Source organism: Agelaius phoeniceus, chromosome 25, assembly GCF_051311805.1.
Source record: "Agelaius phoeniceus isolate bAgePho1 chromosome 25, bAgePho1.hap1, whole genome shotgun sequence".
Lineage (NCBI taxonomy): Eukaryota > Metazoa > Chordata > Aves > Passeriformes > Icteridae > Agelaius > Agelaius phoeniceus.
The window spans coordinates 3,660,201-3,897,647 of NC_135289.1; the positions used below are offsets into that span (position 1 = coordinate 3,660,201).

The 237,447-nt window shown below is 47.2% G+C and overlaps 7 protein-coding genes across 12 annotated transcripts; 3 read left to right on the forward strand and 4 right to left on the reverse strand.

Annotated features, from left to right (window-relative positions):
- Nucleotides 1-19,853: 19,853 nt before the first annotated feature.
- On the reverse strand, nt 19,854-23,912 carry RAB7B (RAB7B, member RAS oncogene family). Its single transcript, XM_054648865.2, has 6 exons — nt 23,838-23,912; nt 22,858-22,919; nt 22,638-22,764; nt 21,806-22,021; nt 20,858-20,983; nt 19,854-20,479 (listed from the first exon to the last, which is right to left on the reverse strand). The coding sequence occupies exons 2-6, from the start codon at nt 22,908-22,910 to the stop codon at nt 20,399-20,401; spliced, it is 603 nt and encodes a 200-aa protein (XP_054504840.1). The 5' UTR covers nt 22,911-22,919; nt 23,838-23,912; the 3' UTR covers nt 19,854-20,398.
- A 3,130-nt stretch (nt 23,913-27,042) lies between these two features.
- Nucleotides 27,043-29,986, reverse strand: CTSE (cathepsin E). Its single transcript, XM_054648763.2, has 7 exons — nt 29,869-29,986; nt 28,906-29,024; nt 28,614-28,813; nt 28,021-28,143; nt 27,794-27,935; nt 27,605-27,703; nt 27,043-27,409 (listed from the first exon to the last, which is right to left on the reverse strand). Exons 1-7 carry the CDS (start codon nt 29,984-29,986, stop codon nt 27,245-27,247), a joined length of 966 nt encoding a protein of 321 aa, XP_054504738.1. The 3' UTR covers nt 27,043-27,244.
- A 5,191-nt stretch (nt 29,987-35,177) lies between these two features.
- On the forward strand, nt 35,178-40,005 carry RHEX (regulator of hemoglobinization and erythroid cell expansion). 2 transcript variants are annotated; one of them, XM_054648539.2, is made up of 6 exons: nt 35,178-35,383; nt 37,043-37,112; nt 37,548-37,636; nt 38,182-38,343; nt 38,660-38,724; nt 39,196-40,005. In XM_054648539.2, exons 2-6 carry the CDS (start codon nt 37,096-37,098, stop codon nt 39,400-39,402), a joined length of 540 nt encoding a protein of 179 aa, XP_054504514.2. In that variant the 5' UTR covers nt 35,178-35,383; nt 37,043-37,095; the 3' UTR covers nt 39,403-40,005. The 2 variants fall into 2 exon arrangements, with proteins under 2 accessions (XP_054504514.2, XP_077046810.1); XM_077190695.1 differs by lacking the exon at nt 35,178-35,383 and having other exon boundaries at nt 36,995-37,112.
- Nucleotides 40,006-42,216: 2,211 nt separating this feature from the next.
- On the reverse strand, nt 42,217-46,398 carry AVPR1B (arginine vasopressin receptor 1B). Its single transcript, XM_054648877.2, has 3 exons — nt 45,589-46,398; nt 44,859-45,003; nt 42,217-42,506 (listed from the first exon to the last, which is right to left on the reverse strand). The coding sequence occupies exons 1-3, from the start codon at nt 46,396-46,398 to the stop codon at nt 42,217-42,219; spliced, it is 1,245 nt and encodes a 414-aa protein (XP_054504852.2).
- A 26,027-nt stretch (nt 46,399-72,425) lies between these two features.
- FAM72A (family with sequence similarity 72 member A) lies at nt 72,426-79,910 on the reverse strand. The gene is made up of 4 exons (XM_054648892.2): nt 79,586-79,910; nt 77,734-77,811; nt 75,840-75,964; nt 72,426-73,899 (listed from the first exon to the last, which is right to left on the reverse strand). The coding sequence occupies exons 1-4, from the start codon at nt 79,738-79,740 to the stop codon at nt 73,805-73,807; spliced, it is 453 nt and encodes a 150-aa protein (XP_054504867.2). The 5' UTR covers nt 79,741-79,910; the 3' UTR covers nt 72,426-73,804.
- A 324-nt stretch (nt 79,911-80,234) lies between these two features.
- SRGAP2 (SLIT-ROBO Rho GTPase activating protein 2) lies at nt 80,235-204,989 on the forward strand. Of its 4 annotated transcripts, none has more exons than XM_054648875.2 (23): nt 80,235-80,318; nt 81,893-82,473; nt 118,844-119,036; nt 128,194-128,356; nt 139,616-139,678; nt 144,259-144,474; nt 147,138-147,266; nt 154,565-154,789; nt 156,449-156,550; nt 157,379-157,576; nt 164,931-165,015; nt 168,172-168,199; nt 171,244-171,274; nt 172,179-172,239; nt 174,576-174,653; nt 178,844-178,978; nt 181,131-181,236; nt 182,494-182,718; nt 187,682-187,761; nt 190,646-190,826; nt 192,437-192,583; nt 194,717-195,044; nt 199,041-204,989. In XM_054648875.2, the coding sequence occupies exons 2-23, from the start codon at nt 82,407-82,409 to the stop codon at nt 199,422-199,424; spliced, it is 3,225 nt and encodes a 1,074-aa protein (XP_054504850.1). In that variant the 5' UTR covers nt 80,235-80,318; nt 81,893-82,406; the 3' UTR covers nt 199,425-204,989. The 4 variants fall into 4 exon arrangements, with proteins under 4 accessions (XP_054504850.1, XP_054504851.1, XP_077046769.1 ...); XM_054648876.2 differs by having other exon boundaries at nt 154,568-154,789; XM_077190654.1 differs by lacking the exons at nt 194,717-195,044; nt 199,041-204,989 and adding an exon at nt 193,800-194,364.
- Nucleotides 204,990-209,213: 4,224 nt separating this feature from the next.
- Nucleotides 209,214-233,561, forward strand: IKBKE (inhibitor of nuclear factor kappa B kinase subunit epsilon). 2 transcript variants are annotated; one of them, XM_077190659.1, is made up of 20 exons: nt 209,214-209,552; nt 210,450-210,590; nt 210,673-210,802; nt 212,137-212,318; nt 213,690-213,850; nt 214,933-215,043; nt 215,707-215,886; nt 216,219-216,421; nt 217,059-217,123; nt 217,203-217,294; nt 217,932-218,033; nt 221,261-221,330; nt 221,455-221,519; nt 222,944-223,020; nt 223,588-223,627; nt 224,496-224,597; nt 227,922-228,018; nt 228,526-228,623; nt 230,406-230,477; nt 233,300-233,561. In XM_077190659.1, exons 1-20 carry the CDS (start codon nt 209,466-209,468, stop codon nt 233,331-233,333), a joined length of 2,109 nt encoding a protein of 702 aa, XP_077046774.1. In that variant the 5' UTR covers nt 209,214-209,465; the 3' UTR covers nt 233,334-233,561. The 2 variants fall into 2 exon arrangements, with proteins under 2 accessions (XP_077046774.1, XP_077046773.1); XM_077190658.1 differs by having other exon boundaries at nt 221,407-221,519; nt 233,300-233,560.
- Nucleotides 233,562-237,447: the final 3,886 nt, after the last annotated feature.

Consider the following 237,447-nt stretch of genomic DNA (forward strand, 5'->3'; position numbering starts at 1 on the left):
ACTGACGTAGGCACAGAACAGCAGCTCCAGTCCAAGGAATGAGTCAAAATTTGGTGGGAGAGCCATCTGATCCCTGCCTTAGGTGTGACACAAGGGCCCAAACTGATCCCAGTGCTGGACATGGACAAATGTCCCACTCAGCCAGCTGCTCCTTAACTTTAGGGATTAAAAATCAGTGCTCTGAAACAACACTTCCTCCTTTGCCTGCCCCCTCTTCATCCCCCTTCTCCTTGCATGAGGCACACCCAGCCCTTGGTGCTGTTTGTTTCAGGACTGGGTTCAGAGGTCCAACCTCTTCCCACCCCCGTGTGAATCTCCATCCAAAACACCCCTTCCCGGCCCCATTGCCCAAGAAAGGGCCATAAAAGCAGCTCCCCCCTGTCCCCCAGACCAGGAGAGCCCAGGCACAGGTGCAAGGGTTTGGTTGCAACACCAGCACAAGGTCTTGACTCCCGTGGCCCTGGACTGGAGCCTTCAGGTGCCACAGGAGCCCTGGGGCAACAGGGTGAAAGGGCCCCCAGGCCCTGCAGGGTCAGCAGGGGAAGCCTCAGCTCCTCCCTGAGACCTGCCTGGCACAGGGGCTGTGCTTTTGGTGCCAGGTGTGCCGGTTCCAGCTGTGGCGGTGCCAGATGTGCCGGTTCCAGCTGTGGCGGTGCCAGCCCTGCAGCTCCAGGTGCTCCCCCTGACTGAAGTCTCCCCCACCCTCCTGCCCCACGCTTGCTGCCCTGAGGAGCAGGAGGTTCCTGCTGTGGCTCTCTCAGCTCAGGTGTTTCAGGAGGTGTTGTACAATTCACCTCTGCCATGGGCACTGGCAGATCCGCCCCCACGCTCCCCAGTCACTCCCTGCAACCTCCTGGCACTGGGAACCTGCCAGGACCCAGTCCAGCTGATGGAACTCACCAGGAACTGATGGCCCAGGGACCCCAGAGTCTGCAGCTGGGCCATTTGGGCACAAATTCTTTTTCACATTTTGAATTTGGTTGATTTAGTTCTGTTTTACCTTTGGCTCGGGATGGCACAGGCCTCACCTACAGAACTGAACTGATACAGGAAGAAAATCTGGCAGTGATAAGGACACATCTACAGTCCCACATTTGTGGCATGAGTATTTTGGGGAAAACAATCATTTGCAGTAATTGGGGAGGGAAGGAAGCAGGGGTTGTATTCAGGACCGAGTCCAGCTGATGGACCTCACCAGGGACCCCAGAGTCTCCAGCTGGGCACAAATTCTTTTTTACACTTAGAATTTGGTTGATTTATTTCTGTTTTACCTTTGGCTCTGGATGACCACAGGCTTCACCTACAACAGAACTGATTCAGAAAGAAAATCTGGCAGTGATAAAGGCACATCTACAGTCCCACATTTCTGGCATGAGTATTTTGGGGAAAAAATCACTCCCAGTAATCTGGGGAAGGGAAAGAAGCAGGGGTTGTATTCAGGGGGTTGATGCCATGCACTGGGCACACACTGGGGTTTAACCTTTTCTTAACCTTTACCCATTGGAAATAGAAGAGTAAGACACCAGAATATAAATCAGTTATGAAAAATATCCATGCCTCAGGAAAGGCAGAATGCCAGAACCCATAAAGTTCAGTCAAAACTTTGCTGTGCCAGTCCATTTTCCAGGAGGAGCTGCAGTGATGGCTGTGGGTGGAATAAGGGCCAGAGGGGGAAGGGGGTGCAGGGAGGTGCTCAGGGGCTCTGATGGATCTGAGGCAGGCAGGGAATGGCTCCTGTGCCACAGAGCAGGGCCGGGAGGAGACGTCTCTGCTTCCCTCCAGCTCCCACCTCCCATCCCAGTGCCCCCCAGCATCCCCCAGCCCATTCCCCACTGCTGCAGCTTCACCACGGAACAGCAGGCATTCCACCAGCGCTCAGATGCAATATTTGGAGTGTTCCAAGGTGATTTCCACGAGGCAGATGGGCCTTTTCTGGCTGGGAGTGCCCCAGCCCAGCTCAGGCAGCGGGCAGAGCTCTTGTGCTGCCGCTGCTGGGCCGGTGCCAATGTTTGATGTCCCACTTCACACGAGTTTCTAACCAAACTAGCTCTGTGCCTGGTAACCAGAATAATAAAATCTGCAGGCATCTGCCAGCTCCTCGGGGTGAAGCCAAAGTGTTTGGCTCACAGGGTGTTTATTAAGTGAAATGTTTATACTCAGCAGCTCGGCTCCTGTGCTTTGCTGTCAGGGAGCAAACTGGGGGCACGGGGGATCTGCCCTGCACTGACAGCAGGGCAGCAAAGCCCAGGGTGGACCCACTTTCCCTGGGATTTGTTTGATTTACCCACTTGTTCCAACCCCACCCCAGCTCTTGGTTGCTGTCAGAACCACATCAGCTCCATAGCTCTGCGAGGAAGGGCTGGGCTGGGGTGAGGCATCGGGCACATGGCCTGGGCTGCTGCTGTGGGATGTCCATCCCAAAGTCTGCCTGTCTGTATGGACACCCCAAAAGCTTCCCTGCCCTGCTGTCCCCTCGAGCTGTCACCTTGGTGAGGGTGGCAGAGCAGTGCCTGACCCCAGCAGCCTCTCAGCCCAGTCCCTGGCAGTGCTGTGTCCATCCCCTTCCCGTGGAAAAGGCAGCTGGGATGGGCAGGAGTGAACTGGAAAGGGCATTTAAAGGAAGGAGAAGTGAGACTTTGTTGTCCATCAGTGCCACAGTCTCTGTTCTTCACCTGTCTCTGACACAGACCCTTGAAGAGCAGGCAGGCAACGCAAATCCCAAGGAATTACAAAGTTTGCAGCGTTCCTGCAGCTCCTGCCAGCACTGATCTGGGGTGCCTGCTGAGAGCTCACCCCTCCACATGCTCCCTCCCCTGTGGATCCGCTCTGGGAGAAGGAAAAACAGCCCTGGGCTCAGCCCGTCCATCCTGTCCTGGGATGGAGGACGGGACAGAATTTCTGTGCTGGGAATCTCTGAGCTGGGGCAGAAACACGGCGTGACCAGGACAAATGTCACTGCAGGGACTTATCTCTGAGGGAAAGGAGGACAGTCCCCAGCTCCAGCTTTCAGCCTGCTTACAAATAAGGTGTGGACAAATTTAATCAGGGCAGAGCAGAAAGCATCCCAGCTGTGGGAGCTGCAGTTTTCCACCATGGGGCAAGGCTGAGGGGATATTTCCTCTTGCTTATATACAAAGGATCCTGCCCAAACTTGAGCTAAACATCCCTTGAAAGGGCACTGGGAGGAGCTGGGGACCCTGCAGGGGTCACACCTGTCAGTGTGGCAGGTCTCAGTCTGGGAGCACTCCTCATCCCAGCTATAATTCCCTCCTACCCTGACTGTGAGCACAGGATTTGGCCCTGTACAGCCAAATCCCCTTTCCTGGGCTGGATTCCAGTGCTTCCCACCCCCTGCCTGCAGGCTCTGGGCTCCTCATCCCTCCCCTCTATCCCGGGATGTGCAACACCCGATTTGGGCTGCAGCATCCTCACTTTCCACAGCCCCATGCACAGAAAGTTCTGGTCACAACAAAGGTCCAGAAACTGAGTGCTTCTCATCAGTGTTGCCTATCAGGCAAATCCCTCCACACATCTCAGCAGGATAAGACGGCAGGATTTATTCTAGCAAGAATTAATTCACATATTTGGCTCTTCCAGCCTCTCTCTTCATAATAAATCAAGCTGCTGGATGCTTGGTGTTGCTAATTCCTGAGTAAATCTGCTGCTGTAAATCCCCTTGGTGAAGAGAAGGGAGGAAAAGAGAAGGGAGGGAAAGAGAAGGGAGGGAAAGAGAAGGGGGGGAAAGAAAAGGGGGGAAAAAAAGGGAGGAAAAAAAAATAGAAAGAGAAAGAATAGAAGTAGCAGTTCTCCAAATAGTGCTCCTCACACCCAGTGGCTGTGCAAGCGGAGTGTAAATCCCCCACGCCCACCCGGACAAAGAGGCCGATTGTTGGCGTTACCTGCGCCTCGGGAGGGCGGCCGATGGTGCAGATGTGGCAGGAGAGGTGCTGCAGGAGCCGAGGTCTGCGCTCCAAGCAGCCCGTGAGTCATTTATAAATCACCTCAGTCAAGGGGACCGAGGGCTGTGCTCGGCGCCTGATTGGCTTGAGGAGGTAATTGCGAGCAGGTACAGCCAGGCTAAGCTCAGGAGATAGCCGGGGGAGATAAGGGGAGATCTGAGGAGGGAGAAGAGCTTTTTTGGATGTCCCCCCTCACCCCACCCGTTCCCTCTCCGGCCTGGCTTGTTTGATCCCCTGCGCGGGTCCCTCGGTGCTCTGGGTGACAATAACCCATATTCAGCTCCCCGGGCTGCCACGGGCCGGGGGCAGCGGGAGATGCTTTGGTGGGGGCTGTGGGCAGCGTCTGCCCGGCCTTTGAGCCGCCGGGATGGACAATGGGGCGCTTTGTGCCAGCGCCCGAGCCCGGCGGGGAGCGCTGGGCAGCGGGGAGCGGAGCCTCCGTTCATTGCCGGGTTCAAAGGGATGGGAACAGAGGGGAAACCCGGCATTGTGGGAGCTCTCGGGATGTGCAGGAGATATCTGCCATCAGCCTGGAGGGCACCTGGCCGCGCTCGGGGTGTGACAGGTTCGTGTGACGCCCCTGGTGGGGACAGCGATGGGCAGGGAGGAGCCGCCCCTGAGGTGCTGCTCGCTCTCCTGGAGTGGGAGCTGCCAGGGTTCGGGGACAGGCAGCGTTTGAAACGGGAAAAGCTCCTGGGACGGGGCAGGGAGCAGGCAGCTCAGAGCAGGGGTGACACTCGTCCCGTGCTGCCATCGCGTCCAAGCTGTGGCAGCATCACTGTGCTGAGCTGGGGCCGGCACCCTGATGCTCTTCTCCAGGATCCTGACCTCTCCTCTCCAGGATCCTGATCTCCTCTCCTCTCCAGGATCTTGATCTCCTCTTCTGTCTATGATACTGGACTCCTCTCGTGTCCAGGATCCTGCAGTCCTCTCCTCTCCAGGATCCTGGAATCCTCTCGTGTCCAGGATCCTGATCTCCTCTCTTCTCCAGGATCCTGATCTCCTCTCCTCTCCAGGATCCTGATCTCCTCTCTTCTCCAGGATCTTGATCTCCTCTTTTCTCTACGATACTGGACTTCTCTCGTGTCCAGGATCCTGATCTCTCTTCTCCAGGTTCCTGATCTCCTCTCCTCTCCAGGATCCTGGAGTCCTCTCTTCTCCAGGATCCTGATCTTCTTTCCAGGATCCTGATCTCTCTTCTCCAGGGTCCTGGAATCCTCTCTTCTCCAGGCTCCCAGATTCCTCTCATGTCCAGGATCCTGATCTCTCTTCTCCAGGATCCTGATCTCTTCTCCAGGTTCCTGGACTCCTCTCATGTCCAGGATCCTGATCTCTCTTCTGCAGGATCCTGATCTCTCTTCTCCAGGCTCCCAGATTCCTCTCATGTCCAGGATCCTGATCTCTCTTCTCCAGGATCCTGATCTCTTCTCCAGGTTCTTGGACTCCTCTCATGTCCAGGATCCTGATCTCTCTTCTGCAGGATCCTGATCTCTCTTCTGCAGGCTCCTGATCTCTCTTCTGCAGGCTCCTGATCTCTCTTTCTTCTCCAGGCTCCCGGACTCCTCTCCTCCCAGGTTTTGAGGGTGCAGGAGCCAGGTACCAGCCAGGCAGCTGCAGGTGATGAGATGGGCAGGGACAGCAGCACGGGAGGGACAGGGACGCGTCCCCAAGGGAATTTGGCCACCAGAAGGGAGCTGCAGGGACAATTTGCTGTGGAGGAATTGATCCCTCGTGTTCCCCTTGTCCCCAAGGGCAGCTTGGCACGGGGTGTGCACGGGGCTGATGTCACTGCTAGATCAGACATGACACACACACGTGAGCAGGGTCTGAGAAGGAAAAAGATTTTTTATTCCGTGTGTTCTCCAGCTTATAAGCTCTAAACAAAGCGTGATCTTAAGTCATTAACTGCACCCCAATAACTTATTATATTCATTGGTGCAAAGCAATTAACATCAATAAAATTGGCAAAAGTTTTACAGAAATTTAATGAGGTATTGTATGCACATCGACTTATGCACGTAGTTTAGCGTACAAAAATTTTCATTTTTAATCTCATTATATATATATATATAATTATATATATATTTATATATATATATATATATATATTTCTATATTTCTATATAAATAATCTTTTTAAATCAGTTTCCATGCTGACAGCCTTGTCTTTTTCTTTGCTATGGATACACCCGAAAATCATCAATTAACTCTCAATCAGCTCACGATTAATTCAGCTTCGCTCGCCAGCTGTCAAGCCCCTCCATGGGGTGGCTCTGGTGTCACCGGGATGTGCTGCCACCTCCGAGCGCTGCAGAGCGACGGGAGAAGGGAGCGGACAGAGGGACAGACGGACGGGGAACGCAGGGCTGGGGCAAGGGGAGGGGGAAGGCAGCGCTGCGGGCTGTGCTCGCTCCCAGGGTAAAAAATTCTCCTTTAAATTCCTGAATTCTCCTTTAAATTCTCCGGAAAATTCTCCTTTCGTTTGATACGAAACAAAATTCAAAATAAAGTTTGATGTTCAGGCTTTTCAGAAAACAGGGAGCGCAAATAGCTCTCGTCGCTGTAATTTTTTTTTTTTTTTTAAATAGAACCAAAAAAGGTTAAATTACTTTTAACTTTTCTAAGTTTTCTAAGGACCTGTGGAAATCAATTGGTAGAGGTGGTGAGACTGAAGTATAATTAAGAGACTGAAGTATAATTAATAAGTATATTATATATTAATAAGTTTTATATAAAAATAAAAATAAAAATAAAAAATATATAAATAAGTACAATTAATCTGAAAAGAGAATATCATTTAGGTCCCTCAGTTGTGCACAAGTTTTCTACCAGGAACTCTAGATTTTTAAACAGACTTAGGGCACAACAATTATCTCTGGCAATATATATATTATATATATATAATATATATTATATATATATATATATAAAATATATAAGTATAATTAATCTGAAAAGAGAGTATCATTGAGTATCATTTAGGTCCCTCAGTTGTGTACAAGTTTTCTACCAGGAACTTTAGATTTTTAAACAGACTTAGGGCACAACAATTATCTCTGGCAATATTTTAGTATGTGTACCTCTATCTGTTTTATAGTTATAATTTTATAGTTATACTATATATATATATATATTATATATATATATATATATAAGTATAATTAATCTGAAAAGAGAATATCATTTAGGTCCCTCAGTTGTGCACAAGTTTTCTACCAGGAACTTTAGATTTTTAAACAGACTTAGGGCACAGCAATTATCTCTGGCTATATTTTAGTATGTGTACCTCTATCTGTTTTATAGTTATAGTATATATATATATATATATATATATATATATATATATATATATATATATAAAAGTATAATTAATCTGAAAAGAGAATATCATTTAGGCCCCTCAGTTGTGCACAAGTTTTTTACCAGGAACTCTAGATTTTTAAACAGACTTAGGGCACAACAATTATCTCTGGCAATATTTTAGTATGTGTACCTCTATCTGTTTTATAGTTATAGTTTTATAGTTATAATATATATATATATATATATATATATATATATATATATGTATAATTAATCTGAAAAGAGAATATCATTTAGGTCCCTCAGTTGTGCACAAGTTTTTTACCAGGAACTCTAGATTTTTAAACAGACTTAGGGCACAGCAATTATCTCTGGCAATATTTTAGTATGTGCACCTCTATCTGTTTTATAGTTATAGTTTTATAGTTATAGTATATATATATATATATATAAGTATAATTAATCTGAAAAGAGAATATCATTTAGGTCCCTCAGTTGTGCACAAGTTTTCTACCAGGAACTTTAGATTTTTAAACAGACTTAGGGCACAACAATTATCTCTGGCAATATTTTAGTATGTGTACCTCTATCTGTTTTATAGTTACGGCTTCCATTTTAAATTTCATTCGAAAAGAAACATTTGTGCACGCTGGAGGCATCGGCAGCTGCTGCCAGGAAAGCTCACGGCATGGGAATCAATCACCAGCAGTGCAGAGGAACACCCTGCCCAGGGTGCCCGGGGAAGGGGGCTGATTCATTGCCATCTGACCCACGGAGGTAATCATTGCCGAGCAGTTATCCTGTAAATATCATTAGTAACTCAGAGCCTGTGGGGTTTTTTTTTACAGGACAGGCTGATATGAGCAGAGCGCTGGGACAGGAACGGTGGCGCGGCAGCAGGAGCAGCCCTCGGGTGTTCCAGAGGCTCCTGTCACAGTGTGGAAAACGACAGTCGCCTGTTTTTAACGTTTAAAAAGTTTAATAGCAGTAAAATGGTTATAAAAATAGTAATACAATTAGAGTAATAATAATTTGGACAATTTGGATTAGGACAATGCGAGACAATAAATACAAAGAGTTATGGATGTCTGGGTACCTTTTTCTGGGCAAAATAAGCCCGAGAAAGGCCCCACAATAAACAGAGGATTAACCCTTAAAAACAACAGCCTGTTGCATATTCATACAGCTCATACATGATGCATAAATTCCATTCAAAGACAGGATTCTGTCTGGGCAGGGTCAGCTTCTTCCTCTTAATCCTGATGCATCATCCTGCACGAGTGAGGTGGGAAGAAGTTCATTTCTCCTGATAATGGAGCAATAAATTCTCTTTCTCTGAAAGATTCGGGTGTCCCGTGGCTGCTGTCTCAGTGTGAGTCATTTCTTTAGAAAAAGCAATCCTACACAGCACACTTTCTATTTTAACATTTTGTTATAGCCTAAAACTATATTTAACACACTGCTTAAGAGAATTAATACAGCATCACTTTCTAACACAACACATATAATATTCCTTTGAATATTTGTGAAAAGCCAATCATAAAATACATGCATTTTTCACAGCAGCAAATCCCAGGAACACAGAGCTCCAGCATCCACAGGGATCCTGCACCACAGAAAGACGAGGAACAACATCCTAGATGGTGCTAATTAACTTCCAGGGCTAATGTGCAGGGTTAATTAGCTGAAGCGTTCATGCCAAAATGGAATTTTGCCAGCAGTAAAGGGCAGTTTTTCCTAGAGAGGCTCCACTGGAGAAAGACAAAAGGTAAAATTCCAAAGCTGGCTCCCAGCTGGTGCTGCTCATCCTCAGAGCTGCACAGGGAGGGCCCAGCGGGGTCCATGCCAGCTCCATGGAATGCCAGCAACCCCTGGCACAGGCAGGAAAGGCTCTCTGGGCACACTGGGACACAGAACCACCCCAGAGGGGCTCAGTGATCAGATCTCTTTGATCTGTTTATGTCCTTTATCTCAGCCTCTTGTCATATTTACATTTATAAAGCTCTCCTTCTTTACAGCTGCATGGGTTACAAAAATCCAGCTTTATTTTTTTTGATTGCTGCACTTGCTGGGGCTTGGACTGGGATGCTGGCAGTGGATTTTTGTCCCTCCAGCACTCCCAAAACCCAGTGAAGTTCTCGCCCATGTGTGAGGTTATTTTTCCCCAGGCAATGATTTACACCAGACCTTCAGGCTCTCCCTGTCCCTTCCCAGCCCCGGTGTCCCTCCTGCACAGATGGATCCCCTTTTGTTTCCTGCTGCTATTCCAAAGTCCTGCTGGGTGTGATCAGGATAAAATGAGGTCTTGCCCTGCAGAGAACCCAGCCCTGTGCAGCCACCAATGGTCCTGGGGCATTTCTGGTCTGGGAGGCGCAGTCCTGGTCAAATTCCATTTTCAGAAATTATAAATACAGCTCATTCTGCATTTCTGCTCTCCCCACGTGTGGCCTGAGGATGTGACCACCAAGAGAGCACCCAGGCTGGTGTGCAAGGCATGGATGGGTGTCTGGGGAGCACAGGGAAGCTGGGGAGCCCTGGGACATGGAACCCAGGGACTCCCCAGGTGAGCCTGGGCTGCACAGAGTGCTGAGCTGGTTATCTCCTGGCCTGATAACAGCATTCCACCTGCTGGAATGTGTGGATTTGTTTGCAGATGATTAATTTTAGCAGATATGTTGCACTTAACGGGGCAATAATTCAGTGGTAATAATTCAGTGGTGATAATTCAGTGGTAATAAATTCAGTGGTAATAATTCAGTGGGAGGCCGAGGCTGGGGGCAGCAGGGACAGGCAGCCATGCCCTGGGCAGAGGGGCTGGTGCTCAGGTTATGATGGGACCTGAAGGGAGCCTTCCTCCCTACATCCTTCCATCCCATCCCCATCCCATCCCATCCCATCCCCATCCCATCCCCATCCCATCCCCATCCCATCCCATCCCATCCCATCCCTTCCCCATCCCATCCCATCCCATCCCATCCCATCCCATCCCATGCATCCCATCCCATCCCATCCCATCCCATCCCATCCCATCCCATCCCATCCCATCCCCATCCCCATCCCATCCCATCCCATCCCATCCCATCCCATCCCATCCCATCCCCATCCCATCCCATCCCATCCCATCCCATCCCTTCCCCATCCCATCCCATCCCATCCCATCCCATCCCATCCCATCCCATCCCATCCCATCCCATCCCTTCCCCATCCCATCCCATCCCATCCCATCCCATCCCATCCCATGCATCCCATCCCATCCCATCCCATCCCATCCCATCCCATCCCATCCCATCCCATCCCCATCCCCATCCCATCCCATCCCATCCCCATCCCATCCCATCCCATCCCCATCCCATCCCCATCCCATCCCCATCCCATCCCATCCCATCCCATCCCTTCCCCATCCCATCCCATCCCATCCCATCCCATCCCATCCCATGCATCCCATCCCATCCCATCCCATCCCATCCCATCCCATCCCATCCCATCCCATCCCCATCCCCATCCCATCCCCATCCCCATCCCCATCCCCATCCCATCCCATCCCATCCCATCCATCCCATCCATCCCATCCCATCCCATCCCATCCCATCCCATCCCATCCCATCCCATCCCATCCCATCCCATCCCCATCCCATCCCATCCCATCCCATCCCACCACGGGCACCACACAGAGCTCTGATGTGAAAAACGCCAATCGCTTGTTTTTAACATTTTAAAAGTTTAATAGTAATAAAATGGCTATAAAAATAGTAATACAATTAGAGTAATAATAATTTGGACAAATTGGATTAGGACAATATGAGACAAATACAAAGAGTTATGGATGTCTGGGTACCTTTTCTGGGCAGCATGAGCCCAAAAAAGGCCCCACATTAACAGAGGATTAACCCTTAAAAGCAACAGCCTGTTGCATATTCATCCACCTCATCCATGATGCATAAATTCCATTCAAACACAGGATTCTGTCTGGGCAGGGTCAGCTTCTTCCTCTGAATCCCGACAGCGCCTTTGAGGCAGGAAGAACTTTGTTTCTTCTGATAATGGAGTAATAAATTCTCTTTCTCTGAAAGATTCGGGTGTCCCGTGGCTGCTGTCTCATTGCGAGTCCTTTCTTTAAAAAAAATATCTTACACAGCATTGTTTCTATTTTAACATTTTGTTATAGCCTAAAACTATATTTACCACACTGCTTAAGAGAATTAACATAGCATCACTTTCTAACACAACACATATAATATTCATTTGAGTATTTGCAAAAGGCCAATCATAAAATACAAATGTTTCACATCTAAAACTATATTTACCACACTGCTTAAGAGAATTAATACAGCATCACTTTCCAACACAACACATATAATATTCATTTGAGTATTTGCAAAAAGCCAATCATAAAATACAAATGTTTCACATCTAAAACTATATTTACCACACTACTTAAGAGAATTAATACAGCATCACTTTCTAACACAACACATATAATATTCATTTGAATATTTGCAAAAGGCCAATCACAAAACACGTGCATTTTTCACATCTGACATTCCCAGGGCTGGTTCTCACCATTTCCTGCTCTCCCAGGAATGCAGAGCCCGGGCTGGGTGCCACCATCCCTCTGGCAGGGCTGGCCTGGTGTCCCTGTGGTGCCAGGGCTGGAGCCAGAGCTGCCACCTGAAAGGCGCCGCTGGCACTGCCACCCTGCCCGGTGCCACCCGCTGGCACGGGGCCTGATCGGGGCAGGAATGAGGAACACCCCGTCCCAGGGGAGGCAGCAGGGTTATTTACAGCCCCAAAATGAAGGCTGGAATGCAGGAAGGCTCCGGAAGGTTCCAGCTGCCCCCCCGCCGCTGCAGCTCTCGGGGCTGGGAGAGGCTCTGGGGTTTTGGGGTTGGTTTTGGGGTTTATCTCTGGGGGAATTGCTGGGGCACAGCTGCTCAGGGCCTTGCCAGCCTGCTCCAGCCCTGTGGGGACATGTCCAGAGTCACCCTCTTTCATGTCACCTGCATGTGGCTGTGGGCTCAGCCCTGTCACAGCCCCTCTCCTTCACTGGGAGCTCGGGCACATCCCCACACTGAAGGATTTGTGGGGTGAGACACCCTGGCTTGGGGAGCAGAGCGTGTTCTGATGGTCAGAGCCAAGCCCACCAACCCAAATTCCTGCCTGGAGCTCCACAACGACCTGCAGAGGAATTGGCACCCCCCAAAAATCCCACCCAGCCTGCAGAGAGCACCTGGCAGGGGCTGTGTGCCCTCACCTGGGACTGGCCCGTGCTCTCTGGGCAGCCCTCAGGTCACCTTGAGCAAGGGCTCTTATCTTATTTGTAAAATAGGTGTAAGATATCTGCCTCCAAATGTGCTCAGCAAGGTCTGCCCAGGGCCTGGGGACACCAGCAGCTCCTGGGGCTGGGTGGGAGCACCCAAAATTCCTGCCCTTGGAGCAGCCCTGAAGGTCTGGGAGAGCCCCCAGGCCAAGGGGGGCCGTGTGGAGCATCCCATCCCATCCCATCCCATCCCATCCCATCCCATCCCATCCCAACCCATCCCATTCTCCTGGAATTCAGGCTGGGGGCTGCTCCAGGCACTGCCTCCCCCACCCCTCAGGGCTTTCTGCCCACCCTGACCCAGCAGAGTCAAACCCCAAGGTGGCTTTTTCACTTAAAACCATTGAATTCCTGTGAAGGGAGGTTCCTCAATCTGAAAAAAAAAAAAAAAAAAAGAAAAAAGAAAGAGGAACTTTCCCTAAAAAAAAAAATAATAATAAAAGTGGGAAGGTGTGTGGAGGAGAACGAGTGGCTTTCCTCAGGGGGAAAGTGATTGTGGTCCCATCACTGCTGCTCTGTGCCCTTGGGCAACTCATTAAGGCCCAAAGGCTTCGATGGCAGGGAGATAAGCCCTGAAATAAAGCTGAGATTGTTCAGGGCTCTGAGGTCAATGCCTGCAGAGGAGCTCGGGTGTTGGACGTGAGGACCTGGAGCAGGAGGAGGCCCTGTCGCCCCTGGTCAGGGAGATCAGCGGGCAGATTCCAGATGAAAGCTCTGCCTACTTTGCCTTTTTGGGGAGTTTTAGGAGTGTTGGTGCTGCAGCCGTGCCGTGAGGCCAGGGGCAGCTGAGCTGCTCTGAAAGAGTGCGTGGTTAAAGGCATTAAAGTTAAATAAAGCATTTAGTGTCCAGGTGGAACCTGGTGGGAGAAGGATTCACTGCCCTGAGCCTCACCCAGGGCCTGAAGGAGGCTCTGCTGCTGCCCTGGTGATACCAAAATGGGCCAGAATAATCTTTTTAGCACAGTTTGAAGTATTTAATCTTTGAACTCCATTCAGCAGCTTCAGAAAAACTGAATTTTTCTATTCTCTGTTATCCCTGATGGCCTCATGCAGGCCTGAGGGAGCTCAGGCAGGGCAGTGAGAGGAGACAAATTCACATTTTCCCTGCGGTCAGCACGAGTGGAGCTGCAGATCACCATTGTCTGTGTCTGTCCACACTCTGAGGAGCTGATCCAGGACAGAGCCCAGCCTAAACCAAACCTAAATCTGGGCAATTTGGGCAGCAGGGACCCACCAGCAGGAGGCTGAGGCTGCTGCTGCTCCCCAGCTCCAGCTCACCTGGAGCTCCCGTGGGAAGGTGGTGCCACCCCCGTGCCAAGGGCCACCCCCCTGCCCTGGGAGCCCTGCCGTGGCTCGGTCCTGCCCCAGAGCTGCTGCCCAGCCCTTGGCACGGGCACCATCCCACCCTGACCAAACCAGTCCCGCAGGGGCTCCTGTGGCTGCTCCTGCCTCTGCTGCCCCTGCCCCGGGCTCTGTCCCATGGGGGATCCTCAGCACCTCTGGGGGACTCTGCCAGGGAGGGCTGGGACAGGGGGGCAGCCCCGTGCCAGGCTGGCAGGGCCACCCTGCCCACACCACATCCCAGTCCTGACCCTGACCCTGATCATGATCCTGATCCCAATCCTGACCCTGACCCTGATCCCAAACCCGATCCCAATCCTGACCCTGACCCTGATCCCAATCCTGACCCTGATCCTGATCCCAATCCTGACCCTGACCCTGACCCTGATCCCGATCCCAATCCTGACCCTGACCCTGATCCCAATCCTGACCCTGATCCCGATCCTGATCCCAATCCCGATCCCAGTCCTGATCCTGACACCAATCCCAATCCTGACCCCAATCCTGACCCCAATCCCGATCCTGATCCCAATCCTGGTCCTGATCCTAACCCTTACCCTGATCCTGATCCTGGTCCTGGTCCTGACCCTGATCCTGGTCCTGATCTTGGTCCTGACCCTGACCCTGAGCCTGATCCTGGTCCTGATCCTGATTCCAATCCCGATCCTGATTCTGATCCTGCTCCCGATCCCATCATGATCCTGACCCTGATCCTAATCCTGACCCTGATCCTAATCCTGACCCTGATCCCAATCCCAATCCTGACCCTGATCCTGACCCTGCTGCTGTGGGGAGGCCGCCCGAGGCTGGGGCTGGGTGCTGACCTCAGCATGTCCCAGCTCTGGCTCCAGCCTGGCCACAGCCCCCAGTCCTCCCTGAGCCCTGCCATGTCCCCAAACCCCCCTGTCCCCAACCCCAGCGCCAGGCACAGCCCTGGGGCCAGGCACAGCCTGCCATGTCCCCAAACCCTCCTGTCCCCAACCCCAGCGCCAGGCACAGCCCTGCCATGTCCCCAAACCCCCTGTCCCCTTCCCTGGGGCCAGGCACAGCCCTGCCATGTCCCCAGACCCCCCTGTCCCCAGCCCCTGGCCAGGCACAGCCCTGCCATGTCCCCAAACCCCCTGTCCCCAGCCCCTGGCCAGGCACAGCCCTGTGGCCCCACAAACCCCACACACGGTGTCCTCTGGGGTGGGACACGGGGACAGCCCCACCCGTGGGCTGGGCTGGAGGAGAAGCAGCAACTCCTGCTGTGGTGGTGGGCAGGGAGGCACAGGGTGAGGGGATGGCTGTGCCTCACACCTGGGCTGCCTGTGTGTCCCTTTTGGGGACAGCTGTGACAGTGTGCACAGGGGGTTTTGGACTGGGGAAGAGACGAGGATCTGACTCCATGTTTCAGAAGGCTGATTTATTATTTTATGATATATATTATATTCAAACTATACTCAAAGAATAGAAGAAAAGGTTTCATCAGAAGGCTGGCTGAGAATAGAATAGCAAAGAATGATAACAAAGGTTTGTGGCTTGGACAGAGAGTCCGAGCCAGCTGGGCTGTGATTGGCCATTAATTAGAAACAACCCCATGAGCCCAATCCCAGATGCCCCTGTTGCATCCCACAGCAGCAGATAACCATTGGTTGCATTTCGTTCCTGAGGCCTCTCAGCTTCTCAGGAGGAAAAATCCTAAAGCAAAGCTTTTTCCTAAAAGGTGCCTGTGACAGACAGCCACCCCTGGGGGGACAGTCACACCTCGGGGGGACACTCACATCAACCCCACCAGTGTCACCCCCTCACTGCGGGGATATTGAGGAAAGGGACAACAACCATTCAGCTATTCCCAGCCCCGGGAGCGTTCTTGGGAAGGAATCCCGGTGTGGCACCGGCCAGGCCACCACCCCAGCCGGTCCCAGCCGGGTGAGAGCCACCAGGAGCGGCCCCGGGGCTGTGTGACACCTCCGGAGGTGTTTACTGCCCTGCGGCCGCTGGCACCACGGGGCACAGATAAAGCTTTGCGTGATGCCCTGGCTCTGTTTGTCACGTCTGACGCCTTTGAAAGGTCACCTGGAACTTTGAACCCCTGGCGTTTATCAGGGCAGCTTTGAAGTGGCTGAAGCCACCGAGTTACCTCAGTCCCAGCTCCAGGTTAATGAGATTTCTGCTTCCAAACAGGAAAACTTGGCGGGTTTTGATTCTTTTTGCAGCTTTTTAAGGCATTTTCCAGTGTATTTAAATTTTCACACTTCAATAAAAGAATTTAGTCCCACCTGGCTGCAGGTGCCACAGGCTGGGGTAGGTGGACATTCAGGACATCATTTCATGGTGGGCTTGGTGATCTCAGAGGGATTTTCCAACCTTAATTATAAATTCTGTGATTTTGGGCACTGCTGCCTGTGCCTGGGATGTGTCTGGGGAAGTGGCTGAAGCCACTGCATTACCCTCAGTCCCAGCTTCAGGTTAATGAGATTTCTGCTTCCAAACAGGAAAACGTGGTGGGTTTTGATTCTTTTTGCAGCTTTTTAAGGTATTTTCCAGTGTCTTTATTTAAATTCTTACATTTCAGTAAGAGAATTTAATCCCACCTGGCTGCAGGTGCCATAGGGTAGGTGGACATTCAGGACATCATTTCATGGTGGGCTTGATGATCTCAGAGGGATTTTCCAATGTAAATTATAAATTCTGTGATTTTGGGCACTGCTGCCTGTGCCTGGGATGTGTCTGGGGAAGGAGCAGTGGAGGAGCTGCTCTCTGCCAGCCTCACAGGGAGATTTGTGATGCAAATCCACCCTCTCCAACCCTGCTGCCACCTCTGGAAGCAGTCAGGGCTCTCAGGGGTAATTGAACCTCAGAACAACGAAGCAAACTGGGAGTTGGGGATTCAGGGTGAGTGGGGGGTGCCAATTCCTCAAATACTGAGGGCAGATCTTCTGCAAGAGGGTTGGGATGGTCCCTCTTTGGTGACGAGCATCGAGGGGGAGATTTTACTGATTTTTGTCGTTTCAATGGGTGAATGAAAACCTCTGGGGACAGCAGAGCAGCTGGGAAATCTCTGCTTGTTAAACTGAGCAGGAGGACTCAGTTTGGCTCCTCAGCAGTGGCCACAGGCCGGGGTGAGCTTAGGAACTCAGGTGGCTGCTCAGGAACTCACTGAGTCACACAAGGCAAATATTTTCCCCTTTGATTTTCACCCTGAGAAAAATCTTGAGCTGACCTTGTTAATCCCACGTGTTGCAAACCTCCCCTGTCCTTTATCGGGTTTCGGGATAGTGTTACCAGCTTAGCACCTCTGGCTGCTCCTGCCAGCATCCTGCCTGGCACCGTGCCACCCTGCCAGCTCTCCTGGCTGTGCCAGGGCAGCCTGGCCAGCAGGACACCCTGCCCAGAGGCATGGAGGGAGTAGAAAAAGCTGGAGCTGGCTCCAGCACGGTGCTGCACATCTGTGATGTGTGCTGGGCAGGATTTCTGCACGCTGGTGATGCCACTGGAGATCCTGCCAGCTCCTGAGGCTGCAGCATCCTCACAGCCCTGATTCCTCTGGCTGGAATGATGCACAAAGTGCTGGGGCCATGCTGAGCTGGAGCCCAGCAGCTCAGAGCCTGCCCAGGGCTCTGCAGAGGGCAAGGTCTGACCCCAGCCCTGCCCGCCCTGCCCAGGGCACCCAGCTGGACCCTGAGCCAAGCCTGCAGCTCCCACCTGGCTCCAGCTCCTGCCACTCACAGCTTCCAGCACCCACAGCAGCCCTGGGCGTGCCAGAGGTGCCCAGCCCCAGCTCAGGGAGCTTCCCCTGCCCTGAGGGCGTTTGTGTCTGCTCAGCCCGGGGTGTCCAAACTGCTAAAACCGATCAGGTTTTTGTTTGCCAGTGCTGGGAGCTGCTGGGAGAAGGGTGTGATGAGAAACAACATTGCTGCTGGCACGGGCAGCGCCCAACAGCCCCGTCCCAACAGCCCCGGAGGGGCCAGGGTGGGCTGGGGGATGCTGGGTGTGAGGGGGGCTCCAGGCAGGCGCAGGGTGGGGAAAGGGCATCCAGAACGTGGGGAGGAAATGGTTAATGCCCCTCTCCTCCCAGTAGGAAGGGACAAATCCTCTCCCCGGCCCGGCGCCCAAATCAACAGGCGGAGCGTTGCGTAAGGACGAGGGTGGGAACTGTCCGGGGGTGGAAACTGCACTGTCCGGGTGGGAACTGAACTGTCCGGGGTGGGAACTGAACTGTCCGGGGTGGGAACTGAACTGTCCGGGGTGGGAACTGAACTGTCCGGGGGTGGGGAACTGTCCGGGGTGGGAACTGCACTGTCCGGGGGTGGGAACTGAACTGTCCGGGGTGGGAACTGAACTGTCCGGGGGTGGGAACTGCCCTGTCCGGGGGTGGGAACTGCACTGTCCGGGGTGGGAACTGCACTGTCCGGGGGTGGAAACTGCCCTGTCCGGGGTGGGAATTGAACTGTCCGGGGGTGGGAACTGAACTGTCCGGGGTGGGAACTGCACTGTCCGGGGTGGGAATTGAACTGTCCGGGGTGGGAACTGAACTGTCCGGGGGTGGGAACTGAACTGTCCGTTCTCTCCGGACGGGCGCCCCAGACACAGCCACAGCCCCGCTTCCAGCTCGAGTTCCAGCCCCAGCTCCATCTCCACCCTCAGCTCCATCCCCAGCCCCATCTCCAGTCCCATCCCCAGCCCCATCTCCATCCCCAGCCCCAGCTCCATCCCCATCTCCATCTCCAGCCCCATCTCCATCTCCATCTCTAGCTCCATCCCCATCTCTAGCCCCATCTCCATCTCCAGCTCCATCCCCATCTCCAGCCCCATTTCCATCTCCAGTCCCATCTCCATCCCCAGCCCCATTTCCATCTCCAGCCCCATCTCCAGTCCCATTTCCATCTCCAGCCCCATTTCCAGCCCCATCTCCATCTCCAGCCCTATTTCCATCTCCAGCTCCATTTCCATCTCCAACCCCATCTCCAGTCCCATCTCCATCCCCATCTCCATCTCCATCTCCATCTCCAGTCCCATCTCCAGCCCCATTTCCATCTCCAGCCCCATTCCATTTCCAGCCCCCTCTCCGCAGCCCCCACGCCCCCCGCGCCCATCCCTCGCTCAGGTTTTGCCCTTCCTGAGCGCAGCTGCCCTGCCCTGCCCTGTCCCCCATGGCTGCTGTCCCCATGGGCAGCCTCCGGGACACTCTGTGGCACCACTGCAGTCACTGGGGGGGTCTGAGGGGGCTGGCGGAGGGCAGGGGGTCCCTGGTGACCTCCCTGGGGATCTGAGGCCATCCAGCCCGGCCAGGGGGATGCTGCAGCCCCAGTGATCGGTGCCCGCGATGGATGCAGGAGGGAAGAGGGAGCCCGGCTCTGCTCCCAGCGGGCTCCCTCTGCCGACAGCTGCCCTGGCCAGCCCACCTCTGCACACCCACTTCGCACCTCCTCCTCCTCCCCTGACCCAAAATTTACACTGGAAAATTAAAGTAAAATTAAAAAAAAAAAACCCAAAAAAACCCAAAACCCAAACCAAATTAAAATATAAAATATAAAATATAATTAAAATAAAATAAAAACTAAAATAAAATACAATAAAACAAAATAAAATAAAAAATAAAAAATAAAATAAAATAAAACAAAATATATAGAATAGAATAGAATAAAATAAAACAAAATATATAAAATAGAATAGAATAGAATAGAATAGAATAGAATAAAACAAAATAAAACAAAATAAAACAAAATAAAATAAAATAAAATAAAACAAAGTAAAATAAAACAAAACAAAATAAAATAAAACAAAATAAAATAAAATAAAATAAAATAAAATAAAATAAAATAATAAAATCCCAGACCCAAAATGCACCCCCCAGCCTTGAGCAGCTGAACAGACTCAGGGAGGGAAGTCTGGAGCCCCCACCCCACCCTCCTGCTGCGGGACTTGGGGAGCGTTTCACAACACATAAATATAAATAAAAATGAAATATTTAATTTCCTTTTTAAAAAAACAAAAAAGAATACCCCTGACAAAGTGCTTTTTTGAGAATCCTCCCCAGTGAGGCAGAAGGGGGAAGGTGTTTGATGGGGGATATGCATGAGAGGAGGGGAAACTGAGGCATGGAATAGTTGCCTCCACAGTGGCAGGTCCCTGTGCCGAGGCCAGCAGCCCCAGCTGTCCCCTCAGGGCAGCCTGTAGCACCCTGGGAGCCGCGGGGCCACCAGGCTGTGCCCTGGCAAGGGCCACCCGTGGTGCCCAGGTGTCTGGAGAGCCCTGCCTGCATCCCTGGCACCGTCACCACAGGGACATCGAGGGCATGGGGACAGGGCCACCACCGTGACACTGAGGTGATGGAGAGCAGCTCCAGAGCCGTGGCAAGCAGCAAATCCCGGGAGGAGCAGGCAGCTCGAGGTGTGCCCAGCCCTGGCACTGCCAGTCCCCGTGGGCAGCTGGGGTGGGCAGCGGGCACCGAGCCCTGGGCAGGGCTGCACCGTGGGGTCCAGCAGCCCCGGGGTCAGCAGCAGCTCTGCTTGGGCTTGTCGTTGGGAGTGAGCTTGATGGAGTCGGTCAAATAACTCTCAAAAATCCCTTTATACTGGAAAAGAGGCGGAGAAGGGAAAGGATGAGCGAGCGCGGCTCCGAGCCGGCCTGAGCGGCCCCGCGGTTCAGCCCTGAACTTGTGGCTACCGGCAAAATGCGGGCAAAAGCCACCTAGCGCAGGGCTTGGGGACACCAATGTCGCCGTGGCACGGCCGCTAGAGGACGGTGCTGGAGCGCTGTGGGCTCCATCACTGCGGGAAAAGCACACGGCAATTCCTGCTCCTATTGATTTAGGGTCAAGCACGGCTGCGTTTCTCATTCCCGGGGCTCTCCCTCGCAGCAGGAGCTGTTCCACACGGGAGGATCTGTCAGGTTAATCCCGGTTTTACCCCAAATTCCTCCCCGGCACAGCTCGGAGCTGGAGGGTGCTCACCGTGCTCAGCGCCTGCTTCGCCAGGGTCTCGAAAGCCTCGGCCACGTTGATGTTGTTCTTGGCACTGACCTCGAAATAGGGGATGTCCTTCTCCTTGCACCAGGCTGAGGCCATCTCCTTGGACACCTGAGGGATGGGAGGATGGAGCCACAGCCCAGAGAGGGGACCCTCCTCACCCATCCAGGCACTTCTGGGTGAGCCACAGTTCAGGGATGGGACAGGGGATGGGACCCTCCTCACCCATCCAGGCACTGCTGGGTGAGCCACAGCTCAGGGATGGGACAGGGGATCCTCCTCACCCATCCAGGCACTGCTGGGATGGGAGGATGGAGCCACAGCTCAGGGATGGGACAGGGGACCCTCCTCACCCATCCAGGCACTGCTGGGTGAGCCACAGCTCAGGGATAGGACAGAAGATGGGACCCTCCTCACCCATGCAGGCACTGTGGGTGAGCCACAGCTCAGGGATAGGACAGGGGACCCTCCTCACCCATCCAGGCACTGCTGGATGAGCCACAGCTCAGGGATGGCACCCTCCTCACCCATCCAGGCACTGCTGGGCGAGGGGGTGCTGGCAGTGCCCGAGGTTGTCATCCCTGCTGCCTCTGGTGGGGACAGTCTGTGCCCCAAAGAGCAGCAGGAGGATGTTGCTCATCCCCTCCCAGAGTGCTGGGGGAGGTGGCAGCTCCTTGCCTGGAGCTCTGGTTTGTGTGAGGACAGGGAAAAGGCTGGTCCTGAGGTGAAGGATCCGCCCTCAAAACCATTAGGACCCTACAGCATCCCAATCATGGAATTGTTTAGGTTGGAAAAGACCCTTAAGATCATCAAGTCCAGCCATTAACCCAGCACTGAACCATGTCCCCAAGGGTACAGCTGTACAAGTTTTAAATCCCTGCAGGGGTGGTGACCCCAGCACTGCTGATCCTGCTCTCCCTGCTCCACCCTTACCTGCCGGTCACTGAGGTCTATCTTGTTCCCCAGCACCACCATGGGGAAATCCTGCTCCCTGGGAATGACCTTCTCCAGGAAATCATCTCTCCAGTTGTCCAGGGCCTCAAAGGACTCCCTGTCTGTCACGTCAAAGGCCAGCATGCAGCCGTCTGAGCCTTTGTAGAAGGTCGACACCATGGACCGGAACCGCTCCTGTCCCCCTGTGTCCCAGATCTAGGGCAGAGGAGGGGATGTGACAGGGGCAGGGTGGGTGCTACAGCCCACAGGAGCAGCTTCAGGGGGTGCTGAGCCCCCAGAATTCCTGTGGGATTCCAGTGCAGTTCATGGATGCTGAAAATCAGGCTCTAAAAATCAGGCTCTAAAAATCAAGCACTGAAATCTGGGCTCTGAAAATCAGCTTGAAAATTGGGCTCTGAAAATCAGCTTGAAAATCAGGCTCTGAAAATTGGGCTCTGAAAATCAGCTCTGAATATCAGGCTCTGAAAACTGGGCTCTGAAAATCGCTTCTGAAAATAAGGCCTTGAAAATCAGGCTCTAAAAATCAGCTCTGGAAATCAGCTCTGAAAATCACTTCTGAAAATTGGGCCCTAAAAATCAGGCTCCAAAAATCAGGCTTTAAAAATCAGGCTTTGAAAATCGGCTCTGAAAATCAGTCTCTGAAAATCAGGCTCTGAAATTTGGGTTCTGAAGCTCAGCTCTAAAACTCAGCCCTGAAAATCGGGCTCTGCACCTCATGACCGCGGTGGCACTTGGGCCCAGCAGGCCAGGCTGGGACGCAGAGCTGGGATCAGGGTGGGCACTGTGGGCAGTGCCAGCTCACCCTGCTCACCTGCAGCTTCAGGGGGGTGCTGTCCACGGGCAGGACCTTGGTGAGGATGCTGGCGCCCAGCGTGGTGCGATAATCCTCGTAGAACTTCTTGTGCACGTACTGGTGCAGCAGGGAGGTCTTGCCCACACTGGGGACGAGGAAAGGGGCACTGGTGAGGCTTGGCCCAGCTCAGGGGACACCCAGCACACGCAGGGGCTTCCCTCCCTGGCCAGCTCCTTACCCCAGAGCTCCGATGATGATGATCTTCAGATCCACCTTCTTGCTGGCATCCATGGACAGGCCCTGGGGGCGAGAGGGGCGAGCGGGGCTGTGGGGATGGCACCTGGGTGAGCCCTGGGGTCCTGTCCCTGCTGCCACCCCGGGATGTGGCTGTGCCCTCACCGTGCCAGCATCACGCCCGTGCCATGCCAGCACTTGAGTCCCAGGCATGGTGGGGACAGAAAAACCCCCCCATGCCAAGCCCGGCCCACGTCCCCGCCCGCTGCCGAGGAGCCGCAGCACGCCCGGACTCGCCGGTTCATCACCATTCAAAGCTGCCGGGAGCCACTTCCCTGCTTCTCCCACCCCGTCTCCAGCGCAGTCCCTCCCCCTAGGCCTGGCACGCACGCCTGGGGTCCTGCTGAAAATTAAATTTATTAAAGAAGACCCCAGCCAGAAGGGATTCCTTGATGCCTCAAGCACAGCCCAGGGAGCATCCCCGCCCAGGAGCACCCTGAAATGTCCCCCCAGGATGTGTCCCCATCATGTCCCAGTGTCCTCAAATGCTCTGAGCCTGGCCAGGACCCCTGAAACCCCCTCCTCAGGTGGCACTAGCATCCCCCAGCAGCCGCAGCAGCCCCATCCCCACGGCAGCGGCCAAGGCACGGATGGAAACGCTGGCAGCCTCATCCCTGCATTTTTCCCTGATGCGCTGGCCAGCCCTGCGCCATTCCCCCTTGGAACACCAGCGGGGAGCTCCCAGCTGTAAAGCTCAGCCCTGAAAATCAGCTCTGAAATCAGGCTCCAGGCCCCCCTGCCCCCTCTGCCCCCCGTGCCCAGCCGCGGGCATCATCCTGGGCACGGGCACAGCCTCATCTCTCAGCACACACAAACTTCCTGGTGCTTCCGCCAGCTTTTTGGGACGCCAGATGTTTCTAAACTCAAAATGGAGTTTCCTCCCCTCGCTGCTGCTCCGCGGCTCTGGGCTGCCCCAGGACTCACCTGCGGAGCACTCACCTGCCGGGCAGCCGCGGCTCCCGGCTCCGCTGCAGCCGGCCCGGGCAGGGGACGGGAGAGGCGAGAGAGGAGGATCCGGGAAGGGGCGGCCGATCCCTGCCCTCCCGGGGAAGGCGGCTACGGGGCCCCGCTCCGTGACATCAGCAGAAAGGGGCCGAGATGCCGGCGGGGCTGGAGGAGCCGCGGGCAGGCGCTGGGGTGTCCTTGGATTTGCCTTCGACTCCCGGCTCTGCCCAGTGTCCCCGGCTCGGGCTCCGATGGGGAAGGAGGTTCTGGAATTTGGGATGGACTTTTGGGCCGCTCCTCTGGCTCAGAATGCCCTCGGTTCCTTTAAAAGGGTTTTCTGACCCTTTATCTGCGTCCCTGCTGGGCAATTGTTGAGCGATGAGGACAAAAGCCGGGCGGGGCTGTGGCAGCATCCCTGGAGCCATGCTGGACTTTGCTCTGATATCGTGGGATGGGATAAACGGATTTGGGAGCTGAGCACGGATCAGGAGCGGCTGGGATCCCTCTGAGGAGCTCTGTGTGGCTTTGTCTCCTTTTCCAGGCAGGAAAGGGGCAGGGTGGGGATCACGAGCGTTTCCAGCCCCTCATGGCACATCCCCGCAGCTCCGAGCCCACAGGGGTCCCACCAGGCACCCACAGGCAGCACAGGCACCCCAGAAATACCCCAAAAAGAGGGAACATCTGCAGGAGGATGTGTTCAATCAGTAAATGGGATTTTGGGGATCTCAGCTGCCCCTGTGGAGCAATCCCAGCACCAGGAGTGCGCCCAGGGCTCTCTGGAGTGGGAGAACCTGCTTGGCCACGGCCACAAAGGCAGAGCTCTGCTTCCCAACGTGCCAGGGCAGGTCCTGTGCCTTTGCCAAGCATTCTGCAGGATTTGGGCTTTGCAGTGGGAGTGGGGTGTCCCCCATCTGAGAACCCTCCCTCATCCTGAACCAGCAGCCCCCAGTTGATGGTGGTTCCGTGCCCAGGGTTTGGGATCCCTCCAAGACCACTGGCTTTTGCTTTTCCACTTCCAGCATTTTTGTAGATTTTTTTTGCCCCTTGCAGACCCTGATGGGATCTCAGGGAGGATCACTGCACCCAGCAGTGCAGGACAAACCTTCCTCCCCCTCTTCTCCAGGTGTAATTTTGGGACCTGTCTGGCCAGAAAAATCTGTTTTTCCCCCCAGAGGGCAGGCGCTGGGAGGAGCTGGGCTGAGGCAGGAGAACCTGAGCCAGTTCTCACCAGTGGTGGGTAAAAGGCTGACATTTCCCTGGAGCAGCTCTCTCCTAATCCCCATTTTCAGTCCCTTTTCACCATCCTGCTTCACCTTTGCTCCTGCACAGACAATTTCTTGTTCAACCTCCCCCTACAACAACTTCTGCCCTCGTTCCTCTCGCGTGTCCCTGGTGGGATGGGGGATTGCTCACCCTATCAGATGATCAAAGCCTCTCCATGCTGCTGGGGCTGGGGTTTGTGGTCAATCCCAAACTGCAGCTGATGCCCACGGCCACTTCTGCTTTTAGCCAGGGTGGCTGTACCCACCAGGGTGCATCAGCCTTATCTCTGGCTTTTGTTTGATTTCACAGGAAAAGGGATTTTCCCAAAGCTCCTGCTCTCCTAATCCCCCCTGTGCTGAGATTCTGCCTGGATGGAGGCAGTGGGAGCAGTGGTGGGGAGGAGGTGATGGCCAAGGCGTCACTCAGCAGCTCCAGTGACCACAGCTTCAGTCCTGCCCTGGTTCCTCCCCCATGTCAGCAGTTCTGAGGAAAAGGCGTGGGTTTTGTGGCCTGTGACTGTGATGAAACCCACAGCTGGGCAAAAGGCTGATGGGGACAAGGAGAGGATGGCCTGTGCCCTGCAGGGCCATGGGAGTGACGGAAAGGGAAGGAAGCAAAGGGCATCCAAGTGTTCCCTGCACTGCTCAGCCTCCCTGGGGGACAGCAGGGTCACTCTTTATTGGGATGAGCAACTTCAAACATTTGTTTGAGCAACTTCACCCCCAAACCTGTCAAGAAGGCACAGAGTGCCCTGAGATCCCAAAAACAAAGCACCAGAGCAGTCCTGGGTGACTCCAGGCCAGGCCAGCTCTCACTGCCAGCTGCTCTTTGGGGACACTGGGTGGCCCCTGTCATGCTGGGGGAGCTGCATGCTCCCCCCCAGCCCCTGGGCTCGTGCTCAGCAGCACCTTGGCGTGCTAAGGGTTAAGGTGGAAGAGGGACAGGAGACCTTTGTCCGTCAGCCCCAGCACCTTATCTGGGACTCAGCAGGGGTAAAGTCAACACAGGAAACTCAGAGAGCCCACGCTGGTCAGTGGCACAATCAGTGCCTCTGGGTAAGGCAGATATCTCCCTTTATTGCAAACCACAAGGCTCAGCCACAAAGTTTACAAGCAGATCTGAATAGTCCAGAGCTCCCAGCCCCAGCCCTGAAGGCTGCTCTGCTCTGGGAGGGATGGAGCAGCCACCAAGCTGGGCTGGCACATGGACACTCCAGCAGCCCAGCCTTAGCACTGCTGGCTTCAGAGTCACTGGGGAAAACAGAGCAAAGGCCTGGATAAAAATAACCTTTTTGTGCTTCCCTTTCTTGCTGCCTCAGGGTGCATCACTCATGAGCCACTGCCACTCGTGCACTGTCACACTCTGTCAGCAAGTCACGTGTGCCACGGTGACTCCTGGGGACCCCCATGGCCCCCACAGCCCCCCACACTTTGAGCCAGCCCAGCCCAGGGCTCAGCAGCTGCTTTGCCCTTTTTGCTTCAAGGACCCACCAAGCACAGTTTGTTGTGAGTTCCCCAAAGGAATCAAAGCAAAGTTCACTGGAAATCACCGGTGGCTCTTGCAGTTGTGTGGCACAGAAAGAGCCCCAGGGTCTTTCCAGTCTCCTTGTTACCTTTTTGTTTACCAGCCCCAGCTGAGGAAAGGTGCATTCCCAGTGCTCCCTCAGCCCCTGCCCTGCTCCTGGGATGGCCACAGCCACCTCCAGGGATTTCTGCTCTACCTGGGCAAAGCATCCCCTTCTTTCTGCCCCTGTGGAAATCCCAGTGCCATGGATCACCCAGGGAGGAGAGCAGGACATGGGCAAGGAGGATTTAACCCCCAGGAAAAACCTTTGAGATGTGCAGGATTTCTGCTGGGCTGCTGCTGACAGAAGCATGAGAAGTTTGGGTTTATTGACATTTTTATTGGCTCAGGATTTAAAAAGAGAAAATGTGCAGAGCAGATCACAGAGCTGCCCGAGACATTTTTATATCACAGTGTCCTGGTGTGGACTGAACCTCTGCTGGCCTCTTCACTGCATCCCTGGGGATGTCTTCAACCCCCTGGGGACACTGAGGAGGACAGGGTGACATCCCCTGCCCTGCCAAGGTCCGTTCCTCTCCTGCCCCACGGATGTCACAGCCCTAAGGGACAGCAGGGGCCAACCCCACCATGTCATTCCCACGGTCGAAGACGGAGTAGAACTGACGGATGAAAACATCTCCCAAAATCCAGAGGGGTCCTGTGGGAGGGGGGATGTCGCTGCCCTGGAAGCCACTGGTGCAGAAGGCCATGCCATCAGCATCCTCCTGGGGAGGAGAAGCAGAAAGCTGGGGATGAAGCCGAGAGCCTCGTGCACATGGAAACACCCAGGAAGGGCGGCGAAGCAGAACCCAGCAGGGTTTGTCACCCTTGGGGACACACTGCCAGCTCCTGGCGTGGGGCTGGGCCACCTTTGCCACTGGAGCAGCTGGGATTTGGGGTTGAGGGAGCCACAACCATACCACGAGGGTGTAAGCCTGGGCGCTGAGCGTGTAGGGCAGCCCGTTGATGGTGAAGGTCAGGTCAGGCATCACGCTGAGGTTGCTGCACTCCACGGCATACTGGAACAGAGCCGGGGGCTCAGGGGGTCCCTTCCAGCAGGGAAAGGTCCCCAAGGCTTTGTCCCCTCCTGTCTCCACCCTGGCTCTCACCTCTCCATCCACAGACACAGCCCCAATGAGGTTTTGCAGTTTTTTGATCTCCTTGGTGGGACCCACGATGAGCGACGTCCCGGTGTCCACGATGGCCTGGCAGCCATTGGCACAGAATGTGGCTGTCCCACCCAGCTGGATGCTGGAAGAGAAGCAGCAGGAGGGATTTGTGGTGCTCTGCCAGCCCAGCCCTGCCCTGCCCTCCCTCCCTGCCCAGCAGCACTCACTTGTCCAGCTGGATCTGCCAGTAGCCCTGCTGGGTGACTGGCACCCAGTTGAGGGTGCCCGTGAAGCGGGAGGTGTCATAGCCCCCAAAAAGCACCTCTCCTCCCTGGGGGGAGTCAGGGTTCCTGCAGGGAGGAGGAGGAGGAGGACACATGAGGGAATTTGGTCCATTTAGCATGAATTTACCCCAGCTTTCTCCCCCCAAATGCTGCAAGGCCAGAGATCTGCGATGCTCAATCTGGTACCAAACCCCCCCTTCATGATCTGTGTTTTAGCAGCCTCTCCTGCTCCCTAAAGCAATGCCAGACTCCAAGCAGCACCCCAGAGCAAAGCCATGTCCACACGAGCTCATGTAGACAGAGAAAACGGGCAGCTCCCCCAGATTCTGGCAGGAGGAGGACACATGAAGGATTTTTGTCCATTTAGCATGACTTTACCCCAACTTTCTCCCCACACATGCTGCAAGGCCAGAGATCTGCGATGCTCAATCTGGTACCAAACCCCCCCTTCATGATCTGTATTTTAGCAGCCCCTCCTGCTCCCTAAAGCAATGCCAGACTCCAAGCAGCATCCCAGAGCAAAGCCACGTCCATACGAGCTCATGTAGACGGAGAAAAGGGGCAGCTCCACCAAATTTTGGGCCATCATGTTGTCGAAGACAGGGGTGACCCCATCCACGGCCAGGGAGGGATAAGCCAGCCCCAGGATCCCATCGAACTCAGCATCCAGGAAGGCTTTTCCAGGCTCACTGATGCTCTCTGCAAACTGCTGGTTGCTCACAGCCAGACCCTCGACCTGCAGGGAGGAAGGGGTTCCGTGGGGGGCCCGGGCCCGTGGGCAAGTCCCAGGCCCATTGTCCAGAGCAGGGCAACCCAAAGGGCACTCACGGCTACTTGGTCAGATCCGATGATCCCCGTCAGGCTCCCGGTGCCGTACTGGATGGAGAACGGGGTCCCTATCACCTGGTAGGTGCTGGACTGGGTTGGCTGGAACCTGGTGTGCTCAGCTGAGGAAGGAGATGGGATCTATCACCAGAAATGTTGGGTTTTTTGCATGGCCACAGCTGCCAGGAGCCCCGAGTGAGGCGAAATGATGGCAGAATGGTGTCACCAAAACTCCTGGTTATGGGGGGCTCTGCTGAGGGATGTGCTGGAGTTTTGAGGGGGGAGAAAACCTCTCCCATTTCAGTCTGATGAAGGGTGCAAGGGCTCTTAGGGAGAGCAGGATCAGCAGCATTTAATGAGTCCTGAGATGAGCACTGCTGTCCCTGGTTACAGCCAGCAGGAGCCTCACAGCACTGTGGGATCCAGTCCCATTCCCCAGTTCCCTGCAGGATCCACTCCCATTCCCCAATTCCCTGCAGGATCCACTCCCATTCCCCAATTCCCTGTAAGTTTCCGTCCCATTCCTCAGTTCCCTGCAGGATCCACTCCCATTCCCCAATTCCCTGCAGGATCTACTCCCATTCCCCAACTCCCTGTGGGATCCAGTCCCGTTCCCCAATTCCCTGCGGGATCCAGTCCCATTCCCCAACTCCCTGTGAGTTCCACTCCCATTCCCCAATTCCCTGTGAGTTCCAGTCCCATTCCCCAATTCCCTGCAGGATCCACTCCCATTCCCCAAATCCCACTGAGCTCTGGGGCAGCCCTGGGGCTGCTCAGGGATGCTCTGGTCCCTCTGGGCTCTCTAGAGCTGGCTGATCTCTGACAGCTCCAAGAGGCCACGTTTGTCCCCTGCTGAGCTGTCACCCCATGCTTTCACCCCTGGATTTCTGTCACTTTTAGGAGGGTCCCCATGGCCTTGGGGCTGGTGGCCTGTGGCCTCTCTGGGGTCAGGGGCTCCCCACTCACTGCAGGCTTTGCTGACACAGTAGACAGAAGGCACCCAGAGGTTGGAGGAGCCCGTGTCGAACACCACAGTGAAATTCTGGGGGGGTGTTCCGATGGAGATCTGCCCAAAATACTCCATCTGCCAAAGAGGGGGGACAGAGAGCACTGTGAGCCACCAGCACAGCCAGAAATGCCAGCAAAACAGAGCCTGGGGTGTCTGCAGAGCACGGATGGGGCTCAGTGTTTGATCTGTGCTGTGCCAGGTGGAATAAAGGAGACAAATATTTAAGGAACAGCAGTGGGGACTGAGGATAAAAGGCAGCACGTTGGGTACAGGCCTCTGCCTCTTCCTGGCAAGGCTGGGCCCCGAGGGGACCCTTGTCACCAGGCAGGGCTTTGGGGACGGGGAAACTGGGGAATGGGATTGTCCTGGGGAGCTCCCTCCACCTCTGTGGGGGGCTCTGCCCTGAATAATTTGAATTTTGGAGTAAATCTGAGCCCAGGGGGGCGAACAGAGCGCGGCAGGGAGGGAAGGGGCTGGCGGTGCCTGCCATGAATGCCCTCCCTTGTCCTTCTCCTGACAACCCCGGGGACAAAGGGCCGGGCAGGCAGCGAGCCCTGGCACGCCGGGCACTGCCTGGAGCCGCGGGGTTTGTGGGCACTGCTCGGGCAAACTGGGGGTGCTCCCAGCCCGCGGTGCCGCCCTGCTCACGTCCAGGTAGTTGATGAGGGGCTCGTTGGTCTCCGAGAAGGCGGCGCAGTCCTCGCTGCTCGCGGCCGGCGCGTCCCGGGCCCTCCAGAGGTGCGAGAGCTGCCCCCGCTCCCGCAGCAGCTTCCGCAGCGAGCGGCGCCGGCTCAGGGGCACCCTGCGGGAAGGGCCCGCTCAGTGCCGGGGTGCTGTGCCCACCCTGAGGGTGCTGTGCCCACCCTGAGAGCCCGGTCACTGCCCTGAGGGTGCTGTGCCCACCCTGAGGGTGCTGTGCCCACCCTGAGAGCCCGGTCACTGCCCTGAGGGTGCTGTGCCCACCCTGAGGGTGCTGGGCACTGCCATGAGGGTGCTGTGTCCATCCTAAGGGTGCTGGCATTGCCATGAGGGTGCTGGGCACTGCCCCGAGGGTGCTGTGCCCACCCTGAGGGTGCTGTGCCCACCCTGAGAGCCCGGTCACTGCCCTGAGGGTGCTGTACCCATCCTGAGGGTGCTGGGCACTGCCATGAGGGTGCTGTGCCCATCCTGAGGGTGCTGTGCCCACCCTGAAGGTGCTGTGCCCACCCTGAGGGTGCTGTGCCCGCCCTGAGGGTGTTGTGCCCACCCTGAGGATGCTGTGCCCTCCCTAAGGATGCTGTGCCCTCCCTGAGGGTGCTGTGCCCACCCTGAGGGTGCTGGGCACTGCCATGAGGGTGCTGTGCCCATCCTGAGGGTGGTGTGCCTGCCCTGTGGGTGCTGTGCCCACCCTGAAGGTGCTGTGCCTGCCCTGAGGATGCTGTGCCCTCCCTGAGGGTGCTGTGCCCACTCTGAGGATGCTGTGCCCACCCTGAGGGCCCTGGTCACTGCTGTGGGTGCTGTGCCCACCCTGAGGGTCCTGGGCACTCATGGAGCTGCTGCCCATGTCCTGTGCCCACCCTGAAAGTCCTGGTCACTCCTGTGTGTGCTGCCCATGTCCTCTGCCCACCCGGAGGGTCCTGGCCCTGCCAGGATGGGGGTTCAGAGCCCACATCCCCTCTCTGCAACAATTTCCAGCCGAGGCACAGCAGAAGAGGGGCACTGGATGTGTTTCTGGGCACAGCAGATCAGGAGCTGGCAGGAGAGCCTCCAGTTCCTGGCAGTGCCACTGAGGGGAAGGCCCTTGGGGCTGGGCAGGGCGAGCAGGGCCAAGGGCAATCCAGGCTGCTTTTTTCTGCCCTCCCTGCTTGCACAAAGCCCTTCACAGCCCCTCCTGCTGCTGCCAGGCTCTGCCCGGAGGGACGGAGCACCCGCAAATCCCAGCACGGTGCCACCGCTCTGGCACAGGCTGAGCTCTGCCACCCATCACAGCCCTGGCAGTGTCCCCCCCAGACCCTGGGGACCCTGGGCACCTTGGGGACCCTGGGGACTCTGGGGACCCCCTTACCTCTTCAGGGCGCTGGCCAGGGCCAGGCAGAGCGCGGTGAGGAGCAGCAGGCGCCTCATGGTGGGGATGGTGGCTGTGCCCGCCGCGGTGCCGCTCTTATACCCACGGTGCCAAGCTCGATAACAGCCCTGCCAGAGTCAACACCGGGCTCGGGCACCCACAATGAATCACTGGCCACGGCCCAGGCGAGGCTGAGCGGGCACTCCGGGGTCACGTTTGCTTTTCTGGGTGAGGACGGCGCTGGGGGGCCTGTGGGAGCTGAGCAGGGGAGGGTTTGGCTGATTTTGGGGCAGTGGAGATCCCACAGAGGGAGCAGAGTGGGGTCCCCATCCCAGCACCAGTTCCCATCCCACCATCATTTTGGTGGAAACCCCCCAAAATGCTTTGGAGGAACATTTCCCTTCTCCTTCACCCCACAGCCCCACCCCAAGGAGCTGCCCATGGCTGTGGGGTGCCCCAAAGCCCAGCAGCTGCAGGGACGTGCAGGAAAGGGATGTGTTTGTACCATCGACCTAATTTTAAAAGGCAAAGCCTAATTAGCAGTGATGAACAGCTCGGGAATCCTCAACTTTCCTTTCCAAAGGCCGGGAAGGAGCAGCTTTCCAAGGGACACAGCTCCTGGTGCTCTGCAGGCGTTAATGGGCTCGTCCTCTGTGGGTTTTGTTTTACCCAGGACGGGCTCTCATTAAAGCCTCAGCGAGTGCAAACAGAAAATTCTGATGAACAAATAAAGCCTTCAGACATGGAGGGAGTGAGTGGGGGCAGGCAAGGTTTTTCCTGCTGCCACCATCTCCCAGGCCCTTTTTTTTTTTTGCATGCTGTCCTTATTTTCCATGGTTTTGGGTGCTAAAGGGGGTGTTCTGCTCAGCGAGCCCCATTCACGTGATTAACAGGCTTTAGCACCGTGCTAATCAATTTTTTGTTTGTCCCAGCGAGCCTGTTTTATCTAATTAAATTTTTATCTAATTAAAGCCCTCGCCCAGGAAATTAAAAAGTCCTCATCTGTGAGGCACAGGTACCGAGGGTGGCTGGGGACAGCTAAGTCACGTCCTGCTGTCACCGGGATCTTGTGTCCCCATCCCTGGAGGTGCTGCCAGGCCTCTCCTCTCCCCAGCTTTGAGGGCAGATTAAGTTTTAAAAAATCCATCAAATATTTCTCAATATGAGCAGGAAAACGTTGGGCACAGCACAGTTGATGCCGATGGCAAATGCAGCTGTTTTTTCAAAACAAATGAAAATTCCCTTCATTCCCCCACGCTGCAATATTTTTTTTTTAACAAGTGGCTTTTATACAAATTTATTCTCTATTTCCCCTTTTGAGATGCAGTTTAATGTACCAGCCTCCCTCCTTGTCCTAATCACATATTCATGGATTAGAAAGAAACTTCCTAAAACAAAAGCAGCTGCAGCAAGTGCCAGATAAGCTGAAAACAGCAAGTGGATTGTTCCAGACATGGTTTATAACCCGAAAATCCTATCAGAAAACCCAGCCTGAAGGGTCACTGGGCTTTGGAGATAAACGTGAGGGTGAGCAGCAGCACAGACACGCCAAACACTTTAAGTGAAATAGTTTATTTGGTGGAAAAGATCCCCCAATTGGATCATCATAATCTGCAAACTCCTGGCAGCAGATTCAGCATTAAAATAGGAAGATGAAAGTCATAACGAGGCCAGAGCTTTCATTTAGAAATTTTTGCAGCTAAGCAAATTTATTTAGACTTTTGAGTTATTTTAGAAGCCATTTTAAAAGCTCAACTCTTAGGAGCACTTGAAAATTGTTATTTCAAGTAGAACAAAGTGGTGGGTTTTTTGGTTTTTTTTTTTTTCTCTATGTTTTGGGAGCAACTGGGCTGGATTTGCACAGAAAATTGGGTCAAAAAAGCTTTGTTTCATACATATTCCAGCTGTAGCTCAATGTGTGGAATGCAGAGGGAGGAGATGCCCAATTTCCCAGCCTTGGTGTCCCTCAGCTTGGCAGGGCCAGCCTGTGCTGCTCTGGAGAAGTTGAGGAAAGGTGACCCCAGCTCCTGCAACATCCCAGCCTGGTAAGAAAGGAATGGGCTCTGCCAGTCAGGGCCCGTCCCCAGCTGTGTCCCACCCCTCCAGGGCCACACAGTTGGATCAGAAATAGGTTTTGCCCCTTGGGTAGAAAAAATACCTCTCACCAGCTCTGTGTGAAGCATTTTCTTTGTTTAAAAAACCTGTTCTCAGGCTAAAAACGTGTTATCTGTGTTCCTTCTTACACATTTCCTTTAGTGGAGCCACTGCCCTGGTTGATTCACACTGTGCCTCAGCAGTGTTTTGTAAAAAACCCTTTTTTCCTGCCTTTATCAGACACTTCTCCCACCTGTTAATCTGTTTATCCGCCACCGAGCACTTGAAAGTGTTGCAGCAGCAAAGTTTCACCTGAAAAAAAATCAACAAACAAGCAAGTTTCAGTTAAATAAACCCCAAAATATTTACCTGGGGTGCAGCAGCTGTGAGGGGAGCAGGACCAACATCTGACGATGCAGCTGGTGGATGGTGGGAGCAGTCCCAGGGATGAAGAGGAATTTGGGAAGTGACCCCAACTTGTGATGCAGCTCCAGGGGTAGGTGATGCTTTTTGAAATCTTCTTTTTGCTTTTGGATTATCCAGGAGGATTCTTTGGGATGTTGTATCCCTGGGGCAGGATTGCTGTGGGCTGGTGGAGATGTTGGAAGGCGAACAGGCATCGTCCCCATGAGTCAGGCACCTTGAAAAAAAAGGGAATTTCTTGTTCCTTTCTGCCAGGGCACTTCCAGAGCTACAAACCCCACAGTTCCTATGAACCAGCAGCCATCAATCCCCAAAACTCCTGGGGACTCTCAGGATGGGATCTGCCAGGCTGCTGCTTGCACCCCAAAGCTTGCAGAACATTTTCCACAGTGTGGGCAGGTGGAGGCCCAGCCACCCCCAGCAGCCATGGAGCCAGGTGGTGGAAAATGCTTCATCCCTGTGCAAAATGTTTGCTTGGAAGCATCCAGAGCTCGTTTTGGGTGGCAGCTGAGTTGAGCTGGGCACAGCTCCCCCAGCACCGCTTGGCTCCAGGGAAGCTCAGTTGAATTTCGGGACAAAGCTGCTGGAAGACAGAGAATTGATGGAGGGGTGCAGCAGCAAAACAGCTGCAGAACAGCAGAGGAACACCCCAAACTATTTAAATGAGGCTGCTGGGCAGAGGGGAGGTGTCATGGAACTCGTGTGGGCTCTGCTTCTGGGGGTAGAGCGTGACCGCATCCGGCACCGCCACGCTGCCAGACCCCGCTCTGCACCCAAATCCTGCTGAAACGGCCCCAAATCCTGCTGAAACGGCCCCAAATCCTGCTGAAACAGCCCCAAATCCTGCTGCCTGCAGGGCCCCAGCTGCCCCAGGCTGTGGGGAAGGGAAGGTTGGAAAGCTCTGAGCCCAGGTAAGGCCGCGTTGGGCGCCGCGCTCCGGGTGCGATGGCGCGAGAAGCAGAGGGTGCAACAGCGGGAGCAGAGCTGGGCTGGGAATCCCCCTGGGCACATTTTGGTGCCATCCTGAGCTCCAGTGAACCAGCTGGGCCTGGCTCAAGTGGGATTAAAATGATTTGGGGCATTCTAGAGCTTTGACTCACGTTTAGCCGAGTGCAGGTGCCTCAGGTGGGCCCTCGCTGCCCGGCCGAGGAGCAGCTCCCTGCAAGCCTTGATTTCAGCATTTTCTTGAGAAAGGGTTGAAGTCCTGGAGGCTGCAGGCTCACAGAAGTCCCCTGAGGCCCCCCAAAAAAGCACATTTGGTGCCAGGCTCTCACTGGTTGCTGTCTCAAATCAGATTTTTTGATACCCACCTGATATCGGTGCCTCCATCTTGCTGTACCCACCTCGGCACAGAAGCTGCTGATAGTTGGATTTGGGGCTTATTTTGCAATTTCCTTTTGAACAGCTCATTTTTCAGATCCTTATCTGCTGCTGCAGCAGCGTCTCCTGCCCCACAGTAGGAAATGAGCCTTTCAACAGTGGCAGCCCTTTGAGAAGGATATTTGGGGACAGATTTATTCAGTAAGGGAGGGGGAAAATATCTGCAAAAAAATGAACTTTCAGCTTGGCAGTCATCAAACTGTTTGCATGAGTGGAATTTTGCAGCAGATTGGTGGTTATCAGGAAAGCTTTTGATGAATTAGGCTCAGAAATGTGTCATAGAGGAAATGATAGAATCTGCTCCACAGGATGGATAATGCCTTTGCTCTATCAATTTATCCATCAGCCTATCAATCAAATTATCATGGCTGCTTTAATCACTGTATCAAAGCCTCAGCTGAAGATCTCTCCCTATCAGCCATTTATAAATAGCAAGTGTATAACACTGAGAGAGGATTTAAAGTGCTTTTTTGCAAGTGAAAGCTCACAAGAGGAGCAGCCCACTGCTATTTTTACAAAATGAACACCTCTATCTTTTATTATAAATCCCTTGAGTGTTATGGCCAGAAGTCCCAAGCCAAGGGGCCCAGCCCAGGCATTGGTGTTTTCTGATTTTCTGCCTTAAACCCTCTTAACCTCAGCAGGATTGAAGCTCTCACAGTAGTAAATCTGAGGTGTTTCAGACACTGAGGTGTTGGAGGGCCTCTGATATTTCTGTCTGGACCTTGACTGATGCAAGAGTCTCACACCAACCCACGACCTTCCTTTGGTTACTTTTTCCATGGATTTTTTTTTTCCTTCATCTTGTAGTTTTCTTCTTTGGTTTTTTTTTTTTTTTTTTTTTTGGTGGATTAAAAAGAGAAAAATTTTAAAAAATGAACCATGAGAGAGGATTAAAGCAAGAAGAAGGAGAACAAATTTCAATTCTATTGCGGTGGAGCCCAGAAAGTCCAGACAAGTCTCAGATATGAGCGTGTATAAAGCCATTAATTCAGTGATAAGGGACAACCTGTGGCTCTGTGAGGGTGTGAACCACAGGGATTCTCACAGGGGGAGGGCTGGGATAAAATAAAAACCCCTTTATTTCACATCTGCAACATCCAACCGCTGCTTCCAAGTGCTGAGCCTGATCTCCAGCTCGTGTGGAGCAGTGTGAGGCTCAGTGGGACCATTTCTTTGGTTGCCACCAGGTCCTGCTGCCTGTCTGTGTCCCCCCAGGCCCTGGAGACGCCCCAGCAGGAGGATGAGCCTTTGTGCATGGTGAGTGCAGCACCCTGGGGCACAGAGCCCTTCACAGCCCCCCTGGGACCACTCCAGGGGCTCTGAGCAACCTGGTCTGGCTGAAACTGTCCCTGCTCATGGCAGGGGGTGCCCTTCAAAGGTCCCAACCCATTCCATCATTCCACAATTCTGTAATTCCATCATATCTGTTCATGTCTCTCTCCCCTCCAGCACCACATTCCCCCCATGGGGGTTTTTGAAAACCCTTCTGGGGACAGGCCCCAAAAACGAGGGGCAAGAAACTCAAATCATTCTTGAAAACCAAGGCCCTCGTTTTGGGCCACATCACCCCAAAACCAAAAAGCAAAACCAAAAGCTACCAACAAACCTGAGTCTAAAATGTGCCTTGAAGCCATGGCAGGGTTGAAAAAAATTGGTGATTTCAGTGAGACTGAATGGTTTTCTCTTGTTCAGCTGGATTCCTGCTGCCGCCTCACTTCTCACCTCAATACTCTACCCTCTCCTCTTGCTGGCCTTCTACACCATGCTCAGCAGGAAAATTGGTAAATAAAAAATGGCTTTCCCTGGTGATTTCCTGGTTTGGGTGGGTGTGGGATGGGAAAGGGGCAGGGCAGGGCTGGGCTGGCATGGCTGTGAGCTGTGGTGACATGGGTGACATGGCTGTACACATCAGTGAGGGTTGTACAACCTTGTGTTGCTTCAAAACCATTTTCTTTTCTTGCTTTTTTAGTAAAGTGCTGGGGAAATACCAAGAATCAGCTCACAGAGTATTAGTTCAGATGAAGCTGTAATTTCTAGCAGGGAATTCTTTCACACCAACTGCTGCTCACATTTGCACAGAGCCCAGCTCTGCTTTGGGTCAAAATCATTCCCAACTTGCAAGAAGAGGCCCTGACACTGTGATTTGTCACTGGAGCCTCTCCTGGTGGGAGAGCAGGGCCCTGGATCATCTCAGGAATTGAACTGATGGATAGGAGCCTGCTCCAGGGCACAGCAATCATTATTTTGGGGTGGGCTGGTTTGAGCTGGGGGTGCTGGAGCAGGGTGGGGTGTGCTGGACCAGGGCTCACTCTCCTCTTGCTCACAGCCCAGCATTCCTGCAGGATGCAGGTGAGCAGCAGCCCTGGGGAGCACCCCAGCCCTCAGCCCAGCCCAGCTGCAGCCTCAGCACCTGGAGGGGACACAGCACAGAAACAGCCTGGGCCACAAAAACAGCCTGGGCCACAAAAACCAGCCCCAGCCTATGCAGGTAAGGGGCTCTGCAGCAATGGGGCATTGTCCTGGCACAGGGATGGGAATTTGTGGGTGGCTTTTGTGTGATGTCTCTTCCTTATGAGCTGTGGACACGCTGGGGTGGGAGAAGGGCCAAGCAGGAGCTGCCTCCTCTTCCCAGCTGGGCTCTCCCTGCCCTTTTCTCCCAGGGAAGTGAGGCTGGGAGGGATCGAACTGAGGCTTTGTGGATCAGAATTTTCACTTCTGAGCATGTTTGCTTTTTCTCCCTTGATCCTTTTTTCCCTTTAACCCTGTGGGGAGTGCTGGGGTGGTAAATGTTTTGTGTTTTTAAGGGAGCAGTGACACATCTTCAGACACCTCAGAGGACTCAGACAACGACAACCCTTCCTGCCCTCAGGTACCAGGGGAAAATCATCCCCAGCCCACCTGGTGCTGTGTCCAGCTCTGGAGCAGCATCAGGAGGGGCAAATCCATCAAACCACATTGAAATTCCATAGATAAGGGCTGGGGTGGTTGTTGTCCCCTGTCACATGCAGCGTTCCAGTGTCCTCCATTCAGAGGGAAGCATCCCTGGGCACTTCAGGAAAATTAGGAAGCAAAATCTTCTCTCTGAGGGTGGGCAGGCCCTGGCACAGAGCAGCTGTGGCTGCCCCTGCATCCCTGGCAGTGCCCAAGGCCAGGCTGGACGGGGCTTGGAGCACCTGGGACAATAGAGAGTGTCCCTGCCATGGCAGGGGGAATGGGATGGGCATAAAATCCCTTCCAACCCAACCCATTCCATGATTCCCTGAACTGATGCACGGGCTTGAGATCAAAGGCTCCTGGGTGGCTGCTGGGGCCTGACCTGGGCTTCCTTTTGCTCCTGCAGGGCCGTGGCTCAGAGGCAAACATCAATTACACATCCCTGGTGTTCCCAGGGAAAGGCCCCGAGCCAGGCTCTGCCCAGGACTACGAGAACGTCAAGTCTGGCATGGATTATGTCAACGTGGACCCAAAGAAGAGGAAAACACATTTCTGGCCCTTCTCTAGCCCCAGGGCATCCAAGGCTGTGGAGTACACCGAGGTGAAGCTGTGACACTGCTGTGGAGCTGTGACACTGATGTGAGGCTGTCACACCAGGGTGAAGCTGTCACACCAGGGTGAAGCTGTCACACCAGGGTGGAGCTGTCACACCAGGGTGCCCAGAGCCCCCAGCAGCTGCACAGTGGCACTGTCCCCTTCCCCTGGCACTGTCCCCTTCCCCTGGGGCGCTGCCTGGCACGGGCTGCAGCGCTCGTACCACCCCCGCCCGCAGCCACAGCTTCCTTGGCTTTTCCTTAAAGGCTCCACTGTTCCCGAGGGCTGCAGGGTGGGGCAGGGGCAGGCTCCTCCCAGCCAGGCTGGAATCAGCTCTCCACTCCTGTGTCACGGCCCTTTTTCCCCTCATTGCATGAAAGCAAAAAGAAACATCCCCCCCCCTTACCTCTCAAAATGGGAGGGAGATGCATTGATCCTCAAACCTGCACTGAGCTGGCTGGCAGCTCCTCTCAGTGTTGTTGTTTTGCTCATCAGCCTCATAAAATCCTTTCAAATACAATTTTCCCGCTGGATTTTCCCTCTCCCTGTCTCCCAGCTTTTGCTTTCCCTGCTTTGTCCCTGCTCCAGGTGCTGGGGTTGGTCTCTCCCCACCTGGGCCTCCTGCTCCTCACTCTGCATTTTGTTACTACTGAATTTTCCAGAAATAAACTTCCAAAGTGCTGGGAATGGGAATGGTGCCCCAGTGGGAGCTGTGTGAGGGGGATGGAGCTGCTGCCTCCCCTTCCTCAGGGCTGGAGCTGCCCCAAGTGTGTTTTAAATGGGCTCAGTAATGCTGTGATTTAATGAAGGGTTGTGAGACAATTGATTTGGGATTGATCAGTGGCAGGGGGAGCCAGGCACTCCTGCTTTCATGACCTTGTGGTGCAGATCTGGCCCAGCTTGAAGGGCACATGAAGGAAAATGTTCCAAAAACCCCAACAATTCCTGGGTAACGTTGGAAAACCCAGGAGAGGTGTGATTATGGGATTGAAGGTGAGGCCAAAACCAGTGAGAGGAAGCTTCTGAGAAATCTGATTCAAAAGCCTGGCAATTAAAAAGTGAAAATATTGAAGATTTCAAAATCTTTTCCTCTTAATGTTTTATTTTTACAGCTTTAGCCTGTGATAGTGGAAGGAATAATGCCTGTGGCTCGCAGGGAATTGGGAACCTTCACTGGGACACCTGTACATCACCCACAGCAGCTTTTGAGCTAATGGAAGCTCTTTCCTGCCTCATCCATGATTTATTCCTGCACAAAACAGCTCCTGGGAGCAGGGCAGGGGCCAGGCTGGGACTGCAGGGGAACTGAGCTCCTGCTCCCCGAGCCCAGGGTGGGTTTGGGCCCCTGATCCTGCAAAATCAGCCAAAAGCAGCAGCAGCAGCAGCAGCAGCAGCAGGGTGAGAGCAGCTCCCTGGGATGCAGCAGATGTTGAGCACAGGATGGGGCTGGGAGCAGAGCTGATGGGAGAGGGCACGGGGGGAGTCAGGATGTGCCCGGCTGAGCTGGAGCAGGGCCAGGGCCGCTCCCAGCAGCTCCTCGGGGGTGCCAGTGCCGCATTTGGGGCACAGCGTGGGGCAGGACAGCTGTGCCCAGCACCAGGGCCCCCGCAGCCCCGTCCCTGGCCCGGGGGAGGCGGCAGGGGGGCACTTCCAGGCCAGAGGAGCTCGGCAGCCCCGCGGGGGGACAGCTCTGTCCCCGCTGTCTGCTCGGATGCCGGAGGAGGAAGCGGCGGCGGCGGCTCTGGAGCAGATGGAGCCGCGTTGCCGCCTGCCGTGCCCCGGCTGCTCTGCTGGGAACGCAAAACTCCCGCCCCACCAGGAGGATTCTGTGGATGCAGCATCCCCTGGTCCTGAAAGGTGCAGGATCCCCTGATCCCAAAAGGTGCAGGATCCCCTGATCCCGAAGGGTGCAGGATCCCCTGATCCCAAAAGGTGCAGGATCCCCTGGTCCTGAAAGGTGCAGGATCCCCTAATCCCGAAGGGTGCAGGATCCCCTGATCCCAAAAGGTGCAGGATCCCCTGATCCTGAAAGGTGCAGGATCCCTTGATCCCGAAAGGTGCAGGATCCCCTGTTTCTGAAGAATGCAGCATCCCCTGATCCCAAAGGATGCAGGATCCCTTGATCCCCCTTGATGCTGCATCCTTTCCCGGAGGTTGCAGGATCCCCTGATCTCAAAGGGTGCAGGATCCTTTCCCAGAGGTTCCAGGATCCCTTCCCAGAGGTTCCAGGGTCCCTCCCCGGAGGTTCCAGGGTCCCTCCCCGCAGGAGATCATCCAGAAGTTTCCCTAAACGCGGCTGGGGGTGGATGCTGCGGTCAGGCAGCAGCCGGAGGGGCTCTGTCCATCCTCCAGCGCACACAGCAGCGAGGACAAGGCGGACGCGACGCTTTTCTGGGTGAAACATTGCGATTTCTGCAAAACGCGGTGCCACCAGGTGGGGAAAGCCGCGCTCTGCAGCGAGAGCGAGCGGTGACAGTGTCGCACACCTGGCGCTGTCACACACCTGGTGCTGTCACACCTGGCAGTGTCACACACCTGGCAGTGTCACACTTGGCGGTGTCCTACACCTGGCAGTGTCACACTTGGCGATGTCACACCTGGCGCTGTCACACACCTGGTGCTGTCACACACGGCAGTGTCACACTTGGCGGTGTCACACCTGGCGGTGTCACACCTGGCGCTGTCACACACGGCGCTGTCACACACCTGGCGCTGTCACACACCTGGCAGTCTCACACCTGGCAGTGTCACACTTGGCACTGCCACACACCTGGCACTGTCACACACCTGGCACTGTCACACCTGACGGTGTCGCAGCTGCCACCGCCGCAGCCTAGAGCGTGCCCGACTCTGTCACAGCCTCGTCGCAGGGCGGGTCCAGCTCCCTGGCGCTGTCCCCGTGCAGGGGGACCCCGGCCTGGTGGCTGTGGCTCAGGATCGTGGTTTTCCTGCTGCACAGGCTCCCGGTGGAGTTGGGTCTGCGCAGCCCGGCCCGGGGGCGGCCCCAGCAGCCCCGGCAGTCCTGCAGGAGGTGCCCGCTGAAGAACAGGTAGATCCAGGGGTTGCAGCAGCTGCTGAGGCTGGCCAGCAGCATGGTGATGCTGAAAGCCACGTTGGTGGACTCTGGCGAGGCAAGAGAGAGAGATGAAACTTCCCCAGGGGCTGGGCAAGGTCGGGGAGGGCAGTGGGCAGGAGCTGGGGGCTCACATTCCTGTCCCACTGGCATTGCTGGGGGATGGAAAACTGGCAGAGCCAGAGCCCTCCAGGTTCTGCAGAGCCAAAATCCTCCAGGTTCTGCAGAGCCAGAATCCTCCAGGTTCTGCAGAGCCAAAATCCTCCAGGTTCTGCAGAGCGAGAACCCTCCAGGTTCTGCAGAGCCAGAACCCTCCAGGTTCTGCAGAGCCAGAATCATCCCAGTTCTGCAGAGCCAGAACTCTCCAGGTTCTGCAGAGCCAAAATCCTCCAGGTTCTGCAGAGCCAGAACCCTCCAGGTTCTGCAGAGCCAGAACTCTCCAGGTTCTGCAGAGCCAGAATCATCCCAGTTCTGCAGAGCCAGAACCCTCCAGGTTCTGCAGAGCCAGAGCCCTCCAGGTTCTGCAGAGCCAGAGCCCTCCAGGTTCTGCAGAGCCAGAGCCCTCCAGGCTCTGCAGAGCCAGAGCCCTCCAGGTTCTACAGAACCAGAATCCTCCAGGTTCTGCAGAGCCAGAATCCTCCAGGTTCTGCAGTGCCAGAACTCTCCAGGCTCTGCAGAGCCAGAACTCTCCAGGTTCTGTAGTGCCAGAACTCTCCAGGTTCTGCAGTGCCAGAACTCTCCAGGTTCTGCAGAGCCAGAACTCTCCAGGTTCTGCAGAGCCAATGTGCTGGAGCACATCCTCGGAGAGCTGAGGCCCAGCAGCTTCTGGGCTTTCCTTCAGCCTCTCTGCTGCCCAAAGCATCCCCCAGAAGATTTTCAATCTTGGGTGAAGTCTCTTTTTCTGGTAGTAGTGCTGCTTCAGTATTTAGGAAAACTACTGAAGATTTACAGGGGAAAAAATTCAACATATGAACTCAGAAATCCACTTCTGAAACCTCTGAAAATTCCAAGAGGAGAGGAAAGACACACATGGCAAAGATGTCTTTGCACATCCCTGTGGATGATGGCCAGAAATCATCACTTCTCAGGGGTTTTTTCTGGTGAAAGTAGTTATTTGACTCTGAAAATTGTATTTTATACATTTACAGGGCAGGAAATCTGTGTTGTATTTGATACATTTATAAGGAATTTTAGGAAGGAGGAAATTTTATGCATTGCAGAGAAGGAAACCTGTAGCCTTCCCCATGATTTTTATAATTTTTATATATATATATTTTTTTAATCTGTAAAATCCCCATGATTTTTATCATGTAGAAATTGGTAGCCTTCCCCATAATTTTTATCATGTAAAAACCTCTAGCCTTCCCCATGATTTTTATAATTTTTATATTTTTATATTTTATTTTTATATTTTTGTATTTTTTTAAAAAAAATCTGTAAAATCCCCATGCTCTTTATCATGTAAAAATCTGTAAAATCCCCATGATTTTTATCATGTAAAAACCTGTAGCCTTCCCCATGATTTTTATATTTTTATATTTTATTTTTATATTTTTGCATTTTTAAAAAAAATCTGTAAATTCCCCATGATTTTTATCAGGTAAAAATCTGTAGCCTTCCCCATGATTTTTATAATTTTTATATTTTTATATTTTATTTTTATATTTTTGTATTTTTAAAAAAATCTGTAAAATCCCCATGAATTTTATCATGTAAAAATCTGTAGCCTTCCACATGATTTTTATAATTTTTATATTTTTATATTTTTTTAAAATCTGTAAAATCCCCATGATTTTTATAATGTAAAAACCTCTAGCCTTCCCCATGATTTTTATAATGTAAAGACCTGTAGCCTTCCCCATGACTTTTATAATTTTTATATTTTTATATTTTATTTTATATTTTTGTATTTTTTAAAAATCTGTAAAATTCCCATAATTTTTATCATGTAAAAACCTGTAGCCTTCCCCATAATTTTTATATTTTTATATTTTATTTTTATATTTTTGTATTTTTAAAAAAATCTGTAAAATCCCCATGATTTTTATCATGTAAAAATCTGTAGCCTTCCCCACGATTTTTATAATTTTTATATTCTTATATTTTTGTATTTTTAAAAAAATCTGTAAAATCTCCATGATTTTTATCATGTAAAAATCTGTAGCCTTCCCCATGATTTTTATAATTTTTTATAATTTTTATATATTTTTTTAATCTGTAAAATCCCCACGCTTTTTATCATGCAAAAATCCCTAAAATCCCCACGATTTGTACCATGTAAAAACCCATAGCCTCCCCATTTATTTTTAAATGCCAACACGCCATCCGTCTCTTCTTGTTCCAAACCCAGCTGCATTCCCGGCACTCCCAGGGCTCCGTGCCCCACTCCCCTCGGCACTCACCATCATCAGGAGCATCCTGGTCCCACACTGACCACATCTGCACGCTGAAGAAGGGCGCCCAGCAGGTGACGTAGGCGGCCACGATGACGAAGGTCATCTTCACCGTGCGGATCTTGGCGCGGGAGATGGTGCGCACGCTGCTCACCTGTTGCAGTGCGATTTCTTGTTTCACCCATCCCAGCCTCTCAGGTGTGCCAACCTTCCCCCTTTGCCTTCCTGCTAAGAGCTGCCCATCAATCTTGACATTCCAGCAAGGGCGTGGTGTGGTTGGCAGAAGCTCAAAAGATGCCCTCAGGTCTGGGCTCATTGGCCTGTCCAGGTGTCTGTATCCCTTGAGCCTTCCCCTCCTCCCACCTGGTTGGCCCTCACCTGTCCCTTCCCCTCCCCTGTCCCCAGGGCTTTAAAGGACACGAGACCATGCGGCCCGGGGTTCTATTGTGAGCTGTTCCCACATTCAGAGGTCTACCATGCTGAAATAAAACTCTGGATTAAGACTCTACGATAGAACCCGCTCTTTTCTCTTCACCATCCCCTGAACCTTTTCCACCAGAGGTAAACTGAGTTCCTACTTTGCCTGGATTTGTTCCGGGTGCCCAGCTGCAGCACCCAGCTGGCCAAAGGCATCTCTGAGGTAAAACCCCACAGCTGCTGCCTTTGGCCCAGCAGCGAGGGCCAGACAAAGCCAGGCACCCCACACCTGGAAACATCAGGATTAATATTCTATACTCACCCTCGAGGGCTGCCCAACCTTCCCTGCAGGGCTGGCACCACCAGGGGCACCCACCGCGGCTCCCGCCGTGCCAAGGGCCCCGCTCTGGGTCTTGCCCTTGAGGTTCTTGCAGATCTCGTGGCAGATGAGGCTGTAGCAGACGCTGAGGACGCCCACGGGCAGCACGAAGATGCACAGCGTGGTCCAGGTGACGTAGGCGCGCGGTCCCCACGGGTACCCAAAATCCGCCCAGCAATCCAGCACCCCCGAGCCGGGGCGCACCTCCCGCAGGGAGAAGATGAACACCTGGGGCAGGCTGAGCAGGCAGCTGAGCAGCCAGGTGAGCCCGATCATGGTGTAAGCCTGGCGGCTGGGCTGCTGCAGCGACTGCAGGGGGTGGCACACGGCCAGGTAGCGGTCCAGGGTCATCACCATCAGCATGTAGGTGGAGGCGAACATGCTGAGCACCTGCAGGTACTTGACGGCCCTGCAGAGGGGGTCGGGCCCCAGGAAGCGGTAGGTGACCTTCCAGAGGAGCTGCGGCAGCACCTGGAACAGCGCCACGCCCAGGTCGCTCAGCCCCAGGTGGAGGATGAAGAGGTGCATGCGGCTCATCTTCCTCCTCAGCCGGTACATGGCCAGCAGCACGCCCAGGTTGCCCACGGTGGCCACGGCCAGGATGGTGCCCAGCACCCCCACCTCAGCCTTGGCCAGCTCCTCGTCCCGGGTGTGCAGCACCGTCAGGTTGGGGTGCCCTGCCAGGCTCAGCAACCCCTGGCCGTGCCCAGGTGGGCTCTGCTGGGAGCCGTTCCAGCCCCAGCCCGGCTCCATCCCCCTGGGAGGCTCTGCAGGAGCACAGAGCTCCAAGGCTCCTCTCTGATGTCCTGCTGTCCCTTCCCTGTTTCTCCTGAGCTCCAGCTCCTCTGCCCCAGGTTCTTCTCAATGTCCCCAGGCTGGGTTTTACCCCAGCAGGTCCCTCCTGGTATCCCCAGGCTGGGTTTTACCCCTGCCAGGTCTCTCCCCGGTGTCCCCAGGCTGGGTTTATTACCCTGCCAGATTCTTCCCCATGTCCCTGTGCTGGATTTTTTTATCCTGCCAGGTCCCTCCTGGTGTCCCCAGGCTGGGTTTTACCCCTGCAGGTCCCCCCCTGGCTGGGGGGCTGGATGTGCCTCCTCCAGCAGTCCCCAGCACTGGGACAGGTTGTCACCTGTCACACTAACTCTGCATTAGGCAGCTGCAGTTCCCTCTCTGCCTGGGCTGAAAATATTCCTGTGGAGCAGAGAGGTGCAAGAACCCGTGGTTCAGCCCTTGATACTTCTCTTGTCTGCACTGAGAATTCCCAAATCCCTGCTTCAGTCCTTGATAGTTCTCTTGTCTGCACTGAAAATTTCCAAATCTCTTGTTCAGTCCTTGATAGTTCTCTTCACTGAACATTCCCAAATCCCTGGTTCAGCCCTTGATAGTTCACTGAACATTCCCAAATCCCTGGTTCAGCCCTTGATAGTTCACTTCTCTGCACTGAACATTCCCAAATCCCTGCTTCAGTCCTTGATAGTTCACTTTGCACTGAGAATTCCCAAATCCCTGCTTCAGCCCTTGATATTCCTCTCATTCCCACAAAACCTTCCCACATCCCTGCTTCTCCCTGCACTGCTCACCCTGTGCATCCCCTGTGCAGGTAAATCCGAGGGCAAAGAGAAATTCTCCTTAAAAGCAGCAGCAAACTCTACAGAGGCTGCCTCCCTTTGGCTTCTCGTCCCCAGGCCAGCAGCCAGGTGAGCAGCGTGTCCCAGCCCTGGCCGCAGGTGTCCCCAGGCTGGGTTTTATATCCTGGCAGGTCCCTCCCCGATGTCCCTGTGTGTCAGCACCGTCCCTCCCTGGGATGGGTTTCTGGCAGATCCCTCCCCCATGTCCCCAAGCTGGGTTTTTTAACCTGGCAGGTCCCTCCTGGTGTCCCCAAGCTGGGTTTTATCCCTGCCAGGTCCTTCCCGATGTCCCCAGACTGGGTTTTATCCCTGCCAGGACCCTCCTGATGTCCCCTGGTTGGGTTTTACCCCTGCCAGGACCCTCTCAGTGTCCCCTGGTTGGGTTTTATCCCTGCCAGGTCCCTCCCCAATGTCCCCATGTGTGAGCTCTGTTCCCAGGCTGGGTTTTGCCCCTGCCAGGACCCTCCTGATGTCCCCAGGCTGGGTTTTACCCCTGCCAGGACCCTCCCAGTGTCCCCAGGCTGGGTTTTATCCCTGCCAGGACCCTCCTGATGTCCCCAAGCTGGGTTTTACCCTTGCCAGGACCCTCCTGGTGTCCCCAAGCTGGGTTTTATCCCTGCCAGGACCTTCCCGATGTCCCCTGGTTGGGTTTTACCCCTGCCAGGTCCCTCCTGATGTCCCCAGGCTGGGTTTTACCCCTGCCAGGTCCCTCCCCAATGTCCCCATGTGTGAGCTCTGTTCCCAGGCTGGGTTTTGCCTCTGCCAGGTCCCTCCTGATGTCCCCAAGGTGGGTTTTATCCCTGCCAGGACCCTCCTGATGTCCCCTGGTTGGGTTTTACCCCTGCCAGGACCCTCCTGATGTCCCCAAGCTGGGTTTTACCCCTGCCAGGACCCTCCCAGTGTCCCCAGGCTGGGTTTTATCCCTGCCAGGACCCTCCCCAATGTCCCCATGTGTGAGCTCTGTTCCCAGGCTGGGTTTTGCCTCTGCCAGGTCCCTCCCGGTGTCCCCAAGGTGGGTTTTATCCCTGCCAGGACCCTCCTGATGTCCCCAGGCTGGGTTTTATCCCTGCCAGGACCCTCCTGATGTCCCCAAGCTGGGTTTTACCCCTGCCAGGACCCTCCCAGTGTCCCCTGGTTGGGTTTTACCCCTGCCAGGTCCCTCCCCAATGTCCCCGTGTGTGAGCTCTGTTCCCAGGCTGGGTTTTATCCCTGCCAGGACCCTCCTGATGTCCCCAGGCTGGGTTTTGCCCCTGCCAGGACCCTCCTGGTGTCCCCAGGCTGAGTTTTAGCCCTGCCAGGTCCTTCCTGATGTCCCCAAGCTGGGTTTTATCCCTGCCAGGACCCTCCTGATGTCCCCAGGCTGGGTTTTATCCCTGCCAGGTCCCTCCCCAATGTCCCCGTGTGTGAGCTCTGTCCCCAGGCTGGGTTTTATCCCTGCCAGGACCCTCCTGATGTCCCCAAGCTGGGTTTTATCCCTGCCAGGACCCTCCTGATGTCCCCTGGTTGGGTTTTACCCCTGCCAGGACCCTCTCAGTGTCCCCAGGCTGGGTTTTACCCCTGCCAGGTCCTTCCTGATGTCCCTAAGCTGGGTTTTACCCCTGCCAAGTCCCTCCCGGTGTCCCCCAGCTGGATTTTTTACCCTGCCAGGTCCCTCCCAGGGAATGGAGATTTTGGGAGGAATTTGAATGGGTTAAAGATGGGAATTTTGATATTTTTTTTTTTTTTAGATGATGTGATTTATTTCTTAAATTTTCTACGTAGATGGGAAGGGTGAGTTTGGTTCACATTTTTATTGTGTGGTTCAGGAGGTCCCAAGATCCTTAGTTGTAAGGCCTTTTAAGGATTTATTGACTAATAAAACATTGTTAATAAGGATATTTATGCTTTAATTTTTAATGTAATCTTTAATTATTTTTAATTTTTAAATTTAATTTTTAATTTCATCTTTAAATATTCAATTTTAAAATATTTAGTTGTATGGATTTATGTTATAATGTAAGTTTTCTCAGTTAATCATGTTATGACACACAAACCTATAGTACTGTATTCTAAACTTTTTATAATTATTTTTATTTTTTTATATCTCAAACTCCAAAACTCTAAACCTTCTTCTTCTAAATTTAACGTGTTTCTGTTTTAAACTATAAATCCACATTCTTGCTTCTAATACCTAAGTTTGGAAGCTTTTTTCAAAGTCTTAGATCAAATCCTGTGTTTAATTCTGAGCTTTGGTTTACAGGCCCAAAGTTCTGAGAATTCCCTGGATTTCAGATTCCAGCAGATGGGGATTGTCCCTGAGACACAGCAGAAGCCTAAATTCTGTTGTTTTCCTCCATCTGGCACAAAATCACCCCAAAAATGGGGAGTGAGGTTCTGCCCAGCCACAGGTCGCCAAAATTTACCCCATTTTTTTCCAAAACCTGGAAAAAAAAAATCCAAAAACCAAATTCTAAAACCTGGAAAAAAAAAATCCTTTTCCCCCCAAAACCTGGAAAAAAATCCTGGGTTTTTTTTTTTAAACCTGGGGAAAAAATCCTTGGAAAAGACAAAATTGGTGGGGAGAAAGGAGCTGGAGATGTCCCAGGTTTTGTGCAAGGCTGGCTGGGAGCTGAGGGAAAGGGGCTGGACAGTGGGATGAGGGAAAATGGTGTAAAAAATTTGGATTTTTTTTTCCTTCTCCAGTGGGGAAATGGGGATTTATTATTTTTTTTCCAGTGGGGAAAAATCCAGGTGAGTGTGGAGCTGAAAGGCTCCTGGATTTCACCTTCCTGAGAATTTGGGCATCTCCTCACCCTCCCTTCTGCCCACACAATTCCACTTCTGTTTGGCAACATCCATCCTTTGTTTTCCCTGCTGGTTTCTAAATTATGGCAAGAAGAAGTGAAATTCATCTATTTTCAGCCCTTTTTTCCCTTTCTCTGTGAGGAAAAGATGATCCAAAAATCCAAAATGATCCAAAAATCACCTGGTGTGGCTTTTATCCCACCTGGCGTGTGCTGGACACGGCTCTGCTATCCCATGGAAATTCCCTGTACAAAATCTGTTATTTGCTGAATAAATTTGCAGATCACCTCTAATAACCCTAAATGAGCTCAGTTTGTGTCTAATTAAAAGAGATTCGTCCTTATGAGGCCCTGTGGATGTAAAGCACCTATCAGAGGGTGCCTGGTGGAGGTGCTGTGCATGGGAAGGGCTTTGGTGGATAATTTGATTTTCTGTGGTTGGGATCAGCTGTCTGATTTTCAGCGAGATTAATAGAGGGCAGTGTGGGAAAAAAAACCCAACCTTACAAAGCAGAGAAAAGCTGAGATGGAAGGGCAGAACCTTAAGAGAGGAGGAAACACTGAGAGGGTTTTGAGGGCAAAGTTTTTGAGGTTTTTTTTTGGTTTTTTTTTTCTGGCAGGATTTTGGTTTGGGAGCAATTCCCTTGCAGTCAGAGCTTTTACTCCAGATTTTCCTGAGTTTAGTTACAAGGAGAATTCTTTTCCAAGGGAAAAGAAAGCTGAGCTAATTTTTTGTTGTTTGTTTGTTTAGAGGAAAATGAAGCTAATTCCCAACTAAACCACCCCCTTGGAACTTGAAAATTCAATTTTCTTTACGGGGAGAGATGTCACCACAGGAAAGAAATTTTTTTTTGTTTTCCTTTTTGAGCAGATGGAATGGAAAATAAACTCATTTTCTTTTGTGGGTTTGCTGAACATTCTGAGGCACCAGCAGCAGCTCCTGGGCTTCAGCACCACCAGGGCTGGCATTTCCAGCATGGAATTCCTGCCTGAGGGATTGTTCCAGCCTGGGCTGTTCCCCCCTGGGAGCAGGGGCTGGGGGAGCTGTGGGATGAGGAAAATCCCTGCAGGTTTTGGGCCATGCATTTTGGATGTCCAGGGAGAGCCCCTGGGCAGGGTTGGGGTAAATTCCAGCCTGGAATTTACAGGAATTTGCAGGGTTGAGCCCTGCAATGGGGGAAAAATTAAAAATTACTGGGAGCCCTCCCTGACCCCTGGGAGAGGCTCAGGGCCCCCAGCACTGCATTTCCAGGCTCCTAAATTTGGTTTTTCAGGGTAACAATGTGTCACTGTCACATTTCCTGCAAAAATCTCCTGGCCAGGTTTTCTTCTCCTGGGAAGCTGAGAAGCCTCAGAGGGAAATGAAACCAATAATTATTGATTTGCTTCTGCTGTGTTTGGCTGCTTTGGAATGTTGTTGGAGATTGTTTATCCAACAGGTGAGTGTTTGATTGGTTTCATGTGAATTGTTTTTAATTAATGACCAATCACAGTCCAGCTGTGTCAGACTCTGAGGAGTCAGTCACGAGTTATATAATATATATAATTACATATATATAATATATATTATATATATTATATTATTATATATATTATATTATATATATTGTTTATATAATATTATATATTATATATAATATTATATAATATATATTATATATATTATATATATATATATTATAATCTCCATTATTTTCTATTCCATTATTTTCATTATTTTCGTTCTTGTTAAACCTTCTGTCTGTATCCTTCTCTTTCTTAAGTATAGTTTTAGTATAGCATAATATAATATAGTATAATATAGTATAATATAGTATAATATCGTATAATATAATATAGTATAGTATAATATAGTATAATATAATATATAATATAATATAGTATAATATAATATATAATATAGTATAATATATTATAATATAATATATAAATAATATATAAATAATATAACATATAAATAATATAAAATTAAAATAATATAAAAAGAATAGAAAATAAAATTAAAATATAATATTAAAAATACATAATAACAAATCAGCCTTCTAAGAACATGAAATCAAATTCTCATCTCTCCCCTCATCCTGGGGACCCTCACAAACTCAACCACAGTGCATTGTACTCTCATTTTTGCAGCTCTAGGTCCCAGCACAGCACAGAAAATGCTGCTCCTGCTCAGCTGGCAGCCTGAGCTCATTGTGGGCAGCACAGGCAGGGGTTTTGGGATTGCTAAATCACTTGGCACAGCACCTGGTGACTTTGTTCTGTAGGCAGCTTGCTGGTTAAATAAATAAAATCTGCTGGCTCGGGTTTATGTGCTGCCCTGGCCGCCTTCTCAACACAAATATTTCATTTGTGGTGTGTGATGCTGTTAAATTTTATTGCTGACAGCACGGAGAAGGCTTGGGCTGCCTTTAGCATTTAATCACTGAAATGTTTTCTGTGGTTCAGGTCAGGAAAAGCCAGATTTGGTCATTTTCTGCTGCTTCAGATGCCATAAAATTAATGGTGTTGCAACTATCCTGGGCTTGTCTCCTTGGGAAGGCTGAGGGCAGTAATGAGGGCTGGGAATTCCTGCTATCTCCTGTTCTATTAAATGCCAATTTCTGTCAAAATGAAGCCATGGATGGGCTCCCCCTCCACCTCCTGCAAACATAAACTGCTGAATCTTCAAAGCCCAACTCACTCTTGCTGTTGACCTGTCTTTTGTCCTTTTTTTCCCACTCGAATTTGGACAATTTGGATGCTGAAATCTTGATGGAATTCTCATTTTTGTTTGTGGCTTGCAATGTTTGTGAAGTCAGGAAATCGCTTTGTGGGATCTGTCTGGGGGGGGGACAAATTTCATGAACCAAGGAATGTGAGATTTGGGGGGTCTAAAAGGATTCAAACCAGTCCTGTTCCATCCTAAAACCTCAGGAAATGCCCCAAAAATGTCAAATTGCTTCTAAATATTCACCTGGGACTGAAGAGGAGCTTCTAGCATTTAAAGCCAGAAGTGAAACCTTTTTCAACCTCACCTTTTCCAGCCTCACCCCGCTCCCTCATTCAGATTTGGGTTTTTTCCACTTAATTAAAACCCCTGCTCCTTATTAATATATTAGAGAGCATAAATAAATTTATGCTGAGCACATGGGGAGTGCCCCAGAGCGGGGCCTGCTGGGCAGAAGAATTTTCATGGAAAATCCATGGGAAGCTGTGAAAATTGGCAAGAAGAGCAACAAAAGCTGGCAGGGCTTGTGCCAAAAATTGCATTTTAAAGGATGGGGGCCCAAAATGTTGCCTTGAACATCAGCTGAGCTGGGGGTTTAAAACATCCCTCCCCTCATCCTGCCTGCTCTTCCTGATGTTTGGGACAGCCCAGACCACCCAAACACCCCAAAATCTCCCCAGATCACCCCCAAAATCACAGGTGGAACCCACAGAGACCCCACTGACCCCACAGCAGTGGGGTTTGGAGCCCAAACTCCACTGAACATCAGGATCTTCTTGTTGAATAAAACAAATCCAATCCCAGGCTGTCCTTGCAGCTGATAATAAATACAACTCCATAAAATAATAATAATAATAATAATAATAATAATAATAATAATAATAATAATAATAATAATAATAATAATAATAATAATAATAATAATAATAATCCAATCCTAGGCTGTCCTTGCAGCTGATAATAAATACAACTCCATAAAATAATAATAATAACAATAATAATAATAATAATAATCCAATCCCAGGCTGTCCTTGCAGCTGATAATAAATACAACTCCATAAAATAATAATAATAAATATAATAATAAATATAACAATAACAATAATAATAATAATTAATATCCCAGGCTGTCCTTGCAGCTGATAATAAATTAATAATAATAATAATAATAAAATCCAATCCCAGGCTGTCCTTGCAGCTGACAATAAATACAACTCCATTTAAAAAAATAATTAAAAAAAAATAATAATAACTCCATCAGACTTCACCTTTTCCTTCTTGTTTTGTTGGATATTTTCATTTTGCCCCACATGAGTGGAAACCTGCCTAAAGAGAGGCAACTGCCAGAGGTAAAATTGAAGCTCCAGGAGTTCAAGATAGCAAATTACTTGTTTATCATCCTTAAGCTCTCCCTGTTGGTTTCCTCGTGTGGCCAGGGATGTTTAAAGACTTTGGTAGCTGTGAAATGCTTCAATTTCCTCCCCTGCTCCCTCATCTCCTTTCCCTGTTACCATCATTAGCATTTAAAAACCAGACACAGCTTTACAACCTTAAAATCAATAATGGAAAAAAAAAAGAGAGCAACAACCAAAATTACATTTCAAGGCTGGAAATAAATGGCTTTTTCCTGTCCTCTGCTGTGTGTGGACAGACAGAGGGGAAAGGAGAATTCACCTGGGCCAGAATTCCCAGCCAGGTACAGTGGCCAGGCTGGAAAAGCTGTTTAGGACCTGGAAATTGCAGGTAAATACAAAGGGAAAGAGAAATTGTCCTCAAAAGCAGCAGGAAACTGCACATCCCTTTGGCTTTTCAACTCAAGGAGGGCAGCCAGGCCTGTCCCAGCCCTGTGTACCCTGGCAGGTACAAAAATAGGCAGTGAAAATCTGATTGGTGCACGAGATGTTCACTTTGAGTGAAAATCTGATTTGTGCATGAGATTTTCAGTGAAAATCTGATTTGTGCATGAGATTTTTAGTGAAAATCTGATTTGCTGATGTTCAGAGATGTTCATTTTCAGTGAAAATCTGATTTGTACATGAGATGTTCAGTGAAAATCTGATTTGTGCATGAGATTTTCAGTGAAAATCTGATTTGTACATGAGATGTTCACTTTCAGTGAAAATCTGATTTGTGCATGAGATTTTTAGTGAAAATCTGATTTGTAGATGTTCAGAGATGTTCATTTTCAGTGAAAATCTGATTTGTACATGAGATGTTCAGTGAAAATCTGATTTGTACATGAGATGTTCACTTTGAGTGAAAATCTGATTTGTGCATGAGATTTTTAGTGAAAATCTGATTTGTAGATGTTCAGAGATGTTCAGTATCAGTGAAAATCTGATTTGTACACGAGATGTTCACTTTCAGTGAAAATCTGATTTGTACATGAGATTTTTAGTGAAAATCTGATTTGTAGATGGTTATAGATGTTCAGTTTTAGTGAAAATCTGATTTGTACACGAGATTTTTCAGGCCCTACAGCCCGGAGAGATGGGTTGGTTTGTGATTTGTTTGGTTGTGATGGGTTGGTTTGTGATTTTTTTATCATTGAGAGATGAAAGAAACAATGGGGGAAAACCTTAAATTCCATTAAGAATTAAAAATGAAAAGGGAGGGTTGTACATTAGAGGGCAATCTTTGGGATCAGGCATATCAGGGAGTCTGAACCTCTCAGGTACCTCAGCCAATGGGGAAAAACCCCTAAATTCCATAAGAATTAAAAACCAAAAGGCAGGGTTATAAATTTGAGGGAAATGTTTGGGATCAGGCATTTTGGGAAGTCTGAACCTCTCAGGTACCTCAGCCAATGGGGAAAAACCCCTAAATTCTGTAAGAATTAAAAATGCAAAGGGAGGGTTGTACATTAGAGGGGAATCTCTGGTTTCAGGTGTTTTGGGAAGTCTGAACCTTTCAGGTACCTCAGAAATGGGGAAAGAGAGAGGGAAATTGGGATAAAAAGGAGGCTGCATCCTCCAAAAATGTGAGAGACCCCAGGGGAATGCCCCATAGCCTCTGCCTTTATTGGAATAAAGCCAAAGGACTCCTCTGTCTCCTTTTTGGGCACAAACCTCTGCTGTTTGTGGGTTAATTCTCCTGACACCGTGACTGACCCCAGCTCTGCTCTGCCTCCCCTTCCCCTCCTTCCCTGATGGGAATTCCGTGGTTATTCCAACCCCATCACCCTGCAGGCAGCAGAGGCAGCATCAGGGCTGGGAGAGGAGAGGAGCAGCGGATTGGGGATGGTGAAAGGTGGGGAAATGGGGATTGGGGATGGTCAGTGGTGGGGAAATGGGAAATGGGGATGGTCAGTGGTGGGGAAATGGGAAATGGGGACTGGGGATGGTGAATGGTGGGGAAATGGGAAATGGGGATTGGGGATGGTGAATGGTGGGGAAATGGGGATTGGGGATGGTGAATGGTGGGGAAATGGGGATTGGGGATGGTGAAAGGTGGGGAGATGGGGATTGGGGATGGTGAAATGTGGGGAAATGGGGATTGGGGATGGTGAACGGTGGGGAAATGGGGACTGGGGATGGTGAAATGTGGGGAAATGGGGACTGGAGTTGGGGAAATGGGGACTGGGGATTCCTCTGCAGAATCTGGGCTCACCCTGCCAGGCAAAGTTCAAGGCTCGGTTATGAGAGGCTGTTCTCCCCTCTTTGAGGCTCCATCCCAGAGAAAACACAGCCAAACTGGAGAGCACCAGTGGTTTTGGGGACAGGTGACCCCTACTGAAAACCCCTCCCCTGATCCCCCAAGCCGCTGTACCAAGCTTTTGTTTGGAAATGGGCACCAGGAGTTAAAATCCAAATTATTGGATCCAAATTAAGGACGCCAGGAGTTAAAATCCAAATAATTGGATCCAAATTAAGGGCTCCAAGGAGCCCTTCCCTGCTCCCATCCACCCCCCTGCCTGTCCCTGGGGAGAACAGAGGAGTTAATCCTCAATCTGCTCCCATCTGGGCTGCCTGGCAGGGCAGTTAATGCTCCTTAATCCCCTGCCAGGCTGAGGTGTCTGAGCAGAAGGTGACAAAGTACAGCGAGGGCACAGAGAGTCCTGCGGGGAGGGCTGGGCCAGCTGGGGACAGGGACAGGGACAGGAACCTGTGGGGACCAGCCCTGGGGAAAGGGGAAGGTTTAGGAACATGTGGGACCAGCCCTGGGGAAAGGGGAAGGGTTAGGAACATGTGGGAGCAGCCCTGGGGAAAGGGGAAGGTTTAGGAACATGTGGGAGCAGCCCTGGGGAAGGGGTTAGGAATGTGTGGGACCAGCCCTGGGGACAGAAAATGGGTTAGGAACGTGTGGGAGCAGCCCTGAGGAAAGGAAAGGGGTCAGGAACCTGTGGGGTTAAGGGCAGAAACGTGTGGGACCAACCCTAGGGAAAGGGAAAGGGTTAGGAACATGTGGGAGCAGGTCTAGGGAAGGAAAAGGGGTCAGGAACCTGTGGAACCAGCCCTGGGGAAAGGGAAGGGACAGGAACCTGTGGGGTCAGGGGAAGGAACATGTGGGACCAGCTCTGGACAAAGAAAATGGGTTTGGAGCATGTGGGATCAGCCCTGGGGAAGGGAAAGGGTTGGGAACATGTGGGATCAGCCTTGGAGGAAGGAAAGGGACAGGAACATGTGGGGTTAAGGGCAGGAACATGTGGGGTTAAGGGCAGAAACGTGTGGGACCAGCTCTGGGGAAAGGGAAAGGGTTGGGAACCTGTAGGGTCAAGGTCAGGAACATGTGGGACCAGCCCAAGGGAAAGGAAAAGGGCAGGAACATGTGGGGTTAAGGGCAGAAACGTGTGGGACCAGCCCTGGGGAAGGAAAAGGGTTGGGAACCTCTGGGATCAAGGGCAGGAACCTGTGGGATCAAGGGCAGGAACCTGTGGGATCAGGGGCAGGAACCTGTGGGATCAAGGGCAGGAACCTGTGGGATCAGGGGCAGGAACCTGTGGGATCAAGGGCAGGAACCTGTGGGATCAGGGGCAGGAATGTGTAGGAGCAGGCCTGGGGAAAGGAAAGGGACGGGACCCTGTGGGACAAAGGGCTTAGGGCCGTGTGGGAGCAGCTCTGGGGATGGATTCTGCCCGGCCCCGAGCTCTGCCCTGCCCTGGGTGCTCTGAATCCCCCCGGACACCATTCCCGTGCTCTGGGATGCTGAGCGGGCTCTGGAGTTTGGGGTAATTCCCACTCGCGTTGGTGGAACGGGGGATGGCCCAGCTCGGGTGTGCTCCAGTGCTCAGCTCTGAGGGAAATCTGATTTAAAGCTCCCATCGGCGGAATGAACCTCTCATCTCCATTTCTAACTTCTCCTGTGAAGCCGAAGGTCTGATTTCCTTTGGGTATTTTATCACGAAGCAGATTCTCCGAGGAGCCTCTTGCAGAGCAGGGATTCTCAGCTGGGAGAAGAGGGAGCGGTGGCTTGGATGGCAAAGAGCTCTGATAAAAGCAAATCCTTCCACCTCATCCTCACTGTCCACCGAGAAATTCCAGCAGCACGGAACGGGAGTGCTGAATCCTCCTCAAAATCTGATTTTAACCACCCGGCTGGGGTCGTTAAAATCAGATTTTAAGTGCCTGATAACGCTGAACCAAGGGGAGTGCAACCCCTATTTTCCAGGCAGATCATAGACAGAGAGGATTCTTTTAGCCAGAGGCTGGATCAGGCTGTGGCAGTCGGTTTTGTGCCTCCAAAAAAATCGTTTAACACCGCCAGACAATGGCTTTGTCTGTGCTCGGTGTTAATTGCCGAGCATCTCTCGGTGTTAATTGCCGAGCATCTCTCTGAGCGATTTCCATGCGCGTTTCACAGCACATCTGAGAGGCAGCAGGGTGTGTTCAGCGCTGCTGCGAGATGGAATTGCTGCCCTGTGTGGCAGAAAAATGGCATTTTGGAGCCTGCACGGGTCTGTCCCTGCAGCTCAGCCGGGCTGGGCTCCTCTGGGGAACCTCGAGCTCAGCCGCGAGCCTGGGACAGCTCCTGGAGCTGCTGCCCTTCCTCACAGACAATTCCCACCCATCCAGGGCATCAAATCCCATCCATCCAGGGCATCAATTCCCACCCACCCAGGGCATCAAATCCACCCATCCAGGGCATCAAATCCCATCCAGGGCATCAAATCCCATCCAGGGCATCAAATCCACCCATCCAGGGCATCAAATCCCATCCACCCAGGGCATCAAATCCCATCCATCCAGGGCATCAAATCCCATCCATCCAGGGCATCAAATCCACCCATCCAGGGCATCAAATCCCACCCATCCAGGGCATCAAATCCTATCCAGGGCATCAAATCCCATCCAGGGCATCAAATCCCACCCATCCAGGGCATCAAATCCCATCCAGGGCAGCATCAATTCCCACCCACCCAGGGCATCAAATCCCACCCAGGGCATCAAATCCCATCCAGGGCAGCATCAAATCCCATCCACCCAGGGCATCAATTCCCACCCATCCAGGGCATCAAATCCCATCCAGGGCATCAAATCCCATCCAGGGCATCAAATCCCATCCAGGGCATCAATTCCCACCCATCCAGGGCATCAAATCCCATCCAGGGCATCAAATCCCATCCACCCAGGGCATCAAATCCCATCCACCCAGAGCATCAATTCCCACCCATCCAGAGCATCAAATCCCATCCACCCAGAGCATCAATTCCCACCCATCCAGAGCATCAAATCCCACCCACCCAGAGCATCAAATCCCATCCAGGGCATCAAATCCCATCCAGGGCATCAATTCCCACCCATCCAGGGCATCAAATCCCATCCAGAGCATCAAATCCCATCCAGGGCATCAACTCGCACCCTGGGGCTGAATGAAGCTCTGCTGTTGTCACACCGAGGTGAGAGCCTGCCCTGCCCCAGTGAGGGGCACATTTACAGCTCAGTGTTGGATTAAGATGAGATGTGAAAATCTCTGCTAAAGCCCAGAGAGGCTCCAGCAGCCCCGGTGCCCCCCAGCTCCGGGGGCCGTGATCGTTTGCCTCATAAAAAATAATTAAATTAATTCTTAAATCCTCAAAAGCTAATTGGGACAGGATTATCCCTGGAGGAAACCAGAGATGCTGGGGACAAGGGGTCGTTCCCTGGAGTGACCTGTGCTGGGGGATGAGCCAGATGCTGTTTTCCCTCCTGGAAAAAGGGATCCAGGCTGAGGGCTCCTCTGGTCACCTCTTGGGAACCTTGGCCTCCAGACGCCTTTGCCAGATGTCTCAGCCACAGCTGGAGGTGCAGAGCAGCTCTTTGGGGGGAATTCAAAGGAATTATCTGCCTTTTAAAAAAAAGAATTATATAATAATCATAATATAATTATAACATATATAATTTATATATATTATAATATATAAAAATTATAATAAAAATAATAAAAATATAAATATAATAATATAAAAATATTATAATTATAATACAGAAAAATATATTATAAAAATATATAATATATATAAATATAATTATATTATAATAAAAAATTATATATATCACATGTAATATACAATATACAATATATAATATTATATATTATATATAACATTATACTATATATATTATTTTATATAATATTATATATTATAATATACAATAACTTAAAATTATTATAATTATATAATTATATAATGATTTATAATTATTATATACTAATTTTTATTTAATTTATAATAATTATATAATGATTTTTAAATTATTAAAGGAATTAAAGCTTGCCCAGAGAAGCTGTGGCTGCCCCATCCCTGGCAGTGCCCAAGGCCAGGCTGGACGATCTGGGACAATGGGAGCAGTCCCTGCCCTTGGCAGGGGGAGGAACTGGATGGGCTTTAAGGTCTCTTCCAACCCAAACCACCCTGGAATTCTATAATTTTATAATGCTGGGGGTTTTCTGCAGCATCCTGTTGGTATTTGACCCAATCTGTGTATAATTTTGCAAACGTGCATTTATCCAAGTGTGGGATCAACCCCTCTGCCTCCATCTGGAGCCAGCACAGCCTTCTGCTCCTCCAGGGATAATTCTGCCATTCCTGACCCATTCCCTGCACGGAGCCACCCCTTCCCTTCCCACCCACCCCTCCTCAAAAGCCACATCCCGAATATCAGAGCTCCAGGACTTGCTTGGGAAGTTAAAGCTCCCCAGAGCCCCTCAGCAACCCCATCCAGTGTTAAACATCCCAACTTTTGACAACCAATATCCACCGTCCTGCCCCCAAACTAATTCATTTTATGCATGATTGAGCTGAACACCATCGTTTAGCTCTGTCTGCTGGCAGAGGCTTTGAAGTGCAAACCGATTATGCAGGGAACAAGCTGGGAGCTGGTTAATAAGTCCCAGCAAAGTGTGCACTGCTGGGAGCCCGTGTTAGGCTCCGTGTAGGATTTTATTGTTGTTTTGTCTTGGACTTCAGCTCGGAGAGGAGTGGAGCAGCAGAGAGACAGAGAGAGAGCAGCAGTGGCACTGCTGGGAAACGTTTAAAGCTCCCTAAGTGGTAATGAACAGGAGCTGCCTCTGAAAATCTCATCCTTGCCCTCATTTGCCTGGTTTTGCCTCGTTTCAGGGAGGGAATCAGAGGAAATCAGCTCAATTCTGCTCTGTGGGGCTGCCTGGAGGGAGGGAGTGCAGCCCACGAGGTCCTGAGGTCTCAGAGAGGTGCAGATTTAAATCCTGTTCAATTCTGAATGCTGCTTTGGGGTGCTCGTGGTTGTCTCTGCTGAAGGCCCTTCCTTCCCCTGGGTCACCCCTCAAGAGCTGTTCCTTCCTTTTTTTTTACAGACCCAGGTAGGAAAGGAGCTCTTTCATTGCATTTAAATGGCTTTTTATTACCTTTTATCCCCTTCTGCAGGAAAACAGGCCTGCAAGCATCCACTGAGCTCCAGCACAAATGCAGGAGCAGAGCTTTGCCAATGGGAAACCAAATTCCAGAGGTTGGGTTCTCCAGGGGTTGTCTCAGTTTGGACAGTGATGGGCAGATAATGGCATTTTTAGAGTGTTTTGAATCTGTTTTGGTGAAGGATTTTCAGCCACAAAGTTCAAACAGCCGCAAAGTTCAAACACAGCTGCCAAAAGCTTTGTAAACTCAATGAAAATACCAACCAGAAAACTTCAGCAAAGGCTTTAAACGATCCATTTCTGGTGCTCTGCCGATTATTTTCCTCCTGATTTTCTAGTTCAGTAATGGGGAATGACTTCAGAAAGGTTTGATCTGCAATTCAGGGAAAAAAAGGAGGATGGAAGTCCCAAACTGCCCTGACTGATGGGAGCAGCATCAGAGGCCGGGGCTGTGTTTTGTGCAGAAATTAGACTGGAACTGGGACCCGGCCCTGCTTGTACCACACCTCGTAGGAAAAAATACGCACCCCCCGCCCCAGAGCAAACAAAACCCGCCGGAAACGAAGGGAAACAAAGGAAAATTAAAAAAAAAAAGAAAATTCAAGGCGGCTCCAACGAGGCTGCGGCGCCCAGCACGGCCGGGAGGGGGCGCTGCGGGCCCGGCTGCGCTGGGCTGGGGACACGGGGGGGACACGGGGACAACGGGGGGGACAGGGAGAGAACTGGGGGACAGGGAGAGAATTGGAGGGGGACAGGGAGAGAATTGTGGGGGACAGGGGGAGAACTGGGGGACAGGGAGAGAATTGGGGGGGACAGGGAGAATTGGGGGGGACAGGGGGAGAATTGAGGGACACGGGGACAGCGGGCTGGGGGGACAGGGAGAATTGGGGGGGACATGGGGTCAACTTGGGGGCACAGGGAGAGACTTGGAGGACAGGGAGAATTGTGGGGACACGGGGAATTGGGGGGGACAGGGACAATTGGGGACACGGGGACAGCTGGGGACACGGGGAGAATTGGAGGTGCAGGGGCAACTGAAGGGGACATGGGGACAGCTCTGTAACCTGCTTCACTTTGGGGTTTTTTATTGAGTGAGGCATTCACAGCCTTCAGGGGACAGAGAGAATTGGGGGACACTGGGGGGGACGCGGGGAGAACTGGGGGGGACACGGGGAGAACTGGGGACACGGGGACAGCTCGGGGGGACAGGGACAACTGGGGGGATATGGGGAGAATTGGGGGACACGGGAACAGTTGGGGGGGACAGGGACAACTGGGGGGGACACAGGGATAACTGGGGGACACGGGGACAAATGGGGGGGACGGGGAGAACTGGGGGGCACAGGGACAACTGGGGGGAAAGGGTCCAACTGGGGGCAGTTTGGGGCCAGCAGGGATGGGCAGGGGGGCACCATTTCTGTCTCAGGTCAGGCTCAGGTGGGCTCAGGCTCTGCCCGAGGGGTCTGTGCCAGCCAGGGGCGCCCACCAGGGGCAGGGACAATCCCAGGGGCCAGCACGGGGCCAGGCCTCTGGAACCTGCTGCACTTTGGGGTTGTTATTGAGTGAGGCATTCACAGCCTTCAGGGGAGAGGGGGGCTGTTCCTCTTGGAAAAGGTGACATTTCCTTTGGAAAAGGTGACATTTCCCTTTGGAGAAGGTGACATTTCTCCTTGGAAAAGGTGACATTTCCTCTTGGAGAAGGTGACATTTCCTTTGGAAAAGGTGACATTTCCCCTTGGAAAAGGTGACATTTCTCCTTTGAAAAGGTGACATTTCTCCTTGGAAAAGGTGACATTTCCCCTTGGAGAAGGTGACATTTGGAGAAGGTGACATTTCCCCTTGGAAAAGGTGACATTTCCTTTGGAAAAGGTGACATTTCCCCTTGGAAAAGGTGACATTTCCTTTGGAAAAGGTGACATTTCCTCTTGGAGAAGGTGACATTTCCTCTTGGAAAAGGTGACATTTCTCCTTGGAGAAGGTGACATTTCCCCTTGGAGAAGGTGACATTTCCCCTTGGAAAAGGTGACATTTCCCCTTGGAAACGGTGACATTTCTCCTTGGAAAAGGTGACATTTCCCTTTGAAAAGGTGACATTTCCCCTTGGAAAAGGTGACATTTGGAAAAGGTGACATTTCCCTCTGCAGGGCCATGGGCAGAGCTGTGCCAGGCCTTGCCTCTGCCCCCAGCCCTGTTCCCATTGCTGCCAGCCCAGCTCCCAACCCCAGCCGTGTCTGATGCCCCAGGGTGGGGATTTGGGGACAAATGGGACTCCCTGGTGTCTCTGCTGGTGCTTTTCCCTGGCCAGACCCCTGTCACTGAGGTTTGTCCCCACCATTCCTGCCTGGCATCCTTCTGCTCATGCAAAACCAGCAAAACATTTTGGAACTGGTCGGGAAATTTTCACCAGTTTAAAAACAAGTTTTCATGACTATTTTTTTTTTTTTTTTGGTGGGGATGGTTTTATTCCTGACATGTGAAATGTCTGGATTTTTTCCCCCTGTGTCTGGCAGGATTTCTGCACTCTGAGAATATTCATGCACTGAATTGCTGCCTTTCCTCAAGCTGTTTTTATTCCTACCACCACTCTACCCATACATTGCTTTTTTCTCCCCCTCCCTGCTCAGACTAAAACAAGAATAATCTCTCCCATGCCCCAGACTATGAGCAGAGTGGGTTGGTTTATTTTCGTGGCTGACTGGGCACAATATGCAGATGCTGCCCTGATGTGTGCCCACAAGATGCCAGGTTGATTTTGGTTTTTTTCCCCTTTTTCTGAAGGTTCTGACAGAGCCCATGGCTGCAGGAGGACAGAGCAAGGAGGAGCAGCAATGTGAGCATAATTTGGAGTTTCCAGTGGTGTTTCTCACGTGGGGTTTAATGTGCTGTGTGCCTCAGGAGTGACTCCAGGCCCTGCAGAGCCCATTTGGCACTGGGGCAGGAGCTGATGGGTTTTGGCTGCTTGGAACTTCTGATAAAAGCTGGCACATCTGATTTATTGTCTGCCTCTGTTCCCAAGGAGACCACAGATGGAGCAGCCTGAGATAAGCTGCTCATAACCTAAAGGTGAATGCCTTAAAATATCAGAGTCCCTTTCTCTGGCCCTGTTGAGCTCCTGCTTCCTCCCCTGCTGTCTTTATTTCTCTGCTGGCAGAGAATGAAACCCCCTGTGCTCTGCTGGGGAACCTTCCTGTCCTGAGCTCCTAAATCCAGCTGGGATTCCTGTTATCATTCCTGGTGCAGATTGCTGGAGCACAGTGCTGCTGTCTCTTATTCCATGGCCTGGTTCAGCTCAGCTCTGGAAATCTGTGAATCTACAAATCTCTAGATCTGTGCTGGATCTGCCCAGCTTTGGAAGAACCTGGGTTTGTTGTAGGCTTTTAATGGATATTTTGCTAGGGGCTGTATCTCATATTTTGTGGCCTGGTTCAGCTCAGCTCTAGAAATTCTGGATCTGCCCAGGTTTGGAAGAACCTGGGTTTATTGTGGATTTTTTCAGGATATTTTGCTAGGGGCTGTATCCTCCTGGCATCTCTTATTCCATGGTTCAGCTCTAGAAATTCTGGATCTGCCCAGGTTTGGAAGAACCTTGGTTTGTTGTAGGTTTTTTATGGATATTTTGCTAGATGCTGCATCCTGCTGATGTCTCTTGCCCCATGGCCTGGTTCAGCTCAGCTCTAGAAATCTGAATCTAGAAATCTCTAGATCCTGTGCTGGATCTGCCCAGATTTGGAAGAACCTGGGTTTGTTTTAAGTTTTTTATGGATATTTTGCCAGAGGCTGTATCCCCCTGGTGTCTCTAATTCCATGGTTCAGCTCTAGAAATGCTGGATCTGCCCAGGTTTGGAAGAACCTGGATTTATTTGTAGGTTTTTAAAGGATATTTTGCTAGGGGCTGTATCCTCCTGGTGTCTCTAATTCCATGGTTCAGCTCAGCTCTAGAAATGCTGGATCTGCCCAGGTTTGGAGTGGGTTTGTAGCAGGTTTTTTATGGATATTTTTGCCAGAGGCTGCATCCCCTGGTGTCTCTGATTCCATGGTTCAGCTCTAGAAATTCTGGATCTGCCCAGGTTTGGAAGAACCTGGATTTATTTGTAGGTTTTTAAAGGATATTTTGCTAGGGGCTGTATCCTGCTGGTGTCTCTTACTCCATGGTTCAGCTCAGCTCTAGAAATGCTGGATCTGCCCAGGTTTGGAGTGGGTTTGTAGCAGGTTTTTTATGGATATTTTTGCCAGAGGCTGCATCCCCCTGGTGTCTCTGATTCCATGGTTCAACTCAGCTCTAGAAATGCTGGATCTGCCCAGGTTTGGAGTGGGTTTGTAGCAGGTTTTTTATGGGTATTTTTGCCAGAGGCTGTATCCTCCTGGTGTCTCTAATTCCATGGTTCAGCTCTAGAAATCCTGGATCTGCCCAGGTTTGGAAGAACCTGGATTTATTTGTAGGTTTTTAAAGGATATTTTGCTAGGGGCTGTATCCTGCTGGTGTCTCTTACTCCATGGTTCAGCTCTAGAAATTCTGGATCTGCCCAGGTTTGGAAGAACCTGGGTTGGTTTTAGGTTTTTAATGGATATTTTGCTAGGGGCTGTATCCTGCTGGTGTCTCTTACTCCATGGTTCAGCTCAGCTCTAGAAATGCTGGATCTGCCCAGGTTTGGAGTGGGTTTGTAGCAGGTTTTTTATGGGTATTTTTGCCAGAGGCTGCATCCCCTGGTGTCTCTGATTCCATGGTTCAACTCAGCTCTAGAAATGCTGGATCTGCCCAGGTTTGGAGTGGGTTTGTAGCAGGTTTTTTATGGGTATTTTTGCCAGAGGCTGCATCCCCCTGGTGTCTCTGATTCCATGGTTCAACTCAGCTCTAGAAATGCTGGATCTGCCCAGGTTTGGAGTGGGTTTGTAGCAGGTTTTTTATGGATATTTTTGCCAGAGGCTGCATCCCCTGGTGTCTCTGATTCCATGGTTCAGCTCTAGAAATTCTGGATCTGCCCAGGTTTGGAAGAACCTGGATTTATTTGTAGGTTTTTAAAGGATATTTTGCTAGGGGCTGTATCCTGCTGGTGTCTCTTACTTCATGGTTCAGCTCAGCTCTAGAAATGCTGGATCTGCCCAGGTTTGGAGTGGGTTTGTAGCAGGTTTTTTATGGGTATTTTTGCCAGAGGCTGCATCCCCCTGGTGTCTCTAATTCCATGGTTCAGCTCTAGAAATGCTGGATCTGCCCAGGTTTGGAGTGGGTTTGTAGCAGGTTTTTTATGGGTATTTTTGCCAGAGGCTGCATCCCCTGGTGTCCCTCATCCCATGGCAGCTCCTGGGCAGAGACCCCTGGAGCTGGGCGGTTCAGGACCCCCATGGAATGTGCACAGGATTGGGGGTGCTGCACCCCCAGCCCCTTCCTGGGGGGCTTCCTCCTCCTCCTGCCCTGCATAGGTGGAGGTGTCCAGCTCTCAGAATGGTTTGGGGTTGGAAAAGACCTTAGAAATCATCTCTGCCATGGCCAGGGACACCTCCAATGCCAAAGGCACTCAATCAATGCCAAAGCCATCAGCGCCCAGGCAGGCAGGAGGAGGCTCTGGGGCTGCAGGAGGGGTTCTCAGAGCACCTGGTGCTCTCCAAAATCTGCTGCTCATGAAGTCCTCTGGGTTTTGGGGCTGCCTTGCAGCTCAGTTTGCTGGGAAGGGTTTTGTGCTGTCAGGAAAGCAGCGATTCGGGCTCGTGCATCACTGGCATGTTTGTAGCAAATCAAAATTCAATCCAGTTAATAAAGTAAAAAGGGTTTCTTATCAAGGCCAGTGCCAGCTGCTTTTAAGCAGTTTTTAAATTTTGATTTCCCATAAGGACTGGAATTAAAAAATTGGACATATTCTGCTGAATAAAGACTTCCTGCCACTTAGGAATGCTGCCTTCTGCTAGCAGGAGAGAGGGGGGAAAAAAATGTATTCATCTGAATTTTAAGTTCTCAGCTACAAAGAAAGCAATTTGGGCTCTGGGTAAAATTTGAAGCAGGGTAAAATCCACTTTACAGAGAAAAATTCACATCCAACCTGGGCTCCAAGAAAGAATGGAGCAACACTGTGGAAAGTCTTGTGGTGGGCTTTGCACAAGAGCAGATTGCTTCATTTTTTTCCCCAACGTTTTAGGCTCTCATCAAACATGAGACTGAATCTGCAGGAGCTTTCACAACCTCCCCTCGGCTGGGACTGTGCCATTCCATCTGCATTTTTAACCAAATCGTTCTCTGATCCTGTTGCCTTTGGGGAGCACCCTGGGAGAAAAAAATCATTGCAGCTTTTGGTGTTGTGGGGGTGCAAACCCCTCCACTGCTCTGTGCCCACCTGCAGGAGAACCAGCAAATTGCTCAAAGCTCTAAAGAGATTTAAAAATTTTAATAACTTTAATAATTTAAATCCCTAAAGAGATTTAAAAATCAAAATAATTTAATAAAAATGTAAGGATTTTGTGTTAGCAGAGTAGCTGGACACCCACTTTTGAATGGACATAAAGGGTTTGGAGGTGCATGCTTAGCCCTGGTGTGGGAATAGATCCCAAACACAGATCCTGTGCTGTCTCCAGGTGCTTTGGGGTGTTTTTTGTGCTGTTTTTGACATGCCCAGGGAGGGCTGGCACTGCTCACACCCGAGGCAGCTTGTGGCACACAGCTCTGGGTGCATTCTGCAGGCACAGCAGGAGCAGAATCCTTCCTGTCCAAGCCTCAGGATGAAATCTGTGCTTTTTAAAACGAGATGAATTGCTGGTGAAGGAGCAGCTCTGGTGAAACCCCCAGAGCCAAAGGGGTGGGAGCTTTGTACCTTTGTGGTTTGGTCCTAAAACCCCTCTGCTGCTGGGGTGTGGTGTTGGCTCTGAGAGCAAGGCAGATGATGAGGCAAAACCAGGTGAATTTCATTCAAATTCACTCTCATTAATTTGCCTTTGCGTCAGGATCTGTTGGACTTGCCCAGCAGAACCAGGACCAGCTTTTCTTTGGGGAAATGGGGCTGAGGGCCCCCCAGAACACCTGCATTTCTGCTCTTATCTCCCGTTCTAGTGGAAATTTCCCCTTCCAAAGCAGGCCATATGCTGGAGAGGGATGAACTCATCCGCTTCTGCCACGGCCCAGCAGGGAGGGATCCCAGCGTGGATGGTTTTAATGAGCATTTCCCCCCAGGAAAGCAGTGCAGGCACAGAAATGCGGGAGATCAGGACTTGTTAAACCCGGCCTGGAGCCCTGGGAGGCTGCTCTGGGCTGTGCCCAGGCTGCCATGCAGATGGCAGCGCTGCAGAGGGGCCTGGGGCTGCTTGCCCTGGGTGCCACCACCCTGGCAGAGCTCAGCTGGCGTCACAAGGGAGGCACCAGGGATTTGAGCTGCCTCAAATCTGTATTTGTTCCCTCTTGGTTTTTTGGTGGGTTTTGTTTTTTTCCCCTCCTTGTCTCGTTTTTCCCCTTCTCCATCTTGTATTTGCAGGGTTCCCAGAAAAAGAAGGAATGATGAATCTGACTCCATGGAGATCACACTCTGAACTTCATCCCAGGGTGATCACTGATGGGTTTGAGCTCACAAAGATCACAATGTGAGCTTCTCCATCCCAGAGTGATCACTGAGGGGTTTGTGCTGGGGGAAATCACAATGTGAACTTCTTCATCTCAGGGCAATCACCGATGGGTTTATACTGATGGAAATCACACTGTGAACTTCTTCATCTCAGGGTGATCACTGATGGGTTTGAGCTCACAGAAATCACACTGTGAGCTTCTTCATCCCAGGGTGATCCCTGATGGGTTTGTGCTCACAGAAATCACACTGTGAGCTTCTTCATCCCAGGGTGATCACCAGATCAGTTTGTGCTGATGGATGGAGATCACACTGTGAGCTTCATCCCAGGGTGATCACTGATGGGTTTGAGCTCACAGAGATCACAATGTGAACTTCTCCATCCCAGGGTGATCACTGATGGGTTTGAGCTCTGAACTTCATCTCAGGGCAATCACCAATGGGTTTATACTGATGGAGATCACACTGTGAGCTTCTTCATGCCAGGGTGATCCCTGATGGGTTTGAGCTCACAGAAATCACACTGTGAGCTTCTTCATCCCAGGGTGATCACTGATGGGTTTGTGCTGGTGGAGATCACAATGTGAACTTCTTCATCTCAGGGCAATCACTGATGGGTTTATACTGATGGAAATCACACTGTGACCTTGTTCATCCCAGGGTGATCCCTGATGGGTTTGTGCTGGTGGAGATCTATCCTGGTTTGAGAAGGAAGTGAGTTTTTTGGGAGTTTTGTGGTCAAACACTCTGAACTTCGTCCCAGGGTGATGCCTCGGCACTGCCTGGCCACTCTCTGCCTGCTTGGCAGCTGCTCTGCAGCCTGCACTTGGCTGCAGTTCAGTGGCAGGAGAATTCCTGGCTGTTTGTCACTCTGGGATCAATGGTGGTACATAAATGTGAGGCTGTGATGAGGCTTTAGGCTGTGCTGGAATAAGGAAGAAGATTTAAATGGGCTTTTTCTCCCAGTAATTCTTATTTAATATGGAGAGGTGTCAATTTGTCACTGTCTTGCTCTGAGTTTCCCTCACCCCTCACGCTGATTTTGTGCCCTGCAGAGAGGAAAATGGCTGGGTATCAGTAACAGTGATCACACTGTGACTCCAAAACCAAACTGGAGTTAGAGATCATCAAATCCCAGCTCCAAATGTCCTCATCCAAACCAGTCTGTGACCCTGAGCCTGCAAGTCTGTGTTGCACAAGATGCTCAGAGCTGCTGGCTGAGCCCTGGGGTGGCTCAGGAGGTGCAGCCCATGGGCACAGAGGGAAGGGCTCCAGTAGAGCTCTCGGTGCCAGGACACTGCAGAGCCTTGCAGAAACCTGTGGACACCCAGGGCACACAGGGAATATTTCTGTGTCTGCTCTGGGGTGCCCTGACCCCCAGGGAGCTCTGACTTTGACGCTCATCCATGGAGAAAGAATCCACAAAAGTGTGAAATAGATTACAGAGAGCAGTGCAGGTGGATCACTTGCGAGAAATTGAGGTTTTGGGGTTTTTAGTAGGTTGTGGATGGAAGCAAGATGGAGGGCACATGGTCCTGGGTTTCTTCTTCCTCCTCCTTCATCCTCCTTCAGTCATTGCACCGGTGAGCAGCACTGTGGTATTTTCAGGGCTCCCCATGGCAGGAGGGGAATTGTGGAAACCCAGGGCACACTGGGAATATTTCTGTGTCTGCTCTGGGGTGTCCTGACCCACAGGGGAGCTCTGACTTTGACCCTCACCCATGGAGAAAGAATCCACAAAAGTGTGCAAGAGATTACAGAGAGCAGTGTAGGTGTATCACTTAGGTGGGAAATTTAAGTTTGGGGATTTTTAGTGTGTTGTGGATGGAAGCAAGATGGAGGGCACATGGTCCTGGGTTTCTTCTTCATGCTCCTTCTTCTTCCTCCTTCACCCCAAGGTCATTGCACAGGTGAGCAGCACTGTGGTATTTTCAGGGTTCCCCATGGCAGGAGGGGAATTGTGGAAACCCAGAGCACACAGGGAATATTTCTGTGTCTGCTCTGGGGTGTCCTGACCCACAGGGGAGCTCTGACTTTGACCCTCACCCATGGAGAAAGTTTCCCAGACTTCAAGATAGAATCACAAAAGTGTGCAATAGATTACAGAGAGCGGTGTAGGTGCATCACTTAGGTGGGAAATTTGAGTTTGGGGATTTTTAGTGTGCAAGATGGAGGGCACAGGGTGTCATCCCAGGTCACAATCTTCTTCTTCCTCCTTCTCCATGGGTTTGGGCTCCACAGCAGATTGCAGGGCTGTGCCACAGCACCAACACCTCTGCTGTGCCAGAAACCAGACAGAAAGCAAAGCAGAGAGCTGAGCTGTTTATTCCAAACACAGCTTTGGGTGGGGTGAAGGGCCTGGGAGTGTTTCTGATCTGGTTTTGTGCCAGTTTGGGGTTAAATCCGTCCATAACCCTGGTGATCCTTGGGAACAACCCCAGCCTTTGGGGCTCTGGCAATGAGCTGCTGTGGCTTTAACACAAACTGCTCACTCAGATATTTTTGTAATTTCAGACAGAAAGGAGCAGCCCTGGCCATGATTGATTACCTTGGTGGCATCCACGACAGCTGGGGCAATGGGGGATATTTGCATGCTTTGTGTACAACACCTACAACTTCTTTATTGCCAGGAAGAAAGGCCTGAACTCCTTCAAAAGTGCCTCATTCCTAATTTCCAGCTGATGAGGGGAGCTGCTTTAAGCCTGTTGGAGCGAGTTCACGGCAGAAGTTCCAGTTCTGTGTGTGCAGATGGGGAGCAGAAAAACCCCCAGAATTACAGATTGGATGGGGAGGAGTTCATCCTCTGCTTCCCTGTGGGAGAGGAGCTGCTGGCTCAGAACAGTGAAGGTTACAAATGGCAAGAGCTGGAGAGGAGGCAACAGGCACAGTTAGGTTTGAACTGTTGTGCTGCTGATGCAAAAATAATCAGATTTATTTTTAGCTCATGAATTTTGCTGGGGAAAAAAAAAATAAATTTTTGAGGTGTCACCTTGGCAGCTTGGTGCTGTAGTGATCACAGAAAGCTGGAGAAAATTGGGATATTGAGTTATAGAAGGGTTAAGTGAGACTGAGGAACTGTCAGGTCTGTCAGCCTGAAGTGATTCTATTTTTGGGTTGTCTAAAACAAATTCATAACACTAAAACCCTAATTATTCTACTCTTTTAATCCAAGCTGCTATTTCATTGTTTTGATTATCTGATATCATTACACATCCATATTTATGACAGCCCTGAAGACTCCAGAGTCCAAAGCTTTTATTTCCTGGGCAGACACAACATAGGAATTCAAAACAAGACACACACATACAAACATACACCAATATACATTTAAACAGTGCACAAGAGGTAGTACCATTAATTAAGAAATGGATAACGAGCAGTAAAAATACTGAGACAATTCATTGCACCCCTTTCAAGTATCACAGGAGCCTACAGAGAGATTTCTTCAGCATCAATCCAAATTTAAAAGTTCCCTCTGTTCTCTGACATGATTTTATCTGGATTTTTTTATTGGTGGCCTTCAGGTGAGTAGCTCAAAGGGACAGCCCTTAGTTCAGAAATTAAACATCAAGGCTTGTTAACAACTCAGAAAATGAGCTTTGAATTCATTACCTACAGGAACCAGATTGTCTGTGCACCTCAGGATGGAAAATTAGGCATCAACACCAAATATTTAACTTTTTTTTTCTTTTTTGCTTTCTCTAAAAAGACCCAATTTCATGACTGAGTTTTGTTTAGGAGAGGGGAAATATATATATATATATATATATATATATATATATATATATATATGTATATATATATATGTATATGAAAGTGGATGGGTTTTATTGCTGCCCTGAAGAAAAACTCCAGTGTAGCCTTGAAGTTCTACTAAGAAACTGCAGAATTTAGGTTTGATCAGGGAGAAAAACCATGAACTTGATCTCTGTGGAGACAGAACCCTGATTATTATTATTATTTTTATTATTATTATGCCATTGGTCCTGCGTGGTTTAAACCAGGATAATAAAACATGGCTTTATTAATAATAATAATAAAACATGATTTTATTATTTTCCTTCTGACTCTCAGTCCCCCTCATATGGGAACTTTAGTAGAGACCCAAGTGACATTGCATGAGTATCAAAAATCCTCTTAAAACAGCCCAGAAAAGCAGAGTTTGGTGCTGAAACCCTGAAAGCATTGACAAATAAAGATGGAGATGCTCTAAGAGGCTTCCCAGTGCTTATTTAGGAGCATCCTGAGGGGCAGAGAAGCTGCAAAGAGCAGGAGATGCCAGAGCCAGAGCAGAAAACTTTGAGTTCTGAAACCAGACCTGGCTGATTATTCCTGAACATTCTTTTGAACTGAGAGAAGCAGCTGAGAGGTTTTGCTCTGTGAAAAGTGCTTTGGGGAAGAAGAAAAGAAGGATTATCAGCTGTAGAGGGGTTAAGAATTAAAACCAAAACAGAGCTCAGTAAATGCCCTTAGTGTTGGCATTTCCAAGGTGGATCTGCTCAGGCAGAGTCCAGGGAAGGTTATAGGGAAAGAGCAAGAAGAATTCAATTTTTTTTTAAATTTTTTTTCCAGATTTCCTGTTGTTTTTTTTTTTTCCTGCTGTTTAAGCTCTGATGAGCCACCAGGTGAAATGAAATGAATCCAAAGCAAACAGCCAGGCCAGCAGTGCAGGGGAGGTCCTGCAGGTGGAATTTATCTGATGAACTCCTCCTCGGAGGGGCAGGACGTGTCTCCCTCTGTGCTTTCCTCCAGAGCTGGCAGGTTGCCCCACAGCAAAACATTCACACCTGGTGGGAAGGAGACAAAGGAGGGGGGAAAAAAGAGATATTTTTGGATTGTGACCTTATTTTTGAGTTGCACAACTGTCTATTTTGAGAGAAAACAATCCCTGCAAAACCCAGCAAGTCACGTTCATGGTGAATAAATCTATTTTCTATCTTCCTTCAAAGTGATCTTGGAGTGTTGTTTATTTTTCAGCCCAATTCAGAGGATAAATATTTATATATTTATATAAATTTATTATTCTATATCTATATAAATATACAAAACTATATAAAATATATAATAATATTATATAAAATTAGTATTAAAATAACTATATAAATAATATTATAAAATAATATAACAATATATAATGATATAACATTATATATTACATATATAATTATATTAACATATAAAACACATAACAAATATTAAATATATAACATATATTATTAAAATATAATATTATATGTAATTATATAACTATTATATTAAAATAATATAACAGAAATATTATTTCTGTTGACATGTTAAGAAGAAGAAAGTTTAAAGTTTTAGAGTTTAAGAAACAGAAAAAAAAGTAAAAATAAAAGGTAAACAAGAAGTTGAGAATGCAGTACTGTAGATTTGTGTGTTATAACATGATTAGCTAAGGAAACTTACACTGTAGCATGTCTATGTGACAAAATATTTAAAAATTAAGTTAAAAACATAAATATTTCTGTTAGCAGTGTTTTATTAGTTAATCAATCCTCCATTGTCTGAGAGAAAGGGAAGGGGTGCTCATCACCTCCATGGTGTGCAGGGAAGGGAATTTGTGCTCATCACCCCCCAGGTTTGAGAGGAAGGGAAGCTCTCCTCCTCCTCCTCCTCCTCCTCCTCCTCATCCAGAGCAGGCAATGAGGCTGGAGATGGGTTTGGAAGAGCCCAAAACCCTGTGAGGGACCCCTGAGGGAGCTGGGGGTGCTCAGCCTGGAGCAAAGGAGACTCAGGGCTGCCCCCATCACTCTGCAGCTCCTGAAAGGTGCCTGTGCTCAGCTGGGGCTGGGCTCTGTCTGCAGGCACTGACACAACCAGAGCACACAGCCTCGAGCTGCACAAGGGAAATACAGGCTGGAGAGCAGGGAAAAGTTTTCTCCTGAAAGGGTGATAAATTGTGGGAAATGAATTTGTAGAGAATTAGGCATTTACAGCATGGTGTGGCAAAAGCTGATAGGCCAAGAAACACTTGTGATGTGTTGTAATTAGGAAATCGTTAACTTCTGATTGTGATGGTGGGAATTGTAACATCTGTGTTGTCTCACCCTTCACATGAGACTGAAAATGGAATAAAAGTTTTTAAGATGCCTCTGAGTTGCCCCATCTCTGGGTCAGAAAAGAGCATAATCTGACAATAAAGTTCTGGAATGTTCTGCCCAGGGAGGTGGTGGAGTCCCCATCCCTGGGGGTGTTTAACAAAGCCTGGATGTGGCACTGGGGGCCAGGGCTCAGTTGAGGGGTTGGGGCTGGGTTGGATTTAATGATCTCTGAGTCTCTCCCAACCCAGTGACTCTGTGAATTCAGGGAATTCTGTGAATTTTGGGAATTCCCGGGGACTGAGGAGGTGGTGGAGTCCCCATCCCTGGGTGTGTTTAACACAAATCTGGATGTGGCACTGGGTGCCAGGGTTTAGTTGGGTGCTGGGGCTGGGTTACATTTGATGATCTTTGAGGTCTCCTCCACCCTGGTGATTCTGTGAATTTTTGAAATTCCCAGGGACTGAGGAGGAGGTGGAGTCCCCATCCCTGGGTGTGTTTAACACAAATCTGGATGTGGCACTGGGTGCCAGGGTTCAGTTGAGGGGTTGGGGCTGGATTGGACTCCATCATCTTTGAGGTCTCTCCCAACCCAGTGATTCTGTGAATAATCCTGTGATGGGAGATGAGGATTTTAGGGAAAGGCAGGAAGCCAAGGTGTCCCTCACCAGAAGGGTCCAGCCTGTTGATGCCAACCACGGCCTGGCTGTGGAACATCCAGAGGTGGCCGTTGTTGCAGGACTGCAGGCAGGGCTTGCAGGGACAGATGACGTGGTAGCCAACAACATTCCCACTGGAAAAGCAAGGGAAAGAGTCAGCCTGGGGACAGAGGTGGATCTTGGGGGCTTTTTCCAGCTCCAGTTGAACAGCCCCAGTGCCAGGGCTTTGTGTAATGCTGGTGTTTTGATAGGGTTAAGGGAACAGGGTGAAACGAGTATCTGAAATATTTAGGGAACATCTGTTGGGAGTTACAGAATATCTGAGTTTTAGATCTTTGGCACACAGAGAAGTGTTTAGTAACCTAAATTGTGTAACCCAGATTAGTTTACATACCAACAAATGCTGGTGGATTTATTTGTTTTCCTTTGGAAGGGCAGTGATTCCAACCAGCAGAGAAATTCCTCACACCCAAAATTCACCTGTACACAAGGACCGTGCACAGGAGGCTGCCAGCAGCAGGAGTGATGAAACTGAGAATTATGGAATGGTTTGGCTTGGAAAGGACCTTAAATCTCATCCATTTCCACCCCCTGCCATGGGCAGGGACACCTTCCACCATCCCAGGGTGCTCCAGCCTGGTCTTGGACACTTCAGGGATGGGGATGGGGCAGCCACAGCTGCTCTGGGCCACATTATTGACCCTTATCAACTCTCCTAGACTGAAACCATAACAACCATTTATCCATTTTCATGTGCTCTGGTATTAGAAATACCTGGAGATATTTCTGTTTCTCTACTTCTATCTAAAAACCAAAATATTGTGTCCCTATCACAACCCCCCAATTGTTCAAACCTGAAAATTAAAAACCTCAATGAGGGAGCTGAAAGAATTCTCTCAGAAAGAATTCTCTCTCCCTATCACAACCCCCCAGTTGTTCAAACCTGAAAGAGGTAAAAATCTCAATGAGGGAGCTGAAAGAATTCTCTCAGAAAGAATTCTCCCTCCCTATCACAACCCCCCAATTGTTCAAACCCAAAAAAGGTAAAAATCTCAATGAGGGAACTGAAAGAATTCTCTCAGAAAGAATTCTCTCTCCCTATCACAATCCCCCAGTTGTTCAAACCTGAGAAAGGTAAAAATCTCCATCAGGGAGCTGAAAGAATTCTCTCAGAAAGAATTCTCCCTCCCTATCACAGCCCCCCAATTGTTCAAACCTGAGAAAGGTAAAAATCTCAATGAGGGAGCTGAAAGAATTCTCTCAGAAAGAATTCTCTTTCCCTATCACAACCCCCCAATTGTTCAAACCTGAGAAAGGTAAAAATCTCAATGAGGGAGCTGAAAGAATTCTCTCAGAAAGAATTATCTCTCCCTATCACAGCCCCCCAATTGTTCAAACCTGAGAAAGGTAAAAATCTCAATGAGGGAGCTGAAAGAATTCTCTCAGATAACTGTGAGAGTTGTTGTTTTCACCCTTAAATATCAAGCATTATTAAGGAGGATAAAAGAACTCCAAGAACTTCAGCGACAGCATGTTCCATCTGCTCCCAGCAACGCAATCTGCCAAGAGGATGTTCCATTAATTAGAGAATGAGTAACTGCTTCTTGCTGGGGCCTTATTCGCAGGGAAATCTCAGCGTTGAGGCGCACATTCCATCGGGCAGGTGGCACAGAAGCTTTCAGGAGACTCATCCTCCTGAAAACGCTGTCACATTTCCACTGGGGACTCACAGAAATACCCTGGGGCAGCCTGGTTTTTCTCCCCAGCAGCGTTAAATTTGCAGCAGGGAAGGCAAGCTGTTCCTTCAGCCCATAACTGCTGAGCTGCAGGAGGTGACAGAGGAAGGGACATGGGGCTGGGACACGGGGCTGGGACAGCTGTGGGGTGGGTGTGAGCTGCTCACCACTTCAAGCAGGCGATGTTCCTCACTTTGCACTGGCAGATCTCAGTGAAGTAGCAGCTCCCGATGAAATCCACGGTTCTGGGGGAGGGAAATGCACAAAAGTTTGGGTTTGTGGTGGTGCACACAGCCTCAGGGTCACAATGACACCAGGCTGAAGTCACCACTAAGGGACGCTGCCATTGGTCCTGGGTGGTTTAAACCACATTATTCTACTTTCCTTCTGACTCTCAGCCCCACTCATATGGAAATTTGAATAACAGACCCACGTGACGTTGCACGAGTATCAAAAATCCTCTTAAAATAGCCCAGAAAAGCAGAGTTTGGTGCTGAAACCCTGAAAGTATTGAAAAATAAAAATTAAAATGCTCCAAGAGGCTTCCTAGTACATATTTAGGAGCATCCTGAGGGGCAGAGAAGCTGCAAAGAGCAGGAGATGCCAGAGCAGAAAGCTTTGAGTTCTGAGCACAGACCTGGCTGCTTATTATTATTACTATTACTATTTTTATTATTATTATGCTGCCATTGGTCCTGGGTGGCTTAAACCAGGATAATAAAACATGGCTTTATTAATAATAATAATAATAATAAAATATAGTTATATTATTTTTCTTCTGACTCTCAGCCCCCCTCATATGGAAATTTGAATAACAGACACATGTGACCTTGCACGAGTATCAAAAATCCTCTTAAAATAGCCCAGAAAAGCAGAGTTTGGTGCTGAAGCCCTGAAAATATTAACAAATAAAGATGGAAATGCTCTAAGAGGCTTCCCAGTGAAGAAGAAGCTGCAAAGAGCAGGAGATGCCAGAGCCTTGGTGCTCAGTGTGGCACTGCCATCAAACCCTGCTCAGGGACATTGCTGCCAAATCCCAGCTCTGAAACAGAACAAAACCTCAGGGATGTCTAAACCCAAACCTTTGACTGCTTATCTCCTCTCCAACCCATACTTTTTGATTACCATGTCATTTCACAACCTGATTTCCTTACTATTCAAATCTGGCTATGGGAAAGCTGAGCCCAGCCAGGGGAGAGCCCTGGCAGCAGTGACAGATCAGGTTTGTTTTGTTTGTGGGTCTTTATTTCAAATTCTAATCCTCGCTTTGGGAACAGGCGGGAGGAGCTTCCTGTGCCTGCTGAGCCTGTGTCATCCCTAGGGATGGATTAAATTAAAATTTGGGTTTGCCCTGCATGGCACAGCCTCACTTTTTGCTGGGACTGGGGATGCAGGGATGGGGTAACCCGTGCTCTGCAGTGTCACAGACACATTTTATGAAAAATCCTTTTGCTAGGATGTTTTTCTCCTGAGAAATGAAATGTAAGCAATGGTTATCTGCTGCTGTGGAATGCAACAGGTGCATCTGGGATTGGTGTCATGTGGTTGTTTCTAATTAATGGCCAATCACAGTCCGGCTGTCTCAGACTCTCTGGTCAGACACAAGATTTTATTATCATTCTTTTCCTTTTCTTGCTGGCTTTCTGATGAAATCCTTTCTTCTATTCTTTTAGTATAGTTTTAGTATATAATATTCTTATAATTATATAATATATTATATATACTATAATATATAACTATAGTATATAATATAAAATTATATAATACTATATGATAATTATATATGATATAATAGAATACTATATAATATAAATCATAAAATAATAAATCAACATTCTGAGACACGGAGTCAAGATCCTCATCTCCTCCCTCATCCTGGGACCCCTGTGAGCACCGCCACACTGCGGGGCCGCTCTCCCGGTGACAGCGGATTTCGGAGCCATTCCAGCCGTGTCCCCCGGGGCTGGCCGGACCCCGTGCCCCGGTAGAACCCACGCTTCCTCCGTTCCCGGCGCTTACCCCGAGGGCGGCATGTCGGTGGAGTAGAGGTCGGTGTCGGTGTCGGCCAGCAGCACCGCCTGCATCCCCCGCCAGCTCAGCACCTGCCGGCAGAACCGGCAGCACAGCACGGTCACGCACCGGTCCGCGAAGGTGCAGCCGCTGCTAGACGACATGGCGGCTGGGAGCCTGGGCCGGTCCGCTCCGCTCGTGTCCCGATCCGGTCCCGGTCCTGCCCCGGTCTCGATCCTGGTCCCTGTACCGATCCCAATCCCAGTCCCGGTTTCTGTCCCCGTCCCGGTCCAGTCCCGCTCCAGCACCAACGGCCACGCTCCCACCTGTCAGTTTGAATTCCCGACCGCGCCCTCCCATTGGGCGCCGCAGGCCACACCCACTCCATTGAAAAATCCGGTGGCACCACCCCTCCCGCCTGGCTATTGGTGGAAAGGCGCACCATGCGTCGCTTTTATTGGTTGTATCTGCTGTCACTCACACTCTCGTCCCGCCCCTGCGCCGCGCTCCGCCGGCGGGGCGGTGCCACGGGCGCCAAGCGGCGGGAAGAGGGGGCGGGCTCATCTTATGGACGGCAATGTCTGATTGGTTATAACGCCCGTCGCTCACACCCAGCGCTCCGCGCCCATTGGCTGAGCCGCTGGGCGGGGCGGGGCGGTGGCGGGCCGGTGCGGGGGACCGGGCGGCGGGCGCCAGCGGCCGGAGGACGCCCGGCTGCGGGAGGCGGCTCCGCAGCGCCCAGGTAATCGCCCCGCCCGGCCGCCCGACCCCCGGCCCTCCCGTGCCACCCCCGGCAGGCCACGAGCAGCGCTCTGCCGCCGGCCCCGCCGCCTCCCCAGCGCCCCGAGCCGCGTCCCCCCAACCCCGGCCCCCCCTTCGGGACCCCCCCACGCTTCCTCTCCCCGCCGCCCGCATTGTTCTATCCCGGGCGGGATGCGGATCCGGCGGGTGCCGTGTTTGTTTATTTATTTCTTCCTCCCGTCCGCGCATCTCCCGCGGGGGCTGCGGCCGCGCGCCCGCCCTCCTTCCCCCTCCTCCCAAAAAAAAAACGGGGAACAAATCCAAATTAGAAAGAAAAGACGGGGGAAAAGTTGTGTCCCGCCCTGCACGGCGCAGCGGGCGCTGGAAGGAACCCTAAATCACCCCCCCGAAAAGAAAACCGAAAAGGGAGAAGCTGCGGGCGGAGCCGCCCGGCGGGGGCGCGCCCGGTGTGCCCGGGGCTGCCGGCGGCGGGGCCGAGCCCGCGGTCAGCGGGGGATGCTGCGGGACCGGGGCAGCGCCGCAGCCCAGGGAGGCCTCGGAGCCGCTCCCCGAACAGCCCCGGAATCCCCGGCAGCCGCTCCCCGAATTCTCCCCCGGGATCTGCACCCCAAATCACCCTCGAATTCTCCCCCGGGAGCTGCACCCCAAATCAACCCCGAATTCTCTCCCGGGAGCTGCACCCCAAATGAACCCTAAAGTCTCCCCCTGGACCTGCACCCCAAATTAACCCCAAATGCTCTCCCAGGAGCTGCACCCCAAATGAACCCCAGCTCGCACTGGAGCCGCATCCCAAAGGAGCCTCGTTCCCCTGGGAGCTGCTCCCCAAATTCTCCCCCGGGACCTGCACCCCAAATCAACCCCAAATTCTGTCCCGGGACCTGCACCCCAAATGAACCCCAAATCGTCTCCCAGGATCTGCACCCCTAATCAACCCCAAATTCTCCCACTGGAGCCGCATCCCAAAGGAGCCCCATTCATCTGGGAGCCGCTCCCCAAACAGCCCCATAACCCTCGGGACCTGTACCCCAGATCAGTCCCAAATTCTCCCCTGGGACCTGCACCCCAAATGAACCCCAAATTCTCTCCTGGGACCTTCTCCTCCCGGACCGTCACCCCAAATGAACCCCGTATTCTCTCCCGGAACCTGATCCCCAAATTCTCCTCTGGGACCTGCGCCCCAAATCAACCCCAAATTCTCCCCCGGGACCTGCACCCCAAATGAACCCCAGCTCCCACCGGAGCCGCATACCAAAGGATCCCTGCTCCCCAAAGGATCCCTGCTCCCCAAACCATCCCCTATTCCCCCGGGGGCTGCACCCCAAACCACCCCCGGGATATCCCGAAGGAGCCGCCGTGTCCGAGCCGTGCCCGGTCCCGGTGTAGGCGTGTTCACCTGGGGGCTGCAGCTGGAACCTCGCACTGCTGCTGCTCAAAGGACGATTTGCAATGTCAGGGTGTCAGGGCAGCTTTGCTTCCCATCACAAATTTGGGCTGCCAGCAGTAATTTTCTAAATATATATATATTATTATTTATTTTTTTTTTTGTATTTGTAGGCAAGCAAACCAAAAGCTGCTTCTCCTCTGCTGCTGCTCTCGTTTGGGATTTGATTTGCATCATCTCCGTGCCCATTAAAAGAAATAAATAAAAAAAAAAAAAAAGAGAAGAGAGGGAAAAAAAAATAAAAAAAGGGCAAACCAAACCCACACAAAACATGTGCGGAAGGACTTCCACTCCCTGGCTGTGCTATTGAGGATCAGGAAGAGCCTTTGGGGCTGCAGGATCTCGCCAGGCTGATGCTGCTGCTCAAGGATTTGGTGCAGGGAGACAAAACTGCTGCCTCTTCCATCCGCTGATCTCAACATCTGCATTTTCCTGCTGCTGTGCTCCCTCTCACACCCTCTCTCCATGGACTGATTTTTTGATTTTTTTTCCCTTTTTGCGGGGGGGGGGAAGGGAAGGACGAGCAGAAAGCCAAGGCATCGTGCTGAGAGGAGCGAAAATTCCCTTTTATATCTCGTGTTCTGGTGGATCTCTTTCGAGGTTATTCAGCTTTTTGGACAAGAAAACATGACGTCGCCAGCAAAATTCAAAAAGGATAAGGAGATCATAGCTGAATACGACACTCAAGTTAAAGGTAAGGAATGGTTTTATTTCCATCCCTTCCCTGCAAGCCTGCCTGGCGATTGTAGGAGTTTGCAGTGGATGTTTGGGTGGGGAAGAGGGAAATCATTTGCAGATTGCCTGGAATTTGCAGGGGTTTTTTTTTGGGAATACAAAGCTGGGTCGGGTTTGCAGCGCTGTGTCTGTCCCCGTGGGGCAGTTCCTGCTTTGATGCTGCCGTTTTTAAGGGGGTTTTTTTAATGGAATACCCGCATTTTTGAGTTCGGGGAGATCCATCTTTTTCCTGCCTGCCGTTCCCAGAGACGGCTTTGCATGTGAAATATGAGAGGCAGGGAATTGCTTTTTAATCCTCTGCCTGTCATGGGAATCTTTGAACAATCTGTGCAGTGTCACAGGAGCATATTTCCACTGCTGCTGATGGGGGACTGTGCTCCGGGGTCCCCGGGAAGCTGTTTGTGCTAGAAACTTCCATTATTCAGGATTTTCCTCGGGGTGAGTCCATCATCATTCCCTGCTTTTCCTTGCCGTGCTGGAGTGTAACACCTCGAGGCTGCGGTGTGGGTGTGGGTGTACACATACACACACACAGAGGGAAAAAAAAAAAGAATAAATGAATAAAACTCGTGCAGCAGCATTATTCCCATCAGCACAGGGAATAATAAACACGTTCAAACAGTGGGTTTTGCAATGACCATGCAAGTCTCCTGCAGAATTCAGCTGGCTATCATGTGCCCTAGGTTAAAAAAAATAAATAATAAAAGATGGTGAAATTCCCCCCTGAGCTGCTTATTTTGGTGAAGTTTTCAGGATGAGACGTATTTAAAAGAATAATTAGAGCTTGTGCATGGCTTGATACGTCGCTGCTAGGAAGTTCTGAGATTCAGTGATTTATCTAATTGGTTGAAACTTGCTTGGTATGCTCAGAGCATGCAGGAAAGATGGCCTTCGGGCAGGGTTGATTGAGTTAAATCAATGCAATTTGAAAAAGAAAAAAAAAAAAAAGCCAGATTTAAATCTGAGGAGGAAACCTAGATTCAAATTGACAATTAAGATATTGTTTTGCAATTAGGTGCTCAGTTATTGTTCCTGCTGGGGAGGGGGGTTTGCTTGTTGGGTGCAAATCATTGAAATGTGTTGTCCTACAAGCCGTGTCCTACCCTGACCCCTGTGCCCTGCACCTAGAAGCAGTTTGGGTACTTATGTTGAAAAATGCTTATTTGAGCAAATACGAAGCTGTGTTGAGAGTTTATTTTGATTTTTTTTTTTTTTCCCCTTGAATATTGAGGTTCTTAAAGTTAGAAATGGAGAAGGGCGTGTTTCTCTTTTACTGGTTTAGTTTCTATTCCTGTTTTCTTGCTGTCTTTGGAAGTGGGAATTGCAGTCAGCATCAAATTAGAGGCTTGTAGGCTCTTTCATTATTTACCCCTTCAAAATGTGCGTGATAGATGCGAGCTGGCAGTCACAATATTTGGGAATAACACGGAAAGGAGGCTTTGGAATTAGCAAAGCACATCCTCTCACCTCTCAGCTCTTGCATAAATTAGAAATCCTCCTCTTCCTTTTCAAACAAGAGAGCAGGAAAATGGGAAGGAGCCTTCCTCGTTTCTGCCAGAGCTCAGCTCATCTCTGGGGCTGTCATTGACCTGGAAATGTGCTCCCAAAAGTGGATTGCACTAGTGGCACATGGATTTATTTTAATTTTTTTTTTTGCTTTTTGGCCTTATAAAGCGTTGCAGGAGGTTAAGGAGGGCGGAAGGGATCTGGAGGAGCTGGGAGAAGGGGATTTCCTTCCTGGATTGGGGTGAGGGCAGGGATGCCTTCACCTCAGGATGCTCTCCTGCCCCTGTCCCAGTTTGGCTCTGGGTCAGGAGGTGCTGCTGCTCCATCTCTTGGAGGGAGGTGCTCAGAAATGCACAGGGCAGTCCTGCACCAACCCTGTCCTACATCCCCTGGTTTATTTTAGAGCTTTTCCTTTCCCTTTCCCACCCAGGAGCTGCTTTGACCATGGGCATCCTTCTCTCCCTGCCTTTGGGTACCAGCTTTGGGGGGAGACTTTGCCCCTTCCAGAACACCACAAACCTTTGCTTGTTTTGTGCTTTTCCATCACTCCCCTAAATGCCTCTCATGCAAAACCACGACAATCCCAGAGAAATGCACAGGGCAGTCCTGCAGCAACCCTGTCCTACATCCCTGATTTATTTTAGGGTTTATTTTAGAGCTTTTCCTTTCCCTTTTCCAGCCCTGACCTTTCAGGAGCTGCTTTGACAATGGGCATCCTTCTCTCCCTGCCTTTGGGTACCAGCTTTGGGGGGAGACTTGGCTCCTTTGCTTGTTTTGTGCTTTTCCATCACTCCCCTGAATGCCTCTCATGCAAATCCCACAGATAGCTCAGCCCTGAGCTGGACACTGCTGGGATTCCTTAGGGAATCTCTCAGCCCTAATTCCAGGCACTAATTCCAGGACTCTCCATCCCATGGAGGATGAGATGATGCTGAATCCGTTGACATCCACAAATGTGGTGCTGCTGCCTCCTCACCAAACACACCGAGGTTCCTACAGGGTGAATTTGGTGTCCAGTTCTGCCCTCAGCTGTGGGAGCAGCATGGAAATGTTAACTCTGAAATCCTTTCCCTGAGCTGGGAAGGGGAGCAGGGGCTGTGGGGGTGAGATGAATCACGTGTTCTGAGGTGGCATCTGCTCCTCTGATGACAAAACTCAGATATTTTTTGCTGGCATTTAGAAACTTAGAGCGTTTTTTGTGCTTGGCTCTGTGCTGGGAGCGGTGTTTAGAGGCTTCCTTTAAAACCCTTAATCCACAAACACCTCCTTAAGCACTTTAAATGATTGCTAATGGAATGATGGAGCTTTGTTTAAAAATTTAATAGCCTTAAGTGGTTAATCAGAAACCATTTAAAGAATGGCTTGATTAATAGATCATCAAGAAGCAAAATTTTTGATTTTCCGTTGCTGAATAAGCTCGGTGGCTTTTATTGAAAAAGGGGCAGCAGGGCAAAGGATCATGGAATGGTTTGGGTTGGGAGGGACCTTAAAGCTCATCCCATGGGCAGGGACATCTTCCACTGTCCCAGGCTGCTCTGAGAGTTCAGGGACATGTCCAGGGATGGACATGGTGTGGATGAGTGACACTTTCTGTCCTCCTACAACCACGAGCTGTGGGTATTTTTTGTCTCCCCACAGCCATTTCTCTGTCTGTTTTGGGTGCAGCTGGCCTTTCCTGTGGTTTGTGCATGTGGGGAGATAAACATTTGAATGAAATCAATTCCTGAAGATTTTTTTCAACCAAAGTTACCCTGCAGCCATCAGGGGGCATGGAGGGAGCGAGGAGCTCCTTCCTGTTGTCCACTCTGGTTGTGCATCTGTGGAGGTGTCTGGAACCAGACTCTGACCCTCTGATTTTCCCCAGAGGATGTGCTGGATTGCCCAGTGACCCCATGGTCTCCAACACCTGGAGGTCCAGCTCCAACCCATTCTTCTGCAGAAGGGAATTAACCCACACTTTGATTTTCCCCAACATCTGGAGGTCCAGCTCCAACCCCACTCTTCTGAACAAGGGAATTAACCCACACTTTGATTTTCCCCAACATCTGAAGGTCCAGCTCCAACCCCACTCTTCTGCAGAAGGGAATTAACCCACACTTTGATTTTCCCTAACACCTGGAGGTCCAGCTCCAACCCCACTCTTCTGAACAAGGGAATTAACCCACACTTTGATTTTCCCCAACATCTGAAGGTCCAGCTCCAACCCCACTCTTCTGCAGAAGGGAATTAACCCACACTTTGATTTTCCCCAAATTCTGGAGGTCCAGCTCCAAACCCATTCTTCTGCAGAAGGAAATTAACCCACACTTTGATTTTCCCTAACACCTGGAGGTCCAGCTCCAACCCCACTCCTCTGAACAAGGGAATTAACCCACACTTTGATTTTCCCCAACACCTGGAGGTCCAGCTCCAACCCCACTCTACTGCAGAAGGAAATTTACCCACACTTTGATTTTCCCCAACATCTGGAGGTCCAGCTCCAACCCCACTCTTCTGCAGAAGGGAATTAACCCACACTTTGATTTTCCCTAACACCTGGAGGTCCAGCTTCAACCCCACTCTTCTGCAGAAGGGAATTAACCCACACTTTGATTTTCCCCAACACCTGCCTTGACCTCCAGCCTTCCTCCGTTGCTTCCATGCTTTGTCCTCTCTGCTCTTGGCCAGGGACTCCTTGGAGTGCCTTTTTTGAGGAAACTCCAGCAGGAATCTTGTCAAGCAGTCAGGATTCTCCTGCCAGGATGACCCAGGGCCAGCAGGGGAGGGAAGAGCTGCTTTGATACCTCCCAGTGCCATGTGCTCACAAAGCCTGGGAGCCCTGTGAAGCTGCAAAGTGAGATTCCCCCACTCCATATGGAGCCTTTGATATCTCAAGCTCATCCCCTTGTCTGGATTGTCTCTCCCAATTCCTTTGTGCAAGTTGTGGTGAGGCAGAGATAATTAATTTATGCTGTTCCATGTGAGGTTGGGATGCTGCTGCCTCTCTGTGCCCGAGCGAGCACTGTCAGGGTGTTTTTTTGGTTTAATATATTAAATTGGAGTGTACACTTGCTGAGGAAAGAAAAGCCAGTGATTTATCTCTTAATTCTCCTTTTCTTTCTCCTCGTGTCCCACGAGAGCCTTATATTTAATTAGTTTGTATAAAGCCTCAGTAAATAGCTCCATGATTTGAGCTGCAGAAATTTAATACTGACATTTTTTTACACTGCGAGGGCTCATAAAACCACTTCTGTCCTTGAGTAGTCGCTAGCAAAGGTTAAAATGCATCTCTTGCAGATCTTGCAGCCCAGCCCAAAAAGTGCTAAAAATATGACAAATGGATGAGGTAATTTACAGCAGGAGCAAGCAGAGCCCAGAGGTGGCTGCGTGGTTGCTGAGCTGAGTTTGTCTTTGCTGAGGGAAGATTCCTGATAAGAACAACTTGAGGCAACCTCCCAGCTGCCATCACACTCAGGCTACTGAAATGTCTCAAAACTTCCCCTTAAACCTCCCCAAAATGGCTGATAAATTTTGGATGAATCCCTTTTCCCTCTCTGTGTTGAATGTCTGAGAGTGTGTCTGATCTGATTGTGATTTTTTTTTTGCCTTAACTGCTGTGTGGAAATCTCATTTGTATGGTCCATCTTCCTGAGGGATGCTGGGCAGTTTTTAATCCTGGTGAGCTGGTCCAGCCCTTCAGGGTGTAAAGATGGCAAAAGGAGCTGTGATGGGGTCAGAGCTGTAATTTGGGGGCTGGAAGGGAAGTGTGATGCTTTTGGTGATGATTTGAACCAAAAAATGGGTATTTCTCTCAATGGTTGCAGGATTTTTTTACCTTCAGATTTTTAGATCACTGAGCTGAGATCACTGCCATTTATTTTACTGCTGAACCCGTGCACTTTGGGATTTTTCAGTGGTTGATGTTACACGTAAACGTTGATTTCTCCTTTGTGTTCACCACCTGTTCAGGTCACCAGGTTGGTCACTGCGCACTGTGACTGATCCTTGGGTGGGATTCCCAGAATTTTTAATACACCCTATAAAGAGACTTTTCAACCCCTCACCCCGGTGTGGTTGAGTGAAAGAATCCTGAATTCTGATATTTTAACTCTGCACGCGTTGGATTAACGTTCCCATTTAAAATGTAAAACTACCTTTTAAGGGGTTTTTGCAGTTAATCAGGGCTCTGTGCCTGTAAGTGATTCCATTTGTTTGCAACAATGACTTGCTCCAAACTCGGGGCTCTGGAATTGCTGTGGAATCATCTGGTTTTCTGCAGTTCCTGATAGTGCTAATCCCTTGAGTTTTGGAGCTGGATTGGCCCAGCCAAGCAGCCTTTGGTGCCAAAAAAAGGGGGAAGGGGGCGTTGGGAGACTGCCTTGATCTTCCAGCAATAGTTTGTGTTTTTGTGTCCAACTCCTGCTAATGGATTATTAATGAGGATGGAAAGAGGTGAAGGAATGCAGAGTCTGCCTTCTTTCCTCTCCAGCTCCAAAATCCCTTTTTTAAATTTATTTTTTTTTTGCAGTTTCATCAGGTGTTGGAAGGCTGGAGAGCAAAGCTGACCAAGCCACTCCATCCCCTCAAGTGCTGCAGTTCCCTCCAAAAGCAGAGGGAATTGCCAGTGTAACTCCAGTAGGATTCTATAAAAAGTTTACTGGTAATAGCCAGTTTTCCCTGACTCCCAGCTAAGGGACAGGACATTTTTCCTCAGCTCTAAATGATTTCCTTTCGTGGTGAGGTTACAAATTAGTATCTTTCCCTTTTCCTGTCAGTTAAAAGGCTCCACTCCTCTTTTATTCTTTTTTTAAATCCTTGCTAATTTTTTTTGGCCATTTTGGGGATTTACTTGGAAGAATCTCTTTGCCTGGTCAACTTTTTTTTTTTTCAGCTGTCGTTATGAAGAGTGAAAAATCTGAACTTTTGTTGAGATGGAAAGTATGTTCAAGCACATGTTCCCTTGAATGGCTTTCACTGTGCCATGCACAGTTGATATTCATTACTCACAACTTTATTTAGTTCATTTTTTGGTATGACTTTCACAGATTTCATGGCTTTTCTCTCTCAGAATTCCTACAACATCACGGGTGTCCTGCTCTTGGAATACTGACAGTGCTTTGTAGGCAATGGAAACAAATGCAGTTATGGGATTTATTGTGGGATAAAAGTGTGGAAGAAAATGGGAGAAGGGGTCTCGACCTTGCAGTAATTCCATCAGTAGAGACCAGTCTCCATTTTTACTTTTTTTTCTCCCCTTTTCTTCCCAAATTGCAGCAATCCAGTAGACAAAACAGGGCCTTCTTTCTGTGAAATCCCTGGATAATGCTCATTGAAAACTCTGGATGTGTTTGAAGTCAGAAACCATATGGATGTAATGTGAGGAAGCTCAACTGGTGTGGTTTTTTTTTTTTTTTTTACCAAGAAGATGCTGTAAATGGATTGGAACCATTTAAAACGTTGTAATTTTTTGCCATCAGAGTAACTATTTGCTGTTGTTTAACCTGGAAATCTCCTGACCCAGTTGTTCTGCTTTTGAGTTTAGCGTTAATCACAGGTGTTGCTAAATGTGCTGCAGAAATTCTTAGGTCTTTAAGGGTTTCCAGCAATAATTCACATTGTTTTCTATGGAATGGGCTGAATTAGGCCAGGGGAGCTGCCTTATGAGCAGCTCCTGCCTTTTTGACTCTTGAGAAGGAGCCAAATAATCAGATTAACTCCAAACCCAGCGTGGATTTCAATCTACAACCCTCAACTGCTGCAGCAGGGTTGGTCCTGCCACATCTGACGTTGGTTTTGTTGTTTTATTTTTATTTTTTCTGAAATCACAGGACTTTCCAGGAAGAGCTTCTTGGCTTCTTGCGAGCAGGGAAGGATTTTTGGTTTGTTTTTGTACCGCTGTCATTGGAGGATGGTTTTCCTACAGGGAGGAAACCAGGGAACGATGCAATTTATAGATGGGGAGTGCTTGCAAATTGAATTTACTTAAAATATCAACAGTTGTTGCCTGGGAATGAGTGGGTCCTGGGCCAGCAGGTCATGCTCTGAGTTTGTGAATTTAGGTGGGAAAATTGGGAAATTCCACAACATCCTTTTCTTGATGCAAGTTCACACTGGAGCAGGGCTCTTGCTGTCCTACAGCAATAAAATGAAATGTGGTACTAAAACACATTGTATGTGATTCTGCTGCTTCTAGGGAAAAAAATATAAAAATAGGGTTATTCACATATTTCATTAGCACTGTTTGTGGTAAAATACGGGGAATTTTTTGGGCTAGGATCATGTATTCAAGAAGCTTCCACTCATCCACCAGGTGTAGCTCCTCAGTGTGGGCAGGGCTGTGGCCAGCAGGGGTGGGGACACAAGGACAATTCTCCTTTTTCCAGCCCAGTTCCCCTGGGAAGGGCTGCAGGGCCCTGTCTCAAGCGTTTTCCTGGGCAATGACGGCTGAGAGGAGCGAGCTGCTCCCCAGGCCATGGCTGGCACTGTGAGCATCCATCCCTGAGCCGAGATGAAGCAAAGCTGATGCTCTCCCCCCTTCCTGGGAAGGCAGAGCTGGATCAAGTGCCTGTAAAGGAGAATCAGGGAATTGCTTGGATGTGCCAAGATGCTGACATCCCTTCCCTCTGGCAGGGCTCTTTTCCTGGCTGGAGTATTGAGCAAATCCACTGTCAAAGTCCTATTTAGCTCCCTATTTGTCTATTTATTTCTATTTAATATTTTAATTTATAGATATGTCTATTAATTTATTATTAATAAATACAAATATAATACACATAAGATGTATTTATTAATAGATAATGAATACATTATATAATAAAAATTATAATGTTATAGTAATAATATAATATTATATTATATAATAATACATATATAATAATATAATAACATGATACATATATAATAATCAATAATATCAATTTATTATTAATAAATACAGATATAATACATATAAGATGCATTTATTAATAGATAATAAATGCATTATACAAAAATACATGTATAATATTATTGTTATATTATATTACATATATAACAATATAATATAATAATACTATTAATTTATTATTAAGAAACATATATAATACATATAATATTTATTAATAGATAATAAATACACATATAATACGATAATATAATATTATAATTATATATAATATAATACATATATTATATAATAATATATATAATACTTATATTGTATAATAATAATATATGGATTATTTTGGTTATTGGCAAATGTAAATTCAGACCTCTGACCCATAAAGCAAATTATCATGGGTGTGTTTTGACAAGTCTGATGAGCTTGAAATGCATCAAAATCTGAGGACAGAAAAGCACATTAATAAGAAGCAGCCATTGTTGCTGTGAGGAGGGAAAAAGTCCCATTTTTCCTGAATCTGTGCAGGGGATGAATGGGTGACAGTGACAAAGCAGAGTGTGGAGGTGCAGGCCCATGGAGGTTTTTCCCCAGTGTTTGATAAGCAGCCACTCAGAAATTTAATAAATGAACCTCCCTGTGAAGTGGTTTTGGAAAGGAGCCTGGCTTTGCTCTGGTCTCTTTCATGAATGGAACCCTGACTTTTCTGTCTTCTCCCCATCTGGTGAAGGAGGAAGAGGCTTCATCCCAGTTACTTTTCAAAAGCACCAGTAACCCCCCAGTATTTGTGCTGCAGAGGGTCCCAGCTCCTCAGGGAGGAGCCCAGAGCTGCAGGAAAATGCTGAAATAGGAACAAAAGGCTTTGCCTGTAAAGGATTTTAAAATGTGCAGCTGGAAAAGGGAGGGGGAAAGGAGGGAGAAATGCAGCACCACAAAGGTCACAGGATACACTGATGCTGTTTGGATGGAAACTCCACTTGCTATGAATGAAATTGTGCTCTTGTGTTTTCCCCCTGGAGCTGAATGTCTAAAAACTCTGAATACTCCTTGTTCTGTTTCTTTTCTTTTTTTTTTAACTTTTCTGTTTCTGGTGCTTGTAAGCTGTGCTGTAGAAATGAAAAAATAAAAAAAAAAGGGGGAAACAGGAGGATGGACAAGCACCCATAGCCAGGCTGGGAGAGGCTTAAATAATCTGAGCTCTGCCAGGTTCATCAGAGCTGTGACATTCTTGGGTTCTGGTTATTTGCAAGGCAAAATTTTGTCTGTACTAAACGTGTGAGGTTCCTTAGCAGGGAGCTTGTGTTGGCAAAGATTTCAGCTCTGCTGATCAGGGTTGTTGGATAAACTCAGAATTAGGGCTGAGCACCCCTTGGAGCAGATTTCTGGACCCCTCAAGTGTTGATTTTATTTCCTGTGTGTGTGAAGGCTCATTGCTGGTTGCTAAATTGCCTTTTCTCCCTCCTTATGCCATCCAGATTGCTTGTGTTAGCTCTGAGGTTGGTTTGAACTTTTATCAATCCATATGCTGCTATTACCTTCCATGAAATGATTAATTTCTGACTGTAATGATAAATTAATTTACACATAACTATAAGAGAAGTCCTTTTATTTAGGCCACTTGCCTAATGCCAAACACATTTATAACCATTGTCTTCATACTTAAGGAATTAATCTTAATTTAGGCTTTATGTCAGATTATTTCCCCCATCACAGTGAACTTCATAGAATAAAGCTGGGAACGGCTCCTTGCATCCATTTATTTCCACTTTTCACACTTTCTCCCTGAAACTCTTGGCTAAAAACACTTCCCACCAAACCTGTCAGTGGAAATTCAGGTGGTGGTTTGGTTTCAGATTTAAATGGAGAAAAAATTCTGGTACTGCCCCCTTTGGAAAATCCCTGCAGGTAGAGCCTTCTTTCATACCCTGAAAGCAGTGACAGCTTTTGGCAGTGAATGAAGTGTTTTGGTTTGGTTTTGTTGGGGCTTTTTGTTTCATTTTGTTCTGGAACTCCCAGCTATTTTCTGATAAACAGCCTGCAACAGTTGGGCATTCTTGCTGTGATTTATCCACTTGCTGCCTGGCTGCTCCTGACTCCTTGATTTTCTTGTCCTTTCTGGAATGAGAGGCTCAGAACTGGACCCAGACTCGAGGCTCCATCAGAATTTTGGGGAGAAACAAGACAAACCCCTGTGAAGGTTTGGGAAATTCCACAATATCCAACATCCCGTATGGAGGGATGAGAATTAATGTTGGTTTTTGTGCTGCTGGAGGTTCCTTGAGTTGTGAATCCCACACTAAACACTATTTTCTGATAAACACCCTGGAACAGTTGGGCATTCTTGCTGTGATTTATCCATTTGCTGCTGCCTGGCTGCTCCTGACTCCTTCATTTTCTTGTCCTTTCTGGAATGAGAGGCTCAGAACTGGACCCAGACTGAAGGATCCCATCAGAATTTTGGGGAGGAACAAGACAAACCCCTATGGAGGTTTGGGAAATTGCACAATATCCAACATCCCACATGGAGGGATGAGAATTAATGTTGTTTTTGTGCTGCTGGAGGTTCCTTGAAATGTGAATTCCACACTAAACACTGGCTGGGAGCTGGAATAGCAGCTATAATTTTCTCCCAGCTCCCTCACATGGTTTGCAGTGGTTTTAGGATCAGGCTTCATGCAAATAATCCCCATTGCACCCCACCCTGTCCCAAAGCCAGAGCAGCTCCACCAGCTGCTATGGTTGGGATGAAAGTGCTGCTAATTTGCTGTTACCTTTAATTGAAGGATTCTGTATCTTGGGGAAGGCTCTCTGTAAGAAGTTATTTATATGTTGACTGTTTAAACACATTTATCAGTCCCAAAAGATCGATGCCTCTCCCTGCCAGGAGGAGCTTGCTTTGAGGTCCTGCGTGGAAAGGTGTGTGCAGGGGATGGGAAGAGCACGTAGATTTTTATTTATTTATTATTTTATTTTTAATGAAAGCCATCAGCATGCAGCCAGCCCTGCCTGGGCTGTCTTGTGGGGAGCTTGTGCTGTGTTTGCAGAATGACTTGGAGGCTTTGACAGCGATAGGGAGAACAAATCCAGCTCGGAGAAGTACAAGGAGAACAGGTTCCTTTTCCTTCCCACCTCCTTTTTTTTTTCATTGCTTCTTGTCTTATGCCTCTCTAAAAGCTGATTTTGTCAATAAAACAAAAAGCCCCCTGAAGTCTCATTGCTTATGGCAATAACACCAAAACCTGTTGACCATTCACTTTTTTTTGGAGCACAATTCCTCATTTCTCTTACAGAGAATTTTTTTTTTTTTCAGATCATAGCACTTTTGATTTTGTGTTTTTATCAAAAAAGTGCATGAAGTATTTATTTATCTGGCTTTGTCTGAAGTAGCCCAAACACAATGTTCTGTTCAATACAATAAAGAGCTCTTCAGCTGTATCACAGATTTCTTGAAGTTTATATTTTATTACTGCATCACTTTCTAAATTTCGCTCAGCACCTTTTCTCTGCTTAGATTTTGGTCTCCCTTTCTAAATTTCACTCACTATCTTATCTCTGCTTAGATTTTGGTCTCTCTTCCTCTTGGTGTAAATGAGGGAGTTTATGAATCATATATAATAATTATAATTGCGAATTCTTGTACCTTTGATGCCTGAAAACCCCAGGAAACCCAAAAGCCCTGGTTGTCTTTCAGGGAATTCTGATTCTGGAACTTCCTGTAGCACATTTTAATTGTTATAAATAAATATTATTTCTTAGCTGCCTTAAAGCTAAATAATCAAATTATTCAATTTGATATTATTTGATTTATTATCAAATCAAATACACAACTGCATGTGTATTATAACACGCATGCAATAAAAAATTGCCTTTTTCCTTTAAAATTAAATGCATTTTCATTTCGAAAAGCTTATTTATGATCATGGGAAGAGCATCCAGTTGAAACCAGCCTTTGTTTGTGGTGTGCTGGTGTCAGAGCTGTTCTTTGCCTTGGCTGGGGACAGGGATCCTCCTGCCCTTGATCCAGATCTGGTTTTGGGAGTCTGTGTTCCCTGGCTCCTGAATTGGGCCTTTCAGCACATCTTGCTCAGCCACTGTGTTCCAAGCAGCCCAAAAGTAGGTGAGGAGATTAAATGGTAGTGAATTACTCGAGATGACCTAAATCAAGGTCTCTGGTGAGATTTATGGGGATTCAGTTACACATCTTGAAACATGTTGAGAGAACACTGAGCTTTTTTATGTCTTGTTTTTTGTCTGGCAGCGCAGCCTGCCTGGCTGGACAGGATGTGCCTCTTCTTTTCAAGAAAATCACTTGGACAGAGGAGATAACTGCACAGGGCTTTTACTTTGTGATTCTTTTCGTTGTTCCTTTTTGAATTTTTGGAGGGGACAGAAAGACAAATCCCAGGGTGATGCTGAATGAGGCGTCCCCGAAACGGGGAGAGGGGGGTGCAGCTCATCCCTCAAATAAAACTGAGCTGCAAAGAACAATCAGAAAACAACTCCAGGGATGAGTCAGAACTTTGTAGAGTCTGGAATCAGATTGTCAGCAAGCTGAAATGTGTCTGCAGTTATCCCTTGCTTTCATTCCTTTCTCCCTTCACTTTTCCCCTCTCTCTGGTTCCTGCTGTTTTGGGGATTAAGAAGGAAATAAACACTCCCCTGAAATCTCCCAACACAAACAATCAGGTTTGCTATTTTTAAGCACCAGTTTTGTTTTTTTTTTTTTTTTGTGATTCTCCCAAAGTTCTTTTTGCTCCACTGGGATTGAGTTTGAATGGCTGTTTTCTTTAGGTTTTATTTTTAGGAGTGGGAGGCTTGTGTGAAGTTCAGTGCTGGCAGAGATACCGGTTTGCCAGTCCTGGATGTCGAATTTATATTTTAAAATAATCTTGAAATCTTTCAAGCTGCCAAGAAGAGAGGCCAGGTGAGAATGTGAAGGATGCTCATTTTGCCACCTCCTGTACTGGGATTGTGTTGCCATTTCCCCACATCCTTGAGGAACCCTTAGTGTTGAAGCCAACCTTCCCTGTTCCACTGAGCCTTGGGAAGCTCTTTAATTTAAACAGGAGGAAGTTTGTGAATGTTAAATGTATTTTCTGGGGGTAGATCAAGCACAGCAAACTATTTGTGGGGTGATTCCTTATCCTTTCCTTGTGTAGAACAAACCCTGTTTCCTTGGGGTGGGCTCCCTCATTGCTGGCATGGATTTTTGGGGTGTGTGTGAGGAAGAGGGGTTGGTCCCAGAGCAAACAGAAGATTCCCTGTGCTGCAGAGACCTTTTCCCTTTTTTTCTCTAAATAAACTAATACTTTTTAGTGCTCTGGTGCTGGCTCAGTGCTCACCTGGCTTTTGCTGCCATCCCACACAAGGAAAACACTGCACAGCAATCTTGGAGGAAGGGGGAAAAATGTGTCAGGAGCAGAGAGAAATCAGCTTTGCCCTGGCAGTAATTAGGCTGGGCTTGAAATTTCAGTGAGTGCCTGGTTCTGTGGTGATTTCATTTTCTGTGTTGAGGTCAGGCTGCTCATCCCAGCGTTTTCTGCACACTGGGAATTCTGTGCCAGTGGTGACACTGGGGATGGCTTCTATTACTGCTGGCAGATTGGTTAATAATGTGGTTACTCTAAATAAACTAATACTGCACACTGGCTGCCTTAATAGTTTTTCTACACCTACTGTTAACTTGCTGGTGTGGGGATTTGATTTTTGGGGTAATTTTAGTTCTCTTGCTCAGCCAGATGCAGCTTTTTTGAGCATGTAACCATCCATTCAAGCCTTTGGAGAGCTGTAACAGCAAGCATGGTTCTTCCTAGAAAGGCTTAAAATGCCATTTAATACTCCAGGCTGATGGCTTGAACTCACCAAGCTGCTTGTTAATGGCTTAATTGCTGTCATTTTGATTTGGGTAGAGGTAATTTTCAGTTTTCTCCTGTTGGCAGGGTTGTTGTAGATGAAGTCAGAAGTCCACTGAACTCAGCAAGCAGAACAGAATTGATCAGTGAGTTTGAGTTCATTTTTCAGGCTGTTTTTTCCCTTTGCTTGCTAGGAGGTTCCTTGATTACATTTTCTTTAATGCACTGTTCACATACAGCAAAAAAGGGGGAAGAAGCAAAACCCAGTTTGGTGCACGAGCAGTTGGATGACTCAACCTCCATCTTTTATAGGTCCTGATTCAAATTCATTCCCTGTTTGTAGCAGTGGAAATGTCACCAAATGTTCCCAGTGTTGGGAGTGACTCCTGCCTCGGTGCTGGAGTGCTCTGAGCTGCCAAAGGTGGTGGGCTCTGGCAGCAAAATGGGAGCCTGGATGCACAGTGGGAGGATGAATCACTTTTCTGCTCCTTTTGGACCCAAACTGGAGCTGGAGAGGAGCTTTGGGCTCTGCACAGCTGCAGATAGAAGGAGAAATCCTGCCTTGCATTTCCACATGTCTTAAGAGCACCAAGGTGCTGATGGGGCTCCTGGGGCTTGAGTAATTTTGGGTTTTTTTTTTTAAAGGCTGATATTTGTGTGACAATTACAAATCACAACAATTAATGTTTATAGGCATGGCCTGAGCCCATGGCTTTATTTTTGTCAATGGGTATCACTCACAAAGAATAAAGGAGTCGTGCTGAGATGAGCAGCATCCCTGGGCATTGGCATTTATTCCCAGCATGTGCCTGGGTTTTGATATATTTGGATTTCCTTGCAAGTCACAGAGGTTAGCTGCTGTTGTTTTGTTCTTGGAAAGCAGAGTGGCTGCTGATTTCAGCTTCTGTGAAATTTGCTGTGTGGGTTTGTGATTCATGCAGTACCTGTTGTCTGTGTAGGAATGATGCTGGATCAGTGGGATTTTAATAATTCCAGGTAATTCAGGAAGTTCAATGGAAAATTGACCCCTCATTATTTCAAACCCCAGCAGTGTGCCAGAGGAGCACCTGAATGAGCTCTCTACAGCCCCTGGCCAGGTAATTCAATGAAAAACTCAGCTAATTCAGTGGAAAATCACTGGATTGTGGCTCAGCGCAGGCACACTTGGGATATATTTATTGTGGGAGGATAACTTCACTGTGCATCTCTGTCCTGTAATTCTCTGTGCCTTTATCTGACAGGGATTGTCTCTAAAACCTTACCCAGGCTGGAAATGGAGGAGTTCTGGAGGTAGCACCAGCCAGCTCCTGTTGGGAAGGTGGCACTTCATGGTCTGGGGGACACGGTGGGGACCGGTCACAGCTGTAGCCATGATAATTTCTGAAAAATCCCTTTGCCAGGATTTTCCTCCTGAGAAGCTGAGAGGCCTCAGGAACAAAATGTAACCAATGGTTATCTGCTGCTGTGGGATGCAACAGGTGCATCTGGGATTGGGCTCGTGTGGTTGTTTTTAATTAATGCCCAATCACAGCCCAGCTGGCTCTGACTTGTCGCTGTCGAGGCGGTCACGACATAAAGCAGAGACCACAAGCAGCCTCAGTTGGCAACACTTTATTATTGAACGTGGCTGATTTTTATACACTTTCCAATTGTTTATGCTTCTTCTATCTTTACTATTAGCTACAATAAATCAACATTATACTATTAGTGAGAAGTTATAGTAACTGAACTTTCTAAAAATGCTTGGTCTAACTGCAAAGTTCTTTTATCTTTCTTCTCTCAGTCTCCTAAGTTACAACTTTAGAGAGAGCTTCTTATCAGCTTCTTCTTACTTCTCAGCTTCTTCTCTCTCCTTTAGCTAACAAGCTGCTGTTAGCCCCTTCTACACAGACTCTCTGGTCAGTCACCAGCTTTTATTATCATTTCATTCCTTTCCTTGCAAGCCTTCTGATGAAATCCTTTCTTCTATTCCTTTAGTATAGTTTTAATATATCATTTACTTTTAATATAATATTTATCATAAAATAATAATAAAATAAAATAATATATATAATAAAATAATAATAAAGTAATATATATAATAAAATAATAAAATAATAACATAATATATCGAAAATAATATAATAATAAAATAATTTCAGAACTCCATTTTTCTGAAACATGGAGTCAAGATTCTCATCTCTTCCCTTGTCCTGGGGCCCCTGTGAGCACCACCACACCCAGCCTGGACTCTGGTCCTGGGGGTTTTTCCAGGCTGTGTGATCCTGTGAGGATCTGGTTTATGGATGTGCCGTTGTCCTCTGCAGCTCTCCACACCTGCCCCGCCGTTTGCTCGCAGCAACTTTTCCCCTCCTGTTGTTTTTAATCACAAACTCCACCCCGCGCCCAGCGGGCAACGCTTCAAAATCCACAATCTCGAGACTGCCTTGGCTCTTACTTCCCAGCCAGAGCTGACATCTGAGGAGAAGCTGTTTTAGGCTTTAAATAGCCCTGGCAGGGAGGTGGACAGGAGCGCACAATGTGGCCGTGGGGCTCCGGGCTATTCTTAGCGGACAATGGCCGGAATGAAAAGCTGCAGCACGTCGGGGCCATTGTGTGCTCTGATGTTTTTAATTCTGGGCCCTCCAGGAGCTTCTCCTCTTATTGGAGACCTCTCACTGTTTTTCTTTCCTGGGGAGAGTGGAGGTTCTGAGGGGAAATGAGAGGAGACCCCAGCGTGCCTCGTCTGTCGTTGACGCAGTTTTGAAAAGAGGGAACTGAAACTTCCCGGGGAAAGAATTTTTTGTTTGTTCTATTTTGACTGTGTTGTGAAATCAAGGAAAGGACAAGCTGATATTAAATGGAAATTGAGGTGGTTGTGGATGCTGCAGCCCTGATTAACTCCATTTTTCACTTGCTTGGTGCCACTCCACCAGCACAGTTCATTCCCTAGAAAACACCACTAAAATTAAATAAAAATCCAAAATTCTGAGAGTCACAGAAGCCCAGACTGGTTTAGTTTGGAAGGGACCTTAAAGCCCATCTTGTTCATGAACAGGGGTTTAAATTGACATTTCAGGTTTAAACTGGGCTTTCTCCAAGCCACTGGGACAGGAGGAAATGCAGGCACACATAACCCAGTGAGTGCCACACTCTGAGGGTATGTGCTGGTGTGGGGAGTGTGTCCAGCAGGCAGTTTGACATTTCAGGTTTAAACTGAGGTTTCTCAAAGTCACTGGGACAGGGGGAAATGCAAGCACACAAACCCAGTGAGTGCCACACTCTGAGGGTGTGTGCTGGTGTGGGGAGTGTGTCCAGCAGGCAGTTTGACATTTCACGACATTTCAGGTTTAAACTGGGCTTTCTCCAAGTCACTGGGACAGGGGGAAATGCAGGCACACATAACCCAGTGAGTGCCACACTCTGTGTGTGTGTGTGCTGGTGTGGAGAGCGTGTCCATCGGGCAGCTTGACATTTCAGATTTAAACTGAGGTTTCTCCAAGCCACTGGGACAGGGGGAAATGCAGGCACACATAACCCAGTGAGTGCCACACTCTGTGTGTGCTGGTGTGGGGAGTGTGTCCATCAGGCAGTTTGGGTTGGAGCCTTCCTCTTGGGGGGTGATATCTGAAATCCTCTCTACAAAGGACAGGTGGGAGAAGCAGTTTCTCTTCCAGCTTTATTTTTAAGGGCAGAGCTTTCTGCAAGGAAGCTGCCACATGCTTCTGCTTCCAGTGGCTGCCACAGGGGAAGCAGCTGCTGTCACCAGGCACCTCCAGCCCTTCCTCTGCAGAGTTTGAGGAAGATAATTTGCATTGCTGAGTGCTGTGGCTGATGCAAACTGCAAGTGTGGAGCTGTTTGTGTGAGCCCAGTCCTTCTGTCCATCATCTGCAAGGCTGCTCAGTGTCACCGTGCCTAAAAATGAAGATTTTCAAGTTGGGCTGAGGTGGGGAAGTGGGGAGGATCAGGCTGTCTTCAGACTGATGGGCTTGACTTCCTTCCCATGCAGTGGTTTCTTAGCTACACTTCAGGAGATTAAAAGCTGGACATCCTGTTCTAGGGAGGTTTTACCCCTCTGGCTTGCAGTCTGGGTTCCTTGGATGCAGGAATGCTGCAAGGATGGATGCCTTGTGCTTATCTCATTAATTCCCAGTCCAGCACAGAGCACACTTCCAGCCAGGCTGTGCCAAGTGTAACATCAGCAGTGTGCTCTGAAATGAAGGACTTCCCTTCAAATTCATTTGAGGCTCCCCTGGCTGCCCCAGAGTGTGTAATTCAGGATTTTAAAGCTTGCACACCGACTCTGTCCTGCTGCAGAGTGTGTAAATCAGGACTTTAAACCTTGCACACTGATTCTGCCTTGCTGCAGAGTGTGTAATTCAGGACTTTAAACCTTGCACACCAACTGTAGAATATGTAATTCAGGACTTCAAAGCTTGCACACCAACTCTGTCCTGCTGCAAGTGTGTAATTCAAGACTTTAAACCTTGCACACTGACTGTTTTGCTGCAGAATGTGTAATTCAGGGCTTCAAAACTTGCACACCAACTGCAGAGTGTGTAATTCAGGACTTTAAGCCTTGCACACCAACTCTGTCCTGCTGCAGGACAGGAGTGCAGAATGTGTAATTCAGGATTTCAAAGCTTGCACACCAACTGCAGAGTGTGTAATTCAAGACTTTAAACCTTGCACACCAACTGCAGAATGTGTAATTCAGGATTTTAAACCTTGCACACCAACTCTGTCCTGCTGCAAGTGTGTAATTCAAGACATTAAACCTTGCACATCAACTGCAGGATGTGTAATTCAGGATTTCAAACCTTGCACACCAACTGCAGAATGTGTAATTCAGGATTTCAAACCTTGCACACCAACTGCAGGGTGTGTAATTCAGGATTTCAAACCTTGCACACCAACTGCAGAGTGTGTAATTTAGAATTTCAAACCTTGCACATCAACTGCAGGATGTGTAATTCAGGATTTTAAACCTTGCACACCAACTCTGTCCTGCTGCAAGTGTGTAATTCAGGATTTCAAACCTTGCACACCAACTGCAGAATGTGTAATTCAGGATTTCAAACCTTGCACACCAACTGCAGAGTGTGTAATTCAGGACTTTAAACCTTGCACACCAACTGCAGAATGTGTAATTCAGGATTTCAAACCTTGCACACCAACTGCAGAGTGTGTAATTCAGGACTTTAAACCTTGCACACCAACTGCAGGGTGTGTAATTCAGATTTTAAACCTTGCACACCAACTCTGTCCTGCTACAGAGCATCTGTACTTGCTGTGTAATCCGTGTTCTTTGAGCAGATGACTGTGTCCAGGCTTTGTTGGTGTGTTTTGTTGGGGTTTTTTTTTAACCATAATTTTATTCCTTTTTAATTACAGCATCCTCTGCAGATGTTGGAGTGTCATAAAAATGAAATGTGGAGACGAATGCAGAGTTGTCATGGCTTGCTCCAGATTCTGGGTAGTAATTAAGCTGTCGGGGAGTAGTGGAAAGTTTGTCTGCTTTATCTGTCTGTCCTTTGGCAAAATGACCTCTGGGCTTGTTAATGAGAAAGGCAAATGTGCAATGAGCTGGATGCAGTGCCTTGGCTGGATCAGCGTGTCTGCTCTGGCAGATAAAGGACAAAAACTACCCTGCATCATCAAATCCAAGATTTTGGGGGGTTATTTCATAGCTGGAGCCATTGCTGATTGTTATTGGGGAAATTTGAGGTAGAAATGAGCAAGAGTACTGGGTATATAAATATACCATATATATTGGTATATATATTTTATATATATATATATACACACCATATATTGGGGTGTGTGTGTGTACATATATATTTTTAATATATTTATATATATACACACATATATATATATATATATATATATATATATATATATACACACACACACACCATATATTGGTGTGGGTGTGTGTACATATATATTTTTTTATATATTTATATATATACACCTATACATATATATATATATACACCTATACATGTGTGTGTATATATATATATAAATATATAAATATAGGTGTATATATATATAGGTATATATATTTATATACCAATACTGGGTATATAAATGGCAAAAGTCTGGGTGTTTTTCTGGTTGGTAGGAGGGAGCAGTGGCACGGTGTCAGTGCTGGGGGATTGCTAGTGTAACTGGGAAAAGCAGCTGGTGAAGGGGCACAGGAGCAGCTCTCAAAGCTCTCAGAGCTCCTCTGGTGCCTCTGCAGACACTGCAGGACTTGAGGCTGCCTGGAACCCCCAGTGAATGTGGGATTTTATAGCTGGAAAAGCTGGAAGGTAAAAAGATAAGCCATAAGTGGATCCCAGAAGGATCCACATTTCCTCCCCTCTGTCTGCTTTTAAAGATTTTTCTGGCTGTCTCTAACACGTTCTACAGATCATTTTGTGTAATCCTGTCTGGCAATTTGTTTCAAGATGTTGGGTTTTGTGTTTTTTTTTTAAACTCTTGTCTGAATGTTTTGTCCAGATGGTCTCAGTGTGAGTCAGACTGGAAGGTGCAGTGCCTTGCTTTGATAAGGTTACTCTCTCTGTTTGGAGAGTTGATGGCTTTATAGGAGTGAAAAACCAGATCTCTCATGTTAATGGGAAATTAACCATTCAAGGCTTTTAAAAAACAAAAATAGGAGCAGAGCAGCTGAAGCTTTCACTGCTCATTTCCCTCTGTAAGTTATTCTGATGTTCCTGTGAAAGTGTTGGATTTTAAGTGGTGATAACAAATCCATCTGTGCTGGCTCTTCACAGGAATGTCTCCCACAGTAAAGGTCCACCACCATGAGAATTCACAAATGTCACTCACAGCTTAATGGCATCAGTGATTTATGCACCTAACGAGCACTAAGAGCTAATGAAATGTCGTGTATTGATAATTCATAATTCAGCCATGCCAATAACTGGATTTCCTAAGTTATCTGAGATGTTGTCAGCACATAAATCAAATTTAAGTCAGTTTTATTGAAAGTTACACGTGTAACTTTATCAATGGAGGCTTTACTACACCATTTATTTGTGTGCTCAGTATTGTTAAGATAATATTTGTATAGACCTTCCTGACACAGGCTTTTGCTAAGCATAGCTATTTCCAACAAAACCCCTAAACAAAATGCTGTATTATTTTTGGTGTATTAATAAGATTGAGAAACGTGGATATTCCAGGGTTGGTTGGATTTCTGGAGGAAGATTCCTTTTTTTTTTTATTTCCTTAAGGAGGATGGAGGAGCTTCCCTCACAAAGCCGACCCTGACTTTGCACAGGATCCATCCCTGTGATTTCTGCTCTCTCCCTGCTGAATTCTGGCTTTTTTGGGCGTGTTGTTTTCAGTCCCTGCTCACTGGAGCAGCACAAACATTCCCGGTGCTTGCAGAGGAGCCTGTGCTGCTGTTTTGTGTTGATTTTGGCTGGGTTTGTCCCCAGCTGGTTCAGGGGCTCCTGTGCCACATGGCTGGAGCTTCAAATGCTCAGGGTAAATAAGTCACACCCTTTGCACTCTCTGGGTTATGTGTGCTTCAATTTCCTCCTGTCCCAGTGGCTTTGAGAAATCCCAATTTATGTCAATTTAAACCCTGCCCATGAACAAGATGGGCTTTGAGGTCCCTTCCAACCCAAACAAACCAGTCTGGGCTTCTGTGACTCTCTGAATTTTGGATTTTTATTTCTTTTTAGTGGTGTTTTCTAGGGACTGAACTGTGCTGGTGGAGTGGCACCGAGCAAGTGAAAAATGGAGTTAATCAGGGCTCAGGTCAAGCTTGAATTGTGCAGAGGAGACCCAGAGCAGTGCCAGGCTCAGCCTGCTTGGAAATGCAAGACATGGGGCTTCATTTCAGGGAATACTGTGTTAACTCTGCTATCCAGCTGATGCTGGGAAAATCCTGATTAATGGACCTGTCTCATACTCTGGCTTCAAATTATTCTAACTTTTATTTGTACAAATATGTGTAAAATATGGAGATTTTTGTTCCCTTTCACACCCAGTTTGTGTGGTGGATTGCAACCCGAATTTCTTTGGAAAAAGCTTTTTTTGAAAAAAATAGGTGGTTTTCCCCCAGGGGAACTAGGATGGGATCAGAGAGAAAAAGAAAAAAAAATCAGATTTAGACTTTAAATTTATTGTAGAAATTACTACTGTACAAAGACTGGGCAGAGCCAGCCCCTGTGTACCTTCCAAACAGTGCATGTAGTAAAGTCCTTTATTGAACCTTGAGTCATTTATTGTAAATGCTGGAGCAATAGAAATGGTTTCTAAATGATAAAGCACACGTGTGTGTGTGTGTGTAAAAAGGAGGACCTGAATTTTAATGTCAGTTCTCTGACAAAGGCTTATGAAAAATAAGCATCTCCTTGTTCTTGCTCTGCTCTAAGCTGTGCTGATTAATGGGTGTTGCTGTAGCTGACAATGAACTGATAGAAAAATGATGATTCACATAATTCGAGCTTTGCAGGCTCTGTCAAATATTCATTTCTTCCTTTACAAGAGGTGCTGTGGAGTAAAATGTGAGTTCTTTTTTGAGACAGCAGTGCTGCACTTACACAGCTGAATATTTACACCTGAAGGAATTAGATAGGAAAATCCTGCTTGGGACAGCTTTGCTTTCATGGAGTATTCCTGCTGTAAACTCCTTTTGAACAGACTGAGCCAGAGAGCAACAGGGAGACTGGAGCACTTTTTTTTTTTAAACATAATTGTGTTTTGTGGTTTTCAATTAGGCTCCTGTCTGGCTTTTAGGTGTGTTACATCTGAATTAAAACAATGCTCCAATTTGATTTCTTATGCAAACAGTTAAGACTGATTTATCAGGGACTCTCCTGCCAGTTGGAAGAGGCATTACTTTGATTTTATGGGGTGTTTTAATGGCAGGTGTTGGTGGGGAAAATGAGAGGCTGCTCTGGAGGAAAGCAGCTCTGTCATCATTGTCCACTGGTACCCTGGGCAAACAACCTGGCCCTTTTTGATGTTGTTCAAGTCAGCTGTGAAGTGTCTGTAATGATGCTCATTATTCACCTCCCCTGGAATGCTCAGGGTTAATTAATAGCCCTGAAATCCTCCCAGAAACACACACAGGGCCAGGTAGGGAGGCTCTGTATATTTGACTCACCCTGCTGACTCCTGGGCACAGTCTCTGTCCTCCTCCTCCATGGGCTGAGAGCTTTTCCTGCTGCTCCAGAGGGAAGGAAGGGAAGGCCAGGAGGAGCCTCAGGAGATCCTTCATGGTTCAGCTGTCCAGGGGCTGCTGGCCTGGCCCAGGCTGGGCTGCTCGGGACAGACCAGGTGGGTTCACCTGAGAGGGACCCAGGGGGCACCAGGGAAGGGGATCAATCCCAGGATTTCATTGCAGGATGCCTTGGAATAGTGGGGCTAAGCTGGGCTGCCTCAGGCTGGGCTGCTCGGGACAGACCAGGTGGGTTCACCTGGAAGGGCCCAGGTGGCACCAGGGAAGGGGATTAATCCCAGGATTTCATTGCAGGATGCCTTGGAATAGTGGGACTAAGCTGGGCTGCCTCAGGCTGGGCTGCCTCAGGACAGACCAGGTGGGTTCACCTGAGAGGGACCCAGGGGGCACCAGGGAAGGGAATCAATCCCAGGATTTTGTTGCAGGATGCCTTGGAATAGTGGGGCTAAGCTGGGCTGCCTCAGGCTGGGCTGCTCAGGGCCAGCCTGGTGGGTTCACCTGGAAGGGACCCAGGGGGCACCAGGGAAGGGGATCAATCCCAGGATTTTGTTGCAGGATGCCTTGGAATAGTGGGGCTAAGCTGGGCTGCCTCAGGCTGGGCTGCCTCAGGCTGGGCTGCTCAGGACAGACCAGGTGGGTTCACCTGAGAGGGACCCAGGGGGCACCAGGGAAGGGAATCAATCCCAGGATTTTGTTGCAGGATGCATTGGACTAAGCTGGGCTGCCTCAGGCTGGGCTGCTCAGGACAGACCAGGTGGGTTTACCTGAACAGGATCCAGGTGGCACCAGGGAAGGGGATCAATCCCAGGATTTCATTGCAGGATGCCTTGGAATAGTGGGAATAAGCTGGGCTGCCTCAGGCTGGGCTGCTCAGGACCAGCCTGGTGGGTTCACCTGAACAGGACCCAGGTGGCACCAGGGAAGGGGATCAATCCCAAGATTTCATTGCTTGGAATAGGATGCCTTGGGATAGTGGGACTAAGCCAAGGTTATCATCCACTCCTCTATAATTACTGGATCTTAAAATGATCCAGGGGCTGCTGGGCTGCTCGGGACAGACCAGGTGGGTTCACCTGGAAGGGCCCAGGTGGCACCAGGGAAGAGGCTTCAGTCCCAAGATTTCATTGCAGGGTAGAGTGATTGGAATAGGATATCTTGGGACAGTGGGACTAAGCCAAGGTTATCATCCACTCCTCTATAATTACTGCATCTTAAAATGATCCAGGGGCTGCTGGGCTGCTCAGGACAGACCAGGTGGGTTCACCTGAACAGGATCCAGGGGGCACCAGGGAAGGGGATCAATCCCAGGATTTTGTTGCAGGATGCCTTGGAATAGTGGGACTAAGCTGGGCTGCCTCAGGCTGGGCTGCTCAGGACCAGCCTGGTGGGTTCACCTGAACAGGATCCAGGTGGCACCAGGGAAGGGGATTAATCCCAGGATTTCATTGCAGGATACTTTGGAATAGGGTGATTAACCCATGCTTGTCTTCCCCTCTTACATAATCACTGGATTTTAAAACAGTCCAGGGGCTGCTGGGCTGCTCAGGACCAACCAGGTCCTGGAACAAACCCAGGTGGCACCAAGGAAGGGGCTTCAATCCCAAGATTTCATTGCAGGATGCCTCTGGAATAGTGGGACTACCCCAAGGTTATCATCCACTCTTCTGTGATAACTGGATTTTAAAATGGAGCCTCATCCTATTCTCCTTTTTTTTCCCCCTGCATATTTAGGAACTATTCCTAAAGAATAAATTGGTAAATTTATTTTTCAATTGGTCATCGATAATTTTATTTTTCAACGCCAGATAAGTCGGTGTTGGTTCTTTTTAGCACAAAGCAAGGATGAAAATTGTCCATGTGATTAAAAAACCAACCCCACGTGTGTCTGACTTTCCCCTCACTGCCTGAGACAGCCCTGGAATTTGGCAGCCTGCTGGAAGTGATTTTGAAATTGAGTTTGCTGTGCTGTGCTTGAGGAGTGTTTACATGTCCCCTTTTGTTCCTCTCTTCATTTCTTTCTCAATCATTTATTCATGTTAACGTGTTAGGTACCAGAGGGGAGAGGGAGGCAGAGAAATCCTGAGGTGAAATTCAATTAGACACCAGCATTAATCATTCTGTTTGTATCTCTAAATATCTGACATAATTCACCAAAGGATTTTCCTTTAATTGAAGAGATTAAGGCATGTAAGTTGCAAATTGCCACTTCTGTTCTGGCAATTTTATTCATTTGACAAATTTACTTGATGTTACTTTGCATGAAATAATCGTGTGTAAGAGAGTAACTCTTCAGGTCTTGTGAATTGGGAAGAAAAAGTGATTTTTTTTTCATATTAATGCTGTTTCTGCGTTCTTGCATCCCAGATTCTTTAGCACTTCCAAACTTTGAGCACCCTTAACAGATAAATAAAAAATTAGAATATCAAATTAACGAAGTTTTTGCAGAGGCAGCTGGGAATTGGGTCTGGAGAATTTGATGCATCCCTGGACTGTTTTCCTGCAGAAATAATTAGGACTGTGGAGGATTTAATCTCTGTGTGTGTGTGTGTGTGGGTGCTGTGTTCTCACCTCTGGATGTGTCTGAGTGTGCAGCACTGGAATGTGGCACTCTGGGGAGCTGAAACTGGGATTCCTGCAGTGAGCTGAGAGCAGATGGGAAATGCCAGAAATAATGAGCACATTACACGTTTCTGATGAATAATTCACTTAATTCACTTCAGTTTAGGGCTTGTTTCACCCTTAAAATAAACCCCTCACAATACTTGACACAGCACAGCTGAAACACTTGGAGGAGAAATTTTGGAAGGTGAAAGGAGCCCTTGTTTAACTTCTGTTTTAATCAGCAGCAGCAGAGGAAATCTTAACACTTAGGAGGAAGACATTTGTGAGGTTTTAGGATGGAGTTGTGGCTACTAAACAGCTACTACACTGTGGAGCAGAGGGAAGGATGGGGAGGTGAAGGGCTGCAGACAGAAACTCTCTCTAAAATAAGCCAGGAAAGCACAGCAGAAGCTGCCAGAAGCAGGAGTTGGGAGAAATGTGCTAGAATTGCTTTTAAAATAAGAAAGGATTGGTTTTTCCCCCTTTTCTTAACCCTAAAATCCACCTTTCTGCAGCAGAGATTTGGGGTGGAACAAAATGACAGCCAGATATTTTTGGGATGTTTTGTAAAGAGTTTTGGCCCCCCTGGTTGGCTGCAGGGCTGTGTTTTGGGGAGAGGGAAGTGCCCGAGCACCCTGTGGGGGAAGAAGAACCTTTGTCCTGCTGCCATCCAAACCCCCTGAGCCTGCTGCAGAGGCAGGATGCCTCTGGGATGGTGGCACTAACCCAAAGTTATCCAATCTTCTACAAAAACTGGATTTTTAAATGGTCCAGGGGCTGTTGAGGACCAACCAGGTGGAGCATCCTGTGTGGGAAGAACCTTGTCCTGCTGCCATCCAAACCCCCTGATCCTCCTGCAGGTGCACCCAGCAGCTCCTGCTGAGATCAGGATGCCTCTGGAATGGTGGCACTAACCCAAAGTTATCCACTCTTGTACAAAAACTGGATTTTAAAATGGTCCAGAGGCTACTGGGCTGCTCAGCACCAACCAGGTGGAGCATCCTGTGGGGAAGAACCTTGTCCTGCTGCCATCCAAACCCCCTGAGCCTCCTGCAGGTGCACCCAGCAGCTCCTGCACAGAGCAGGTGCCTCTGGAATGGTGGCACTAACCCAAGGTTATCCACTCTTGTACAAAAACTGGATTTTAAAATGGTCCAGGGGCTGCTGGGCTGCTGAGGACCAACCAGGTGGAGCATCCTGTGGGGAAAAACCTTTTCCTGCTGGCACCCAAACCCCCTGATCCTCCTGCAGGTGCACCCAGCATCTCCTGCACAGAGCAGGTGCCTCTGGGATGGTGGCATTCTAACACTAACCCAAGGTTATCCTCCAATCTTGTACAAAACTGGATTTTAAAATGGTCCAGGGGCTGCTGGGCTGCTCAGCACCAACCAGGTGGAGCATCCTGTGTGGGAAGAACCTTGTCCTGCTGCCATCCAAACCCCCTGATCCTCCTGCAGGTGCACCCAGCAGCTCCTGCTGAGATCAGGATGCCTCTGGAATGGTGGCACTAACCCAAAGTTATCCAATCTTCTACAAAAACTGGATTTTAAAATGGTCCAGGGGCTGCTGGGCTGCTGAGGACCAACCAGGTGGGGCATTCTGTGTGGGAAGAACCTTGTCCTGCTGCCATCCAAACCCCCGACCATCCTGCAGGTGCACCCACCAGCTCCTGCCCATAGTAGTGCCTCTGGAATGGTGGCACTAACCCAAAGTTATCCACTCTTGTACAAAACTGGATTTTAAAATGGTCCAGAGGCTGCTCAGCACCAACCAGGTGGAGCATCCTGTGTGGGCAGAACCTTGTCCTGCTGGCACCCAAACCCCCTGATCCTCCTGCAGGTGCACCCAGCATCTCCTGCTGAGATCAGGATGCCTCTGGAACGGTGGCACTCTAACACTAATCCAAGCTTATTATCCACTCTTGTACAAAAACTGGATTTTAAAATGGTCCAGAGGCTGCTGAGGACCAACCAGGTGGAGCATCCTGTGTGGGAAGAACCTTGTCCTGCTGCCATCCAAACCCCCTGATCCTCCTGCAGGTGCACCCAGCAGCTCCCTTGGGATGTTCCCAGCTGGAGCTTCACAGGGTCACCACCATCTTCACTCATCTTTTGTCTCCTGGACCTGTTCTGCTGCCTCTTCCTGCTGGGTCTATTGTAGAACAAACAGATTTTTTCTCTTGAGAGCAAGTGCAGCCTCTCCCTGTGCAAAGGAACCCGAGGTGCTTTGTGAGCAGGGCAGCGCCACATTCTTCATTCAAATCTGCTCCTGTTGAGAGGGAAGAGCCCTGGCTGCCTCCCTCCCCACGCCCAGGCAGCTCATGGCTTGCAAATGAATTATTCCCCTGCTTCCTGCAGGGTGTTTCTGTGCTTTTCCCACACTTTTGGGGCACTTGGGTTCATTCTTGCGCTCTGATGCTGCATGGGGTTGATCAGGAACCTTCCCCAAACTGGAACATTTTTTATTATTCCTTCATAACTTTTATTTTATTTTTTGTGTGTGGTGTTTGAGGTGTTAGAGTGGTGTCAGTGGGGTTGGAAGTGGAGGGTGGTGGGGCTGCTGGAGGAGCAGGATTAGTTAAACTTCCCTTCCTTGGAGTGTGACCCTTGTGCAACACCCGCTGGAAATCCCCACTCCAGCCCTCCCTGCCAGACAGGATCCAGAAACATTTCACATTTTTACATTTTAGTCATAACCAGCCCTGGTTCTGTGAGAAATCAGGAGGAATTTGATTGAAAATGTGTCCAGCACATGCTTAGCTTCACTCCTGTGTTGTTTTGAATAACTGGGAGCACATCTCCAGCTCCTTGCACTCATAACACCTTTTATTCTTTTTTATTCTTTTTTTTTGTGATTAACACAGGCTTTGAGGGAAGAATCCTTTCTTTCTGAGCAGTAGGGGAGTGTGATGGAAAATACCATTTGATTTGGTGCTTCAGGGAGACTTGGTTTGCCCTGGCCAGAAGCAGAAAGGAAACTAAATCAGGAAAAATACCCTTTATATTAAAAATATTCACCAAATTTTTTGCCATCTATACACTGTTGGCATTTTCACCCTGCAGGAGTGGAAACTATTGAAATAACTATGAAAAAGTTGTTTGGAGAAAATATTAATCCAGGTTTTTAGTGGGCCCAAAGCAATTCCTGCCTCCCAGGAGCACACAACACTCGGGGTGCTCATTACAGCAGCAAAGAGTTACAAAGAGTTTTTTTAGTTGAAATTATTCTCTGAATATTGAAAATATGAACTGGAGGATGTGTGTATGTGTGTGTTGTCTTTGATTGCAATAATAGTCCATGTGGCAAAATGACTTTTAAATTGTTTATTCTGTAATTCCATGCTGCAAAACATTGATAAAATGTAGTTTTACTACTTGCCCACGGTGTTTTTTCCAGCATTCAAAAATTGGGAAAGCATAAGCAAAGCTTTGCCTGAGGTTTTTTTAATTTTGGCTTGATATCAGTGGGGGAAAACCTTTAACTGAGTACAGACAATCCTAAAATAGCTGTGAAACTTCCTGGAGAGGAGGAGCTGCCATGCTCCTGCTGTTTGCACGTGGGTATTTGAAATGTATTGATAAACTTTTATTTCTTTTGAATAAACAGTTGTAAAACCTAAAAATAGATTATTATTACCTCATGTACTCAAACACATTCCCCTTATCAGGCTTGTTTGGAGGAGTTGCTCACGTTCTGCTGTTGGAATTAGGGCCATGAATCCCTGCCCAGGGGAATTTAATCTGAGTTCTGCTTTTAAACATCCTCCCCCAAAGTCAACAGCATGGGCTGTGTTTTGATGATAGCAAAGGGGACCTTCATTAGACAGAAAAAAAAAAATTTAATTTGAGTCCTGGATGGATTAAATACCTTGGCAACTTTGTCAGTGTGGTTAATTGCAGAATTTTGAGCATCTTTTAAAAGCTTTGCAGGTCTGAAGCCTCACATCAGTTTGCAGTCTGGGAATGCCAGATGAATGGTGTGTTTGGGGGTTTTTTTTGGTGTGGATATGGAAAACCAATGTCCAGGCTGGCTGTGGGATTTTTTTAAAGTGGGATTTTTAAATGGAATTCTTTAAAGTTATAAATGTTCCAGGGAGGCAGCACCCAGGGCAGATGCAGCAGCTGCCACGCTCCTGCAAGTGGCACTTGTGTGGTGCCTGGAAAAGCTGGGAGGGAGCCCCAGGTAATTAGTGATGCACATATATTAGGGTGTAGGTGAGGAAATAAAAGCTGAATGTCCTCAGTTCTTCCCTGAGACCGAGACCAGCCTTAATTTTTGCTTTTAAGCACGTCTGGCGTCCTTTCACTTCATTAATGCAAATCTCCCAGCGCTCGTCTTGCACCTCAAAACAATTTCATCAATCTCTGCTGGAAAGGATTTCAGCTCCCAACACCTCCAGCTCTGTTTATATATTTATAACTACAAAGGGATTCTTGTCAGTTTGTGTTACCCGTTGCTCTTATTTCTCAAATGGAGTATCTGGCTGTAGAAGGAATATTTACCTTTTCCAGGGCTTACAGTGGTTGTGAACCTGAATCTCCCTCCTGGCTCTGCTCTTAAACAAAAGGCTGTATTTCCTCCTCTTATATCATTTTCACTTCAAAGCCAAGCTTTTAGATTACCAGGGAGATTTTTCTAAGGCTGTGATGATCAACAGCTTTTGGCTGGTGACACAGCTTGTTCCCTGGAATTCTGGCTGTTAATATATAAAGGCTTTTCAAAGTCATTAAACTTCCCAGCCACGTTGGGGTGGCTGGGCTGGGCCTGTCATTAGTCACAGCCCTGTTTGTAATCATTTACCAATAAAAATAGTCAGAAGTACCAAGTCCTTCACTCTTGGAGTACAGCCTCTCATATGTGATGGCAGGAGAAATGTGAATAATTTAGTGATGTGGTAAGAACATGTCAAAATATGTGATTCAGTGCATTCTCTGAAAGTTACTTGTATATTTAAACAGTTACTGCTTTTACTCACAAGTTGTGTTGGATGGTTTTAACTTTTGGAAGCTGAATGGAGTGTTGGCTTTAAACTCAGCTGTAGTTTTTAGTTTGACCTACATGGAGTCTCCAAAAGTGGATGCCCAGACATCTCATTCTGATGTTCAGCACAAGACTGTGTGGCAGCTCCCAGGAGATGAGGACTGAAAAAGGACGGAGCACAAGATCTAAAATCACAGCTCCAGCTTTGAAGTGGAGATTTAATTCATTTTGCCTTTTCTTGCCTTTCCTGTGCTGCGGGGAGCCTGAGAAATCAGCCTGTCTTAGGCTGGGTGTGCAGTTTAGGGTGGTTCCTTCTTAGTCGGGGCTACCTGAGCCACACAGCCCTGCTGGCTGCCACCTTCCCTGGGCTGTGCCTTGTCTCTGGCCATGCTGAGGGTCCCTTAGGTTGGGGACAGCTGCAGGGCCACCAGGCACAGCTGGCTTTGGAGCTGGGCTCTGCCCGCTGCAGCACATCCGTGTGGGTGAGAGCCTTGCTCTTTCATCTGAGGCTTGGTGGTTCTGTTTTGCTGCCATCCCACTCCTTTCCCAAGCTTGTCATCTTTTTATGCAGCGTGGCACTGGGGATGGGGCGGGGAAACCTTTCCCTTCCTTGGGAAACCAGGGATGCAGGAGATGGGGGAGATACTGAGCACAGCTCGTGCCTCCTCCTGGTGCCCTGTGCTGCCAGCCTGTGATTCACCCTGCTGCCATCCAGCCAGAGCAGTTCCAGCTTCTCCCTGGCAAGAGCTGAAACCCTTCCTAGGGAGGGACATGAGCCCTTCCTTGGGTTTCAGCTTCCTTTCCATGATCCTGCTCAGAGCAGGAATCTTGTTGGAGTCCAGGCTCTGAGGTTACCCTGTCTTAGCTCACTGCGTGACCTATGGGAGAATAAACGAGTTGGTTCCATATTCCAACTTCATAGGATGTTTAAGCCTTAAAAAGTCAAGTTTGGGAAATTCTATTTCAGAAGGTGGATGTTGGATGCTGTAGCAGAGCAAGATGCAGTCCCAGGCACTGTGAATATCCCCCCGCTCCAGGTGGAATTGTTTGATGAAAACACAAATTCCTGCCAGGAGCTCTGCAGAACTCTGCTGTGTTTGGTGGAGTTTGAGGATGCCGAGGATCGTGGAATGCTTTGGGATGGAAGGGACCTTAAAGCTCATCTCATTCCCCTGTGCAAGGGCACCTTCCAGGTTGCTCCAAGCTCCCTCCAGCCTGGCCTTGAACACTTCCAGGGATGGGTCAGCCACAGCCTCTGGGTGGGGAATGGCAAATGGGAGTAAAATACAGAAGGCAGAAGATCCTTTCCTTGTTATAAAGTGGACCTGACTCCTGCATGCTACATGGAATGTTGAAAAGGATCAAAGTCAAGTCATGCAACTGCCCAGGCTTATACAACAGTCTGTCCCTTGGTGACCCGGGTGACTTTATGATCTGGTGATGGAAATGAATAAATGGTTTGTTTGAGGTGGATGGAAAACTTTCTGTGGCCACTGAGGATGTTTGAATTATGTAGAGTTGTCAGCCTCATGAATTTGAAATACAGTAGACGGAATTCAGTGGTACAGGGCAAGGCTTACAATAAGAATACCTGGTGTTTAATCCTAATTTTTCCACTGGCATCTTGACCTCGAATTCAACGTGTGCTTATTCACCCTCAGACCCTTGAAAAGAATCTTCAGGAGGTTGTTCCTTGTCTTCAGCCATCACAGTGGGTGGGATTGCCAAGCTCTAAAGGAAAGGAGAGGGAAAGGCTTTTTTGGTGTTTAAAGTGGCTGTTAACCTAATAACCTGTGCAAATTAAAAGATGCAGAAGCAGTGGATTGGGGACTGGAGTGGTTGTTGTGACTGGAGACATGAAAAGGTCCCGTGTAATTCGGTGACCCTCGGGTTAGAGCACGCACGGCCCCGACGCCGCCGGGGGATGTGCTCGGAGCAGGCCCGAAAAGAAAAAATCCCTTCTGCTTGTGTAAGCAGTGGGAAAACAAGCAGACACTTTATACTCTGCAAGGCCCAGTAAGCCTCAGGAAATTCCTGCATTCTTGATTTTATTTTGTGGCACAGGGCTGCGGGGTGTGTGTTTGAAAGATGAGCAAGGTTGCCTCACTCGGGCCCAGCGCCGCGGCCTCGATAAGCCGGGGCTGAATGGCTCATTGTTCCCTGCGGGAGCCCGATCAGCTGTCACTGCTCCCCTCCAAAACACTGCCTTTATTTATAAAGAAAAATGCTGAGATTGCCTTTCACACTGGAGGAGAAGCTGCTGGTTCTCTGTGTTGTTCAGTCAGAGAGCTGTGTGTGGAGTGTCCCACCTCCGGAGCCAAGAGCTTGAGCGGCCTTGGGATTTTCTAATTAAAACACTCGTGCTCTGATCTTCTTGTCTTTTAGAGCTGCTGTTTTTTTGGAAGTGGTCCTTTGTAGTTCTAATTTTGCTCCAGAAGGTGGTTTTCCAATAGTGTACATCATGGGCAATGTCCAATTTGTTGCCCTCATAAAAATCCATCAATTGAGGCACCGAGGAGGATGGGTGGTCATTCCATGATCTGCCTGAATCTTCTATTTCCCATCCCTACCCCAGTCCTCTTCTCTAGCAAGGTGTCTGCTGCTCATCCATGCTAAGAAGGTTGCAGACTTCCAAAACATTGCAGATGAGCAATCCCTAAATGCACAAATAAAAACATTAAAATTTTGCCGCAAAATTTGCTGCATTTGAATCCTGACTCTCTTTCTGTGCTTAGCAGAAAACACCAGCTCTGCCCAGGTATTTTCTTTGTGGGATCCCTTTCAATGAGTCCTCAACTTACTAAAATTAGTGTCTTTTGTCCAGTAGCTTCTGAAAAGGTCACAGAGTTGTTTCTGTGTTGGGAACATCCCTTTTGGTGAGGAAAGGGTGGAGGAGAAAACCCAAAGGGAGGAAGAGCTTTCTAATCCTTCTTGTGTTGAAGGATGTTCCTCTTTGGGTGTCAGAGCTGCAGGTGAGTGTCAGGTTAAGGATGAGGAGAACTGGGTGATTGCAGCAAGGAAACACCACCTCCCTGGCAGTTTTGGTGCTGTTATCACCTCCTTGGCTTTAAAAAGTCTAAATGGCAAAGCCTCAGGTGGGATGGGGCTGTCTGGTTTGCATTTCCCTGGTGAAACCCGCACTGGCGCTCAAGCTGAGTGTGTGCAGCACATTTTGGGCATCAGCAGCAAAGTTTTACATAAGTGCTGCCAGGTCTGATGTGTGTGAGCATCCCAGTGGCCCTGCCAGTCCTGAAACACCACCTGGGATGGGGCAAACAACAAAGGCAGCTCAAAAGCAAAGGGATCTCCAGTGTTGGGATAAATAAATGCAGCGTGCAGATTTCACCTGCTGTGGCTCATGCTTCCCTGCACATCCAGGGTCGGGTTCCTCGTGGATTTGTCTCTTCCTGGGGTGACCCCACACTCTTCCCACCTGAGCTGGGACATCCCTGAGCCTGGGGAAGCAGCAGAGCTGGAGTGGTTTTGGTTAAAGAAGTGCACAGGCAGCTGAGGTCGATGTATTTGCCTGTAGCTCTATTTCCTGATGAAGAAACACAGGTTTTCTGGTTTTTAAGATTCTCTCCTGTGGGGAAAAATAAACCTGACCAGCTTTGCCCCACATTACAGTGTTGACTCCTCCCTTTCAACAACCTTGCTGGCTGTATTTCCTCCTTGCAGCAAAAGTCCCTGGGTACCACAGGCTGAGAAGTTTGCAATGACCAAATTCAGTGCTAATCAAGGTCATCTTCAAGCTTGAAAACCCCACATTTGTGCAGATTATTTCTTTTCCTTTTTTTTTTCTTTTGGCAAGCCTGATTGGGAGCTGTGTTTTCCTACATGTGGTTTGGGTTTTGGAGTCCCTAAAATAAAGATGCGGGGTTTTGTTCATGGCAAATCCCAAATTCCTTAAAACTGTTCCCGCAGATGTGAGCACGATCCGAGGCAACTGATCCTGGGAGTGCATGGCAGGAATGAAACCATGGAGGTCCAGATGGTTGTTTTTTTTTTATTTCCTGGGCAAAGGGACAAACTCACAGAGGAGCCAAGCTGCTCTCTGTGATTTTCTGTATTTCAGGAATCAGCAGTGAAGTCGTTGATTTTTAAAAAAATTGAGTTTGGGAAATGCTCCCTCCTCTCCTTCCCTTGCAGTGTTGGAGCTGTGGGCGCCTGCAGTCGCTGTGTGGAGGTGTGAGGGAAGCTGTGAAACCTGAAATTTTATTGAAACCTGAAATTTTATTGCTGGTTCTGGGTTCAGCCTGGAACAGCACATCTTGGAAAAGCTTTGGAGGGAGCAGCGCTCGCAGTCAGGCCATGGCAAATCTCTGCAGTTTCACTGCTCAAAGACCTTTAGATGAAAGGGCATATTTTATTGATTTCATGTTGAGTTTATTGCCTGTGTAAAAGCCAAATAGCCTCTGCTGGCTGCATCACTGAATATTTCTGCATTTTTAGGCTGCGACTGACACACTTCTGCTGTGTTTTCTTGCCCTGTTTGACTGTGAGTGAGTCATTTTACTATTCTGTCCCTCAAATTCAGGATTAGTGGGATAAGGAGAACACGTGGCTAATGGGAGAAGCTTTTTCATGTTTGTAAAATGCTTGAGAAGAGTTTGTAAAATACTGTGTTAACATAGAGACATTCATAATCATTATGCCGTGATTATTATGAATGTGCATTAATAATTAATTGTGGTATTAACACCTATATCTGTGTGCTTTATGGGGTCCTTAGATGGAAATATGTTACTTGCAGATATTTTAAAAGGAAAAGGAGCCTTCCTGGAGATGATTCCCTAATGGGAAGTGCTCTGGTGTTGGCTCTCCAGAGGGGTTTCTTCATCTCTTTCATGGCTTGGTTTATAATGAGCTGCACAGCTGGAGACTCAGGAACAAACTGAATAATCTGAATTTGGTGCCTTTGGGGAGTGCCCCAGAATGTGCAATGTCTTGTTTCTGCATCAGGAGTAGTTTGCAGAGGAATTTGATAGAAATTCCCTGAAGTGGTTTGCTGAGCTGACGTGGGGGATTGCAGCATTCAGTCCTTTTTCCAGACTGAGATTCAGTACATTTTTAGGCAGTGACCACTCATTCCCAATGCCAAAAATGCACTTGACACTTGTAACTGATGCACTTTTCAACAACAAAGCTTTGCTGTGCACCAGCCCGCAGGGTTTGGGATGGATTTCCTTGCAATTGCACCCGCAGTCATTTTCTGCCTGTAGATAATCACCACAAGGGAGCCTGGCTGACACCAGTGAAGGATCACACTTTTGAATGATGTTTTGCTGGAGAATTGTGATGGTGTGATGGACTGTGTTTAATCTGCAGTGCTTTTGTTTGTTGCAGAGATCCGTGCCCAGTTGGTAGAGCAGCTGAAATGCCTTGACCAGCAGTGTGAGCTTCGGGTCCAGTTACTGCAGGACTTGCAGGATTTCTTCCGCAAGAAGGCAGAGATTGAGATGGATTACTCCAGGAATTTGGAGAAGTTGGCTGAGAGATTCCTGGCTAAAACTAGGAGCACCAAAGACCAGCAATTCAAGTAGAGTATTTCCCTTTTGTTTCTGCTTTATTTTTTTCCCCTGCTGTAGATTTGATTGCAAGGACAGGAATGGAAAAGAGAGTTGTTAAGAATGAATGTAGGCACCAGCACTGCTCTGAATTCCAGAGCCAAATATTGCCCAAGTTTGTGTTGGACACAGAAGCCATTCCCTGCCTCTGGGTGCTCATTGATGTCAGTAATTCCTGGTGGGTTGTGTGTTATTAATAGGGAATGGGATGTAAGAACTGGAATGTGCAAAAAAGGAGTCATTTTCTTGGGAAAGGTGGGCAAAGCTGTGTGCCAGATTTGATGGACAGGATTTCCTTCAGTGTCAATGGCTTTGGTTTTCTGAAGGGAAGCTGTTCCCAATCTGTTCCCTGCTGTCAGTTCTCCGTTTTTGGGATCCCACACACGCTCTGTGTGGGAGTTGTGTTGCAGCTCTGCTACTATCACTTCAAACAGCAGGGAAATAAGGCCAGTAGCACTTCCAGAGAGAGCTGTGCCACTGTGGATGGGGGAATCCCTGGATACCGAGCTGGGGGACTCAATTAAAACCTGAACATGTCCTTACTGACAATCTCTTGACTCTGCTGCTTGAAACATCATTTACAGCTGGGTCTGGCTGTGTTGCTGGACGTTGGTTCTTCCCCACTTCTCTGAGCTGGGGTGACTGATTGTGAAAAGCGCCAGTCACTTGTTTTTAAAATTTTAAAAGTTTAATAGTAATAAAATGGTTATAAAAATAGTGATACAATTACAGTAATAATAATTTGGACAAATTGGATTAGGACAATATGAGACAATAGAGACAAAGAGTTATGGACAGTCCGGGTACCTTTTTCTGGGCAGCACGAGCCTGAAAAAGGACACCCATTAACAAAGGATTAACCCTTAAAAACAACAGCCTGTTGCATATTCATACACCTCATCCATGATGCATAAATTCCCTTCAATCACAGGATTCTGTCTGGTCAGTGTCAGCTTCTTCCTCTGAATCCGAACAGCACCTTCAAGGCAGGAAGAAGTTCATTTCTTCTGATAAGAGGGCAATAAATTCTCTTTCTCTGAAAGATTTAGGTGTCCTGTGGCTGCTGTCTCACTGCAAGTCCTTTCTTTAAAAGAAGTATCCTACACAGCACAGTTTCTATTTTAGCATTATGTTATAACCTAAAACTATATTTAATACACTACTTAAGAGAATTAATACAGCATTACTTTCTAACACAACACATATAATATTCATTTGAATATTTGTGAAAAGCCAATCATAAAATACATGCATTTTTCACACTGATGCAGATGGAACCTGGTTTTATGGGTTCAAATCCTCTTGATTCTGCTTTTCCCAGGGGCAGGGGCTGCAGGAGGGGCTGTGGGGGTGAGCCCAGCCCGTGCTCCCCATGTGGGCAGTGCTCAGCCTTGTTGGGCTGTGTTGTCAGGGCAGCAGCTGAGGAAAACAAGGAGCAGCAGCAGCCTTGGGATCTGAATCATTTCTGAGATCTGAGAGGATCCATCTGGGCCCGCTCCCACCCCGAGTGCAGCGTCACTTTGCGCATTGTTCGGGTCGGGACGTTCTCCCTGTGTTTGTGCTGTGCTGTTGCTGTGTTTGGAGGGATGTGGGGACACAGCAGCTTCCCGTTTCCAGCAGCAGCTCTCTCTGTGGAAGCCATTAAGGAAGCACCATTTTAGTTTCCTGCCTGCACAGCTTTGATGTCATTCACTTGGGTTGTCATTTAGAGCACACGTTGTGCTGTGTGCTCAGGAAAGCCTGGCTCCAGAGCAGAGCTGCGTGGGGAAGAGTTGTTCTGCACATCCATGGACCTGTCAGAGTCTGAAAGATCTTTCCTTCCCTTCCCTTCCCTTCCCTTCCCTTCCCTTCCCTTCCCTTCCCTTCCCTTCCCTTCCCTTCCCTTCCCTTCCCTTCCCTTCCCTTCCCTTCCCTTCCCTTCCCTTCCCTTCCCTTCCCTTCCCTTCCCTTCCCTTCCCTTCCCTTCCCTTCCCTTCCCTTCCCTTCCCTTCCCTTCCCTTCCCTTCCCTTCCCTTCCCTTCCCCTCCCCTCCCCTCCCTTCCCCCTTTCCCCTTTCCTTTCTTTTTTGCTTTTTCCTTTTTCTTTTAGAGTGAAAGTGTTGTTACAACTATAAACACTGCACATCCTGCAGGTGCCTTTAAGATGGCACTAAAGAGATGATGTCTAGATTACAATTTCCCCCTGCTTATGATGGATGTTTTCAGTTGATTTTGTTGTTATTTCTGGTGAAAATTGAGGTGATTTTCTCTATATTACATGATATGAAACAACCCATCAGAAACACTTTTGTATTCAGCTTGAGAAAGTTGCATAGAACTTCTGCTTGGGGATTTAGAATGAATTTATGATGTGGAAGTTTTGACCAGAGTTGAACAGAATCCTGCAGGATTTGCAGGGAGAGGGCTGATGTTGCTTGGACTCACGAGTTCTCCTACTTCAGCAGCAGATTGCCAGAAAAATGCCTTGCTCTTGGAATATGGTATCCCTGCAAGGTCTGAGTCATAAACACACAAATTAATTTGGTCAAGAGTTGGAATGAGTGAAAAATACCACGGTGTCTGAGGCTGCTGGGTGTGTGGGCAGTGTTGGTCAGCAGTGGCACAGGTCAGGCTGGCCATGCACCACTTGTGTGCTGGCTGTGCCACTCAGGAGAGTGCCAGAATGCCACAGGGCTCCTTAGGGAACAATTCCCTTTGTAACCACCTGTTCCCAGCGCTGCCCTGCCTGAATCACAGGGACTGTCCTGGCTGGAGATGCTGGAGCTGGAATCCCATTGGGAGCCCCCATGGGATCAAAACCAGCCATCAGCTCCCTGCTCCTCAGGATTACAGTCTGGGAGAGGAGCCTGCTCTGTAATTGCCTGGCCCTGACCCTATAAATACCTCATAATAACCTGCTCTCCCCAGAAGTGGTAATTATGGCAGAAGGTACCGTATCATTGCCTGCCTGCTCCCCGTGGCACATCCCCTTTTTAGATCTCCTGACATGGAAATCTGTCAGGCAGCCACCCTGTAATTTGCATTTTCCTGCTCTGCAGCTCTTGTGGGATTGCCCACTTGCTCCCACTGTGTTCCTGCAAGGGAATGCTCCCCAGGGCAGGAGGCTTTGGGCTGAGCCCTGCAGTTGGAATGTGTGGGTTCCTCCATGCTGGGAAGAGCACAGGCTTCAGGGAGAGAGCAGAGGTGCAGGCTGCTGTGGGGCTTCCCAAAGCCCAGGGAGGTTTATTTTATTATTTTATTTTATTATTTTATTTTATTTTATTTTATTTTATTTTATTTTATTTTATTTTATTTTATTTTATTTTTTTTTTTATTTATTTTTTACTTTTTACTTTTTATTTTTTTTATTTATACTTTTAATTTTTTATTTTATATTATTTTTAATTTTTTATTTTTAAATTTTATTTCTTTTATTTTATATTTTATTTTATATTTTATATTTTATTTTATTTTTTATTTTATTTTATATTTTATTTTACTTTATTTTTTATTTTATTTTATATTTTATTTTACTTTATTTTTTATTTTATTTTATATTTTATATTTTATTTTATCTTTTATATTTTATTTTATTTTAATTTTTGTTTATTTTTATTTATTATTTTATTATTTTATTTCATTTTATTTTATTTTTTTAATATTATTTTATTTATTTTTTTCCCCCTGCTGTAGATTTGATTGCAAGGACAGGAATGGAAAAGAGAGTTGTTAAGAGTGAATGTAGGCACCAGCACTGCTCTGAATTCCAGAGCCAAATATTGCCCAAGTTTGTGTTGGACACAGAAGCCATTCCCTGCCTCTGGGTGCTCACTGATGTCAGTAATTCCTGGTGGGTTGTGTGTTATTAATGGGGAATGGGATGTAAGAGCTGGAATGTGCAAAAGGATGCCCAAATCTTGTAACTGTGGCTGCTACAGGAGCTTGTTTGTCCCAGGTTTGGTACCTGGGGTGTAAATCAGAGCATCCATCTCACAGGTGGCTCTTGGGTCTGGGGGTGACTTCCAGCCCCCCAAAAAGGCTCTGTCCCTCTGCACTCAGACCCTGGGACCTCCAACCCCAGCCTTCAGTTCTCTTATTTCATGTCATTTTTGGCCTGGAGGCATTTGCCTATTCAGATCATCAGTCAACAATATGAAAACCGTGGCCAATCTTGAGTGATTGCTTTTGAGGGAGAAAATGGAAAAAAAAAAAAAAGAAAAAAAAAAAAAAGAAAAGACAATGCTACAATGCTATTTTAAGGCCACATTTTAAATCAAGATAATCTTTGGAAGCAGGATCCTGAGTAGCAATTGTCAGCTGGAGAGCTGAATGTCCAGGATATCCCAGCATGAAATTCAGATGCCTTTCTGGCAGCCTTTGCCTTGAAGTAGAAGATGAAGAATAAGTCTGGCAACCCTCAGGCTGAGCACTTGTAAACAACAGATGTTCATAACTGGAATCTTTTGGAAGAGAAGGGCAGGGAGCAGCATGGATGTCCATGCTTGTAATTCTCAAAATTTGCACTTAACATTGAGCTGTGTCAGGGAAAATCAAATGTGAGGTTGAATGAGCAGCTTGCAGAGAAATTCAGCTTTAATTTTCCTAGAAGTAAAATGATTTCTGTAAAGCAGGGATGATACAGGTTGTGAGGGAGGAATTAACAAAAACATTTGGGGCACGTGGGCTCACTTACATTATCATTATTATTAATAATAATAAACGTTATTTTTTGTGGTTCTTTTTGCTGAAACAGAGTCCTGCACATTTTATTCTGAGCCTGTCAAGTAACCCCATTTGGAAGCTTTTTGTAAGCATTAAACATTCATTGATTCAGTGACCTGTGTGACTGCAGAGAGCCAGGGATTCATGACCAGCAGAAACGGATGGAAAACCTCAGGGAGGATTTTTGTGCTGTTTTTCATCATCTCAGTGATGCCAGTCTCACACCACACTGCAGAGGACAGAATTCAGAGAGGGTTGCAGGAGTATTTAGAGGAGCAGTGAAATCTCTGCCCTCACACTTGGCCTGGCTCCAGCTCTGGGGGTTTCAGACTTGGCTGTCCTGGGATGCACCAGCCTGTAGGAGACATCCAGGGAAAATCTGAGGATTTTGGGGAGATCAGGAGGTGGGACAGGAGACTTCAGGTGTTGTTTTAAACACCTCACTCGCAGCAAGGGTGGTCAGGGAGTTTCCTGTTGCCATGGGCAGTGGGACATCCCTTGGACCCTTCATCAGGACAGGAGAGGAGAGAGGGGTTCAAATGAGAGGGGATTCAAATGAGAGGGGAATTGAGGTGGGATATTGGGAAGGAATTCCTCCCTGTGAGGGTGGGCAGGCCCTGGCACAGCTGTGGCTGCCCCTGCATCCTGGCAGTGCCCAAGGCCAGGCTGGACAGGACCTTTCTCTTCAGTAATATTTTCATTCTCATCTAATTCATATCTAATTCATTCCTTCACCTTGTGCTCCTTATGGAAACACAGGGTTCCTATTCCTGGTTTGTGGGTGTGGCTCTAGGTTATTTTTTTTATTTATTGTTTATTTTGTTATTGGTTATTTTTTTATTTGAATCTGTTTTGTAAGATGACTTCTCTCCTATTTCCTTGCAATGCCCAACTCAGTGTCTCTGGCATCTGCCTGTCTGCCCTGCTTGCCTTGAAGCAGATCAATCTTGGATTGCCTGCAAGTCCCTTGTATGAATGAGTAATTTAATTAAGATACTTGAGACTCAATCTTCCCTTATGATCTTTTTGAGACCCAGCTGAAACCTTTGAAGTGGAAGTTGCACAGGACCTGATGGAGATAACACCCGAGAAACCACAGAGCTTCATCGTTTGTGGTTCCCTAAAAATCTGTGCACAGCTTCCTTTTCCTGCTCCAGCCAGCCCCCATGGCTGTGAGCTGCTGCAATTCAGGCTAACCCAAATAAACTCTCCACACTCACTATCACCACACCATCTTTATACCAGGAGAAGCAGTGCTTGAAATAAACCTGGGTCTTGGCATCTTCTTCTTCCTCCTCCTCCTCCTCCTCCTCATGGGGGAGGTTTGAATCAAAAAGTTGTTGTCAGTGTGAAGGCACCAGCACTGTGGGAATGTTCATATTCACATCCTAAAAGTTTTGGGGTTGATCTCATCAGTTTTACCTCTCCAGGGTGAAGGGGGACTCTGTCACTTTGCAGAATGTGTTACACCACCAGCCCCCAGTGATGTTTCCCTTCCCTTTTCCATCTCTCCTCTGGGTGACACGGAGCTGGGAGCAGAGTGCCTTTGCCAGCTCCTTTGAGGGTTGAAATGGTTAATGGGAATCCCAGTTTGCTCCCTGCCATCTGCTGTGGTGAGGATGAAGAGGTTCTGTTGTGAGCAGTTGTAGAATTCCTGCTCCCTGTTGGGAAAACTGCGCCCACGTCCTACCCCAGGGGAGCCTGCAGCTCCAGAGGTGCTTTAAAAGTTAATGTGTGTGAAGTTTTAAAGGATGCTTGGGAGGTTTGAAGCAACTATTTCCTTTTCTGTTCCATTTCTGCCTTGAATATCAGCTTTTTGCTGACAGCAAAGAGAGGTTTTGCCTCCAAAATGCTGGATCTGTATACAAAAGCAAAGCACTGAAGGGGTTATTAAACCGCAGCAACAGCCAGAAATTAAAGGAATTTAAAATGACAATCTGGCTGTGTGTGGCTGGAGCATCCTGAAGGTGACAACCCCAGCTGTGCACTGGGAGCTGTGGGGTTTGGGGTGGCTTTTCCTGCAGGATGTGTGACCACAGGGAGCGTGTCAGCACCCATCTGGCGCCAGGCAGCACCAGTGCTTCCCTCCCAGCCTTTCCACAGGCTCCTGGCATTCCTGCTATTTGTGTTTGGAGCAGCCAGGGCTGCTGTGGCTGGGACAGCTGGGCTGCAACTCCCACTTAACTCCTGCAGCTCCCCTGCTTCCCTTTCCTGATGGGGTCTCTGGTGTCAAGATGACCCCGAGGTGTTAAAAAGTCTCTTTTTCACAGCCCTGAGACTAAAGAGGAAGACAGGATTCCTTGGCTCTCCTTCTCAAAGTTGTTTATTTTTCCTTATCTTTATCTGACCTGCTCAGAGCTGTCTGGCAGGTTGGTTCAAGGCACACTGACCACCCTCAGGGTGGTGTTAGCTTTTTTATACTAAAAACTACCTGTACTTTATTTACAATAATTTTCCAATACCTATCACCTATGTTAGACAGTTTGTCTCTACTCTAAACCAATCCAGAAGTGTCACCATCCCAGCAGAAGATGGAGGACAAGAAGAAGAAGGAGAAAGACAGGACACACCCAGATTCCTCCATCTTGCCTCCTGAACCCCCATTCTAAAAACCCCAAAATTCTACATTTTCACCCTGTGGTAAATTCACTGTCATTCTATTCAAACTCTTGTGGCTTGTAACTCTTCACACAAAGTTGGTGATTGTTTCCATGGGTTACAATCGAAGGCACAGGTGTTTGTGACTCTGTGCTAAGGCCTCTGAGCCCCTGCCAGGGTCTGGAATCACCCAGGGCAGCTAGACATTAATATATAATATTAATATACTTATATATTACAGATCTACACATTATATTTATATTATATATTATATTTGTAATTATATATTTGTATATATTTATAATTGTATATTATATATTTATACAATATATTTATATTATATTTTCATATATTTTATATATTTATATTTATTGGTGCAAAGCAATTAGTGTTAATATAATTGGCAAAAGTTTTACAGAAATTTAATAAGGCATGTATACACATCTACTCGTGCACGTAGTTTAGCTTACAAAAATTTTCATGTATCTTTTCTAATCTGTTTCCATGCTGATGGCCTTGTCTTTTTCTTTGTTATGGATACACTTAAAAACCATCAATTTTTATCCCTTCTATTAACTCAGCTTTGCTTGCAAAGCAGCTGTCAAGCTCCTCTACACAGAACTCCTGGTGCTAATGGGGCTCTGAGGGGTTTTGAGGCAGGGTTTTGGTCAGCTGGTGGAGAGCCTGGGCATTTTTTGTTGTTATGTTCATTCCCAAACTCTTCATGGTAACTGGGTAATTTTTGCTTGTAGCTCTGCCAGCTTTGGAGGGCAGGGATGGAGTCAGTGGGTGAAGCAGTCCAGATCACAAGCTGCAGTCAGTTCTGAGCTTTCCAATTTTATTTTTATTTTTTATTAAATCAAGATCAGCTGTTCTGAAACCCTTTATCTAAAATTATCCGTATTGCACAAATCCAACTGCTGGTGTCACAAGAAGGGTAATGAAACTCTGCCCTGGGTCAGTTTTCCCATTTTCCCAATGTTTCCTGCAGCAGAGATTGCTTTCCTTTCAAGTGCAGAATATTCCCTTTTCAATGGGAATTAAACTGCATTGCTTTTAGGAGGAAAGAAATCTGATAAGAGTCTTGTACAATAATCAGGGCTCTGCACCAGAGGTTTTACTCTTTTCTAGATAAATATTACTGTGAATGAAAGGTGTCCAGAGCTGCAGAGAGGGAAATGCTGTCATTAATTCTCCTCCTGGATCTGCTGCTGGATCCCCCAGTTTTCAGCTGGGGTGAAATGCTGCCCTGAGAGACAAATGATTCCTTCCAATAAATGAAATGCTGACCCAAATAAACCAAAGTTCCTCTCCTCTCCCCTGCTGCCCTTTGCACTGCTCATTTGCGGGGTGCTCCAGCTGAAGGAAGGTGGGGAAAGTTCAAAGATGAGAAAATGAAGCAGCTTTTAGGAGCTGTGGGACAGATAGAGAAGCCTTCCCATGATGGGTTTTGCACAGCATTTCGTTCCCTATGCAGATGCTGTTTGGCACACTAGGTGCTTGAAATCTTTTTTATTGTGGTTAAGACCCAAATGTTTGAGACAGGGCTGTGGAACCTCCTGTCAGACACTGGAGCCATCGCCCTCCCTGCCTCAGGCTCTGATTTATGCACAAAATCCTGGATTCAAAGGGAAAAATTAAAGGCTGCACTTGGCACACTGCAGCTGGCATTTGCAGGATGTGTTTGTTGGGGACAAAAAATGCAGGGAAATGGAACTGAGGGTGTCTTTTCTGTATCCTCCTCAGCATCCCACCCTCCCCACAGCCTCATTTACAGATCCAGGATTGTGGTGGAATCCTGTCCAGTTGTTGCTGTTGTGTGTCCTTGCAGGAAGGATCAGAACGTGCTGTCACCAGTGAACTGCTGGAACCTGCTGCTCAACCAGGTGAAGAGGGAGAGCAGGGACCACACCACCCTCAGTGACATTTATCTCAACAACATCATCCCACGCTTTGTGCAGGTCAGCGAGGACTCAGGACGCCTCTTCAAGAAGGTAACTGAGTGCTCCAGCACAGAAATTCACTTTGATTCTTCTGTATATTTATTTATTTGTTTATTTAGTCATTAATTAATTTATTTATTTATAAAAATACCACTCCACCTATTACTTGTGGAGTTATAGATAGATATAAAAATATATATTATACATAATATATATATATTATCTTTATATATATAAATAGAAATATATATTAAATATATATCTAAAATACTACTCCAGCTATTACTTGTGGAGATATATAAAAAAATATATTATATATATATATATATATATATAAATATATAAATATATAAATATATAAATGAATTATATATATTTTATGTATATTACAATATATATTTTATAACATATAATTTATATATTATTTATAAATAAATTATATCTATTTTATATATATTATATCTATTTTATATCTATTTTATATATATAATATATATAATATAGAAAATACATATTTTATGTAAATAAAATATACTTTCTATGTTAATAATATATTATATATATTTATAATTTATATATATTTAATATTTAAATATTTATATATTTATATTATGTATGTTTTATATATTTTATAAGTAATATATTTTTATATATTTCTATATTTCATATATTTCTATATTTTGTATCTATATACTCCAGCTATTACTTGCCTGTTTCTTGAGTTTTTAATGGAAAAAGAAACTACATTCCACTTTCACATTCTGTTTCTCTTAGACTTCTTCTTTTTCCTAAGTCATTGCCTGAGCAGAGGAAGAATCTTCTCCTTTTCAAGTTATGTCACACTGAGGCCTTTTTGACCTTTTAAAACTTTCTGGTAATTACATTATGGTTGATTAGATACTTACATGGGATTATTGAATGGCAGTTACTCTCCAATTCCTCTAATCCCTCCAAAGGAGGAGTAATCTCCCTGTTGAATTTCAACAAGGGCTGTGCTGGAGCAAGGTGGCCTGGAAAATGCCTTGGCAAAGCCTCACTTGGAAATTGATATTATCCCAGTTTGGCTGGAAATGGCAGCTTTATCTTCAGCCCTTTATAAAGCAGGGCAAACCCATGGTTATTCTTTATTTTGGCCAGCAGGACAAGGATAAAAACAAATAAATAACCAATTAACAGCAAAATACCATCTCTGGTTTGTTTCTCACAGGCCAAGGGCAAACTCCACATTAATTTGTGCAAACAAAAGGCACTTGTTGTTAAATCCCAACTTCTTCTTTGGCTGTTTGCCAGGAAAACCAGCTTGGCTGAAGGCCAGATCAGGTGTTTGATTACAACTGCACTTGTGCTGCGTGGTTTAAAACCAAAAATTGCATCCTCTGTTATCTGGTAGCAGCTGATAAATAGAGAAATTTGGCTGACATGGACCTGTTTGTGCTTTTTCACTGGAGTCTCTTCCCTTCCTGAGCTGCAAGAAGCAGCTTGAATTGGTACTGCAGGCTAGAAAACAGATGAGGTGTGTGATTAAAATATTGCAAAGCAGTTTTGCTGTGGATTTAAAGAATTTTACCCATTTATAACCCCCCTCAGTGACACATTTGTAAAATATCCCAAAGCAGCACAGAGAATGGCAGAGTATCTCTGAACTTTAAGCAAAAAAAAGGGACTTTTCCCACCTTTTTTACCTTTTTCTGGGTTAAAAAAAGGGACAAGCTGCTGGCAAAGCCAGGCTGCTCTGCTGTGGGTGTTAATGGGGAATCTACCAACTTGAATTTGGGAACTGTTTAAGTTAATGAATTAACTAAATCATTAATGATGATTAACTGAATCATTAACAGAGTTAATGATTCAGGTTGCAAATAATGCCATGAAATGTGGAGAGGATGGTGACACAGAAATCCTCATCTGCTGAGGGGAAAAGCAGATCCTGAGGCAGAAAATCCTTTCCTTGGATTTCTTTTTTTCCTTGTTTTTTCTCAGATCAGTGTTTTGTGTCATGCTGGGATGGAGCAGGTGAGGTGGGGAGGACAGGCAGGGAAAAAAGGAGGTGCTTGAGGTCCCTTTTGGCACTGAGCTCTTGAGCTGCTGCATCTCTGAGGGTGTGGAGAACTTTTCAAAGGACAGAGTGCAGCTGTGATCAGGGCTGGGTGGGTGAGATAAGGGCGGAAAGGAAAGGAAAGGAAAGGAAAGGAAAGGAAAGGAAAGGAAAGGAAAGGAAAGGAAAGGAAAGGAAAGGAAAGGAAAGGAAAGGAAAGGAAAGGAAAGGAAAGGAAAGGAAAGGAAAGGAAAGGAAAGGAAAGGAAAGGAAAGGAAAGGAAAGGAAAGGAAAGGAAAGGAAAGGAAAGGAAAGGGAAAGGAGGAAAGGAAAAAGGGAAGGGAAAAGAAAAGGGAATGAAAAAGGTGATTTTAGTCAGGTGGGGCTGGGCTCTTTCTCCAGGAACTGACAGAATGAGGAGATGGAGGTCCTGTCACAGACCCCACCCCAGGGCTGGATGGAGGGATGGATGGAATCCATGGATGGATGATGGATGGATCCCTGGATAGAGGGATGGATGATGGATGGATGGATGATGGATGGATGGATGGATGATGGATGGATGATGGATGGATGATGGATGGATGGATGGATGATGGATGGATGGATGATGGATGGATGATGGATGGATGGATGGATGATGGATGGATGGATGGATGGATGATGGATGGATGGATGATGGATGGAATCCATGGATGATGGATGGATGGATGGATGGATGGATGGATGGATGGATGATGGATAGATGGATGATGGATGGATGGATGGATGGATGATGGATGGATGATGGATGGATGGATGGATGGATGGATGGATGGATGGAGGGATGATGGATGGATGGATGGATGGATGGATGGATGGATGGATGGAGGGATGGATGATGGATGGATGGATGGATGGATGGATGATGGATGGATGGATGGATGGATGGATGGATGGATGGATGGATGATGGATGGAGGGATGGATGATGGATGATGGATGGATGGATGGATGGATGGATGGATGATGGATGGATGGATGGATGATGGAGGGATGATGGATGGATGGAATCCATGGATGGATGGATGATGGATGATGGATGGATGGATGGATGATGGATGGATGATGGATGGATGGTGGATGGATGGATGGATGGATGGATGGATGGATGGATGGATGGAGGGATGGATGATGGATGGATGGATGGATGATGGATGGATGGATGGATGGATGGATGGATGGATGATGGATGGATGATGGATGGATGGATGGATGGATGGAGGGATGGATGATGGATGGATGGATGGATGGATGGATGGATGGAGGGATGGATGATGGATGGATGGATGGATGATGGATGATGGATGGATGGATGGATGGATGGATGAAGGGATGGATGATGGATGGATGATGGATGGAATCCATGGATGATGGATGGATGATGGATGGATGATGGATGGATGATGGATGGATGATGGATGGATGGATGGATGGATGGATGGATGGATGGATGGATGATGGATGGATGATGGATGATGGATGGATGGATGGATGGATGGATGATGGATGGATGGATGGATGGATGGATGATGGATGATGGATGATGGATGATGGATGGATGGAGGGATGGATGGATGGAATCCATGGATGGATGGAATCCATGGATGATGGATGGAATCCATGGATGGATGGATGGATGGATAAGGGGATGAAGGCAGGGATGAAGGGATTCATGGTGGATGGGTAGGAGCTGCCAGCCACTTCAAAGCTCTCCATGCTGATCAGAGCAGCTCTGTGCTTTTGCCAGAGCCAGCCCTGCGTGCTGCTGGGTGAACATTGTGTGTCTGCCCCTTGTCCCTGACTCTGAGCTTTGTTACTTCCCTGGGTCCCCTTTCCTCTGTCAGAGCCTTGCCATGTCTGAGCCGTGTGGGCGCTCTCAGCTGAGCTGCAGGAATTCTTGGAGCACTGTGCTTTTCCATGCTCTTGGTTTGGTTTCTCCTGAGGAAACACTTTTAGGTGTTGGTGTGAGATGCTCCTGCTCAGGGTCTGACAGTCCTGAAGATGAATCCTGGTGCTGTCAGTGGCAATCTGGGATTTCTCTGCCCCCAGGGGTGGTGTCAGTGCAGTTCTGGGGAAGATAAATGGTGAAATAACCACATTTCCAGCAAATAAAACTCTGGAGGTGGGGGGATTGTCCCAGTGACAAATAGTTCCACCTTGGGGAGGAGGTGATGTTTTCTTGTTTGGGCACAGTTAATGATTTAGGGCTGGCTCTGCTCCAGGGCTGCAGTTCCCAGCCCTGGTGCCACCAGCGTTGCTATTCTGGTCACCTCTCCCTCTCCTGGAAAATCATCCTGCTTTGATGTCTGCTCCTTTTCATTCCTTCATCTCCCTTTGATTTCTCCTGCTTGTCCTCCTTCAGCACAGCCTCTTTATTTATTTCTTTCTGCATTTCTATATCTATATATATTTTTTTTAATTTTAATATATGGGGTTTTATGGTATATATGGGTTTTATATTTATATATGGGTTTTATATCTGTTCCCCCCCCCCCAAAATATTCTTCTATTTGAGCTGATTCCTGCTTTGATTTCCTTTTCCCCCCATCCCCCTGTCACCCTCTCTGTTTTTATATTTATATATGTATTTTTTTCCCACACAAAATATTCTTCTATTTGTGCTGATTCCTGCTTTGATTTCCTTTTTTCCCTCTATCCCCCTGTCACCCTCTCTATTTAATGTGACCCTTCATTTCTCTGCATGGTTATCAGGTTTTCTTCCTGTTCCTTGCATGGTTATCAGGTTTTCTTGCCTCCAGATGTATCTTTTGAGTGGGATCCCTTGGGATTATTTATACATGTACAGACCTTTGAGCAGCAGTCTCTTTAATTTGGTCTCTTTAATCACTCTTTCTCTGTTGTCTCTTTGAAATTTTCCTAGAAGCAGCCTGATAATCTTGTTCAAATTGAAGGAAAAAAGAAAAAAAAAAAAAGAAAATTAGCTTTTTTTAAAAGAACAGACTGTCGAAGCCTCACTTTGAGCAGTGTCTGAACGAACTGATTCTTTTCAGTTTGACAGATTTTTACCTATGGATACTGGGAAGTGACTGGCAAATGTTAATGGGTAGAAAAGCAGATTTATTCTGTGCCAGAGGGGCCTCAGGACAGGCCAGGTAGCAGCTCAGCATCTGCCTGCCCTGCTGGGTTTAAAACCCATTTTCTGCCCTGATTTTAGCTGGGAGATTCCCTGGGCTGCTGGAGCAGGGACCTTTCCCTGCCCTTTCCACTTAACTGAGGATATTTATGGGGACAAAACCCTGTTTGGAATCAAGAAAACCAATCTGAGGGTTTGAAATTCTCCTCCTATTTAGAACCTTTGATGGTAGGAAACCCCCCCAGTTTTATCTCCCGGTACACTGCAGGGTGTTTGATGTGAAATAAAAAAATCCACAATGAGTTGGTTAAAAGCCTTGCAGTAATCAAGGAAAAGGAATTATTAATTCTCTGAAGGGGTCTGTCATGACCTACTTTACAGCTGCACTGTGCCTCTTGCTGCTCTGGTAGCAGAAAATGACAAATCTTAAAGCACCCCACACATGGAAAAGCCACCACAGGACACAAGTTAATGGTTACAAAGCTGGACACATTTGTACAAATATTTTTCCACCACGGTGTAAATTTGTAAATGTGCAAATGCCACGGGTAAAACCCTCACTGAGGGGCAGAGTTGGTGCCTCTGTGCTACATCCCTGCTCCCCTCCTGGCATCCTTACCCTCACTCAAGCAACATGGGAATATTTAATGTGTGTTCTCCACCTAGGCACATTTAATTCTTACTTTTAAAAAGATGCAGACACCTGGTACTGTTCCAGAGCAGTTCCAGAATCAGCAGATTTGGGCTCCAGCTCCAGCTGTCACCCTCTGACATAATTTGAGGCAGCAAATTAGATAAAAATGTCTTATCTTGGTGTGTTACACATTCACCCTCCCGTGGCTTGAGCTGTCATTGGGTTTATGGGGAAAGCACCTCAGGAAATGTTGATTTTGAAGCCATCCCATCTTTCTGTCAGGCTTGGGAGGACCTTGCTGGGGCTGGAGAATGTTGACAGCATTCCTGAGCTCTCCTCTTTATTATCCCCCCAAATATTTGGAAGCTGAAGTCGTTAATGTTGGGTGGAATGCGGAACAGCCCCGCAGTAGATCCCAAAAACATCTTGATTAAATTAGAGGGGAGGTGGAGGGGAGGAGGGCTGGAACAAAGAGGCTGTTGAGGAGCTGGCAGGGCCCCCCCCCCCGTGCTGGGAATTTATGTTTGAGCCAGGGGTGGCAGAACCTCCAGCCCTGCACATGGTGCAGATACACCCTGGAGTAACAAAGGAGTAGTGTGTGTGTGTGTGCTCAGAGCAGCCTCCTGAGCTGGGGAAAACCTGCATCCCCTGCCTGGCCACATCCTGCTGGGCTTCCCTGGGGGCTGATGGTGCAGGGGAAGGAAAAAGGTGTTCAACACCTCCAGGGTTTGAGGGAAAAGGGAAGGGAAGGGAAGGGAAGGGAAGGGAAGGGAAGGGAAGGGAAGGGAAGGGAAGGGAAGGGAAGGGAAGGGAAGGGAAGGGAAGGGAAGGGAAGGGAAGGGAAGGGAAGGGAAGGGAAGGGAAGGGAAGGGAAGGGAAGGGAAGGTGTGCTCATCACCTCCATGGTTTGCAGGGAAGGGAAGGAAGGTGTCCTAATTATTTCCATGGTTTGAGAGGAAGGGAAGGGGTGCTCATTACCTCCCTGGTTTGTAATTGAGAGGAAAGGAAGGGAAGGTGTGTTCATCACCTCCATGGTGTGCAGGGAAGGGAATTTGTGCTCATCACCTCCCTGGTTTGTAGGAAAGGGAAGTTCTCGTCCTGCTCCTCATCCAGAGCAGGCAGTGAGGCTGGAGATGGGTTTGGAACACACAAACCCTGTGAGGAAGCCCTGAGGGAGCTGGGGGTGCTCAGCCTGGAGCAAAGGAGACTCAGGGCTGCCCCCATCACTCTGCAGCTCCTGAAAGGTGCCTGTGCTCAGCTGGGGCTGGGCTCTCTCTGCAGGCACTGACACAACCAGAGCACACAGCCCCGAGCTGCACCAAGGAAATACAGGCTGGAGAGCAGGGAAAAGTTTTCTCCTGAAAGGGTGATAAAGTGTGGGAAATGAATTTGTAGAGAATTAGGCATTTACAGCATGGTGTGGCAAAAGCTGATAGGCCAAGAAAGGCTTCTAATGTGTTGTAATTAGGAAATAGTTAACTTTTGATTGTGATGGTGAGAATTATAACATCTGTGTTGTCTCACCCTTCACATGAGACTGAAAATGGAATAAAAGTTTTTAAGATGCCTCTGAGTTGCCCCATCTCTGGGTCAGAAAAGAGCATAATCTGACAATAAAGTTCTGGAATGTTCTGCTCGGGGAGGTGGTGGAGTCCCCATCCCTGGTGTGTTTAACAAAGCCTGGATGTGGCTCTGGGGGCCAGGGCTCAGTTGAGGGGTTGGGGCTGGGTTGGATTTAATGATCCTGAAGGTGATTCCAGCCTGGTGGTTCTCTGGAAGGTCTCTCTGTGACCTCTCCCTGCCCCGCTCAGGTGTGCAGGGAGCTCCTGTGCCTGTCCCAGGGATGCTCTTCCAGCCAGATCATCTCCCAGATCTGCAGGAGAAGGGTTTAACCTGCTCAGATAAGAAGGACAGACAGTTTATGGGCACACCCCCACCCCACACACACACCCAGCTCATTAGTGGAGCCAATTAATTGAGATTTTGTTGCACAAGCCCTTCCTCAGGTTAAGGGAGATAGACTTGGTTGCAGGTAAAACCAGGAGTAGATCACAGCAAAGCTGATCAGAATATCTTTTATTTATTGCCTTGTTTACAAAATGAATTGTTCTTCCTTTGCAAAACACACAGAATAACAGAGAAAATACAGAACAATACAGAATTGGCTGCTGCAATAGTAATTGACACTGAGACATTGACAACTGCCAGGGCTTTGTTGTCTTTCCTTGGCATGGATTTTATTCATAATTCTGTGGTATTTTCTGGCATGATGCTGGAATCTCTCGTGCCTGGATGGCAGTGGGATCAGCAGCCTTTAATCTGCACTTGGAATTCTTTGGGAATTCAGGGAAATTCCCTCTGTGCATCACCTCCACCTCCCTCCACTGCACTCAAGCAACAACTTTTTCCTGACATCCAATCCATTTTCCTCTGACTTTCCCAAGCAAACCCTTCTGCTTCCTCCAATGTATTTTCATTTATCAGGGTCAGCCAGCTCAGCTTTTTTTTCACCTAGACATTTTTTTTTTGGTGGAATCAGTGCAGGGAACAATTTTACATTAACAGTGCTCATTGCACAGCTCTTGTTCTGATGTCCCCTGTGATCTGTTTTACCTTCATCCTAATGGAAAGGATTTTTCCAGCCCAGCAATCCAGCAGCTCCTTTCTTAAGAGCTCATTTGGAAGCACAGAGAGTTTTGTGTTTTGACAATTTGGCATCATCTTTACCCCTTCAACCCCAACCTGCATTAAAACATTCATTTTAATCTGTCCTATAATTGATGCTTCAGCAATTTGTGCAGCAAATGAGCAATTTTTCAGTGCAAGAAATGAGCAAAATGGGCTGGAAAGAGCAGGGGTGAGAGGCAGATGATGGGGCCAGGCCAAGCAGTTGCAGCAGCACTGGGAGTGTGTGTGGAAAGTCTTTGTGTGTGAAAAGATCAGTGCTCAGGGCACTGCAGGCAGTCCCTCCCATTAATCACCTCCATGGGGAGCAAAAGGCACTCTTGGTTTGGAAAGGCAGGTGTGTGCTAAGGAGGGCAGGAGCCTCACCTGAAATGGAAAATGTGAACCCCCCTCCCTCCAAATTGTTATCAATTTGAAATTAAGGAGCTCTCAGGCAAAAATATGGGAGCAAAATAACAGTTCTTTATTGGGGAAGAAAATAAAAGGATAAAATAAACAATGCAGTGAACCAAACCAACACTGCCAGAGTCAGAGCCCAGCCTGACACCCTGTGGGTCAGGGTGTGGGCAGCAGAACCATTGGAATTGTGGCTCAGCCCTCCTGCAGTGCCAGGGCTGGTTCTGCTGGAGCAGGGATCCTGGAGAAAGGTGCAGTCTCTGCCTCTGAAGATCCAGGGGCAGAGGCAGCTGCTGCTCCTCTGGGCAATCCAGTGCAGAAGCTGTGCTGGTGTTCCAGAATCTCCAGATTATATCCAGGTAGGAATGCTTGGCTGGTGTTCCAGAATCTCCAGATTATATCCAGGTAGGAATGCTTGGCTCCTCCCTCTGGGCTCACATCTCCCAATGGGATGCTGTAGTTCTTATCAGCCATGCAGGGACATTCCATGGCCTCTTATCAGCAGATTATTATAATATCAGCAGATTATTATTATTATAATATCAGCAGATAATAATTATTATTATAATACAATATTATTATCCCTCCGGAGGGAGGAGTCGTTGTGGAAGAGACGAGGAAAGCTGCCCACTGAACAGGAGACAGCTGCCATACAGATAAATAATATATCTGTAATAAAATACAATTCCCTTGGCAGTCCAGGACAGGCAGCCAGAACACCCCAGATCTCAGCTCCTGCTGCTTCCAGAGGTGAAATCCCGTGGGTTTGAGTTCCTCAAACTCTCCTGGAGGTTAGGAATCACCAGCTCTGTGCTTTTCTCTAAATTAGAGCAGTGTCTGAACAAACTGATTCTTTTCAGTTTGATCTAAAAATCTTTTAGATTTTTATGTATGGGTATTGTGAAGTGACTGGCAAATGGTAATGGGTAGAAAAGCAGATTTATTCTGTGGCAGAGGGGCCTCAGGACAGGCCAGGTAGCAGCTCAGCATCTGCCTGCCCTGCTGGGTTTAAAACCCATTTTCTGCTCTGATTTTAGCTGGGAGATTCCCTGGGCTGCTGGAGCAGGGACCTTTCCCTGCCCTTTCCACTTAATTGAGGATATTTATGGGGACAAAACCCTGTTTGGAATCAAGAAAGTCTCTCTAAATTAGGGATTCCCCAGGAAAACCTTTCCTTTGTCAGTGTTTGTGTCTGATGGGCAGCAGGCTGAGGAATCTGGGATTGGAACATGTGGAAAATCCACATGGTTGGGCACTGGATACCTGGGAATCCCATTGTGCTGCCAGCAGAGCAATTCCAGGCTGGTCTGAGCCACGACACCCCAAAATAATAATAAAAAAAAAGATCTCTAATAAAGCATTTTTTTAATCTCAGAAACTCCAAGCACTGCTGAACTGGACAGTGTGGAGCAAAGAATAATTCAAATTTAAATCACATAATCTTTCTCTTCTGGCTTTTCAATTTATCAGCGTGTTGTTGGGTTTTTTCCTCATGGCTTAGCACTATCTTGACTTCCTGGGCAGAAATGTTGGTTTAAGCATGGGTTTGGCTGCACTGCCTCTTTATCTCTTTCTTTTCCTGAATGTTGTAGGCAGAAATAATCTTGAATTTATCAAATTTGCTTGCCCCAGTAGATATTAAACACTTGTAACATGAGACTTGGAGCACACAAATGCTGCCTTAGTGGGCAGGGAATGAATAAAATCTATAAACTGAATTAAGTTATTCCTGTTTTGTTGTGGTTTTCATATCCTGCTTTCCTTCTGCTTCCACACCAAGCTGTCCTACATCCACAGTCTTCCTTGATCTCGTGAAAATGGGAAAATTCTGTATTTTCAGGCTTAAAAATTGAAAATTTCACATTCTCTGGAAATTTCCATCTGTGTTCCATTGAGCTTTCTTTTTTTTTTTCTTTTTTCCCCTTTTTTTCTTCTTTTTCTTGTTTTTTCTTTTTTCCCTTTTAATTTTTTTTACTTTTTTTCATTTCCCCCCCCTTTTTTTCCCTTTTTTCCTTTTTTTCCCTTTTCTTCCTTTTTTCCTTTTTTTCTTTCCCTTTTTCCTCTTTTTTTCCCCTTTTTCCTTTTTTTCCCTTTCATTTTTCTTTTTTCTTTCCTTTTCCCCCCTTTTTCCCCCTCTTCTTTTCCCCTTTTTTTCCTCTTCTTTTCCCCTTTTTTCCCCTTTTTTTTCCCCCTTTTTTTTCATTTTTCCTCCCTTTTTCCCCTTTTTTTTTCCTTTTCTTTTTTCTTTCTTTCCCCCCTGACAGTGCCCATCTGAAATTTCACTTTATTAACACCCCTGCTGCAGCACAGCCACTGATTGGATTTACCAGTGCTGCTTCATTGAGCCTCCATTATTTGTGGCTGCCCCTTGCTCACTTCCTCTGCAGCCTCTTCCTCTGTTAACTTTCATTTCTCTGTTCTGTTGCAGAGCAAGGAAGTGGGACTGCAGCTCCAGGAGGACCTGATGAAGGTTTTGAATGAACTCTACACGGTAAATCAAACTCATTTCTTGGCATCTCCTCAGGCAGAAGGGAGAAGTGTTTGACTTCTGCCTGAGAAATGCTGCAATCCCTGCTCTAAAGCTCCATAAATCCCATTTTTTCCCCTCTGATTTTGTGTTTTTTCAGCTCTCTGAGTGTTGTCTCCCCCCAGATCTCACCTTCACACACTTTGCTGCAGCGATTGTTTAAAAAAGAGCCAGAGACAGGAGAATTATTTCCAAATATGCCCAAAATCTTGGGGTTTGTGTGGTGTGAGCTTATTTGCCCCTCAGCTCAACAGCTCCTTTTAGAGGGAGATTTTCCCATCTCTGCTTTTTATTTCTCATTAAATCCACTGGAGACCCCAAAGAGGAGGAGGAGGAAGAGGAAGGAGGATGTTTCCCCAAATTCTCATGTGCTGTGTGGGGATTTTTCTCCTCCTCACAATGTTGAATGGAAAAACCTCTTGCTTGATGAAAATTTTGCTGTTGCTGAGCAAGTTCTCTTCCTTAAAAGCAGAACTCAGTGTTCAGTGGCTCAAAAATGCCTTTTATTTTGTCCTTCCTTAGTGATTTGTTGGGTCACGACACTGAGATTTATTTTCTGGCCTTCCTCCTTCCGAAAAGTGACTCAGGGTTCTTTCTCAGGCTGTGGCACATTGACCCTGTGGTGAAATTTGGGGTAAAAAAAATCAGATTTACCGAGTTTCAGGGCCTTCCCTGAAATTTCTTATGTCAGTAAAACGTATAGAGGGAATTGTTTCGTTACAGTTTATTGCAATTAGAGCCTCAAAGCCAAATATTCAGGCAAATCAGCACTCCAGAAACAGTTTTCTATTTCAGGGCATAATTGGCTCAATTTTTGAGCCCTGTCATGGATGGGATCCTAAGGAAGGACATGGATTTGCTAAAAAAAATCAGATTTTAGGAGCAATTTCTGATCTGGAGTGCAGTTTCATGGACTGGGGATCATTTCTGGGTGCCAGGCTCTGACAGGTCATTTTTTTGATCCAAATAATGAATTCTGCTGATTTCTCTACCCCTGGAAGGAAGAGCTTCCAGAATGTGCTAAACAAAGTGCAAGTAAGGTATTGATATTTTTAATGGCAGTGCTGGGAATTTGAAATTTTACTTATTTATTCATTCCTCCTGCTGCAGAGCTCTGAATTGTCCCTTCACCAGAAAAGCTTTTCCTTTGCAAAAAGCCACTTTTGGTGGTGCTAAAAGATGCTTTTTTTGCTGGAATTAAAGCCATTAAAAACTCACCAAAACTGGGATTTTTCTCTCTGCTTTTGCTCTCTACCAAAATGGCACAAAACCATAAAAAACCCACCAAAACTGGGATTTTTTCCCTCTGCTTTTGCTCTTTGCCAGAGTGGCACAAAACCATTAAAAACCCCACCAAAACTGGGATTTTTTCCCTCTGTTTTTCCTCTCTACCAGAATGGCACAAAACCATTAAAAACCCCATCAAAACTGGGATTTTTCTCTCTGCTTTTCCTCTCTACCAAAGTGGCACAAAACCATTAAAAACCCACCAAAACTGGGATTTCTCCTTCTGCTTTTGCTGGCTGCCACAGTGGCACAAAACCATTAAAAACACAGCAAAACTGGGATTTTTCCCTCTGTTTTTCCTCTCTACCAGAATGGCACAAAACCATTAAAAACCCACCAAAACTGGGATTTTTCTCTCTGTTTTTGCTCATTGCCAGAGTGGCACAAAACCATTAAAAACCCCATCAAAACTGGGATTTCTCCTTCTGCTTTTGCTCTTTGCCAGAGTGGCACAAAACCATTAAAAACCCACCAAAACTGGGATTTCTCCCTCTGTTTTTCCTCTCTGCCAGCTCTGCTCTGAGCAAGAGGGGAAGAGCAACTCCTTGGCATCAATTATTATAATTATGAACTCCTGCTTTATAGTCTGAGCATCTGCAGGGGCTGGGAGGGGGGTGTGTGAATTATTCAGGATGTTCCTTAGCACTGGCTGCAGCCACATTTTCTTTCATGTTTAAATCCAGAGTCTCTTTGAATCTGGGACCTCTGCTGATCACTGCAGCCCACGTAGGTGAAATTGTGTTGTGTTCTGCTGCAAAATAGCTGTAAAGGGGTTTTCATCTGAAATAAATCAGATTATTCACAAGTGGAGCCTTTATTGCTGCTACTTCATGCAATTGTGCATTTTATTTTTGCCCCCTGTGAGTGTTGTATCTTGTTTGTGTTGGTGAGGGATTCAAATTGCTTTGCATTTATGGATAAAAAACTGGTTTAGATCTCATGTCCTTTGGTTCTGTTTGCTTAACACAAATCTAGACATTAATATCACATGAAACAAATGGGATTTCTGGCAGTGGTGGGGGATATTTATCTATATTCACTAATAAAAATGTGCTGTAATAGAAGGTGTCCATAGAGCACAGGGTCCAGGTCTCCCTAAAGCCTAGAACCACACTTGAATATTAATTTATTTAATTTAGAATTTTAGCATTAATTTATAATTTTATTATATATATTTATATATATTATTTATAAATCTTTATATATTTTTATTTCTATTATTTTATATATTTTAAATATATAAATTAATAATAAAAATTAAAATAGATATTTTATTTTTATTATTATAAAATAATAAAATAATATCTATATATTATTATATATTACATATTTTTAATATATTATATATAATATATCTTATTTTAATATTATATATTATTATAAATAAAATATAAATATATTTATTTTTGAATATATATATATTCAAAAATAAATATATTTATATTTTATTTATAATAATATATAATATTAAAATTATATATATAATTTTATATATATATTTATAATATATATATTTATATATTTATAATATATTTATATTTATATATATATTTTATATATATATTTAAAAATATATATATATATAAAAAAATTTTTTTTTTAAATATAAGGTACCCAGAAGTATTTTTATGTCCCAGATTTGATTTGAGCAAGTGGCAGCTGAGTGGCTCTTGCAGGCCCTGTGCTGAGGCTGGGTTTCCATGCTGAGCTGTTCAAAGCTCTGCTTCCCCCACATGAAAGGCTGCTGGGGCTCCCTTCAGAAACCTTACCTGCTGATGAAAAGCTCTCATTTTCCTGCCATATCACTTCCTTTGAACAGTCAAGGAGGCTGGATTAGTCTGCAGCCCTTTTTTTGTTGTTTTTGTGCCTCCTTTGCTGCCTGGTGCAGGAAGGCACACAGCAAAGCCAACCCAAGCAGCAGCTGCAGAATCAAATCACCCACTTGGATTTCAGACCCATTTTGAGAGCCCCACTCTCTCAGGCTCCTCCTGCCCTGCTGAATTTGCAGAAAACCCCAAAGGAGGAGGGAAGAGATGAATTTGATTCTATGTTCTTAGAAGATTAATATTTTATTTTATTTCATAATATAATATAACATAATATTTTACTATATTATATTATGCTATACTATGTTATGTTATATTATGTTACATTATAGTATATTCATTATATTTTACTAATTATATTATATTACATTATATTACATTATATTACATTATATTACATTATATTACATTATACAGAAAGGAGACAGACAGAAGGCTTAACAAGAACGACAATGAAAACTCCTGACTCCTTCCAGTCCTGACACAGCTGGACTGTGATTGGTCATTAAGTTAAAACAATTCACATGAAACCAATCAAACACTCACCTGTTGGATAAACAATCTCCAGCCACATGCCAGAGCAGCAAAACAGAGGAGAAGCAAAGCAGAAAATTATTGTTTTCATTTTTCTCTGAGGCTTCTCAGCTTCCCAGGAGATGAAATCCTGGGGAAGGGATTTTTCAGGAAACATGGCAGTGACACTGCCCTGCTTTTCTGCCCTGGGGAGTTGCCCTGAGTGGGTTTTGTTTTGTGGTTCAGGTGTTGCAGACCCACAGCTGGGCACTGTGTATAAATCCCAAACAGGACAGGGCTGCTGGGAGCGTGCCTGGAGCTGGTTCATTTTCCAGCATCAGCCTCATTCCATGGTTATGACCATGGGAAGATGTTAGTAGTTTACAGTTTTGGTAGGAGACAAAGAACTTAATGTTACAGCTCACTTTAAAAGTTTTCTGACCAATCACACAAAGCAAAAGCACATTGACAGTATTTATATCTGTATAGTACATAATCTATACTGACAGTAGTTCAACCACTATAAGCACAGTTACCTTTGGTTAAACAATGCTTGCTTATTCCAAATACAATATTTGCTTGTAAACCTTAAACCACAATGCACAGAGCTCCATTATTAAGCTTAGAACTCCCTAGATGTTATGTTATGTTATGTTATATTATATATAGTATATCTCACCAGATAAACTTTTCTGCAGCTTAGGGAGTTATTCCAGACAAGCATTAATACACAGACCATTGTTCTATTTGTCCTTACTTTTCTATTTCTCACATAATTTTTCTGCTGGCCAATCTCATGGCTCCTGCTTAGCTCCAGTCCCAGTTCTGCTGTCTCTGAGGCCTTTTGCAGCTTTCCCAAACCCCTCTGGTTTTATGGATTCCCACAGGGAGCTGAGTGCTGGATTTTGTTGTCCGCAGGTGATGAAAACCTACCACATGTACAACGCTGACAGCATCAGTGCCCAGAGCAAGCTGAAGGAGGCAGAGAAGCAGGAGGAGAAGCAGATTGGGAAGTCAGTGAAGCAGGAGGACAAACAGACACCACGCTCCCCTGACTCCACCTCCAATGTCAAGTTTGAGGAGAAACACGTCCGGAGGAGCTCCGTCAAAAAAATCGAGAAGATGAAGGAGAAGGTAGGGGCAGGGTCCCTCCCCAGAGGCAAACCTCACTCCTGGGGCAGGGTTTGTTAAGAGCCAGCTCAAGGGAAGGCAAAACCAGCAGCAGATTCCTTCAGGACAGGCAGGGGCAGTTGGTGTTATCCCAGGGAATGGGACGGGCACAAAAATGGGATGTGCATAAAAATGGGATGTGCATAAAAATGGGATGGGCACAAAAATGGGATGTGCATAAAAATGGGATGGGCATAAAAATGGGATGTGCATAAAAATGGGATGTGCACAAAAATGGGATGTGCATAAAAATGGGATGGGCACAAAAATGGGATGGGCACAAAAATGGGATGTGCATAAAAATGGGATGTGCATAAAAATGGGATGTGTATGGCACAAAAATGGGTTGTGCATAAAAATGGGATGTGTATGGCACAAAAATGGGATGTGCATAAAAATGGGATATGCAGAAAAATGGGATGTGCAGAAAAATGGGATGTGCATAAAAATGGGATATGTATGGCACAAAAATGGGATGTGCACAAAAATGGGATGTGCACAAAAATGGGATGTGCATAAAAATGGGATAGGCACAAAAATGGGATGTGTATGGCACAAAAATGGGATGTACACGAAAATGGGATGTGCACGAAAATGGGATAGGCACGAAAATGGGATAGGCATGAAAATGGGATAGGCAGAAAAATGGGATGTGCATAAAAATGGGATGTGCATAAAAATGGGATAGGCACAAAAATGGGATAGGCACAAAAATGGAATATGCAGAAAAATGGGATGTGCATAAAAATGGGATGTGCATAAAAATGGGATGGGCACAAAAATGGGATGGGCACAAAAATGGGATGTGCACAAAAATGGGATAGGCACAAAAATGGGATAGGCATAAAAATGGGATGTGTATGGCACAAAAATGGGATAGGCACGAAAATGGGATAGGCACGAAAATGGGATAGGCATAAAAATGGGATATGCAGAAAAATGGGATGTGCATAAAAATGGGATGTGCATAAAAATGGGATGTGTATGGCACAAAAATGGGATGTGCATAAAAATGGGATATGCAGAAAAATGGGATGTGCATAAAAATGGGATGTGCATAAAAATGGCATGTGTATGGCACAAAAATGGGATGGGCATAAAAATGGGATGTGTATGGCACAAAAATGGGATGTGCATAAAAATGGGATGTGCATAAAAATGGGATGTGTATGGCACAAAAATGGGATGTGCACAAAAATGGGATGGGCACAAAAATGGGATGGGCATAAAAATGGGATAGGCACGAAAATGGGATGTGCACAAAAATGGGATGTGCACAAAAATGGGATGTGCATAAAAATGGGATAGGCACAAAAATGGGATGTGTATGGCACAAAAATGGGATGTGTATGGCACAAAAATGGGATGTGCATGAAAATGGGATGTGCATAAAAATGGGATAGGCACAAAAATGGGATGGGCACAAAAATGGGATGTGCATAAAAATGGGATGTGTATGGCACAAAAATGGGATGTGCATAAAAATGGGATAGGCAGAAAAATGGGATGTGCACAAAAATGGGATAGGCAGAAAAATGGGATGTGCATAAAAATGAGATATGCATGGCACAGAAGTGGAATGTGCTCAAAAGTGGGATGTGCATGGCACAAAAATGGGATGTGCAGAAAAAAGGGATGTGCAGAAAAATGGGATGGGCACAAACACGGGATGCGCATAGCAAAAACATGGGATGTACACAAAAATGAGATAGACCCAGGAATGGGATGTGCATGGCACAAAAAAAGCAGGTTGGAGTGGGAGAGCAGCAGCTGCCTGCTGGAATCCCTGGTTAATTCCTGGGGTTATTTCTGTGGTCCAGGCTCGGGGCCTGTGCTCTAGGGAGCCCAGCAAGCCCAAGCTGGCTGTGGGGGCAGAACCAGGGGCCTCACTGCTGACCCCAGCAATTCAGCTGCAAGGTTCAAGCCCATGGAAGGGAAGGGGTTATTTTTGGGTGGATTTAGGCTCTGGAAGGACCAAATTCAGGCCTTGGAAGTGTTGGGGTGCTTGTAGCAACCCTCAGACCCTCCTAAACCCCCTTGTCCCTTCATTCCTCCTTTATTCTTCCCCATCCCACAGCCTCAAGCCTTTCAGTCCAGTGCAGCAATGCTTAAACACATCTAAATAATTCATCTGCAATCATCCATTCATTCCAGTTTTGCCAGGACTCCAAGACTGGAAATGTGAATTGGAGTCCTGGCAAAACTGGAATTCAAATGGGCAAAAATCAGTGTGAGCAGAGTAAGGTTACTCACCTCCTTTTAATCCTATATTTTGGGGTTTTTATTGGTATATTTTGGGGGTTTTTTGTCTTTCTGGTGTTACTCACCTATTTTAATGCTATATTTTGGGGTTTTTATTGGTATATTTTGGGGTTTTTATTGGTATATTTTGGGGGTTTTTTTGTCTTTCTGGTGTTACCTATTTTAATGCTATATTTTGGGGTTTTTATTGGTATATTTTGGGGTTTTTTTGTCTTTCTGGTGTTACTCACCTATTTTAATGCTATATTTTGGGGTTTTTATTGGTATATTTTGGGGTTTTTTTGTCTTTCTGGTGTTACTCACCTATTTTAATGCTGTATTTTAGGGTTTTTAATGCTGTATTTGGGTTTTTTTTTGTCTTTCAGCGCCAAGCAAAGTACACAGAGAACAGACTGAAGGCAATCAAGGCAAGGAATGAATATCTGCTGGCCCTGGAAGCCACCAATGCCTCAGTGTTCAAGTACTACATCCATGACCTGTCTGATCTCATTGATGTAAGTGCCTCCCCCCACTCCCCTGTCCTCCCTCTGCACAGCTGGAAACCTCTGCACAGCTGGAAACCTCTGCACAGCTGGAAACCTCTGCACAGCTGGCCTGGGCAGCCTGGGGCTGGCAGTGGCCTGATAATTGGGTCATGAAGGTGTCCCAAGAGCTTTTCTCAGGTGGCCACCCCTGTTCCACAGACAAGGGGCTTTGCTCCCACTGGGAGAGGGAAGAGGAGAAGCTGCCAAGTTCCAGTGAGCCCCAGCTTCAGTGTCACCCTGCTGCCTGGCATTTTCGTTTAGGCAAAGCCACGAGGTTTTAACTCAGCAGCACGTCTGAAAAAAGAAAGATTTTGAGGTGTAGAAACACTGGAAGGGATTTGGTAGAAGAGGGGGAGTTCAGAGGTGTTTCCTAAAGCTGCTTTTTTTTTTTGGGAAAAGGCATTGAATTATGGAATATTCGGAGTTGGATCCTACAGGGATCATCCAGTCCAGCTCCTGGCCCTGCCCAGACACCCCCAAATCCCACCCAGAGCCTGAGGGTGCTGTCCAAACACCCAGTCCAGCTCCTGGCCCTGTCCAGACACCCCCAAATCCCACCCTGAGCCTGAGGGTGCTGTCCAAACACCCAGTCCAGCTCCAGGCCCTGTCCAGACACCCCCAAATCCCACCCAGAGCCTGAGGGTGCTGTCCAAACACCCAGTCCAGCTCCAGGCCCTGTCCAGACACCCCCAAATCCCACCCTGAGCCTGAGGGTGCTGTCCAAACACCCAGTCCAGCTCCTGGCCCTGTCCAGACACCCCCAAATCCCACCCAGAGCCTGAGGGTGCTGTCCAAACACCCAGTCCGGCTCCTGGCCCTGTCCAGACACCCCCAAATCCCACCCTGAGCCTGAGGGTGCTGTCCAAACACCCAGTCCAGCTCCTGGCCCTGTCCAGACACCCCCAAATCCCACCCTGAGCCTGAGGGTGCTGTCCAAGCACTCCTGGAGCTCTGGAGGGTTTGGAGCAGTGCCCAGCACTCTCTGGGGGAAGAATCTTTCCCTGATTTCCGTCCCAAAGCTCCCTGACACAGCTGCAGCCCTTCCCTCTGATCCTTGCCCTGCCCACCAGGACATGTTTCAGTCTCCCCACCGTTCCATTCAGGGGGCAGCAATTCTGCTTTTGGTAAAAAAAAAAAACCAAACCAAACCAAAAACCAACAAACAAAACAAACCAACCAAACAAACAAGCATAAAAAAAAAGAACCAAAAAAAAAAAAAAACCCCAAACCAAACAAACAAACAAAAAAAAACCAAAAAAAGAACCAAAAATACTCAAAAAACAAACAAAAAAAAAACCCCACCAAAAAAAACCCCAAAAAACCAAAACAAACCAAAACAAAAAAAAACCCAAAACACCACCAAAAAAAGAACCAAAAAAACCAAAAAAAAACCCAAAAACCCCCCAACCCCCCCCAAAAAAACCAACAACAAAAAAACCAAACCAAACTAAACAAAAAGAAAAACAAACCACCAAAAAAACCCTAAAAACAACAAAAATACCCACAAAACCACAAAAAAACCCCAAAAGAACAAACAAACAACAACCAAAAAAAACCCAACCAACAAAAAAAAAAAAAGGAAAAAAAAAAACCAAAATTCTGATTTTTGGAAACTGAGCAAAGGCAGTCAGGAGCCCTGAGGTGTTTGCCAAGGGTGGAGCAGCCCCTCCAGCCTGGACTGGCTGATGTGGGGCAGGGGCTCTGTGGGCCCTGCTGGGATCGGTGGCTGCAGAGCCTGCAGGGAGTGCTGAGCACAGGAGTCTCCAGACCCAGGCAATAAAGAGCACTCAGATCTCTATTAATTAGCCAGCTCTTAGAATGAGCAGCAGTCTGGAGGATACATTTATTCACATAAACTCTCCTGGAGTGCTTTTGTGCCAGGTGTTGATTTAAACCTGTCCTTTGGAGGTCAGGGCTGTCACAGAGAGGGGGCTTGAAAAATGCTGTTATTTCCAAATGTCATGGTTTGCAGGAGTGCTGAGGCCTGGTTTGTTTATCCCTGCTGCCTTTTTAGGAGCCCTGTTTTGGTTAACATTTGCTCAACATTAATTGCCTGGCCCTGGGTTTTTAACAAATTAGAACTCTCTGTACATATTTATATCAAAGCTACAAGGTTGGGATTAATTTCACCAGCATCAGCCTGATTGAGTTGTTTTAATTTTTTTCATCTAAAGCTCTGTCTCTCAAGCCTTCCCCCAAATGCTGCCTGGTTCAGTTGATTGTTCTTGGTGTGTTTTAATTAATCCCAGGTAGCAAAGAGTCCATTTGGGTTTCACATCCCAGAATGATTTGTGAGCACAGAGCTGTGTTCAGCAGGACAGGACGAATCTGGAAGGAAGAGCTGCTCTCCCTGGGCAGTCCCAGCTGTGTCTGGGGCAAGGCAGAACAAGAACCCAGATTTCTGAATTTCAGGGATTTGTCTGGCTCTGGGTGAGTCCCTGCCCTTGGAACATTCAGTTTAACTCCACAAGTTCCCATCATCTTCAGAATCAAAGTGTTATCTGCTCTGTGTTCAGGCATGGAAAAATGTGGGGCTTGTCTGGGAGCACAGGATGGAGTTCAGTTATCTCGTTGTGAAGACACAGGGAAAATAGATTTATTAATGCCTTTGATCCTGAAGGATTGAAAATTAACAATTATAACCAGTGATGGTTATCTGAGCCATCTGACTCGAATAAAAATGTGATTTTTTAAAGCCAGGCTGTAATGCCTTCCCTCGATCTAATCATTTGGTGATATTGAATTTTGAAATATAATATAAAAGTAATCTTCAAAGTTACTTACAAGGAGATTGTGTTAGGCCAAACAGCATTAAACTTTATATTTAATGTCATGTTTATCCAGCACATTGTTCCCTCTGCAGTGTGCAGGGAAGGATAACAGGGAGTTAATTCTTTGTTGAGAGTTAAGAGCAATAAATTGTTTCTGCCATAGCCCAGTAGTTTTGAATTTCCTGACTTTGGGGACTGAGACAGCTCTTTGATGCTAATGAAATATTACAGTAATGGGGAAGTTTGCATTAACTCATATTTATAAAAGGGTCACTAGGACAGGATTGGAAAAAGGAAAAAAAAAAAAGATCAAAATGTGTGTGTGAGGCTCAGAGCCTGCTTTGCTCTTGCAGAGGAGGTGTTACCCCAGGATCTCATCCTTCCCTTCCCAAATGTGAATTGCATTTTAAAACAAACAATTTTCCCCCTTAAATCTTCAATCTTCCACTTTTGAGGCCTGTTTGAAAGCTAAAGGGTTAATCAGCTGTCATGTTGGGAAGTGAATTTGAATGAGTTATCATTAAATTCTTATAAAAAATTGATTTCCTTGGAGAATGGTTCCATCAAACATTTATATAACCCAGAAAAGGGACGGCAGGACTGGTGCATTTACAAACATGCAACACTGGACTGAAGAAAATAAAAAACCCTTTTTAAGTGGGGGAAATGTTTTCTGTCATGGCTTCAATAGCAAAGAGCCAACCCAGTCTGCCTGAGCCAGGTGGGGTGGGACACATTCCCTGCCCCTGTGGGTTCCCAGCCCTCCCAGTGCCTTTCTGGGGACAAACTGGTCACAAACTGGTCACACTGGGAAGGTGCACAAGCACCTGTCCCACGGCAGGGATTGTGCCCAGCTCTGGGCTCTGCAGCTGGGGCGTGACAGGGAGGTGCTGCAGAGGGTCCAGCAGAACCCACAAAGGTGATCTGGGGGCTGGAGCATCTCCCTGATGAGAGACTGGGGGGCTGGAGAAGGGGAGGCTGGGAGGGGGTCCCATCAATCCATAAAATATCCCATCAATCCATAGAATATCTCATCAGTCCATAAAATATCCCAGCAATCCATAAAATATCCTATCAATCCATAAAATACCTCATCAGTCCATAAAATATCCTATCAATCTATAAAATATCCCATCAATCTATAAAATATCCTATCAATCCATAAAATATCCTATCAATCCATAAAATGTCATCAATCCATAAAATATCCCATCAATCTATAAAATATCCTATCAATTCATATCAATCTTCCATCAATCCATAAAATATCCCAGCAATCCATAAAATATCCTATCAATCCATAAAATATCCCATCAATCCATAAAATATCCCATCAATCCATAAAATATCTCATCAATCCATAGAATATCCTATCAATCCATAAAATATCCCATCAATTCATAAAATATCTCATCAAACCATAAAATATCCTATCAATCCATAAAATATCTCATCAATCCATAAAATATCTCATCAATCCATAAAATATCCTATCAATCCATGCCAATCTCCCATCAATCCATGCCAATATCCCACCAGTCCATGCCAGTCTCCCATCAGTCCATAAAATATCCCATCAATCCACAGAATCTCCCATCAATCCATACTAATCTCCCATCATTCCATATCAATCCCCAGTCAATCCATGCCAGTTTCCCATCAATCCATAAAATATCCCATCAATCCATAAAATATCCTATCAATCCATATCAATCTTCCATCAATCCATAAAATATCCCATCATTCCATGCCAATCTCCTCTCAGTCCATACAAATAGCCCATCAGTCCATTGAATCTCCCATCAATCCATAAAATATCCCATCAATCTATATCAGTATCCCATCAATCTTTATCAATATCCCATCCATGCCAATCTCCCATCAATCCATGCCAATATCCCATCAGTCCATAAAATCTCTCATCAATCCATGCCAATATCCTTCAATCCATGCCAATCTCCCATCAGTCCATGTCTGTATCCCATCAATCCATGCCAATATCCCATCAATCCATACCAGTATCCCATCAGTCCATGTCTGTATCCCATCAATCCATACCAATATCCCATCAATCCATGCCAATATCCCATCAATCCATACCAATATCCCATCAATCCATGCCAATATCCCATCAATCCATACCAATATCCCATCAATCCATGTCTGTATCCCATCAATCCATGGAATCTCCCATCAATCCATGTCTGTATCCCATCAATCCATGGAATCTCCCATCCATCCATGCCCATCTCCCCTAGGGATGCCAGGATGGTGCCAGGCTCTCTTCAGGACAAGCAGCATTAAACTCCAACACAAGAACTTCCACCTCAGCTTGAGGAGGAGCTTCTGTCCATGAGGGTGCAGAGCCCTGGAAGTGCTGCCAGGGAGCTCCTGCAGTTTCCCTCTCTGCAGCCACCCCAAACCCACCTGGACGTGTCCCTGTGCCACCTCCAGGTGACCCTGCCCTGGCCTGGGTGATCTCCACATCACCCCAAAAATTGCAGCCCCAAAAATTCAGTGAAAAGGACGGAAGAAAATTCAGTTCTGCTGTTAAATCTGAGATTATCTGATGCTGATCCTGATCCTGATCCCTGTCCCATCTTTCCCCCTGCAGAATGAGCAGTAGCTGTGAGAGCCTCTTGATCCAAGGCTGCCTCCACACGTGCACATTCTCAATCAAGCCTCTTTTGTTTTGCTTTTTGTTTTGCTTTTGGGTTGCTTTTTTTTTTTTTAAATTTTTTCTTTTGCTCGGCTGGTTTTGTTCTTTTCTGATTGAATGTAAAATCCCTTAATTCTCTGCCTGCAGCCCAACCAGCAACTGCAGCTCTTTTTCCAAGGCTTCCCACCTGCCACAGCTTGTTTGGCACCAGAGCCAGGCTTGCAGCACTCAGTGGCAGGAATTCTGTGGGAGCAGGGAATGGTCCAGCAGCTTCTCTTCCCTCTCCCCCAACCCCTCCTCCTCTTTTTTTCCCCCCTTTTTCCCTCTGTGTTTGCACACAATGACAGTGATGAGACCCAAATGATGGGTGAGGAGTTTCCATGTGAATTTTGCTTACAGAGCAGCACAGCAATCAGGCAGATGGTCTCTTTCTTTCCCTTTTTGGATATTCTCCTAGTGGATGTAATCTTGCTTGTAATTCCAACAAGGTGGGCTCCTTCTTGCTCACTTGATGAAAAATCCAGGCTGGTTCTGATCTCATGCTCATGAAAAGCTCCTTTTTTTTCCCCCCCTCCTCTTCTGAAACATGAAAACTTGGCTCTGCAGCCATGGTGGAAATGAAGCTGCTTGATTGTGTCCCAGTGACATCATCCCAGTGTCAGCCACAGCCAGGAAATTCTTGACCATAACCACTTCTTGCTTCAAAGTTTTTTTTTTTGCTCTTCTGTTTCACCCCAGCAATGAAATCATCCCAAGTGCTGGCTGCTGGCTTTTGGATGACTCTGTTTGCATGTCCAGGTCATGCTCCTCCTGCCTGAGGTGCATGGAATGAAGCGGATTTGCTGGAATTGTGGAATTGTTTGGTGCAGATTGGCCTTTATAAATGACCCAAATGCTGTGTCTTGTCTCTCCAGTAGCACTTCAGTGCCTCTCCTCTTCTTTGAATGATGTTATTCAAGGATTTTGGAGTGTTTTCCCAGGAACAAGACCCCTAAAAGTCAGGGCACTCTGTTTTCATGATCCTCCTGCCTGAGGTGCATGGAATGAAGCAGTTTTGCTGGAATTGTGGAATTGTTTGGGTGCAGATTGGCCTTTATAAATGACCCAAACCCTGTGTCTTGTCTCTCCAGTAGCACTTCAGTGCCTCTCCTCTTCTTTGAATGATGTTATTCAAGGATTTTGGAGTGTTTTCCCAGGAACAAGACCCCTAAAAGTCAGGGCACTCTGTTTTCATGATCCTCCTGCCTGAGGTGCATGGAATGAAGCAGTTTTGCTGGAATTATGGAATTATTTGGGTGCAGATTGGCCTTTATAAATGATCCAAATCCAAGTAGACTTCAGTGCCTTGCTTTCCTCCTCCTTTGAATGATGTTATTTAAGGATTTTGGAGTGTTTTCATAGGAACAAAACCCCTAAAAGTCAGGGTAGAATTTAGGGAAATGCACTGCCCTGCTGTTGAACTTCACCACCTCATTTTTGGATGGAATGAGTCTTTAGTGCTCCATGAAAAATGAATCTCTGAATCTCCAAGAAAACCTCACAAACTGTTATATAATTTAAGCTTCTATTACAGCTTATAATTTAAACCATATAATTACAACCTGGTGATAAAATTAGCATGGGGTTACAGGCTGAGGTGCTCTGTGCAGACAGTGAGAGACCTCCCTGCCACCCAGCAGATGACAGAAGCCCCCCAACTCGTCCCCCATTTACACAGCTTTGGTTCAGATTCCCACTCTGGGAGCTTCATCCCTCTGGAATTGTGTGCATCCCTCTGGAATTGTGTGCATCCCTCTGGAATTGTGTGCATTCACCTGGAATTGTGTGTGTTTTTCCAGCAGTGCTGTGACCTGGGCTACCACGCCAGCCTCAACAGAGCCCTGAGGACGTTCCTGTCAGCAGAGCTGAACCTGGAGCAGTCCAAGCACGAGGGGCTGGATGCCATTGAGAATGCTGTGGAGAACCTGGATGCCAACAGTGACAAGCAGAGGCTGATGGAGATGTACAACAACGTTTTCTGCCCCCCCATGAAGTTTGAGTTCCAGCCACACATGGGGGACATGGTCAGTGTGGGTCCCTCCTGCAGCTCTGCCTCTTGGTCACCCTCATTTTTGGTTAATTGATCCCCTCCAGGGCTGCCTGTTTGGCTCTTCTGGGATCCTGAGAGGTGGGAGATGAGGTAAAGATTAAGCAGGTTCATGGCAGAGATATCTAAATTTTCCTTTTTTGGCTGTCAAAGCTGGATGATCTCCAGAGATCCCTTGCAACCCCAAAGATTCTGTGAAAAGGAGCAAGGGCTGCTGTTAAATCTGAGCTGATCCTGGTGCTGATCCTTGGCCCTTCACTGGAGGTGAAAATGCTTAATTAGGTTTAATATTAAATGTGAGTAGGAGACCTAGTTACCTACCTAGGAGACCTAGGTTTCCTACTCATATTTAGGAAATAACCTAAATATGAGTAGGAAACCTGCTAGGTTTGCTAGGTACTAGGTTTGCTTAACCTACAGGTTAATCCCCAAGACAACCTCTGAATTTTGAAACCTAAATGCTGTTTTTTTGCAGCATCTGAGGGCACAAATGCTGCTTTTTGCATCCTCCTTGTGAGCCAGGGCTCTCAGAGGACTCCTCATTTTTGGCAGGGCAAGCCCCTCTCTTTGATGGCTTTATCAAGATGGGGTTGCTCAGCTGGGAGCTGTTCAAAGTCCCACAGGCTGAAACTGCTTCTGCATGGCAGCACAGGCCCAGTGGGACAATTTAGGTCAGTTGGTTGCATTCCCAAATTGAGCACAGACTGCAGGATGGGCTCTTGCAGGGCAGCCTCTTCTTCTGGGCTGGGAATTGCAGCCCCTGCTCTTCTTTGTCTCTCTCATTTTAAAGTGAAACCTTCAGACTGCAAATGCCCTTCCCTGGATTTTTCTGTGCTTCTGATGCTGTAAAATCGTGGGAAGAAAAGGAATTACCTGCAGAGTGTCATTCAGGAGCAGCTCCCATTCACTGAATCATTCATCTTGCTGCTTCTCAAGGCTGGAGGAGTGTTTAGAAATGCAGCTGATGGTGCAGCAGATTAAATCAGAAGATGTGATCCTGTGTGTGTGTGCATGGGTGGGATAAAACTCCCCATTTTCAATTCTGTCTCTGAAGAAACAGCCTCAGGCAGTGAGGTCAGTGTTTTCTTGTAGAAAACCCCCACAAAACCAGAACAAAACCAGAGGGAAAAGCTGCCTCATGCTGTGCAGTGAGAGTCTTTCTGAACCTCGGTGCTGTGTGTCTGTGACAGGTCCCCAGCCTGAGCTTTTTGATTTCAGCTGCCCTGGGTTCATGCAGGAGTGACCTGAGCCTGTTGTTGTGCTGTGCAGGTGGCTCAGCTGAACCATCCCAGCCCCTTGTGCCCCTTCCCCAGGCTGAAGCACTGAACCAAATTCCTGATTTTTGATGTGATTTATCCAAATACGTGGCATGAAGCACCTCCAGACTTGCAAAGCACCCTTTGAGCTGACACCACTGAAAGCAGCTGGTGTTTTCTAGCTCTTCTTTGATGTTGGCTGTTACTTCTCTCAGGGAGGGAGCTGCACTTTCCCAGAACCTTCTCCTCTGGTTGAAATCCAGCTTTCAACCTGGATTTTAAAAGTGGATTGGGTTTTAAAGCTCAGCACTTCAGAGAACGCTTGTGTGTGATAAATGAAGGAGTGATTGCAGTGCTCTGCTGTGCTGTTTCCCCTGCAGGAGTCTCAGCTCTGTGCCCAGCAGCCAGTCCAGAGTGAGCTGGTGCAGAGGTGTCAGCAGCTGCAGTCCCGCCTGTCCACGCTGAAGATTGAGAATGAAGAGGTCAGTTCATAACCAAAACCCAGCAACCCCCCTCAGCCACTGCCAGTGGTTGTTGGGCACTGGTGATGGAATAATCTGGTTCTTGTGATCCTTTTGTATTAACACTTGTGGTGAAATTCAAGGCCAAAGCATTTCGTGCATTAATTGCAGTGTGATCTCACAGGAAAGTTGGGTGTGTGGGGAGAATCTTTTGAAGTCCCCCCCATATCTCTCTTCACATCCTTCCTTTGATAAGATTGGCTGTGTTGCCAAGGTTGAATTTGGATAGCAAAGGGAAAAGGAGGAATTTAATGTTTTGAAGTGAGTTTGCATAACCTGAGTTGAAGTGATTTTTGTTTAATTGGCCATCCAAGATGAGAAGATGACAGGAGTGGGGATCTGATCTCTGCACCTCTGTGTTCAGGACCTTTGGTGCAAAATTTGCAACCCCTTTTATGTCTAGAAAGTTGATTCTGGCCTTCAATAACAATGCACAGTGCAGCAGAGTCCTGTTTGTAATTAACATTTGATGCCCAGAAGATGCAGTGGCAAGGACAATTAGATAATCTTGGTTCCAGCTTTCTTTGCTTTGAGGTTAAATTTCTTTCCATCTCCTCCTGAGATCACAACTGAGATCCTGGCAGGGAGTCCTGGCAGGCTGAGGGTGCTGCCAGCTCTGTGCTTGCATGGACTGTGCTGCTAATGAGCCAGAATTAATTAGAGCACCCAGGGTGTGAAACCAGTCATGTCTGTTTATTAGCAAAGTGCTCCGGGGCGCTCCCCTCCCTCTGTTGTTTACTCACAACACCAAACCTTGAGGTTTTGAGTTCTCTCCTCCTTGCTGGGCAGGTGAAGAAGACCATGGAGGCCACTCTGCAGACAATCCAGGACATTGTCACCATCGAGGACTTCGATGTCTCTGACTGCTTCCAGTACAGCAACTCCATGGAGTCGGTGAAATCCACGGTGTCAGAAACCTTCATGAGCAAACCCAGCATTGCCAAGAGAAGGGCAAACCAGCAGGAGACTGAGCAGTTCTACTTCACTGTAAGGGGCTGATTCTTAGGGATTTAAGAGGGTTTTTTTTTTTTTTTCCTTTTTTTGGGAAATTCTCCCCTGTGAGGGAGGGTGGGGAGGCCCTGGTAGAGCTGTGGCTGCCTCAATCCTGGAAGTGTCCAAGGCCAGGAGAGGCTTGGAGCAGCCTGGGATAGTGAAAGTGTCCCTGCTCATCCCCTGGGTGATCTTTAGGATCCTCCCCAACCCAGCCCATTCCATGATTCTGTAATTTTCAATGAAATCTACTCAGAATTATCCTCACAACACAGTGCAAAGTGATGCTCCTGTCTAACAAAAATGCTTCTCTCACTGATTTTGGGCAAGCAGAGGAAGCGTGTTGGGGTTTGGAAATGTGTGCTCTCAAAAAAAAATATTACATGGAAATATTTTGGGATATCTCTGTTGGTTCCAACATAGTCTGTGGGTAAATTGTGTCAAATTTGATTTCTTCTGCATCTGAAAAGGAGTTTTCTGAGAAAGAACTTAATAGCTTGTAAACATGAAATTTCAAAACTAGTGCAAACTGAAAGAATGTTTAGCTCTTTCATTTCTTGTTATCATCTTACAATTTCAGCCTGCTTAAGCTTTTCATTGAGTCGGTGTTTTTACAAGATGCTTTTTGCTATTGAATTTCATGCCAGACTGGGTGTCTTTTTTCCTTCATCAGATTTATGTTAAACTGCTGAATTTGTTTCCAGTTTCAAAATATTTCAGAGTAGCAGATGAAAATCATGGATCTTACCCTGGTTAATTTGTCATTCCTTCAGGCATCCTTCACCTTCTTCTTCCCAGAATGGTGCTGCTCGTTAAAAATCTGAATTTCCAGTGCAAATGGCACTAACTGGGCAGGATGGGTCATTAGGCCTTGACTCAGAAAAATCCAAAATCCTGCACTGAAGGTGAATCTGGCTGTTGAGAGAAGTGGGTGGAGAAGCTGCTCCAATTAAGGCAGGATTGACCACCCTGCCCAGGGTTATGGAGCTAGAAAAGTGATTTTTAATTGAACTCTGAGCATTTCCTCTCTAGAGAGAGCTGCTTTGAGTTCAAACAGGAGAAGGAGGAACCCAGGGCTCACTTGGGATGGATATTTCTCCTTTTCATGCTGGTGTTAGAGAGAGGCTCTCTTTAAGCAGCCTGATCAGATGCTGGATTGATCTGCTATTGACCAGGCTTATAAATAGCCCTGATAAGGATTTCCAGCTCTGAGTCTCCCAGGAGCAGCTTTTTCAGTGCCTCATAAACCCTTGTGATGGGTATTAATGAGGCTTGAGGGCAGAGCTTTGTGTAGGGGATAAAAAACAAAGTGCAGTGCAGAATTGAGATTAAATTCCCTTTTACCTCATGATGTGCTGAGTGCTGGGGGATAGGAACTTGGAGAAAAGTGCTGATTTGAAAGAATATTCCATATTCATGTGACTCATGGAGGAAATTCCATGTGGTGCATTCCTAGGCAGAGCTCTTGGGTGAATACAGGGATGGGAATTTAGTGGAAGGATGCTCACTGGAGTGAGCATCTTATTTTTATTATTCCATCCCCAGACTGGAATAATCTGAATTTCCACTGGAAGCACATCCCAGTGCTGATGGATCTCTTGTTGGGCCTTGAAGGGAGATGTGAATTCAGGGTAATTGAATTTGTATTCAGGCTAATTTCAACTTCCCACTGTGCAGGGGAGGAGGGCCCCAGCCCTGAGCTGCTGCAGGTGGATGAGGCAGGGAAGCAGCAGCGACCTCAGGGAGCCAAAATCCAGCCAAAATGCAGCCAAAATGCAGCCAAAATGCGGGGATGTGCTGCTGCTGCCATGGTTACACACATGGTCGTGTGCCAGGCACCCTGGCACAGCTGCCCTGCAGGGCACAGCTGGCACCAGCCCCACCTGGGCACTGGCAAGGGGGAAAATGGTTCCATTCTTCCACCTCCAAACCAGCATAATTGGAGTTCTTGGGCAGAATTTGGGGTTTTATCTCTGGGAAGAGGAGGAAGCAGAGCAGTGCTGGTTGGGTGAAGTGCTTTAGGATTCATGGGGGTTTATTTTTGCCTTAAGACTTGAGGGATAAAATCCTGCTGCTCCTGAGTCCTGCAGCTGGCTGCTGATCCTGTGACTCTCGAGTTGTCATTCAGCTGAATTCCTGGTTTGGAATTATTCTTGGAGGGCTGAGAGAGAGGAACATCTCTGTTTTCCTGGCTGGAGATGGATCAGGATGTGGAGCAGGGGCAGAAATGGTTTCTCTGTGTCCCAGACAGGGAGGAGGGCACAGTCTGGTTGGGTTCTGCTTCATCCCACGTGCAGCTGGTGCTGCCTGGGGATCCTGCAGGATTTGGGCTCAGAGATGCCCAATTTGCTGGGATTTGGGCTCAGGGATGCCCAATTTGCTGGGATTTGGGATCAGAGATGCCCAGTTTGGCTGGGATTTGGGCTCAGAGGTGCCCAACCTGCTGGGATTTGGGCTCAGGGATGCCCAATTTGCTGGGATTGGGATCAGAAATGCCCAATTTGCTGGGATTTGGGCTCAGAGATGCTCAATTTGCTGGGATTGGGCTCAGGGATGCCCACCTTGCTGGGATTTGGGCTCAGAAGTGCCAAATTTGGCTGGGATTTGGTTCTTCCTGGGAATTCTGCAGGATCTGGGCTCAGGGATGTCCAATTTGCTGGGATTTGGGCTCAGAGGTGCCCAGTTTGGCTGGGATTTGGTTCTTCCTGGGAATCCTGCAGGATTTGGGCTCAGAGATGCCCAATTTGCTGGGATTTGGGCTAAGAGGTGCCCAGTTTGCTGGGATTTGGGATCAAAGGTGCCCACCTTGCTGGGATTTGGTTCATTCTGGGAATCCTGCAGGATTTGGGCTCAGAGGTGCCCAACATGCTGGGATTTGGGCTCAGAGATGCCCAGCATGCTGGGATTTGGGCTCTGGGATGCCCAATTTGCTGGGATTTGGGATCAGAGATGCCCAGTTTGCTGGGATTTGGTTCTGCCTGGGAATCCTGCAGGATTTGGGCTCAGGGATGCCCAATTTGCTGGGATTTGGGCTCAGGGATGACAAATTTTCTGGGATTTGGGCTCAGGGATGCCCAACCTGCTAGGATTTGGGCTCAGGGATGCCCAATTTGCTGGGATTTGGGATCAGAGGTGCCCAACCTGCTGGGATTTGGGCTCAGAGGTGCCCAACCTGCTGGGATTTGGGCTCAGGGATGCCCAGTTTGCTGGGATTGGGATCAGAAATGCCCAATTTGCTGGGATTTGGAGGTGCACAATGCTCCTGGCTCTGCCTCCCAGCTGATCTTCACCTCTGAATTGTCCCCCTGCACAAATGAGGGGACTCAGAGATGTTTCTGTGCTTTGTTCTGGCTGCACTTAACTCCAGCTGTGCTCTGCCCCAAATGAAATCCTCACGAGTTCTCCTGTAGTTTGATGATTTTATTTTTTTTTTTCCTTTGTCTGTTTTTATTACACCAAAAATCCAGGGTTAATGGATCTTTGTAATTCACTGAGGAAAGCCTGAAGCTTTATTTTGTAATTAATTTTCTTTTTTCATCAGCATCCTTGCTGATGAAAACAGGCAGGGAACAGAATGTTAGGCATGAGGAAATATTAAAAAAAATTAAATTCTGCAGTGGATGGGAACATTTTTTTCCTCCTTTCAAGCAACCTCTGGTACCTGTTGATGTTTTTTAATGACCTCAAAGCTGGAGCCTTGCAAGTCCCAGCGAGTGCCTCTGCCCTGCCCTGCCTGACCCACCTTATATTTATATTATTACAGTTTCTATTTATATATTTTATATTATATTAGTATCATTATTTATTATAGTTTTATTTTATGATTTTTTTATTTTCATCGTATTTTCTTCTCCAAAAATTGAACTGGTTGAGCAAAGTGTAGTTAGGGTTTGGCAAACAAACTCTACAGGGAAATTCCCCCAAAAAAATGCAATTCAGTTTTCGAGGGCGCTTCCTGTTTTCTTCCAAAACAACCAAAAAAAAAATTGAAATATTAATAAAGGAAGCAGGAAATGCTGCGACTTTCCAAAGGGATTGAATTCTTGTGAAATGTTTCTTTCAATGTTGTCAAGCAGGGGACATAAAACACAGGCTTTTGGCAGTTAATTAAAGCCATTTTTGTTGGTTGTGTCAGGGCTGGGGAGCCCTCAGGGGAAGCTTCCTTAGTTCCTGGAAGGATTTCCCTCACTACTGCCTCAGTGTGTAAATTCCTTTATATATATGTTTAATTTATATTTATATATAATATATATTTATATATAATACATACAACATATTATTTAATATAATTATATATATTTATTATAATATATATAATTATAATATGATTTAATGTTTTAATAATTTAAAATATTTTATAATATTATATATTTTTAATATAATGATATATTATTTAATTACAGTATATAGTATATATTATTTAATTACAGTATATAGTATATATTAGTAATATTATTAATATTTTTATTTATATATAGATATGATATATATGTAAGTATAATAGAAATAGAATAGATATTCATATATTTATGTACATATTTTTATATAATTATTTTTATATAATATATATTTATATGGTTTTAATTTATTTCTTTATTTATTTATGTATATATTCCTACTTGACTCCTTCCACCCTGCACAGCAGCTGCTCCTGCCCAGGCCAAGCAGGGTCGAGGCTCTCCTGTTGTTAAAAACATCCACTTTTAGGGATATTTTTATATAAGACTGCAAGGATTTGCAGTCTTATTGTGCAGATCAGACCTGAAGGGAAGTGGATTTAACTGGGGAAAGCTGGAAGCGTCCAAGGCCAGGCTGGACAGGGCTTGGAGCACCCTGGGGTGCTGAAAAATGTCCCTGCCCATGGAACTGGGTGAGCTTTGAGGTCCCTTCCCACCTAAAACCATTTGAGGATTTGATTCCAGCAAGAACATTTCATGATTAGATGAGAATCCTGTCCCTGTGCTCATCCTGCTGGGGGAATTTTTAAGATCTCTCAGGATGGCAAAGAGGGCTCTGTGATATTTGCAGGGTTTGTGCTTTTCAATGCAAGCGTGTCCCATTTATAACGTGGGCAGAGCATTTCACGTGCTGCAGCTCAGAGAAGATAAATAAAACTGCTCTGAGCTGCGAGATAAGAGATGAAAGAACCACAGGAAAAAATAAATAAATAAAGAAAACCCAGCATTTGCAAAGCTGTGGGAAATCAGGGAGCAGTGGGAAAAATGCCTGCGTGGCTGTACAGTATTCCAGAGTAAATGGGAACCTCAATAATACTTTTATTTATTTTGTCCTGTGGATCATCCAGCACGCAGGGCTCGACAAGTGGAGTGGGGTGAGAGAGGTTAAGTGAGAGAATCAGCACAGTAGCAGCCTTTAGTTGGTTCAGACAGATTGTTCATGATTGCATCCCACCCTGCCTGCCCAGGGATGGTGGCAGCTCTTCTGGTGGCTCCAAAAATGCCAAACATCCAGCTGATCCCACAGAGGAGCAGTGGAAATTGCCCTGCAGATGGAGAATTCACAGGATTTCAGAATTGTTAAGGCTGGAAAAGGCCTCTGAGAGCATTGATCCAAGCTTGGCTGGGCTCAAATATGAGTGGCCTGAGCTTTAGACTTGCACAGATACTTAAGCCAGGACTTAGTTCAGGCTTTAACTGTGAATTTCAGAGTTATTGTCACTGTAAATTCAGTGTCACCCTGTAAATTCAGTGTCACTCTGTAAATTCAGTGTCACTCTGCAACTGCAAATTCAGTGTCATTCTATAACTGTAAATTCAGTGTCACTCTGCAAATTCAGTGTCATTCAGTAACTGTAAATTCATGTGTAAATTCATTTAGTGTCACACTAAGTTCAGTGTCACACTAAATCCAGTGTCACTCAATAACTGTAAATTCAGTGTCACTCTGCAAATTCAGTGTCATTCAGTAGCTGTAAATTCAGTGTCACACTAAATTCAGTGTCATTCTATAACTGTAAATTTGGTGTCACTCTAACTGTAAATTCAGTGTCACTCTGCAAATTCAGTGTCATTCAGTAGCTGTAAATTCAGTGTCCCACTAAATTCAGTGTCATTCTATAACTGTAAATTCATGTGTAAATTCATTTAGTGTCACACTAAGTTCAGTGTCACACTAAATGCAGTGTCACTCAATAACTGTAAATTCAGTGTCACTCTGTAAATTCAGTGTCACTGTAAATTCAATGTCATTCTATAACTGTAAATTCAGTGTCTCACTAAATTCAGTGTCAGTCTGTAAATTCAGTGTCACACTAAATTCAGTGTCATTCTTTAACTGTAAATTCAGTATCACTGTAAATTCAGTGTCACTGTAAATTAGTCATTCTAACTGTAAATTCAGTGTCACTCAATAACTGTAAATTCAGTGTCACACTAAATTCAATGTCATTCTTTAAATGCAGTGTCACTGTAAATTCAGTGTCACACTAAATTCCATGTCATTCTATAACTGCAAGTTCAGTGTCACTGTAAATTCAGTGTCATTCTAACTGTAAATTCAGTGTCACTCTGTAAATTCAGTGTCTCACTAAATTCAGTGTCATTCTTTTAACTGTAAATTCAGTATCACTGTAAATTCAGTGTCATTCTAACTGTAAATTCCATGTCATTCTATAACTGAAAAGTCAGTGTCACTGTAAATTCAGTGCCACACTAAATTCAGTGTCATTCTATAACTGTAAATTCAGTGTCACTCTGTAAATTCAGTGTAACTCTGCAAATTCAGTGTCATTCTATCTGTAAATTCAGTGTCACACTACATTCAATGTCACACTAAATCCAATGTCATTCTGTAACTGTAAATTCAGGGTCACACTAAATTCAGTGTCACTCTGTAAATTCAGTGTAACTCTGCAAATTCAGTGTCATTGTAACTGTAAATTCAGTGTCACACTAAATTCAGTCTCATTCTATAACTGTAAATTCAGTGTCACACTAAATCCAGCGTCACTCTGTAAATTCAGTGTAACTGCAAATTCAGTGTCATTGTAACTGTAAATTCAGTGTCACTCTGTAAATTCAGTCTCATTCTATAACTGTAAATTCAGTGTCACACTAAATCCAATGTCATTCTGTAACTGTAAATTCAGGGTCACACTAAATTCAGTGTCACTCTGTAACTGTAAATTCAGTGTCACTGTAAATTCAGTGTCATTCTAACTGTAAATTCAGTGTCACTGTGTAAATTCAGTGTCACTGTAAATTCAGTGTCATTCTAACTGTAAATTCAGTGTCATTCTAACTGTAAATTCAGTGTCACTCTGTAAATTCAGAGCATCCCCAGCCCCTGATCAGAGAGGTGATTGTCCCTCACCACCCTGTTTTCTCCACAGAAAATGAAGGAGTACCTGGAGGGCAGGAACCTGATCACGAAGCTCCAGGCCAAGCACGACCTCCTGCAGAAGACCCTGGGAGAAAGTGAGTGTGAGCTCCAGCCAGGCTGGCCATTTATTGAGCTCCTCAGCCCTGGATTAACCATGCAATGGCCATGCTGATGGTTTTTTTTTAATTAATTCCTCTGATCTGCATGAGGCAGATGAGTGGTGAACACCAAAATGCTGAATTTTAAGGCGTTAATGTGCATTTGTGTGCTGCCCCCTCCTTCACAGCCATCCTGGTGAGCTCTTCTTGGGGCCAAACCTGCTGATTTACTGCTCAATTCAGAATTTTTAGCCTTCATTTGTGTTCCTTTCCTTCACACCCATCCTGGTGAGCTCTTCTGGGGCCAAACCTGCTGATTTACTCATCAATTCAGAAATTTTAGTCTTCATTTGTGTTCTTTTCCTTTACACTCATCCTGGTGAGCTCTTTGTGATCTCCCTTGGGCCAAAGCTGCTGAATTACTGATCAATTCAGAAATTTTAGTCTTCATTTGTGTTCCCCTCCTTCACACCCATCCTGGTGAACTCTTCTTGGGCCAAACCTGCTGAATTACTGATCAATTCAGAATTTTTAGCCTTCATTTGTGTTTCCCTCCTTCACATCCATTCTGGTGAGCTCCTCATGATTTCTCTTGGGCCAAACCTGCTGATTTATTCAGCAATTCAGAATTTTTAGCCTTAATTTGTGTTCCCCTCCTTCACACCCATCCTGGTGAGCTCTTCATGATCTCTCTGGGGCCAAACCTGCTATTTACTCAGCAATTCAGAATTTTTGGCCTTTATTTGTGTTCCTCTCCTTCACACCCATCCTGGTGAGCTCTTCTTGGGCCAAACCTGCTGATTTACTGCTCAATTCAGAATTTTTAGCCTTCATTTGTGTTTCCCTTCCTGGTGAGCTCCTCATGATCTCTCTGGGGCCAAACCTGCTGATTTACTGATTAATTCAGAATTTTTAGCCTTCATTCCTGTGGCAGTTTGGCTGCTCCTCACCTCTGTGGCTTCAACCCAGTGTTGAGCCCAGGCTTTTGTTAGGAGAAGCACAAACAAATTTCAGAGCATGTGAAATATGTTGCCTGTCTAGAGGGCATCAGTCAGGGGCCAGCAGCCAGAACTGAATATTCATTTGCTGTTAGAGGCAGAACAAAGGCAGATTTCTTTCCCTTCATGGTATGGGCAAATCCTGTTGGCCAAAAACACTTCAACTATGCACCCAAGTTTCCATAGAAACCTTCCTGCAGAGGAGAAGGTTTGAGCAGTCCAAATGTCAGGTCAGAAAGTGGATTTTGCCAGGCTCAGCTCAGTCCTGGGTTGTGTCTGGAGCTGGGCTGTGTGGCTGAGCTGAGCTCCCCTCGAATCTGCTGGATGAAAACTCAGCCAGCATGAGGGCTTTGGAAACCCACTGAAAAACTGAAATACTTCTTGCTGCAGCAGTCAAGAGTTTGGTGTTGATCAGAGATGAGGGGAGGGTGTACCTGGGTTTGGGTTGCTCATCACCTCTTCAGCTCTCCTGTGAGAAAGGGTGGCTGCAGGCAAAGTTTTGTGTGCTCAGGGTGTTTTTGGTGTGAGTGTGAGTGGCAGAGTGGCTGCCCCTGGGGCTGCTGGCATTCCTGGCTCCTGCCTGACCTCTGCATTCCAGCCCTGCTTCCTCTTACCCTGCCTGCCCCCTGAGCCCAGCTCAGGCCGTGCTGGGGGGGAAAGGAGAGGAAATTAAATGTGAATTCTGTATTGCTGTGTGGATTTAAAGGCTGCTTCTGTTCCCTTCATTTGCTTTTTGCAAGTCACAGCTTTGGTGGTGGCTCTGTGAAGGGAGCCAGTGAATGTCAGGGTGAGCCCCCAAAAAAATTCCTGCTGTCAATTCCTGTGAGATCAGAAAGAGCTGGGAAAGGGAGGAACTTCCCATTTCCCAGCCCACAGGAGCAGGTTAATGCTACAGACTGGGGACCATGTCTAGATTTATCCATAAAATGTCACTTAATTGGGGAATGGGCAAATAAAATTCCCTCCACGTGTCCCTAGAGCAGGGTTAGGAGCTCTGCAGGAAAATGTGCCTCCAGCTGTGTGTCTCCAGTGCCTGGGAGCTTCAGGGGGTTGTGATTTTTTATTCTCCTCCCTGCCCCATCCTCAGGTGACATTTTTTTAATCGTGGTGGTGCAAATTGCCTTAATCTGAAGATGACAAGTTCCAGCAGTAAAAGTAGCAGCAAGTCCTCCTCTCTGCAAGTAATTATGTCCCTGCCTCCTGTCCCCATTTGTCACCCTAATGCAGGAGCCCCTTGATGCTGCCACAGTAATTTCTCTGTATGAATATTCCATGATGGAAGAAGGGGACAGATGGCTGGAAATTCTGCTGCAGAATAACATTTTCATGTAAATTATGCACTGTTTTGGCTTTTACAGTGGGGAGAGCAAAAGTGGCTCTCAAGATGTGCTCAGCTAATTGTCAGCCATCAGCAATTAGCTGCTTCCCTCACTCCTCCTTCCACCTCCCCAGGAGCAGGAAGACAACAGGAGGGAAGGTGCATTTTCAGCCGGTGGGAATCAGTGTGGTTTCACTGATTTTTTATTTGGTTTTTTTTGCACCAAAAAAATGTTCCTGTCCCACTCCCAGCAGCACATCCTCCTCTCCCCTGCCTCTTCTGTTGGGATGGTTTAGGTGATGCTGAATTAGCAAGTCCCTGAGCTTGGCTGCTGCTGCTTCCTCGAAAACTCGGCCCAAGTTAATGGAGTGTTTTTTATAAATATGTTTATTAAAAACACCACTGAACGTCTGCCTCTGAAAATAGCTTTGGTGCCAGCACGTTCAGGCTGTGGGCTGACAAATGTGGGAATGTTTGCACTTTTCCTCAGGGGCTGGGGGAAGGAGAATCTCTTGCCCCACCAGTTCCCCTGAGAAGAGGGAGGCAGGGAGGGACTGACAAGCCCAGTTTTTTGGCAGAAGTCAACAATTAAAATGCTCAGGGAGGTTGATTTCTATTTAAAACCAAGAATTCACGTGGATAGGAGCGCTTGGACAGCCTGAGCTGGCTCCTGGTTGGGTTTGGTTTGGCAGGGCTGGGTTTGGTGCTGTCCTTGGAGCTTCCCCTCCTCTCTCCTCTGCTTTCCTCCACCTCCTTCCCAAATTCTCTGTACAGAAATGTTAAAAGCATTTCCCCATTCCTCCCTCCTCACTCTGGATTTCTCTGTCTCCTCCACAGGTCAGCGGACAGACTGTGCCCTGGCCAGGTAGGTGTGGCTCAGGGAATTGTGGTTTTTAAGGAAAATCTGATGCAAATTGGTCATTCCAGATCAGTTACCAGCCCAGGATATGTGTCTGTTAGAAAAATACACTGATTTTAGAGTCACAGAATGGAATCATGGAGTGGTTTGGGTGGGAAGGGACATTAAAGCTCACCCAGTGCCAACCTCCACTGTGCCTGATGCTCCAAATCCCATCCAGCCTGGCCTGGAACACTTCCAGAGATGGGGCAGGAGTTTAATAAATTTACTTAAATGTATACATCTATTAAAAATTAAATTTTTATATATGATATTTTTATAATTTTTATAAAATTTTTAAATTTTTATTTATATTTTATTTTTATTTTTATAAATATCATCATTTTTCACACACAGCTGAAGTATACAAAACACTGCTACTAAAACTACAATAATTACCATTAGAATAACCAAACCTATTTTACAAAGTTCCTTTAGCCAAAGTGCAAAGCTCAAACAAATTGTCTAAGCAAGAAATGCTCATCTCCCAAGTGATGGATTCAGGGACTTTCTTTCATTTCAATCTCACTTATAGTTTACATCTTCCCCGTTTTGATGAACAAATAAAATATTAGACAATGTCTTACTCATCATTTTTCACACACTGAAGTATACAAAACACTGCTACCAAAACTACAGTTATTACCATTAGAACAACCAAACCTATTTCACAAAGTTTCTTTAGCCAAAGTGCAAAGCTCAAACAAATTGTCTAAGCAAGAAATGCTCCAGAGTGATGGATTCAGGGGCTTTCTTTCATTTCAATCTCACTTATAGTTTACATCTCCCCTGTTTTGATGAACAACTGAAATATTAGTCACTGTCTTACTCATCATTTTTTGCGCACACTGAAGTATACAAAACACTGCTACTAAAACTACAATTATTACCATTAGAATAACCAAACCTATTTTACAATAGGTTTGATTTAGCCAAAGTGCAAAGCTCCAACCATCAAGCAAATTGTCTAAGCAAGAAATCCCCATCTCCCAAGTGATGGATTCAGGGGCTTTCTTTCATTTCAATCTCACTTATAGTTTCCATATTCTCAAAATCTTTGGCCAAACAATCATATTTATAAACCTTTCCTGTTTCATCTCCCCCCACATCTTCCCCATTCTGATGAACAACTAAAATATTAGACACTCATAATTTTTTACACACTGAAGTACACAAAACACTGCTACCAAAACTACAATTATTACCATTAGAACAACCAAACCTATTTTACAAAGTTTCTTTAGCCAAAGTGCAAAGCTCCAACCATCAAACAAATTGTCTAAGCAAGAGATGCTCCAGAGTGATGGATTCAGGGGCTCTGGGGCTGTGCATCCTCCTGCCTCATTAACAAGAGCAAGGTGATTACCACCAGCATGGACTCATGGCTGCTGTTCCCATTCCTCACTGCAAAGCCGAACTGACAGCTCCTAATTAGGCCCTGACATCTGTAATAATAAAATATTATTCATCATGAAACAATTTTAAATATCAAAGACTCGTGCTGGCTAACAGTTTAAAACCCACCTCGTTGTCTGTGACAGCCCGTGGAATTGGATTTTTATTTTTATTTTTTTTTATTTTTCATTCAGTGTTTTTGATTTTTTTTTTTTTTTACAAAAGGAATTTCCTCCAAATTAACACATTGTACAGGCTTTTAAAAAAAAATCACACTTCTAATCCCCTTATTTATAATTCAGCAGCCATCTGCCCTGGCAGGGAATTGGCTGCAGTGATACATTAGGGCCTCTCTGCCATTATCTCCCTTGCTTTCATTTTTACAAGAAACTAAAGGAATTTTAAACCCCAGCAATAAATTTTGAGGGGAAAACCCTGACAGAGCAGGGCTTTTTTCCTATTTTTCTGCCATTAATGTCTCACAACACCAACAGATGAGAGCAGACAGGCGAGGCTGGTGTGTGCTGCTGTTCCAGGGGGGGGGTTTAATGTTATTTATTTATTTGAAATCTTATCAAAACCATCATAAAGACTCCACTGTGAACAGCACAGCCTGCTCCCAGCTGCTCTTCCCTGTGCAATTTATATCAAACTTCAGCCTGGAACCCAGGGTTGTGTCTGGTCAAAATTAAAATACCAGCGGTGACTTTTTTGTCAGGGCTCCCTCGTGCCTCGTGCAGGTTTTGAGCGATTTAAAGTCACTCACAATTTTCCTGGAGGTCCATAACAACTGGAGTGAGGCTCTGGAATTACGATTGACTGGGATTTTTTGCTCTGGAATTATGATTGACTGGGATTTCTGTCTCTGGAATTTTGGTGCACTGGGATTTCTGGCTCTGGCATTAAGATTGACTGGGATTTCTGGCCCTGGAATTGTGTTTTATTGGGATTTCTGGCCCTGGAATTGTGTTTTACTGGGATTTCTGGCTCTGGAATTTTGGTTTACTGGGATTTTTGCTCTGGAATTTTGGTTTATTGGGATTTCTGTCTCTGGAATTTTGGTGCACTGGGATTTCTGGCTCTGGAATTATTGACTGGGATTTTTGGCTCTGGAATTGTGTTTTACTGGGATTTTTGCTCTGGAATTTTGGTTTACTGGGATTTCTGGCCCTGGAATTTTGGTTTACTGGGATTTCTGGCTCTGGAGTTATGATTTACTGGGATTTCTGGCCCTGGAATTGTGTTTTACTGGGATTTTTGCTCTGGAATTTTGGTTTTCTGGGATTTTTGGCTCTGGAATTTTGGTGCACTGGGATTTCTGGCTCTGGAATTTTGGTTTATTGGGATTTTTGGCTCTGGAGTTATGATTGACTGGGATTTCTGGCTCTGGAATTTTGGTTTTTTGGGATTTTTGCTCTGGAATTTTGGTTTATTGGGATTTTTGCTCTGGAATTGTGTTTTATTGGGATTTTTCCTCTGGCATTTTGGTTTACTGGGATTTCTGGCTCCTTCCCTGCTCCAGCGTGTGGCTGGGAGCCCTGGAGGGATGAGCTGGTGATGGGGGAGGATTATTCTGATTTTCTGCTCTTTTTTCCCCTCCTGCACCCCTGGACCAGTGGCCGGCGCAGCTCCACCGTGAGGAAGCAGGTAATCATTAAAACAATAATTAAAACAATTAACATTTCCCTCAGTGACAAGGCAGGGACGTGGTGTGGGAAGAGGAGGAGCAGTGGAAAACAAATTTTTTATCCGTCCCTCCCTGTCTTCCATGGACCTTTTCAGTCTTGTTGGAGAAACCCCTCAAACCTGGATGCAGAACCTCATTCATTTTCCATGAAAAAAATTAAAAATTGCTTTTACTCTGTGTTCTGACAGACCTGGAATCAAAAATCCAAAACCTTGTTCATTTTCCATGGCACAATTTAAAATTACCCTGTGTTTTGAGAGTCCTGGAATTAAAAATCCAAAATTTTGTTTGTTCATTTTTGTTTTGTTCATTTTCCTTGGCAAAATTTAAAATTACCTGGAATCAAAAATCCAAAACCTTGTTCATTTTCCATGGCAAAACTTGAAATTAACTGGAATCAAAAACCCAAAACCTCATTCATTTTCCATGGCAAAATTTAAAATTGCTTTTACTCTGTGTTCTGACAGACCTGGAATCAAAAATCCAAAACCTTGTTCATTTTCCATGGCAGAATTTAAAATTTCAAATTTAAAGCTGCTCTCTTGTTGTGCCTTCCTGTAATAAAGATTTACAAATCTTTGTGCCCCTGGCCTTGGGGATAATCTGTTGCTTTTTGGTACCCAAGTGAGCTAAAATGTGTTTTTTTTAAGATAGGGAGGACCCAAAAAATCTCTTGTTGCTACTTTAAGGATAAAGTTTGGGAATTCCAATTCAGTCTTGGGACTTGGGAGTTTTGGGGTAAAGAGAGCAAGGTGTGATCTTGGTGTGCAGAGTCAAACCTTTCTCTTTTTTTATTATTTTTTATTTTTTTTCCCCTCTTCACTCTGCATTCTGCTGCTGTTGCTGGGATTCCTCCCTGGGCAGGATTCCTCCCAAGCCATTCCCCTGGTGGTGGAGAGCTGCATCCGATTCATCAGCAGGCACGGTGAGTGTGTGGGACATCCCTAGAAAATAAAATAAAATAGAAAATAAAATATTAAAAATTAAATTAAAATAAAATAAAATAAAATAAAATAAAATAAAATAAAATAAAATAAAATAAAATAAAATAAAATAAAATAACCTATGCATGGTGAGTTTTTGGGACATTCCAATAAAATAAAGTAAAATAAAATAAAATAACATATGCACAGTGAGTTTGTGAGACATTCCAATAAAATAAAATACAAAATAAAATAAAATAAAATTACGTATGCATGGTGAGTTTTTGGGACATTCCAATAAAATAAAAATAAAATAAAGTAAAGTAAAATAAAATAAAATAAAATAAAATAAAATAAAATAACATATGCACAGTGAGTTTGTGGGACATTCCAATAAAATAAAATAAAATAAAATAAACCTATGTATGGTGAGTTTGTAAGATATTCCTTTAAAATCAAAATCAAATCAAATCAAATAACCTATGCTCGGTGAGTTTGTGTGACATTCCTATAAAATAAAATAAAATATAAAATAAAATATAAAATAAAATAACCTATGCACAGTGAGTTTGTGGGACATGCCAATAAAAAAAAACAAAAAAAAACCCCCAAAAAACCAAAAACAAACAAAAAAACCAAAACCAAAACAAAACAAAAAAAAAAAAACCAAAAAAAACCCCTATGCACGGTGAGTTTGTTGGACATTCCAATAAAATAAAATAAAATAACCTATGCATGGTGAGTTTGTGGGACATTCCAATAAAATTAAAGTAAAACAAAAATAAAATAGCATAACATAAAAGAGTATAAAATAAAATAACCTATCTTTTAGAGGTTAAACCAATAAAATAAACCTTGTAAGGGATGTTCAGAATGGCTCAGGAGCTTGTGCAGAGCTGCCACGGAAGGAAAATGGCTCTGATTTCTGGTGTTGTGTGTGCTCCACATAACTGACCTTGCAAATGTTGTTTTGCCAACAATGCCCCTTTATTCCTTGCAGAATGAGCTGCCCATCCCTCCCCTGCTCTCACCTTCCTTTGAGCCCTGAAACGTGGCCTTCACCAGAACAATCATCCTCTTCATCAGGAGGAGGAGGAGGAGGAGGAGGAGGAGGAGGAGCGCTCGGGGTGTTTGAATGCAGGAGGTCAAGCAGTGAATTAATTGTTCACTTAGTGCCACAGAGAGATGATTTATGCCTCTTTGGAAGGTTGACCTCTGCCAGCCTTGAATGCTGTGCATTTATTGCAGTTTGTTTTCATTTTTAATTTATATCATTTGTTAGTAGTGTGGGAAGCAGCTGTTAATTAGCACGTGGGGAGGGAGGTGGAATCCATCTTCATTAAGCAAGATGCAGGTCCTGCCTGTTTCCCTTGTCCCATTACTGTTTTAGAAACCATAATCTGGAGTCCCATTCTCATCAGCACTTGGAATAACCAAGTTACAGTTCTAGAATCAATCTAGAATCTTTCTTTAAGCCATATTTGGATATTTGCTGGAAAAAATCCTTGAGCCCACGTTGGAGTGGGAACTGATGGAGGATAAATCCCTCAGGGTGATGCTGATTTCAGCACCAGGAGATGCTGATTTCACTCAGCTTCTACAACTGGTTATGATTTTTCCAACAGACTCAACTGAGTCCTTTTTAAATATTTTAAACGTTTTCCTCCTGGCATTGGTCAAAATCCTTGAGACCATGTTGGAGTGGGAACTGGGGGATAAATCCCTCAGGGTGATGCTGATTTCAGCACCAGGAGATGCAGATTTCTCTCAGATTCTACAATTGGTTATGATTTTTCCAACAGACTCAACTGAATCCTTCTTAAACATTTTAAACTTTTTCCTCCTGGCATTGGTCAAAATCCTTGAGCCCACACTGGAGTAGGAACTGATGGGGATAAATCCCTCAGGATTATGCAGATTTCTCACAGATTCTACAATTGGCTTTGATTTTCCAACAGACCCAACTGAGTCCTTTTTAAATGTTTTAAACATTTTCCTCCTGGCATTGGTCATATTTTACTCCTGGCTGCTCCACTGCTGGTTTATGACTTCCTCTGGGTTGTAAAATCCTCTAGGGATCCTCCAGGGTGAGAGATAACATCAATGGCTGTCAGAGCCCTGTTACTCCAGCAGTTTAGAAGGGTTAATAATTCTCCTGTCTGTGCTGAGTTCTGTTTTTTCATATTCTGGACATCTCAGGGAGAAGTGGCTTTTCAACAGCCTCCTCTGCCTTTGTTCTTGTTTCTCCTTTACCACAGGAGCTGCAGCTGCTGAAGGTGCCATCCTCTTTTATCTAATCCATCTTATCTTGTCATCAGCATCTCTTGTTTTCCTGCAGGTTTGCAGCATGAAGGAATTTTCAGAGTCTCTGGGTCCCAGGTTGAAGTGAACGACATCAAAAATGCGTTTGAGAGAGGTAAGGAACAGCTCCTCCCACAGCCCAGGAGCTACTGCCAGATGTGGGGATTTATTTGTGTGAGCCCTCAGAACTGCCCTGAGTGCAGCTCCCTTCTTTTCTGTCCCTTTGATTTTTGTGTTTCCCGAGTGAGGCTCTCCCAAACACCTCCCTGGTGCTCATTAACCTTGGATTCTCACTTGTTTGCTGTTGTGCTTTGTACCCTGTGGAGTGTCTGTGTAATAAATATTCTGAATTCAATCTCCTCTCATGTCTGATAGCTTATTGATTGTTTGCAACACTAAAGGACGTAGAGGATTTCATTATGAGGTGTAACTGCAGTTTCCTCCCCTCTCCCCAGCTCTTTGTGTGCTGGAGGATGAATTTCCATGGCTTTTTTCTCTCTTGTTGAGGCACAGCTTGGCTACATTTATTCAAAATACCAGCAAGGGAGAGGGGGAAATTTCAAGAGAGTGTTAATTTGAGGTAGCTGTTAATAGATGGGATTTTTCCTCTCTGGGAAGAGCCATTCCACACAAAGGCAGGGAGCAGTTGGGAGCCTCCTGCCTCATCAGCTCCGTGCTGGGCTCCTCTCCCTGGCAGGGCAGGTTCAGAGGAGCTGCTCCTCAGGCCCTCCCTGGGAACAACAGGGCCTCTGTTAATCCCTGGAATCTGTGCTCCCAAAGAATTGGATCCGTGGTTTTCCCTGCTTGCTGCTGCTGCTGCAGAAGGGCAGGCATTAATTGGCTTTATTTTGCTTTTGGGGGAGAGGGAATTGGAATGAGCAACGTGTGGTGGGTGATGTCACCTGGCCTCAGCTCCATCTACCTGAGAGTGAACACCCTCAGGAGGCAGGAATGTGTGTCACAGTCAGGAAAAGCATCAGAATCAGATTTTTGTATAAATAAATACTAGATTGGAGAAATACCCACTTTATCAGAATCAGATTTTTATATAAGGAAGGTTTTATATAAAAAAATACCAGATTGGAGAAATACCGACTTTATCAGAATCAGATTTTTATATAAGGAAATACCAGTTTGGAGAAATACCCACTTTATCAGAATTAGATTTTTTTATAAAGAAATTTTTGTATAAAGAAATACCAGTTTGGGCAAATATCCATTTTATCAGAATCAGATTTTTATATAAAGAATTTTTTATATAAAGAAATACCAGTTTGGGAAAATACCCACTTTATCAGAATCAGATTTTTATATAAGGAAATACTGGTTTGGAGAAATACCCGCTTTATCAGAATCAGATTTTTATATAAGCAAGTTTTTATATAAAAAATACCAGATTGGAGAAATACCCACTTTATCAGAATTAGATTTTTATATAAGAATTTTTTATATAAAGAAATACCAGTTTGGGGAAATACACACTTTATCAGAATTAGATGTTTATATAAAAAATACCAGATTGGAGAAATACCGACTTTATCAGAATCAGATTTTTATATAAGGAAATACCAGTTTGGAGAAATACCCACTTTATCAGAATTAGATTTTTTTATAAAGAAACTTTTGTATAAAGAAATACCAGTTTGGGAAAATACCCACTTTATCAGAATCAGATTTTTATATAAGAAATTTTTATATAAAGAAATACCAGTTTGGGGAAATACCCACTTTATCAGAATCAGATTTTTATATAAGGAAATACCAGTTTGGGGAAATACCCACTTTATTAGAATCAGATTTTTATATAAGCAAGGTTTTATATAAAAAAATACCAGATTGGAGAAATACCCACTTTATCAGAATCGGATTTTTTTATAAAGAAATTTTTATATAAAGAAATACCAATTTGGGGGAATACCCACTTTATCAGAATCAGATTTTTATTTAAAGAAATACCAGTTTGGGGAAATACCCACTTTATTAGAATCAGATTTTTATATAAGAAATTTTTATTTAAAGAAATGCCAGTTTGGGAAAATACCCACTTTATCAGAATTAGATTTTTTTATAAGCAAGGTTTTATATAAAAAAATACCAGATTGCAGAAATACCCACTTTATCAGAATCAGATCTTTATATAAGAAATTTTTATTTAAAGAAATACCAGTTTGGGAGAATACCCACTTTATCAGAATCAGATTTTTATATAAAGAAGTTTTTATATAAAAAATACCAGTTTGGGGAAATACCCACTTTATCAGAATCAGATTTTTATATAAGAAATTTTTATTTAAGGAAATACCAGTTTGGGGAAATACCCACTTTATCAGAATCAGATTTTTATATAAATAAATTTTTATATAAAGAAATGCCAGTTTGGGGAAATACCCACTTTATCAGAATCAGATTTTTATATAAGAAATTTTTATTTAAAGAAATACCAGTTTGGGGAAATACCCACTTTATCAGAATCAGATTTTTATATAAAAAATACCAGCTTGGGGAAGTACCCACTGGTTCCATGCAGAAATAAAAAAGAGGATTTTTTCCCCACCTTCATCTCACTTGTCTCTGTAAAATCTGTGATGTAGAGGACTGCCAAAGTTAACAATAAGGTCCCTGCAGTTTATTACTTCATGCAGAGCCCTTGGTGGCAGTTAATCCCAGGGATAGTGCTCGGGTTTGGAGTGGCCCATTTGTTATCCTGTGTGTTATTAAGATAATAGGCAAGCTTTGGTAATTCCAGTCACATAATGGATATATATAGCTTCAATTTGAGGATTGCCCCATCATTAAATCTAATTATGGCTGATAGGGAGTTTTCCCCAGGGAGCAACTCCTTGAGTGAGCATCTTCCCTCTGGTAGTGCAGGCAAACCATGATGGATCTGCAGCCACAAATCGTCCCAGAAACTCTTTCCCCACCCCATTCCCTGGGTCTGCACACACCTGGGCCAGGTGATGCTTGTGTCCCTGTGATTGTGATGCTCCTGTGTCCCCTGTGCCACCTGGGCCAGGTGTGTGATGCTCTGTGTGTCCCCTGAGTCACCTGGGCCAGGTGTGTGATGCTCTGTGTGTCCCCTGGGCCAGATGTGGGATGTTTCTGGGTCACCTGGGCCAGGTGTGTCATCTTTGTGTGTCCCCTGGATCCCCTGAGCCAGGTGTGGGGTGCTCCTGTGTCCCCTGAGTCACCTGGGCCAGGTGTGTGATGTTCCTGTGTCACCTGAGCCAGGTGTGTGATGTTTGTGTGTCCCCTGTGTCCCCTGGGCCAGGTGTGTGATGTTTGTGTGTCCTCTAAGCCAGGTGTGTGATGCTCAGGGGCCCCTTGGGTCACCTGGGCCAGGTGTGATGTTTGTGTGTCCCCTGTGTCCCCTGGGCCAGGTGTGTGATGTTCCTGTGTCCCCTCTATCACCTGGGCCAGGTGTGTGGTGCTCCTGTGTCCCCTGAGTCACCTGGGCCAGGTGTGTGGTGCTCCTGTGTCCCCTGTGCCACCTGAGCTGCAGTTTTGGGTCACCTAAAGCCCCCTGTCAGGTGCTGGAGCTGTGATGTTCTGCCCTGCCCAAAACACCTGGAGTGTGTCTGCAGCAGGAGCACCACCACACCCCCCTGGGTGACATTTGGGTGATATTTGGGTGACATTTGGGTGACAGAGCTGGCCCAGGTGTCCTGGCATCCCTGGCAGAGCTTCCCAGCTGGGGATCTCTCTGTGCCTCACCCTTGCAGTGCAGCTGGGGTGGCTGGGATGACCACAAATCCTTTCCAAACCAGTGTTTGGATTCCTCCAGTGTTTCATTTCCTCCAGTGTTTGATTTCCTCCAGTGTTTGATTTCCTCCAGTGTTCTGATTTCCTCCAGTGTTTGATTTCCTTTCAGTGTTTGGTTTCCTCCAGTGTTTGGTTTCCTCCATTGTTCTGATTTCCTTTCAGTGTTTGATTTCCTTTCAGTGTTTGGTTTCCTCCAGTGTTTGATTTCATTCCAGTGTTTGATTTCCTCCAGTGTTTGATTTCCTCCATTGTTCTGATTTCCTTTCAGTGTTTGATTTCCTCCAGTGTTTGATTTCCTCCATTGTTCTGATTTCCTTTCAGTGTTTGATTTCCTCCAGTGTTTGATTTCCTCCATTGTTCTGATTTCCTTTCAGTGTTTGATTTCCTCCAGTGTTTGATTCCTTTCAGTGTTTGATTTCCTCCAGTGTTTGGTTTCCTCCATTGTTTTGATTTCCTCCAGTGTTTTATTTCCTTCCAGTGTTTGATTCCTTTCAGTGTTCTGATTTCCTCCAGTGTTCTGATTTTCCTCTCCTTGCTCCTAAGGGGAAGATCCCTTGGCTGGGGACCAGAATGACCACGACATGGATTCCATAGCAGGAGTCCTTAAGCTCTATTTCAGAGGCCTGGAGCACCCCCTGTTCCCCAAGGACATCTTCCATGACCTGATTGCCTGTGTCAGTAAGTACATGAAGAACTGCAAAGAAATTGGATTCATTTTCCTCATCCCCCCGCTTGTCTTCCCTCCCTTTCCCCTTTTTTTCCTGACTCCAGGGTGAGATTTTGGGGTTTCTCTGGCTGGGTTTGTGCTGCTGGGCTGGTTTCTGTTACCCAGTCACCTTTTCACAGCCATCCTTGCTCTGACATCAGTGAACAAGGAGATGGAAATTCACAGATTTTGAGGGCTGTGTGAGGGGGTTTTGTGAGCCAGTGCTTGGTGACAGGATTCTTTTAAAAGAGAATAAAGCAAAAAAACCTCTTTTGTGTAAAATAATCTTGAAGAGCTGTCATCAGAGGATGTCAGAAATGGCCTCTCTGAGGCAGGGATCACCAGCAGGGTTCCCTGGATATCTGCTTTCCCTGGATGTCTGCTGCCATGCTCCTGTGTGCTGGCCTCAGCTGACAAGGTAGTTTTTATTCATGCTCCTTTTAGCTTCATACCCACAAGGGACCATCCACTGCCTCCTGCTCCAGCATATCAATCATCAGAGCACTCACTGTTAACATTTTTCATGGTTACTAAAGGTGTTTCTGCCAGGCAGAGGGTTGTTTGTGGTTTCTGTGTTGTTTTTTAAGTGGCCTGGCTCTTGCTACATCCCCCAGAACTGCAGAATGATTCCATTGTCCAAGCAGAGAAATGGCCTTTGCAGGGACAGCCCCTCAAGAGAGGCAGAAGATCACTGAGCAGACAGCTTCAGAACTGGCCTGTGCTTTTCTGCTCCTGATAAATGCATTTCCAGACTTGGATTTGTGTTATGTTGAGAAGCAAAATCCCCTTTCCCCCTAAGGAGCTCTCCCTTGTGAGCTGATTGATGCTGCCCACTTGTTTCTCAGCAGGCTGCTGCACACAGAGCCCTTTGCTCAGCCTTTAGCTATGTTCATTTGAGTGTTCCAGCTCCTGCTTTTCAAACACCCACCTTTCCCAGCTGCCCTGAAGGAGCCCTTGTGCCAGGTGACATCCAGAGCTCCCACGCTCGCAGGGTGGAGGAGCCACGGGGGGTGGGAGGGTCAGGACAGACGGACACCAGAGATCTCTGAAGCCAGGGCTTGGAATTTGGGGTTTATTGTGGTTTATTGCAAAGGGTGCAGGGCCCTGCTGGGAGCTGCCACAGCTCAGAGCAGGCCTGAGGGAAGTAAAGACAGAGGTAAAGAGGATGAGAGAGAGTGTGGTGGTGTTCACAGGGATCCCAGGATGAGAGAAGAGATGAGGATCTTGACTCCATGTTTCAGAAGGCTGATTTATTATTTTATGATATATATTATATTAAAACTATACTAAAAGAATAGAAGAAAGGCTTTAATCAGAAAGGAAAGAAATGGAATGATAATAAAACCTTGTGACTGACCAGAGAGTCTGAGCCAGCTGGGCTGTGATTGGCCATTAATTAGAAACAACCACATGAGCCCAATCCCAGATGCACCTGTTGCATTCCACAGCAGCAGATAACCATTGGTTACATTTTGTTCCTGAGGCCTCTCAGCTTCTCAGGAGAAAAAATCCCGGCAAAAGTATTTTTCAGAAAATATGGCTGTGACAAGAGAGGATGAGAGGATAAGAGAGTAAGAGAGCGAGGTTCCCGTTCCAATACCATAAATCTTCTTCTGTGCTGAATATTCTGATTCTCACTGACCAATCTAGTCCAAGATACAAATCCATACAGCCTATAAGAATCATTACATTCCCACACTGTGTTACATTTTAAACCCTAAAAACTCCTGTTTGGGCCCCTTCTGCCAAGCTGTAGGGTCTGCTCTGCCCCTTGGGCCTGTCTGCAAGCAGAGGGTGTTGTTCCATCAAAAGGGGATCACCTTCAGTGGCCACACCATTGTTTTCCAGTTGTTCAGTAATTGAGGGATCTCAAAGCTTGCTTTCATTTCAATCTCACTTATAGTTTCCATATTCTCAAACTCTTTTGCCAGGCAATCATATTTATAAGGCTTTCCTGTTCCATCTTCCCCCACAGCAGGGAGGTGTTTGGGCTTTGCCAGCAGGTTCTGCAGCCACATCCCCTCCTGCTGGCCTCTGCTGGCTGCCCAGTGTGCAGGGCAGGGGTCCTGGTGGCCCTGGGGCTGTGGCACAGGGGTGACTCTCTCTGTGCTCTCTCTTTTCCAGCCATGGACAATTTGCAGGAGCGAGCGCTGCACGTCCGGAAGGTGCTGCTGAACCTGCCCAAGACCACCCTGATTGTCATGAGATACCTCTTTGCATTCCTCAATCAGTGAGTACCCCTGGGAGCACCTTCAGAGCCTTTGATTTGCAGCTCTGCAGGTTCTGGGGTGGTTTTATAGGCTGGCCTCAGTTGCAGAGGTGGGAAGGAGCAGTTCCTTAAAATTAGGCCTCCTCCTTTTTGAGCTGGCATTGAGGAATGTGCTCAGTGGCCCTGCCAGGTGCTCCTGTGCTGCCTCTCTGCTCCAGCAGCTGCCCACAAACCTTTCCCTGGCACCCCTGCCTCCAGGGCTCTGCTGGGAGAGAAACTCTCTCTGGGATAAACATGGAATTACTGAGGGTGGACAGGCCAGGGACACCTTCCTCCATCCCAGGCTGCTCCCAGCCCTGCCCAGCCTGGCCTTGGGCACTGCCAGGGATCCAGGGGCAGCCCCAGCTGCTCTGGGCACCTGTGCCAGGGCCTGCCCGCCCTCCCAGGAAGGATTTCTGCCCAATATCTCATTTCAGTTCCCAAACTCTCTTTCAGTTTAAATCCATTCAGTTTTAATCCTGCTGTAACCCTGGACTTGAGCTGGGCTGCAGGTGGGCTCTGAACAAGAATAGCAGAGAAGAAATAAAGTCAAATATGAAAATCAGCACCCAGAGCTTTCAAACTCCCCTTGCAGTTTCTGTTTCATTTCTCACTAAATACCACCAGTGTCTCATTTCTTACCTGGATCCAGAACATTTGTGTCCCATAAAGCCCAAAACTGAGCTCACCTGTGTTCTGAGCAGAGGATGGTGATGGTGTGTGATATTTTTTTTCATTATAAATTTTTGGGGTCCTCAGGATGAAGGAGGAATTGAGAATATGATTCCATGTTCTTAGAAGGCTAATTTATTATTATATTATATTATATTATATTATATTATATTATATTATATTATATTATATTATATTATACTATAATATACTAAAGAATACAGAAAGGAGACAGACAGAAGGCTACAAAGAATGATAATGAAAACTCCTGACTCTTCCAGAATCCAACACAGCCTGGCAGTGATTGATCATTAAATTAAAACAATCACATTAAACCAATCAAACACTCACCTGTTGGATAAACAATCTCCAACCACATTCCAAAGCAGCAAAACACAGGAGAAGTAAATCAGATCATTATTGTTTTCATTTTTCTCTGAGGCTTCTCAGCTTCCCAGGAGAAGAATTCCCGGGGAAGGGATTTTTCAGGAAATATGGCAGTGACAATGGTGATGATGATGATGATTTCTGCTGTTCACCCTCCTTCCCACCTCTGTTTTTTTGCAGTTTATCTCAGTTCAGTGAAGAGAACATGATGGATCCCTACAACCTGGCCATCTGCTTTGGGCCCACGCTGATGTCTGTGCCCGAGGGCCATGACCAGGTCTCCTGCCAGGCTCACGTCAATGAACTGATCAAAACCATCATCATCCAACACGAGAACATCTTCCCAGGGCCCAGGGAGCTGGAGGGCCCAGTCTACAGCAGAGGTGGAAACACAGAGGATTACTGGTATGATGGGTGCTCTGAGCAGAGCCATGGCTGCACGTTTATCCATGGGTTAGGATGCTGCAGCAGTGTTGGCTAATTCAGGATTTCTTTTATATATTTTTATATATATATATATATATATATATATATATATATATATATATATATATATACATAATAATGTTATATATATACATAATAATATTATATATATTATTACATATATAATATTATATAGAATATATTATAAAATATATTATAAAATATATAATATATAATATTTTATATTATATATTTTAATATATATAAAAGAAATATATTGAATCTGTTTTATAGCAGCAAAGATGGCTCTGGTCCCTCTGGAGAGTCCTCAGCTTTAAAGAAATAAGCTGGTATAAAGTAGCTATTCAGTTGTCAAACCTCACTCACTTATCTTGAAGGGCAAGGCTGTGGAGGGATTTTCTTGGATGTTCTGGTTTGGTAGCTGCCAAAATCAATCTCTTTTTGTTGTTTTTTGGGTTTTTTTTGCCTTTTCTCTCTGCTTTTCTGGAGTGCCTTTGCTTCAGCCACGGGGGTCACTTGCTGCTGAACCTCCAAGGCTGTGGCACAGTTGAATTTCCAGGGCTGCAGGGGGGGAGGGAAGAGGCAGGAATGCAAAATCACCATTTCCATGCAGCCTGGAGCTCCAGAGGCCTGGCCACGTGCTCAGGCTCAGAGCACATCTGGAAGCAATTCAGGCAGAGCAGCTCCTGTCATCTGGGCAGGGGGGAGACGAGAGGAGAGGAAAGGAGAGGAGAGGAGAGGAGAAAGGGGAAAGGAAAGGAAAGGAAAGGAAAGGAAAGGAAAGGAAAGGAAAGGAAAGGAAAGGAAAGGAAAGGAAAGGAGAAAGGAAAAGAGAGGGGAAAGGAGAAAGAGGAAAGGAAAGGAGAAAGAGGAAAGGAAAGGAGAAAGAGGAAAGGAAAGGAGAAAGAGGAAAGGAGAAGGGGAAAGGAAAGGAGAAAGAGGAAAGGAAAGGGGAAAGGAAAGGAGAAGGGGAAAGGAAAGGAAAGGAGAAGGGGAAAGGAAAGGAGAAGGGGAAAGGGGAAAGGAAAGGAGAAGGGGAAAGGGGAAAGGGGAAAGGAAAGGAGAAGGGGAAAGGAAAGGAGAAGGGGAAAGGGGAAAGGAAAGGAGAAGGGGAAAGGGGAAAGGAAAGGAGAAAGGGGAAAGGAAAGGAGAAGGAGAAAGGGGAAAGGAAAGGAGAAGGAGAAAGGGGAAAGGAAAGGAGAAAGGGGAAAGGAAAGGAGAAGGAGAAAGGGGAAAGGAAAGGAGAAGGAGAAAGGGGAAAGGAAAGGAGAAGGGGAAAGGAAAGGAGAAGGGGAAAGGAAAGGAGAAGGGGAAAGGGGAAAGGAAAGGAGAAGGGGAAAGGAAAGGAGAAGGGGAAAGGAAAGGAGAAGGAGAAAGGGGAAAGGAAAGGAGAAGGGGAAAGGAAAGGAGAAGGGGAAAGGGGAAAGGAAAGGAGAAGGGGAAAGGAAAGGAGAAGGGGAAAGGAAAGGAGAAGGGGAAAGGAAAGGAGAAGGGGAAAGGGGAAAGGAAAGGAGAAGGGGAAAGGAAAGGAGAAGGGGAAAGGAAAGGAGAAGGGGAAAGGAAAGGAGAAGGGGAAAGGAAAGGAGAAGGGGAAAGGGGAAAGGAAAGGAGAAGGGGAAAGGAAAGGAGAAGGGGAAAGGAAAGGAGAAGGGGAAAGGGGAAAGGAAAGGAGAAGGGGAAAGGGGAAAGGAAAGGAGAAGGGGAAAGGAAAAGAAAGGAGAAGGGGAAAGGAAAGGAGAAAGGAAAGGGGAAAGGAGGAAGGGAAAGGAAAAAGGAAAGGAGGAAGGGAAAGGAAAGGAAAAAGGAAAAGAAAAAGGAAAGGAAAGGCTCTGTTTCCCTCCCGCCTGAGCTGCTCCCTCCCTCTGAGGATCAGGAATGTTCATTTGTGCCCCACTTCTCCCCCCATCACTGCTCCTGCTCTCCTCCAGCCTCACAGCAATGGCAGTGGTTATTTTCATGGCTAACATAAATAGGTTTTTTTAAATGCAGTCACTGTGGGGACAGAGCAGGCCTTGTTCCCCTGGCTTGTCTCAGAGCTGTGGGATCGCTCCTCATTCAGAGGCTCCTCCAAACTCACTGCTGTGTGCACAGCACTTGCCAAAACCTTTTGGAAATTCTCTTCATTTCACCCCTCTCTCTGATGTTTTTAGCTGATGTTATATATGAAGGAATTGCAGGGGAAAAAAAAAACCAAAAAAACAACTTAATAATATTTATGGCCTTCAGGAAACACAGTAATTTGGACAAGAAGTTTTGTGCCATGAGGTGAAGGGAATAAAAGTGTGGATGGGACCCTCAGGAATCATTGATCAGCCCCTGGCCCTGCCCAGACACCCCAAAATCCCACCCTGAGCATCCCTGGGAATTTAGGTGGAAAATGCAGCAAGGATGGATTTTCTCCAAATTGAAAATGAAGAGGTTTTGTTTTTATGATGACCTAGGAAGTTTACCAAAATGTAACTTTAATGAATTTCATTTGTTAAAATTACACTTATAAAAGACAGGATTTTAGGTGGGAAATACAGCAAAGACAAATTTTTTAGGTGGGAAATGCAGCAGGGAGAGGTTTTCTCATTTTCATTTTCAAATTGAAAATGAAGAGGGTATTTTTTAGGTTCCATCACTAATTTTATGATGATCTAGGAAGTTCACCAAAATGTAACTGTAATGAATTTAATTTGTTAAAATTATACTTATAAAGGACAGGTTTTTAGATGGGAAATGCAGCAAGGACAGGATTTTAGGTGGAAAATGCATCAGGGACATTTTTTTAGGTGGGAAATGAAGCAAACACAATTTTTTAGGTGGGAAATACAGCAAGGACAGGATTTTAGGTGGAAAGTGCAGCAAGGACAATTTTTTAGGTGGAAAATGCAGCAAGGAGAGGTTTTCTCATTTTCATTTTCAAATTGAAAATTAAGAGGGGTTTTTTTTTTTTAGGTTCCATCAGTACTTTTATGATGATCTAGGAAATTTAACAAAATGTAACTTTAATGAATTTCGTTTGTTAAAATTATAATTATAAAAGACAGGATTTTAGGTGGGAAATACAGCAAGGACAGGTTTTCTCCAAATTGAAAATGAAGAGGGTTTTTTTTTTAGGTTCCATCACTAATTTTATGATGATCTAGGAAATTTAACAAAATGTAACTTCAATGAATTTCGTTTGTTAAAGTTATACTTATAAAGGACAGGATTTTAGGTGGGAAATACAGCAGGGACAGGATTTTAGGTGGGAAATGCAACAAGGACAATTTTTTAGGTGGAAAATGCAGCAGGGACAGGACTTTAGGTGGGAAATGCAACAAGGGCAATTTCTTAGGTGGAAAATGCAGCAGGGACAGGATTTTAGGTGGGAAATGCAACAAGGCCACTTTTTTAGGTGGAAAATGCAGCAAATACATTTTTTCGGTGGGAAATGGCAGCAAGGACAGGATTTTAAATGGGAAATTCAGCAAGGACAATTTTTTAGGTGGAAAATGCAGCAAGGACAAATTTTTTTTAGGTGGAAAATGCAGCTTTTTGGGTGGAAAATGCAGGTTTTTAGGTGGAAAATGCAGGTTTTTAGGAAGCATTGCTGGGTAAGAACGCGGCCCCGCGCGGGGTTTGGAGCTGCAGCTGTGCTCGACGTGACTTCAGAGTCTGGGTGAAACTTTAGCCCTCGGTGCTGCTTCCTCCTGGGGCCTCCAGCTGGCTCCAGAGGCTTCTGTAAACTTTATTAAAGAGCATAAAAGGCTCTGCAAAGCCTGGGAAGGGCTGATGGCTGAGGTGCTGGCTCAGGAGAGGTTGGGCAGTCCTGTGGATTAAGCAGAATAAGGAGCCAGAATTGTTCAGACATTTCAGCTCTTCTCATTTTTGGTTTTTATTTTTCTGTTTTCCCTCATGTTTAAAAGAGCACAGGAGGTAGACTGCCAAAAATAGAATTATTTTAACCGTTGCAGGGCCAAAATGAGGGATTAAAATTATTTTAACCATTGCAGGGCCAAAATGAGGGATGAAGTTCCTCCTTGTGTGACGAAGATTAAAAATCACCTTTAAGGAGTCACAGGAGGCAGCAAAGGAGTTTTCTGGTGTAAGATGAAGAGCCAGCAGTGGTTTTTAGCCCTTTTTTTTCCTCCTGAGAGAGGCAGGCAGGGCTGCCAGCTGGCAGCAGCTCTGTGGAGCTGCTTGGGAGAGGCAATGGATCCTCTTCCAGTTTCCCTTCTGCTCGTGTCCAGAGGGAGCTGCTCCTACAACAACATAACCTTTGCTTGCCACTTGTTGTCTGTCGATCCTCTCAAAGCTTTTCTTCATGCCAAACATAAAATGAGTCCTCTTGGTAGTTCAGGTGCTCTGGAATCTTTATTTACAGGCAGCTAATTGGGCTGTGGGAGTTGTTGGGGGAAATGAATGGGACATTTAAGGTGGCGATAAAAGGGATGGAGGGAGATGACAAACACAGACCTGGAAATAGCAGGTTATAAATCAAGGAACGATTTCCCCCAGGAAGTTGCAGCTTTCTCATCAGCCATCTAATGAGCTAATTAGAGCAGTGGAGAATGCAGCCAGGGGAATCATCCTGGCAGGGCAGGGAGGAGCTGGACCCAGCCTGGCACTGCTGCTCAGCACTTCCAGGGCTCCAGGCTGTGAGATGTGAGGGTGGACTCTGCTGATAGCACTCAGAAGGGGTCACCCAGATGTTTGGTTTGGCTGATCACAAAGGATTCAGCTCCATTTTCACCCACAGCCATTTCAGCACGTGCATCCACAAAGTGTCTGTGGCAGCAAAATCTAAACATTGACTCCTGCTGGGGATTCCCAGTTCTGTGTGGCTGCTCTCCAGGATATCCCCAGCTCTGTCTGATTGCTTTCCAGGATGTTCTGTCTGCTTGGGACCCCAATTCCCAGCAGTCACAGCTGTCCCTGTCTCCTTCTGTTGCAGTGAAAGCCCCCATGGAGAGAGAGCCCTGACAGAAGATTCCGTGCAGGATGCCACAGCTGAGCACCACACCAGTGATGATGGTATGGGAAACCTGCTGTTTACTGGGGAAACTGGTGCAGCCTGCCCTGGGGGAGGCAGGGCTGGCTTAAAGATGCAAAGTGGAGTTTAAGTCAGAATTCTCACTGGAAGCATCACTTTGAGGCAGCGTTTGGGGGCAGGAGGTACAAAGGCGTAGGATCAGCGGGAATATCCAGAATTACCTGGCAATTTTGGACAATTTTGAACATGTCTCTGCTTCTCATGGGGTCTCAGCAGGAGGCTGGGTGTGTTTCAGTGTCCTCTCCCTGTCCCCTCTGCCTGTGCCAGGCATTTCTGCTGCCAGTGGCTCAGGAAGGAGAATTGAGAGTGCTCAAAGCCCTTGAAGGGAGAGCAAAACACCCCCAGACCTGCTCGTCTTCCTCTGAGAGCTGGGGTTTAGAGCAGACTGTCCTGAGGGATCTCTTAGAGATCATCTTTGGATTTCCTTAAGGAAGCTCAGTTAACATTTCTTGTCTGATCAGTGAAAAGAGGCACCAAGGCTGAGAATTCCAGGGTATTTCCTAAGGAAAAGGTGGCACTGCAGTCATGGGAACATCCTGTGAGCCCCCTCCAGAGCAGAGGAAGGATGAAGTGGCTGATGTGAAATGATGATCCCTGGCTGTAGGACTCTGCTTTTCGTTGATGGAGTGACAAAATTATCTTTTGTCCCTTTAAAAAGGAAAAAAAGCCTAGAAGTTTCTCTCCTCTCTGTAAAGAGCTTTGTTATTTTGCCTTTTATTAAAACTTCCTGTTTCCAGCACTGCCACAGAAGCCATCCTGCTGGGTTTTAGAGCAGACAGTGCTGAGGGCATCTCAGATCTCAGCTCCTGTTGCTGCTTGCCCTCAGTCACTTGGTGCTGGTGGGGCTTTTTGGGGGCAGATGCTTCTGCTCTGTAATGGATTTACACCATTGCTTTCTCAAGCCCTGCTGCCTCCTTGCAGCCTTGAGGCAGCTCCAGAGCCAGTTCTGGAGCTCCCAAGGAGTAACTGGAAGAGCTGTGCCTCAGGTTTGGCCTCTCAGCCCATCTGAGTTTCTTCCTGTGGTGCAGAGATCTCTGTGTGGAGTGGCAGATCTCCCTTTGATCAGGGCAGAGGAACCACAAATCTCTTTTCTCCAGGAAAGAACTCAATTTCCATGGATTGCTTGGCTGCATTAAAGCTCCTTTAAAGTAATTAGAGGGAGCCCACTGGGGCTGTGTGGTTGAGCTCATCTCCATTCCCCTGATCCCTGCCCACAACCAGGAGCTGCCTGAATGCACATTTACACTCAAACACTGGCAGATTTTTTTATTTTTTTTTTTCAGAGCCTTAAAAATAATCCAGGGGAATCCCACATTGATTTTCCTGAGTATCTTAAATGCCCTTATTGTGCTGCTGTGTAGTACCAGAGTCCTGCAGGGAGCTGGATTAGTGGCAGGGCATGGCTGGAGCTGCTGTGAGCTCTGTAGGAGTGGGCACAGAGCATCTTCTGTGCCTCACCCCTGCACCAAGCCCAGCTCTGGAGGCACTGGGTGTTTGACACTTGGATGAACAGCAGGGCTCCCACTGTGCCAGAATTCCTCTCTCCTGGCTCAGGTGAGCCTCACAGGCAGCAGAAATTTCCTTCTGAATTGATGCTTTATTTCTGAAACAGCTCGGAATGAGAGGATGTTTCCCACCCCTGCCTGCCCAGGGGATTCATTTCAGCTGCTTTTAAGGAAGAGAACCCTGGGGAGATTTTTGTCTGGAACAAACCTGATTGCTTCCCACCTCTGAAAGCCTTTTTATTTTAATGAAACACTAATTCTGCCCTTGCCGCTTCCATTATTGTTGGCTTGAATTGCTGTGAGGGGATTTAGGGCTTGGAAAATACAAATGTGCCCTCTGATTTCCAAAAGTGACAGTGCCACCTCTCCAATGACACTGGGCAAACCAGCAGCCCATCAAATTTCTCCTCCTCCATAAAAGAATGCAACACAATCAGTTATTCACAGAAAGTGTGTGAGAAAGTTTGTTACAAGAATGTAAACATCAGAAGGCTTAAAAGAACTTAAAAAAAATAAAATAAATAACAAATAAATAGTAAATAAATAATCAGGGCGACAGGCTCTTTGGGGGATCATCTGTGGGGTCTTTGGGGTGTCTGTAGGCTCTTGTTGCTTTAGAACAGGAAATAAAACTATGTGGACACTGGAATCTCCAAAGTAAAAAAGAAAGAGGTTTAATTTCTGACTCTTAACATTTATAAATTTCCAAAAGTGACCCTGGATTGGAGGGTGACAGTGCCACCTCTCCCGTGACAAACCAACAGCCCATCAAATTTCTCCTCCTCCATAAAAGAATGCAAAACAATCAGTTATTCACAGAAAGCGTGTGAGAAAGTTTGCTACAAGAATGTAAACATCAGAAGGCTTAAAAGAACTTTAAAAAATAATACATAAAATAAATAATAAATAAATAAATTAAAAATATATAAATAATAAATAATCAGGGCGACAGGCTCTTTGGGGGATCATCTGTGGGGTCTTTGGGGGATCATCTGTGGGGTCTTTGGGGGATCTGTGGGGTCTTTGGAGGATCTGTGGGCTCTTGTTGCTTTAGGACATGAAACAAAACCATGTGGACCCTGGAATCTCCAAAGTAAAAAAGAAAGAGGTTTAATTTCTGACTCCAACATTTATGGATTTGCTGGATTGGAGGGTGACAGTGCCACCTCTCCAGTGACACTGGACAAACCAACAGCCCATCAGATTTCTCCTCCTCCATAAAAGAACGCCAGACAATCATTTATTTACATGAACCGTGTGAGAAAGCTTGCTACAAGAACGTAGACATCAGAAGGCTCGGAAAATCTTAAAAAACCAGGATGCCACAGGTGCTCAGTGAATGTTCTTTCTTCCCCCCTAGAGTGTGAGCCCATAGAGGCCATAGCCAAGTTTGACTACGTGGGCAGGACTGCACGGGAGCTGTCCTTCAAGAAGGGAGCGTCCCTGCTGCTCTACCAGCGCGCCTCCGACGACTGGTGGGAGGGACGGCACAACGGCGTGGACGGCCTGATCCCACACCAGTACATCGTGGTGCAGGACACGTAGGTGCCACCCGGGCAGGGGCAGGATGCTGAGATCACCTCAGACAGGACTCATTGTTGGTCTAATTATAGTGTTAATTATCACAGCCCAGCTGTCTGGGTGGGGTCAGCGATTGTTCGGTGTTGGGAGGGTCCCCGGGGTGAGGTGAGAGATGAGAATTGGCTCCCAAGTTCTCAGAAGGATGATTTATTGTTATATTATATTATATTATATTATATTATATTATATTATATTATATTATATTATATTATATTATATTATATTATATTATGGATATACTAAAACTATACTAAAGAAAGAGGATACAGAGAGATGAGAATTGGCTCCCATGTTCTCAGAAGGCTAATTTATTATTATATTATATTATATTATATTATATTATATTATATTATATTATATTATATTAAAAGGATATACTAAAACTATACTAAAGAAAGAGAAAGTATACAGAGAGATGAGAATTGATTCCAAGTTCTCAGAAGGATGATATATTATATTATATTATATTATATTATATTATATTATATTATATTATATTATATTATATTATATTATATTATATTATAATGATATACTAAATCTATACTAAAGAGAAAGGATACAGAGACATGAGAATTGACTCCCAAGTTCTCAGAAGAATAATAATCATATAATATGATTTATTATCATATTATATTACATGAAAATGATATACTAAATCTATACTAAAGAAAGAGAAGGGATACAGAGACATGAGAATTGGCTCCCATGTTCTCAGAAGGCTAATTTATTATTATATTATATTATATTATATTATATTATATTATATGAAAAGGATATACTAAAACTATACTAAAGAAAGAGAAAGTATACAGAGAGATGAGAATTTATTCCAAGTTTTCAGAAGGATGATATATTATATTATATTATATTATATTATATTATATTATATTATATTATATTATATTATATTATATTATATTATATTATAATGATATACTAAATCTATACTAAAGAGAAAGGATATAGAGAGATGAGAATTGACTCCCAAGTTCTCAGAAGGATGATTTATTATTATAGTATATTATATTATATTATATTATATTGATATACTAAATCTATACTAAAGAAAGAGAAAGGATACAAAGAGATGAGAATTGACTCCCATGTTCTCTCAGAAGGCTGATTTATTATTTTATTATATTATTTTATTTTATTACATTACATTATATTTCTAAGAAAGTTATATACTAAAACTATACTAAACAAAGAGAAAGGATACAGAGAGATGAGAATTGACTCCCAAGTTCTCAGAAGGCTGATTATTATATTATATTATATTATATTATATTATATTATATTATATTATATTATATTATAAGAAAAGGATATACTAAAACTATACTAAAGAAAGAGAAGGTATACAGAGAGATGAGAATTGACTCCAAGTTCTCAGAAGGCTGATTTATTATTTCATGATATTCTATTATATTTAAAGAAAAGTATGTACTAAAACTCTGCTAAAGAAAGAGAAAGGACACCTCAGAAGGCCAGACAAGGGTGACAATAAACCCCCTGACAGGCTCAGAGAGGCTGTTGTGGTTGTGATACCCTCCCTGCTCCTTCCTAGTGAGGATGGGATGTCGGAAAGGTCCAGCCCCAAGTCGGAGATAGAAACAAACTCGGAGCCCCCGGAGGAGAAGGTGACAGCCAGAGCCGGTGCCAGCTGCCCGAGCGGGGGCCACGTCGCAGATATTTACCTTGCCAACATCAACAAGTAAGAGCAGCCTTGCATTGTTCCCCTGCCTGTCCAGAGCTTGCTGATGAGTCCAGTGAAATGCTTCCTTCCCTGAAAATGATTCCTTAACCAGCACTGCCACCCCTTTTCTCTGCTTCCCTTCTCTTCTAACTCGCTCGCATTTTGCTGTCCCCTCTCTGTCACCGGCGTGGCCATCGCTCGTTTGAAACCCCACTGGCTTCTCTTCCCTGTCTCCAAGGTGCCATCTGGTCCTGTTTTCCCAAATATGCCCTGTTTGAGCAGACAGAGGGAGGGAGGGGAGTGCTGGGCTGAGCTCTGGTGTCGTTGTCCCCGTCCCTCCTCGTGTTGTGTGATCTGTCACGTCTCCTCCACGTTTGCCACGTCCTGTTGGATGGGCTGGGGGGGACAGCTCCTCCAGGAAGCTGTGTCCCAGTTTGTGATAAATGCCATACCTGCAGTCCCAACCATCTGGCACTGCCTGGAGCACTCCTTTGTTTCTGCAGCACTCCTCACCTCGGGTTACTAACCATATGCTTGCAGTGGAACAGCACAACCCCCTGTTGCTCTAACCTTGCCTCCTCCACCAGAAATTGTTGCTTTAGCCAACACTCAACATAATAAAAAGCTGGAAAAATCAAGCTAGTAGCAGACTAAATTCCATGATCTGTTAAATAGTTTTTCTGGACAGATTTATCCCCCGTATATTTCTGATTATTTCCTTTGTGTTAAAAGCCCCCACCTCTCTCCATTGTGCAGTGAAGGTTTTATGTGATAATTACAGTTTGATGGGAGGGGATGTTCTTAACCTTCAGCTAATTTAACACAATGTAGTCTAGAAAGGCATTAGCACAAATGCATCCTTTTAAAAGGTTTGGACCCTGCTCATGGCCTAGAGAGCCTGGGCCTTCCTTATGGGATTCAGCAGAGCTCCAGTGATATCTGGAAAGCTGTGTTAATCTGCATCAGCTTGGGATCTGGGCTTTCTTTTATGATATTTGCTGTCTGAGCCACTGGAGTGGCCATTCTGCCAGTTATGGAGAGATTTGTGTAATAACAGACCTGTGCTGGAGCTTCACCATCTGCTGGCTTTGGTAGAGTTGTGTCTAGTGGTTTTTAGGAGCCTGGGGAATGTCCACCCTAGTTTTTGGGGCTTTTTTTTTTTTCCCTTTACTAGGGAAACACCTGATATTTAGCAATAAGTAGCATAAGACTCATTTTGTTGTTTTTTCTTTAGGAATGAATCTTCTGACCTATGTGTGAACAGACTTGAGCAAAATTAAATCAGATGGTTTCGCAATGACAGTTGTGCCACCCACTGAATTATTATTTGGATGCCAAAATCCTACTGGAGTTAACACTTTCTTGCAGTTATTCATGGGGCTGGTGCTATATATAAATGGATCCTTCCCTGTATAATGGATGCCAAGCTTCAGACCTATGGCATAAAGTATTCTGCTGCATTGGCCTTGCCATGATCTGAGTGGAATCGTGCTGTCAGACCTCATGGTGCTGGGGTAGAAACTAAATTCTTTGGACCAGTTCATCCATTTGACATCATCCCTTTGGTTTATCTGTAGCCCATGCCTTGTGGCCCTGCCAAAGCCATGAAAAAGAACCATCTCCTACCACCAGCAAACATTGGAAATGATCATTATCCCCAAACTGGGGGTCTTTGCTTGCTGATCTCTGAAAATAATAACTTGATGCCTTGGGCCAGGAGCTTAGTAGACTTATACTGTGTCCTCCAGTCAAAGATTGTAGCTCTGCTCTTGGAATGTAATAAAAACACGTCATCAAAACCTGTCGATGGCACAGAGGGTTTTTTTGGTTTTTTTTTTGTTCCAGTATAAATTCTTCTCCTCTTGACCAAGTTAATCATGTTCCACCCAAGTTTTCTGGTTTTGCTATGAATGTGCACAGCTGCCAGGACTCAGCCTTGTCGTTAGAAGCGTGAAACTGGAATGATTTATAATTTATAATTTATAATTATTTCACTGTACCGCAATCACTCCTCAATCCCCTGAGTCCGTTTGTAATCTGGGTTACCTCTGTGTCTCTCCCCATTGTCCTGTGTGTTGTTTTGGGGGGATATCTTCAAAATGACAGCCCTGTACCTGCTTGTATTGACTTGTTTTGCTTTTGTGACTGAAGGCAAAGAAAGAAACCAGAGTCAGGCAGCATCAGAAGAGCGTTCCGCCAAAGTGACGGCCACGGCCTAGGTAGTTCCCTGGCAGAACCAGCCTCCCCCGGGGCCATAGCCGGTTCCAGGCCCTCATCTCAGCCCATAATGAGCCAAAGCCTTCCCAAGGAGGTTCCAGACAAATGCTCCATCAGTGGCCACGGCAGCCTCAACTCCATCAGCCGGCACTCGTCGCTCAAGAGCAGGATGGAGAGCCCGCAGGTGCGCAAGGCGCTCGCCGCCGGCCGCTCCAAGAGCTTCAACAACCACCGGCCCATGGACCCCGAGGTCATCGCGCAGGTGAGCACCAGGGGATGAGGGGAATTGTGGAATTCCCTATGGCAGGAGGGGAATTGTGGAAACCCCCAGCACACTGGGAATATTTCTGTGTCTGCTCTGGGGTGTCCTGACCCTCAGGGGAGCTCTGACTTTGACCCTCATCCATGGAGAAACTTCCCCAGACTTCAAGGCAGACTGGAATCTTTCCTAAAGACTTCAAGGTAGACTGGAATCCACAAAAGTGTGAAATAGATCATAGAGAGCAGTGCAGGTGTATCACTTAGGTGGGAAATTTAGATTCTGGGATTTTTAGTGTGTTGTGGATGGAAGCAAGATGGAGGGCACAGGGTGCTGTCCTGGGTTTCTTCTTCATGCTTCTTCTTCCTCCTTCTTCACCCCGAGGTCATCGCTCAGGTGAGCACCAGGGTAGTGTGCTTGGGGTTCCCCATGGCAGGAGGGGAATTGTGGAAACCCAGGGCACACAGGGAATATTTCTGTGTCTGCTCTGGGGTGCCCTGACCCTCAGGGGAGCTCTGACTTTGACCCTCATCCATGGAGAAAGTTTCCCAGACTTCAAGGCAGACTGGAATCTTTCCTAAAGACTTCAAGGTAGACTGGAATCCACAAAAGTGTGAAATAGATTACAGAGAGTAGTGTAGGTGTATCAGTTAGGTGGGAAATTTAGGTTCTGGGATTTTTAGTGTCCTGTAGATGGAAGCAACACAGGGTGTTGTCCTGGGTTTCTTCTTCATGCTTCTTCTTCCTCCTTCTTCACCCCGAGGTCATTACTCAGGTGAGCACCAGGGTAGTGTGCTTGGGGTTCCCCGTGGCAGGAGGGGAATTGTGGAAACCCCCAGCACACTGGGAATATTTCTGTGTCTGCTCTGGGGTGTCCTTGACCCTCAGGGGAGCTCTGACTTTGATCCTCATCCATGGAGAAAGTTTCCCAGACTTCAGCATAGACTGGAATCCACAAAAGTGTGAAATAGATTCTAGACAGTAATGTAGGTGTATCAGTTAGGTGGGAAATTTAGGTTCTGGGATTTTTAGTGTGTTGTGGATGGAAGCAAGATGGAGGGCACAGGGTGTTGTCCTGGGTTTCTTCTTCATGCTTCTTCTTCCTCCTTCTTCACCCCGAGGTCATTGCACAGGTGAGCAGCACTGTGGTATTTTTGGGGTTCCCCATGGTAGGAAGGAAACTGTGGAAACCCAGAGCCCTGGGAATATTTCTGTGTCTGCTCTGGGGTGTCCTTGACCCTCAGGGGAGCTCTGACTCTGACCCTCATCCATGGAGAAAGTTTCCCAGACTTCAAGATAGACTGGAATCCACAAAAGTGTGAAATAGATTACAGAGAGTAGTGTAGGTGCATCACTTGGTGAGAAGGCTGAGAGGGGATCCCACAAATGCACACAAATGTCCCCAAGGAGTGCCAGGATGGTGCCAGGCTCTGTTCAGCAGCAGCAGCACAAGGAGCCATAGATGAAAATAAAAAGTTCAGCTCAATGTGAGGAAGAGTTTGTGTCCATGAGGGTGCAGAGCCCTGAGCTGCTGCCCAGGCAGGGAGCGGAGTCTCCCTCTCTGCAGACACCCCAAAGCCACCTGGATGAGTTTCTGTGTCACCTCCAGGTGGGCTGGACTCCAGAGGTCCCCTCCAAGCCCACATTCTGTGATTCTCCCAGTGCAATATTAGCTCAGGACACAGCCCCAGCCTGGGCTTTCCTCCTCCCTGTGTGCAGGCACTGAGGCTGCTTTCCTGAGGGAAAATAAACACCCAGGTCCTTCCTCCATAAAGCTTGGCCCTGTTGGTTACCCAGAATTTCATCTCAACACTGAAAACACCCATTTCAGAAAGTGACAGAGATTCCAAAGCTGCCAGCAGAGAGTTAAGCAACCATAACTTCAAGACACGAGAGAAATTAAGTATTTCTTGTGGATTTAACACTCTCCTGTCAGTGGTGCAGGCTTGCCTGTGGTGTGACATCTCTGTCTGTACTTTCATCTGCTATCTCTGTAAGATTCTCTGCAAATCCATTTCCTCCTTCTCTCTCTTGTGTGATAAAAACCTTTTTGATAGTTCTGCCTATTATTTGTTGTACACACTGAAGTATGCAAGGTATTGCTGCCAGTGTCACCACTAAAACACTCAGCACATACAAACCCACAGCATGGCAAGCACGTGGAGCAGCACAGGCCAAATAAAAGCAGGAGCAGACTCGTGCAGTGCTCCAGTGGCATCCTCATCTTCTTGCAGGGCTCAGAGTGTGATCAGCAACCAGACCTGAACACAGCCCTGCTGGTTTTCAGGAGTTTGTTATTTACACAGCGGCCTTGAAGTCGAGGCTGGCTACAAAACTGTGAATTTACAGATTTCCCCCTTCCAGAGGGCTCTTCCTGGGTGGATGTGCCTGCACTTGCGTGTGTCTGTACCCAGTGTTTGCAGGGTGGGATGGATGGCTCTGCCTGCAGCCAAGGAATGCTCCAGGCTCAGGTTACAAACAGACCTGACTGCTCTGCCTGCCTCAAGGCTCTGCAGGTTCCTAAGGAGCTGGGGGGAAAATACGTGAGAAATAAATTGAATTTTTATTGACAAAACAGCGACTCCACATAGTAAATAAGGGGCACCTTAAAACTCAGTGGGTTTAATGCTGATGGGAGTTTGTATTTTGCAATTTTGAGTACCTTAAGCCCATTTGTTAAAGTGGAAATGTGATGTACAGCTCCTGCTGTCCTCGTGCTTCCCTGTCCTTCTGAGGCTTTGGTTGATATAAATCAGATTCTTTGTTTTTTCAATTAGGCTCTGACTGAAGTTGTTCTGTCTCCTCTCCCTGCCAGAACCTTCACTCCATTGTTTCACTGGAGAAGAGTCTGGGGACAAAAAGGAAAGAGGAGGGGAAAATAAATAAAAAAGAGGAGGGAGGAAAACCCAAGCTGTGTTAAATCAGAGTTTTTCTCTGTACTGTCTGCTCAAGCACCACCCATAACCATCTTAAATATTTCCCCAACTTCATAACGAAAATCTGCCCGGCCTCAAGATAGAGTGGGAGGCATCAGATTTCTCCCTCTGCTTTCTTCCACCATTCCTTGAGTGATTTACCTTCCCCACCCCCTGAAAAGGCTCTGAGGAAGCTGGAAAGCTGCAGCCAAGAGTGTGAGTCACAGCCAGGCTGAGCTCTCCTGCTCCCCTGGGAGCTCTGTGCACCACTGCACTCCCCAGCAGACAGCGTGGAGGTCCTGAGACAAAACCCCCATGACTTTAGCTCAAAAGTTCTTTATATTTATTTGTTCATAGCTGTAATGGTTTTTAAGAGGAAGGAGAAGGGCCAGTTTCGGGTTGCTACACGTGTTTCTGACATCTTCTGTGTTTTCTAAAATTCCGAGTCCTGTGAAATACATTTCTGGGAACAGCTTAGCAGGAAAACCAGTGAGGCAGGAGCAGGAGCCCACGAGGATTTCAGCATTCAGTGTGTGGCCCAGAATCCAAGCCATGAGTGCTCCCTTCAGGAATTTACTCTCCTGAACTTCATGTGTCAAATAAACTGCAAGAATGGGCACCAATGCTTTGGTTTCTGTTCATGAGTGCTCCCTTCAGGAATTTACTCTCCTGAACCTCAGGTGCCAAATAAACTGCAAGAATGGGCACCAATGCTTTGGTTTCTGTTCATGAGTGCTCCCTTCAGGAATTAACTCTCCTGAACCTCACGTGTCAAATAAACTGCAAGAATGGGCACCAATGCTTTGGTTTCTGTTCCTTGCTGCCATTTGGGGCTTTACTTTGAATTCTGGGCAGCAGTGAAGGGCCAGATTAGCATCAAGGCAGTGCTAGCAATTATTTTGCTCCCCATTGCTGGAAATTTTTAGTGACTATTGGCTGCAGGATGTGGCGCTGCACGGTTCGGTCCTTGACGCGAGGTTGGTGTTTAAAAAAACCAAAAAATTTTTGCTCAAAACCTGCCTTTTACCTGGTGATTTGTGTGCCTGGGCCTTGCCTTCACTGGGCTCCTGTGCTGTGCTTGCAGGACATTGAAGCCACCATGAACTCGGCCCTGAACGAGCTGCGGGAGCTGGAGAGGCAGAGCAGCGTCAAGCACGCGCCCGACGTCGTCCTGGACACCCTGGAGCCGCTGAAAACCTCCCCGGTGGTGGCCCCAACCTCGGAGCCCTCCAGCCCCCTGCACACCCAGCTCCTCAAGGACACTGAGCCCCCCTTCCAGCGCAGCGCCAGCACGGCTGGGGACATCCCCTGCACCTTCAGGCCCGTCAAGTCCGTCAAGGTGGCCTCGCAGGTGAAGCCGCCGGCCACGCGGCCCAAGCCGGCCGTGTTCCCCAAAACCAGCGCCAGCACCCCCGGCGTGGCCTCCTCTGCGGCCCAGCAGCCCCCAGACAAGTCCTGTACTGTCTGATGCACCCCCTGCTGCTCTCTGGGTACAATCCTGCTGTTCCACACGGCAAAGACGCTACGATTGTTATTTAATGAATGCTTGGATTGAAAGGGAGATGCTGGGAGCTCCTGGGCAGCCACAGCCTCGTCCCACGTGCCCAGGACAGCTCCTGCCACGCTTGGGAAATCCACAATCCACAATCCACTGTGAAGCTGAGCAGGATAACACCAAGGGATGAGCTGGATTTTGGTTTCCATGCCCTGTTCAAGTGTTCGGCCGCTGGAAGGAACATTTGGTGGTGTCCTGTTTTGGGATACTGGTGTAGTGACTTCTGTATTCTGTGTTTCATTTACCACAGGGAAACAATAGGATAGATTTTAGTCTATTGCATGTTTTGGTGCCACTGGTTACGTGGAGCTTGGACATGCCTGTTTCTTGTGCATTATTATTATTATAATTATAATTATTATTATTATTATTATTATTCCGTCGCCCGCTGGTGCCACGGTGGTTAAGGGTCTGTCTCGACTTCCATCACATCCTCTGGTTTTGTTTGTTTGCTCCCCATTCCTCCCCCTCAGGGCCAAAGCCTTTGGCCATTCCAGCCTCATGCTTTATTTGTCATGGAAAAATCAGTTTACTCTGGAGCACTCGTAGGTTTTGTGGAGTTCTACGTAAGACGTGTCTGTGCAAATATAAACAAACATGTTTTCCTGAGCTCTGGGAGCACAAGAAAGAGCCCAGTCATTGCTTATGGACAATCTTCACTGGTTTCCCCCTTTGCTCTCCCATATTTAAAAGCAGCTTTATTGTTTCCAGTGGCATTTTCAGCCTGTGGGCTCTGATGTGGTGTTTGCTCTCAGGAGACTGAATGTAAAACAAAGCAAAACAAAACAGAAAAAAGAGATAATTTTGAAAACAAGCATCCTCTGCTGGGAGCCCGTCCCCAAGACACGCTCTGCTGGTTTGCCTGTTCCTCAGGACAGATCCTGACCCCCATCCCAGCGCCAAGCACTGTAAAAACTTCGCTCAGGAGTTCTCAGCTCCCTGCCTTGTCCCTCTCTGCTCTCATAGAGCAGTGCAGGGAACGCTGCTGGGGACAGGGATGTGACAGCAGTGGCTGCCCCCCGTGCTCCACGCAGGGCTGACCTGTGAATGAATCCTTTGCTGTTATTTGTATTTATCCATAGCCAGCAGCATCCACGGACTCTTTTTGTACTCCCCTGGGAATTCTCCACGGTGCCCACAGTTATTTAATTCAATAATTAAAAGGCTTGTGCCACTTAGGAGTGGAGATTGGCTGACCCCGAGCTTGCCTCGTTCCTCGGCTTTTCTGGGATTTCAAACAAGCTGCACATCTTTAGGCTTCCATCAAATAATGGATTCAGGACAAGAGGAGAAAAGTCATTCTTCTCACCCATTTAAGCTGAGTTTCCTTGCAGTTTGTGAGTTCCTGGTGACTGCAAAGCCCGTTTAATTGGCACTTAAACAAGAAGAAACCAAGAAGAGTTGCTGAAAATGTCCTTTTCTGACATTTAGGATGATACTTGGAGAAAAATGGAGCAGGGTCTTCCTGCATCCCTGTCCATGCCCACACGCACAACCCCCTTTCTACAGAAGCAATCAATCCATAATTAATGACTTCCCAAAAAGCTTCCTCTGGGCCCTGAACGAAGGACGGGCAGGAACTGGGGAGCACTGGGAAGGTTTTGGTGAGAACTCTCCTCGTTTCCCATTTCTCTGAGCTGCCCTGGGGGAGCCCCACGGTACGAGTGTGACTGTCCCTGCCCCTCCAGGAGATGCCACCAGTGCCACCTTTGCTCTCAGGTTCTGATGGACTTCTACCACCAAGGAATCACTTGTTCTTTTGGGGAAAAATAAATAAATAAATAGAATGATTAAACTTGTAATTTTTTGCTCAGGCAGAACTTTTCTGGCATTTCCTTTTTAGTAACAATTCTTGGGTTTTTTGGTTTCTTTTTTTTTATTATTTTTTTTTTATTTTGGTCTCAAATGACCAAAGTTAATCTTTGTCAAGAGCAGGATCTCTGTAAATTGACTTTGCCTCATTTTAATGCCTTATTTTCTTTTTTATATTTTTATGCCTAGCATTCAATATTCCTAAGAATAAGTGTTCAGCCACGCACAGCACAATGGAGGAGCTGCTCTTTTCCAGCTTCAAGGTCTGAAGTGTGGAATTAGATGGAAAAAAAAAAATTAATTAAAAAAAAAAAAAAGACTTCAGGTTACTGTAACAGCAACTGTCTGTATCTGAATTATTACTGTGCTTCTCTAGCATCCACAGCTCTGGGACAATCCTGCTGCCAAGGGCAAGGTGCTGGGCAGGATCACCTGGATATGGAGCAACTCAACTGGAATTCTGGTGTGCACTGTGATGACACAAGCAATAGGAGAGGCTGAAGCTCCTCCTTCCTCTTCCTTGGGCGGAAAAATCACACGTGGGAGGGGATGAAACAAAAAAATCGCACACAAAATTATGGAAAAAAAAAAAAAAGGAGATTTTCCAGCTTGTCCTCCCCACTCTGAACACACAAGGCTGAGAGGACGTTTTGCCACGAGTGTTTTATGAGCAGAAATCATGGAAATCGTGGGGAAAAAGGAGATTTTCCAGCTTGTCCTCCCCACTCTGAACACACAAGGCTGAGAGGACGTTTTGCCACGAGTGTTTTATGAGCAGAAATCATGGAAATCGTGGGGAAAAAGGAGATTTCCAGCTTGTCCTCCTCACTCTGAACACACAAGGCTGGAGGACGTTTTGCCACGAGTGTTTTATGGGCAGTGGCTGCCGGAAAGGTGGGAAGGAGGAACTGGAAATGTTCCCTCCCTGAGGACAGGTCTGACTCAGTGGTTTGCTTGGGGAGGTACCAATGTCACTCCACATCTTCATATCCCGAAGAAATTTTAGCTCTTCCAAGGAAATTCCTCTTTTTCATGACTTTTCCTGTAACGTTTGTGTGGAATATGAAGACAAAAAGAAGTGTTTGATAACTGGAATGACGTCTGTCTGTTGGATAGTGCTTTGTATGAACCTTGTTCATCAGGTGTTGGATTGAAATAATCCAAAGCAAAAAACAAAAACCTAAAAAAAAAACTAAAAACTTTTAAAATGAAACACGGTTTTAGGTGATCAATCTGAATGGTTTCTGAAGCTCAGACCTTTTCTGGGTTATTTCCCTAGTTGGGAATGGAGCAGTGTGCTTTAACCATTGCTTAATTTCTGCCTCTCTGAGGTCGTCCAAAGTTTATGAATTGTAAATTTGTCCTTCATGTCCGAGCAGTGGGACACGATCAAAACCCTCTCATTTTATCTGTGCTGGGTATTTTAGTGCAACAAAAATGAGTAAATAATTAGAGTGCACTGTGACAGCAGAACAAAAAAAAAAAAAAAAAAAAGTTGTTGTATATGTCTGTATTTTGATACCTGTTCAAAAGGAGTCTTTGGGTTTCCTGTGCTGAATACCTCATGTGTTGGGTTTTGGGAGTTTTTGTTGATTTTTTTCTTTTTTAGTTTATTTTTTTTTCTTCTTCTTTTTTAAGACAAGATTGTTCTTGCACAAAAGTAGGTTAAGATAACCGAGTTCTCATAAATTTATTTACTGAATCAAAACACTTCAGCTTGGCAAGAAATCCCATCTGTTGCAATTCCCCACCTTGCACTTGGTACGGGGCCGACCCGGCGCACCTGGAAGAGCTCCAGCAATACTGGGACAGGAGAAGCTCACTGCAGGTGGAGTTTGCTGCCTTATTTCTCTTCTTCTCTGCGTCAAAAACCTCAAACTCAGTGGAGCCAGGCGTGGGTTTGGGGATTTATGGAGCTTTTGGGAGATGTTCTTCTGCAAAAATCGACGCCGGCACTTCAGATCCTTCCTGGGTGTGTGGGATCTGAGTGGAGGGGACACTTGCAGGAGGTGATGCTCTCAGTGAGCAATCAGGAATGGTGGGAAAACGCCCCAGAAATCCCCGTTGAGACAGGTGGATGGATTCCATGAGAGGCTGAACTCACCCCCTTGTCCAGCAGGTCCATGAGCACAGGAGGAGAGGAAGGAGGTGAGGGGCACCTGAGCTTGGCAGGACCAAGCCCTGGGTGCAGAGGGATGTGCCCCAAAGTGCAAACACACTGAACTGCCCTGGGAGGGAACTGCCTCAAAAACTGCTTCAAAACCCACAGGGAAACACGAGCACTGGGGCATTTCCATTGCTTGTGGGCCTGAACAGAACAGGAAATTGAGTTTAACAAGCTGGGGATTTATTTATTTTGAGATTTTTAGCTTTCACAAAAAAAAAAAAAAAAAAACAACCCAGCCCTTTTTTGGGTTTATCTGGCCTTGGCTAATGCCCCACAAATGCAGCTGGGGACATAAAGCTGTTCCTTTAGTGGGTTGGTGGCACAAGAGGTGGAAAGGAGGGAATGGCCAGCACCAGCTCTGGGGGGCCACCAAGCACCTCATGGACTGAACTCTGGGGTTTGAGCTCCTTCCACATCGGCTCCCTGCATGTCTCTGTGTCTGTGTGACAACCTGGTACTTGAAAATAAGAAATAAAAACAGAAATACTTGACCCTGTGCCTGCGGGGCCGGGATGGCCCCGGCTGCGTCGCGCACACGCGGTTCCGCCGACCGCCCGCCGCAAGGCAGGTGAACTCTGTTCCAGGCTGTTCTAGCAGCAAACCATCTATTTGGGTGGCTCTAGAGATGCCAAAACAGCAGTTCAAAGCCTGGAAAATGCAAAGGGTTCTGTTGGTTTGGGTTTTGTTCCTTTTTTCCTGTTAAATTTTGTGCTTCCTCTGACGCAGTTTGGGATGAACGCGTTTCTCAACGATGGGCCAAAAAGAGGGGAAGGTGCAGAGGGAGGGCAGCTCCCTGCCGTGCTAATACTTGATCTGCCAAGCCCCACACAGGGTAAATATTCAGCAGTTTGCAGTGGGAATGGAAGGTGGGCCTGTCCTTTTTGAGGCACTGCAGTAACCTTGCTCCTGACGTGGGCTCCACCAGCCTTTCCACCAGCCCTGAGGTGTGAAGAGCAGCCCAAGGCCGGGTTGGACTCTGAGTGTGCCAAACTGCTGGAGCAATACTTGTGAGCAGCAGCAGCTCCTCTGAAAGCCCAGCTCCATGTAGCTCAGACAGGGCAATTGCTGAAATCCATCTCTGATTTCCAGTGGTCCTGCTGTAAGGGCAGGAAAATCGGGTTGCAAAGTGTAGGAATTGTGTTTTTCTGTCTGAACCTGGGGTTGTCAGCAGCAGTTGTTTCCATGGTGGGATGGAATGTTCTTGCTAAAACAAGTTTCCACTGTTTCATGTCTTCTACACCAATATATATATGGTGTATATATTAAACTGTGTAAAATTGTACTTTGTACATAGAACTCTGTACAATATGGAGGTACAGCCTTTTTTTGTTTTGGTTTTGTTTTTTTTTTTTCCCCCCTCCCTTTTGGTACAGTCTTGTACAGTATTAGGAGTCGATGTGTTGGAAGTGTTAAATCCATACTGGGGCAACAAAATGTATCCATTGTCATTAGCAATAGTTTTGGAGAAATAAATGTTTTGGGTATGGTGGAAACACTGACCTGAGGGTGCTGGTGTGTGATGTCCTGGGGCTGGGTGGGAGAGAGGGACAGCATGGCCTGGGGGGCTCCTGGGATGCTCAGGGCTGGTGCTGGAGGTGCTGGTGAGGGGGTGAGGAAGGACCTGCAGGAGCTCCTGGTGCCATCCTGGGCACGGGGACATCGATGGCAGCGGGGCAGGAGCAGCACAGGTGGCACGGGGGACACTGAGGATGTGGTGATAGGACAGGGGAATGGCCTGAAGCTGAAGGAGAGCAGGTTTAGGTGGGATATTGGGCAGGAATTGTTCCCTGTGAGGGTGGGCAGGCCCTGGCACAGGTGCCCAGAGCAGCTGTGGCTGCCCCTGCATCCCTGGGGATGTCCCTGGGGATACTCAGTGGCAGGGGACAGGAGCAGCGTGGTGGCACAGAGGTGGCACAGAGGTGGCACAGGGGACACTGAGGATGTGGTGATAGGACAAGGGAATGGCCCAAAGCTGAGGAGAGCAGTTTAGGTGGGATATTGGGCAGGAATTGGTCACTGTGAGGGTGGGCAGGCCCTGGCACGGGTGCCCAGAGCAGCTGTGGCTGCCCCTGCATCCCTGGGCATGTCCCAGGCCAGGCTGGAGCACCCTGAGGTAGTGGAAAAGCAGGAAAATCCCTGCTGTGGAAGGATAAGACTTTAGAGATCTCTCCCAGCCCAGTTCTTTCTGTGACCCCACAGATTCCTGATTCCAGCCCCAGTTCCCCCAGCCTGGGCTCGCACGCAGCCGCCACAGGAGGATTCCCCAGGGCAAACACTTCCCTGGCACTGACCTGATTTAAAAATGCTTAATCTTCATCATTCTCCTGTGGAGGATGGACCCCCAACTGGCTCAGGAAAGAGGATTTAGGATTGGGATTATGGATTGGATCATTATTTTATCATTACCATCTTTCCCCTATCTCGGTTTTTCCACAGGCCTTTTTCAGAACGTGGCAGGGCTGTTCATTTTTTGCTTCCTTTTCTTAAGATTTGAAGGGATTACCTACTTTCAGTGAGGTTTGATGTCTAATGGAGGCATTTTGTCCCTCCCTGTGCCTGGGGTGAGCCTCCCTGTGCTCCCTGTCCCACATCTCTTGTAGGGATCAGCTGGAAAATCCAGGATGTTTTTATTCCAAAATCACAGCAGCCTCTGTGGCACCACCCCAGAGCCAGCTGGGCACGCTGCTGGTGGCTTTTTGCTTTTAAAACATGAAATAGGAGTCAGAAAGTCAGAGGAGCGAGGATGGGGTGGCACAGATAACAGGGGACTTTTGATTTTCCCTTGGTCACTGCCCAGCAGAAGATGCTGTGATTCTCTCTCTGTGATTATCCCTCAAACCCTCATCAAACCACAGGTGGGGCCAACCCTCCCTCACAAACCCCCTGGTTTTTAACAAAGAAATGGGGTTTTTGGTGGTTTTTAACAAAGAAACGCCTCGGGGAGTGCTGGGGGGGTTCAGCTCTCACTGATGTGTCACAGGTTTGTCACAGGTTTGTCACAGGGACACCGTGGGGACACCACTGCGCCCGTGGGATTCTCCTCTGGGTTTTCTGACCCCAAGGACGAGGTCCCTGCAGCACACAGAGCTCGCTGCTGGTCCTTTATTCTTTGAGCTTTGCTGCCACCAGCTGGAACAATTCATTCTTGTCACAAATTGCTTTCAAGGCCGGGTGTTTTTTCTCTCCCAGCCTGTGCCAGATGAGCTCTCCCCACCACACCAAGGTGTCATCATTTATCACTTTATCATCCAGCCCTGGGGTTCAGATGGGGCTGGGGAGGAAAATCCTGCTGATGGGGCAACCAGGGAGAGGGAACGAGCTGGGAATTTTAAAAGGATGGCAGAAGGAAGCATAAGGGGGCTGGGAGAAGCCAGGCAGGTGCTGGGGGTGAGTTCCCTGCACTTCCAGCCACGGGCTCGGCCAGCAGCGTGGGGACAGAGGGATGCTCCTGCTTCACATGCTCAGAAAATGAAACATGCTCATGCACATGCTCCTGCTTCACATGCTCAGAAAATGAAACATGCCCATGCACATGCTCCTGTTTCACATGCACAGAAAATAAAACATGCTCATGCACATGCTCCTGTTTCACATGTACAGAAAATACAACATGCTCATGCACATGCTCCTGTTTCACATGTACAGAAAATAAAACATGCTCATGCACATGCTCCTGTTTCACATGTACAGAAAATACAACATGCTCATGCACATGCTCCTGTTTCACAGGCACAGAAAATGAAACATGCTCATGCACATGCTCCTGCTTCACATGCACAGAAAATACAACATGCTCATGCACATGCTCCTGTTTCACATGTACAGAAAATAAAACATGCTCATGCACATGCTCCTGTTTCACAGGCACAGAAAATAAAACATGCTCATGCACATGCTCCTGTTTCACATGCACAGAAAATGAAACATGCTCATGCACATGCTCCTGCTTCACAGGCACAGAAAATAAAACATGCTCATGCACATGCTCCTGCTTCACATGTACAGAAAATGAAACATGCTCATGCACATGCTCCTGCTTCACATGCCCAGAAAATAAAACATGCTCATGCACATGCTCCTGCTTCACATGCACAGAAAATGAAACATGCTCATGCACATGCTCCTGCTTCACATGCCCAGAAAATAAAACATGCTCATGCTCATGCACATGCTCCTGTTTCACATGCTCAGAAAATAAAAAATGCCCATGCACATGCTCCTGTTTCACATGCCCAGAAAATGAAACATGCTCATGCACATGCTCCTGTTTCACATGCACAGAAAATAAACCCAGACACAATTTCAAGAAGTCACCCTGGCCCTTTCTCTTCCTGTCAGCGGAGCTGCAGCTGAATGACTTCACCCAAAGTGATTTCAGGTTTCGTGTGGTTAAACCGAGACTCTGCCACCCCTTCCCAGCCCTGGGCACCCCTGGATGGCCTCAGGGAAAGGGCCAGGCTGTGCCCTCTGCCCTCTCTGGAGGCTGCTCCAGGCACCCACCCCTGGATGGGAAAATGAAGCTCAGCAGGAATTAAGGAATTAATTAGGGGTGGGGTTTGTGTGCAGGCTGGTGAAGCAGTGTTGATATTTGGATGCCCCACGTGCTGATGAACTCTGAGAACTTTGGAGGCTTTGTTGGTGAGGATGGAGCCTTTAGAGACATCCATATCAGCCTGGAACAATTCCTGGCAGTGGGACCCTGATGCTGAGCTGGTCACACTGAAAACAGAGTGAGCAGGAAAAGGAGCAGCCCCACTCTGCCCAGTGCAGGCAGCAGAGTGCCCTGAATCCCACATCCTGCCCTGCATCCCAGCCTGAACCTCACATCCTGAATCCCTGGCCTACATTACATATTCCACCCTGTCCTGCATCCTGCATCCCACCCTGTCCTACAAACCATCCTGCATCCCACATCCTGCTCTGCGCCCTGCATGTCACCTGCATCCCACATCCCACCCTGCATCCCACATCCCACCCTGTCCTTCAGTTCACCCTGAACCCTCCTCTGTGTCCTGCATCCCATCCTGCATCCCAAATCCTGCATCCTACCCTGTCCTGCATCCCACATCCTGCTCTGCACCCTGCATCCCACATCCCACCCTGCATCCCACATCCTACCCTGTATCCCCCATCCCACCCTGCCCCACATCCCCGACAGGGAGCCCCAACAGTGCCAGCCTTGCCAGGCAGTGCTGTGTCCGTGCCCAAGCACTAACCCCGTGCTGGCACAGATAACAAGGGCTGAACACCGACCCTGGGCACAGATCCTGACCCGGCTCTGCTTCCTAAATCCCCACCTGGCAGTGCCGATGGCAGCCGGAGCTCAGCACCTTCTGTCACCACTGGAGCTGTCCTGGAGCAGCCCGGGGATGGCAGCCCGGATGCCGGGGCATGGCTGCCCGCTGTACCCAGGGATGGCAGCCCCGGTGCCCCGGGGCATTGCTGCCCAGATGCCGGGGGATGGCAGCCCAGGTTCTCCGGGGGTAGATGCCCGGGTGCTCCGGGGATGGCAGCCCGGGTATCGGGGGATGGCAGCTCAGGTGCCCGGGGATGGCAGCTCCGGTGCCGGGGGATGATTGCCCGGCGTGCCCAGGGCATGGCTGCCCGGCAGGGAAGTTTTCTCTCGAGCAGGAAGCTGAGGCGTTTCCTCCTGCAGCGTGGCCGTGCTCGCCGGGCGGGTTTTGCAATCCGCGGGTTTCAGTTCCCGGCCGGGGAGGCGCCTCTCGCCCCGCGCTGCTCCGCTCCGAGCTCCGGCATCCGCCGGGCTCCTGCTGCCAGCCCCGGCACGGCCCGGGGCTTCTGGGGCTTCTGGGGCTTCTGGGGCTTCTGGGGCTTCTGGGGCTTCTGGGGCTTCGGGCAGCGCTGCGGGCCCGTCCATGCTCAGCCTCGGCCCCGTATCCTGCATCCCACCCTGCATCCCACCCTGCATCTGCCGCGCTTCCCGGAGGGGCTCGGTGGGATAAACCTCACCGGACATGCAGAGCACCCCCAACTACCTGTGGAGCACCGAGGACCTCCTGGGCCAGGGGGCCACGGCCTCTGTCTACAAAGCTCGCAACAAGGTGAGCGGGGGCGGCTGGGGGGGCAGGAACCCCAAAGTGCGGAGCCCCGGTGCCCCCATCCCTGTCCGAGCCCCGCTCCGCTCGCCCTCCCGGGGATCCTCGCACCTCAGGCGCTGTTTGCGTTTTGTTTTGTTTGATCTCCCTGTGCAAAAGCAGGGATAAACCCATAAGACCCTGTGGAAGATCCTGTGGAACTGCAAAACCAGCAGCCACCTTAGGACACACACTCACCCACCGGCTTCACCGACACAGAAGCTGCTGCTCTGGGTTTGTCGGTTGGGGCGACCTTGGAGCAAAGCAAAACCTCCAAACATTGGACCATGCCTCTAGGCTGAGAGGCGCTGCTTTGCCTTTTATTTTCACTTTCCACGGGGCTCCTTCCCCTGCTCTGCGGGTCGGGGGCGGCTTTTGGGGCGCTCCCCGGCTCCTTCTGGCGCAGGGGGAAGGAGCTGCCTCTTCCCGGGGAATGCCCAGAGCTTTTGAAAACCCCATCCTTGGCCATTTGCATACTTCGTGCAAACACTTGCCGGGCTTGGAGCGGGCTCTCCTCCTCCTCCTCCTCCTCCTCAGCAGCCTTTGAAGTTTATTAAGCAAACTGCGGGCGCGGGCTGGGAACATCCCCATCCCTCGGGGAGCCGCCGGCCCGGGCTGCAGATGGGAACTCTTTGTGGGGCCGGATAAACACAGCGAAACTCAGCACGTGGGTGCCGGGACAGGAAGGGCAGGGAGGTGAATAACAGCGGTTTGTTTGTGCAGCCGAGCGCTGCAGAGGCGTCATTTCATCATTTCATCGTTTACATCCCCAGTGGGAGCCGGGACAGAGCTCCTGGAGCCGCTTCGCACGTGAATGGCATCACTTGGTGTTTTCATTCCCTCTTTTTTGCTCTTTTTTCCCAGAAATCGGGGGAGCTGGTCGCTGTGAAGGTGTTTAACAGTGCCAGCTACCTGCGGCCCCAGGAGGTGCAGGTGAGAGAGTTCGAGATGCTGCGGAAGCTGAACCACAAAAACATTGTCAAATTATTCGCCGTGGAGGAGACAGTGAGTGGGAAATCCCGGGGCTCCCCAGCCAAGGGAGGGGGGGACACGGGGCTGGCTGAGCCCTGCCCTGGTCCCCCCGCAGGGCAGCAGCAAGCAGAAGGTGCTGGTGATGGAATATTGCTCCAGTGGCAGCCTGCTGAACGTGCTGGAAGACCCAGCCAATGCCTTTGGCCTGGCTGAGTCCGAGTTCCTCATCGTGCTGCAGTGTGTGGGTGAGTGGGGGGCTCAGGGACCACAGCAGGGACTGGGACCCTCCCAGCTGGGGGCTGGTGGGACCCTGCAGGCAGCAGCCCTGGGCAATGGAGTGAGGGGTCGGGAATTGCAGCCCTGAACAGGGTGGGGTTGAGCTCAGTGTTGAGGGTTTCTCCTTGCTCTGGGAAGCTGCTGTGACAAGGAGCTGTGCCCTGCCATGTCCTCATCCTCTCCACCCCCCCAGTCACACTGATCCCCATCTAAGTGCAACCATCTCTCAGAGTTTGGTTGTTAATTGCTGCCCTGAGATGTGCAGGGTGTCTCTGCTTCACCCGTGCATCTGAAGAACGAGTCTGGACTCTTCACTTTTCGCTCTTGAGGTTGTTTATTAATTCTTATCTATAAAATTTTCTTTCTGCCCAGCTGAGGTCTGCTCAGCAGGGCAGCCACAAGCACACTGACCGCCCCTGAGGCAGTGTTGTCCTTTTATACTACAAACTACATAGAACATATTTACACTGAATTCCCAATACCCATCACCTGTGTTAGACAGTGCACTTCTACTCTAAACCAATCCCAAAGTGCAACATCACTGCAGAAAATGGAGAACAAGAAGAAGAAGAAGAAGAAAGGCTGGACACGCCCAGATCCCTCCATCTTGTCCCCAAAACCCTTATTCTAAAAATCCTAAAATCTACATTTTCACCCTGTGATAATTTTATTATTAGACTGTTAAAACTTCTGTGGTTTTCAGGTCCTCATACAAAGCTGGTAATTTGCTCCACGGGTCATAATCAAATCCCCAGGTGCTCTGGGATTATTGTGGAGAAACTGGGCATGTTAGGAGGGCTTGTAAAAAGCTCAGTCTCGATGAGGCAATAGCCAGGGAACAAGAAGCCTTAGAGAGGGTTCTCAGAGGTGACAATTAGGGGTGTCAAGGGCTTTACACTTTAAGGGACCCGATGCAACATCTAGAGGAGCCCTTGGTAAACTTTGAAGTGGGACCTCTAAATGAAGAATTTGAATTTTTGGTTGATACAGGAGCAGATAAGTCCTGTCCCAACAAAGGCATGGTACCTGTCTTACCACAAGGCATGGTAACTGTTAGAAAATTTTGTGAGGTATTGGGTATTTTGTGAGGTATTGGGTATTTTGTGAGGTATTGTGCGTGCCAGGGTCTCCGAGCCCCTCGGCGGGGTCCTCGGCAACTCTGGACACCCAGAGGGATGCGCTGAGTTCCAACAACCACCACGGCATTTACCCCCTCTCCAGCCCTTTTCTCATCCCTAAACTCAAACTGGCCCCCCCTGTGGCCCAGCCCCACAGATGAATTTCTGCCTCCCCCTTGTGCCAGTGGCAGGGATGAACCACCTGCGTGAGAATGGTGTCGTGCACAGGGACATCAAACCCGGCAACATCATGAGGCTGGTGGGGGAGGACGGGCAGAGCATCTACAAACTGACGGATTTCGGAGCCGCCCGGGAGCTGGAGGATGATGAGAAGTTTGTGTCGGTCTATGGGACAGAGGAGTACCTGGTGAGGAGGGCACGTGCCGGGCTGGTGGCCCTGGGAGTCCTGGGGGAGGCTGGGCCCTGTCCCTCAGTCCTGCAGCTGAGTCACTGGCAGAGCCTCATCTGTGTTTTTGGAAGGGCAAGGGCTCGGTGCTTTGTGGCAGGGTTGCAGGTGATGGTTCTTGGGAGGAGCCAGAGCTGTGTTCCAGGTGATGGTTTTTGGGAGGAGCCAGAGCTCTGTTAGAAGTGATTTTTTTGGGGGAGGGCCCAGAGCTGTGTTCCAGGTGATGGTTTTTGGGGTGGGCCCAGAGCTCTGTTAGAGGTGAATTTTTGAGGGGGGAGGGCCCAGAGCTCTGTTAGAAGTGATTTTTTTGGGGGAGGGCCCAGAGCTGTGTTCCAGGTGATGTTTTTTGGGGAGGGCCCAGAGCTCTGTTAGAGGTGAATTTTTGAGGGGGGAGGGCCCAGAGCTGTGTTCCAGGTGATGATATTTGGGGAAGACCCAAAGCTCTGTTAGAGGTTTTTGGGCAGAACCCAGAGCTCTGTTAGAGGTTTTGGGGAAGACCCAGAGCTGTGTTCCAGGTGATGTTTTTTGGGGAGGACCCAGAGCTCTGTTAAAGGTAATGTTTTTCAGCCAGGACCCAGAGCTCTGTTCCAGGTGATGTTTTTTTGGGAGGACACAGAGTTTGTTAGAAGTGTTTGGGAGGAGCCAGAGCTGTGTTGCAGGTGCTGTTTCTCAGCCAGGACCCAGAGCTGTGTTAGAGGTTTTTGGGGGACCCAGAGCTGTGTTCCAGGTGATGTTTTTTGAGGAGGACCCAGAGCTCTGTTAAAGGTAATGTTTTTCAGCCAGGACCCAGAGCTCTGTTCCAGTTGATATTTTTCAGCCAGGACCCAGATCTGTGTTCCAGGTGCTGTTTCTCAGCCAGGACCCAGAGCTGTGTTAGAGGTTTTTGGGGGGACCCAGAGCTGTGTTCCAGGTGCTGTTTCTCAGCCAGGACCCAGAGCTGTGTTAGAGGTTTTTGGGGGGACCCAGAGCTGTGTTCCAGGTGCTGTTTTTCAGCCAGGACCCAGAGCTCTGTTCCAGGTGATGTTTTTTGGGGAGGACACAGACCTGGGTTAGAAGTGTTTGGGAGGACCCAGAGCTCTGTTCCAGGTGATATTTTTCAGCCAGGACCCAGAGCTGTGTTAGAGGTTTTTGGGGGGACCCAGATCTGTGTCCCAGTTGATATTTCTCAGCCAGGACCCAGATCTGTGTTCCAGGTGCTGTTTCTCAGCCAGGACCCAGAGCTGTGTTAGAGGTTTTTGGGGGTCCCAGAGCTGTGTTAGAGGTTTTTGGGGGGACCCAGAGCTGTGTTCCAGGTGCTGTTTCTCAGCCAGGACCGTGTCTGTGTGCCCCCAGCACCCTGACGTGTACGAGCGGGCCGTGCTGCGCAAGCCACCACAGAAGGCCTTTGGTGTCACCGTGGACCTCTGGAGCATCGGTGTCACCTTCTACCACGCTGCCACCGGCAGCCTGCCCTTCGTGCCCTTCGGGGGACCCCGCAGGAACAAGGAGATCATGTAGGTGCCCTGCCAGCTGTGCTGGGGAGCTGGGGCTGTGCTGAGGGTGCCTCGCTCTGCTTTAACCACACCTGGCCTCAAAGCCCTGCCAAGGGGACTGTGGGGAAGAATCCATGTCCCATTTGCCACGTTTTCCCTCCAAATGGGATGCTGGGGTGGGACACTGGCATCCCTGCCCATAGCAGGGGGTTGGAATCAGGTGATCTTTAAGGTTCCTTCCTGTCACAGACGTATTTTCTGAAAAATCCTTTCTCTAGGATTTTTCTCCTGAGAAGCCTCAGAAAAGAAATGTAAACAATAACTATCTGATGGCTGTGGAATGTGGTCTGGAGATGGTTTACCAGCCAAAGATGCATCTTTGATTGGTCTCATGTGATTGTTTTTAATTAATGGCCAATCACAGTCCAGCTGCGTCGGACTCTAGTCAGTCACAAGATTTTATTATGCATTCTTTTCTAGCCCTCTGATGTCTCCTTTCTCTTTCTTTAGCATAGTTTTAGTATATAATTTTCTTTTAGTATATTTTCTTTTTATATATATTTTATATATTATATTATTATATATATAATATTATTATATATTATATTATTGTGTATAATATATTATTATATAATATATATTATATAATATATATTATTATACATTATATGGTTGTATATATTTTTTTATATTTTACAATTTTTATATATGATATTTTCTTCTTAATATATAATTTTCTTTTAATATAATATATATCATAAAATAATAAATCAGCCTTCTGAAACGTGGAGTCAAGATTCTCATCTCTTCCCTTGTCCTGCGGACCCTCAAACACCACCACACCTTCCAACCCAGATAACTCTGGGATTCTGTAAGATGCATTCCCAAGTCCTCCTGGCTAAACAGCTGGAAGGGGAGGCAGGGTTAATGGAAGGTTCTGACTGTTCCTTGCAGGATTTTCCCTCTGGGCACTTCCTTTTCCCTCAGTGAATCATGTTTTTCCCAGCACATCCACGCTCTGCCCTTTCCCTCCACCTGAGGGACTCAGTGCCCAAACAGAGCTCGCTTGGCTCGAGTCAGCAGCAAAAAATCCCTTCCCACAGGTACAAAATCACCACGGAGAAGCCTCCTGGGGCCATTGCAGGGATCCAGAGGCAGGAGAACGGGAGCATCGAGTGGAGCTACGAGCTGCCCATCACCTGCCGCCTCTCCACGTGAGTGTCCCCTGCTGGGGCTGGGTGTCCCCAGGCAGCACAGGAGGGGTTAACAAGGCGCTGGAACTTTTCTTCTTCAGCTGTCACAGCTTTCAGAGCAGATCTCTGCTTTCCAGAGAGGAAAAGGGGGTGCAGGGCAGTGTTTGTGACTCGGGGTTACACCAGCCCATCAAACTTCTCTTCTTCCCTGTGGCATTCATATTTTCTGGAAAAATCCCTTTGCCCAGGACTTTTCTCCTGGGAAGCTGAGAAGCCTCAGAGGAAAAGGAAAATGATAATTGTCTGATTTGCTTCTCCTGTGTTTTGCTCATCTGGAATGTGTTTGGGGATTGTTTACCCACAGGTGATTGTTTGATTGGTTTAATGTGAGCTGTTTTGGCTCTTTGGCCAATTGGGGCCCAGCTGTGTCAGGACTCTGGCAGGAGTCATGAGTTTTCATTATTATCTTTTCATAATTTCATTATTAGCTTTCTAGCCTTCTGTCTTTATCCTTTCTGTATTCTTTAGTACAGTTTAGTTTAGTATTCTTTAATATAATATAATATAATCATTAAATAATAAATTAGCCTTCTGAGAACAGATTCATCATTCATGGAGTCAGATTCATCATTCCTTCCTTTGTCTGGAGGCAACCCAAATACAAAACTTCCCTTGCTGCTGCAGGGGGCTGAAGGACCAGCTGATCCCCATCCTGGCGAATATCCTGGAGGTGGATCAGGAGAAATGCTGGGGATTCGACCAGTTTTTTGCAGGAACCAACGACATTTTGCACAGGATGGTGGTGGACGTGTTCTCCCTGCAGCAGGCGTCCTCCCACCGCATCTACATCCACTCCTACAACACGTAAGGCTGGGATAGGGATTCATTTGGGATTTGGGAATGGAGCTCTGAGTTCCCCTCGCTTCAACAGCAGAACCTGGGGCACCACCGTGCCCTGTGCACTGCTCCCAAGCCAGGTTAAAACACACCAGGCTCAAATCAGCCTTTGCTGGAGCCTAGCAGAGCTCTGGGCACACTGAGAGCCTCAGGGGGCTCTGCTGACCTTGTCTGATATTTTGCTAAGAGAAAATATCAACATCTTGGTATTTTGAGGGCAGCAGGCTGCTAAAGGGATGGAAATCTGTGTGCTCACCTCTTTGCTTAACCCCATCCTTTCCCTTCTTTCTCCATTTCAGTACCACCAAGTTTTTAGACGCCGTCTTCAAACAGACAAACATAGCCCCTCACCATCAAGAATATTTTTTTGAAGGACACCTGTATGAGCTGGATCCCAATCTACAAGCTCATCATTTCTGCAAAACCACAGAGAGCAGCCCCCTGACTTTGCTGAGCACCTCAGAGCAGCCCGAGGACGTGGTGGGGGTCCGGTACCGAGACCGTGAGTGTGAATGGTGGGAGATGTGGCACAGCAGGAGAGGGAGTGGCTGCTGGAAGAGGGATTTGTTCCAGCTATTACCCTGAGAGATTTCCCATTTCCTGCGTGATCCCAGCTCCTGGGGCCTGGGCAGTGTTTGACCTGGATCCCAGTTCCCACTGGAGTTCCCAATTCTCCAGACTGGTTGCTTTTCCCACTGCCAGGCTGTGCCAGTCCCCATTCCCAGCAGTGACCCCAGTTCCAGCAGCAGGAGCACTGGTTTCCTTGTGCCAATTCCCAATCCTGATGCCACTTCCCAGTGCCAATTCCCAATCCTGATGCCACTTCCCAGTGCCAATTCCCAGTCCTGATGCCACTTCCCAGTGCCAATTCCCAGTCCTGTTTCTGGTCCCTGCAGCGTGATTAGGGGATTTCAGGGTCAGTTTTCCCCTGCCGTGTGCTGCTGCTGCACAGCCACACACCATGCTGAGCTTTGGGAATTCCTGCCTTCATCCATGCTCCCAAAGTATCTTGGAGGGCTTCACTGAGCCTCCAACACTGAGGCTGAAATCCTGAGTGTCCCCAGGGTTTATCTGGTGGGTGGGAGCTGCCCACAGCCCCCAGCTGGTGACAAACCCCCCGACCCCGCCTGTCTTTGCAGCGGCGCTGGAATTCCCAAAGTTCGTGCCCAGGGTGGACGTGGTGGCCGACTGCAGTGCAGCCAAGGTGGGTGTGTGTGCCAGGGCAGTGTGCTGGCAGTGCCCTGTGCCTGGCACAGGCCCTGGCAGCGCCCTTTGCCTTGCAGAGTGCCGTGGGTGCTGCTCACCAGACCCTGCGCGTGGGGCAGGCGCTGCGGAGGGGCCGGGAGCTGCTGGCCAGGGGCCTGCACTGGGTGATGTGAGTGCCAGGGCCACTGCTGGGCAGGGCACAGGGGGCACACAGCCTGCCAGGGCTATGGGGTTGCTGGGTTAAGGGGTTTTCAGCCTCTTCCTGCTAGTGCAGACCAGTGGGGATGGTGGGGTGGGGCCCTGGGGGACTTGGAGGGAGCAGGGCAGGAGGGGCTCTGTGTGCCCATGGGGCTGCACCTGGAGGAAAAACTCCTCGGTGTTGGGAGGATGCTCCTGCCCTCCTTTGTTCCTTTTGGGTGACTTTTTTCAGTTTAGGAGAGGCTGAGGAAAAAAGCAGAATTATTCCTTCCTCCCTTCCTCCCTTCCTTCCTTTGTATTTTATTATTGTCATCACTGTGTGCATCTATTGGAAGTGTTCCTGCCCAGGGCAGGGATTTGGAATTTAAGCTTTAAGGTCCCTTCCAACCCAAACCATTCCATTATGAACTTCACTGCCCTATGCTCTCCTTTTGGGGCAGGACAGAGGGTGAGAGACCCTAAAAGCAGCAGCCACACCCAATTTTAGGTTCACCAGCCCCCAGTGTCTCAGAGCAGCCTGAGAGAAGCCACCAGCTCCATCCCCACCCCAGGGTGGATCTGTGGTTTCAGGGAGCACATCTTGGGGGGGCTGTTTTCTCTCTTGGCAGAGGGACCCTGAGGACAGAGTGCTGCAGGATTTTGGAGCAGAGGAGAGGGGCTCACTCCGTGCTCACCTGCCTGCAGCTCACCATGGGGAAGACACACGTGCTGTAAGTGAGCTGGGCTGTGCTGGGGGGATATGGGGCTGTCTTGGTTTGGAAAGACAGGAGTCTGCTAAGGAAGGCAGGAGCCTCCCCTGAAATGGAAAATGTAAACCCTCCCCACCCCTCCAAATTGTTATAAATTTTAAATTAAGGGGCTCTCAGGCAAAAATATGGGAGCAGGAAATAATGGTTCTTGAATAAGGAAGAAAAATAAAAAGATAAAATAAACAATGCAGTAAACCAAACCAGCACTGCCAGAGTCAGAACCCAACCTGACACCCTGTGGGTCAGGGTGCTGGCAGCAGAACCATTGGAATTGTGGCTCAGCCCTCCTGCAGTGCCAGGGCTGGTTCTGCTGGAGCAGGGATCCTGGAGAAAGGTGCAGTCTCTGCCTCTGAAGATCCAGGGGCAGAGGCAGCTGCTGTTCCTCTGGGCAATCCAGTGCAGAAGCTGTGCTGGTGTTCCAGAATCCCCAGATTATATCCAGGCAGGAATGCTTGGCTGGTGTTCCAGAATCTCCAGATTATATCCAGGTAGGAATGCTTGGCTCCTCCCCCTGGGCTCACATCTCCCAATGGGATGCTGTAGCTCTTATCAGCCATGCAGGGACATTCAATGGCTGTTATCAGCACAGGTCCCCTCCCGAATGAGGAGTGATTGTGGTCACTCAGAGAGAGATAAGGCAAACTGCCCACTGGACAAAGGTAATCTGCCATAGGGATGGTAATAGAAAACATCTTGCATTGCTGGAACAGGGGCTCTCAAAGGCCCTGGATAATCAGGAATAAGGAAAATGCCAGGAATAAGCTGATATTGTGGATGTAGGAGGCTTTTTCCCTGTTTGGGAAATGAGTCACTCTGGCTGTTTGTCCCTCTTTTCTTCAGTCTTTAATGATTTCACAGGAGGCCAGAGTTAGTCCTGACTCTGGCTCCTGCTCTGGGGCTTTCTGACTGTTACAGCCCTCAAGCAGGAAGGAGCCAGAGCTGCTGCCAGCTCCAGGGAAAGGAAAACTGAGAAAATTGGGATAAAATAAAGAGCAGGGTGGCACCAGCTCCAGGGAAAGGAAAACAGAAAATTGGGATAAAATAAAGAACAGGATGGCACCAGCTCCAGGGAAAGGAAAACTGAGAAAATTGGGATAAAATAAAGAGCAGGATGGCACCAGCTCCAGGGAAAGGAAAACAGAAAATTGGGATAAAATAAAGAGCAGGATGGCACCAGCTCCAGGGAAAGGAAAACAGAAAATTGGGATAAAATAAAGAACAGGATGGCACCAGCTCCAGGGAAAGGAAAACAGAAAATTGGGATAAAATAAAGAACAGGATGGCACCAGCTCCAGGGAAAGGAAAACAGAAAATTGGGATAAAATAAAGAACAGGATGGCACCAGCTCCAGGGAAAGGAAAACTGAGAAAATTGGGATAAAATAAAGAGCAGGATGGCACCAGCTCCAGGGAAAGGAAAACAGAAAATTGGGATAAAATAAAGAGCAGGATGGCATCAGCTCCAGGGAAAGGAAAACAGAAAATTGGGATAAAATAAAGAACAAGATGGCACCAGCTCCATGACCCCATGGGGATCTGGCCCCTATCACCAACCCTGGAGAGCTGGGCTGCATTCCCAGGGATCCAGCATCCCACCAGCCCTGGGGAGAGGTCCCATTTCCTTCCAAGAGTCTTCACTGAATTATGGGGAAACCCTGGGCTGCCCTCAGCCTTTCTCACACCCCCCTTCCCACCCAGCTGCCCTGGGCCAAGCTGAACCCATTTTATCTCAAGCAACCCACGGATTTTTTATTTTTCTGCTGCTTTTTTGTTGTTGTTATAGTGGAAAATTCTTTGCCTCTGGGTTGCTGTTCTTTCATTCCATTTAGCAAAGTCTCTTAATTTCCATTTCATCTGGATAAAAAAAAAAAAATAAAAAATAAAATGGGGACACGTGGTTCCCATTGAGTGCAGCCCTCAGGGCTGGAGTGCCAAGAGCGGCAGAGCTGCAGCTGGGTGCTCTGGCTCTTCCAGCCCTTCCAGCTCTGCAGCAGGAGCATTTCTGCTGACTTAGCCCCTGTGCCACGCTCAGCCTGGCACACAGACACCCTCCCAGCTGGCCTGAAGCCAGTGGGTGTAAAACCAACAATTTTGGAACAAATTGGACTCAATAGGGCGACTTTTTACCAGATCAGCACTTTGCATCTCGTGGCTTCTTGGGTTGCTGTTGATAATTGCAGCTCTGAGATGTGCAGGGTGTCTCTGTTTCTGTCTCTGTTTCATCCGTCTGTCTGAAGAACGAGTCTGGACTCTTCACTTTTTGGCCTTGAGGTTGTTTATTAATTCTTATCTATAAAATTTTCTTTCTGCCCAGCCGAGGTCTGCTCAGCAGGGCAGCCACAGGCACTCTGACCACCCCAAGGGTGGTGTTGTCTTTTTATACTACAAACTACATATAATATATTTACAATTACTTTCCAATACCTATCAGCTATGTTAGACAGTGCACTTCTACTCTAAATATAACATATTTACAATTAATTTCCAATACCTATCACCTGTGTTAGACAGTGCACTTCTACTCTAAATATAACATATTTACAATTAATTTCCAATACCTATCACCTATGTTAGACAGTGCACTTCTACTCTAAATATAACATATTTACAATTAATTTCCAATACCTATCAGCTATGTTAGACAGTGAGCTTCTATTGTAAATATAACATATTTATAATTACTTTCCAATACCCATTACCTGTGTTAGACAGTGCACTTCCACTCTAAACCAATCCCAAAGTGCCAACATCACTGCAGAAAATGGAGAACAAGAAGAAGAAGAAGAAAGGCTGGACACACCCAAGTTCCTCCATCTTGTCCCCAAAACCCTTATTCTAAAAATCCTAAAATCGACATTTTCACCCTGTGATCATTTTGTTATTACACCATTCAAACCTGTGTGACTTTCACATCCTCATACAAAGCTGGTAACTTGCTCCAGGGGTCACAATCAAATCCCCAGGTGCTCTGGGCCGTGTGCCAGGGTCTCTGAGCCCCCCATGGGCTCCTCAGCAGCCCTGGACACCCAGAGGGATGCACTGAGTTCTGACAGTGGCTCTGAAATCTGGCTTGCTGCCCAAGGAAATCCCTTTGCAGCCCCCCGGACCCCAGCTCGGGGTGGATCCCTGTGCCAGTTGTTTGCCAGCACTAATCCCCCTTCAGCAATCCCCATTTTCTGCCTTCCCCAGGTACGAGGCCGTTCCTGCAGGCAGCAGGGCCCCAGCTGGGCTGGATGTGGTGAAGCCAAGGCTGCAGAGGGTGAGGAGCATCCCCGGCCCCAGGAGCCCCCAGAGCTCTCAGAGCAGCTGGTCCCAACCTCTGCCCCCCTCTGCAGGTGGATGAGGAGCTCTCCCAGTGCTCCCACAGCATCTTTGACTTCCAGGGGGCCCTGGATGGGATTTTGGCCGAGCTGGTGAAGGACAGGCAGCAAGTGCACGAGGACAAGAGGTGTGTGGGGCAATCCCTGGTGCCACCTGGCTGTCCCCACCAGGAGCCCTGGGCTGGATTGACAAGTGGAGGGGATTTTTAGGCTGCAAGTTTGGTTTGGATGCTCAGAATTTCTGCAGAAGCTGAGGGCAGGGTCTGCCCTGTCCCTGTGCCCTCCCTGCCTTTTCCCTGCCCTATCCCAGTTATTTTTTTCCTCCAGTTTTTTTTTCTTTCCCCAGTTATTTTTCTTTTCCCAGTTTTTTTCCCTGATTTTTTCCCCAGTTTTTTCCCATCCTTCTCCCATTCCCAGCTTTTGTCCCACCAGGGCTTTCCCTGCTGCCAGCCCTCACCAGAGGCAGGTTTCACTCTGAGGACAGGAGCTGTGTCCTGCAGTCCCCTCATCCCACCCAGGCAATGAAATCTCCCTCAGTTTCTGTGGGAATTCTTGGATTGGGATTCTCCCCTGGATGTGGAGCCCTGTAAGAGCCTGAATGAGGGATGTGGGACTCCAGGCAGCTCTCCAAAATGCAGTTTATTGTATCCAAGAGGTTACACAGTCCAGGGTTGTGGGTGACAGAGCTGTGCCCACAGCTGTCAGCTCCAGCTGCAGGCAGGCCTGGAGACCCTTTGGCTTTGGTCACAATGCATTATATACTTTTATTTTGGTCACAATGCATTATATACTTTAATTTTGGTCACAATGCATTCTATACTTTTCTTTGCTGAGCATCTTCATACAGTAGAACCAATCTATCCCTTAACTTTTATCTACAGCCTATCATAACTGCTATAATTACCATATTCATGCTTCTATTCTCCAATCACTAAAAGCCAGTACATTACAGTTTAAGCTAGAAGTTGTTTTTCAGTTTTCCTGCAGTGGAAAATTCTGAGACTTTTCTTCTATTTGCACCATTTGCTGCCTTGTTTGCCTGTGCTCTCTTTCTGCTTGGTAAAAACATCTTCTTGTTTGGGGTGGGTTTATCCTTTGCTCTAAGCCATAAAACCCCTTCTAACTAACACACCCTTTGCCTCTTTAGTTATCCAGTAAAACTGGCTCAGTAATTCTTTTCTTCTATATCAAAACTTGCTTCCATCTCTATTCCTTCATCAGACTCCACATTCAAAAATCTTTCTGCCAAGCACCCACATCTGTGAGACTTCCCTGTCAAACTTTCATCCTTGCCAGCAGAGCCCCACAGAATGGAGCAGTTCCCCTGCCAAGGGTGCCACACACACACACAGGGGCTGATGTCCCTGCTCACAGACAGGCAGGGGAAAAGCAGAATTCACATCCCACCCCAAAGGGATAAGTTCCCTCCGAAATGCTGATTTCACTCCCAAATGCTGATTTCAGCCCCAAATGCTGATTTCAGCCCCAAATGCTGATTTCAGCCCAAATGCTGATTTCAGCCCAGCCTCACCCCCTCCCTGCCCCGTTGCAGCATCCAGCAGATGGAATGCTGCCTGGAGAAGATGCAGATGATCCACAAGCAGTTCAAGAAGGCCAGGACGTGTCTGAGTGAGTGCTGGGGCTGGGGACACCAGGCAGGAATGGCCCTGCCCGTGGGAAAATGGGTGATTTGGGTTTGCTGGGATCAGCAGTGACTTCATGGAACCTTGCAGGGCTTTCCTGTTTCTGTGTCCTGGCATTGCCCTGGGGGCTGAGCCAGGAAATGTGGGAGCAGCCCCAAGCTGGGTAATAATTATCATTGTCTCTATGATGCAAAAGGTATGAAAAGCCACTTTATTATTAGAAATTTTCAGTTCTTATAGAAATAATGGTGAACTTAAGACCTGATTGGTCTCAAAGTGAAAACCTCTCACACTATTGGTGAATCAGCAGTAGCACACTCTGGAGAACCATATCTATAAACAATGGTGATAGAAAGAGAAATAATAATTGTTTGGATTCTCTCCTCTAAGATTCCCAGGCTCAGCCTGGGAGAAATTATCTCTATTCTTTCTTCAACTGAACAGAAAATATCCACAAGGAAAATCCCCTTCAGCCAGCTCTGTGTGCAGTGAAATTTCCCATTTCTTGGGCTGTCTGCAGGAAATGTGTGGTGACCTTGTTTTCCCTCCCCAGGGCTGAGCTACAACGAGGAGCAAATCCACAAGCTGGATAAGTGAGTCCCACCCTGTCCCCTCCCCAGGACCTGCCCCTTGCTGGCTCTGGGTGGGCCCCAAAGGGTTAAAAATTGTTAAAAATTGGAGGTTCCTGTGTGGTTCCTCCTTGCAGGGGCTCTCCCAGGGAAGGTTCAAGCCCTGAGCTCTCTCAGATGGGGCTGTGGGAGCAGAGGTGGGCACAGGGAGCTGGTTTGGGGTGGTTGAGGGGACAAACCCATCCCAGGCTGGGCTTACTCAGGACTTGGGCTGTGTGAGCAAAAGACCAAAAAAAGGGGTTTTTTTTTGCACTGAGATGGTGATTTGGGAAGTGTCCCTGCTTCCCCCTGTGCTTGTGGAGTGCCTGAGGGGTTTGGTACCTTTCAGTTTGCACCCAAACCGGGGGAGTTCAGCACAGGCAAGAAACAAAATTCCCACTTGAAGCTGCAGCAGGGAGGGTGAAATTCCACAGACTCCCTTGTCTCAGTCTAACCTTGAGCATTTGCCCTAAACTCCAAGGCAGAGACTGCTCAGCAGTGCCCTGGGTGGGGGACAGGGGGTGAATCCCCCAAAATGTCCCTCTCCAGGGGTGTTGTGTCTTCTCTGTAACTCTTTCCTGAGCATCCAGGGCTTCCAAGTGCTCTCTGCTAAGGATGGAGCGTGGAGATGGAAATGGGGATTTTGGGAAATGGTCTTTGTATTTTTGTATCAAATGCTTTTTGTATCCCCCAAAACCAAAATTCTATTTGTATTTTGTATCCCCCAAAACCTCCCTCTCCATCACAGCCAGGGTTTGTTTTCCCTGGAACTCCTTTCTTTCTCCACCCTGTGATGTTCCTTTTCGCACACTGAAGGAAATAATGGTGTTTTCTCTCTTATTCCTGGCTTTAGGCTGAATTTGGGGAACCTGGCCAGGAGGGTTCTGTCCATTTTCCAGAATGACTGCGTCCAGCAGTACCAGGAGGCCCTGGCCCTGCACAGCAGCAGAATGAGGTACCAGCCCCACCCAGGGATTTGGGACAGGCCACTTTGTAGTGGAAAAGATAATAATAATAATAATAATAATAATAATAATAATAATAATAATAATAATAATAATAATAATAATAATAATAATAATAATAATTTCTACAATTTCTATTATATAAATATATAAATAATATTATATTATAACATTATATTATTATATTGTCATATTGTCATATTTTATATTTTATAGTAAAAGAAAAATACTAATTTTATATTAAAATATTTCAAATTAATTATTTTATATTAAAATAGTATAGTTTTCTTAAATATTTTATATTAAAATAATTTATATTAAAATTAATTTATATTACAAATAATTATCAGAATTTTATATTGCAATAATAATAATTTATGTAATATTATATAAATTACATAATATATAAATTTCTATAATTTATAATATATAATATAAAAATATGTGAATTATATTATATTCTATTATTATATTTTCTATTAAAAGAATAATATTAATTTTATATTAAAATATTTTAAATCAATAATTTTATATTAAATTAGTATAATCTTATTAAAATATTTTCTATTAAAATAATAATTTATATTAAAATTAATTTATATTGAAAATAATGATTTAAATTATATATTCTACTACTACTACTAATACTACTACTACTACTAATAATAATAATATAGTCCTCCCCCAAGGATCAGGGCTTCCAAGTGCTGTCTGCTGTGATCCAGTGGAAAGATGGAAATGGGAATTTTGGGAATTGCTGAGGGACTGCACAGGGGTGACAAACCCTCCAAGAGCTCTGTGACCCCAGCTGGCTCCTATGCCATAGTTCTGCCCTGCTGTTTAAAGTTTATGTTTTAAAAAGCCCCCAAATCCCCTAAACTTGCAGCTCTGGCGTGGGGGGAGAGGTTATTTTAGTTTATTTTATTGGGACAGAATTGCCATCGAGACAGAGAGAAATGGGAAGGATTTTCCCACTCCCTGGGAAGGATTTTCTGCTGAGCAGTGCTTGGGGAATAATGCAAAGAGCAAATTACCCCGTGGTGACTGAGGGCAATCCACAGCCTGTGGCAGCAGCGGGGGAGAGGACCTTGCAAAAATTGGAATTTAATGGCAAGGAGAGGAGCAGCCCCTCCTGGGCTGCCTGTGGCTGGAGGGAGGAGGAGTTTCTGGGATTCCTTACAATTAAACCCATTTTTTGATCCTGTTTCTGCTGGGGAGTAGCCCTGGGCTGGATTGACAAGTGGAGGGGATTTTTAGGCTGGAAGTTTGGTTTGGATGCTCAGAATTTCTGCAGGAGCTGAGGGCAGGGTCTGCCCTGTCCCTGTGCCCTCTCTGCCTTTTCCCTGCCCTATCCCAGGTTTTTTTCTTTCCCCATTTTTTTCTGTCCCAGTTATTTGTCTTTTCCCTGTTTTTTTTTTCTTTTCCCCAGTTCTTTTCCCAGTTTTTTCCCCTGTTTTTTCCTCCAGTCTTTTCCCATCCTTCTCCAGTTCTTTTCCTTTCCCCAGTTTTTTTCCTTCCCCACTTCTTTTTCTTTTCCCAGTTTTTTCCCCTGTTTTGTTCTCCAGTCTTTTCCCATCCTTCTCCAGTTCTTTTCCTTTCCCCAGTTTTTTTCCTTCCCCAGTTCTTTTTCTTTTCCCAGTTTTTTCCCCAGTCTTTTCCCATCCTTCTCCAGTTCTTTTCCTTTTCCCAGTTTTTTTCCTTCCCCAGTTCTTTTTCTTTTCCCAGTTTTTTCCCAGTCTTTTCCCATCCTTCTCCAGTTCTTTTCTTTTTGCCAGTTTTTTTCTTTTCCCCAGTTCTTTTTCTTTTCCCTGATTTTTCCCCAGTCTTTTCCCATCATTCTCCAGTTCTTCTCCTTTTCCCATTTTTTTTTTCTTTTCCCCAGTTCTTTTTCTTTTCCCATTTTTCTTTTCCCAGTTTTTTCCCCAGTTTTTTCCCATCCTTCTCCCATTCCCATTCCCAGTTTGTCCCACCAGGGCTTTCCCTGCTGCCAGCCCTCACCAGAGGCAGGTTTCACTCTGAGGACAGGAGCTGTGTCCTGCAGTCCCCTCATCCCACCCAGGCAATGAAATCTCTCAGTTTCCCCAAGAATTTTGGGAATTCTTGGGTTGGGATTCCCCCCTGGATGTGGAGCCCCACAGAATCCATGCAGTGCAGGACACTAAAAATGGTTTTACCTCTGCTCACAGGGAGGAAAAATCCTTCCCCACGTTTTCCTGAGGTATTTTCGTACCTGTTTTCCTGTCCTTGTGGAGAAAGCACCATGAGTCACAGCTGGATATTTTTAATTTCTCCTTACTTCAGTTTTAATTGTCCTGTTTTGTTTCCTGCCAGGGTTTGTGGGGCGGTGGTTGTTTTTCTGGGGACTTGAGGTGGATCATTCACCTGAAATATTCTTTCCTTTGTTTTTTTAAAGCCAAACCAAACATTTTTATTTTTTTTTGAATTCAACTCCTGGTGTGGCTGCTGGGTGTGAGGAGCCTTTTCTGGGTAGGAACAAGAGGCCCAGTCTGTGCTGGGTGAACTGACAGGTCTGAGCTGCCTCATTTACAATCAACTTTCCCTGATTAATTAGCTCTTAGTGCTGTTTGGATAACCTGGCCTAATGGTGGCTGCTGCAGCTGCAATTACAGCAAGCCCTGACTCATTTGCTTCCCTTCAGGATTTTGAATCCAGACAGCTCTGCAGAAAGCAGCGTGCAATTAAAACACGCAAAATATAAAACAAAATACAATAAAATATAAAATATAAATTATAAAATATGAATTATAAATTATAAAATATTATATATTATAAAATATATAGTATTATATATTTTATATACTATTATATATTATAAAATATTATTATATATAATTATAATATATAATATATATTATATTATGTATTATAAAATGTTATTATATATTATAAAATATATGATATAAATAAAATATAAAATTAAAATAAAATATAAAATGTAAAATAAAATAAAATATAAGCTATAAATAAAATATAAAATCAAATAATATAAAAAATAAAATATAAAATAAAAATAAAATATAAAATAAAATATAAAATATAAAATATAAAATAAAATATAAGCTATAAATAAAATATAAAATAAAATAATATAATATAAAAATATAAAATAAAAAATAAAATGTAAAATTATAAAATATAAAATAAAAAATAAAATAAAATATAAGCTATAAATAAAATATAAAATAAAAATAAAATAAAATATAAAATAAAATATAAAAATAAAATAAAATAAAATAAATTAATGATGCCAAGCATTGCCTGGGAGTTTTGACATCATTTTCTCCTCTTTCCAGGAAAGTTTGTGAGATCAAGAGGCACCTGAAGAGGCTCAGCAACCGCATCAGTGCCTGCAGTGTGGAGATGATGGAGTGCCAGGACTGCCTGCAGGGCGTGGGTGTCCAGGGCTGCAGCTCCTCCTGCTCCTCCCCAGCAGCCCCTGGGCTCAGCAGGAGAGCCCTGCAGGGTTCCTAAACCCCTTTTTATGGGTGATCCAGGCTGGAGGTGCTGTTTTGTCCCACTGTGTGAGCAGGGAAACCTTTGGCCAAGGTGCTGCTGGTGCCAGGGATTGCCTGGCAAGGGGGGTGTGTGCCCAATAAATGGGAATTGCAGCAGGAGGAAAATGCTGCTTCACCTCCAGCTGCCACGGCAGAGCTGCTGAGCTGGGGCACAGCCCCTGGGAGTGAGCTGGTGCTTGGGTTAATTTATTTAATTGTTCTGGAGCAGTGCTGGGTGTGACTCTGTGGGTGCTGCTGTTTGGCTCTGGCTCAGCCCCAAGGACAGCCCCTGGTGTGGCGCTGCCAGCACTCTCCAGTTCCATCTGCATCTCCATCTCCATCTCCATCTCCATTTCCATCTCCATTTCCATCTCCTTCTCCATCTCCATCTCCATCTCCACAGGCTCTGGACAGGCTTCTCCAGCTGGAGCAATGGAATTTGGCCCCTCCTGTGCCTCCCCCTGTCCCCCTGAGCCAGGCCTGCCAGGAGATGGCTCTGAGGTGAGTCCTTGGTTTGGAAAATACCTTTGTGTGACTCAGGGAAGGGGAAACTGAGAGTTAAAAGCTTTTATTCCAGTTTCAGTCTCGTGAGAAGGGTGAGACAACACAGGTGCTAGAATTCACACCAGCACAATCAGAAGCTATTTCCTGATTACAAAACACCATAAGCATTTCTTAGCTTATTAACTTTTTGTCACACCGTGCTGCAAATGCCTTAAAACCAATCATCTAAAACTGCCCCTTGTGGGTCCCACTATAATACACCTTTCATAGTTCTATTTCTCCAAAGTATTTAGTTTTATTTGTAAGGCCATTTTTGAAACTTTTTTTCTAGCTCATTTCCCTCTCAACAACATCTATCTTATTCCATATAATTTCTAAATCAGAGTTTCTTATCTCATAGGGATGAATACTGTGTGGGCCTTCTGTTAGACCCCAAGAACTCTCTACAAATCCATTTCCCACCCTTGGGAGCAGGGGTCTGGGGACAGCCCAGCTCCTTAGGGGGGGACAGAACCTCCTGCTGCTCATCTTGGGAATGGGGTGTGGCCCTGCTCCGTGTGATCCCTGCTCCGTGTGATCCCTGCTCCGTGTGATCCCTGCTCCGTGTCCTGTGGGGCATCCCAGCCCTTCAGCAGGAGCTGCTCCCATGGGAAACAGGGGCTGAGCAGTGCAGAAATCAGGGCTGGATGTGCCCCTGCAGGAATCTGGGGCTGGATGTGCCCCTGCAGGATGCAGGAATTAGGGCTGGATCTGTCCCTAAATGATGCAGGAATTAGGACTGGATCTGTCCCTGCAGGATGCAGGAATTAGGGCTGGCTGTGTCTCTGAAGGAATTAAGGCTGCATTTACCCCTGCAGGATGCAGGAATGAGGGGCTGCATGTGCTCCTAAAGGATGCAGGAATTAAGGCTGGATTTGCCCTTGCAGGATGCAGGAATTGGGGCTGGATTTGCCCCTGCAGGATGCAGGAATTGGGGCTGGATTTGCCCCTGCAGGATGCAGGAATTAAGGCTGGATTTGCCCTTGCAGGATGCAGGAATTGGGGCTGGATTTGCCCCTGCAGGATGCAGGAATTAAGGCTGGATTTGCCCCTGCAGGATGCAGGAATTGGGGCTGGATCTGCCCCTAAAGGATGCAGGAATTGGGGCTGGATCTGCCCCTAAAGGATGCAGGAATTTGGGCTGGATTTGCCCCTAAAGGATGCAGGAATTTGGGCTGGATTTGCCCCTAAAGGATGCAGGAATTAAGGCTGGATTTGCCCCTAAAGGATGCAGGAATTGGGGCTGGATCTGCCCCTAAAGGATGCAGGAATTGAGGCTGGATTTACCCCTAAAGGATGCAGGAATTAGGGCTGGATTTGCCCCTGAAGGATGCAGGAATTGGGCCTGGATCTGCCCCTAAAGAATGCAGGAATTAAGGCTGGATTTGCCCCTAAAGGATGCAGGAATTGGGGCTGGATCTGCCCCTAAAGGATGCAGGAATTGGGGCTGGATCTGCCCCTAAAGGATGCAGGAATTGAGGCTGGATTTACCCCTAAAGGATGCAGGAATTAGGGCTGGATTTGCCCCTAAAGAATGCAGGAGCTAGGGCTGTGTCCCTGCAGGAGTTGGGGCTGGATTTGCCCTTAAAGAATGCAGGTATTAGGGCTGTGTCCCTGCAGGAGTTGGGGCTGTATTTTCCCCTAAAGATGCAGGAATGAGGGCTGGCTGTGTCCCTGCAGGAATTGGGGCTGTATTTTCCCCTAAAGATGCAGGAATGAGGGCTGGCTGTGTCCCTGCAGGATGCAGGAGCTGCTGGAGCAGATGAGGTCGGTCGCCTGCGATCTGCAGCTCAACAACAGCATCATCGAGAGGTGAGTGAGAGAGAGAGTGAGTGAGGGAGTGAGTGAGTGAGAGAGTGAGTGAGTGAGTAAGTGAGTGAGGGAGTGAGTGAGTGAGGGAGTGAGTGAGTGAGAGAGTGAGTGAGTGAGTAAGTGAGTGAGGGAGTGAGTGAGGGAGTGAGTGAGTGAGGGAGTGAGTGAGTGAGAGAGTGAGTGAGTAAGTGAGTGAGGGAGTGAGTGAGTGAGTGAGTGAGTGAGTGAGTGAGTGAGTGAGTGAGTGCACCCCGGGCTGCTGCTCCCAGCAGGATCCCTGCTCCTCACCCTGCTCCCAGTGGGATCCCTGCTCCTCACTCAGCTCCTCACCCTACTCCAAGCAGGATCCCTGCTCCTCCCACCTGCTCCTCATCCTGCTCCTCACCCTGCTCTGAGTGGGATCCCTGCTCCTCATAGCATCCCTGCTCCTCACCCTGCTCCCAGCAGGATCCCAGTTCCTCACCCTCCTCCTCACCCTCCTCCTCTCCCTGCTCCTCACGGGATCCCTGCTCCTCACCCTGCTCCTCACCTGCTCCTCATGGGATCCCAGCTCCTCACCCTGCTCCCAGTGGGATCCCTGCTCCTCACTCTGCTCCTCACCCTACACCAAGCAGGATCCCTGCTCCTCACCCTGCTCCAAGCAGGATCCCAGTTCCTCACCCTCCTCCTCTCCCTGCTCCTCACGGGATCCCAGTTCCTCTCCCTGCTCCTCACCTGCTGCTCATGGGATCCCAGCTCCTCACCCTGGTCCCAGCAGGATCCTTGCTCCTCACCTGCTCCTCACCTGCTCCTCACAGGATCCCTCCTCCTTACCCCGCTCCTCACAGGATCCCTCCTCCTTATCTGCTCCTCTCCCTGCTCCCAGCAGGATCCCTGCTCCTCTCCCTGCTCCTCACCCTGCTCCTCATAGCATCCCTGCTCCTCACCCTGCTCCCAGCAGGATCCCAGTTCCTCTCCCTGCTCCTCTCCCTCCTCCTCTCCCTGCTCCTCACCTGCTCCTCACAGGATCCCTGCTCCTCTCCCTTCTCCTCTCCCTGCTCCTCACAGGATCCCTGCTCCTCACCTGCTCCTCACCTGCTCCTCACAGGATCCCTGCTCCTCACCTGCTCCTCACCTGCTCCTCACAGGATCCCTGCTCCTCTCCCTGCTCCTCACCCTGCTCCTCACAGGATCCCTGCTCCTCACCTGCTCCTCACAGGATCCCTGCTCCTCTCCCTGCTCCTCACAGGATCCCTGCTCCTCTCCCTGCTCCTCACAGGATCCCTGCTCCTCTCCCTGCTCCTCACAGGATCCCTGCTCCTCTCCTGCTCCTCTCCCTGCTCCTCTCCCTGCTCCTCACAGGGTCCCTGCTCCCCACCCCGCTTCTCCCACCCAGGCTGTGCTGGAGGCTCTGGCTGAGCTCTCTGGGACCCGCCAGGCCCAGCCACAGCCCCTCTCCCATGGGGTTTGCCCCGTGTTTGCATCACGGGCTGGCAGCAGCAGAATTCTTCTTTCTTGGAGTTTTAGCCAAGGATTTCTCCATCATTTCATCCCCCTCTTTTCACCCTTTTCCCTTTTCCCCAGCACTCACTGCTGCTCACTGCCGTGGGGGACTAGATACAGATTTTTCTATATGAAAACCTCTGCAAAACCCAGAGTCTGTGATTTTTTTTTACCCTAATATCCAATTTAAAGCTCCCCTGGTACAACTTGAGGCCTCCTGTCCTGTCATTTGTTACCTGGGAGAAGAGACCAGCTCCCCCCTCAGCACAGCCTCCTTCCAGGGAGTTGGGAGCAATAAAGTTCCCCAGAACCTCTTTTTGTGGCATTCACATCCTCTGAACATCGAGAGACATCATTCTCTCTCCCAGGATTTTTCCTGGGGAAGGCAGTGAGAAAGTTCAGAGAGAGAAGAGAAAACAATTCTTATTTCTATTTGCTTTCTCAGAGAGAGAAGAGAAAAAAATTCTTATTTCTGTTTGAGAAAGCTCAGAGAGAGAAGAGAAAACAATTCTTATTTCTATTTGCCTTTCCCAGGAAAAGTCCTGGGAGAGAGAATTGTGTCTCTCTGCTCAGAGAATGGGAATACCACATCCTTTTCTTCAGGGTAAACACCTCCAGCTCCTTCAGTTGCTCCTCACAGGAGGAGTTTTCCAGCCCCCAAATTAAAGAAAACCTCTGGGTTTGCAGATAGAAGAGGTGTTGGTGTGGTTGGTGTGGCTTTAAACTAAAAGATGAAGGATTTAGATGAGATATTGGGAAGGAATTGTACATATTCCCATTGTCCATTTATTCAAGCTGAGAAAAGCTGGGAATCGCCCTCCTGTGATTTTCCTCCTCTGCATCCTTTCCTCGAGGCTCTGAATGCAAATGGACAATGGGAATATGTACAATTCCTTCCCAATATCTCATCTAAATCTCTCCTCTTTTAGTTCTAAGCCATCCCCTTGTCCTGTCACTAAAAAGTCACTTCCCTCTTCTTTAAAATCCTGATTTTCATGGAGCTGTCTCTCAGGATGGTATTGGGAAAATGAAAGTCCAGAATGGTTTTAGGAGGTTCCCAGCCAGGTGCCAGCTAAACCTTCCCCCTCAGAAATTTCCTTTATTGTGGGTGATTCCTGATACAATGAACAGCTTGTGGAGGACATCCCTGGCCAAAATTCAGGGATAATTCTCTTTTACTTTAAAGCCATCCCCCTTGTCCTATCACTAAAAAATCACTCTCCCTCTTCTTTAAAATCCTGATTTTCATGGATCAGCACATCCAGGAGAAACCCCCAGGAACTGGGGATCCAGCCCTGCTTTTAGGGCCACATCTGACCTGAACCCTTTTGTCCCTGCAGGTTGGGTGGGGCTGCTCCTGCTCCCAGCGTTTGAGGGGCACGGTGAAGGTGCAGCTGCTGAACCAAACCCTCCCAGCAGAGGGAATTCACAGCCCCTGGAGCCACGGAGCTGCTGGATTCCCGTGCCCTGGGAGCTCTCCGTGTCCTACCTCTGTGCCCCAGCACTTTGCACCTTCTCCCCCATCAGCCCCGTGTGCCCTGAGCCTCTGCAGGTTTGGCCAGAAAATCGAGTGGGGTTTTAAATTTTTCTCTTTTTTTTTTAAAAAAAAAAAAAAAAAGGTTTGAAGGACGTGGTGTTTTCATGGTTTCTCTGCATCACTGTGTCCGATGAGGAAGAAGAAGAGCTTTAATCTTTCGTCCTCTTACTTATTTAGGAATTATTCTCACTTTTAACGTGCTGGAGTGGGGCAGGGGGTGCTGGGGGCCGTGGGAGGGCATTGCCGACCCTTCCCTGCTGCAGAGGGGCGGGATGGAGGGGGAACACATCGGGAATGGCACAGAGAGCTGCGGGAGGGCCCTGCTGGCCCAGCCCTGTGTTAGGGACGATGGCTCTGCTCCTTTCCCGGCTGTTTTGTGACCGATTCCCTGATGAGCAGCCAGGGCGGGTGTGGAGCAGCGATGGGGATTGCCAGGAGCTGGGGCTGGGAGCTGGGAGCAGGAGATGCTTGTGGGAAGGCTCAGCCACCCCCCTGCCTGTCCCCGGAGTGATTTATGGGCTGTGCCCACATCCACAGCCCCATCCCAGGAGCAGCAGGGCAGGGTGACAGATCCCATCCTGTTGGGTCCATCCCACATCCCCATCCCACATCTCCATCCCACATCTCCATCCCAGGAGCAGCAGGGCAGGGTGACAGATCCCATCCTGTTGGGTCCATCCCACATCCCCATCCCACATCTCCATCCCACATCTCCATCCCAGGAGCAGCAGGGCAGGGTGACAGATCCCATCCTGTTGGGTCCATCCCACATCCCCATCCCACATCCCCATCCCACATCTCCATCCCAGGAGCAGCAGGGCAGGGTGACAGATCCCATCCTGTTGGGTCCATCCCACATCCCCATCCCACATCCCCATCTCAGGAGCAGCAGGGCAGGGTAAGAGATCCCACCCTGCTGGGCCCATCCCACCTCCCCATCCCAGGAGCAGCAGGGTGACAGATACCACCCTGCTGTCCCCACATCCCACATCCCCATCTCAGGAGCAGCAGGGCAGGGTAACAGATCCCACCCTCCTGGGCTCATCCCACATCCCCATCCCACATCTCCATCCCAGGGAGCAGCAGGGTAACAGATCCCACCCTGCTGGGCTCATCCCACATCCCCATCCCAGGGAGAGCAGGGCAGGGTGACAGATCCCACCCTGCTGTGCCCATCCCACCCATCCTGGCACATCCCAGGAGCAGCAGGGTGACAAATCCCATCCTGTGGGCTCATCCCAGATCCCCATCCCACCTCCCCATCCCAGGGATCCAAAGCTGGGCAGGGTGACAGATCCCACCCTGCTGTCCCCACATCCCTCATCTCCATCCCAGGGAGCAGCATCCAAAGCCAGGCAGGGTGACAGATCCCACCCTTCTGGGCCCATCCCACATCCCCATCCCAGAGAGCAGCAGAGCAGGGTGACAGATCCCACCCTCCTGGGCTCATCCCACCCATCCTGGCACATCCCAGGAGCAGCAAGGTGACAAATCCCACCCTGCTGTCCCCACATCCCTCATCTCCATCCCAGGAGCAGCATCCAAAGCCAGGCAGGGTGACAGATCCCACCCTGCTGGGTTTATCCCACCTCCCCATGCCAGAGAGCAGCAGGTCAGGGTGACAGATCCCACACTGCTGTCCCCACATCCCACATCCCCATCCCACATCTCCATCCCACATCCCCATCCCACCTCCCCATCCCAGAGAGCAGCAGGTCAGGGTGACAGATCCCACCCTGCTGTGCCCACCCCACCCATCCTGGCACATCCCAGTGCCAGGAGCACCCACCCCTCCGTGCCAAGGCAGCAGAAGGAAGGAGGAGCAGGAGGAGCAGCAGCTGCAGGGCTGTGCCCAGCCTGAGTTTCTTGTAGGAACACGCCAGGGGTGCCCAGGAGCCTCCCCCGCCCAGGAAACATTTCCCTGGTGGAATTTGGCACCAGAGCTCCCCATTCATTTTAATTATAAAAACCAACATCCTGAATGTCAACCCCAACTGTTTGCTGTGCAGAGGTGGAGCTAATCCATCCCTTCAGAGCTTTTCCCCTAAGAATTATTTTCTGGGATTTGCTGGGCGTTCTAATGGACGTTATTTTGAATCCAGGCAGAATTTTCTGATGTTCATAAAGGAGCAGGGTCCCTGCTGCACCTCCTGGCACTCAGTGGAGCTGCACTGACTCGCACCAGCTGAGCATTTGACCTGGAACATGTTTGGCTTCAGCTAAAAGGGATTTATTTCTTGGCAAACAGAAAAAAGAACTTCTGCTAATAGCCCTTGTCATGCTTTAACTGCTGTAACACAGCAGCTGCAGAGGGGACTTCTGGAATCCAAATGAAACAAGAATTTTCCTGCCAATGTTAATTACTTGGGGTTTTCTTTTTCCCCAAAAAAAAAAAAAATTTAACCTGTGGCCTAAAAAATATTTTAACCTGAATACCTGAAGGGACAGCTGGGAAGGATAATGACTGTCCCGAGCCTCTTGTGCAGGCTGAGCTTGCTGTGGGGACAGAAAATATTAAATTTATTTAGTATTTTTATGCCCTGAGGCTGCAGAACAGAGCCTGGAGCTGTCTCCCAGGATGATATTGGGAAAATGAAAGTCCAGAATGGTTTTAGGAGGTTCCCAGCCAGGTGCCAGCTAAACCTTCACCCTCAGAAATTTCCTTTATTCCTGATACAATGAACAGCTTGTGGAGGACATATGACAAAATACCAAACTTTGGTGGAACAATTGAGGAATAAATCTGCTGCTGTTTTCAAGCAGAAGCAGAGGAGGCATGAAAGCAAATCCTGAATAGGGAAGGAAAAGACCTTCTAAAAATGAATCTTGCTGCTTAGCACAGAGCAAAACTCCAATTTTCCCAGCTGCATTATTCCTCCTTTGGTTTGCAGCTGTTATTAGGGGCTGCTTATGGCACTGGGCTGCTGTGATTCAGAGCCAGTGTTTTAATCCATCCTTCAAATTAGAATCCTTGAAAAGGATTTAGATATTCTCAGCTTATCCTGTCCTCAGGAGTACACGGGAGACGTCAAATTCAGCTTCCCCTAAGCCTGGATTCACCCAGCCCAGCTCTGCCTCTCCCCTCCCTTCTCTCCCAAAAACCTGAATGCAAATGGACAATGGGAATATGCACAATTCCTTCCCAATATCTCATCTAAATCTCTCCTCTTTTAGTTTAAAGCCACCCCCCTTGTCCTGTCACTAAAAAGTCACTCTCCCTCTTTTCTTTAAAATCCTGATTTTCATGGAGCTGTCTCCTGGGATGGTATTGGGAAAATGAAAGTCCAGAATGGTGCAGAGGGGACTTCTGGAATCCAAATGAAACAAGAATTTTCCTGCCAGTGTTAATTACTTGGGGTTTTCTTTTTCCCCAAAAAAAAAAAATTATCCTGTGGCCTAAAAGAGCTCCCTGTGCTGTCAGCTCTGAATACCTGAAGGGACAGCTGGGAAGGACAATGACTGTCACGAGCCTCTTGTGCAGCCTGTGCTTGCTGTGGGGACAGAAAATATTACATTTATTTAGTGTCTTCTGCCCTGAGACTGCAGAACAGAGACTGGAGATGTCTCTTGGGATGTTATTGAGAAAATGAAAGTCCAGAATGGTTTTAGGAGGTTCCCAGCCAGGTGCCAGCTAAACCTTCACCCTCAGAAATTTCCTTTATTGTGGGTGATTCCTGATACAATGAACAGCTTGTGGAGGACATCCCTGGCTGAAATTCAGGGATAATTCTGTCGGAATTTCAGTGTCCAAACCAGGAGGAGGGAGAGCAGCAGAGCAGGGCCGGTGCCGTGTCTGCAGGGTGTCCTGCAGGGCTCAGGGCTGTGTCACCCTCCAGGCACGCACCCAGAGCAGCAATCACCCTCGGGCCAGCAGGGAGGGGGGACAGGGACCTTCCCAGCCCCGTGACACCCCCGGCTGGAAGGAGGGGACATGCAGGGCCAGGTGCAGCT

Excerpts from the sequence above, each read along its gene's own strand:
- RAB7B (XM_054648865.2), bottom strand. The coding sequence starts at position 22,910 with ATGGATGCCAGCAAGAAGGTGGATCTGAAGATCATCATCATCGGAGCT. Across the intron at positions 20,984-21,805 it reads TAGACCTCAGTGACCGGCAG|GTGTCCAAGGAGATGGCCTC; the intron begins GTAAGGGTGGAG and ends CCCATCCCTCAG. Across the intron at positions 20,480-20,857 it reads CGAAGCAGGCGCTGAGCACG|TATAAAGGGATTTTTGAGAG; the intron begins GTGAGCACCCTC and ends CCTCTTTTCCAG.
- CTSE (XM_054648763.2), bottom strand. The coding sequence starts at position 29,986 with ATGGAGTATTTTGGGCAGATCTCCATCGGAACACCCCCCCAGAATTTC. Across the intron at positions 28,814-28,905 it reads TCGGATCTGACCAAGTAGCC|GTCGAGGGTCTGGCTGTGAG; the intron begins GTGAGTGCCCTT and ends TCCTCCCTGCAG. Across the intron at positions 27,410-27,604 it reads CCCAGGCTTACACCCTCGTG|GAGGATGCTGATGGCATGGC; the intron begins GTATGGTTGTGG and ends TCTCCTCCCCAG.
- RHEX (XM_054648539.2), top strand. Across the intron at positions 37,637-38,181 it reads CATGCTCAGCAGGAAAATTG|CCCAGCATTCCTGCAGGATG; the intron begins GTAAATAAAAAA and ends TCTTGCTCACAG. Across the intron at positions 38,725-39,195 it reads ACAACCCTTCCTGCCCTCAG|GGCCGTGGCTCAGAGGCAAA; the intron begins GTACCAGGGGAA and ends TTGCTCCTGCAG.
- AVPR1B (XM_054648877.2), bottom strand. The coding sequence starts at position 46,398 with ATGGAGCCGGGCTGGGGCTGGAACGGCTCCCAGCAGAGCCCACCTGGG. Across the intron at positions 45,004-45,588 it reads AGGTTGGGCAGCCCTCGAGG|GTGAGCAGCGTGCGCACCAT; the intron begins GTGAGTATAGAA and ends GCACTGCAACAG. Across the intron at positions 42,507-44,858 it reads CCAGGATGCTCCTGATGATG|AGTCCACCAACGTGGCTTTC; the intron begins GTGAGTGCCGAG and ends TTGCCTCGCCAG.
- FAM72A (XM_054648892.2), bottom strand. The coding sequence starts at position 79,740 with ATGTCGTCTAGCAGCGGCTGCACCTTCGCGGACCGGTGCGTGACCGTG. Across the intron at positions 77,812-79,585 it reads ACCGACATGCCGCCCTCGGG|AACCGTGGATTTCATCGGGA; the intron begins GTAAGCGCCGGG and ends TCCCTCCCCCAG. Across the intron at positions 73,900-75,839 it reads CAACAGGCTGGACCCTTCTG|GTGTGAATGTTTTGCTGTGG; the intron begins GTGAGGGACACC and ends CCTTCCCACCAG.
- SRGAP2 (XM_054648875.2), top strand. The coding sequence starts at position 82,407 with ATGACGTCGCCAGCAAAATTCAAAAAGGATAAGGAGATCATAGCTGAA. Across the intron at positions 154,790-156,448 it reads AGCCACACATGGGGGACATG|GAGTCTCAGCTCTGTGCCCA; the intron begins GTCAGTGTGGGT and ends TTTCCCCTGCAG. Across the intron at positions 171,275-172,178 it reads GCTCCACCGTGAGGAAGCAG|GATTCCTCCCAAGCCATTCC; the intron begins GTAATCATTAAA and ends CTCCCTGGGCAG.
- IKBKE (XM_077190658.1), top strand. The coding sequence starts at position 209,466 with ATGCAGAGCACCCCCAACTACCTGTGGAGCACCGAGGACCTCCTGGGC. Across the intron at positions 224,598-227,921 it reads CTGCACAGCAGCAGAATGAG|GAAAGTTTGTGAGATCAAGA; the intron begins GTACCAGCCCCA and ends TCCTCTTTCCAG. Across the intron at positions 228,624-230,405 it reads TGCCAGGAGATGGCTCTGAG|GATGCAGGAGCTGCTGGAGC; the intron begins GTGAGTCCTTGG and ends GTGTCCCTGCAG.